The 288,358-nt window shown below is 36.1% G+C and overlaps 4 protein-coding genes across 8 annotated transcripts; 2 read left to right on the plus strand and 2 right to left on the minus strand.

The window, feature by feature from the left end:
- The first annotated feature begins 10,674 nt into the window (after window positions 1–10,674).
- Window positions 10,675–27,726, plus strand: PRG4 (proteoglycan 4). Of its 4 annotated transcripts, XM_044267300.1 has the most exons (13): window positions 10,675–10,753; window positions 11,333–11,431; window positions 14,181–14,303; window positions 15,573–15,692; window positions 18,366–18,512; window positions 19,101–19,220; window positions 20,675–23,098; window positions 23,731–23,808; window positions 24,667–24,803; window positions 25,286–25,442; window positions 25,912–26,109; window positions 26,571–26,696; window positions 27,532–27,726. In XM_044267300.1, exons 1-13 carry the CDS (start codon window positions 10,750–10,752, stop codon window positions 27,627–27,629), a joined length of 3,831 nt encoding a protein of 1,276 aa, XP_044123235.1. In that variant the 5' UTR covers window positions 10,675–10,749; the 3' UTR covers window positions 27,630–27,726. The 4 variants fall into 4 exon arrangements, with proteins under 4 accessions (XP_044123235.1, XP_044123236.1, XP_044123237.1 ...); XM_044267301.1 differs by lacking the exon at window positions 14,181–14,303 and having other exon boundaries at window positions 10,676–10,753; XM_044267302.1 differs by lacking the exons at window positions 18,366–18,512; window positions 19,101–19,220 and having other exon boundaries at window positions 10,677–10,753.
- TPR (translocated promoter region, nuclear basket protein) lies at window positions 27,677–93,104 on the minus strand. Of its 2 annotated transcripts, none has more exons than XM_044267299.1 (51): window positions 92,833–93,104; window positions 91,120–91,224; window positions 88,653–88,726; window positions 86,969–87,065; window positions 85,731–85,834; window positions 85,206–85,370; window positions 84,438–84,530; window positions 83,952–84,032; window positions 83,785–83,872; window positions 82,856–82,996; window positions 82,347–82,438; window positions 81,885–82,082; window positions 79,280–79,387; window positions 78,110–78,336; window positions 77,093–77,256; window positions 76,315–76,448; window positions 76,080–76,228; window positions 74,683–74,845; window positions 73,290–73,424; window positions 72,269–72,409; window positions 71,170–71,335; window positions 69,571–69,737; window positions 68,442–68,594; window positions 67,944–68,060; window positions 63,167–63,370; window positions 62,879–63,063; window positions 62,110–62,257; window positions 58,516–58,653; window positions 58,074–58,205; window positions 56,761–56,891; window positions 55,054–55,264; window positions 53,938–54,081; window positions 53,417–53,615; window positions 52,147–52,352; window positions 51,882–51,943; window positions 49,164–49,372; window positions 48,142–48,414; window positions 47,292–47,440; window positions 46,434–46,517; window positions 43,092–43,292; window positions 42,127–42,258; window positions 41,829–41,919; window positions 39,402–39,586; window positions 38,022–38,090; window positions 37,813–37,907; window positions 34,724–34,830; window positions 33,454–33,549; window positions 33,171–33,327; window positions 31,135–31,253; window positions 28,497–28,592; window positions 27,677–27,876 (listed from the first exon to the last, which is right to left on the minus strand). In XM_044267299.1, the coding sequence occupies exons 1-51, from the start codon at window positions 92,981–92,983 to the stop codon at window positions 27,821–27,823; spliced, it is 7,092 nt and encodes a 2,363-aa protein (XP_044123234.1). In that variant the 5' UTR covers window positions 92,984–93,104; the 3' UTR covers window positions 27,677–27,820. The 2 variants fall into 2 exon arrangements, with proteins under 2 accessions (XP_044123234.1, XP_044123233.1); XM_044267298.1 differs by having other exon boundaries at window positions 37,813–37,904; window positions 92,833–93,102.
- A 589-nt stretch (window positions 93,105–93,693) lies between these two features.
- ODR4 (odr-4 GPCR localization factor homolog) lies at window positions 93,694–133,523 on the plus strand. Its single transcript, XM_044267305.1, has 14 exons — window positions 93,694–93,902; window positions 96,360–96,480; window positions 99,403–99,540; window positions 103,076–103,171; window positions 105,448–105,554; window positions 107,443–107,479; window positions 108,254–108,394; window positions 109,391–109,486; window positions 110,319–110,384; window positions 115,949–116,077; window positions 116,770–116,860; window positions 121,442–121,627; window positions 129,873–129,983; window positions 131,533–133,523. Exons 2-14 carry the CDS (start codon window positions 96,382–96,384, stop codon window positions 131,598–131,600), a joined length of 1,365 nt encoding a protein of 454 aa, XP_044123240.1. The 5' UTR covers window positions 93,694–93,902; window positions 96,360–96,381; the 3' UTR covers window positions 131,601–133,523.
- Window positions 133,524–159,904: 26,381 nt separating this feature from the next.
- PDC (phosducin) lies at window positions 159,905–174,842 on the minus strand. Its single transcript, XM_044266294.1, has 3 exons — window positions 174,764–174,842; window positions 164,035–164,186; window positions 159,905–160,548 (listed from the first exon to the last, which is right to left on the minus strand). Exons 1-3 carry the CDS (start codon window positions 174,822–174,824, stop codon window positions 160,024–160,026), a joined length of 738 nt encoding a protein of 245 aa, XP_044122229.1. The 5' UTR covers window positions 174,825–174,842; the 3' UTR covers window positions 159,905–160,023.
- Window positions 174,843–288,358: the final 113,516 nt, after the last annotated feature.

Consider the following 288,358-nt stretch of genomic DNA (forward strand, 5'->3'; position numbering starts at 1 on the left):
TGGATGTTAACTTTTACTGGTGATCCCTTTGTAGAGCATACAGATGCTGAAGTACAGTGTTGTACACCAGAAACTTACATAAAGTCATATACCGATTTTATTTTAATAAAAAAAATGCAAGTTTTTCCTTAATGCAATGAAACAGAAAAGGGATGTTCAGGTGAAATTCCAAGAGCAAAGGGAGAGGCATAGCAACTGCAGCCAGATGATATAAAGTGACCTATTACCCAAAAGTTGCTGTAGTTTGTCGACTGATTTCTCATTACCCTTTCGGTGAGTCACTCTGGCTGTCCGACTTCATTCCGGTTTGTAAAAGTGCATCACTTATAAGAATCACCATCGAGAAAGAAGGAACTGGCCATAATCCATGAACAACAAATAGCCATTCTTACTTTTTCATTTTGTATTTCAAAATTTTCACTGTTTAGAATTGTTTTCTTTATATCATGATTAACTATTGTTTTCTTCAATGATAAAAGAAAGTATAAACAACAACAACAAAAACCCACAATGATATCTCTCCAGTCCTAAGATACCTCAACCCAGGACTCTGGGCTGTAATGTCATCTCATTATTCAGTTTCCTTAGAAGTAAAATATTAGAGGGGCACCTGGGTGGCTCAGTAGGTTAAGCGTCTGCCTTTGACTCAGGTCATGATCCCAGGGTCCTGGGACCCAGTCCCCAGTTGGTCTCCCTGCTCAGCACACACACACACACACAGAGTTGACCTTCAAACAATGCGAGGATTTATGGCACTGACCCCTATACCGTTGAAAATCAATGTGTAACTTTGAGTCCCCAAACCTTAACTACTGATAGCCTACCATTGACCGAAGCCATACTGATAACATAAAGTCGATTGGTACACATTTCATATGCAATATGTGTTATGTACTGGATTTTTACAATAAAGTAAGCTAGTGAGACGAAAACGCTATAAGGAAAATCATAAGGAAGAGAAAATACATTTACAGTTTTAAGAAAAGTCTTCAAATGAGGGAAACCGCACAGTTCAAATCCGTGTTGTTCAAGGGCCATATACATATATATATATATATATATATGTATATATATATTTTAAAGAATCTGCTTATCAAATTAATTGATATCAAAAGGCTTTGTGGACATAGCAGGATTTATTACCGTTTATGTAAGGAACAGGGAAAGGAGGAGTTGCCATGCACACACATAGCACCAGACTTCATAAATCTCGGTTAGCCGGTTGCTGTTTATCTAAATTCCCCCTTCCGCCCCACTCTCATCCCATCAGAGATCCCGTCTCTCTTCCTCTTCCCTCTGCTTCCTTCTACTTTTTTTTTTTTTTTAATGCAGACTACTTGAGAGCTGGCCAGCTTTTACTTTGCTAAGGGCCTGTTAAATTTTTTTTTTTTTTAAGATTTGACTTATTTATTTGTCAGAGAGAGCACAAAGCAGCGGGAGAGGCAGGCAGAGGGAGAAGCAGGCTCCCCACTAAGCAAGGAGCAGATACAGTACTGGATCCCAGGACCCTGGGATCCTGGCCAGACATTTAACCGACTGAGCCACCCAGCCATCCAGCGCCTGTTGAGTCTTATTTCAACAAGCCAGTCTCTCTCAGGAAGGCAAGATGGGGGCTGCAAAATGAGTCATTGGATAAAAAATAGTAACTTTTGGGCACCTGGGTGGCTCAGTGGGTTAAGCCGCTGCCTTCGGCTCGGGTCATGATCTCAGGGTCCTGGGATCGAGCCCCGCATCGGGCTCTCTGCTCAGCGGGGGGCCTGCTTCCCTTCCTCTCTATCTGCCTGCTTCTCTGCCTACTTGTGATCTCTGTCTGTCAAATAAATAAATAAAATCTAAAAAAAAAAAAAAATAGTAACTTTTCCAGATCGTTATGTTGCACACTCGCTTCTCTACTTTCCCATGTGAAACTAATTATTAAGATCCCAAAACAGAGCCATAAAATAATTCAAGTGGTTTTGCAAAAGTTTAAACAATTTCAAGTTGAGTTTTACTGGCATTCGTATAAATCTCTGGGCTCTTTTCCCTCCGGTATGCTTACCTGCCTTCCACCAGATGAAAGATAGAGGATTCTGTGCAAGACTATGTCATCTCTTTACACCGAGACTTATCTGTGTTTGCCCTTTCACTTCTTTTCACCGTAAGTCCCCCCACATTCCTCTTCTACAAGAAGTATGAAAGAGATAAAGGATGGCAGACAAGAAATCAGTTTTTGGCTACTTGCCTCAGCTTGACTGTCCATGCTCATCTGCTAACATGTATATCTAGTTTACACTTTGCAACTTAAAAAAAAAAAAAAAAAAAAAGAGCCCAAGCAGACAACAGTGTAGTTTGTTTTCTTTTTTTTTCTTCTTTTTCTTATTTATTTATTTATTCATTTATTCATTTATTTTTTTTGACAGACAGATCACAAGTAGGAAGAGAGGCCCAGCAGAAAGAAAGGGGGAAATAGACTTCCTGCTGAGCAGAGAGCCAGATGCAAGGCTTGATCCCAGCCCAGGACCCTGGGATCATGACCTGAGCCGAAGGCAGAGGCCTTAACCCACTGAGCCACCCAGGCGCCCCAGCAAAGTTGTTTCAATGTTAAGAAGACTGATTGTTAAGTTTTTGAGTTTCGGGATCATTTGATGGAAGTCACCTGTTTCCCAGCACTGTTCCTTACCTTATCAGGTTTTTATAACCTGTTTTCCAAGGCCAGAGATCATACTCATCCATTAAGTCTCCCTTCTACAAATTCATACTATTGAACGGAAGAATAAATGAGGAGTGTGTGTCTTAGTACTAACTCATTTCCAATGCTGGGGATAGGAAAAAAGTAATAATAATAAAGGAATTTTAAAAATGCCTGTCATACGAATGACAATTCTACATTTTTATTAAATTCAACTTGATATTTTATCAAACACTTCTTGTATGCAAGGTCTTTGCTAGGTCCTGGGGATACAAATGCACATGAGACAATTTCTTTGCCTCTGATGAATTTGGGATATAGACAGTAAGATAATTTGCCAATAATTATCAAGAGTCATAAAGATGTTCCCACAGCCATTTGTTTTCAAGGTAAAATTCAGTACAAACGACATGAAAATAAGAAACTCAATTATAGCATTAATCACGAGCAAAAGAACTGGAAGAACTTGTATAGAGATCAAGAGTAGGGTATAGCTAAATAAAGATTGAAATGAAATATCATCATTTAAAATAATAATTGTGAAGACAAAATCAAAAGATTAACCCTACAGATATTCTACTCATATTTACTAAATTCAATTTCATTGTGAAAGCATGCTCAATCTCATTTGTATAGTTAATCAGACAGATTTAAGAACAAATATACTCTAAGAAGTATAATATATGGGGCTAGATAGGGCCAGGGAGAGTATGGAAATTAGGAGAAGGAGAAGTTATTTCTTTTAAACAGACTGTAATTATACACTGGCCATTAAGAGAGGAGGCTCCATAACATAATTCACAAAGTTTTGGGGTAACAGCTCATTAAAGGCTGTGTGATATAAACATTTTCTTTGGAACCCAAAGTTTAAATTTATGCAGCTGAAGCTCAGACTGTTTCTATGACTTCTTCTTCTTCTAACCTCCAAAATACAAAAAAGTATAAGTGACCTATATTCTCTGCACAGAACCCTTAATTTTCTTTAACGGAGAAAAATGCTAAATGTACATTTTTATTTAAAAACAGCCAAAAAATAGTCTTATGAAGACCAAGAGCTGAATGAAATTAAATTATGGTATCTCAAGTACATAGAGTATTACACAAGAATTAGCAGGACAATTCTATAAGTATGTTTCCTAATTCAATAAGTAAAAGAAAAAAATTAAAACTACAAATTATTGATCTGGAACATACTATTTATAAAGTACTGGGAAAGGCAGAACAAGGGTTAACATTAGCAGTCACATGTCTTCATTAATTTATTCACTCATGAGTGAATTAATAGATTCATTCATTAATTCATTCATTCATGTCTAGAGCCCCCAGAGGTGTAAAGACCCTTTGGTGTCAAAGTTCATAAGGGATCAGCACAAAGGACCAAGAGGGGAGACATGTTGAGTTTTATTTTCAGTTTCTGATCGGGTGTTCCATAGCAGGCTTACCTAAGTTTCATTGGAGCAAATCACTTCAAATATCCTATTTCTTAATCCTTTTGACAGAAATTAGCCACCATGGCAGGAAAAGAGATTTTACAAGGATGATTATGCAATGTTATACAGATCGGCCAATACTGCATGATATTCAATCTCTTTGAAGAGCCTGGTGTTCCTGCTTTGGAATGACTCAATGAAATGTCCTCCCCATGGTCTCTGGGGAGACTTCCCTTTTGTCCCACCTATCTGTGGTTCTTCAACCACACCCAAACGTTGCTCCCACTCTCCGAATTTCCCAATTCTCGAGTATTTGTCACCCTGAGTTATGAGAACACCCCCATTCACTTTCACACACTTAAACAGTTATGGGAAAATTAGTCATGTTGTTAGCTACTGGAAAATAAATCTGTGATGATTTTTTCTGGACTATCACAGAATATGCTTCCTCGAATTCTGCAATCCAGGTGAGGTAGCCTGGAACAATCGAAATGCTATAGAGATAAGAGCTAGAAAACAGAAACAGGAGGGTGAAGTGGCCAAGAGAGGAAAAACGCTAAACCGAAGTTGAACCGCAGATATAGATACCAATCACGTACAAAGCTGTGCCAGCTGTGAAAAAGGCTACAAATTGAGTAAGATGTAAGCCTTCTGGAACCTAAAGAAGCTTATGACCTAGTGAGAAGGATGGATATTAAGTGTGAAATGCCCACTGAGAAATACAAACAGAGGTAGGATCACAAAGTGAAGAGTGATTGATTAACCCTGCATATGACAGCATGTGGGAGATGGAACTGGTTAAAATCGTGAACTTTGTAGTCAGAAAGGCCCGGGTTAAAATCCTTACTCTGCCATCTATTGGTTGTCTAGTTTTGTGATCTTAAGCAACTTACTATCTCAAACGTAGAATGGGTTTAATACTAATAATTATCTCATAAGATCACTGTGAGGCTCAATAAACTCACATACAGATACTGTGTAACACCGTAAATGTTCCACACATTCCCTACTGTTAGTAAGTTACGACAATGGCCAATTAGGAAAAGCCTATATCAGAATGATTATAAGGTCATTGTTTTATCTTCTATAGTTCAGTTCCATGCAAGAAGTCAGATTCTCAAGGTCCAAAAAGCAAAACAGGCCAAAAGTATGAAAAAAGACGAGCCACATCATTTTGCCTACTGTCATGGTCTTCGTCTACTGCCCCTGTTCCCAGACACAGGAGCCTTCTGAGTCCAGATTACATGTCATCGTTCTGTGAAGAATTCCTTGAGTGGAGTTAACACTGGCTCGTCCAGGTTTCCATAGCAGTTGGGGTCCAGCTCTTGAATCGTAACCATAACCACAATCATAATACCAACAATTTATTGAGCACATGTCACTACTGTTCAAACTCTTATCTCTGGTGCATCCCTACAATGCCAAATTATAATGGCAATGATTGCTCCCATTTTGCAGATAAGGAAACTGAGCACTACCTAAGTCAAGAGAGTTGTCTAAGCCCACCAGGCAGAAGATGAGACTGAGATTTGAACAATGGTCTGACTGATGCCAAAGCCCAATCTTAGCTGTTCGCCACATTGCCTCCTCCTTTCCACATATTACTTAAGCTATTGGTTTAAATGTCAGGCTTCCCGACCAAAAACTCTTAGGGACTAGAGGCTTTGCCTCGCACATCGATGTAATCTATATATCTCCAGCAATTTACATAAGAGCTGACATGTAGTGAGCCCTGTTTGCTCATCAAAAGAAATGAATGAATGAACAAATAAACCAATGAACTTTAACGCTCAAAACATTCAGTAGAGGTAACACATCTAAGTTTACGCACATTCATCTTGTATCCTGTGATCCTGCTAAATTAATTTTTTACAGCTTTTTGTGGATTCCTAGGATTTTCTGCATGTACATTTATGTCATCTGCAAGTAAAAAAAGTTTACTTCTCTCTTTCTAATATCAGTGGTTTATTACCAGTAGTTCATTCTTCACATTGTTGTACAGTGTCCACATCAACTTATAGAATACAATCCCTTAAATATTGGGGAATTTCATTAGATTTCTATGTTAGGGTAATATCCAAGTTGGTGTAGTGAAAAGACCCCAAATTAGAGTTTTCCAAATAAAATGAAGATTTATTTCCTCGTATGCAACTTTCTTGAGTAGTTCTGGGAAAGGGAGTGCCTGTGTGTTCCATAAATGGTACTATTCCCTAGGCTGCCATCCTGGTCTGCAGGATCCAGACTGGTCTCTGAACGGAGGAAAACAGGAAGTCCAGATGAAGCGATTTTCTGTTAGGAAAGTAGGGGGGAGTTGTGCCTATCTCTTCTAGTCACATTTCACAGGAGAAAATGCAGTCACCAGGCCTCAGTAACTGAAGAGGAAACTGGGCCATGTCATCTCTAGCTGGGCAGGTAGAAAAAGGTAGAAACACTTGGGAGCAATTATCAGCACTCTTCAAGAGTAAGTGCAGTAATACTTTTCTTACCTATTATAAACTTGGATCAACGGAAAGAAAACCACACCCCGTTCTGGTATGCGGAAATGCCCTGAGCAGAACAGACAGAGCAAGTCTCCAAATTCTGGTGACTCTTCCATAGGAGAGGCGAGCGAGTGGCTCCACTTCTAGAATGCTCTAACAGCAGTGTGAGCAAAATTAGGGAAATAAAAAGCAAGCTTGCGTTGTGGTTTTCCCCTGGCACGCTGGAGTTTTTCCTAGGCTGCTGCTGGAAGAAAATGAAGCACATCAAAGATGTGGAAAGATGGGAGGAAGCCATGAGGAACAGACGCACCGGCTATGGCTACGGGGCGAAGTGACAGCTAAGGGCAGGGATGGAGACGGAACACAGCAAGGAGAAGGCACAACAGTCTGGGATCATTTAATGCAGAGCAAATATCCCTAAGCACCCCTGAGTGTTTTCTGAAGGCCTCACTGTGTGGCTGCCAACTACCACCAAGTGATGTTTGTGAGGACAGACTGTGTGGCAGTCCTCTCTAGAAGATGAGGATAGGATCCTGTATTACTTATGTCGTTTCCATCTCTCTTTCCTCTCCTCTCCACAACTCCCCTTACCAGAAACCAACCTTAGGATAATTTTTGTACCAGTTAAATGAGATGTAAGCGAATGCTAAAAATATATATATATATATCTATATATATATATATCTTTAATGAGAAAAAAAATCTTAAAGGGGTTCCTATAACCTAATGGAATGATTGCTATGTGATCAGGAAGAAAGGTTAAATGGCCCAATATTCACAGAAGGATGTATTTAGTACAGTTAATAAAGATATAGTTAGTAAATAAAATTAAAATGCTTCCAAGTCCCAAGGGCAAACTTTACTTACCCAGATAGCCTCCTTACCCAATAGAATTATGAAAATCAGGTATTGATAGGTTAAGCCTCGGGAACTTGGCATTTAATAAAGGTTTTCATTCTTTTCCATGCTTTATTATGCAGAGAAAACATAGTTGATGAAAATGTGTTAATGGATATGTTTAGAGTAATGATTGGTCATCACTCTGTGTGTGTGTTTTGCTTTATTTGTTAGTTTCCAACTTCAGAATAAAACCTGGGTTGAAGAGCAAGTGTTTCTGGAGCAGATTTTTCAATCAAGTTAAAAACGTCATTTACCGTCATTTCAAGAATTTGTCCAAAGGAGAAAAGTGGTAGTGCAGATAGCTCTAAAAGGCAGTAACGAGAAAGCAATTTATATTCTAAGATTATGTGTCTGTGTGTATGTGTGTTTCTGATATTCTTAGTATCCTCAGCATTCTGAGCAAATAACAAGGGAACACTCTATGGAAAGTCTGACTTATAAAAGCTACAAAGCTTCTGGCTTCCCCCTTGGCCTCAGGAAAGCGAAAAATGAAGAGAATTGGGTTCAGTTCAGTTCCACCCAACAGGATCTTTTGTAGGTCTACTCTACTGATTAGTAATTTTAAGTAGCAGAAAGCATAGCCAGCTTCAGCCTCAGAGGGGGGTCTGGCATAATAACATAGAGCAAGGAGGCATCTGGGTCTCGGGAAAAAGGAGCCAGCAAGACTGGAAAGCTGGCAGAGCTCTGTCCGCCTCTCGCTGCATGACTTCCTTCCTGCATTTGCACCTCTCGGTTCTCAAGGATTTTCTCTGCTTCTTCAGACAGAAGACAAAAGTTGACCTGTTATAGGTCTACCTAGACAGACTTGTCATGTCTGAATCACAATTCCAAATTTCCAGGGTAGGAAAACATAGTGGCCCAGTTTATTTTAGGTTTCTATCAGCTCTGGTGGGTGTGGCGAAACCACACGTGTTGAAGTGGCTACAAGGGAAGATCCCCTAAAGATGGAGAGGTGGACTTATTTCATTAAGCATGATACCCTCTAGTTCCATCCACGTCGTCGCAAATAAGTCAATCGGAGAAAGACAACTATCATATGATCTCCCTGATATGAGAAAGTGGAGATGCAACATGGGAGGTTAAGGGGGTAGGAGAAGAATAAATGAAACAAGATGGGGTTGGGAGGGGGACAAACCATAAGTGACTCTTAATCTCACAAAACAAACTGCGGGTTGCCGGGAGTAGGGGGGTCGGGAGAGGGTGGTGGGGTTATGGACACTGGGGAGCGTATGTGCTATGGTGAGTGCTGTGAAGTGTGTAAACCTGGTGATTCACAGACCTGTACTCCTGGGGATAAAAATATATTATATGTTTATAAAAAATTAAAAATTTAAGAAAAAAAATGATGGAGAGTTGGATCCCAAAGGAAGGAGATGATTTAGGAGTGAGCAGATAGTCTCTAGACTGTCCTCTTACATTATATATTTAGCCCAGAATAAGCTTTGTGGGAACAAAAGAGATGCTTATAATCCATTTTAACAAAGGTCACAATCTCATAAACCCACATATATACATGAAGGAGTAGAAATTACTAGTATGATTAAGGACTGAGTAATGGTTTTGACCAAAAGGGACTGGTTATAGCAGAGACATGACGGAACTTTCTTTATTTTTTTAATTTAAATTCAATTTAATTAACATATATTTTTTGTTTCAGAGGTAGAATTTAGTGATTCATCAGTTGCGTACAACACCCAGTGCTCATTACTTCAAGTGTCCTCCTTAATGCCCACCGCCCAGTTACCCCATCCCCCCACCCGCCTCTCCTCCAGCAACCCTCAGTTTGTAGAATCATGGGGGAACTTGCAATGAAAGGACATGGGTTCAAATCTTAGCTCTGGCTCCTCCTACTCCTTATATATCCTCAACGGGTCAGGGATTTTTCATTTGTGGCCATCATTTTATTTGTAAACCATAGAGGATTCTATTTTATTTAAAGACATTTTGTGATACTTAGGCTCAGTACCTACCAAATATCTACCACACTAGGACTACAGCTGTTTGGTTGGACAAGTACGTGGTAAGACCCAGAACTTCGGTAAAGCACTAGACTACGTGTTGGCAATGGAAGGAAGGCACGGGCATTGGTTGTCCTTGGGGAAACCACAGTCTGTGGCCATCGGAGTGGGCAAGAGACAGATAATTTCCGTGAAAGGCCGTATCTTTGTTGACTATGATTCTGGATGGGACTGGGGTTGATCTGGGAAGGTTTCAGGGAGGTAGTATGACACAAGCTAGGCCTTTATCAGGTAGATGGGATTTTTTTTTCCTTAAAGATTTATTCATTTATTCGAGAGAGAGAGAGAGAGAGAGAGAGCGCGCACAAGCATACATGTGAGGGGCTGAGGGAGAAGAAAGAGAACTTCAAGCAGACGCCACGCTGAGTGCAAAGTCTGACGAGGGGCTCAATCCCACGACCCTGAAGTCATAACCTGAGCCAAAACCAAGGTCAGGCACCTAACCGACCGTGCCACCCAGGGGTCCTGGGAGATGGGATTCTAACAGGAACATTTCGTATCAAACTGAGGTAAAACCTTGAACAGAGCTGACTTAACTCTGCAAGATGAGAGTTGACATTTTCTGGGGTAAGGAAGCTAAATCACTAATTTCAAAGACCATTCCCAAACATGGCTGGGCTTAAATAAAGGGGGTAAAGGAGAAATCTACACTTTTGAAGCAGGGTTTTTCTTGGTAAAGGAAGCTAGGAAATCCACAGAGCAGACCATCCACCTCTGGGCAATTAGAGCGTATTTTCAGTGCTCAGTGAAAATGCAAACACTCAAGAAACACATTATTTGGTTTAATCATGTAATTTAAGAAAATTTACACCACAAACGAACAGTAGGTAAGTTTCAAAATCACTTTTTGTTAGATTTAGCTGTGGCGGGGGTGGTGAGGGGAGGATAAAAAAAGGAAGAAGGGACAGCAGCGTTTGACTGCTCTGACCCTGGTGCTTTGATATGCTGGTCAAGACTTGCCAGGACTATTTACCATCTCAGAACAATTTGTTCATTTCACTCAGAAATTAGAAGTGTGTTTTGGCCAATAATTCTAAATTTATTTTGTAGTAGTCATTTTTCTTAATGGAAGTGTTTTCCAGATGTTGCCTAAGTCTAGCTGTCTGGGCCCTCTTCCAACAAATGAGGAAAGTTTGATTTCATAGGTTGTCACTGTTGATTCTGTCTAACCTTTGGACTAATTGGTTCATCCCAATTTATTTGCACTGATATATAAGACTTCCAGGACACTGGAAAAACTCATTATTGCTTTTATGGGTAAGTGTCAAAGTTAACTTGCTTCATGGAATTAAATGTGTTTTCAATTCAATAGGGATACGCTTTAGTCAAGGAGTTTGAAAAAGGTTTATAAGGATAGGAGTAGGAAAGTTTGAAAAGGACCACAGCTCGGCAGTACACCTGTTGGAAGCTCACAGATTTGAATGGAGAGTTAAGGGAAAGTTGGAATGGTAACTTCTGTGTTTGTCAAATTACATTTTACTGAAGCTGGTTCTTTTTTTTCCCAAGCTGGGATTTAAACCTTGCACTGTAAGTATATGCTGTAATTTAAATAGTGTTGAAATCAGGCTGTTTTCCATTTGGGGGGATTCAAAAGTATTAAAGTGGTCGATAACATGATTGAGATGGTGACTTAATGATTTTTTTCTGCATAAGATTAAATCTAATGGCTAAATATTTGTGATAGAATAAAGGCTGATCATTTTTAAAAGTCTTGTTTCAAGAGTGGGATGGTTTTATCATTAAATCTCCTTTTAAAAATTATTGACAGTAAGTAACACAGACATAAACTAGTGGTGAGACTCAAGAGCAGTTTTGATACTTTTCTTTTCTTTTCAGTGAGGGCTCGGTACCTGGAAACAGCCATGGAGTGGAAAATACTTCCCATATACTTGCTGCTACTTTCTGTTTTCTTGATTCAGCAAGTTTCTTCTCAAGGTACCTTAACCATCAAAGAGATGTTTATTTAACAGCTGCTGCTAATCATTCTGTTTTGACCATTATGACAACAAAAGAAATAGATTTCTAAAGACATGTATTTGTTTGCGCTTAATGTACAATTTTAAAATTATGTGAAGTAGATGTTGTATATTTATAAGCATTTTGGAATTCTCACATTTTTCTGATGTCTTATGAAATCTTTCAAGTTTTGAGTTTTCCTGTAGAATAATTTTTGTGCTCCTTATTTTTATGGTTCTTCCAAAATTTCAACAAAACACAGACACAGGATACACCTATGCTAGTGTGATAAAGTATCATGAGATGAACTGAAAAGAACAGTGTTGAGATAACATGTAATTTTCACTTCCATGTATGATAAATTTAACTAGTCTTTTATATCACATAAATTATTGATGATTTATCATGGCATCACATATCACATATAGCACGTATAACTAGGTATCATGTAACAATAAATATTTACAAAGTTTCAAATGGCCTTGTATTAATCTTGAAAGTTCTGTCTTTCTTACAAGGACTAGTCATCCAGATATGAACTTACACTCGCATATATGTTATCTTATATATTATGACATTGAACTACTCAGTCTTTCAAAAACACTCAGTCCTGGATGAACAGTCCTTCCTACTCATTTTTGAGAAAGTGAAGATAAATTCAATGCAGTCACCTTAGCCCAAGTCTCTAAAATGCAATCAAAGTTGATGAGAGACAATAATACCAAGCATTGGATTTTTGTTTCCTTTTTATTTTTTTCCTTTGGTAAGCAAAACAGGAGAAAAGAAAAATCAAGGTGCAGGATTATTATGGTGAAATTATATTTATAAAATAGACACTTCCAGGAAAATAGTTAAAATTCCCACCAGCCTAAGCACGAGAGATAACTGCCTGCCATGGACATAGTTTCAGAATCACTTAGATAAGATGGAAAAACACATGAAAGCAGACGTGACTATTTAATAAGGAACGATGCCCACCATGTATCTCTAGATACCTCTGCTCTCTCGTGATGTATTATTAGGCTCACAACACTGAGAACATTTCCTAAGCTACCTTTCCTCTGTAGTAAGATCAGTTGTTCTCTAAAATGCTTTTACTTTCCTCTAAATGAGTGAATTTAAAATTAATTAAAATTAACAACAATAAAAGGAGGACAGTCATTTAATCTATGAAAATAATTGCACTTCTTATAAAGGTAACTGATGTCCTATTTCAGAAATCTGCTAACTACAAAAGGATAGCCTTTAATGTTGTGTTTGTTGTCTGCTTGTCTTGCCTTCTCAACCTCTTCTCATTCTTTTTCCTTTATATATATAATATATGTATTTATATACATACACTATATATGCATTGTATCGTGCACATATGTATGCAAAAAGTTGTGAAGGTTGTCCTAACATTTACTATTTTCTTTGTACACAAAGACTTAAACTTCCCCGGACTCATTATTTTGAGATTTCTCCAGTGTGGTTCAGCTTCCCCGTATGGCTTTAGGATCAGTGCACCTGACGGTTTCCATTCCAGAGATGGATTCCATTGTTACATTTTTGTGGTTATTGTCTCAGGAAGGTGTTTTCCAAGTGCTTCTTTTTTTTTCTTCTTTTTTTTTTTTAAGATTATATTTATTCATTTGACAGACAGAGATCGCAAGTAGGCAGAGAGACCGGCAGAGAGAGAGGAAGGGAAGCAGGTTCCCTGCTGAGCAGAGAGCCCCATGTGGGGCTCCATCCCAGGACCCTGAGATCATGACCTGAGCCGAAGACAGAGGCTTTAACCCACTGAGCCACCCAGGCGCCCCTTCCAAGTGATTCTTAAAAACACATTTGAGGATCATTACACTTTTGTTTGTATTTTCATTTTGTTTTACCCAGAATAACTTTGACCTTTATACTCAAGCCCAGGTGCTAATTGAAGTTAACCTCTTTTGTACTAGCTGTAGTTGTGGCCGGAAGCATGTGACTTCCTCAGCATTTAAAGAAAGCATAACTGCTTTCTTTGTTCTCAGGAACAAAAAGAAGAGGAAGCCTAGGGAAGTTGTTGCTGGCTTGCTCAGCTTGCTTTAAACTCAACAGGAGAGATGAGAGACAATGTGATTGGGTGGACAAAGTGTGGGCTTTAGAATCAGAGATTTTAGAGTTCAGATTCTAGGTGACCATATAGTGTACTCTCCAAATCAGGACACTTCTGAGAGTGAAAGAGTTCAGTATGAATAATTAATAGGTATTAATTGACCTGTAATACATATATCCTAGAAGTCTTAACTGAGTGTCCCGCTGGTTATTAAAGCCTCTGTGTTTCAGCTTCCTTATCTCTCAAAAGGGGCTACTAATACTCTCCTGGTAACATTTTCATAAACATGAGAGAGAACATATGACTTAGTGCCCAGCACAGAGAGGCTGAATAAAGGTCAACTAGTCCCCCTCTGTGGCTGCCTCAGGAGAGCCGTAGCTGCCCCCATTTCCCCCAGGAATGTCACCCACTTTTTGCAAAACTGTTAACTTTGCCTAATTTTCAAAAGTGTATTTACCTTCCTACTCAGTGAAGCATAAAGTACCACGATCATCAGTGATCAGGCTAAGGTCCTGTGGACCCATTGCTACCCATCATTCCCGACCTTTTCCAATGGATAAAACTCTCCCTCGCCAAGTGGCTTTATCCCCCTCATGAGGTCTCTTCCTTCCGGGGACGCGGTTTGGCCATGTTTACGCTAGTGTTGTGTAATTTTAGATTTACCGAGCTGTGCAGGGAGATGTGGGGAAGGGTATTCTAGAGACGCCACCTGCAACTGTGATTATAACTGCCAACACTACATGGAGTGCTGCCCTGACTTCAAGAAAGTCTGCACCCTGGGTAAGTCCCGACAGCTAGTGTCTCCCCCATCTCTCCACACCGTTCCGGGCGTCCCCTCGCACCCCCTTGCTGCGCTGTTTCCACACTCTTGTGCTTCTTTTTGCTCCAGTGCCTTTCCCTTCCTCGCATCCATGTTGCAGTGTGCTGTTCCTAAGGATGGTATCAAAGGTTGTGCCTCCCGGGGGGGCCGGGGGGGGGCCGGGGAGGGGAGCCTGAAAGTCCGTCAGGTGCATAAGGTTGTTGACTAGTCCCAAGCAAAATGTCTTCTTTTAAATAGAGAATTCTGTGACTCTGGAGTCATTAAGTAGATAGCGGTGAGTAATTACTCACTACCAATCAGAGATGTAATAGCTTGGGGTTGGGGTTCTTCAAGAGTTTCATCAAAAGAATCCATGCATATAAAATAAGCTTATCTACTGTTGGACTTTTTGATAGGAGAATGTTCTAGAGTACCTGAAAAAGGGCGCTTTAAATATGAAGCATGCGTGTTTCATGGGGAATTTCAGTTAGAACCCAAAGGCTCTGAATTGTAAAGTACGAGTGGTATCTCCCTTGAACACATTTTGGATCATTTTTTTTCAACACAGGGACGTTTCATCTCCAACTTTTGAAAATTGCAATAAAGTGGTTCAGAGTTACATTCATTTTAGAATTTGCACATGAAGTTGATAAATATATTGCTGTACAGTTATGTGTCCTATAAGGTACCCATTTCAAAGAGGTCTTGGTAAGAGTGTTTCTAGCCAAGATTTGTTTTGACATGAGCAGGTATAATTCATGCCATGGAATTAGGCTGAAATCTTCCCACTCTACGCCTTGCTCAGTTTGTCAGATAAAAGTCTCTGCATTTTATAAATGATTTTTGAGCCTAAACAGGGACTCATCTACGTTAACCCAGCTCTTTGGGATATTGTTGTGAGGTTCGAAAGTTCCTTTAATAAACATCTATTACAGAGCGGTGGTGCGAGGTGGAGGGTGGAAGGTTTCCATGTGAAGGGCTCCCACCTTCCCATTGTGCATATGTGAAATGACTGAGACAGCACTGGGGTGTCTCTTGGAGCCTTGGAGGGCAAGTAAAGCTTCTCTGAGTCATCATATTCCTTTCTTGACTTCTCTACTCGGAAAACCACCTGTTTTCCAAATTCCAAATGAAAGACTCAGAAATACACTTCTGGAACTCTAGTCGGCTCTCAGGTGCGAAATGGTGATCAGAACGTGGGGTTGGCCGCACAATCAGTAATCTGTAATGTTTTGTTTTGCTCTGGGTAGAGCTTTCCTGTAAAGGCCGCTGCTTCGAGTCCTTCGCAAGAGGGAGGGAGTGTGACTGTGACTCAGATTGTAAGACGTATGGCAAGTGCTGTCCTGATTATGAGAATTTTTGTGGAAAAGGTAAGCCTCATGGTGCCAACCCGCGTCTCTCTGCATCTCTCTATGCCGCAAACCTGCACACCTGCTTTAGTGTCGCTGATCATGTCTAATGTGCACTCCACCTAGGGACTTGCTTTTACTAACAGCCATTTCGTTTTAATTTTGCTTCACCAAGAATGAATTAAAGAAGGAAAATCTCTTCCAACAGCACTGCCTGGCTCCGCCAGGCTCCGGGAGAGCCAGAGATGACTGGCTAAGGAACAGAGAGGTTAGGGGCCGAGTGGACGTGCTTTTTCCTCCAGTGTGGTCCCATTTCACGTGAAGTCAATGGTAACAAGCTCACTCAGGGACTTCTTGTCTCATCCTAATGGTGCTGACCCCACAAAGTCAGTGGTGCTTTGAGCTAGTTGTATTTTGGCTTTTGAGAGTATATTGAATATATATTGAATAGTGTATATTGACAGAACGACACTTTCAGTTTCTCTCTAAACTAGTTAGTTTAGGAGTTAAAGACATTAAATTTATAGGCAAATTTATAGGCAAACCTATCAAGTTGTTAACCTTCTGTTGTACGTGTCTTCTCATCTCTGAAGTCCATTGTCATCTCTGTATAGATCCTCCTGTGTGATAGAGTCAATAAAAAGGGATATTGTTCCATTTTAAAATCCTCTTCTCTGGTTCTAGGTTCTAAAGGAATACTCTGAGAGTATAACAAAACTCTTCAGAGTTTCCCCCAAAATTAAATAAATAAATAAAAATACAAAAAACCCCACGGAAAACCAAATTCCTTTCTTTTACCAAATGTTTGCTCTTAAATTCTCCTTTAAAACAATATTTGTGGAGGTAAAGGTGAAAATAAGCATTGCTTGCATAATATCATTTTATTTAAACAAGGCTGTACATCCTGCTTCTTTTGTACAGTGGAGAAATAGGGTAAAAAACTGTTAATCAGCATAGTTGAGGGTTATTTCTTAACTGTTCACTGTTTTCATTGGACTGCATTCCAGAAATGATGGAGACTACACCCATATAATCAAAAACTCGGAGCACAGAGTTCCTGCAGCTCTCAGATGGATCTCACGATGAAGGATACATATTTGCTCAGTGCCCTGATAATTGTTTTGGCTGCAAGACAAAAAAACTAAGACTTTATTTTGGGCAGAGGATGGGTGGGGAGGGAGGATAGTTAGAGAGTGATGGAGCATTGCAAGGAAATGTTAATAAAGACAATGCTTTATGCCACCAGGTGGTGGGTCAGATTACCTGAGGCTTATGTGCGACAGAAAAATTGATGAAGGTCATGCTTCATTTACAGAATTCACAAAGACAGGGTTTCCACTGAAAAGGATGGAACCACCCAGAGCTTCACTACTTCATTTTTTTTTTTTAAAAGAGTTTATTTATTTATTTGACAGAGAGAGAGAGAGAGAGATCACAAGTAGGCAGAGAGGCAGGTAGAGAAAGAGGGGAAAGCAGGCTCCCAGCCGAGTAGAGATCCAGACGTGGGGCTCGATCCCAGGACCCTGAGATCATGACCTGAGCCGAAGGCACCCCACTACTTCATTTTTTTAAAAATAGCAACTAAACTATCTTACCAGTCACCCCTTAGTTGTTTCAGGTTTGCTATAGATACTGTTTATAGGCATCTATGCATCCCCAAATTTTAACTTTTCAAGAAGTGAAGAAATGTAGGTGAGTCCAAGAGGTTGTTTGGCTCAAGATCACTAGCTAGTCTGGCAGAACTGATTCTCAAATTGAGCTCTTCGGTGGGGGGAGGCAGAGGAAGGAGTGTGGTCGTCAGCTCCTGGAGATTGCATTGGTCAGATTTCCTAGGGGACGTTTGGCAAGAGCAGTGGGATTTATCAGGACTCTGTACTCAAAGCGTTCCCACTATTCTCTGCTTTCTTATCTTTCAGAAGTCCTTCTCCTTTTCTTCTGGTTCCTAAGAATCAAAACATGTCCCATGCCTTCTCTTCTACGGGAGAGAAAAGGTTTCAAAGATGCACTCCAAACCATTGACGGTTGTTTAACTTGGGGAAGGGCCACAGATTTTGAGAAAGGCATAATGTGAAGGTGTGAACTTTTTTCAAGAGTAACTATTCATGTAGATCTTTTGTAATTAAAAAAAAAAAAAGGTGAATTGGCATCCTTTGATTTAAATGAATATGAAAACAGGACAAATGTAATTATTATATTCCTCTTCCTGAGAGCACAAATACCTGCTGTTCGCAAGCAGTTATTACTTCCATCAACACAAAAACTGGCCTAAGAGATGGAACTGAGAGAGTCAAGTATGTTTTAGGCCAGGAAATCCCTTCAGAAATCGTAATCAGAATAAGCATCTCAATTTGCAGACAAGAAAATGAAGTTCAAGAGGGAGTTAGCTCATTTGTTCAAGGTCACAAGAGTTGCACCCTGCAGGTCTAAGACTGGAATTCAGGTTTTCTGACCCTTTCTGAGCCTTTGCACCTTGTCATAACTTATAACAATTTCAGAACCAATATTTTCTAGCAGTGCATCTTTAGAATTCATCGCTTTGGAGTAACTAGTGTTAGGCTAAGAGCCTGCCTACGCTGGTTTTCACCAGCATTGATTCTTGAAGCCAGGAAGCCAGGTGCATCCGCGCCTTCCACAGTTAAGAGTTGCTGACGAATGTCAACAGGATGTTAATCCACCTGTCTTGCTTGGCCTCAGTGCATAATGCCCCATCACCATCTTCAAAGACTGCACCTCCACCTGCGGGAGCATCTCAAACCATCAAATCAACAACCAAACGTTCACCCAAAGCACCAAACAAGAAGAAGACTAAGAAAGTGATAGAGTCAGAGGAAATAACAGAAGGTAGGAAGATGGCAGATGTCATGAAAGGTTTTGAGAGGGACTGAGCTGTAGGTGGACTACTTTTTTTATAAGACTCTTCATTCCCTTATTCTTAAGGGAATCATGCGAGTCATGAAGGGCTCATTACACTTCTTAAAATGTGTTTTTAAGTCAAAGTTTAAGCCAAATTATAAGCCCTCAGCTGTTTATTTTTCTTGAACCAAATTATAAACCATCAGCTATTTATTTTTCTTATAACTGAACCCAGCATGGGTGTAGGTTAAAAAAATCAGAAGAAACACAGCTCACTGGGGGGGAAAAAAAAAAAATCCCAGGTGATTTTCTGCAGAATAATTAGATTCTGTGAGAGCGGGGAAAGTTGAGAGAAAGTAAAATAGTTATATTACTAGTATCTACGATGAGTTTAGCTACCTTACTTTTTAACTGACAAAAGAAGAGTTGATCATATTACTGATAAAAGCAAAACAGGGAGGTTTGTAACTCAGTCAACATTATTTCTTGCTGTATTTGGACTGGCGGTTTTCTTTTCTTTTTTTTTTTTGCTTTAAATTACAGTTGGTGTGATCAACCTTTTTATTTGATTTATAGAACATTCTGTTTCTGAAAATCAAGAGTCTTCCTCCTCTTCCTCTTCCTCTTCAACTATTCGGAAAATCAAGTCTTCCAAAAATTCAGCTGCTAATAAAGAATTAAAGAAGAAACCCAAAGGTTTGAGCATTGATAAAGATCAAAGACTATATCAATGCCATATTAGTAATAGTTACCTAAAGGCAATGTGTGTTGGAACAATGATTTGAGGACATTTCAGTACTTGGGGCATGTATAAATTTGTAAAAAATTATTGTAGAAGATACTAATGAGAACTTCCTATAGGAAACTAGTGCAAAGCAGCTAAGAAACCGTTCTTTAAACAAAGGATAAGAAGATGCTAGAGCGGCAGCTCTGGAACCACAGATGACACCAGAGATGTTCGGTTTTGGGTTTTGAGTTTAATTCCTGTCCCCCTGATCCATTTTTCTTTCTTCTTCTCTCTCCTTGTTCCTAATGTTATTTTTCCTTATTTTGCAAACATTTATATGCTGCTTTAAGTGCTTTAGAATATTAATCCATTAAAGTCTCATATTAATCTCTGGGAAAGCCAATATTATTATCCACATTTTACAGTTCCTTTTTATTATTTTTCGAATTAAATTATGTGTCATTCTGGCTGATTTTTTTTTTATTTTTTTTTTTTAGAGAATGTACTACAGATTAGGCTATTACCTTCTGAAAAGAGATTCCCTTTGTTCTGCTTTTCATTATTTCCTGAAATTCTAAAATATATTCTCTTTCTCCAGGAAAATACTGAATTTTGGATACTGGAGTTTTGAAGAACTCTATTTCCTGGGTGGTTATTTCCTCTGAAGCCTTTTCTTTGGCTAAATACCCAAATACATAGTCTTTGAATCATCCAAAGAGTCTTGCACACCACAGAAGTGCAGTCCATGTTTGCTAAATGGAACTCATCTCAGTGATGAGCTCATGATACGCTCTTTGGACTCTGAAATTCACCTGTGGGGCAGCTGCTGTGAGAAATCCTGTTTAACAGGATTTGCTGCCATGGCATCCTAATCTCTTCTCTGTATCCCCTGGTGGGCTGCTGAATTTAGGTGTGCCCAGGAAAGAGAGCCACTAACAACCATGTGTGTGGACACAGAGCTCAGTAGGGACCATGGGAGTGATTGGAGCAGATCCCTGGGGTGTAGTTGGAGAGGCCTCTGAGGCAACTGGTGCGGTAATTTACAAGATGTTGGAACTAGGTTTCCAGGGGGTGGACGGGTCACTGAGCAATGTGAAGAGGAGTGGAGAAAGTGAGGGGCAAAGAGCATTCATATAGAGATGACTTAGTGTAGCTGATCATGTTGGTAATTTCCAAGTTGCCACTTGTTTCTCTCCATTAATTGTACAGACTTTAACTTGTGCTTTTCACCCCTTCTCATTAATTCCCCAAAATAGCCCAATCAGATTAAGTTCAGTAGTCACCATTGTAAAATAAATTAATAGACGTATTATAGGTTAGCAGTTTGCTTGGGATACACAGCTAGTTGATAAGGATGAGATCTTTAGGTCACTATTAAAAAGAAAACTACTCAAAAATAAAAGATGTGTATATTTTTTTCTAGTAACAGATGACAAGAAGGAAAAAACTCCTAAAAAGAAACCTACCCCAGAACCACCAGTTGTAAATGAAGCTGGAAGCGGACTGGATAGCGGGGACCTCAAGCTCACCCCAACTCCTGACACTCCTACTACCCAAAGCCATAAAGTTACCACATCTCCCAAGATTACAACAGGCAAACCAATAAGTCCTAAACCCAGTCGTCCACCTAGTTCTGATCCACCCAAAGAGACACCTTCAAAACCTAATAAAGAGACAATAGCTGAAACTAAAGAGATTTCTTTAACAAAAAAAGAGACTTCAAGTGGAACAAAAGAGAAGACTGTTTCAACTAAAGAGACACGAAGTGCAGAGAAAACACCTGCTGAAGATATTGTACCCACATCCAAAGCTCCTGTTAAATCTACACCCAAAGCTGAAACTACAACCAAATCCCCTGTTCCCACCACCACCACGGAGCCTACACCCACTACCACCAAGGAGCCTGAACCCACTACCATCAAGGAGCCCACACCCACCACCCCTAAGAAGCCTGCACCCACCACTCTTAAGGAGCCTGAACCCACCACCACCGAGGAGCCTGAACCCACCACCCCTAAGAAGCCTGCACCTACCCCTCCTAAGGAGCCTGCACCCACCACCACCAAAGAACCTGTACCTTCTACCCCCAAGGAGCCTGTACCCACAGCCCCCAAGGAGCCTGAACCCACCACCACCAAGGAACCTGAACCCACCACCACCAAGGAGCCAACACCCACCACCCCTAAGAAGCCTGCACCTATCACTCCTAAGGAGCCTGCACCCACTACCACCAAGGAGCCTGAACCTACCACCACCAAGGAGCCAACACCCACCACCTCTAAGAAGCCTGCACCTACCCCTCCTAAGGAGCCTGCACCCACCACCACCAAAGAACCTGTACCTTCTACCCCCAAGGAGCCTGTACCCACAGCCCCCAAGGAGCCTGTACCCACTACCACCAAGGAGCCTGAACCTACCACCACCAAGAAGCCAACACCCACTACCCCCAAGGAGCCTGTACCCACTACCACCAAGGAGCCTGCACCCACCACCCCCAAGGAGCCTACACCCACTACCACCAAAGAGCCTGCACCCACCACTCTCAAGGAGCCTGTACCCACTACCACCAAGGAGCCTGCACCCACCACCACCAAGGAGCCTGAACCTACCACCACCAAGAAGCCAACACCCACTACCCCTAAGGAGCCTGCAACCACAGCCCCCAAGGAGCCTGCACCAACAGTCCCCAAGGAGCCTGCACCCACTACCACCAAAGAGCCTGCACCCACCACGCCCAAGGAGCCTACAACTACCACTCCTAAGGAGCCTGCACCCACAGCTCCCAAGGAATCTGGACCCACCACCACCAAGGAGCCAACACCCACCACCTCTAAGAAGCCTGCACCTACCACTCCTAAGGAGCCTGCACCCACGGTCCCCAAAGAACTTGCACCCACCACCCCCAAGAAGCCTGCACCCACTGCCCCCAAAGAGCCTGCACCCACCACGCCCAAGGAGCCTGCACCCACCACCCCCAAGAAGCCTGCTCCAGCTCTTCTTGAGACACCTGCTCCAACCACCTCAGAGGCCTCTACTACAACCACCACCATGGAGCCTCCTACTACTCCCAAGAACCCTGCTGAATCAACGCCTGCAGAACCCACACCAAAGCCTCCTGAGAACAGTCCCAAGGAACCTGTTGTACCTGTAACCAAGGCTCCTGAAGTGACCAAACCTGAAATGACAACACCTAAAGACAAAACAGAAAAAGACACACGTACAAAACCTGAAATTACAAGTGCTGTACCTAAGATTACAACCCAAGAGACAGGAATTCCAACAGAAGAGACCACTGAGTCCCAAACAAGTACAACCACACAAGTAACTCCTATCACATTGTCCAAAAGTACTCCTAGAGCAACAACTCCTGCACCCAAAGAAATGACTACAACAAAAAAGACAACTACAATGGAAGAGACTGTGAATAAACCTGAAGAAACCACAGCTGTGCCCAAAGATACAACCACGAAAGCTGAAGTGTCAACTTCCAAACCCCGAAAGCCAACCAAAGCACCAAAAAGGCCTACTTCTACCAAAAAGCCAAAAACAGTACCGAAAGGGAGAAAACCAAAGACTACAGCAACTCCCCCAAAGATGACTACATTGACAATGCCGACATTACACCCTACCTCTTCAGAGGAAGCCATGCTCCAAACTACCACCAGCCCCAACCAGGGACTTAACTCAGAAATAGTTGAAGTAAATCCAAATAAAGATGCAGATATTGCTAGAGAAAAACCTCACATGATCCCCAGGCCCCCTGCGTTAACCCCTATATTGATCCCAGGTACTGGTACCTTGGTGAGAGGATCCAATCAAGACATCGCCATCAATCCCATGCTTTCAGGTAAAAAACATCAGTTATGTCCAGTTTTAAAACTGGTAATGTTAAATTTATCTGGGCCAGAATACCCTGAGTTAGTATCTCGCTATTGATATGTATTACCTTGCAGGGTTTTACAGCTTCTCCGTAGGTAAGCAGAGGAGTAATCACCGTAAGATTATTTGGTCTTTGAAAAATTGAATAATAAGGAATTTAGTGCATTTGTGTCTATATGCAGAGATGGTGTACAGAATGTCAAAAAAATTTAGTTGGGAGCGTATTCTTATAAGAGTACAATGCAAGGCAAAAGTCTGCAACATTTTTCTCTTTTCCACACCAATTCCAAAGGGCAATCAGAACTGAAAAATGAAGTTTTGTGTTGGGATCAAACATCTAGTAATTATCTAATTTACATAAAGACCAGGTAACCTTGCCCATTCCAATTTTTATATTTTACTTTTTGAATAATATCACCTTTAAGTAAAACAATTAAGCATGGCTCTTCTTTTTCGTTTCTGAAATATGCACACCTCCTTACTAGCCCTTTCAAAAGCTTAGGAAAATGTGAACAGAGGAAACAGCCCTGTGGGAGGATTTTAAAAGAACATAAACTCTTTTCTCATTTTCTTTTGTATCGGCTTAATCTTTTGTTTTAGATGAGACGAATTTATGCAATGGTAAGCCAGTAGATGGACTGACTACTTTGCGCAATGGAACATTGGTTGCATTTCGAGGTGAGCTATGCACATATTTTTTCTTCTGCCCATCATTTTATTCTTGGCATTTATGAGAACCAAAGGAGGGCAGAAGCTTGGGTTGAGTGTTCTGGAGGGAAACCTGATTGATGAACTTAACTCACACAGTATTTTGGAACGTGAAAGTAATTACCAAAATACAGGATTAACAGAATTAAACACATTAGAGTAACAAATATAACAGCTTGAACTGATACTATTAAATTTTTGCTTTCTATTAGTAATTAAAAGGTAGTTCAAATTTTAATTTCATATCAAATGACATGATATCCAGGTTTGTATTTGTATTCCCTGCTTTACGTTATATGAAAATAACAACTTGATTGCAACGTGTTCAAAAGTGCTACATCTTGTGGGAACCTAACAGGAGAACAGCATTTACTTCATGTTGCTTCTCTGCTGGTCCAGTCCTCTTATATTTAGATTAAATCTGAAAGGAAACAAATCATACACTAGCATGATAGAGGCCAAAGAGATTTTAGTAGTCACTGAATTATAACTTAATTCTAAAAGATAAAGAAATGGAGATAAGTGCCTTTCTGTAACTCACAAAGACAGAAGGATCTTTCTAGAGAAACTGGAAAACTAAAATATTTCAAAGGCTATAATGAACTTCATTATACCTGAGACCTGAGAAATATCTACTCTCAGAAATGTTCAAATACTAACTTCTGTACTAATCCTCACAGTGTTGACTAAACTTGTCATATAATGTGTTTTAACACACTCTTTTTTTTAAAATGATGAACTAATTAACAATTTTTCATTCTGGTTTCTTTTGGGATAAGTTATAGTATTCATTCAGTTTGGAGGCTGATCTACCACTTTCAATTTTAGGTCATTATTTCTGGATGCTGAGTCCATTTAATCCACCATCTCCACCTCGTAAAATTACTGAAGTTTGGGGTATTCCTTCTCCCATTGATACTGTTTTTACTCGATGCAACTGTGAAGGAAAAACTTTCTTCTTTAAGGTAAGAAATCAGCTGAGAGAGATCGGCAACTAGCTATTCCTTATCTTAAGAGCATAAATTAGCTTAACCTCCACTTCAGAAGGGTCTTCGTTTTTTTGTTTTTTTTTTTTAAAGATTTTATTTATTTGACAGAGAGAGAGAGATCACAAGTAGGCAGAGAGGCAGGAAGAGAGGGAGGGGGAAGCAGGCTCCCCGCTGAACAGAGAGCCTGATGTGGGGTTCGATCCCAGGACACTAAGATCATGACCTGAGCCGAAGGCAGAGGCCCCAACCCACTGAGCCACCCAGGCTCCCCAGGTATTCATATCTTATTAAACTATTCGATCATCAAAATTAATAAAAAACTAACAATTGGGTAACATCAAAGACCAATTTATTCACTTAACAAAGTTAAAACTTTCTCCCTATATTTACATTTAAGAATGAATCCCTAACTTTTCTATTCAAAGATGTTAACACTATTTCCTCTGTTAAATCAACAGGATTCCCAATACTGGCGTTTCACCAATGATAGAAAAGATCCCGGGTACCCCAAACAAATTGTAAAAGGATTTGGAGGACTAAATGGAAAAATAGTGGCAGCTCTCTCAATAGCTAAACACAAGGACAGACCTGAATCTGTGTATTTTTTCAAGAGAGGTATGTTTACAATAACTGACAAAATTACAAAACTTCTAAGTACTGATTTGCCTGAGAAATTTTATTCAGTATTTTCATTTATTAAGGAGTTTACTGTCAAAAGATCTTTAATGGCTATAATCAAATTGTTTTCAATGAAAAAACTGAGGACAGTAAAATATATTCAGAGCTCTCAGCATGCAAATTCCAGTTTCACCTGAATTTTCAGGTCATTATATAAAGGTCATCATTTACTTTCAAACAAAGTTAAATAAAAAATTATGCAATTTGTTGGTTTTATTCATTCAACAAGTTCTTTAGCATTTAGCAATTATTTTATGATACCCTTGACTATTAGCCATTATTAATGTCTGGACATACTTTATGACAAACACTGACCATTTCCTCTACCTTGTAAAAGCTCTTTTCCACTTTTCTGGGGGATTAAGCTTAATTTTCTCATCACATGTGATTTTCTACTACATAATAGGTGGCGGTGTTCAGCAGTATATTTATAAACAGGAGCCCATCAGAAAGTGCCCTGGAAGAAGGCCTGCTATCAATTATCCAGTGTATGGAGAAACAACACAGGTTAGGAGACGTCGCTTTGAACGTGCCATAGGACCTTCTCAAACACACACCATCAGAATTCACTATTCACCCATCAGAGTCTCTTATCAAGAAAAAGGTAATGTTTCTTCCTGCGTTAAAAATTATTACACATGAAATAGACGTCATCTCACAGAATGAAGCTTATTGAATATAAATAGTGATTAAATAGCCCCAATAATTTAAAACTTAGTGATTCAAAACATCAGTTTGCCTCAGTGAATGACCAGATCAATATGTACATATTGTTTTTTTGTGAGTAAAGAATGCAATTTATTCAGGTTTGTTATTTGTAATAAATGCATTTATCAAATACCTCTTACGTAGAACATCATATACAAATCTACAAACCTCAGCAGAGTTCTAACAGGTAGGTATTTGTACCATGTCAGAGGGGGCAGAAACTGAGGCACCTAAGTTAAATAAGTCACCCAATGTAGCAGAGCTATTCAGTGGGATTCAAACCCAGATCTGTCCGATTCTTATGGCTGCTCTTCTCTACAGCACAATCCATTTAGTCTGGTATCTTTAAATCTACAGGTTTCCTCCATAATGAAGTTAAAATGAGTTTACAGTGGAGAGGATTTCCAAATGTGGTTACTTCAGCTATAGCACTGCCTAACATCAGAAGACCTGATGGCTATGATTACTACGCCTTTTCTAGGAGTAAGTTATTAAGCAACTTCTTAGCTTCTTAAAGATGTGCTCTAATCTCTAAAACATGAATATAACTAAATCAAAAACAACTGTTCAATGGTGACTAAAGGTGAGAAATTAAACTATAATACGTATTCCAATTGCTCTGAAGAAGACAGAATTTAGATTTTCACTTCACTTTTAGTTAAATTGAATGGGCTGTGATTCAATTCTGCATTATCCTTCATGAGATTAAAGCCTATTATGATAATTCATCCAATTATTTGAGTAAAACTGCTACTAAAACAATATTTTACATTACCTGTGGCATTTAATGAAGGTCTTGGGTGCCACAAAATACTATTTGAATCATTTCACAAGTCCTGAAGATCACAAAGAAGTTTTTAACAAACCAACTGTTTTAATTAATAAAAATTAAATTATGTTACTTGGGGCACTTTTCTTTGAACAAAAACTCAGAAATCTAAGTTATTCTACTTAAAGGATAAAACTCAAGTAAATTATTGTTTTTTAGACTTAGTTTTTCTGAAACTCTTAGGCTGAAAAAGGAGAGTTGAACCTAATTTTATAGAAAGCTGGTGACAGGTCAATCTGTCAAAGCAATTGTTTTTGTTTTTGTCAGAAAGTTTATATTAATTAATACAAATATTTCTGATATTAAAATGACTGTACTCAAAGACAGTGTCTTTGAGTACAATAATCAACACAAACTATCTTTGAATACAATAATCTTTGTAGATTATCTACAAACTATCTTTGAGTACAATAATCAACACAAACTTTTTTTTAAAGTTCAGGTGTTTTGTTTTCCTTTTAATTAAAAAATGATTTCTCTTCTACTTAGATCAATACTATAACGTCGATGAACCCAGTAGAACAGCAAGAGTCATTACCACTCGTTCTGGGCGGAGCTTATCCAATGTTTGGTACAACTGTCCTTAGACCCATGGGCAAAGGAAGAGTCAACTAATTAAATGAAGAATGAAAAATTTTGACATTGAAATACATTTTATTAATAAAGAATGTTGAGAGAAGCATACCAATTTAAATACAAAATGTTTTTAATCTCGACAATCATTACACTAAAACAGGCTTGAGAATCTTATTCACAATTATTACAGTTTACAGGACATTTAATTAATATTTCCTCTATTTATTCCTCCTCTCCCTCCCATTGCATGGCTCACACCTATAAGAGAAAAAAATAACCAAACTGAATGCATCTTTGAAGAAGTTACCTTAAAACTGGAGTATTCACTTACCCTAGGTCACTATAAAAATTGCTTTCAATATCAAATATCTAGATATATAGATATAAAACTGTGTTAGACATTTCACACATCTTCAGTTGAAAATTATTACAATTAGATTAATAGTTTCATGGCATGAATACAATCTCTAAGGGTTACATCAGAAAACATGGGGATATTAAAATTTTTAATTTTTTTGAACTAGTTAAAGTCACAAAGCTTTACTCTGTTGTGTAAAAAGTATAACAACAGGCAGGGATTTAACAAATAACTGTCTAGCACTGCAACACTTCAGCTTCTCCAAATCTTATTTTGAATTCAAGGAAGAAATGAATAAATATGAAATATAAGCACATATTCATTATATAACTGTAGTTTACAAGTCTTTCTGCGAGAAGCTTACAGATGAGTAAATATCACATGCTCAATGTGTAATTAATCAATCCTTGGAACATAAAAAAAAAAACTAGATACAAGTTAGAAGCTTAAGGATTAGAAAACTTGTTCCATGTATTGCTATCCTACATCCTATCACATAATCAATACGTCAGGAATTTACCTCTCTGTCTGTTAAACTGACGACCACGGACACCTTGTCTCAATGTTGTCTGAAGTCTTACTCGTCTGAAAGGCTTTGGTTGACTACTGCTAGTATCTAAGAGAAAAAAACCCAAACATTAAAATATAAGCAAGCAAATAAAAAATAAGAAAAATAAGAAAAGCATTTATAATGGCAAAATCTAGTTACTAAATGAATACATGATTAAAATGCAGAGGTGTCCATTTATTTTCAATATTTAAAAGTTGTTTGACTTTTAACAAGGGACATTTAACAAACAAAAAATGGTAAAAAAGTGAAAAAAATTTTCTTATTAAAAAAAAGTTCTGGATTTTTTTCATTCATTCACTGCACTCACTTAATACATATTCACTTGGTGCCTATCCAGGTATCACCGTGCTAGCAGGCAGGGACTACAATAAAAAAACCATGTATCACCTCCCTCAGGAAACAAGAGACCCCCACATATAATGTGAGTCAAATCTGAATCCTCTTTCCCAGACACCCCAAATCCAATCATTAGCAAATCTTGAATTTAAATACATACTCCCAAATGCAGCTCGAATTTAAATACATACTCCCAAATCTGACTTCTCACAAACTTCACTCTACCATCCTGTCTCAAACATCCTTGTCCTTACCTCGAATTTACAATATCCTCCGAACTTTCTCCTTGTTTCTCCTCATTGCACATTTTCAGTCTCTTGTTTACACAGCAGGCAAACTGATACTATTAAATCTTTAAGTCAGAACTTCTCACCACTCTGAAGCCCTCTAAAAGCTTCTGAAATCCACCAAAGCCAAAGCAATTATAATGATCTACTGGGGCTCTCTCCCTACCCCCTTCCTATCTCCTGCTAGCCTGCCTCTCTGGCCTTACTGTGCTCTAACCACACCGGCCGTCTTGCTGATCCTGAATGTACCACCTGCTGCCTTATAGATACCTGCTATAGATCTCATCTGGAATACTCCTTCCTCAAAAAACTGCACAGCTTGCTCCTTTGCCCTTTCCAGTCTTTACTTAAAAGTCATTTCCTTGGTAATACTTTCTATCAAATCACCTGGGACACGGTAGGCATTCAAATATTTACTGACCAAATGAACAACTGTTCAGATGAGGAGGCTTACTGTTTTATAGAGATTTTTATATTTTATTTATTTGACAGACAGAGATCACAAGTAGGCAGGGAGGCAGGCGAGACAGAGAGAGGGGGGAAGCAGGCTCCCCGCTGAGCAGGGGGCCGGATGTGGGTCCCAGGACCCCGAAATCATGACCTGAGTCGAAGGCAGAGGCTTTAACCCACTGAGCCACCCAGGTGCCACTGAGGAGGCTTAGTGTTTTATATTATCAAATAAATTTAAAGACATTCTAATTTTACAGAAACTGTAAAAGGGGACAAAAACCATGTTTTCTTGTGCAAGCCTTGGTAAGATGTAACATTCTACTGTCCAAGATAATTTTCAAGGGATATCAGAATATAATTGGGAGAAGAGGATTTCAGCAATTGTATTTTTAGTAACTGACAATTTCTGAGTCTTGCTGAGTGTAATGCATTGAGTTATATAATTTATATACATTATTTCTAATCCTGACTGCAAGACTAGTTATGATTATCCATATTTTATTTATAACTGTGCAGACATTTAAAGTTACTAGCTGTTAGTTAAGGTAGATGTGGGATCCGAATCAATGGCTATCGGCTTACAGGCTGCTGTGTCCGGGAAAAGCAGCTGATAGGCAAGAGAGATCTTGAGAGAGCAAAGTCCCATGACTAAAGAAAGTAGGAACTAAGGAGGTCTTCCACAGAATGTGAAGGTTCCATGGCAGAATTTGAGAAGTACTGCTATAAACAATTCAAAATAATTAGTGTGGGTGATTGGTACTGTATTTCTTCAACTAATAAAAGTAATTCCCTACCTAAAAATTTTGAGACAGATAAGCTAGTATAGTGAATTGTTTAAGAGTGGAGTCTCTGAAGCCAAACTTCTTGAGTTCATATTCTTGCCCATCATTTTTTAGCTATGTATCTTGGAAAAGTTATTCACGTTTCTATGCCTCAATTTCCATATGGGTCATTACCATATTGGGTTGATGTGAGAAGTGAGTGAATATATGTAAAAGGCTTAGAATGCTGTCCAACACATAGTTAAGTGCTCAATAAATGTTAATTATTTTTTGAAAGTACCACAGAAATAATTTTTATTGTAGAAAAATACATAAAATAATCTTTAAGTTAACTTCAAAAACTTGAAAGCCAAACTTAGAAACTGTTTAATCAGTAAATTTCAAATATTTTTTGAGTCACAGACCTCCTACCCTTCAACTCTCCAAATCAAATCTCATGTAAGAATCCTAATATGTAGAAGAAGTAACAAGAAACTCCTTTAAAGAGGCAGGAAACCTGAAGTACTGCTCCTCAGCTGCCCTCCCATTGACCCATCTCTCACAGCCCTGTGGCACCTCTAGTACAACCGAGTCTTAAAACTACATTTCCTTTAATAAAATACAATTTCCCTTTGAAATAAACCATTTTTAATTCAGGGGAAAAAAAGAATGATTTCTTTGTTACTAACAAAATCGTCTTTTGCAAACAAGTTTGGTGTTATCAGTTGTGTTGTACTCAGAGCAGGAACTTACCTACGGAAGAGCTGGATGGAGGATCCTGGCTGGTAGAAGGAAGATCTGACTCATCAGATGCCTGAACAGGCTCTTCTTCCTGCTGGCTATCAATTTCTAGGCCTGCTTCAGAACTAATACTAAGGAAAGAAAACAAAAATTGATTGGAAAATACAAAACTGATCCTGGAGGTATCCTAAATTGTTCCTAAACTTTTTCTGATACAGTTTATCACTTAAATAAAACACTGTAGACTCTTAATATTGGTAACTGTGTATTTTTTTTTTTTTAAAGGAGCAGGGGAAAGGACAGCTCAAACTGTTTTTTCCTTATTCCTCTTCTCACTAGGACATGTTCCAATTTTAGTTTTTATTTCCCTTCTTTGCTATTTTTTCTTTTTGACAAAGGATATACACATTCTTGGCAATATTTGTATGAGATATATTATACAGATTTTTGAAATCTCAAAACGCTTTTCTAGGAAGGCAAAGTACTAAAATAACTCACAAGTCTCTTAAACAACCTACCACTAACTCACCATGGGCTCTAGCCCAGATCAGAGACATGCTGCAGGTACGTGAATTCCTGGCTCAACAGCTGTTAACTCTCTCCCCGTTCAATCAGTCTCTCCCCCATTCAATAAAGCACATCAAAACACAAGTAAGGGAAAGAATAGTCCAAAAATAAGTTCAATCTGCTCCAGTTTTGTTATCTGCAAGCTTCAGGGCAGTCACTAGTAACACCATCTCTGAAAGATCTCTCTCATGACTACCTGCTGAAGTTGAGAAGTGCTACTGAAGGACCAAATGCATGGGGCTGAAGTCACAGGTCAAATCCAGTCTAAACCAGTTACCAGTGGCCTAAGCAAGTTATTTTAACATGTTCTGAGTCTGAGCTTTCTCACTGTAAAATGGAATACTTTGCAAAGATTTTGTGTAGGTTAGAAATGACATATCTTTTTATTTACTTATTTATTTGACAGAGAGAGAGAGAGAGAGAAAGGGAATACAAGCAGGAGGAATGGGAGAAAAAGAAGCAGGCTTCCCGCTGAGCAGAGAGCCTGATTCCGGGCTTGAACCCAGGACCCTGGGATCATGACCTGAGCTGAAGGGAGATGCTTAATGACTGAGCCACTCAGGTGCCCCAGAAATAACATATCTAAAGTGTCTTGCATGCATGATATAAAATTAATGGCAACTGGTATTCTTAGCAGGGTCTGTAGTCCCCCCCCCAAATTAAGCAGCACTATGTTAGAGCATAATAATGGGCTTGCTTTTTTCCCTCATATACTAGAATTGGTCTATAATTATGCACGTAAATACTGCTAAATAAAACAAAATCTTTGAGCTCTACCTAGCAAATCTGTTTTCTACTTCTAGCTGTGTCTCTACACAGTCCAACTTTTTTATTTTGTAAAAGAATTAGGTTCTGCTTTGAAAGTTAAATACTTCTCTGAGACCAGTGTCTAGTGGTTCTTTGCATGAAATAACTCTACACCCTTTGACTTAAAAAAAAAAAAATCCAGAAGCTGTGTCATAAAACACTTCTTTTGTTAAACTTTGTTTATAACTGATGTGTTAAAATGCAATCAGGTCTTAAAAACTACTAGAAAATTTCTAATTTTTAAGAAGTTAATACTTCAGACATCAAGTTCTAAATGCACACAAAGAAAGAGTAAGTGAGGTTCACTTGAGAGCCCACTACAAAATGGAAAGTTAGTCATTTCCAAATTTTCACAGAAAGACTTTTTTCTTAGGGAAAGTTCAAGCAGCTACATGAATTGAAAGGTATCAGTGATTTTAAAGACATCATTTTTCTAGACTACATCATGTAATTTTCAGGGCGATAAACATTTCAAAAATTACTTGTCTGCTATAATAACATCCAAGCCCTAAGATATATTACTATATGCAAAAATTAGTCTTCCAAAATGTATGGCTTGGTTTATTTTTGTAATGGGATACTACTAAAAATACAGCTCAACAAACTGTTTCCTGGCTAAAGGAAAACAAGTGTCAAAGTCTAAAGCAAGCAGAAATTCTAAAGTAAATACTTACCCTTCAGATTCTGCCTCCACAAATACTTCATCTCCATCATCACCTGCTGCTGTTTCATTTGTGGTGGATAAAGTGCCAGTGGATGTTGTCACCATTGGAACAGACTGAGAGGCATGCTCTGAAGTATCAGATGTGGTGCTCTCCGTAAACACTGTCACTTCAAAATGAAAAGAAAAGAATACTTTAACTTGGTAGTTTACCTAATTTTTAGCCAGAAGGTGTCACACAGTTTTCCATTTTACCACTAAAGCGCATGATCTGTGAGTCCGCCTGTGGTGCATACCTGGGGCTGCTACTTGCAGAGGAGTAGTGGGAACACTTCGGCCACCTGACTCTTCTTCATGCGCTAGGAAGAGGGGTGTTTCATACATTCCTAAACCTAAAGACAATTCTAGATATTAATGAATGATTGAAAGAACACAGAACTATCAATATGCCAGGTATCTGAAAGAAAAACATGAAACCAGTAGACCCCCAACTTTGCTGAAGCCCACTAATTCGCCCATCAGGCAAAAATCAATCTCTCAAAAATATAAACGTAATTGAAACGCATCCTTTAAGTTTATAAACATTCAGTATCCTTTGAAAAAACACCTAAAATGCTGCTCTTTACGGGCTGATACAAGCTAACTTTATTGAGTACTCAACTATGAGTCTGGTACCATGGTTGAGTCTACTCACCAAAACTACGAGATATCACTCTTCCCCTTTTTCCTAAAGAAATTGGAATTTCTAGGAGGTTGATTAACTTCCCCAAAATTACAAAGGTAATAAATAGTAGAATTCCAATTTAAGCCTAGCTCTGTCTTCCAAGCCTTAACTGTCCTATAAAATAAAGAGCCATATAAAAATTTAAATTTATATAAAACATATGACTTATATGAGGGCTACAGATTAATCTTTATTTGGAGGTAACAGCAGTATGCGTTCCTTACTCACTTAATAAAATGCCATATAGCTTCCCACAAATCTACCTGGTTATATGGATGCTGACTGAGGATTAAAAGGTAATTAATTCCACAAAGAGCACAATTCATGTTTAACAACCAACTACCATTACTTAATTTAGGGGTCATTTTATTCCACATATTTTAAGTATCTTTTTTTCTTATTTTTAATGTTTGTGGAAAATATCTAACTAGTTTTATACATTTAACTAGGAATGTTAAGTATCAAACTAAATATAAAATATGCTGCATTCCTTCCAACAACTTTAAAATGACTCAGAGTACCTATGTATTTATATTGGTTCAAAAAATATTCCTGAATACTTAGTAGACATATGACACTGTACTAGGAGCCAAAAGAGATAATAAATGTAAAACCTACTCTTTATTCTCAAAGAACTGAGAATTTTGTTGAAAAGGTAAGATTTATATGTAAAGCAACGTTGATTATGTAGTAAATATAGCTTCTCCTATAAGTTTGCATAGGAATTAGACACCAACTTAAAAAAATTTGTATTTGCTCACTTAAAAAAAATCCCATCAGAATAGCTTATTACTGGAATATTCATGAACCCAGGTGATCTAAGCATTTATTAATCTACTTACCTCCTTGAGAAGCAAGCTGGCCAAGATCAGAGTGACTTGAACTTGTCTGTGGCATATCTTCAGGCGGCCCAAACCGGAATCTAGGGACACCAGCAACCTGTGGGGAACTAATGAGAAAAAAATGAACTTAAGATAAAATTTAAAGTTAATCTTGTTTAAACCACAATGAGGGAAAACAATACAAGAGAAGGAAGAATAATCATAAAGCAGGAAAAAAACCAGACTGAAGTAAAGTTGATACAGAAATCCTAATAATAATATTCTTAAAATCTGAGTTGTGAATGAATTTAATAATACTACACATGATTTATATATGTGCAATTTACATGAAACTTTCAGGTCTCTTGAACTATGCCTCACATTTCCTGAATCTGCTGGACATTTAATTTCATGTAGGTACACTAAAAACAATACAAATCTAAAATGAGATGCACCAGAAAAAGAGAATGAAGTCACAAGACAAAGTTTTATCTTAGTTTTCACTGTTGAGCCATAGATCAATCAAGTCACCTCTACCCCATTTCTTACCTGAAAGAGCTCACAAGATGGTTCCCAAAGTCTAGAAAAATTCTATTATTAGCTGGCTAGACACCTGTTTTCCCCTTGTTCTAATAACACTATCATCCATCTTCCCGCCCACAACCCAGGATATAAAACAGCATTATCTCTCTTTCCCACTCCCCACCCTACCTTTCTTCACTAGCCAGTCACTAATGTTTATGGATTTTATGTCTGTAATTAACTCTTTCTTTTCTTTTCCACATCAACATTATTGCTTTAGTTAAGAACATTCTCTTTCAGGTAGATTTTAAAATTTCTTTTTTTTTTTAAATTTATTTTCATAAAATTATCCTACCATAAAAGAATCTTGCATTCTGAGCTATGCAAGAATCTGCTGACTGGCTGTCACTCAGAACCTGTTTATTGGTGTCTGCTTCTGACAGGCTGACTTCCAGAAGGGAGGAACAGACAGTGATTATAAAACTGTGTTAATCAAGATGAGTTATGGTAAACTGCACAAGTTTAAAATAGGTTTGATAGGGGCACTTGAGTGGCTCAGTCAGTTGAGCGTCAGCCTCTCAGTTTCGGCTCAGGTCATGATCTCAGGGTCATGGGATCGAGCTTTGTCTAAGGCTCTGCTTTTGGCGTGGAGCTTGTTCTTCTCCTTCCCCTCTCTCCCTGATTCTGCGTGCACATGCACACTCTCTCAAATCAATAAATCAATAAATAATCTTAAAAAAAAGGTTTTGGGGTGCCTGGGTGGCTCAGTTGGTTGGGCATCTGCCTTTGGCTTGGGTCATGATCCCAGTCCCACATTGGGCTCCCTGCTCAGTGGGGAGACTGCTTTTCCCTCTCCCACTCCCCCTGCTTGTGCTTTCTCTGTCAAATAAATAAATAAAATCTTAAGAAAAATAAAAAAGGTTTTGAATGTCTGGCTATGTGTTACCATATACTACAGAACAATCAATCTTTTCCCAAGTTTGTGGAAACTTTTTCACTTACTCAATTACATCTTGGTATGCAGGTAATACTTCAGCCACAATTAAACGTGTACTTCACACAGAAAGTTTTTTTATCCTTTAAAAGTAGTCGTATAGGGCGCCTGGGTGGCTCAGTGGGTTAAGCTGCTGCCTTCGGCTCAGGTCATGATCTCAGGGTCCTGGGATCGAGTCCCACATCGGGCTCTCTGCTCAGCAGGGGGCCTGCTTCCCTTCCTCTCTCTCTGCCTGCTTCTCTGCCTACTTGTGATCTCTGTCTGTCAAATAAATAAAATCTTAAAAAAAAAAAAAAAGTAGTCGTATAGTGTAGTTAACTTAGGTTCTAGACCCAGACCAACTGGTTTAAACCAAAAACTGCCACTTTCTGGCTGTCTGAACTTTCACAAATTTGTTTACAACTCTGTGCTTCCTAATCTGTAAAACTGAACATTAATGGTGTCCACTCTCATAGCTATAAAGATTAAATAAACTGATTCATGGAAATGTTCAGTAAGTGTCAGGTGTTCTTTTCTAAGACTCAACTCAATGTTGTCCTCATTAAATCATCTCAGATTCCTTCCTCCTGATTGCTGAATAAATCACTTCTTTCGTCTTAAGCCTATTGCTTATGCTTTTATTCTTCTAGATTGTTTGGGTAACAGTTCCTCATATGCTTGGCTTTTGAAATAATATCATCTCATCACAATCACTGTCATTACCAACACCTTCATCAACATCTATCTGCACAGTGTTTACTATGTGCCAGGAAATATTTTAAACATGTTAGCATAAATTCAGTTCATTTAATTCTCACAACTTACATGGTAGGAATTATTGTATTATTATTCCCCTTAGTAAATGAGGATACTCAGGAATAGAGAACCTAAATAACCTGATACACTAGTAAGCAGTACAGTATTCTGACTCTGAAGTCTGTGTATTTTTTTGTTTTGTTTTGTTCTTTTAAAAATTATCTGAGAAAGAGATTGTAAGCATTGGGGGGAAGGGCAGAAAGAGAAGCAGACTAGTAGACTCCCTGCTGAGCATGGAGCCCAATGTGGAGCTCAATCCCAGGACCCCTGGGATCATGACCTGAGCTAAAGGCAGACACTCAACTGACTAAGCCATCCAGGTATCCCTGAAGTCTGTGTCTTAGCCACTCTTATTCTGCCTTTATGTTTCAAATTCCTGATGGCAGCAACTATATTTCATTCATTTTTTTTTTTTTTTTAATAAAGAGAGAGAATGAGTGCACAGTGCATGAGCTGGCGTGGGGGGTAGGTGTAGGGGCAGAAGGAGAGGGAGACAGAATCATAAGCAGGCTCTATGCTAAGCTTGAAGCCTGACATGGGCCTCGATCTCATGACCCTAAGATCATGACCTGAGCCAATAAGAGTCAGACACTTAACCCACTAAGCCACCCAGGTGCCCCCACTTCACTCACCTTTATATAATTTTCCCCAACACTATATCCTCAACCCTCCTACCACAAGTGCTTAGTACACAATAGAGTACTCAACACGTAATGAATCTACCAAATGTAAAGAAACTGACAGGGAAACAGGAAGAAAATTATTAGTCACAAAATGTGTTTCTCTTTCCTTAACTTACTGAATTGCTTCAGCAAATCCATCAGTACGATGTGGCACCACAAGAGTTGGGGTACTTGGAACTGTTCTGTCTTCATCATCAAAAAAATGCTGCTGCTAAAACAAAGTCGGAAATGGGGGAATAAACAGGTATGACAGAAACATACATATAAACTATACACTTATTTGCTAAACAAATGAGTCACTTTTACATAATGGGTAGATAGTTACCATGCCACCAATTCCAGGGGTCAACTGAAGTCCCCGTCCAACAGACTGCCTCCGAGTCATCTGAATTCTCTGTGTCAAGAAAGTAATTATATTTGTTTCAAGGAATCAGGCAATAAAACAAGAATCAAGTAACAACAGATACAGCTTATTACAACGGTAACAAGAGAACTGAAATGTTAGCAGTTAATACAACCATCAGAATATCTTCTCAGGAAAAATTACTGATGTTTGCACTAAAGAATTCTGTTTAAATAGTGATAAATTTTTGGACGTGTGGATGGCGACTGCCTTCAGCTGAGGTCACGATCCTAGAGTCCCAGGATCAAGTCCCACTTCGGGCTCCCTTCTCAGTGGGCAGTCTGCTTCTCCCTCTGACCCTCCCTGCTCTCGTGCTCTCTCTCATTCTCTCTCTCAAATAAATAAAATCTTTAAATAAATAAGCAAATAGTGATAACTTTTTAATCGTAGAGACTACATAAACCACCAAATATTTTTATTAACCCACACAAAATATTAACCAATATTTAAAACCAATCTCTGATCCTATTTTATTTGTATGTAACTAATCTAGTTTCTATTTCCTTAACCTAAAACATTAGTTAAGTATGTCTTTGGATCTTAAAGTTTAATTATCCTTTGGAGTTCAAACAGTAATACTGTCTTCATATAAACCGTTCCCCAATTTGGACAATTCTAAATTGGTAGATTTGGTATATTTTGCAGGATCCACACACAATCCATTAAGACTTTATATTTTTAAAGAATGAGGTTATTTTCATCTGTGGTAGTTTAGTAGAATCCCACTTGGCAGTTTTTAGTACACTATGTTAAGGATAAGACTCAAACTAGATTACTAAAAGCCTTTGTAGTTTTCCTGCTGTTTCTACAAGTTTCTGATTAAGAGATGTCCAAGCCTATTATAAAGGGTGCTACATATTGAGGGTCATGCATCTTTTCCTTAATTATAAGAGTGGAAGCTAACATGTACTACTGGAAAAAAATGAAAGAAAAAATGTCTCTTAAGCAGAACAGAAATTTCTTTTTGAAAACAACAATAACAAACACACACAAGCACCTTAGAGAAAGAAACCTTCAAAATACATGGTAGTTAGCTGCTAAAATAAAATTTACTTTAATTAAAATCCAAGAGACCCTTTTTCTTTTTTAATCTGTACAAAGAGTGACCGGATCTTTATTTGCTGGAATTGTAACTATATCAATTTATACACAACTTTTAGTAAGCCTTGCCCTTTCCAACGTTCACACTACTTATGAAGTAAACTGAACTACTGCTGTATTTCAAGAAAAATAAGAGATTCATTTCAGTTCAAAAAAGTTTATAAAAATATGCTAAAACATTAAAACATTCACTTTTACTACCTGAACTGGTGGCCCCAATTCTTGAGGTGGAGCATGAATGGTGAGTCGTGGCGGAAGAGGGTGTGGGGGGCGTCTTGGAGACTGAGGCGCTCGAGGAGTCTGTCTTTCAGATGCTGATGATGGCTGCTGTTCTCTAGAAATGTCCTGGGAAAAAGAGGACTCTGCAGTACCTGTATTACCTTCACCTACAGGAAAAGAGAAGCTTATTTTGAACTACTAAATTTACCACAGAATAACTGGGACAATTCCCTAGAGGTATAAATCCCACCACTAGGAATGTTCACCTCACCAATACTTTCAGAAGGAAAGAAGTGAGGTGTGGAGAATGGGAGTGCAATTATCAGCTGTATGGCTTAAGGCAAGTCCCCTAACCTCTTTGGGCCTATTTCTTAGGTTGGTTAATTGAACCAATTAAAAGATAACGCTTACATTCCGGATTTCTTAAACTTTGAATGTCGATGGTTCTTCACATGTCTAGGTCTTCTACATACATGCTAGAAACAACAGAAGCTGTCTCTCACTGCAAAAGTAGGCTATCAGAATTTAGTGGTTTTACAAGTCAAGGTCTGGAATCGGATTCTGGCTAACCTCTACACCCACCACGGGGCTCAAATTTATAACCCCAAGCTCAAGAGTCACATGCACTACTGACTGAGCCAGCCAGGCACTCACTCTCGGATTCTTAACTGGTACCTAAACTGATAAGCTTATTGTAAGAATTGAACACAGGTGACCCTTGAACAACATGGCTTTGAATTACACAAGTTCACTTTCAGGGGATTTTTTACAGTACATACTGTAAATGTATTTTCTCCTCCTTATGACTGTCTTAGTAATGTTTTCTTTTCTCTAGCTTACTTTATTGTAAGATTACAGTACGATAAACTACAAATATGTGGTAATCAACTATTTTAATGATATCAGTAAGGCTTCTGGGTCCATAGTTGGCTATCAGTAGTCAAGTTTTTGGGAAATCAAAAGTTTTATGTGAATATTTGACTATGCAGGGGGTTTGGAGTCCCTAACCCCAGCAGTGCTCAAGGGTCAACTGTAATTTAATACAAGTACAGTTGCTCAAGAAAAGCACTCTTTTTGTAACTTTCTGGCAATATACCAAATCCATCCACTAATTTATTTTTATCCAGAGCACTGGGCCTATCTTTGCATGATTGTAAATAACAAAGTCTTCAAAGGGATTCAATGAGCATCTACTGTATGCTTTGTATATGGGAAAAATGGCTATGAACACTAGCCCCCCCAAAACTTAACTTTTAGTGATAATATCAGAGTCAAAAAATACTTCCTCCTGTATCCTGACTATCTGACACACACAAGATGTTTCTTAAATCCACAGTGTTTTATAAAATATAATTTATAGGCCAAAGTATCATTAATCTCTCTCTTTATGTCCCCTAGAAAGCAGTACTATTTTTTAGTATATGGATTAATATTTTTTTCTAAAGTTGATTATACCCTTGCTTTATCTTAATTCAAAAAAGCATGTACCTTGCATTCTTTTTTTTTTTTTTTTAATTTTATTTATTTATTTGACAGAGAGTGAGAGAAAGCACAAGCAGGCAGAGCAGCAGGCAGAGGGAGAGGGAGAAGCAGGCACCTTGCCAAGCAAGGAGCCCGACATAGGGTTTGATCCCAGGACCCTGGGATCATGACCTGAGCCGAAGGCAGTTGCCTAACCAACTGAGCCACCCAGGCACCCCTGTACCTTGCATTCTTATATACATAGGCTTATATGGAAACTCAGACATACTGTTTTCTCAACAGTCTAAATATATAAGGTTTTACTATGTTACCATTTATAATTTTAGCTCAGTATTATCTGTAAAACCAGAGTAATATATCAGATGATTACTGATTCCTTAAAATACATTTTAAAAAGATTCTAAAATAAAATTACTTTCTATGATTTCCATAATCCTTTAATACCTAACATTTCAGTGAGGTCAGGACTCATCCTTTCAAATATTTAACAAAAGTATGTCACAGTAACCAAAATATCTTTTATTCAATGGAAAAACCAGTCAACCAGTAAAGCTCCAATACCCATAAACCTTCAAATGTGGGCTTGATTCAGACAACCTCTTCTGACTGTGAACTGCTAATACTGCTGTTAGAGGTCCCTAATTTAACTTTTCCACTTAGTAAAAAGACCAGCAACACACTGTACTTTTAACACTTTACAGATTTCAGAACGCTGGAATCTTAAAGAAGCTTGATGTATTAGAAAAGACAGTACGACTTCAGAGTGATAAATACACTAGACTTTGTAAGATAATAGCAGCAAAACTAGAAATAAGCTAATCTCTTGCCAATTTACTGAGTGTTATTTCCTACATAATTAAATGCAATCCTAATTTAGAAGACACTACCAGAAGCATTCAATGAAAAAGAGATGAAAAAAGGTCTCACCACTGTTCTGCGAATCAGCAGCTCTCTGATTACTTTCACCTCCGCCCATACTTTCTTCTGTTTCTGTACCTGGGTCAGTCCCATCACCGCCCTATAAACAAAATATGATGACTAAGAGCAAATACATCAAACAATTATCTTAAAACAGAATAACTAAACCACAGTAACAACAAAAAACCCCAAAGGTATAAAAAGTTTTAGTGTTCTGAGAATATAGGTCTGTGAATATCCTTGGAAATCATTATGTTTTCTGCGAAGTTCTTGAAGAAAGTGGATGGTCAAAGTCCCAGCCAGTTACCTCCGCATCGTCAGCTTCATATCCATCATTGCCGTCCGCACTGCCGGTGCCTTCGTTACTGTCCTCACCCTCGTCTCCCATCCCTGTGTCGTCTTCATCATCGTCATCATCATCTTCATCCTCCTCGTAATCCTGGTAGACACATGCCCAAGTAAAAACAAGATCTTAGATGTAGCACACATATTCTGCACTTCTTGATAGCATATCTAAAAAGTTCAAGGACACACCACTGATCAGGACACAGGAGCTGTCTCAAGAACTGTATGGAATACATTCAGGGGCAGCAAATATCAAAATTGTGAGGCTTACTGGAATGAGTACAATAATCATCAGTTCTATATTCTAACTGTTCACATGAGATCAGTTCAAAGACCAAAGCTCCTAAATGTCCACAAAGTGTCAGATGCCACTTTATTTCTAAATTTAAAGGGTGGCATCAAAGAAAACAAATCATGAAATTATACTACACTATCAGCTTTTAAAAAACATTGTTTGATTAATGAAATGTTCTAAAATGAGTGGTTGTCAATATAGGTTTAATTCCCAAAATAAAATATAGTTTCACTTAAAATATGCTTCAATTAGCAAAGAAACAACAACAAAAAACCCTCCATTATTTTTTGAAAAAAATTACGGGACTATATAAGAAAAAAAATCTTACTCTCTTCTTATCTCTAGAAATGATAGAGATTATAATTAAATCCAGTCTCTTATCAATAAGATTTAAAATTAAGTTTAATTAACAAATTTAGCAAATCCTAAAGGGCTTAGCAATGAAAAAAGATGGATTTTTTCATCACTTGTTCTATGCTCAATTTCATTATAAAATGTTAATTTCAGAACTATTTGGATAAAAAAGGCAAAATAATTGATTTAAACTGACAGGGAAGCAGATGTTACTGGTTGATGAAGTTGTAAGGATTTGAGCATTTCATCCGGCAGTTTAAAAACAATGGATGATTTACCTCATGTTCCCCATCATTTTCATCATCATCCTCTTCTTCATCATCACTGTCAATCACAATGACATCATCTCCTTTGCCCTGACCATCTTGGGATGAAGTTGTTGTTTGCTGATCTGACTGAAGGGGTCCAAGGTCTATTTGTAGAGACTGAGAGGTTTCTTCACTGTCTTCCATTGGAGTATAATCTCCCTGGGTAACTCCCTTTAAGAGTAACAAAATGAAAACTTAAAAATTTAGAATGTTAAATATACCTAAAACTACCAGTGAGATACTGTATATGTAAGACAGAAAAATACTTGTGGACTGGTAGCATTTTATTTTTAAAATATGGTTTTAAAAGCAGAATTAGAGTGGGTGGCTCAGTTAGTTGTCTTCGGCTCAGGTCATGGTCCCAGGGTCCTGGGACTGAGCCCAAGAGCACCCTGCTCAGCAGGGGTCTGCTTCTCTCTTTCCCTCTGCCCCTCCTCACCTCGCGCTCTCGCTCTCTCTCTGAAGTAAATAAATATAATCTGTTTAAAAAATTAAGAAAAAAAAAAAAAGGAATAAATTTGAGGCACCTGTGTGGCTCAGTTTAAGTGTCCAACTCTTGATTTCAGCTCAGGTCATGATCTCAGGGTCATGAGACTGAGCCTGGCATCAAGCCCCAAGTCAGGCTCCACACTCAGCACAGAGTCAGCTTGAGATTCCTTCCCCCTCTCCCTCTGCCCCTCCTCTCACTAACATGCTCTTTCTAAAAACAAATGAAAAAATCTTAAAAAACAAAAAAAGCAGAATTAATTTGAAACACATGCTAAAGAAAATAAATCATTGGATTTCTTTACTGTCTTCCTATAGAAGAATTATTAAAAACCTCACTGGCTAATCACTAAAAAAGAAAAAAAAAGGATATATATATATGTGAATATATATATTTACATATATATATTATAAATATATGTGTATTCATAACTACCAGGGGAATATTGTAGATCAGTGTTATTCAAAAGAAACATATTGTCATCTACAATGTGAGTCATATACATGATTTTAAATTTTCTAGTAGTCATTTCAAACTTAAAAAAGGAAACAAGTGAAATTAGTGTAATGATATTAATATATACAAAATATCTCAGTATGTTATCAAACTAAAAATTACTGATCAGATATTCTACCTTTTAAAATTTGTAATTAGTCTTTAAAACCCAATGTATATTTTATACTCACATCTTTTCTCAATTCAGACTAGCTATATTTGAAGTGTTCAACAGCCAATGTGATTAGATAACAATGCAGTTGCAAACCAATGTCAGAAAAAAGAATATCCATGGGCCTGCAACTTATTATTATTTAAAAAAAAGTTTACTCCCCAAACCAGAAATAGTCTAGGAAACACACTAAACAAAATAAGCTATTATTGCTGTAAATTTACAAAGGCACTTCTCCTAAAAACTCACTATTCTAAGCCTTCAAACCACATTAAAGACATCAGGAACAAAAATAATTCTTTGCTTAATTCATCCTCATATTTCCATCTTGTTAGCTACTGAAATAAACTGTAATTTAAAACTTTATTTTTGTTATTTACTATAAAAAAATTAAATGTCTACTTTTTAGTTAAGCACATGGCAATCTACTTTTTGTACAAGCCTGAAACAAAACTTGTATGAACTCATTCATAAAGATTACATTTGCTGTAATGGAAAAAAATGAGCAATTCATGATATAATTAAAATGGGCTTCAAAGGGACGTGCTTATTTCAAGAAAAGCAACACTTACAAAGAACATCTGCTTCACTGTCAGAAAATCAGAAAAACGAACTGTTACACATTCAGTAGATAGTGCTAAAAGTAGAATGGAAGCCAAACGGCACTTCTGAGTCATAGACAATTTTGCCAATCTCAAGAAAAAGCTTTGTAAAGATTTTAGCGTAACTTAACCAAGTCTGGCAATAAATTAGAAATTCACATATTATTTTAAAACTGTTAGTACACTTTTCAGATACGACCCTCTGAAGGATACATGAAATAGAGGTCATTTAGAGTACTATGCATTCATCTCTAAGGTCTGGTTTTCTGTTCTTAGGGAAAATTAACTTAATTAATGCATCTAAGAAACTAAAATTCACTTGCAATCTATGGTTGCTTGTAATTAGCTTGAGATAACTCCTTAATTTCATACAGACAATTTTAGAATAAATGACCCTGAAAATTAATCCAGCAAAAACTCTTTGAGGGAAAAGAGCATAACTAGAACCTAGACAGCCTGAGTTCAAGTTCCAGTTTCGGTGCTATCAGAACTTTGGTATGTTACTTATTCAACTATTAGTTTCTTTACCCATACAATAGGGCTGTTAAGGATTAAGTTTGTTAATAAATGCTAACTTCTTAGAACACTTGGCATACACAGTAATGAGTTTATTAGTAGTAGTTAAATTATGAATTGAATTCTCAATTAGTGTGGCAGAGTGGATGAAAGAAAAGTAAATAGTGTTTTGAGCACCTAATGTGTGGCAGGTACTATTTTAGGTACTTTATAATGCTAAAAATCATGTTATATTATTCCAACAGATAAGGAGACTAAGGCTTAGACAAAATCAATGACTTTCCATAGTCACATAGCTTCTAAGTGGTACAGTCAGGAACGGAACCTAATGGTTTGTAGCTTCAGAGTCTACCCATTTCCCCTAGTGAGGGCGCCTCTGGAAAGGCCTCACTTAGAGTTCAGAAAATTAAAAAAATACACAAGTGCATTTCCTTTCATAGGTTATTTTAATTCAGTAAGAGAAGCAAGAGAGGGGAAAACAACAGAGGACCATCGAGGGGCACTATAGATTAACTCAAGACTCAGCCAGCACTTATACCTCCAAATCATCAACGGGATTAATCTTTACTCATGACGACTCTTGGCTTGCCAAAATCTGTACCAAGTATAAACAAAAAAAATTTTTTTTAAAAAGATTTTATTTATTTACTTATTAGAGTGCATGTGCACATGCATGAACAGGGGCTAGGGGAGCAGTCACAGGGAGAGGGTCAAGCAGACTCCATGCTGAGCACATTGCTGGGTCAGGGTTCAATTCTCATGACCCTGAGGATCATGCTCTGAGCCGAAATCAAGAGTCAGATGCCCAATGGACAGATGCCTAATGGACGGAGTTAAAAAAAAAAAATTCTTTAATGATGTTTCTAAGGCAGTATACTAATTAGGAGTAAAGCAAAGCAGAAACTGCGATGGTAATTCCAATATTCCATTAAGTTTAAAAGCATCAAGTTTAAAAGAAGTCCAAATAATGTTTCAATTTGTCAAAGCAAATTTCATTCATTAAAAGCAACAATTTGCTATTTAAAATATGTTTTACTTACTTCTCCAATGGAATCTTGAGAATCTTGGTTATATACTTGAGTTTCTACCTCTCCATCAGTACTTTCTTCCGCCATAACTTCTTCCTGAATGGTAACACACAAGTGTGTTAACCAGATCAATTCACTAGATGAGAGATCACCTGCTCAGCTAGTTCTCTCAATAAAATAAAGCTTCAATCTCTAATTTTATGAAGCAGTACAATATAAATGTTCTTATATTATATGATATAATCAATCACATTCCTCTTCAGTATAAACAAGACTTACACTAATTAAATACATGCTAATTATATTAACTGAGTAGTATTATTAATGTTTTGGAGTAAAACTTAATTCACTACAATTTCAGCTTCAAAAAAGCAAATAAAGGGGATATAGCTTTGGTTAATCTGAGAAAAAGGCGGCAGACAATGGTTTAAAATGTTCATGAAACTTAAACTCTTTATCCTTTGAATTAAAAAAACACCCAACTTGGAAATGGAATACAAATTAGATTTTTATAACTGTGTTTTGTTTATTTTAAGAGAGAGAGAGAGAAAGGTCGGGGAGAAGGGACAGGAGAGGGAGAGACAGAATCTTCAGCAGGCTTCACGCCCAGCACAGAGCCCAAAGTAGGGCTTGATCTCATAACCCTGAGAGAGCTGAATCAAGAGTTGGATGCTTAACTGACTGAGCCACCTAGGTGTTCTGTAACTGTTTTTTAACTGAACTGACAATTAAATTAAAGATATACTAAGAATTAGAAAAAAATGTTGGCAACAGCAACAACACCTGAGCTGTCAGTTGAAACTTCAACAGGAGTTTTTCAGGTAATGGAGTCATTCACCTAATAATGTTGTAACTGAAAGAGTATTTTACCTCAGTTCCTACAGGGGTAACACTTTTCAACTTCTTTGGAAGAGGCATTTCCACTGTGTCATCAGAGACTTGATCTGATGCCTCTATGGTGCTATCTTCTTCTTCTTCACGTGTCCGTTTAGGCAAAGAAGAACTTGGGGTAGCTGACACTTTGAAATTACATAATTTAAATCTTGAATTAGAGGGTGATAGTGAACTCAATGAGACAAAGTTAATTTTTGAAATATTTTGGTCATTTAACTAAAGGAAGACATAGTAAACACTTAACTGAACAATTCAATGTAATTTACTTCTGCTAATATCTGTAAACAAAGGGCAACCTAGCCTCTAAATCAATAGTCTTATAGTATCAGTTTCACCTGTGATTAGTAAACGCCATCAACTTTTACAGCAATGCATTCGATTCATTGTGTAGTGATATAATTGCAAAGTTTACATAAGCCCTTCTATAGTTATAAAACCCAGGACTCCTATGATAACAAAACTTATATTGTATGTTTAGATTTGAAAATCCTTATATGGTCTTCTCTTACATGTCTTTTTTCTCAGAACCTGTATTAAGTTACATATAATGTTATGGGCTTGTATCACTTTAAAAATCAGTCAAATTAACTGGAGGAGAAGAAAGATATGAATGATGAAAATGATCTGGTAATAAACATGAAATCAAGTGTTAGGAATCCATTTTGTCCTTTCTAACACCTATTAGAAAACAAGTATGTCCAAAGAATACTCAAGATGTGTATTTTACATTCAAGAAACTATAAATGCGCAGGTCTACTCTAACTTCATTTTAAAATTAAGCTTCCCCCCCAAATAAAAATCAATCAATCAATCAAACCAAGCTTACCAGTGCCAAATACTGCTGTGGAAGTAGAAGGCCGCTCAACTGGTGAACTTTGAACAACCTCTACTATGTTGGGGGACAGCTCTTGATTTGCAGGCTCAATCTGAGGATGACTCTGCTGGGTGGGCTGCACAAAAGCTGTAGCCTGTGTTTGCTGCTGAACAGTTAAAATTGGCTGAGGCATAGAAGGCTGGACATTAGGACTAGTAGAACGGACAGAACCACTTGTGCTTCCAAAAACTGGAACATGTTCCACAGGCCCTTCTGACTGCATAGCTGAAAAATAATTACAATACTTAATGTATTAAGTTTTCTATTCCTAGTAAAGCTGGATTTTACCTCCCTACTGTGTAACTGGTAATGTTTTGCAGTTATTTGTGTATATAGTTATTTGTGTATTTTATATCTCTTACCATTCACTCATAATATATTATGCATTTTTTGTGATGCCTATGTGCCTGCCATGGTAGTGTGTTTATGGTGGCATAATTAAATAAATATCTAAAACTCTTCCTAAGATTTTATTTAAATTACAATTAAATAAGATAAATAAATAAAAGAAGCTCAAAGACAAATTATAAACTTTTATTAAGCATCAGTAATGAGTAAAAAGCTACCCAGGGGAACAAAGTAAAAAACAAAGTAAAAAAGTCAGACAGTTTCAGTGAAAAACCAGTGTTTTTTGTACGGTTTTCCAAGGTAGATTTCATATCATTGTCTTTACCATTAGGAGTAGAACTGCTGGCCTTAGAAAAACATGCTATATACTTATAAATGTGTTATTTTCCTCCTTCTTCAGCTTCAAAAGGAAGGAGAAAGGAAGGGAATGGAAAGAGGGAGGAAATTCATTGCACTAATGAGTATCCTAGGAGTCACACCCTTGAAAATATTAACTACCCACTTTTACTATATGTTTGACTTTAGCTTTAGTGGAAATCTCATTTATCCTTGAAGTTGCTATCATCTTCTCATAATAAATCTAAATAAGCAGTCAATCCAATCAGACCTGTTCCCATTTTACTTACCTTCCTGTGATTCTACTTGCGTAGTGGGCATCACTGTAGCTGTTGGGGTAGTAGTAGGATTTGTAACAGTTGCAGGTGTGACCATTGGGCGGATACTAGCCCTGGGTGTTGATTTATTCCCAGCCATTGCTGCAGCTGTCACTTTACTTGGAGTAGACACAACAGGAGTAGGCTTGATATTGGCTGTTGGTGGGTCTGATGTGCTGGCACTTATGGAGGACAAAATGTAAGAATAATGATTCATAAAAAATGACTATAAATATCCCTTATAAAGTACATGTACTTTATAAAAAAAAAAAACACACCACATAATCTTAAGAAAGAATAAAATTGGAGATCATGATTCCAGATTTCAAGATATATTATAGTAATCAAAACAGTATGATACTAGCACATAAACAGAAACAATACCAATGGAACAGAATAGAGAGCCCAGAAATAAACCGATGATTATATGGTCAATTAATCTATTAACAAAGGAAGGAAGAATTTACAATGGGAAGTCTTTAAGGAATTGGTGCTGGGAAAACTGGGCAGGTACATGCAAAAGAATAAAACTGGACCACATTCTTAGACCATACACAAAAATAAACTCAAAATGAATTAAAGACCTAAATATGAGACCTAGGACCAGAAAAAGCCTAGAAGAGAGCACAGGCAGTAATTCTCTGAAACTGGCCACAGCAACATTTTTCTAGATTATGTCTCCTGAGGCAAAGAAAACAAAAGCAAAAATAAACATTGGGATTACAGCGAAATAAAAGGCTTCTACACAGTAAGGGAAACAATTAACAAAACAAAAGACACCATACAGTGGGAGAAGAAAACAATAAATGATGTATCTGATAAGGAGTGAACATCTAAATTAAAGAATTCATTCAAAAAAAAAAAAAAGAATTAAAAAAACCCAAATAGGGACGCCTGGGTGGCGCAGTTGGTTGGACGACTGCCTTCGGCTCAGGGCGTGATCCTGGAGTCCCAGGATCGAGTCCCACATCAGGCTCCCAGCTCCATGTGGAGTCTGCTTCGCTCTCTGACCTTCTCCTCGCTCGTGCTCTCTCTCACTGTCTCTCTCTCTCAAATAAATAAATAAAATCTTTAAAAAAAAAAAAAAAAGAAAAAAAAAACCAAACCCAAATAATCTAATTAAAAAATGGGCAGAAGACATGAATAGATGTTTCTCCAAAAAAGACACACAGATGGTTAATAGATACATGAAAAAATGCTCAACATCACTAACCATCAGGGAAATGGAAATCAAAACCACCATGAGATATCATCTCACACAAGTCAGAGGGCTAGTATCAAAAAGACAAAACTTAACGAGTGTTGGCAAGAATGTAGAGAAAAGGGAGCCTTGTGCATTGTTGGTGGGAATGTAAATTGGTGCAACCACTCTGGAAAATAGTATGGAGGGTCCTTAAAAAATTAAAAATAGAATTAGCATATGATCCAGTAATTACACTACTGGGTATTTACACAAAGAATATGAAATAGGTGAAGGGGATAAAAGTACACTTGTGATGATCAACCAAGTAACATACAGAATCACTGAATCACTATAAAACATCTGAAACTAATATAACACTGTATTTTAACTATCCTGGAAATTGGCTTAAGCCTCTGCCTTCGGCTCGGATCATGATCTCAGGGTCCTGGGATTGAGCCGCGTCGGGCTCTCTGCTCAGCGGGGAGCCTGCTTCCTCCTCTCTCTCTGACTCTCTGCCTACTTGTGATCTTTACCTGTCAAATAAATAAATAAAATCTTTAAAAATATATATACATAAACTATACTGGAATTAAAAAGATATATAAACAACAAATAAATAAATAAACCAAAAAACAGTGAGTTGTACTCTTTTTTTAAAAATTTATTTGACAGAGATCACAAGTAGGCAGAGAGGCAGTCAGAAAAAGAGAGGAGGAAGCAGGCTCCCCACTGAGCAAAGAGCCCGATGAGGGGATCAATCCCAGGACCCTAAGATCATGACCTGAGCCGAAGGCAGAGGCTTAACGCACTGAGCCTCCCAGGCGCCCCAGCTGTACTCTTTAAATAGGTGAATTGTGGGGGTTGTTAATTATATCTCAATAAAGCCTTAAAAAGGAAAAAATGGCACCATGGGTTTCTTCAATAAATGTTCAGCAAGTATGATAGAGATATAAACTCAGACCCTATTAATTCTCTTTTTCCAAACGTGCTTTGGGTACTTTTGACAGATTAAAAAAAAGATTATTATAGAATATAATTTTGTATTTTTTATTCACTAAATATTTTAAAACTCTTACTGAAGAAGTTTTGAATTTAAGCATTAAAAACTATATAAGAAATGTTCTATAATGGTGCATCCTGACCAAGTAGAATATATTCAGTTGTTGATCACTGAATCCAAGTCTTAGCCTAGCTTCCTATGTGATGTTTGTTATCACATAACATCAAGAGAAAATCAGTAACCTCTTAGAAGTCTAAAAGATGAAAAATATCTTGTTTTTTTGGTCACAAAGCTCCACCTGACAGGAAAGTATGGTGAAAACATGAGTTCTGGAAAAAAGTGTTGATAACTACATGGTGCAGTTTTGCACAGATAAATAGCTCGTTAGTACATATTTTTATAATATAGATTTGTTTTCTCCTCGAAGATCACTAACTCTTGCTTTAAGTTTAAAAGAAACTTTAAGAGAAAAAACAGATTAACAAACTGTGAGAGAACTAAAACTCACATTCCTCTTTCACCAGAAGCTGGAGTTGTTTTCAAAGTGATCTGTCTCTGCTGTTCTGGGACCTATAAAAAGAAAACTATGGATTATTTTGCCTGCCCTACAAGAGTTCACTCAACAATGCCATCAAAATATTTTACTTTTATTAATTCTCTTGGTATATTTTGTCTAGCCAAAATTCACTGACAAAAGCTTCTAAGTCACCAGATACCTTCAAGTAAAGTGTACAAGGAAAGAATGATTTATTTACACAGAATTAGTGAACCACCTTATTAGTAGGTTCTTGAGGCTCATCTCTCTGCTCAAGGTGTCTCTCTTGATGCTCTCGGAGTTCTCTTTCTAAGCGACTAATTCGACCTTCATACTGGGATTTAAGAGCAGTCATTCGAACATCCAATTCATCTTTCTGCTGATCTAAGGCTCCATTCCTTTGTTTAAGCTCCTCATTTTCTTTAGTTAACTGATCTTTCACACCTAAAGAAGTAACCATGTGATTCTATTAATATTATAATCAAACACTGGAAGTAAAGAACATTTGTGTACTTCAACAGGTACACTAAGGTTGTTATCAGATTCTATTCCTGAGCTTTAACAGCTACAATTAATTGATATACAATATATCTGAATAAGCAAAATTTTAAACATATCTATATTTATGACTCCAATATGAAATGTACCTACTGCAACATATAAATTCGTAACTTTCTCTAAGATCTCATAAAGATAAAGGATGTTCATAAACTGCAGTCAGAAGTCCTTCCACACAGCCTTTACTATTTCAACACATTATTAAAATACAAAGATATTATAAATTGTCAAATACTCATTTCATATAATCTAAAGCACATACTAAAAATAATTAGGTAACATTTTTTAATGAAATAATTTCTGAAACACTATATTACAGATCATTTAAAAAATTGCTTACAATAAAACCTAGCTGACTGGTCATTTTATTTACCCACTCACTAAGCAGAACAGCAAGCAAGGTGCAGTAAGGTCCAGGATACTGTAGCACTGGGCCCTTCACAAACTGGATATGATATCCTCCCCAAAGGGCTGGAGGGGCCCTCAGAGAAGTAAGGCAAGTAAAATCACTGGGCTGGAAAGATCCAATGCCATCTAGGAGTTTACAGAAGGCCTCTGAACAGCACACTGTGGACCCAAAGGATCACCAACAGAAGGTACTAACAGCTACACAATAAAGCAGAAGGCCAACAGTACTTCCTATTAGTAGCCAACAATTAGGAAAGGTTCATAAATAGATGAGGAATATGCTCATCATTTGAAAAATCAGACTGTTCTAATTCTGCGTCTAATTAAATAAGCCTTATATACATTTTAAGTAGCCTCCATGCCCAGTGTGGAGCCCATGCGGGGCTTGAACTCAACAATAGTGAGATCAAGAGCTGAGCTGAGATCAAGAGTCCCTCAACCATCTGAGCCCCCCCTTGGCATCCCACTCTAGTATTTAAAGCACACACACAGAAACCAACTTTCACTCTCAAGTTCAAACTTCAGCATATACCGAAATTTACCAGCTAAATGTGCAATCTTTGACTTTGCTGCTACTATGGCCTTTCTTGTTTTTTCTTCCTTTTCAGTTATCTGCTGTCGGAGCTGCTCCTCTTGTGTGGTTCTATCTTGAAGATCCTGACGGAGTCGTGAAAGCTCAGACTGAAGCTGCACAGTCTGTTCCTGCAGATTTCTTGCTTCTGCCTCTTTTTCAGATAATGTCTTTAAAAGAAAAGCAAAGTATTCACCATGTAATTCAATCAATACAAACTGTAAGTCAGAATTAAAATGTAACTTACTAATCTGCTTATTTAGATTAAATGGAAGTATAAATGTAAAATGGTGGTCAAACCACCATTAAAGTAGATACCTGATGACTGGATACTATTTATATACACAAATCATTCAGGTAAAAAGGATAAATATGCATAACAAAAATTACATATTTCCATTTGAAAAGAGAGTATTTAACATATTTCTTCTAGTATTTAACAGGCAAATCATTAGGGACATGTACTCTTTTTAAGTACTCTCATACTCATACCTTCTGCAGATTTTCTACTTGACTCTCTAGTGATTTGGCCTTTGTTTCAGCTTGATTGAGGGTATCTTTGAGCTCCTGCATTTCTTGGACGGAGACATGCTGTTCCTGGTGGTCTCCAGAAGACTGAGCCGAGGTCTCCATGACCTAAAAGGACAAGCAGTAATAATACATTTTCACATTTATACCCAGTAATTCCACTTCTAAAAGTTCATCTAAGGAAATAATCACAGCTGCACAAAAAATTTATCTTAAAGAGTATTCATAAATGAACCTTCTATGGAATAACTCTACTGCCTGAAAGTAAGGTTATTAGTTAAAGAAGTTAGGGTTTTCCATACAACTGGATATTAGCCATCTAATCAAAATGATACTGCATCGTAGATGGATGTTTGACACAGAAATGAGTAAGGTGAAAAAGCAGGCTACAAAAATATAAAAATGATCTTATTTCTTTGGAAAAACACATTACATACATGTTAAGGAAGGCATACTGAAGTACTAATAGCAGTCAACACCAAGGGGTATGAATTTCGGGTTTTTAAAATGTATTTTCTTATCTAACAGGTGCTAAATATGTAATTAAGTCAACATACAAGTTTTTTTACTTTGGGGAATTAGTTTAGATCCAAAATGTAGTAAGAACTAAAAAATTCTTTTTGATAGGTGGTTAATGCACACTATTGATATAATGCTATGAATAAAGCCTGATTAATTATAAAGAACAATCATTTTTTGGATATATATAATTTTATATAACTCAGCAGTGAGTTACACAAGAAAAGGTTTGAAAAGGGGTAATATTAAAGACTGGAAACTGAACTAAAAATACCTAGAATTTACTAAAATTTCTTTATGAACTTACAGTGTAATATGCCTATAACAGGCATATTAAAGGGCAAATCTTAAAACCAAATAAAGATATCAATATAAACTTAAACTGATGTTCACAATCTAAAGACCAATAATAAATATAATAAAGAAATAAGACTTTCAGGAATCATTATATATGTGTATAAAGTATATAAGCCAAAACTGTGTATGCCAAAAATTACATATATATATATTCATATATATACATATATATAGAGAGGGAGAGAGAAAATTACTTCAAAATACCTTGTCCTGTTGTGCTTTAAGTTCTTCATATTGAGTCTTGTATCTACGCCCAATCTTCTTGACCTGAGTAATAGTTTTGACTTTTTCTTGGATATCAATTATTTTGGCATCTAAGTCCTTTTGTATGGTTTCCTTTTCACTTCTTACTTTATTTAAGTCTTCCTTTAGACTCTGGATTAAGTTCTGGTTGTTGGTCAAAGATGCATTTGATCTTAACAAAGAAAAGAAATGGGGTAAAGGAGAAAGATAAATATAGGAGACTTTTTTCAAATTTTAAAATCCTTTCATTTATATTACTATATGCTTTAGAATGTTTGGTATTTTAAAATACTAAAACACACACACACTCCAAAAGATAATTCATTAAATGATTAATTTGTGGTCCTTTAGAAAGGTTTTATTCCCTTACTGTAAAGGCATACATGCCCACTTTAAATAAGAGAAAACCTGAGCTACCAGTGGCTAATTAACATGCACAACTTTACACAGTAGTCAAATGTTAGTACACAGATTTTAATCTACTTCTCCCTGTTATCAAATCTATACTCTTTCTACCATATTGGGTGTTGAGAAAGTAAGTCAGGCTTTGTAGTCTTTATCACATGTTCTTCCTTTCTTACAACTTAAAAATGTGAAAATCTTTCTTAGCTTACAAGCTATGCAAAAACAGGCATTTAGGTTATAGTCTGCCAACCCCGTATTCATCATAAACTGAATTTGAGGGCAGATGACCTGAATTAAGAGTGTGGATTTAACAACTACTAATTGTGACCTTGGGTATGTTTTTGAATCTTAGTTTCCTCATCTCTGAAATTAAGTATTATCTTTCCTACTCAAAATGCCAGACTGTTATAAAAAAAGAAAAGAGAATATAGATAAGAAAAATTTGTAAGTTGTCAAGCTTTATAGAAGTAGGGAATGACATAAACAAATGACATAAAAACTTTAAAAAGGTAAACCAGAAACATCAATTTTAAGATTAACTTCCTTAACTTGATTTTTTACAGCAAGCAGACTCCTGGCTGAGCATGGAGCCCAATGTAGGGCTCAATCTCAGGACCTTGGAACCATGACCTGAGCTGAAATCAGGAGTCAGATGCTTAACCGACTTAGCCACCCAGGTCCTCCTAAATTTCATAACTTTTAAAGGACAATAGTTCACTCTAAGTTCATTTAAAGAAACTTTTTTTTTAAGATTATATTTATTTTTTAAAGATTATATTTATTTGAGAGAGCGAGCAAGCAGGGACAAAGGGCAGAGGGGAAGCAGACTCCTGGCTGAGTAGGAAGCCTGATGAGGACCTTGATACCATGACCTGAGTCAAAGGCAGACACTTAACTAACTGAGCCACCCAGATGCCACCATTAAAAAAAAGTTTCTAAAAACTTATGTTATTACACACTTCCAAATACTCATAAATATACAGTAACCAAAAGAAGAAAAATCTACTTGCAGAAGTTATTTAGAAACACTTTAGAATCAAAGGTACAGATTTTTAAAAAATAATCATATATAAAGACATAAAATTAAATTATGGTTTGCTTGGCTTCATTAGTAAAAAAGGGCAAGCTACATGTAAGGGCTCTAGCAAGTTTCATTTTTTCTAAACTCAGGATGCACTTGGAGAGTCAACACATAAAGAGTAGAAATAAACTTGCTTAAGAATTCATATAATAATACACAATTTAAGGCTTCTTTCCATTTACCTTGCTATTTCAGCTTTAAGTCTCCCAATTTCTTCAGTCAACTGTTGAATACGCTTAGTATGAACTTCCTTTTCAGAAAGGAGCTTCCGATATTCTTCTGTATCTGGATCTTTCTGTTGACTTACTAGATGCTAGAGTAGCAAAAATGCATAATATGGTTTTATAGGTTTTATGAAACTAATGTGCTATAAAATTAATGTGCTAATAAAACAACACCATTATCTAATTATGTTTACATAAGATGCCTTCTATATATGGTGATCAAGCACCAAACTACAAAATAAGATTGAAACTTTGGTCTGTTTAGCTAAAAAGCCTAGCCAAAATGGAAAAGGGAAATAAAGTAAATGTCATTATGCATTGTTTTTTCACAACTGCAAACAAATATTTCAAGACAGTTACAAAGGAGCCAAATAAAGGCATCCAGAGAAATTATAAGCTTTTAATATTAAATATCTACTTTCACTAAAGTGACCTTTATAAGAAAAAAATGTCTATAAATCATTATAATTGAAACAAAAAATACGAAGATAATCCTAAATACAATTGATTCCATTAGCTAGGAAAGAGAGCAGCAAAATTTAAGAAATGTATCTAGATTTGGGACGATAACTCTCCTTTCTTGATTCTTCAGATTGCTTGTGTGACAAAAATAGGAATAAATGGGCTCTAAAATTTGATAATTCTGTACAGATAATATAGTTACTATTCTAGACCATTTTCTTTCCCTTTTTAAATTTTTTTTAAAAACAATTTTATTTATTTGACAAAGACACAGTGAGAGAGGGAACACAAGCAGGGCGAGTGGGAGAGGGAGAAGCAAGCTTCCCACTGAGCAGGGAGCCTGATGTGGGGCTCAGTCCCAGGACGCTGGGATCATGATCTGAGACGAAGGCAGCTGCTTGAAGAATGAGCTACCCAGGTGCCCCTCTAGCCCATTTTTGAGGTGCCAGGTGACTACTTTACATTTACTAAATTTTTTGTAAAATGAAAAGTAGCATTATATTTTCATATTTACAGATGAGAAAAACAGTTTCAGAAAGATTAAGGAGCTCTCACAAATCACGTAACTAGTATCTGGCAAGGAAGATTTCCAACCTTTTGTTTTCATCTAGAGCTGAAGTTTCTAACATTTCCTGTGAACAAATCTTTTTAAAGCGCTCCAATAAACTAGACAAATCCATTTTATTATGCACAAAAATATTTTAAGAAATAAAGGAAAAACACAAATTTGGAATTTAAGGAAATTAGCCATTTCCTAAAAAAAAACTTCCCTTTCACTAATCAACATTTCCATGTTTAACTGCATTTACCTGGTTCCGTGCTTTCCAACGTTTGACATCTTCTTCTAGTAACTTCTTCTCTGCTTGCAACATACCGCTTTTCTCACTCAGCTCGGCATTTGCTTCTTGTAAGGGTAAAATATCTAACTCCAGTTTCCTTACCTGAAAACAGGGCCAGTATTTTTTTTTTTTAACAACTCATGTAAAAATTCTAATATTATTTTTTATTTTTTTTTTAAGATTTTAATTTATTTATTTGACAGACAGAGACCACAAAATAGAGAGGCAGGCAGAGAGAGCGGGGGAAGCAGGCTCCGCACCAAGCAGAGAGCCCAACGTGGGACTCAATCCTAGGACCCTGAGAACATGACCTGAGCTGAAGGCAGAGGCTTTAACCCACTGAGCCACCCAGGCGCCCCAAAACTCTAATATTATTAAAAATGACTTTGTTCTTGATTAGTAAGCTCCGAACCTTTGCTTGCATCTGCTGTAAATCCTGTTCCAGCCTCTCCTTCTCTTCTCTTAACATCTTATTGGTCTCCATCACTACATTCATTGTTTCAGTTTTCTTCATCAGTTCCTCATGCTGGGCCATTGTTTTTGCAGTCACCTAAAGATTTCAAACACATGTGTACAGCAACATCCAACATTTGGTGAAGACCTATCTTTTCCTACCACTTCTAATCTTCCCTACAAAAAGTAAAAAGGATTTAAATGTCAGCTTTTAAAATGGAAATTTCTGAAAGTTTCCCATGTTTCTTTTTCTATGATGCAAGCTAATGACAGAGTTTAAACAAATGCAAGAAATTACAGCGATTTAAGTGAAAAGATATAAATCCCACCAACAAATAATCAGTACTAACACTGGGCAAAAACATCAGTCCAGATCTCTATTGATCTTGCCTTATCTATTCTTTTTCTTGGTATACTGAATTATTAATAATTTTAAAATGATGTTATTTGTCCTCAGTCCCTTCCCTGCCTTGTTCAGAAATTCTTCATTTCATTTGGTTGTTTCATCACTTTGGTTGTGAGCAACTTTCCTGGATATCTGTTCAATTGTGAGGAACTTCTTGTCTGTTCTCACTGGGTATAATTATCTATTGTTTACACATTACTTTATTCCCTCAGCATTTTTAAAGCTATGACTCAGGCCAAAGGGCGAAGTTACAGCAACCAATCAAAAAGAGAAACCATGGGCCCTCTTCCCCATTCAACTGGAGCAGTTTTCCACAGGAGTACATTTTCTAGAAACACCTTGTAGACCTCAAAGTACTAGAAAGGAAGCTCCCATTCAAGGGCAAATTTATCTTGAGATACTGTAAATAATACGAATTTTTTGTCCATTTGAAATATATGCTATGCTGTAAGAAATCATCCTGTCAAATGTAACAACTATCCATAAAGCCCAACTTCTGGGATCAGGAAAGTATATTTAAATTGATTCCCATCATAACCAGTGGGACACATCTAACTCAACTGTGAACAGACACATCTCACAACCACCATGCTGCTGATTATGTGGCCTAGGGTCTCTTGCCTTGTCCCCCCTTCCTTCTACTACTTCCCTGCCTCTCTCTCTTCCCTACAACAGCTTGGGGTGGCTTGCTAGAGTAGGTGTAAGGGGTTTCAGGTCACAGGCTGTGGGGCTACTGCTGGATTGTGGGGGTGCTCCAGATACACCCAATTTTTTTTAGGTCTGAAATAATGCCTACCCCCTAATGCCACTGTCCTTTCTTCACTTCCCACTACCACCCTTGGCCAAAGCACAGATTGTAATCCCTTCTTTCTCCTCTGAAATTGGCCTTTGGTGAGGAATTCAGGGCTTTGCCTGTATCTTTTCCCCCACCTTAATTGAGGGGTGCTGCTTTTTCCTTCCTCCTCAAGTGCCTTTGAGTACCATCACCACTCCACTTTCCATGACACTTCCTTGCTTTGGACAGAAGCCATCAGATAAGGCTGGAAAGTCTCTGACTTCCTGTGTTTAGTTTTAGAACAACATTTACTCCCTGTCCGCCAGCCTTGGAATAAATCCTGGGTCCTTAGCCCTGCCACCCTCTGCGGTCATCGTTGGCTGATTTGGTTCTTTAGCTCAGGTTTTGATAAAGTGAAAAGAACAGTCACCGCGGGTTCTCAGACCGGTCAGCTCTCAAAGTTCTTGGTGGTTAAACTTGGAGAAAAGCCACAGAAGAAACCTATAAGCGCACGTGTCCTCTGAATGAACTATATTTGCTTTTGCTTTTAAAAACTGAAGAAGTTTTTTTTTAACAGAGTTCTCATTTGGTCATCCCCGTAATCCATTTGAGTCTAGTTTGGAATCTGACAACTAAAACAAAAAGAACCTTGAATTCGGTGCATACTTTGGTTTTGGTGCTGCTGCTTCTCATGGTCCTCAAGCAGGGATCAAGAAAGAACTCAGTGTGCATGGCAGATGCCTAAAATTGGTGGGCCTGATGTCTTGGCAAATTGCTGCTTTTTCCCTTTTTCTGTTCAAGACCAGTAAATGTTTAGATGAGGATGCATACTGAAATAAAAGCCATTGCGTTCTAAGGTTTTTTTTTTTTTTCTTTGTAATTTAATGTTTAAGACCAGCTTTTAAAGCAGCAACTATCAAGTCCGAAAAGCAACTGATGTTTCCATTAATCTTTTTCTCGGGGGAAACCTTAGTTCTAATGGCTTAACATCCTGTAAATAAAGTTTAATGTAACAGAATTGCATAAGCAGCCTTTTCATCGACAGACTACTGCCTGCTTTTAATATAATAAAAAAAAAAAGTATATGTTAACAAAAAAGTTATGGCTCAGCATTGCCATCCTACTTTTTAAAAATTTTAAAAATTTATTTGAGAGAGAGAGAGAGAGAAGGAGCATGAATGTGCAAGTGGGGGGGGGCAGAAAAAGGATGGGGTGGAGAGAGAGAGACTGACTCTCTGATGAGTCTGACATGGGGCTTGATCCCAGGACCCTGAGATCGTGACCTGAGCTGAAATCGAGAGTTGGTCACTTAACTGACTGAACCGCCAGACGCCCCTTGCTTCAGTATTATTTCTGATATAACGTGTTACTTTTCACCTCTTCTGATTTTTGTGTAGGTGTTGGTTTTCCCCTAACTTTGTCAGTTGGGTGTTTCCTAATATTTGCCTGAAGGAAAATTAAGTGAATATGCAATCTTTTTAAAAACCCTGATTCTGCTCTTTTTCCTCCAAATGTTAATGTCACAGAATTGGAGGGTCTGTTTACTTCCATGATGAGATGTTTGAATTGGATTGTTTCCTCAAGATGTAATTCTGAAGCTTTTCATTTCTGTATGAAAACATAAATCCCATAAATCTACTCACTTTCCCTTGGGTTTCAACACTTTTTCTCTAGCAGCCATTCCAAGAGCCATTACAACTCTCAATCAGTTAAAAGAAGATAAATGATTCTAGGTCTTAATTTCCTTCCTTCCAGATGTTAAGTTGTATTACTGCATATCCGCAGAATGAGGGCACTGCAATTATAAGCTTTTGGGCAGTAGTGTAGGTTAAGGAGCTGAGCTTGTGCTATGACCATCCATTCACTACTATATCTCCTTTTCCTTTCCTGGTTGATAGTTTTGACTACTTTTTACTCCCTTGCTGAGGAAGAAGTATTCTGTAGCAATTTCTATCTACAACCCTATCCAAGAATAACTACTCAGACATATATGTGACAACATAATAATAAAGATAACTGAAATTTATTAAGTACTCACTATGCACCAGACACATTTCTAAATGCTTCGTGTACTTTAACTCACTTAATCCTTAATATTATTATCATTCCAATATTACAGATGAGGAAATTTAAGAGCAGGGAAATTAATATACCTAAGACACACATCTAATAGTATGAAGCTAGAATTTAAACCCATGTAGTCTGATTGCCACTAGTCTTTTATCATTATGCAGTATCACTCTTATAATGTTTTAAATAGTTTATGAGTTTAGGAAAAGCACTTATTTCAAATTAAATTTTATATCCTAAGAAACAAAAAATGAGCTCTATTTCAACTTAACAACTGCTCTCTTAAAGCTTAAGATACATACCTGGACTTTCTCTCTTTCAGCATTTAGACTATCCTGCAGTTCCTGCAGCTCTCTTTCTAAAAGTTCAACTCTTTGTCGATAACGCAGACTCTCAACCTGAGCCACCTCAAACCTGGTTTCAGCAATTTCTTTTTCTCGTCGTATAAATCTGTAAGAACATGTAAGATTTTATTTGAATTTAAAAAAATGCCAACAACACAGCATTTCAAAACTTAATTTTTAACATGACAAAAACCACTGACTTTAATAACTATTTTTACATCTTTTAATTATGAGGCATTTTAAAATTATAAACAGTGGCTTTACAAATGTGCATCTTTAAATTACTCAAAAGGCATTTAGTTTTTCAAAGAATCCAATCAACTTCTTACTATCAGATTTAACTTAATCATTTCTTTAATTTGGCATATGTCTAAACGTCAAAAATGATCACTAAGGGGGACGCCTGGGTGGCTCAGTTGGTTAAGCAGCTGCCTTCGGCTCAGGTCATGATCTCAGCATCCTGGGATCGAGTCCCACATCGGGCTCCTTGCTCGGCGGGGAGCCTGCTTCTCCCTCTGCCTCTGTCTGCCTGTGCTCGCTCTCTCTCCCTCTCTCTCTGACAAATAAATAAAAATAAAATCTTTAAAAAAAAAAAAAAAAAAGATCACTAAGGGATGGAATGGGCTTTATAAGTAAATAGCTCATAACCCCCACTTCCCTAATATACACATTTATAGTTGCATTACACAGTTGTTGATATACCACAGAGATGAAGCATCGGATTTACCTCAGAATTTCTAAAATTTGTTCTTGAGATTTTCCTTCCTCACTGAGCGATACATTCAAGGGACCTTGTACACCTTCTTTCACAGAGGCAACAACCTTGTCACTTAATTTTTCAATCTGATCATGAAGTAATCTGTTTTGTTTCTCTAGATCTTCACAGCGAGACATACACTTGGCAACTTCATCCTGTAAACAACAGTCTATTATAATAGCAGACTTTCCAGTGTACATTTAAAAACCCCAAACCTTTAAATTCTCCAGAATATTCTATCATGACCTACAGTAATACCTTTAACATTCTCTCTCTTTCCTCCCAAGACGCTTTACACTCCAATAACTGTGATTCTGCTTTCTGGGTTGTTTCTTCCAAATGCTGACGGACTGATGCCATTTTGGAAACCTGCTCCTTGGCAGCTTGCAGAGCTTCAACATCAGCAGCATGTAGCATCAATTCTCTCTCATACTTATTCTGAGCTTCCACAGCTATTTTAGCCTGTAAGAAATTATTCCTCCATTGATACAAGATTAAAAACTCATAAGCCTAGTCAATATTTTCTGAAACAATGTACACTATATTATTTATGATAACAAAAGACAACCTAAATGTACCAAATAGGAGAATAAGTAGAAGTTACACTGCATCTATTTAATGAAATATATACTGTTTACAAGAGACCCATTTTAGACCTAAAGACACCTACAGATTAAGGGAAGGGATAGAGAAACATTTATCATGTAAATGAAGTCAAAAGAAAACTAAACTTGTATCAGAGAAAATAGATTTTTAACCAAAAACTATAACAAGAGACGAAGATGGGCACTATATCATAATATCCAACAAGAAAATCTAGTAATTGTAAATATTTATGCCCCCAACATGGGAGCACCCAAATAAATAAAACAGTAACAATCATAAAGGAACTCATTGATAATAATACAATAATTGTAGGGAACTTTAACACCCCACTTACATCAATGGACAGATCATCAAGGCAGAAAATCAATAAAGAAACAATAGCTTTGAAATGAAACACTGGACCAGATGGATTTAACAGATATATTTAGAACATTTCATCCTAAAGCAGCAGAATACACATTCTTTTTGAGTGCACATGGGACATTCTACAGAATAGAATCTTATCACATGCTAAGTCACAAGTCAGGCCTAGACAAATACAAATAGACTAAGATCATACATACCATGCATATTTTCCCACCACAACACTAGGAAACTTGAAGTTAACCGCTAGAAAAAATGTGGAAAGGCCACAAATACATGGAGGTTAAAGAGTATACTACTAAAGAATGAGTGGATTAACCAGGAAGTTAAAGAAATTTAAAAATACATGGGAACAAGTGAAAATGAAAATACGATGGTCTAAAACCTTTGGGAGGCAGCAAAAGTGGTCCTAAGAAAGAAGTATATAATAACAATACTGGCTTACCTCAAGAAGCAAGAAAAATCTCATATATGCAACCTAACCCTAAGCCTAAAGGATCTAGAAAAAGAACAACAAATGAAACCTAAAGCCAGCAGAAACAAGGAAGGAATTAAGATTGTAGCAGAAATAAATCACATAGAAACAAACAAAAAAACCCAGTAGGACAGATCAATGAAATCAAGAAGTAATTCTTTAAAAAATTAATAAAATTAATAAACCCTTAGCCAGACCTGTGAAAAAGAGAAAGGACCTAAATAAATAAAATCATGAATGAGAGAGATCACAACCAACACCACAGAAATACAAACTGTAAGAGAATGTTATGAAAAATTACATGCCAAGAAATTAGGCAATATGGAAGGAATGGATGCATTCCTAGACACATATAAACTACCCAAAGTGAAACAGGAAGAAATAGAAAAGTTGAACAGACCCATTAACCACCAAAGAAATTGAATCAGTAACCAAAAATCTCCAAACAAAAAAGACTAGCCAGATGGCTTCCAGGGAAATTCTATCACACATTTGAAGAAGACTTAATACCTATGTACCCAAAAATAGAATACCAAATACCAAAAATATAGAAATGGAAGGAAAACACCCAAATTCTATGAGGCCAGCATTATCCTGAATCCAAAACCAGACAAAGACCCCACTAAAAAGGAGAATAAGCCAACACCACTGATGAACACTGATGCAAAAATTCTCAACAAAGTAATAGCAAATTGAATCCAACAGTACATTAAAAGAACCATTCACCACAATCAAGTGGGATTTATTCCTGGGTGGCAGTGGTGGGTTCAGTATTTGCAAATCAATCGAAATGATATACCACATTAACAAAAAAGGGTTAAGAACCATATGAACCTCTCAAAAGATGTGGAAAAAGCATCTAACAAAGCACGACATCTATTCATAAAAGTAGGGATAGAAGGAACAACAAATCCCTCAACAAAGTAGGGATAGAAGGAACATACCTCAATATAATAAAGGCCATATATGAAAAACCCACAGCTAATATCACCCTCAATAGGAAAACCTGACAGCTTTTCCTCTATGGTCAGGAACAACACAAGGATGTCCACTCTCACCACTGTTATTTAACACAGTACTGAAGTCCTAGTCTCAGCAATCACACAACAAAAAGAAAGAGAAAGCATCCAAAGAATCAAGGAAGAAGTCAAAATTTCACTATCTGCAGATGACATGATAAACTCTATCAAAACATTGCTAGAACTGATACATGAATTCAGTAAAGTCACAGGACACAAAATCAACATACAGAAATCCACTGCATTTTTATACAATAATAAAGCCTCAGAAAGAGAAATCAAGGAGATCAATCCCACTTACAACTGCACCAAAGACCATAAGACATCTAGGAATAAACCTAACCAAAGAGATAAACGATCTGTACTCTGAAAACTATGTAACACTGATAAAAGAAATTAAAGATAACACAAAGAAAAAGGAAGACATTTCATGCTCATGGATTGGAAGAATAAGTATTGTTAAAATGTCTATCCTACCCAAAGGAGTGTACGCATTTAATGAAATCTCTATCAAAATACCATCATTTTTCAGAGACCTAGACCAACGAATCCTAAAATGTGTATGGAGCCACAAAGACTCTGAATAACCAAAGCAACCTTGAAAAAAGAAAAGCAAAGCTGGAGGTATTACAATTCCAGATTTCAAGCTGTACTGCAAAGTTGTAGTCACCAAGACAGGATGATAATGGAACAAAAAACAGACACATAAATCAATAGAACAGAACAGAGAACAGAGGAATGAACCCACAACTAGGAAAGAACATCCTATGGAAAAAGACCCTTCATAAAATGATGTTGGGAAAACTGGATAGCCACAAGCAGAAGCAGCAGAAGAATGCAACTAGACCACTTTCTTACACCATACACAAAAATACTCAAAATGGATTAAAGACCTAAATGTGAGACAGGAACCATCAAAATCCTCAAGGAGAACATAGGCAGTAACCTTTCTGGCACTGGCTGTCCCAACTTCTTACTAGATAGGTCTCCTAGGGCAATAGAAACAAAAGCAAAAATAAACTTTTGGGACTTTATCAAAATAAGCTTCGGCACAGCAAAAGAAACTAAACTAAAAGTCAACCTACGGAACAGGAGAAGGTATTTGCAAATGACATATCTGATAAAGATTAGTATCTAAAATACGTAAAGAACATGTCAAATCCAATACCCCAAAAACAAACGATCCAGTTAAAAATGGGCTTATGACGTAATGAACAGACATTTTTCCAAGACATACAGATGGTTAACAGACATATGAAAAGATTCCCAATATTACTCTCATCATTAGGGAAATAAAATCAAAATCACAACGAAGATATCACCTCACACTTGTCAGAATGGCTAAAACGAACAATACACGAAACAACAGATGTTGGCAAAGATGTGGAGAAAGAGGAACACTCTTACATTATTGGCAGGAATACAAACTGGTGTAGCCACTCTGGAAAACAGTACGGAAGTTCCTCAAAAAGTTAAAAATAGAACTGCCCTACAATCCAGCAAATTGTACTACTAGTTATTTATCCAAAAGATAAAAAAATACTGATTTGAAGGGACACTTGTACCCCAATGTTTATAGCAACATTATCAATAATACCAGTATTATGGAAAGAGCCCAAATGTTCACTGACTGATGAAAGGATAAAGAAGATATGATATATATTACTCAGTCATAAAAAAGAATGAAATCTTGCTATTTGCAACATTGTGGACAGTATTGTGCTAAAAGAAACAGGTCAGAGAAGGACATATACCATATGATCTCACTCATGCGTGGAATTTAAGGAAAAAGACAACAGAACATGGGGCAAAAAAAAAAAAAAAAGGCAAACCAAGAAACAGACTCTTAACTATAGAGAACTGAGGGTTACTGAAGGGAAGGTGGGTGGGGGGAATAGGTTAAATAGACTATGTAGCAATCTGGAGGAGGTTTTATGAAATAAAGGCTAAGTATAACTCAGATATGTAAAAATACACGTGCACACATGCATACTAACTAAAAGTCAACAAAGAGAAATAAGAATAATTATGGATACATTCATTTTAATTTCCAGCATTATTACATTTGGCAATAAATCAAGAGTAATTCATTTTCGTCTAATTACTTTGAAGTACATTCCTCTATATTCAATTTTTAAAATTAATCTTCGTACGTACACACACACACACACACACGCACACAATATACAAGTAAGCAATAAATATGACAACCACCATTTTGCACCCCCCCAAAAAATCTGTCATGAAATGAATGGTTATTCATATACTACCCAACTTAAAAAGGAGAACATTATTAATCTCCTTACTTGTCTTCCTTTCCCATTCTAAATCAGTTTTATTCTCACTCGTATTTTTATATTTTTCCCCATTTGTGAAGACTGATTTGCGATTCTTGCACTATTTACTTTTAGCCTTCACTTTTCAGCTGATCTTCACCCAAATTCCACAACAGTGTAAATAACTTCGCATTTCTCTGAGGTTCGCCCACCCCAAGATGTATTAATACACTCCAAGAACCGTTCCCTCGGATCAAATCTCATTTATCAATAACTGGCTCCAAATCAGCACTTACCTGTTCCTGACAGTCACGTCTGGCTTGCTGCTCATTATTCAAAGCTGTGCCAGCTCTCTGAAGAGCTTCTTGTACTTCACTCTGAACGCTATTGAGTGTTTTCTTTAACTCTGATAACTAAACCCGGAGAACATTAAAACCAGAGTTAACTGCAAACTTATTTTATAGTAAAGACAGATTTTAAATATCAAACTAGTCCAAAGGAACTTCTTATTAAATTTAAAAGGTAACTTGATATTATCTGCACAAACTTTACAGGTCTATATTCACTAAAATACCAATGCTTGGGCAGAGGCTTCTAAAAAGTAGCACTGATACCTACTACCATAAAGCAGTCTAAAATTCTTAAAAAAAAACCACACATACAGACCTAAAGAGCAGAGTAACGCATGAAACTATTATTAAATGTGTTTAATCAGTATCTGCTGAGATGATACTAATGAGCTATTCAAATCCTTACACACACAAAGGACTGATATGGTTAATAAATCAATTTACCTGTTGTTCCATGCTCTCTATGGCTTTTCTCTTGTCATCCTGAAGTTCCTGCTTTTCCTTCTCTACTTCCATCAACTTCTTTTCCAACTGTGTCTGAAACTCAGCTGACTCTTTTAAACGAACTTCAATATTCTTACGTACTTCTTCTGTCACCTTTAGCAACACCCAAATAATAGGATACAAAAATTATATATATTTAAAATTAGAGTTTCTCTAAGTCTAAACTAAGTTTGAGAAGTACTAAAAATTAACATTTGCCTTGTATTAAAAAAAAAAATCATCAATGCTGAACAAAGAGTTTAAAAACAGCATTTAAAATCTTAAGTTACCACTTAACTTGGCTACTGGCCATTTTTCTTTTGAAGTGAAATTTCCATTTCCCCATTTCTCTCTCAATCCTCACATCCACTTGCCGCCAAATCTGTCCATTCTACCACTGAAAGGTTTTCTTCCCCGCATATCTTGATTTTCATGATGCTAAGCACCTAAGAATCTTTTAAAACTGTGACCCTAGACCACTACAATAGCCACTGAAACAAACTCTATCCTCCAATCTACTACACATTAAGCTAACTAAAACAAATTCTCATTATAACATGTTGAAAAAAATCAAGAGCTCTTAATAATCTAACAGAATACAATTTAATATGATGTTCAAAACCTTTCCAACTTGGTACCTGGTATATTTATAATTCTATTTCTCTTTGTTTCACTTCACAGAGTCAATATGTTAGCCAACCTGTTCTCATCTGAAGTCTTTTTACTTGGCTGAGGGTTCCTACTATATGGAATAGTCTTCTACCTTTGAATATCCAAATGATAGTGTCTTTCAAGGCTGTGAACAAATGCCGTCTCTCTTGTGAAGTCATGCAGGAGACCACTTCCTTCCCATTCACACTAATATCTGATCTGAACCTTTCTTACAGCAATTATATTCTCCTTTGTTTTATGAATTTTGTGGGTTTTGTTTTGTTTTATCTGGCTTATTAGACATAAGTACTTTTAAGGTGTAAGAGGTAAACACAATGATGTCACTTGAACTCACATTTACTACAGTGCTTACCCACAACAAGCTCCTAATTAAAAAAATGTTAAATGCATTCAAAATGAATTTAAAAATTGTACATACCTGTTTTTCCTTGTTAAGAGATTCTTCTAAACTAGTAACCATTGCACGATACTGTTCCACATTACTAGTACTTGTTTTGAGTCTCTCCTTCAAATCATTCACCTGCTCTTCCGCCTGCCTTAGCTGACTCAGAAGATCATCCACATCTTCTTTGCTGGTAGGCTGACCTAAAAGATTTAAGAATTTTCTTACAATTAACATTTTAAATGACATTAGAGATAACTTTTGTCTAAGAATTAGTGAAATCAGGATTAAGGCTCAAATGAGGAAGGATTTATCTTAAAAGTATATTTCAACCTATGCTAAATACCAAAATAAAAGCAAGTATTTTGCCAGGATATTGTTATTTCTTCTTCAAAATATCAAATATTTGAAATCTGCTATTACAAATATTAAAAAGATATTTAAATGAGAAGAATACTAAATATTTGCACTAAACTGAGGGAGCTACTTGAAGATACTACCAGGTTTTTGCTTTATTATTCAAACACTGCTTACTTTAGGACACTAAACACTTAAATCATTCAGTCCAATTTTCATTCTAAAATCCATGGGAAAGGAAGAAATTGCAGACTGAAAAGGATGTTTTCTTATCATATATCTATAAGAAAGCACTACTGACTATTGAAAAACTATATATCCACTATATCTTTATATACACATATATACATAGACAAACACATATATATCATATCTTCTTTTAAGATTACCTGGACTAAAGGCTTTGCATTTGAAATTGTGTATTCATAAAGATAAGCGTAAGCTAATGAAACAAATCTTTAAACTAAGACTATCAATGAACAATGATTATGAATACTACTCTAAAAGAGACCAAACAAATCAATTATTTCTGTAAATGAGCCTTATTATGGTTTTAACAAGGGAGAATGAAGAATTTAAGTATTAACTCTCCTCAAGAGGAAACATTTTTACAGTATCAATAAATGGGGGCGCCTGGGTGGCTCAGTGGGTTAAGCTGCTGCCTTCGGCTCAGGTCATGATCTCAGGGTCCTGGGATCCAGTCCCACATCGGGAATCTCTGCTCAGCAGGGAGTCTGCTTCCCTCTATCTCTCTCTCTCTCTGCCTGCCTCTCCATCTACTTGTGATCTCTCTCTCTCTCTGTGTCAAATAAATAAATAAATAAATAAAATCTTAAAAAAAAAAAATCAATAAATGGTTTCAACAACAGGAAAACTAGAGCATACCTTGGTCAGGTGCCATATAGAACTATTCTGAATCTTGTAAGTCTGCAAATTTACTAATTTAAGCCTAAAACTAAGCTTTACTATATGAGAATAAAAGGGTTTTTTTCTCTTTTACTACTATCCACAAAAAATAGGCTATTTACAAGGTATGTTATCAGCCTAAAAAAGTACTTTACTGGGATGCCTCTGGTTCAGGTCCTAATCCCAGAGTCCTGGGATCAAGCCCCGAGTGACGCTCCCTGCTCACCAGTCTGCTTCTCCCTCTCCATCTGCCCCTCTCTCCTGCTGGTACTCCCGCCCTCTCTCTCTAGCTTGCTCTCTCTCAAATAAATAAAATCCTTAAAAAAAAGGAAAAAAGTAGTTTACTATCAGCCTACTTAATTATTGATTTACCTTTACCAGTTCTCTGTGAGGACTGAGAAGCAAGCTGTACTTCCATATTACTGAGATGTTGTTTCAATGTAGCAATTTCCTTTTGAGCATTTTTTAATAGTTCTTTTGTGTTAAGATGAAGATTTGTCTCGGTATCTAGCTGTCTCTTTGTATCTAAAAGTTGAACCTAAAAAGAAAAATACATTAATCCCGCAAATATTATCTTTAGGTTCTTAAGTAATCAGAGGTTCACATTATCTTTTTATAATACTTTAAACTCTGGCCCAGATAGAATAATATAAACCAAATCTGAAATAACTGGGAAAAAAAAATTGTGTGATACCTGAGCCAGGAAACAAAAGCAGTAAGCCCCACAAATTCCCTAGCTTCCCGACTTAGGAAGGTCCAAGCTTAAACACAGGGAAATCAGGGAAATAAGGCAGAGGCCAGCAGACTCCTTGAATTGAGGACATGTAACTGAGAGTACAGGAAGAATAAATTAGATCAAATTCCTCAGACAGACTTCTACAGAGAGCTGCACTGGTAGAGTACCCTGGACATTTGCAGAGGATCCCTCTTGAATAGTCAGCAAAATAGTCATCAGTGTATACATGTGAAATTATCCTACACAGGGTTAAGAATCACCCAAAGGGACTAGAGTGAAGAGTGTCTGTCTGGTGCTCACAGCGAGTTAGGAATAATGCCCGTTACCAGCAGCCAGACTGAAAACACGCAATTCACTGGACACTGGGACGAGTATTCAGGAAGGTCTCAGCTTAACAGTAGAGAATAATTAGTTATAGACTGAGCGCTGCTTTGGGCCTACCTAATAAATCATAAAAAGTAACACTCAAGAGAATCAAACTATTTTCAATTATTGCATCCCAGAACAAAACCCAAGATTTACAGGGTTATAAAAATATCTAGCACTTAAGAGGATAAAACTTACAATGTATGGAACCCCAAAATTACTAGGCACACAAAGGCAAGAAAAACTTAACAGCTTGAAAGAAGTCTCTCTAAAACCATGATTCAACAGGAGATGGCAGTGTACCTACATACCATCTTCACTTCTGGAAATAAACAACTTATGGATATTCGTAATACTCAATTGACTCACATCTAGATTTCTAGTAAGTGTATGCCTTTGCTCCACCTCATTTTCCAGCTTCTTCTTTAGATGAGATATCTCATGTTCCAGTTTTTCTATCTGGCTACTAAGCCTTTGTTTGGTTTCTGTTTCAGATCGCTCTAATATTCCCTAAGGTTAAAAAAAGATTTTGGTTATGCTTAAGAAAAAAGTTAAAAAGCAATGCAAAGAAAATTAAAGGCTACAGAGCATTACAGAATTACAACCCACTTCTACATGAAGAACTTAAGATCTAGAATATTTACCAAGAGTCTTTTGACATTTTTCATACTACAATATCTGTTTAGGGGTCCTGGGTGGTTCAGTCAGTTAAGTGTCTGCCTTTGGCTCAGGTCATGATCCCTGAGTCCTAGGACTGGGCCCTGCATTGGATACTCCCCGTTCAGCAGGAATCTGTTTCTCCCTTTGCCCCTCACCCTGCTCTTGTGCTCTCTCACTCCCAAATAAATAAATAAAATCTTTAAAAATATATACTTATTTAATAAAGAAAAAAAATATAACAGTCACTCAGATTTCCTGAAGTTTTAAAAGAATTAACCTTTTTTAAAAAATTTTATTTATTTGTCAGAGAGACAGAGAGCACAAGCAGGGGGGGAGCGGCAGGCAGAGAGAGAAGCAGGCTCCCTGCTGAGCAAGGAGCCTGACATGGGACTTGATTCCAGGACCCCAGGATCATGACCTGAGGTGAAGGCACACACTTAACCGACTGAGCCACCCAGGCATCTCTAAAAGAATTAATCTTATAAATAATTAAACTACGTAGAACTCTGTAAATACAGATCTGAAGATGAAAACTGCCAAACGTAGTTTCAATCATCTGTTTAAAGGTTTTATTTAGAATACTGACATGCCCTAATAAATCTCAAAACTCAATTATCATCATAATGCATGACAAAAGTAACAGAAAATTTTTCTAATTAAGAACCCAAGAGGATTCAATGTTAAATTTAACATCAAGAATTTTTTTCTTGAGATATATTTATTTGGTTACCTGAATTGTTTGCAGATTAGTCAGCAGCAAGTTTTGCCCTCTTTGTTCAGCTAATAAAGACTCTCTCTGCTGAGAAAGACGGACTTCTGACAATTTAAGCATTTCCTTTTCCTTTTTCAAGTTTTCTGCTCTTACCTTGAGGTAAATACAAGTAAAAGAAAAAAAATGCTGGAAATAACGTGTCAAATGCAATAATACTATTATAAAATTAAAAAGAATCTTCACTACTGTTTATTTCTTAATGTTAATTAGAGACAAGGTCATCTCTTCATTATACAAGGATTTATAACTCTTTGAAGTTTCATGTATTGAAATATGAAGCAAAAGTTATTGGGACTATTAATAGATCAAAGGAAAAAAATCTTGTAATTACCACAGATATTTATGATCTCTCTGCTCTTAACAAATCAGATATTAAAACAAACCAAAAACCCTAAAACATCAAAGTGAAAGAAACATAATTGCAAAATTTTGCTACAGTCATACCTACATACTACTAAATTATGCATTTTGAATCCAGGCTTGGTTTCTAAGTACCTGTTTGAGAGTGCTGACTAATTCATTCCAACTTTTTTTTCCCTCACAAAGAGTACAATCGGATTCTCAGATTTGGCAGGCTGCTCTGAAAATTAGTATCCTCAAAGTATTCACATTTATATAATAAATCATAAATAAGCAATCATAAAACTTCCTCCACTGGTTTGAAAAAGTGATGCCTCCATTCCCCACAAATGAGTGTGAGTACATTAACAATGAAAGAATGTAGACAAGAGAATTAGAAAATCTAGATTTAAGTCCCAACCAATCCATCTTTCACTACCCTAAACAGGAAATCACTTAACTTTTGGGAGTTTCTCCACAGGTAAAATGGGAGACAACTGCACCTTGCTCACAAGTAATGGTCAAAAAGTTGTGAGATAATTTTATGAGAAAGTAAAACGTTATATAAAAATTCATCAAGAATCCAGTACTTAATTGAAAGTACTGTCAATTTCTAACAGGCATTTGTATTCATGTGGAAATTCAGAAATAGAATTTAATGCTAATAAAATTTTTATACTGTCCTTTATCAGAAACGAGCGAGGATAAATGAAATATTCATTTGTTTTTGCTGTTAACTGGAGAAACGGCAACTTACAAATTTAATATGAAATGGAAGACTTGTAAGGAAGTCTTAATCCAAAAAATAAAACTTTTCCCAGTTTAGTTTTAATAGAAACAGTTACTGGATTAATGCACAACTGGATATCTGGAAACTATGTAATAAGGACTCGAAATCCACAAACCTCTCCAACATCTGTATCATGTCAACCAGTAAAATCAAAACAATAACTAAAAAACAAATGTCAAATGAAATTTATAATGCAAGTCAGATGAGGGAAATTGGTCTCACTTCCGCAACAGCTAGTTTTTCATTTGCTCCTCTCAAATCCTGTGTCATTGTATTGATGATCTGTTCCTGCTTTTGAGTTGTTGCAGTGAGTTTCTGATTTCTCTCATGTAGGGATGTGATTTCTCGACGATATCCTTCAACGTTATCTTGTAGCATTTCATAACTTACGAGAGAAAAAAATTTCTATAAGCAACTAAAATAGTATATGCTAGGTTAGTTCCTTAAAGGACTTCACAACAGCTTAATTTCACATGAGTAACAATACGAGGGGTGCCTGGCTGGCTCAGTCTGTTAAGTGTCTGCCTTTGGCTCAGGTCATGATCCCAGGGTCCTGGGACCGAGCTCCTTGCTTAGCAGGGAGTCTGTTTCTTCCTCTCCCTCCATCCCTCCCCCTCGGCTCATGCTCTATCTCTCACTTTCTCTAATAAATAAATAAAATCTTCAAAAAAAATTTTTTAAGCCAATATGGAAAAGAGTAGTTTGTATAATAATGTAAAATCTTCACCTCCAAATTTAATAGTTAAATTTGAACTCTGAATAAGCTTTAAAACTTTAAATTCTACTTTCATGCTGAATTAACTTTTTAAGCTAATTCATTTATAAGAACTTTAATCACATTCAAAATAATGCCAATATAATGTTGATATATCAAATATCCACCATGATACAGTATGCAATTTAAGGTATTTATGGATGGTTAGAGAGGGAGCGCTGGAGATCCTTTTAGCCTCTCTAATTCTTCTTAATTTCTTATGTTTCTTGAACGCTTACAAAATGGCTGGCTACAGCTATCAGCATAGAAAAAAGAAGGTGCTTTTACTTGGAGTATCAAATTGTTGGAGTGTATGGAGGAAAACTACCTGCCACACCCTTATAAAAACATTGTTTTTTATCCTGTAGTATATCTAGGATAAATTCTGTCCTAACCTGCTAAACTAATAAGTATTTAATGGATCTATTAATAACTATAAAATGAGATTTACTATATTCCTTTATAAATGACCAAAAAAGTAAATTCTCCCAAAATTAACTATCTACTACTTGCTTCTCTTCTAGAGAAGACTGAATGAAATTTGTTCACATACCTCTCATTCTCTGATGTATTTATAAATAATTAAGTCCTATAAAAACAGTACATCCTTCAATCTCAGGAAGGAAAACTAACAACAATCCGCACATCAACTTCAACTTTCTAAATAAATAACTATCTAGACTCCTTAGGAATGCCCAAGAGAATCATAAGCCAATATTAAAAAAATGAACCCCCACAGCTTCTCACCCTAGAGTATGGTCCACAAATACGTAACACTCTTGCAAATTAATCCTTTGATGCATCTGAATACAGAAGTTTGGATTATTTATTTAGACTATTAGTTTTTGAACAACAGAAAATTTACCGTTTAGAAGCAAAGTCTAGTTGTGTAGAAATTTTGGTGTTTTGTGATCGCAAATCTGTAATTTGATCCTGAAGTTTTTCAAGCTGCTCATTTTGTATTTTTTCATTATCTGCCTTTTCTTTTTTGTAATTCTCAAAAATTTCCTGCAACTAAATATTGGATAAATTATTAAAGATGACAACCTGTGTTTTCAAAGAACCTAATCCAAGATAAAGTTATAATGATGTGGCCTCACCTGTTTAAGGGCAGCCTTGGCTTCTATGGCCTCTGCTGACTCAATTACAGATACTGAAGCAGGAGTGGAAGCAGTCTGGGATGTACTTGAACGTTTTGGAGTTGACGCAAGAGAAATATCATCTAAGCTTGAAGCTTCAGAAATGTAAACAGAATGATATAACATTTCTCATCACAAATATCACTACCAATATAAACAAGTTAGACTTATTTAAATGAAATGGTAAGATTGCAGAGATCATGAGAGAAGGCATCTACTAAATAACCTATTAAAATTATATTTGGTTTTTGGTTAGAGACAACATTCGCCGATGAAATGTTCAAACTTAACTAAAAGGGAGATGTAATGCAATGTACAGCATGGGAGTATCATCAGTGATAATGTGACAACTCTGTATGGTGACACAGGGTAACCAGACATCGTGGGAATCATTTCATGTTATATGGAAATATCAAATCCCTATGAGGTACACCTGAAACTAACAGCATATTGTGTGTCAATTACACTTAAAAATACACAGATACAGCAATTCATAGACTCTAAGATACACATTTTTTAACAATGGTCAGCATTTCTTCTTTTTTAGTCATTCCTAAAATAACTATACGTTTTAGAACTGGTGAGGTTAGGATCAACCACATATGGTAATTCAATTTGAAGTTACCATTCAGTAGAGTGAACAGTGCTTATGATGTTGCAAATCTATTCTATAATATACATTTAAAAAATATTTCCCAAAACTATTTAAAATTTTTTAAGATAATATATGAAAACCTACCTTGCAAAGGAATGGCAACTCCTGTTGTTTGTGACAACAAAATACGGTACATGTCACGCTGACGAACTATGGAATCAACAAGCTGCATTTGATGCTGTCGTGACTCACGGAGTTGTTCTAATTCAGTGAGGGCATTCTCAAGTTTTAGCTGCAGCTCAGCAATTCTGCAGAAAAAGAAATCAGAGTATTTCCCATGACAGACTGAAAGGCAGTTGTAATTTCAAATTACCAACTGACTAATCAGCACTTTAGCATCTATCATATTAAGAATAATATTTTTGCCTCTCTTATCCTTTCTTTCTTCTGTCAGTTATTTTAAGAACCACTTTTAAAATCTTCACCACACAGGACTCAGGTACTCCCCGAAGTCATCTGAAAAAACTACTTGCAAAAATCAAACCAATTCCACTCAGTCCAAACCCCAGTCTTCTTATATTTATAGCCACTTTCTCTAGCACCACTTTTTTGGAAAAAATTGTTACTATGCTTGAATAATTCCTACATTATCTTCTCCACGAAGCCTGATCTGTTCCCTTAAATCCAGGCTAGGTCCTCTACCTCTACACTCCTAATGATAGGCTTCTATCCATTATAGCACTAATCACACTGAACTATTATCTACTTATCTATTTTATTCTTTTTTTTTTTTAAGATTTTATTTATTTATTTGACAGAGACACAGCTGAGAGAGGGAACACAAACAGGGTGAGTGGGAGAGGAAGAAGCAGGCTTCCTGCCTAGCAGGGAGCCCAGTGTGGGGCTTGATCCCAGGACCCTGGGATCATGATCTGGGCTGAAGACAGATGCTTAATGACTGAGCCACCCCGGCACCCCTACCCATTTTATTCTTACTATCAATCTCATCCACAAATTGATATTCTAGAGAGTAAATTTTTTTTTTTTTGTATCGTTGTTCAATTTTTTTTTCCTCCTAAGTCACTATATTCCCAGTATACAGCACAATTAGGGACACAAAAGAAATATTGGCTAAACAAATCAAGGTAGTCAACTGCTTACTTGCATGAAGTTGTTTCTTGTTCCTCTCTTTCTCTGGTTTCCCCAAGTTCTCTAAGGGCCACTAAGAGACGTTGATTTTGCTGTTGAAGTTCTTCAATATTTCTATAAGATACTAGATGCTGTGATATTACTTCAGATGAACTACTTATATCAGCAGAGCTTACTTCCTCATCACGAATTACATGATTACCCCTTGCTTCTTCAAGTTCCATCAAAAGCACTCTAATCTAAAAACAAAGTTTTAATATGTTACCAAATAGTATTGACTTTGATTCTGGAAATGTTTCAAACAGAAATTTACAAGTGAAAATATTACTTTATGCATACCATCAGTTAGTATTAAATGATTTTAAAAATATTAAGGTTGTTTCAGATATTAAAACCCAGAAAAAATTTAGTGGGAAAAATTATTTTTCATTTCTATTGAAGTGTATAAAAAAGGCTAGTACTTTTCAAAAAACTACCAATTCATGATTCTACAAGTATGGCTCCATTTTTGTAAAACAATGACCAAATAAAACACCAAGAAATATATACCTATGTGTGCATATGCTTGCACTTGCATGCTTATTTATATATGTAGCATACGGTGGGGCAGAAGGCAGCATGAAAAAGATTTAAGTCAACTCATATGAAGTTTTTATGTATGTGTTATGTATGTGTAAATCCACACACCAGAACAAGGATAAAATATACGAACAAAATAGTTCTTTATTTTCTGACTTGTTCAGTTGAGGTAAAAAAAGTGGCAGAGTAATCTATAGGTATGGTTTTATTTTAGTAAAAACAAAGGATGCTTACATATGTTCATGAATGCACCATATATATATATATATATAAGAAAGACATGAGAGAATATACACCAGTCTGTTAACACTGGTTATATTCTGGGATTTGGGCAGGGGACAGAAGACTTATTTATCCTTGAATTACTTCATTTATTACAACCAGTAGTTACAATTTGAAAATTTATCAAATACTTAAAAAAAAAAAGGAAGGCCTATGAGAAAACAAAAGCAATGACTAGGTTACAGTGCTGCTATAGTCATAGTCCTAAGTGATGAGAATTTCATACGCAGTAGTTCTACCTTAGATACCTGCAAATAGATTTAAACATTATTGGGCAGTCTGTTTAGGAAAAAAATAGGAAAAGAAACAGAAAATTCTAACCTGTTGTGAAAGATCTTTTATTTGTATTTCCATCCTTTGATTGTCTCTTTCAAGCACAGATGAATGTTTGTTAGCTTTATCAGTGTCCTCCTGCAACCGCTGAATCTCCTTTAAAATGTAAATTAAAGTGAAAATTCTGCATACCCTTCTAAAATCTATACAAATGAAGCAGTTATATGAATAACAAAAATATATAGTGCCCAAATATTATATTCAACTGATAAACTAAAAACGTTCTATTTATGATACAGTAGTTATTAAGGAGTAATTCCCCACAAATATGAATGCATATTTCTTAATATCTCAAGTACTGCTCATCATTGTTTATCACTATATACAAATAATGGAGGATCTGCCACTTGCCTCCAGATTAACTGTAAATTACAATCTTACAGCCACACAAAATTAACAGTTTACGTAAAATGATGTCACAGAAATACTCTCAAAAGCTGCGTTACTGAGATGAAAATAAAGGACTATATTACAATGCCAATCATTACTACACTACTTACATAGAAATAAACATCAAAGTAAACAATGTTCGGTAAGGTGTGTAAGACTTGATTTTATGAAAAAGGAAACAGGAATTTATTCTAAAACAGCAGCAATGTTACAAGACTGTTAAAAAGATACATTATAGGGCGCCTGGGTGGCTCAGTGGGTTAAGCCGCTGCCTTCGGCTCAGGTCATGATCTCAGGGTCCTGGGATCGAGTCCCGCATTGGGCTCTCTGCTCAGCAGGGGCCTGCTTCCCTTCCCCTCTCTCTGCCTACTGTGATCTCTCTCTGTCAAATAAATAAATAAAATCTTAAAAAAAAAAAAAAAGATACATTATATGCAAACCTCTGTTAGTAAGTTCTGCATCCCAGTATCACTAAGGATTTAGGGGCACAGTTTAAAGGAAACTGATAAAAAACACAAAATATGTTTGAAATCTTGTGTTTTATCTCAAATTCATACAAATTTCGCTTCTTAACGAGCTGTTTTTACATAATAATGTCTTAAATGCTATTCAAGTGAAAGATGGCTCATATTTATGCTGGTGTTTCAAGTTATCACTTGAAAGTACACTGCCCTAAAGGTATTCGTACGCCAATTTCAGTAGAAACAAGTATGTGACAAAATGAAGGAGGCATATATTTGTGAGAGATGGCACTGTTCAAAATGGGATTAACTAAGATGGTAAGGAAGAAGTAACTTGGTTATAAAACTCTGAACATCAAAGAATCTAGACTGGAGGACACATGATGTACGTTACAAACAGAAGATTCTGCTATAAAGAAGATACAGAAATTATCTAAATTCTTTGCTAGTTTGGACAAAAGTATGTAGGGGATTTTTATTATTATACCCATACATTAGTGAAAAAGGACCAAATAGGTTTTTTCCATAATGAGAACCTACTATCATTTGAGCCTGAAAGTCCTTTTACTTCACTGTTTGCTTTAGACAATAAGCTCTAGGAAAAAACTCTCAACATTGAGAAACTTGAGATCTAATTATACCTAAGGGACCTCTTCTCAAACCACAGGGTTGGGGGGTGAGGGGAGATATTAAAACCAATAGTCTGCCAAGGCAAGCCAGTTAGGTGTTATATGACTCAGGAGAAAAAGACCATTAGATATAATATACCCAGATTTAAACTGACATCTGAATTGGGATAGCAACCACAACAAAATTTTAAGTTTCAATTAAGGATACAACTAATTTATACTATTTTTTCCCGGGGGGGAAAAATTAATCAGTTTAGAACAGCAAATACAAAAGGTTACTGAATTTTCTCAATAAAACTTGTTCAATAAATCTTGAGTTCTTCACAGAAAAAAAGTATTAAGCTGTACCCTAAAAGCAAAATTATGTCGATCTAGTCTTTTTAAATTATTATCTAGTAAAAAGGAATCTTAAGAGGTAAGATATTTATGAATATCCTTGGTACTTTAAATTTGCAAAGGAAGAGTAAAAAATAATGTACACAAAAGTTTGCCAAACTGTGAAATGTTACAAAAGAGGAATTCTTCCCTATGGTCAAACAATGTTAGCATTTCTAGATAGAATATCAGAACTGTCAGACAAAGAATGACTATGACAAATTTACAAGAGTTCTATTACAAAGAGAGTTGTTATTTTAATTTGAAGAATAGTCCAAGGAGATTTGGCTCTTCAACATCCACTACAAAAAATATCTCTAATGTCTTAAAAAATTGAAAAGGCTCCCATAAAGAACACTTCATGATTACAGGTGTTTAATAATGTAGAATTACCCTATCACTGAAACGCATAATTAGCCTTTTCTGACTCAAATACTTTATTTTTTTAAGATAAAGAGAGAGGGGGAAAGAGAGGGAGAGGAAGTGCAGGTAAGAGGAAGGAGGCGGGGAGAGAAAGAGAGAGAATCTTAAGCAGGCTCCACACTAGCTGGGACCTGATGCAGGGCTTGATCTCACAACTCTGGGATCATGACCTGAGGCAAAATTTGAGTTTGGACACTTAACCAACTGAGCCACCCAGGTGTCCCATTAAATAGCTTAATTCTAAGAAAAAATTACCTCTTAAATAATTTCTCATATATATTTTTCCCACAGTTCAAATTTAAGAATGGAACCAACCTTCATAGCTTGTTCAAGCTTAACAGATAAACTTGCCACAGCTTTCTGTGCACGTTCATACTCCTCACGTTGGCGTTTCAAAATTGGTGCTTTGGCTTCAACTTCCTTCACTATTTCATCCAGATACTTATTAATTCTTTTGTTCTCTAGTTTCTCCAAAAGCAACTGATCCTGAGTCTCCACATAAGCATTATATAGCTGAAAGGAGAAAAAGGGGCTGTGTCACATCTAAGCATAGCAACAGAAGCATATAATCAATCTAGCTTCATAATAAACAGACAATAGAACTTACATAAAATGGAAATGTTTCCTATCTGTGGAAAGAATCAGGAACCAAGAAAGCTTTTCTTAGAATGATCCATTAAGCATTAGATGATTTTAAGAATAATTTTTCTGAGCATTAAAAGTTCAGCAAACTTCCTTTTGCTTAAGGAAAATAATAAGATTTAATATCATTCTTACCTCAGTTAATTTCATGCCTGGTTTCACTATCTTAGCTACAGCTGCCGCAGTAGGAGACATGGCTGCAAGCTCTTCTTCAGATAGTATGGCTCCTGTGCCAACACAGAGAAATCTAGTATATTTCTGTGGTATTTCTCATTAAAGCTAGTAATATTTTTCCCAAGACAAGTAAACAGGATACCTACTAAGCATTACATATGAATTCCTATGCAGATTTTAAAATAGGACTTCAAATTTCATGTAACATAATCTGATTCTAAAAATCATGCAGTAAGAATAGTTAAAAATATTCTGGAAATTGACACACAATTATGTGTGATCAAATGGTACTTATATTTGACAATATAGTAGAGATATGAATAGGTATTAATTTTAATACCAAAAAAACTGGATGGAGTTTCCTATATCACATTCAGATAGATAAATACTATTAGTGGAAATGAATGAGAACTATGTAGGAAGTAGTAGTATTTCATTCAAGTCATTATTAAGCATCTGTTAATCCATACCTTTACGTTTTGTGGCAGAAAGCAGATCATTTGCATTCTCTAATTCCTTCTCCAATTTCCCTATTTTGTCAAGCATTTCTTTTTCCATTTGATCTTTAGATTCCTCCACTTCTAAAAGATGATCTTGTATTGCTTTATTGGCTAAAAACATTTTTAAAGACAGAATATCCAAACATAAAATTAAAATCTTGGCATTTGTAAGATTTAACAGCATAGTCATTACTCTTCCCTTCAGCAGACTTTAAATTCTAGACAGGCTATGGTTGCCAGTTATCCTCCAAAAGCTCTTGCTTTACTTGTAATTCTTTAAATGTCCTGGCCGGCTGACTCTATTTCTCTTTTTTGATGTCTCTTATACATGGGGGAAAAAAAGGGAACTCAAAGTAAAAAAGTGGCTCCAAGTATCTCTTTGGTTTTAATCCAATCTTTAGCCTAGAATACAAAAAATCACTAGAAAAGATCACATCAACAACTTGTATTACCCCAGAAACAAAACAAAACAAACCCCTCAAGAAACCCAAAACCAAATACATTTAAAAAGAACACATGAAAATCAAAGACTTTAAAGTACAGTTTTTAACCTTAAAAAGTGAGGCTTATTTATGGATTAAGAGCATATCCAAACTATAAACCCATATGTACTTATCAATGTTTCATAAATAGAATTAAAGTTTCCTTTTAGAAACCAGATCATATATAAGATTTTAAGACAAAAAAAAAACTTAGAAAAACAGTAACTACCTGTATTTTCAAATATCCTACCTGTTGGAAATAAAATACAAAGTTTCTTATTCCAAGATTCTTTCTTCTCCACCAAATTTTGTCTCTAATAAGATTAATCTAACTTCTAACAATCTACACAGAAGTAAAAAAAAAAATACCTTTTATCTAAAAACAAAATAATCCTCTCATTATTAAAAATATCTTACCTTCTCCAGCTTCTTTCAAAAGTTTGTGTAGTTCATCTACCGCTCGGGTCAGTTCATTGCTCTTTGCCTCTGAGTCATCAGCAGCACTCTAAAATTTAATCTTAAAAAGTTACTGGACATCCAAAAATGCAATATTAGGACACTAAAATGTGTGGTTGGGCATTTACCTTGTATAGATTAGAGAGCTTTATGTGAGCATTTAATTCATTGTGGAATTTCTCTTCCATACTGGCCTGCTGTTCCTTGGCCTACAAAAAAGACCCAATTATAGCAGACTCATCTGAACTGAATTTAGAATGCTTATCAAAATTTAAGATTAAAAAAATCCAATTTTTAAAGAGAAAAAATTAACATCAGCTTTCAGGATAAAAATGACTTAATGATAAAATATTACTGATATTTTTATCTTAAAATGTAATACTTCAATGATATTAAAGTTAACCATACTTATTTTCAGACAGTACTTTGGATATAGCATGTGCTTGCCATTTCTGAATCTAGATATTTCAGCTTAGCTACAGCACATGAAAGTGTCCTGGCCATCTTATAGGTGCCAGAAAACAGTTCAAAACATGAAATCATTCAAAAAATTATAGCCTCATAAGTGCTTTAACATTTTTATAAAAGAGAAATCGTAAAGTGTTCATCTGCACCTCTTTCAGTTTGGTCAAGAGCTCTTCTACATGTTTTTGAAGATTCTCATTTGATGTTTTCAAGCCATTCATCTGTTCTTCCATTCTTGAAACCTAGAAATGGAAGAGTTGGGTAGAGAGAGAATGTTTAACTAAAATCAGATACAAAGTTTAGCTGCCAAGTGAAAGCAAAATAATGCCCTACACACAAAAATGGGCTTCACATAAAACAGGTATATTTAAGAAAATGAAAAATAATGGCTTATGGAACAGCACATTTGGATTTAGCTAACAAAATTTACCACCACTTCTAAATGTATCTCAATGATACATCAAAAGACCATAGATAGTATCAAAATTCATCAAAGAATATCTTAAAGTATTTATTTAAATGCAACTGGTTCATTTCCTAGGCCAAATGTTTATGAATTATGTCTTCCAAGTTTCTAATATAATACATTTACTTCGGTACACCATGGAGTACTTTTTTTTAAAAAAGATTTTTATTTACTTATTTGAGAGAGAGAGCGTGCATGCGACAGAGAGCGAGTGAGCATGAGCTGGGGAGGGGCAGAGGGAGACAAAGAGGGACAAGCAGACTCCCCTCTAAGCAGTGCAGAGCCTGTCTTGAGGTTGGAACCCCAGGACCCCAAGACCATGACCTGAGCTGAACTAAGATGCTAACTGACTAAGCCACCTAGGCACCCCTCATCATGGAATACATCTGTAATAAGCTGGTACACAAATTTAAGTTTTAACCAAAATGAAAATGCAATTTTACTAACTTACCTCCTCTTTTTTGTTTTCAAGATTACATTTAAGCTCTAATATCTCATTTCCTTTTTCTCTGCCAAGAGCCAGAAGTTCATCAGTTTTAGTTTTTAACTCTGTATTCAGCCATGTATTCTGATTATGTAACAACTCCTTTTCTTGCTCCAAGCGTTTTTCTCGATACTAAAGATAACCAACATTTACAGTTAAAGACAATATACAGCTAGTTAAAAGATTTTGCCAGTAGCTAATGAACACAAGCAGAATCTTAACAGAAATAAATATTTGCATGCATTCTTAAGAGAAAATGGATGGTTAGATAAGAATTATAAGAAACTCAAATATCACGTAAACAAATAGTTCAATTAAAATTGTCTTAACTCTTTCCCTGGCATTAAACAAAAACAAAAACACAGCTTTTAATCACTTTACAGATCACTTGCTTATACTTAAAATTTAATTTAAGTGCATTTTAAGCAAAAATTTACTTTAGGTGAGTTTTAAGCAAAAATTGTATTTTGTGCATTTGGAATTGTTACTTGCTTTAACAGAAACATCAGAAGCTTGAAGTTCATCCAGTTTTAACTGCAGATCACCCTTTGTGGTATTGCTTTCCTTAAGTTTTTCATTTAGACGTTTAAAATCCTCTAGAAAAGTCAGAAAAGAATTTGAAAATAATGACTAATGCTCAGAGGAACCAAACATCGAAGATGCATCTCTACAAATACAAGCATTTAATACAAGGTAAGCAGTTCTCCTTAATTTGCTTTTGTCATACTTAGTTACAAATTTAATTTTAGCAAATGATAAGCCAAATATGTGCACCAAACCCAACATCTAAATTATACTGGTTATTTTATTTTTAAGTGCAGTATCTTAAGCTGAACATACAAATTAACATTAATTTCCCTGATATATACCTATAGATCTATTAAAATTTCATAAATAGCCATTGTTAAGTTAAAAAGCAATAATATATATAAACATCTACTCAAAACAGCCAGAATATTACATGCTTAATTTTTACTATATTCTTACACTGAAGTTTTTATTAAAAAAAAAATTCTTTTAATTTTATCTAACCACTAACTGATCAACATCACCAATGAATATTCTGAAGTAACAACTGAGGTTGAAAAAGTGTAGTTACCTAATTGAATATTACTATATAACAACATAAATAGCTGAAAATTCTATTAATAAAAATATTCAAAAATTTTATAAAAGGAACCAAAGGGAACTTGATTCCATTACACTGCCTAATGGTCAAGTTAACCTTAATATATCAACTACATCATATACTATATACTTTGTATCTATCCTACTTGTATGTATTAGTTAGCTTATATTCCTGCCTAACTCCTTCAGTCCATATTTTTAAATACAAGTATTCCTTTCAGGTTCTTATACATATTGAATGTTTATGGACAAGTTATACCAAAAAGTGTGTCTGAGTTAGCCTCTACAACTGAACACTTAAACTGCTTCCAATTTGATATTATAAATAACAGTGTAGCAAGTATCTTAACATGTAAATCTTGGTCCAAATTACAAGTTCTTAGGTATTTTTCATTTGTGTATATTCATCTAGACACTTCTTTAAAACCTTGATAATGATCTAAAGATAAATGAGTGTGAGACACAGTAGGATATTACATTGAACTATATTCTGCGCTATGACAAACAAATACCAGCAACAGAAATGGACTGGGGATTAATTCCTAGCACTACTAGAAGAGAGAGGAGAGAGTGGAGTCAGAGGCTAAATTACTTCTTCATACCTGTTAAATATTCAAGTTCTTGAGATAGTCTCTCATTGGTTCTAACTAAGTCTCTTTTCTCAGCTTCTAATTCTTCTTTTGTCCTTGTAAACTGGCTCTAGTATATAAAAGAGAATATGTTTAAATTAAAAAACTGTGTTCCAGCACAGAAATGTCACTTTATTTAACATTAGCTGTAGTTTAAGAATGGTTAGTTTTCTTTCTCTTAAAACTTAATACATCAAGAAATTTAAAAATTACCTGTAATCTCAACATTATTTATATTTTACATTTTTAAAAATTATTTTTCATAGGCTTATGGAAAAATTCCACATTTCTATTTGTCACTTGGAAGTGTTCTCATTACTTAAACATGGCTTTGTAGAAAAGACATTAAATTTAATTTTTTGCTGCCATAAAATGCAATTTTAATGGCTAGCACTGTATTTACAGGCTGAATCAAATTATTTTTCAAGAAAGAGACTTAGAAATGGAATTATTTAATTCCATTTAAGTTATTTAATATATTTGTATATAAAATATATAATTATATTATTATTTAATATATTTTCTCAAACTGCTTTGCAGCAAGACAATGGCAATCAATATGCTTTGATTCATAAGTGCCAATCTCAAGCCACTCATGCCAGAACTGAAGATCATTCTTAAAAAAGGACAAGAAAGAAATCAGTGTTAACATGGGGAGATGAAAAATAATTACCTTATTGTTTTATCTGCTTTTTCTGATCACAACTGAAGCAGAGCAACATTTCATATTGCCACTGACCATTTGTGCAGCTTCCTATTTTTTTTTAATTCCTTTGCCCATTTCCCCCTTGAATGATTTCTCTTAAGAGTATGAAAGCAGCCATATAGTAAGGATCCAAATAGTCATATTTAAATTGAAAAAATACTTTCAGTGGTTTACTTGTGTTTTATTTTTATGCAGAGAATTTTAAATTTCTATTGGATTAAGTTTACTACTTTCCCCTTATAAGTATGATTAATACATCAAGTACCTTTAATCTCAAATCAAATACAAGTTTTTGTTTTGTTTTTCCAAACACAAATTTCTAAAAAGCAATGGCAAGAGTCTGAAGTTCTATTTACAGAATCACTGGTATGATCACTTCATTAAACCAATGGGTGAACAATCCTTGTGATCACATCCAGTATGTTACCACTACTCTGAGGAAATGATTTTCAATATGGATTTATCCATATACCCAAATGAATCACAATAACTGAAATAATGCCTGAGCAACATTAAGTATTAAATACAACACAAGTATTAAATTAAATAAACAACATTAAGTATTAAATTAAATATCTAAAAGAAAGGAAGGATAACAGGTAGGTTAAGTGGGTGAGTTGGAGGACAAATAAATCTATGAATATCTCTCCTACTTACAGTTCTGTGGCACTTCACTTACAATGTCAATTTTTTAAAAAATCACCACCTTAACAGCTATAGCGCTTAAACAAAATTTTTTTTTATATTAAGTACCAACATATTCTGATGAGTAAAAGAAATACCTAATCAATAAACATATAAAGGTCCAATTAAGGAATTTATATATATGCATTTCGGGTAGTAGTTTCTCCTAATAGAACATGTTTCACCATCCCATTGAGTAACACAAAACAGAATACTTCCTCAAGTATCATGTTTATAGTTAGCTTTATTCATAGGAATAACTTTTACCTGAATGGCAATATTGCGATCCTGAGCAACTTCAAGTTCTTTATTTTTCTCAGTTAGTGCCTTCAGTTGATTGTCTGTATAAAAGGAATTTTATGAATATATACACAGAAACTTACAAACTACAATGACAGTTTTCATCCAATTGCCACCCATATACATGTTTTAAAATGAAGAAGCTGAGTCTCAGAAAGGCTGAGTTATAGAACACAGTATCACAGTATTTCAAATTCATGACTATGCCAAATTTAATCCTAAACCAAAATTTGTATATTTTTAAAAAAGATTTTATTTATTTGAGAGAGAGAGAGAGAGCACGCGTGCAGAAGCAGTGGGAGCAGCAGAAGGGGAGGGAGAAGCCGGCTCTCTGATGAGCAGGGAGTTCATGCAGGGCTCAATTCAGGACCCTGGGATCATGGCCTGACCTGAAGGCAGACACTAACCAACTGAGCCACCCAGGTGCCCCTCTTATTTATTTATTTTTTTTTTAGCATCATGTCCAGTGTGGACCCCAACACAGGGATCAAACTCAAGACCCTGAGATCTAGACCAGAGCTGAAACCAACAGCCAGATGCCCAACCGACTGAGCCACCCAGGTGCCCCAAGACCAGATTTTTAAATAAGCTATTCCTGTGTCCAAAATCGTATTTGTGATCATTCGAACCAACATTTATAGGAAAAAACATATACAATTATCATTTCAATAATTTTTCAATGATTCCTCTAAGTCAATCATAAAAATGAATAATATTTGCAAATCAGAAGAGTAAAAACAAAACCAAGATCAACAGACTAAATTTAAACTATATAAAATGTATACAAAGTAAATAACAACAACGGATAATTTGATTCAGCTTGTTTATCGCTCTAAAAAGAGCCTTCAACGTGGAGGAAAAAAATGATGCTTGAAACTGAACTATCAATCCCAACAATCTCCACTTATAATGGTCTACCTCCCCTTGACGGTTTTTCTTCTAAATGCATGCAGATAACTAGGAAAAATAGACTTTCTGAAACACATCTATGTTATGTTCTGGCAATTTAATAAGTAAATACGTTATTACTACTTCCAATCTTTAGTTCTATTTAAATGACTGGCTTATCATAGGGGAAAACCCTGCTAAATTAGTCTGAATTTTCTATTCTGCATTAATATTATTTACTGTTTTCCAAACTTATAGATCTGGGATGATAAACTGAAAAAACATGAACATAACTGTATACCCTAGAAAGGCATACTTTAGATATGTGTCTAGGTTTATCCTTATCTTCTCCTCCTCCTCCCTCTTCCATACTGCATAAAAGAAGCTTTAATCATGGTAATTTTCCTGAAATTCTTTTAGCACCTCAGCTCTACAGACCTAGTTATTATGCCAAGGCAGAACTAGATACAGATAATGAACCAGATCTAGCTACTTGATAAATTACTTATGCCCTCATTACCTATGTATATATATCATTATACATATATTTTAAAAATTAAGCGCTTCAAAATTAGCTGGAAAAAAATTATGACCTAAATAGTTGATGGGCACAGACCTGGTTAAGAAAAAAGGCTGAAATATTAACCATTCTTTTATTAGTTTCCTATGTTCCCGATCAAATGAAAAATCCAGCTACATCTAATAACAAATATTATGCCCCCACTCTATAAAGATCTTTTCTGACATTTGCTTTCTCCCATCATAAGCAAAGCAGTAATACACATCATTTTCCCGAGAAATGCCAGGACCTTTAAATGAGATCTTGTGTATCTTCTAGAGCTTAATGATATAAGAAACTTATTACAAAGGAAATTACATAGGGCACCTGAGCAGAACAGTCTGTTAAGCATGTGACTTTTGTTTTCAGCTCAGGTCATGATCTCAGGGGGGTGATACTGAGCCTCATGTGGGGGTCCACGCTCAGCTCGGCTAACAATTCTCTCCCCGGCCCCTTGTACTTTCTCTAAAAATAAATAAATCTTAAAAAAAAAAAGGAAATTACTCATCTTTCCCAAGAAACAGGTTTTAAAGAGGAAATACCCTGGAATTCATAGATACTTATTTCTAACATAAATTAATAGGCTTTAATCTTCAACAAATTAAAAATAATTCTCTCCTTAATTACATTTTCAGTTGCATAATGCATTATGACTTTTAAAAATGCTTTCAAACAACTCTCATTTTATCTGTACAGTTATGTAAGCAGATGGACAGGTGGTTCTAGCCATTTTGTATGTCATGATTTACATATGACAAGAGCTTTTATAGCAGTCAGAATTAGAACCCAGGTCTCCTGACCATTAATTAAACCATATGTTCTTCATAAAGTCTTTACCATCAAGTGAAAACTCCAAATACCACTATAAATGAAAACAACAACAATCAGTATTTTCATAAACAGTAAATCAATGTTTCCAAAGCATAGAAAAAAGTGCCTAAAGAGCTCCATACTACAAAAATAAAATAAGGATGTAAAAATACTTACTGAGCTTCTCTAGGTCAAGCCTCAAGCTTTGACACTCTCGGGTTTCATTCACAAGTCTCTCCTGACTGTGGGACAGCCTCTTCTCTATCTCAAAGTACTGTTGTTCTTCAGAAGCAGAGAAAAAAATAAAATCAAACACACATATGCACACAGTCAATATGCTACTTATTTTTTAACGATGCTGATTTTAGTATTTAAGACACAGTATTTGAATTGCACTCCAAATAATAAGAGAATTTGAGTAAAGATAAATAAGAGCACTGAAAGAACTTTAAGCTGACTTGCATGAACATAACAAAAGAAAATAAGACCTACAGGGGGTTTTCCAACTTCTGCGTCTGTTCCACAAGACTGAAATTCTTCAAGGTAGGCAATATGTCTTAGTACTTATCTCTGTATTTTCCCCAAATATCAGTAGACATTTTAGCATAAAGCACACACACATACAAAACAAAAACAAAAACAAAAACCTTATTAAATGGAGAAAAAAAAAGAAACACTGCTTTGTTTTAAAAGGTTCTGTTGAGGGTGGTTGGGTTATGGACATTGGGGAAGGCATGTGCTATGGTGGGTGGTGCAAAGTGTGTAAGCCTGGCAATTCACAGGCATGTGCCCCTGGGGCTAATAATACATTATATGTTACTAAAAAATTAAAAATTTGAAAAAAAAATGGGGGAAAAAAAAGGTTCTGTTGAAAGACTCAAATACCCAAAAACATAAAATAATTAACCTTATGTAAAAAATGAGTTAACTCTACAGGGGAAGGACTGAGTGTGTCCTGTTCAGCACAGTATCAAGCACAAAGACGACAATCAATATTTACGTGTAAGTTAATGAACAGACGCGTTGTATCATCAGTGTTGGGATTCAGAGAATTACTTTTTGACACCCATTCCGCTTGATCATTACATTTTGGAAGTGATAATGTATTCAGAATTTTCAATCAGTTTAGCAAAAACAGCAACATACCCCCCCACACCCCCAGGTGAACCAGGACAAATAACAGTTTGTATTTCACTAACGGCGGTTCGCATGATCTTAATCTTTCTTACCGGATATTCAAGTTACTATTGTCGGTAACTTTCTTATTTGAGGGTCTACTATAAGTACCTATCCACGGGTCTTTAAACCCCAACTTTTAGAGAAAAATCCGATGGATCAACCTCATTTACGTTCGCTGTGTTTCCAATGCCTAAGACAGGCGCCTACTCTTTTATCCGACCATCTAGTTCGTCACCTCAGCAGCGCGCAGGACTGGAAAACAGAACTAAGTGCGCGAAGCAGTCAATTAGACAAACACCTCTGAAGGCAAGTGTGCAGAAAAGCGAGCGGGAATCACCCGCAAGGCAACATCAAGACAGGGTACTCCAGGTGTAGAGACAGGCGCCGCAGCCTCTCGCTAGCCCGGAGTAAACCCACCCAGATCTTCACAGTTTCTACGTGCCGAACCCTAAGGGTCCCTCAGTAAGACCACAGTAATGACGGAGAAAACGGAACGAAGTGTAAATTCCGTTTAAAACAAACAAAAAGGCGCCTTCTTCTCAAACTGTGAGAGGAGGTACAAGAAGGCCTCGGGGCGGTCTAAGGCGCCGGGGAAGCGATGCCACCGGGGAAGCCGTAGGCAGAGAGCCAGCTCGCAAGGGGAGAAGACCAGCCACAGCCAAGGAGTCGGGCCCAGCCAGCATCAAGAGCGGGAAGAGCGTCGCCACTTACCACTCTCCACCTTAAATTTCTCGTGCCGCCCCTTCAGGCCATCGATCTCGGATTGCTGGTCAGCGAGGAACTTCTCCAGTTTGTTCTGGACGGACTTAGGCAGCTTGTTCAGCTCTGTGCGCTCCAGGACTTGCTGCAACACAGCCGCCATGTCGATCGGGCCGGAGGCCGCGGGGCCAGCCGCCGGCGCAGCAGAAACAGACAAGAAAGGCGAAGACCAAGAAGACCCAGAAGCCTGGGCGGCCGCCTCCGCCACCTCGCTCCGTGGCTCGCGTGCGCCTGCCCGCCGGAGGCTCCCGCGGCGGGACCCTGGGAAATCGAGTCCAGCCTTAGCGCCGGCACCAAACGCGCCCGCGCCCGAAATGCGCGCGCAGCAGCCGGAAGCGGGGCACCCTGGGAAACCGAGTTCAGCCGCGGCCTCTGACCCAGTCTGATTTCCGGTTCCCCAGTCCACCCGCCTCAAGCCGCGCGGGCCTGCGGGAAACGTAGTGTTTTTCTCAACCCCTTCCGTGAGCCTGATTGCGCACCGCCCATTCAGCTCCCTTTTTTTTTCTCCCCGCCCCCCACGGTCTCCTCCCCCGGCAGCATGACCACTATCCGCGAGGTGGCGCCACAGAGTTCTCGTCAACTCAAGTCCCTGCCGGAAAAGCAAGGCGGCCTTACCGTCAAAGCTCCGGGATGCCATGGGTCGTCCTCTTTGGCGGCTTCTAGACACTGAACCACTAGAGGGCATCGGTCTGGGAGGGACTGGACGGCAGTCGCCGGGCTACCGCCACGCTCTCAATGGCGCCCGGAAGGGGGCGGGGTGGCGACCGCAGTCGCTTTGGCTGAGGTACTGCGGTGAAGGAAGGGGGGCTGCGTGCGTCATCAGACGGCGCCACCCGACTCCAGAGACCCTGGGTTTCAAGTGGGAAGTGAGGTGTGGGAAGTTTGTCGCTTTCTGATGAATTCATTGGCCGTGGAATTTGGACCCGAGAGGAATCTGGCTTGTACTTGCCCCTTAAGTCCCCTTCTGAGAAGGACTGACAGTTCGACAGATTTGTCTGTCACGCGGCACATTCTGAGCGCAGGTGAGTCAGCCTTCGGGTTAAGACGCGTCTGTGAGGGTTGAGTGTGTGCGCTCGGGCTCAGGAGGAAGAAAAGGAACCGAGTGTAGGAAACATAGGGGCAGAGCCTCGGGTACCACATTCAAGCCCAGTTATGACAGAACTTACTTTAAGACGGCGGAGTTAGATGATGCCTTTGGTGTGTGGCGGGGCGGGTGACAGCGAACCCACAGGAATTGACGGATCCTGGTTAATTTTTCAGGGGGAGGATTTAAAGTAATGCAGGAGGGCCTTGTAGCCTTTGTTTTTATGTTTTAAGGTAATACTGTAGAAAGGGCTACCATATGCTTCTATTTTCAAGATGGAGTAACCGTTATAACAAAAGTTTTAAAACACATTCTTAAAAACCGCTTATCACCTTGCCTCCGTCGTGGAACTGCTTGTGTCCATTTGGGGATTCTGTGACTTCTGTGCTGAATCTGTAGATTATTTCATGTTTAATTACTCTTCCGAAAGAATTCTTAACTTCTTCAGTGAAAATAAAACAGTTCCCAATTCATTCCCCGTCCCCCCACTCAGTTCCCACAGTAGCAGCCCTTTTGTGAGTATTATTAAGGACAAGTTGATTTCCCCCCCAAATATTTTATATACGCACTTTAATTAAGGTTGCTGGTATGCGTAGTACTGCACTATGCCCTTGGCTCACGATTAGTGATCTGCTATTTGGAAAATGCAGATATCCTCTACTGGGAATCAACAGTCCTAAACCTAGATAGATTTTCAGACTTGCCTGATTCAAAATCTTTATTTTGTAGACGAGAAAACCAGAGTACAAAGAGATTGAATTGTCTCAAGTCGCAATGCTTGGACAACTTGCACACCTTATGTTGTCACACAATGCTTTAGGATAAATTGAACTATTTTAGGCAAGATCTGTGTTTTTAGTAGTGCCCTTTGTAAAGTATCGTTGACTATATTTTAAAGTTTTGAAGAAGCATTAAAGTAGTATGATTACTGGGTGACACCTTGGAAAAATAAGATTGGGAAGTTACATATAACTTTGGAGTCACTGTCACTGCTTTTTCTCTCAAAAATTATTAAGGCAGAAGGAAAAGGAGTGGAATAGTGTGACGGAGAAGAGGGAAGTTTAATATGTTAAGGCACTATTAAAAGTGGAAAACTTTTAAATTTATAGCAGCATTAATGATTTAGATAGGCAGTTCTAGACTAGTCTAAAAATAACTCTTGTGAAACCAAATTTACTTGCAGTTGTTGGAAAAGAGCTGGGAAGAAATTGAATGCACTTTGAGACAAAACTGAACATGCTCTTTGAAAAAACAACATCCAGTAGGCAATTTCAGACTGGAACCAGTTCTCTGGGCTTTACTTTTAGAGTAATGCAAAATCATTGTGATTGGAGGTTTACTTAACTGGTGGCGGATACACCACCCTACCTCATCTGCAATTGCCTTGACTTTGTTGTACTAAATAAGACTGAAACTTTTTGCACAATTGAAATGACTATTTTTTCTATTCAAAATGCTGCAACTGCTGTTTACAAACTGGAGAGAGAGAACAAGCACAGGAGTGCAGAACAGGACCACCCTTTGTAAAGGTTTAACTGAGAGACTGGGTATGATTCCTCAGCATGAACATAGTATTTAAAGGCATGGATTCTAGGGCGAGACTGCCTGAGTTTATAAATCCCACCTGAGTTTAAGTCCCACCTTTGCCAGTTACCAGCTTTGTTGCTTAGCAAGTTACATTGCTTTTCTTCCTTTTGGTTTTTTCATCTATAAAACAGGATTTATAATAATAGTACCTACCTCCTGGAGTTTTTGTGAACATTACAGATGTTACCATATATAAAGTACTTAGAAAAAACTCTGTAAATGTTCATTATTATTGCACTGCTGCTTATTGAATTCCATAATTCTAATTATGCTGTGAGTTACTCAAGGCCATAGGTCAAGTATTATTCATCTTTGTGCCGTCCCACTTGCCACAATTTCTAGCACACAGTAATTCTTCATAGTATGCTTATTGAGTCTCCAGGAATTTGGTCTCTCCCTGCTCAGAGCAGTTCAGAAATTGTCCTCTTTCTTGTTTTAGAAATGATTACAATAAGGCTCAGGAATAGACTATCAAAAATGATACAACTAAGGAGTAGTAAATAAATTAGGTGTGTTGACTAGTAGGTTAGCATTCTCTCCCTTTATCTTAGATAATGGTAGTGAGTTTTATCTTTTATGGCAACTCTAGTTGATTGGTAGTCATTCCCAGCAGCACTGTGTTGAGAATTCTGAAGCTACATTTGAACTTTGCAGGAAGAATACCTTACCTAACAAGCAATCTCTGCAAGGCATGGGATAGTAATCAGGATGGTACTACTACTTCTGTTGCTATATAACCCCCATGACAAAAACATTGCAAATTATATTTTTACCTAAAAATGGCATGTATCTTTTTCTTGTAATTTAGGAGATTGAATTAGTTCCCGATAATGGGAAGAACCTACATTGTAGAAGAGACTGTTGGCCAGTATCTTTCAAACATAAATCTTCAAGGAAAGGCTTTTGTCTCAGGTCTTTTAATTGGACAGGTATGTATCTTTTAGTGCATTTATTGATAAAAATGTGCTATTTAACCATAAGCTCAAGGTTAGGGAATGGAGGAACGGAATGTAGAAGAACTTAAAATGGTCTTTGAGGAAAAATGTGGAGACAAACCAAGCCCAGGTTTGCTTAAGTCAGAACACATTGCCTTTTGACAATGTAAACATAACTTATAGTGTAGAAACTCCAAAATTAGAATTTCACTGGTCAAATTATGCATATTTTATTGTCTTTCCAAGGGTTTTGTACTTTCTTCTAATCTTTATTAATTCCTGGTTGTCTAATTTTTTCAAAAGTAGTTTTTGACAACTTTATTCCCATTGTTTTATCTCAGTCTTTTTTTTTTTTTAAGATTTTGTTTATTTATTTGACAGAGAGAGATCACAGTAGGCAGAGAGGAAGGCAGAGAGAGGGGAAGGGAAGCAGGCCCCCTGCTGAGCAGAGAGCCCAATGCGGGACTCGATCCCAGGACCCTGAGATCATGACCTGAGCCGCAGGCAGCGGCTTAACCCACTGAGCCACCCAGGCGCCCCTGTTTTATCTCAGTCTTGTGGCAATTAGTGGTCATGTCTTTTGTTACATGCTATGGTAATCACTGATCTTACTGAATTTTTTTTTTTTTTTTTAAAGATTTTATTTATTTATTTGACATAGAGAGACAGTGAGAGAGAGCATGAGCGAGGAGAAGGTCAGAGGGAGAAGCAGACTCCCCGTGGAGCTGGGAGCCTGATGCGGGACTCGATCCCAGGACTCCGGGATCATGACCTGAGCCGAAGGCAGTCGTCCAACCAACTGAGCCACCCAGGCGTCCCCTTACTGAATTTTTTTTAATGTTGATTCAGTGGAGAGAGGACAAGGGAATAGAAATTTGCAAATAAAACAAATGTTATTTCCCTTTCTTTTGGAATTAATCCTTAAAAATCAATACAAAATGGAGCAAAGATTTGGGCAGTTACTTTAAAAAGCATAAGCACCTGCTGATTTATTACAATTGAAGACAAATGTAATCAGCAGGGACGATAGGTTAGCAGTAGAAAGCAGTAAAAAAAGGAGAGTCATGGACAAACTGGCTACGCCACCTAAACACTATTTAGGGAAGAGTACACTGTGGCCCAAGGATTTGATTTTGATACCTAGTAGCAAAAATAGTTCTATTGTGACAGTGTTCTTTCTGGATATTTTATCATAATGCCTTACAACCTTCAAATTGCGTAATTAGCTTCTCTTGTTCCGATTCTACCCAGATTTTGAAGCTACTTCCTCCTATAATTTGAAGCCACACGTTATCTGCTTATAAAGAATGTACTATCAAGAAGAGTCCTGTGTATACCCTTCATGGTATTCTTATTTTCAGCATCATTCTGAATGAGCTTAGTTAATGTCATTCTAGCCCTGAGAGACCAGGTCATTCTCAGGGTTTTCACAAATGTGATTTCTTAACTTGTAAGACTAACTATATACCCTGTCCTGTTCACCCAGGTAACACTACACTATGAGGCCTCTCCTTAGCCAAACTACCCCTCTTGGTAATAATCTGAACTACTTTTTTTAAAAAGATTTAATTTATTTATTAGAGAGAGAGAGACAGAGCATAAGCAGGGGGAGGGGCAGAGGGAAAGGGAGAAGCAGACACCCCACTGAGGAAGTAGCCCAACACTGGCCTTGATCCCAGGATCCCTGAGATCATGACCTGAGCCAAAGGCAGCCGCCCAACTGACTGAGCCATGTAGGCTCCCTGAACTACTTTTTGATTGAGGTTACTTGCATCCAATATGGGGTTCTTTTTGTTAGCAACTTTATTTAAGGTTTTATATTTACCTTTATTTGAAAAAGTTTAAGGGAATAAGAGTCTCAGAGAAAGGCATCTTCAGTAAAGATAAAAGATCAGAGAGAAATACCCTCTTCCAAACTTGTCTTACTTACATGGGCTGTTTCTGGAAATTGGCAAAACTACCATCTTATAAACAAGTCTCCCACAATTTAGGGTTTTCCTTCCATGATTTCCTTATTCTGCCTTTTCATCCCTTCCAGTACGTTTCTTCTTCTTTATTCCAGGGTTCATTGCTTTTTTCTTCTTTTCCTCAAGCTTGCCTGTTTCCTGCTCTCTGGGTCTTTTTCTTTTTCTTTTTAAAGTCATGCTTGCTTAATCAGCACCTGCCTTTTCTTGTGTGCATTTGAATGTAACTTTCTGGAAATAACTTTTGTAGAAATAATTTCTCTTCCTTTATTTTCTATTCCAGGGTGACACACAGGTGCCAATTTCAGGTCATGTATGAGAATGACCCCACAATAACTGGTTTTATCTGCCTTATTTTTACTTTTTCTTTACAGCAAACTCTCACTGTAGTGAGACTGAGCCATTAAAAGTTCCCTGTTTATCTTCAGATGTCCCACCTTTGGTTACCATTTAAGTGCTATTAAAACTGAGGAACATTAATCTGATATCACTTCAATTATATATCCCACATCCCCATTGCTTTTCTGTGGACACACATATACAAGTTCCCTACTACCATTGTTTCAAAGGAAGTAAGAAACACAAGGTCTATTGTTGCTTTATTTTACTGAGTTTTTATATGTGCTGAACGATTCAATCTGTTCAGATTATCTAGAAAATAAATATAACTAAAAATTGATCAAATATATTTTAGTTACAGTACATTGACTCATCCAGTAAGCTATTTATAAGGACCATTATATGATTCATATTGAAGATACCCAAACAAATATGGAGGTGATATTAAGTATATAAATAAATGATGTGTGAGGAAAACGATTTGGTTTCCTTATAGATTCCATTATAATATAAGTATTAATAATATAAGCATGCTATGTTTTTGCATGTCACAAGAACTTTATATTCTTCAATCAGATGTCACTCTAATAAGCTTTTCTGATTTGTTTTTAAGTGTTCTTCACAAAAGGATTATATCATTCTTGCCACTAGAACGCCACCCAAAGAGGAACAAAATGAGAACCTCAGACATCAACAAAAAGCTAAGTTGGATAACTTGGATGAAGAATGGGCCACAGAACATGCCAACCAGGTTACCATATTTGTCTTTTCATATAGTTAAGTTGTGCTTATTGACCAACAAAACAAAAGCACTTCATCCTCAGGTTACTAGAATAGGACCTCAGAGTACTCATTTTAAATTTCAAAACTTACATAGTATATCAGTGATAGAAGAATTTTTCTGTTCTGTTCTGTTTTGTCCATGATTATATTTTTCATTTGCTGACTACTTGTGTCTAATTTTAAAAAGCATTTTTTTACTTGAGGTTAAATAACCCACTCAAGATTACATAATAAGTGATGGAAATGGGATTTGAACCCAGGCAGTCTGATTTGAAAGCCTTTGATTTTATATGCTATGCTTTTCGATTGTTAATCTTTATGCTTTTTAATGTTTAAAAACCTTTATGTTTTTTAATCTCTTTTTGTTATTGGTCCTTTAGCTTATTTCCAAGTGTTCTTTAAAATAATACTTGTTATTGATGATAAAGTTACTGGTCAGATTATTTCAAATACTTAACATAGGTACTGAGAGAATAAAATGATGGTTTGGTTAGGTTCTTTTTAATGTCCTTAGAATGTATGTTGTAACCAAAGTGAAAGACATTACCACAAGAGAAATGGGGAAACAGTAGGAAAGTGCTATAAGAATATAGGATGCTGAATAATTAAATACCTGCCAATGGCTGGAATCAAAAGGCTTCACAGAAGTTTCTGAACATGTAAGGTGAATAGGACTGTCAGTAGAAATCAGAGAACACATTGAAAACGCAAAGGACAGTATGAATAAATGACCCAAAGTTATGAAAGTTCAGGGAAGGAGTTGGGGCAGAGCAAGCAATTGGGTATAATTGAAATACAGGTATGTAAAAGAATGTATTTAGACAGAAGGCTGGAAGGGGCCAGTTTATAGATGGTTTTAGAGTGCCATCCTAAGAAGTGAGGAATTTCTTTGATAGATAGTAGCTCTGTGGTAGGCTCTCAGAGCTCCCTATCTTGAGAAGCAATTAATATGATTGATCAGTAATTGAGAAAATAATTTCAATATCTTGATATAATGTAAATGTAAGGTAGAGTGACTGAACATCATTTACTGTAATAGTTCAAAAAAAGATGATGTGAGCCCATACTAGACTTAGTTTCACAAGGATAGGTCATATCTGTTTTGTTTATGACTATATCCTTAGTGCCACACATACTATTTCCATGGGTTACATGAACTCCAAAATTGAATAAATGAATGCATGAATTAACTAATGCAGTGAGCTAGAATTTCATTGCCAAAACACTGTAGTCACAGAGCTAGTAGTAAGATGATTTAGGGACCAAGTAGACTGGGAATGAGGAGTATTTGAGAAAGTAGCTAAAGATGACAGTTTTCTAACCTGGATGTCTAGGAAGATGGTATTGGCCTTCTCATAGGAGGAAACAGATTTGGGAGTGGGTTAGAGGGAATGCTGAGTAAATACACTTAAAAGTAGTCATTGAATGGATTATGTCAATTAATAGGATATGTGAGAGTATGGTAAAAGTAATCATTTCCATCTCCCATCAACTTTAAATTTTTCAGAGAGACACATGTTTATCTGTAGGTGTGTATGTGTTTGTGATGGGGGTTGGTGTGTAGTAAAAGAATCTAAGAAATTTTTAATATCACCTTCTAATGAAAATATTAAATATTTTAAAATTAAATTCCCAATGGTTTCTAAATAATTTTGACTCTGGTTTTTTCTTTCTCATAAAATTACATACTTATACAAATGTATATAGCATATATACACACATATGTATAGAGAGATGTATGTCATATCTGTACGCATACAAAGAAAATTTTTATAACAAAATAGGTTGACTTTTTTGCCTCTAGAAAGAAATGGCTACTTTTATGTGTTGGTGATTTTGAAAATATGCATATTTCCATGCTAAATATGGAAACTTTGTTCTTTATTTGTATGTCAAGCTTTGCTTTATACATGCTACTATTATGAATAGAATTAATGAAATCAAAGGGAAACACAAGGAGACACAATGTCAATATATTCAGGTATAGACTATGGTATCTAAGAAGATTTAACTTTCTGATCAGTTTTGTGTGTGTTTGTGCTATGTGTGCACACAAAAAGCACTTTATCTCTGAGTTTAGATGGTAGAAAGAGGTTAATGTGTTATTAGGAACTAGCCACAGTCACTTGAAGAGAAATAACATATTATGGAGGACAAATTGGTAATATGGGTCAAAAACCTTAAGAATAGGCATAACTTCATGCCTCCATCAGAAAGGATGAATACCCAACTTTTGTAGCTACATGGACGGGACTGGAAGAGATTATGCTGAGTGAAATAAGTCAAGCAGAGAGAGTCAATTATCATATGGTTTCACTTATTTGTGGAGCATAACAAATAGCATGGAGGACAAGGGGAGATGGAGAGGAGAAAGGAGTTGGGGGAAATTGGAAGGGGAGGTGAATCATGAGAGACTATGGACTCTGAAAAACAATCTGAGGGATTTGAAGTGGCAGGAGTGGTGGGAGGTTGGGGTACCAGGTGGTGGGTATTACAGAGCACGGATTGCATGGAGCACTGGATGTGGTGAAAAAAATAATGAATACTGTTGTGCTGAAAATAAATTTAAAAAAAAAAGAGGAAAAAAAAAGAATAGACATAACTTCATAAACTAGTAATCCACTTCAAGAAATTGATTCTAACCAAATAATCCCATGAACACAGAAAGCCTTGCTAGCATTTTTACAATATTATTTTAAAGAAAAATTGGAAATAACATTTATATCCAATATAATAAATAGATGTAAAAAATTGAAGTAAATGTAAAAAATAGGAAACAATGGATATTCAGGTCAGAGTCCCTCTCTTTAAATCCCAGGCTTCCCTTAAAGAACTTCCAGACCATCGCACACAAGTAATGATAAGTTCCATGGGAAAACTACACCAAAGTCTTGTGGGAGTTGGAAGATCAAAGTATTAGGGAAGGCAGCTTCCTCAAGCTGACTTTCATTGAAGTATTCAGTAGAGTTCAGACACATAGAAGGTAAGGGAAAGTTAGTGTAGGCTGAGGGAGTAGTCTGAAAGAAGGTATAGAGTTAGCCAGATATGTGTATGGTATTTCAGGGAAAAGAATGCCAAGTGAGGCCCTGCATATCAGATTAGCTAGATTTTAGAGAGTCTGAAATACCAGTAGCCGATAAAATTATATATTATTTAGGTGACAGTAGAAGCCATTAAAAAAGTTTTAGAAGATATTTCAATCTGTGATCTCATGAGAAAGGAGTAAAAGGTGTCATTATTAATGGTATTAAATGGCTTTAGTTATAAAGGCAAAAAATTAAGGATACTCTAGGAAGATTGTTTATAATAATGATGCCTCATTCCTCAGGTTATCAACCATTTCTCAAGACTTTAACCCATTTTTCAAAGCTCCCACCTCAATGCTGTGCATATAGTTGGGACCCAGTGAGTGTTTGCTGATTTAATATTTAGCTTATCAAACATAAAAGATCGCATATAATGACAAATGTTTATTTTAACTGATACTATACTTCTATTTTTAGGTGTCCAGAATGCTACCAGGGGGACTTTTAGTTCTTGGAGTATTTATCATTACAACTTTAGAAATGGGAAATGATTTTCAGAATGCCCTGCGTAGAGTAAGTCTGAAATATTCTATTTTTAATCAAAACTATATATTTTTAAACAGCTTAAGTTTAAAGATAATTTTTTACTATTACAGGACAAATTATAGTGGTTTAACAGTTTTTCTTGTACCATAGCAGTATTCTGCTAGAGCTTCCTTCTAGTTCCATGTGATTGCTGTAATGTGAAATTGACAGATTTTGTGATGCTATACCTGTTCCATTTTCTCACGATTCTGAGAGTAAAACATAATCAGATACTTATTCTGTATTCCTGGGCAGAGTATTTATCATTAGTCACCTCTTTTTTTTTATTCCCATATCAGAAAATTGTGTAACATAGTTCTATAAATAAATGTGGAGGTCTACAAGCTGTTTCCCCTTAAGTCCAAATCTCAAGCAAACTTTGTGCAGGCAGCTTTCATCTCTTTTAGTACTTAGGATCCAAAGGAGCCTTCTAAAAGTTGTTTCCCACCCTGAGAGAGGGGGGACCCTATAATCTTGAGAAGCGTAAAACCCCTTAGAATCTCCAAAAAACATTTTCTGGTGTGCAGCCAATAAGAATCACAGTTTCTACAGATTCTTCCAGTTTTATAACCTTTCCTGTCAAATGTCCCATATTAAATCTTTGTAATTTGTACCTGAGGGAGAAAGGGAAGAAAATGGAAATATTCCTGTCCCTGGCAAGTTACTCAAATTTCTGATGTTTTTTCCATTTTAAATAAACATATTTTTGACAGTTGTTCATCTTCTTTGACATTTTGAAATATCATCTAAATGTATGTGTTTTTAATCGCAGTGGTTGTGCATCCTGTTGTGTTTGGCACTGGATTGAATTGGGTGAACGTAGCCTCAGTGTCCTCTTTTCCTTTTCCTTTTGTATCATTTTTGTTCCTAACAAGCAAGCAAGATTTTAGAAATGCTGTATTTCTAGACCTGTGATGGTATTTATTTTTAAAAATTGTATTTATTTATTTTTTAAAAAGATTTTATTTATTTATTTGACAGATCACAAGTGGGCATAGAAGCAGGCAGAGAGAGAGGGGGAAGCAGTCTCCCTGCTAAGCAGAGAGCCCAATGTGGGGCTTTATCCCAGGACCCTGGGATCATGACCTGAGCCGAAGGCAGAGGCTTTAACCCACTTAGACACCCAGGCACCCCTATTTATTTTTTAAATTTCTTTTCAGTGTTGCAGAATTCATTGTTTATGCACCACACCCAGTGCTCCATGCAATACGTGCCCTCCATAATACCCACCACTAGGCTCACCCAACCTCCCACCCTCCACCCCTCCAAAGCCCTCAGATTGTTTTTCAGAGTCCACAGTCTCTCATGGTTTGTCTCCCCCTCCAATTTCCCCCAACTCCCTTCCCCTCTCCATCTCCCCGTGTCCTCTGTGTTATTCCTTATGCTCCACAAATAAGCGAAAGCACATGATAATTGACTTTCTCTGCTTGGCTTATATGCTAAGAAATGCTAAAGACATTATTGAGTGTCTGTTTTCTGACTTTACTTCTGCTGCCTATAGTGAGGAACTTTGTAAGAAGTAACCTTATAAAACTAGTGTCTCCCATAAGGTCATTGTTGAGAACTTTGTTATATTACCTACTATCATCTTTGAAGAAATTTCTTTTGATATCATTACCAAGAAAGTTGTCCCTCTTTTCATCAGTTGTGTTCAGTTTATGGACCATGTGAATTAGATAACAGATTAGGCTTGTCCCTGTGTACATTATGATTAAGAAGTGTAGAGTCAAATTTATGACCCCTCTACTCATATGAAATATGCATTTCTATAATTCTTACTTGTGGCATAAATGTATGTCGCTATTTCTGATTTACTTTGAGTTTGCTGATACTGTATTTTATATGTACTTACATAATGCCTTACATCTTTTGTGGTAGTTCATAAGAAATCCCAAATGGGTGACATGCTTCATTTTTGTAGATTAAAAATCACTTGTCATTTCTCATTCTAATTAAAACAGTCTTTATTCTATACTTCTAAACTTAAATGCTAATTATCCCAAATTAATTCCTCATGTCAGTTGAAAAATGACAGTGATTTATATTTTTATATTTGGAACCAAATTTTATAGATTCTTAAAAGTGGAGTCCAAAAGGTTAATAATCAGTTTCACTCTTTGTTTTGAAGAAAACAAAATTTAATGATAGAATCATGGAATCTTAAAGCTCATTGGGAGCTTAGAGTCATTATAATGGTCTTTTTCTGCACTTACTTCTGTTCTCTTATTTTGCATTAAGTTGATGTGTGTTTTGTTCCCTTTCAGCTAGTATTTGCTATGGAAAAATCTATGAATAAAAGGAGATTATGGAATTTCACAGAAGAGGAAATCTCGGAACGAGTGACACTTCACATTTGTTCTTCCACAAAAAAGTATCTTTTATTTAGGAGTTTATATTTTAAAGTATATGATATCAAAATAACATTCTTCAAGTTTTTTTCCCAAAACATTAATTTATATCTTTTTTTTAACTTTTAAAAAAAATATTTTATTAATTTATTTGACAGACAGAGATCATAAGTAGGCAGAGAGGGAGGCAGAGAGAGAGGAAGGGAAGCAGACTCCCTGCTGAGCAGAGAGCCTGATGCGGGGCTTGATCCCAGGACCCTGAGATCATGACCTGAGTGGAAGGCAGAGGCTTTAACCCATTGAGCCACACAGGTGCTCCAATTTATATCGTATTTTTAAAACAGGTGTATTTTGGAAGTTTTTTCTGTAAATAATACATAATCAGGACTGCCAACAATAGTAAGAATAACAATGGCTTTATTTATTTATCTTTTTTAAAAGATTTATTTATTTATTTATTTATTTGACAGCGATAAGTAGGCAGAGAGGCAGGCGGGTGGGGGTGGAGGAGGCTGGCTCCCTGCTGAGCAGAGAGCCCGATGCAGGGCCTGATCCCAGGACCCTGAGATCATGACCTGAGCCAAAGGCAGAGGCTTATCCCACTGAGCCACCCAGGCACCCTGTAACAATAGCTTTAATCATGTTTTAGGATTGTTATAGAGTTTGAGAAAGGTGGCAAGGAATGGGCTTCTGAGCTCTTACCAGCCAACTACCCCATTTTTTAATGTTCAGTTAGGTCCTCTACAGAGAGGTCAATGCCCAACTGACAGGTTAGGCAAAATAATGACTAAAAGTAATGGGTAGTTCACCTCCAAACTAAGCTGGACAGTGTAGGACATCCAAGACATTTTTATGTCTTTAGCCGAGATCAAGTGATACTAAAAGCCTTTTTAGGGTTCTTTTCTCTACATCTTTCAGGGACAAGAGTACCTCCTAAGCTGGAGCAGCCACACCAGGGGAGCGAAGTGGTGCGAGGAACCAGTAAATTAGGGCTTGAAAAGACAAAATTCAAAAACTGATCATTTCTGCAGAAGCTGAGCTTGTAACTCCTTTGGTATTTAAAAGTTTTATGGGGCGCCTGGATGGCTCAGTGGGTTAAGCCGCTGCCTTCGGCTCAGGTCATGGTCTCAGGGTCCTGGGATCGAGTCCCGCATCGGGCTCTCTGCTCAGCAGGGAGCCTGCTTCCCCCTCTCTCTCTGCCTACCTCTCCATCTACTTGTGATTTCTCTCTGTGTCAAATAAATAAATAAAATATTTTTTAAAATAAATAAATAAATAAAAGTTTTATGTACACTGGGCCTTTGACCCAATGAACATTTTCAGACTTGACTGCATTCAAAACAGCACTCCTATGTGTTTGTTTTATTTATTTATTTGACAGAGAGATAGAGAGCACAAGTAGGCAGAGCGGCTGGCAGAGGGAGAGGAGAAGCAGGCTGTCCGCTGAGCAGGGAGCCCGATGCAGGGCTCAATCCCAGGACTCTGGGATCCTGACCTGAGCCAAAGGCAGCTGCTTAACCGACTGAGCCACCCAGGGACCCCAGCATTCCTGTCTGATACAGAGGATGTGTATTTGAGGAAAATTTTGCAAGTGTTTCCGTTCTATTCATTGTGATTAGCAGGATTTTAAGCAATAGGGAACAGCACCACAAATTTTATAGTCAAAGTGGTTTTTGTGTACATATATACTAGTTTATACAAAATGTGAATATATATATGCTTATTTACAAGTTATGTCTATATTTGTGCAAACGTACATATAGATGTATATGTGTAAATATTTTAGTATATGAAGTATGATTTTATAAAAACTCTTGGATGCGTGTACTTTATTTCTAATTTTTGATGGCTTATTTTCTTTTGATTATGAAGAATTCTCTTTTTGGTTATTTCTGTCCTTAATCCATAAAGAATATTTTGTCGAACTTATGATATCCATGACCCAAAGGTAAGAAAAATTGCTTTTTAAAGATTTTTGTATTACAAAGTATTTTTAAAATAAAATTCAGTTATTTAGTTTTAATAATTTTTGGTGCTTTCACTTCCTATCAATGTCCACAACCAGCTGTACTTTTTATTTTGAAGTATGATTAATTTCATTACAAGCAAGGAAAATTTTTTTTTCATTGTTCAAATATTTTTCTTAAGCCCTCTCTACCTATTTATGCATTTAGTGTTATATCTGAGAGGCTGGTAGTAAAAGCATCTGGGCTTTTGGTAGTTACATTGCCTAGTAAGCAGGCTACCTACTAGAAGAATCCAGACTAAAATTTTGCTACAGTGTCTAAAAACAATATGAAAAACTAACTTCACAGTATTGTGTTAGCAAGGATAGGACAGAAAGGAGAACATCTGGCACCTGATAGTCACTCAGTTGATTATTTGCTCCACACAGAAGCTTCCAAATTGACACTGTTGAAGTTGCATCTGAGAACCAGAGGACTTGTCAGAATTCTACATGAATTATCTGATTCTTTTCCCCCTAGCACTGGGGGTTGGAATTGCCAAGGTTGCCTGGAATGTATTAAAGAATAGGGAATTTAATGCATGATTTATTTCTATTTAGTTTTAACCTGCGCCCTGTGATGAAAGAAGTTGGCCAAATATGTTAGATATCAGTTTGTATGAGTTATTAGGTTGTACATTTTATGATATTTTATTGATCCATGTATTTTACCTAAATCACATATCTTGTGTTTTTCCACCTTCCCCACTGCTAAAGAGTTCAGCAAAACCAGCAGATTGGAAGTATCAAAATGGACTATCAACTTCATGGCTTTCATTAGAGTGTATAGTTCATATTAATATTCACATCCCGCTGTCTACCACTTCTGTCAGCTATACTCTGGAGAAAAATACAAAGGTATCAGGGCAAAACGAATTTTCTGTAGTGATCACTGAACAGATAATCCGCTTTTATTCTGGTTGTCTATGCCATTCATTTTGTAATTCTCAAAAATTGCATGCTAATTATAATGATATTATTATGGGTGACTAATGTATTACCCCAGCCAAATTAGAAATTTAGAGATAGCACAGCATTATATTACTAATGTATTTAGCATAATAGGTGCTCCATAAATATTTGTTGATTAACATGCAGTTAAGTATATTGTAAAATATAGTTACATAAAATTTAATTATATAAAAAGTATACTGTTTGGTCTTCTTTTTTTCTCTTGGTCTTTAGTTTTATTCTTCTTTCCAGCCCTTTTGTATTTCTATACCGTTCTTTTATTCATATCTCATTTCTCTTCTTTTTTCCTGTGGAAGCAAATGGAGCTTGCTTATTTTTTCCTCTTTAGTACTGCTTACATATTCTTGAGATTCTTTCTCTCTTCTCACTTTTCATATAATGGGAATTATTGACTTTTATTTGACTGTGATCATGTACTTATTAAACCTCCTAAGTGTGTGATATGAATGTTATTTGGGATAAAGATTAGAAAAACTATTACTTAATATGGCTAAGTTGCCAAAATTTGGGGATATACTTTTTTGTTATTGTTTATGAGACTGAACAAAGTCAAGCAAAGGGAATATAGTCAGTGATATTATAATACTGTTGTGTGGTGATAGATGGTAGCTACACTTGTGAGTATAGCATAATGTATAAATAAGTTGGATCACTATGTTGTATACCTGAAACTAATGTAACATTGTGTGTCAACTATAAGCAGACATTTTAAAAAAATATATGAAGGAAAAAAATGGCAAAATGTTAACTCATGAAATAAATACCACATTACTGATTACCACATTAACATTTTAGTTTATTAGGTGGAAAAAAGTGGGCCCTAGGGAGATTAATTGAAATGACATTATATCTGAAAGATATCCATGTTGTGTTCCTTTTAAGAATGGACTTGCACGCTGGGCTAAGCAAATAGAAAATGGTGTTTATTTGATTAATGGACAAGTTAAAGATGAAGATGGTGATCTGTTAGAAGGACAGGTGAGTTGAGAGAAAATCAGCTTACTAATGAAATTATTTGTGCTTGAGGAAAAATAGAAGATGACTTTTTTTTTAGTTCTTGCCTTCCTGAAAACAGTTTCCATCTACTTCTTATTTCTAAGGTCTTTTCCCCACCTGCCCCTTAAGGTCTTTTAAAGTAAAGGGCAAATAAATGTTTTTTCAGAAAATGATTGGAGATTATTTCTGAATTAATTGGAATCCTGAAATCTGAAGAAAGGAGTGTCATCTAAATTCTAATTTCCCAATTGTAAACTGCTTGCTTAAAACTAAAGGTACATGTTCAACTTTGATAGCAGTTTAAAGACTGAATTTGGCCATTTTATAGAAAGAATCTATACAGGTTTCTAAAATAGCTTTGATATGTCTGAAGAGGAGCTTTGGTAATCTCTCCCTTTAGTGCAAGGGTCAGTGAACTTGATGTAAAAAAGCAAATAGTATATATTTTAGACTTTGGACTACAAGGTCTCCAGCAATTGAATAAGCAGCCACAAAGAACATGTAAATGAATGATTTTGATTGTATTCTGTAAAACTTTATTTACAAAGACTAGAGGTAGTCTGGCTTTGACCTATAGGCCACAGTTTGCCAATCCTTGTTTTGGAGGAATAAAAGTAGGGAATTAATGGTTTTTAAGAGTACACATTGATTGATAGTACACAAAGTGACATATCTATAGAAAAAGCCAATATAAAACAAGTGATAAGATTTTTTTCCTCTAAGTTACTTAATATATGTAGGATAGTTCCTAAATTGTCTTTTGTATTCTACTCCAGTCTCAGTAATCTAGTTTTTAACTTTTGTATTTTTTCAGAAAAAATCTAGAGGAAATGTTCAAGCAACTAGTCATTCTTTTGATGTCAAAGTGCTCACACAGTTGGTAAATATTTTAAAATACTACTTATCTAAAATAATTTATTTTTTAGAATAATCACAATGAAATTGTTTTGGTTTTTATGTTTATAATTAGAGAGTCAAAGAATTTTACAGATGTGACATGTAAAAAATGTCTGGTTCTAGGAAATTTATTTACAAGAAACATTATTTTAATAAAACCTATTTTTGGTCTTTTGCCTCAAGGCTATTAAAATTTTAGCATCCAGTAGAGAGCAATGTAAAAATATATGTGTAATATATATATATACATATAACATGCATATACATAATATATACATAAAAACATGTATATGTGTGTGATACCTTGGGTTGTAAGTTTTATAAGCCAACTTTAGTTCCAACTACTTAAAAAAATCTGTGCAGAGGTGTGCCAGGAGTTGTCATATACTCAGTTTTGAAGTATGTTTATACCACCTCGGATTTGGTAAAAATCACACATTATTAGCAATTTTTATATTTGTATATGGTTGTTTTAAATTATACATCTTTTCAGAATTGAAAGTTGGATATCTTGAAGAATAAAAAGTTAAAGCCACTAATTATTCCCAAAAGTATGCATGCAGAACAGGATATTTTTTATTGTATATTTTGTACAAATAATACAAATATTGTATATGTTTTTAACTGAGTAAAATAGATTTAACAATAATTTGCATAAGAGGATATTTTAATTTCTTCCTTCTCTGTGTTTAACAATAGAGTATTTACTAAATTGTCATTGGACTTAATGCCATTCAACTTTGTGTTCTCAATTTCTCTTCTCAGTACCTTTGAGTTTAGATATGCCCCTTGTTTTATTTTTTTTTCCAATTTATTTATTTTTAGAAAAACAGTATTCATTATTTTTCACCACACCCAGTGCTCCATGCAAGCCGTGCCCTCTATAATACCCACCACCTGGTACCCCAACCTCCCACCCCCCCCGCCACTTCAAACCCCTCAGATTGTTTTTCAGAGTCCATACTCTCTCGTGGTCCACCTCCCTATCCAATTTACCCCAACTCCCTTCTCCTCTCTAACACCCCTTGTCCTCCGTGCTATTTGTTATGCTCCACAAATAAGTGAAACCATATAATAATTGGCTCTCTCTGCTTGACTTATTTCACTCAACATAATCTCTTCAAGTCCTGTCCATGTTGCTACAAAAGTTGGGTATTCATCCTTTCTGATGGAGGCATAATACTTCATAGTGTATATGGACCACATCTTCCTTATCCATTCATCCGTTGAAGGGCATCTTGGTTCTTTCCATAGTTTGGTGACCGTGGCCATTGCTGCTATAAACATTGGGGTACAGATGGCCCTTCTTTTCACGACATCTGTATCTTTGGGGTAAATACCCAGGAATGCAATTGCAGGGTCATAGGGAAGCTCTATTTTTAATTTCTTGAGGAATCTCCACGCAGGTCTCCAAAGAGGCTGCACCAACTTGCATTCCCACCAACAGTGGAAGAGGGTTCCCCTTTCTCCACATCCTTTCCAACACATGCTGTTTCCTGTTTTGTTAATTTTGGCCATTCTAACTGGTGTAAGGTGATATCTCAATGTGGTTTTAATTTGAATCTCCCTGAGGGCTAATGATGATGAACATTTTTTCATGTGTCTGATAGCCATTTGTATGTCTTGATTGGAGAAGTGTCTGTTTATATCTTCTGCCCATTTTTTGATATGTTTGCCTGTTTCGTGTGTGTTGAGTTTGAGGAGTTCATTATAGATCCTGGATATCAACCTTTTATCTGTACTGTCATTTGCAAATATCTTCTCCCATTCTGTGGGTTGCCTCTTTGTTTTTTTGACTGTTTCCTTTGCTGTGCAGAAGCTTTTGATTTTGATGATGTCCCAAAAGTTTATTTTCACTTTTGTTTCCTTTGCCTTTGGAGACGTATCTTGAAAGAAGTTTCTGTGGCTGATATCGAAGAGATTACTGCCAATGCTCTCCTCTAGGATTCTGATGGATTCCTGTCTCATGTTGAGGTCTTTTATCCATTTTGAGTTTATCTTTGTGGACGGTGTAAGAGAATGGTCGAGTTTCATTCTTCTACATATAGCTATCCAGTTTTCCCAGCACCATTTATTGAAGAGACTGTCTTTTTTCCACTGTATATTTTTTCCTGTTTTGTCAAAGATTAATTGACCATAGAGTTGAGGATCCATTAGATATGCCCCTTGTTTTAAAACTGTTCCTGTACCTACATGCTTTTTACTAGATATGCTTACATGACCTCTTGGTTTTTTTAATTTACTTAAAATTATTTTAGTGGTAAAATTGGAGTTGGTAGATGTGTAGACTGTGGGAAAATAGGAGAGATACTATGAGAGATAATAAGTATTATGAGAGATAATATTATGAGAGATAATATTTATTATTATACAGTATAAATCTTTATCAGTCAATCTACTGGTCAGCGAGCTGGAAACTTCAAAATGACTAATATGTAATAAGTAGTCAATAAATATTTGATGTCACTTTCCTCCTCAACTTTCATCAAGTCTTGTTGATTCTTACTTTGCAGTGTTAAGTACATCTTTTGTTTTCCTTATGGACTTAAAGCCACTAGCCTTACAATGTTATTATTTTACCTCTATTATTACAAGTAACTCTTAACTGGTCTCTATCTATTCAGTCTTGTCCAAAGTGATTCTTTTTCTGAAATTCCTGAAACCTTTGTTTGAATATCTCTTGGAATATCTTCTATATTTCTAATGTATCCTGCATATAACCTCAGATTATCCTATCCGAATCACAGTTTGCATTCATTCACTTGTTATTTACTTATTAGAGTTTTTTTTTAAGTATTTATTGACTATATATAAGGGTTAGGCACTGATTATGTTAGTCTCCTTGTTTAAAATTCCTTAGGTGCTCTATACTGTCTAGTTAGAAGAGTCTAATTCAAGACTCTTCATAGCCTCAGCATGCTTACTCATTAATTTCTTAATTACTGTTTCAGAGGTTTACTTTCTGTGCCTTTAAAATCGTGTTGATTTTCTGAGCCATGTGTCCTTTTTCTTTAACTTTATTTTTTCAGTGTTCCAAGATTCATTGTTTATGCATCACACTCAGTGCTCCATGTAATATGTGCCCTCCTTAATACCCACCATCAGGCTCACCCAAACCCCTACCCCCCTCCCCTCCAAAACCCTAAGTTTGTTTCTCAGAGTCCACAGTCTCTCATGGTTCAGCTCTCCCTCTGATTTCCCCCAATTCCCTTCTCCTCTTCTTCTCCCAATGTCTTCCGTCTAATTCCTTATGCTCCACAAATAAGTGAGACCATATGATAATTGACTCTCTCTGCTTGACTTATTTCACTTAGCCTAATCTCCTCCAGTCCTGTCAATGTTGATAAAAAGTTGGATTTCATCCCCTCCGATGGAGGCATAATATTACATTGTATGTATGGACCATATCCTCTTTATCCACTCATCTGTTGAAGGGCATCTGGACTCTTTCCACAGTTTGGCGACTGTAGCCTTTGCTACTATGAATGTTGAGCCATGTGTCTTGCCAGTGCCATCTTTTCTCTGTCATTCAGACAGTCAGAATCCTGTCTGTACTTTAAGATCTATCCCAAGTGCTACCACTTACGTAAAGTTTCTTTTGGTCATCCTAACCTTTTCTTTTCCAAAATACCATATCATCATCACAGAAATTCCTCAACTTATGACCAAGTTAGGTTCCCAGAGTCTCTCTGTAAACTAGTTTGTACCTAAGTCCAAAGAAACCAAGAGGATTTGATCTTTGTAGAACACAGGTACATTTCTACCAGAAAGGAGTAAGTTAATCCTTACATCTTTTGAAAACTCTCTGAGTGTTCATTTGTGTGTGTGTAGGTGTGTGTGTGTGTAGTCTGTAATATATACTCTTGTCATTTTTGGAAAATAGTGCCCTAATTTATAAGGGCACTACTGTATGTTATGTTATATTACATTATATTATATATTATTATAAATGTGTTATATACTATAAAACATATGTTAGATATTAAATAGATGAAATAGGGCATTATGTTCCAAAATGGAATAGTTTCATCAATAGAATAAAATTCTGCATAGTGAATAAGGGAAGTCAAGTACTCTTCCTCCACCCTGAGCTTATTGATATATCCATGATCTCTACAAGTATCATAGGAAGTTTATTGTAGATACAATATGAACATTATCACTCTGCTGTTTGGTTTGATGAAAGACATTTTTAAACAGATTTAGAACGTTTTGAACTATTCAGTCTGTGACAAATTTTCTACCAATAAGAACTTAACTATGTTTAAGTTTAAATTCCTAAAAAAAACCACACACACACAAAACAAACTAGCTGTGCTTGAATTACATTAGGCATTGACTGTTCATGCGCTTTCAGTAGTTACAGATTAAGTCCCTCAGTTTCTTCACCATTTTTCCTCTTCAGTTCCTGATTATTCTTTATTGCAAAGGCACATATAACACTATTCACAAGTTGCAGGACTTGTTTTGTTCACAATTGACCCTATTTATTCTAGGTATACTTAGAATTTTTATTTTTGCCATGTCTCATTTGCGGGGTATCTTGTTTTAAAAATCACAATTTTTGATTCCATAATGATTTTATAGGCTTCCAGTAGTACTTTCACTGTTTTAATGCTCTCCTGGTTTTGGCATTTATTAAAATAATAAGGTTAAAAATAGGGGCGCCTGGGTAGCTCAGTGGGTTAAAGCCTCTGCCTTCAGCTCAGGTCATGATCCCAGGGTCCTTGGATTGAGCACTGCATCCCGCTCTCTGCTCAGCGGGGAGCCTGCTTCCCTTCCTCTCTCTGCCTGCCTCTCTTGTGATCTCTGTCAAATAAATAAATAAAATCTTTTAAAAAAATAAGGTTAAAAATATCTGTGAAACATCTTGAAACCAAGCATGAATTAACCCCTCTTAGATTACAGAAGAATGAGATTGTAAGGTGGAAGTGTGACTACTTAGAACCACTAATGTCATTTTCTGGTGACAACCACAGTTGACTTGCCTTTTTGCTGCTGGGGAACATATAGCATTACTTTTAGCCTATGGAAGTTAAGTGTTGATGGTGTTTAAATAAATGAGTGTCTTTACACTGCTTATCATTTTACCAAATTTATCACAACCTCTGTGTTCCAGTTATTTTTGTGTAAATCTTATATTGTATATCTTGTATCTCCTACTAGATAGATGATATACCAAATATATATATATATATATATGTCTTCTTTATATATCTTTTCCTCTTAGCAGTATATGAGTAATCTGCAAATAATATATTTTTAATGAATATGTTAAATAAGTAATGGTATTTCAGATGGTAATGTTAGTAAGAAAAGATTCAGATGTAGTTGTGTTTAACTTCAGAGTACATTTAAAATACTCAGAAAATAATATATAACCCAGTAAGGAGGAGTATGAAGGCCTTTTAATAATTTATGGGAAATATTTTCAAACACTTGGTTCAGTAAAAAATTTCTTCTCACTTCATGAAATGGCTTATATGTTTAAATGTTTCATATAATTAATTGTTTGCTATTAGAACTTAAATAGATTTTGTTTTTCAGCTTCTGAATTCAGACCACAGATCCACAGCCACAGTCCAGATCTGCAGCGGCTCTGTAAACCTTAAGGGTGCTGTGAAATGCAGAGCCTATATCCATAGCAATAAACCCAAGGTTAAAGATGCTGTGCAGGTACAAAAGGAATAACTGGTATATGAAAAACAGAAGCATGTTAATGTAACATTCAAAAATCCTAAAATTTTTCTCAATCTCAGATATCATAATTATGGATTTGATTTTAACTGATAATCAAGTCCCAATCTATTGGCTAGTCCAAATATACCATGTAATGGTCCCAAGATTTTCATATGTAGGATATCTGTTTTAAAAATGCCTTTGTTAAACTGATGATTATACAAATTTATTCAGTGCTCCACAATTGTGATATATTAGTGCATTTGAAATCATTTCTTTGGCAGGAAATTAAACTTTTTAAATAACAGGAAAAGTATTCATCCTAAATACTGTTAGGTAGTATTCTATAATCTGGATATTCAGAACTTTTAAAAATGTTGACTGGCACTTTTATCATGGTTATACATTTCCTAATTTGAAACACTAGCAGTATTTCTTTAGATGGAAAATTTCATTAATTTATTTGGTTTCAATTATTTAAATGAAGGTGAGACAAATTTGCTATTAAACTGTTAATGGGTTAGTAAGCATATTAAATAAATGGATATTAAAAAAATGGAATGATGTATTGTTGTTTTGGTGGATGTGATTATATAGGAAAGTCCATTATGTTGGGTGAGGGTGGTAATAAAATAAATCTAAAGTAATGGGTCTTATTTCTTACTGTAATTTGTTTTGTTTTTTCATAGGCAATGAAGAGAGATATATTGAATACAGTTGCAGATCGTTGTGAAATGCTATTTGAAGATCTTCTTTTGAATGAAATACCAGAAAAAAAAGTTATGAGTATAAAATTAAGAACATTTTTTACGTGTATTCAATTGATAGAGGAATAGGATGTCAAAATATAATAGATACGTCATCTTTTGTAACTACCCTGATCTATCTTTTATGACAATATGGCATCTTTACTTTTCTTAGTGAATGAGAATGAATTTTCTTAGTTTTTCAACTTCCATCCAAAAAAAATGTTTGGAACCCATATAATAACAGATTTGTCAACATTTAACAGCCTCAGGGAGGATTTTTTAAAAAAATTCTGCATAAATTTCTGCCGGAATGGGTAAACTATGTTAATATTTTATTTTTATTTTATTTTATTTTATTTTTAAGATTTTATTTATTTGAGGGAGAGAGGAGAGCACAAGCGGGGGGAGCAGCAGAAGGAGAAGCAGGCTTCCCACTGAGCAGGGAGGGAGCCTGATGTGGGGCTTAATCTCAGGACTTTGAGATCATGATGTGAGCCGAAGGCAGCCACTTAAACTGAGCCATCCAGGCACCCTTTTATTAACATTTTAAAGTGAATATTTTTAATTAAATCTGAGATTTTAAAAAAATTATTCAAAATTTATTTATTAGTTTAAGTATTTATAATAAATTTTAAGAGTTATAAATTGTGGCATATATGGAACTGATCTCTCTATTCCTACTAAATTTTTTGAGTACTAATTTATATACTCACTATTACCCTAATACTTTCTTAGGTTTTAAAAAGCCTGGGCTATGGTGTTTTAACCTTTTATATTATTCCATTTTGAGATGTGTAAACTATACCATTTCTATAATTTGTATTAATAATAATTTTTTTACTCAAAAACACAATTATAATACTGAGTATGCTTCTGGAAGTTACACATTTTTCTCTGCCTTCTACCAGTCAGGTTTGAGTGCACTTGCAATTCACAATTGAATATGTACATAATTGAAACATACACATTAGCTTGTTAAGGGAATATTTTTATGTTAATAGGAAAAACTCTGTGTAACTGTAGAATTAACTTCTTGTTACCTATATCGATAGATAGTATATTAGGCTTGGTGGACTAATCATAATCTTTTTTATATTCCTAGATTAGTATAATTGCCAGATTTAACATTTGTCCTTCCTGTACTCACAAATTTACTCTGAAGCTCCATTTACTAATAATATATAGTTTTTCTGAGACATGAATTGAATCTTACATGCAGCAATTAGATTGTGATTTTTGTTTTGGGAAGTATGTAAAACCTGGTCAGTCACCCATTCAGCTTATCCTCATGTCAGGGTGGCCTTGTTTTTAGTACTTAACTTTGCATATGTGGTAACTCTTTGTGGTGTTCAACATTACTTCACTTACTGAGCAACAGTATGTGCTACAACTGAACTGTGAATTTTAGGATTTTCAGAGACATGGAACTGTACTCCCTATTACACACATTAGTTCAATACTCTGTTCCATTTAACGGTGCTTAGTAAACTGGTATTGTATGACTATCTTGGTATTATTTTATATTGAGTGAGCTAGTATTTTTAAATTTTTGCTGATGTTCAAGCAATACAATTACTTCTCACAGCTCTGTGATATAAGTATCACAGTTGTGACACTTATACATTAAATTTGATGTATTAGAAATTAAGGTTATCATCTAATCTTACCCGAAATTTTTTTTTAAATAAAAATTTTCACTGGTAGTTGAGTGGCCTTTGAGGCCAGTGTGAAGAGAATGGTCAGTGTAGTTTGTTGGAATGGGGCACCTGGGTGGCTCAGTGGGTTAAAGCCTCTGCCTTCGGCTCAGGTCGTGATCCCAGGGTCCTGGGATCGAGCTCCACATCGGCCTTTCTGCTCAGCAGGGAACCTGCTTCCCCCTGTCTCTCTGCCTGCCTCTCTGCCTACTTGTGATCTCTGTCTGTCAAATAAATAAAATCTTTAATGACTAACATACTTGGTTGGGTTCTACGTCTACCCTGCAACTAGCAGGGTCGCTTTAGAACAATGATTTAGTCTATCCAAGTATCCATTGCCTTACCTAGAAAACAGGGATTATAGTAGATACTCTGAGGTTGTGAAATTTAAAAAGATGATGTTTGTAAAGCCCCTAGTACAAATTGGTAAGCTATATGTTCAGTAAGTGGTAGTTACTATTATATTGGAGATGATAAAGAATGAGACTTACTTGATAGTTGTCTTTAAAATTTCCTAATTTTAATTTTGGGAAAATATATCATTATATTTCAAAAAGAAAGCAAATATAAATACATATATTTTTAAACTTTAGTAATAGAATTATTTCAGCAACATGCTAGTTGATCTTAAGATATCAAGATAAAAGAATAAATTGCAAGTGTAATAATAGAAACAAACATATAATTTGAAGTTGAACATATGTATACCAAGTTGTTAGATTTTAGATTTGGTCTTTATTTTACTTGGGTCACCTTTCTTCTATACTGGTAAGATTTTATAGATTTGTTATATGGTAAAATGTAGAACATATGCCATGAAATTAATCTGAACTAGAGTATTTTTGCATGCCTAAGGAATTCTGCAAAGGGCATATTAACTTAACATTCCTAATCTTTGAAATAAACATAGTCTGAATTCTGGCTATCCAGTGACAATAAAAATGTAAGCAGTCCAGTCATCCCTTAGCTTATTATGGTCTTCTTCTCAGATTCCCCTTAAGTATTCCAGAGCTTCTAGCCTGCATTTAATCTTATTCAACTTACTCTCAGCAGATGACCTCCTCATTGTGAAAATTGAGGACTCTTACCTTCCTCCATTCCTGTATTCATATCCATCCATACCATTTGTCCTTTGAGAACATAATTGTATTCCTCTTTGCCTTTGGTCATGCTTTTGCTCTCTGGATGGCACTTCTCTTTGTTTCATACAAATGTCTATTTATCCTTCAAGAATCAACTCCAGTATCAACTGTTCTACACAATTTTCTAGAATACTCCAGTATGAGTTAGGATTCTGTTCCTAAGCAGTAAAAAAACAATTCTTACATTACCTTGAATTTTTTTCTCTGTTTTGAACTTACTCAGATAGTGTTTAACTAGATGCTCTGCTGTGGGAATATTCCTAAAGGTTTCTTAGAATGCTTTAGGAGGAGTTTCTTTTTGTTTTGTTTTTTTTTGTTTTTGTTTTTTTTAATAAGATCTTCTCATTTTTAGCCTCAGATCAACCAGAAAACTTGATTTTATTTAGCTACTAAATGGCTAATTTAACTTTTTAACTTAAAAATTATAAGTTCTTTTTTTCAGTGAGTAAAGTTATTGCAACACTGCTTTAACATTTGCTTTCATATCAAGCATATCTGTTTCTTTTTCAGGAAAACTAGAAGAGAATAATGCACTTTGAAATAGTTTTAAATTTTTGCATGCCAATTACATATACATATTATAGCCATCTTTGAAAGTTTTGAACTTAACCTTTTTTAAGAAACTATAGATCAAAGTAAAATAATGCATTCCTAATTTCAATGGGTGGACAATGTACATGCTACAGTAAAAATTGCAGTAATATAATTTTATAGCTAGGAGGCAGTCTGGTCAAAGAGTAAAATTCTTCTCCCAGTTCTCCTATGACAAGCAGAATCTGGCAGGAACACATAATTTAAGTCATAGCATTTTCTGTGACACTTAAGGCATTCTTCATCATCTTCTGTTTGTAATTGTGTAGAACTACCACTAGTTTGATAAGGAAATGTAGATTGCTTTTAAAGTGAGCCCCAGTTTTCTACTTGATGTTTTCATTGGCAACTTAATCATATCCATTGCTGAAAGAGGTGATTCTTTACACAAAATCTCTTTGTTAATAGTTCAATAGGAGGAAGGTGTTGAACCAAACAATAATTACGTGTTTATGTAGAGCAGTGACAATGTTAGAAGTTGGGTGAAATACTGTATTTTATTTTGTGAGTATTCAAAGAATGAAACACTTATTGTTTATTTAGCTTCAGATTATTTTTTCTAAGGATACTTTAAGGCTGTTTACAGAAAGGCATTACAATTTAGCAAGATAAAAAATATTAGCAATAACAACAAGGCAAGAGGAAAATGAAAAAGAAAGCAGGATAGAGTTAGTAGTAAGAGGACTATAGAAAACATGGATCTTGATGTCTTACACATGCTTGATATAGGGGCTCGATCTGTAAGATGAAGTCAGCAGCAAGATTAGAGCAAAAGGAATGCTATTAAATTGTCCTATACATTTGACATAGGTGGGCCACTAATTTGACTCCAAATTGCATGAAGAAGAGAAGTATTTATAAAATGCAGTGCTTATACTGTTAAACAAGAAAAACAACAATTTCTGAGACCAGGGACAAAATTCTCCCGGGTATTCCTTCTTAACAATATCCTCACATTGAAGGCAGTGGTTAAGTTTATATTTTATAGGAGTATCATTTAGTCCCTTACAGAGGCCAGGAGTATTGAGAGCAGAATTCAGCAAGAGCAATTCTATGTCTGATCAATTAAGACATGAAAAGGCCTTTTAGGTTTTATTTTTATTAATATTTATTTTATATACAAATATATCATGGATGCTAGTTACAGACCTATCTAAATATTGATAATGTTCCTTCTCCTTTCAGATTCTGAAAAAGAGTTTCATATCCTCCCTCACCGAGTTTTCGTCCCCATTCCGGGATCCACTGTAATGTTATGTGATTATAAATTTGGTGATGAGTCAGCTGAAGAAATGAGAGACCATTTTATAGAGATGTTAGATCATATGATTCAAATAGAAGATTTGGAAATTGCAGAGGAAATAAACACAGGTAATTATATGATGTTACTTAAGAACCTGATTAGACTTTTGCTAGATGACCTTTAAGACATCTAGTTTGTCTTTAGATTTCTTTAACATTAGTTCTGTTTAATATTTTTGAGGCATTTAAAAATGTGTCTGTTTAATTTCTACAGATAGAAACATACAGTCAGTGTTTTCCTGGAAAATTCTACCAATATTTAAGTTGCTTAAGGTTTTTCTAAGCCTAGCAAGTAGATCTTCATAAAACAAGTTCAGCTTTAAATGAAATACATAGCTTTTAGGTATTTCTTTTATTGTAAGAAAAGTTTTCTTAAAATTCACTATCTTAATTAATCACTTCGTTAAGCATTTTTAAACAGTTTATTAGACATCTCTTCGATACTAGTGGGCTTTATTTTCTTACCCCTTCATATAATTGGAATACCAAGCTGAAATTGGCAGTTCCAAACATTAGATCAAGATTATTATTATAGAGCATAGATTTGCCATACTATCTAATTATGTAACAGTTTCTCCTCCTAACCATCACTTTCACATTTGACCTTACATTCTATTTAGAAGGCTGCTTTTGTTTTGTGTTGCTTTCCTTTTGTTTTGTATCTAGTGAAAGCAGGTTATGAAAACATACCCATAAATAAGTGTGTAAGTTTATGACAGACTTCCTGCAACATTTATAAATATGTGTTAAAAGTAATTATTTGCAAGTATCAGTAAATACTGAGTATGTAGCTGTTCATCAAATTTAAAATTTCTGCTATCATAGTAGAAAGTCTTTAGGTTTTTGAATATGGAAGTTTATAAAATTTGAATATAGCAATATTTAAGTCTTTTCTGATTTCTTAATTATTCTTCTGTGATTTAACTAATTCCTGCTTCCCACCATAAGAGTATTTGAGTCAGAATACTGTTGTTACAATAATAAGTAAGTATTTCGTTGGCGAATATCAAGTCTGTCAGTAAAATCTTAGGTTAGTTTGAGACTAGTGAGTTTGTTTTTTTGTTTTTTTTTTCCCCAGCAACTCCAGGTTAGTGTTAATTATGCTGTGGAAGAGTAAGCTTGTTTTAAAGAAAAAAAAATACTTTATTTAAAATTGCTCAGTATCTGCTGTTAAAACAGCAACTGTGTTAAAAAACTATTATTATTATTATTTAAACATTTTATTTATTTGACAGACAGAGATCACAAGTAGACAGAGAGGCAAGCAGAGAGAGAGAGGGAAGCAGGCTCCCTGCTGAGCAGAGAGCCTGATGCGGGACTTGATTCCAGGACCCTGAGATCATGACCTGAGCCGAAGGCAGCGGCTTAACCCACTGAGCCACCCAGGTGCCCCTAAAAACTATTTCTTTAAATATACTTTGGTTTGTCTCTCTTGAAAGGCATTACCCCGAATTCAATCTAATACTCTAATAATATTATTAGCTATTGTTTATATAGAATCTACTATATATAGGCACTGTTTTAAGAACCTTACAATACTAAATCATTCAATTCTTAAAATAATCTTCTTATTCTTATAATAATCTATGATATAGATACTATTCTTAGCCCCATTTTCCAGATGAGAGAATTGAGTCTCAGAAAGGTCAAGTAATTTTTCTTGGGTTACACAGCTAGTAAATGGTGGAGTTAGAATTTAAACTCAAGCAATTTTGTTCTAGAGTCTGTGCTTTTTTCTAACAGTTCCTTTCAATGGGACCTAACCAACACAGACTATAGAACTACTACCTTCCATGCTCTAGATATTTATTTTAGCATGGCCATCTTAATTGCATCATTCAAAAAATTTTTTGACTTAAATGAATGATGTTACATTATCCTGGTTTAATTTCATCTTGCTTCTGTCAGTATAATTTCTCACTTCTTGGTAAGAATCTTGGATCTGTTATCATAATAGATGGTTTTCATATTCTTTTTGAATTACTTGTCACTTCTAGTGTGTATTACATTCATGAAAGATTAAAGGGTAGCACTGTATACAAAACTTGACCCATTCGCAACTTACAACTTTAAAATTTTTTGACTATCTTTGTAGCTTACTTTAAAAATTAGATATAAAAGTGTAAGGAGAGAGAGATTTCATTTAGATTTTATTTATTTTTTTAAGATATTATTTACTTATTTGAGAGATAATTACAGAGATGGTGAGAGAGCGTAGGAGTGGGGAGGAGAGGGAGAAGCAGGCTCCCCACTGAGCATGGAGCCCAATCTGCAGGGCTCCATCTTAGGACACTGTGACGATGCCCTGAGCTAAAGGCAGATGCTTAAGTGCCTGAGCCACCCAAGCACCCCTGTCAAATTTTTGATAATATGTACATAGAATGTTTATCTCTCTATCTGAGCTCCATACCTCAAACATGACAGGTATTCTTAAATATTTGTGAATAATTGACTGATACATACTAAATAGATCATTTTTTGGAAATTATAGTACATCTTTTTGTCACTTATTTTATGCTTGAAAAATTGTAAAGTTTACATCTAGCCAGACAAGGTTTTTAAGGTTTGTAACTGAACATGAACATTTAAAAAGGGTGTGATAGTCACAGCTCTATGGTGATATAATTCAGAACATTATAAGGAGCATAGAACATTTAAAACATATTACAGTATGCAGCACTAGACTTATTAATTTTAGTTTATAGGATTTAGTATGTCTATTACATATTTATTAAGCATTTGCTCTGTTCAAGGCAATGTAATAGGTAAAAATCAAAGACCAGATTCCCTTCCTTAAAAGGAAATTTCCTTTCCTGATTTGGAAGATAAAATATGTATGCACTGTTAATTATGCAGAGCATGTTGTTAAGGTCATAAAAGTAAGAACTTAACATTAATGATTAAAACCTTAAAGTTTCCAGTGATTATGTTAATTATTCAATGAGAAGAAAATATTTTGACTGTAGGTTAGCAATAACAATCTACAGTAACCAGATTTTAACATTGCTATTTTCAGTTTTAGCAAACTGTTTCCATTTTCTCATTATTTATTATTACTGCATTATGTTTCACTTTAATTGAAAAGTAGATGTCTGTTGTATAAATTGATGCTCTGTATTCAGTGGATAATCCCAGATATATTAAAAGCTCCATAGTTTTGAATGGTTCTTGGAATTCTTTGAAATATCCTTGCAAATAATTAAAAGATTCATTTATAACTCAAGGTAATATACTTCTTGGTTATTATTATCAAATTTTAATGCTATTCTCTAATAAATTGTTTTTATCATTTATATATATACTAAATATATTTTAATCCTGTTTTGCACCTTTCCTTCAGTAAGCTTTATCATTAACACCGTACCATGTTAAGTATTAGTATGAGCTAGTAACTGAGGTATTTAAACCCACTTTTTAATCTTAGATACATAAATATTCATTAGTCTTTTTTTGGATTTTGATTTTTCTAAGTCTTTAATATTGGGAGTTATTTATATATTTCACACTATATTTTAAAATTATTTTCTGTCTTTTTTTTATGCTGGTAATCTAGTATAGACTTAGATAAACTGAATAGGAAGAGTTTAATATTACAAACACAAAGGAAACAACACAGCAATTTGTGGAAAGTTTAGGTGTATATACTTGAATGTATGCTGTATCAAACTTGTGATCTCTAGATTATGTATTTTTCTAGTATTATATGACGTATTGAAGGTACTACTTCATTATGTTAAGTATGCTTCTTTAAGGACTCTTCCCTGTTTTTGAAACTTAAATCCCATCTGAGTGAGTGATTGATTACTATTTTTGATTGCCTATTATGTATTAAGCATTAGGGTTCTAAAGATGAAATATACAGTCCTGACTCTCAAGAAGTTCACAGTATAGAGAGAAGTACAGAAAAATGGGTTACTCTAAATTAGGTGATTAGTTCTGTAGTAGAGGGATGAACAGAATTATCAGAATGTTTGGCACAGGGATTATCCTTATATGGGATTAAAGAAAGTTTCTGAGAGCAGGTGACATTTGAGTTCATTTTGAAGGATTAATACAGTAAAAGTAACTAGGCTTTTCAGGAATTGAACACTGGCATCAGTTGTATTGCGACCAAGCATATGACTTGTGTAGAATTGTATTAGTTTTGCTTTTTCAAGTATTTGTTGAATTAGAAGGAATGATTTGGTAATTAGCATATTTTTTAGGGTAAAAACACATTTTAAGAGAAAAATTAAGTGATTTTTCATAACATCCTATTTGTTTAGAATTATATTCATTTACTCATTCACTTCTTTACTCATTAATTAATTACTCAAAAATATATTATTTTGTTAGTAATAAAACAATGGATTGTTAATTAGTATTTATTTATTTACTTAAAAATATTAGATGCATTATTTTATGGATTTTAGGAAGGTAGTATTTTAACTGAGTCCAGGTATGCTACCTACATCTGGGTAACTTTAATTCCCCTCTGAACCCCAACTTCTCTTGAGGTTAGGAGAATTTAGTACAAATATTAGGGAAAATACTTTCTAAACAAAAAGAGATACATAACTGTAAGGTGATATTAACCAGTATTATCAAACTTCTAAATAGTGAACTTTCTGAATTATAATAAAAATATTAACATTAAAGTATAAAAATAATATTTTATAGTATGTGTAGATTTTCCTACATATTTGAAATTAGGATTTTCATATATAATACCCTATAAAAGGTGAAGTTCAGATGTTCAAGTTCAAAAATTGAAATCAATTCGTATCTATACATTTAGGGTTATTAACTTGTTATAAGAATCTGGCTTATTTTCTAAGTATTTGATGCCGTTATCTGCTGATTGTTGCTTAATTATTTCTGTTCTGTAATATATTTGCCAAGTAGTTGCTATGTTTGAAATACATATTTTGTCAGGTAAGTACCTTAAAATAACATACTTTTAAATGACTTAAGGGATGAAGAACAATTTGTTTGTCAAAATGACTCACTTAAGGTGAGAGGTAACTATGGTTTTAAAATTTTTTAGATACATTAGTCATCTCCTACTAGATATTAAGTTAATAATTCAGATGCACTTTATCTACAGTATCAGCTAAAAATTTGAAGACACGACTTTAAAATCTGGTGAAACTCTTTATCAATTCTGTCTTGATAACAGAACTAATTTATTTTTGTTGTTTTTTTATTTATTTATAACTATTTATTTATTTATAACAAATTTATATTGTTGTTTGGTTAAACATTGATAATTTAATTATAAAGAAAATAATGAACATGTATTTTTATGACTAAATCACTTAGTATAGTGAAATCTCACTACTTCAGTATTCAGGGATGGGAAAGAAGACAACTAAGGAGTTCAAGTCCTCACATTGTATTTTAAGCATCTAAATAGTCTTGCCTAACTATCAACTATCATGAAATTGAACCCATTTACAATTTAGCATTCATTCGTTATTGCTCTTGTTTTCTCTTTTGTTGACAGTTGCTCAAAAAGATTACTTTCTTACATGATTAATTTGGGGCTTGTCTGAAGTGAAAATTACCTGGTTTTAAGGAATGCTTAAGATCTAATTTCCTATTGAATCATATGTTATTTGCATTTAAATTTCAGACACTAGTAAAATGACATCACGTCTGAGATTTGAATTAAAATCCCAGGAGCTCCCACCAAAAACAGACATAAATAAATATTTATGACAACATCTTAGTCATCCTTGAAAAAAATGCTCTGCTTCAGTAAAATTATCTGATTTGTATCAAATCAGTATGATTTTGTATGACAGATTAAAAATGAAAATAGAGCAATGAAATGTCTTTTTTATAGAAGTAAATTACTTGTGCAGAACATTTGGCATACTAGAGCATGACTTTCATATATAACAATTCAATATTAAATGTATAAGTAATATATCATGACAAAACCATTTTTGTGCTCTTTAAATACAAGTACTCAATTTAAAAAAAAGAGATCCTGTAACAAATAGGTGTAATTCATGCTTCATCCGTTATTTTTATCTGCATTTGTTGTCTGATAATAAAGATTTTAGTGTCCCCCCAAAAAGTTTTTTGGTACTGATATTTACTAATGGAAAAACCAAAATTATGTGTTGTAACATGAATAAAACTGTATTATTCATTCAACTCTTTGTTCTATAGATAAAGTTAGGGGAAATATGAAACTGGTAAGGTTAATGTAATCTAGAACTAAGGTGTTATAGTCCTTAAGAAAATTAGAATCTATGGAAATAAGACTGATTGGTTCTAGAGATAGTTCATAATAAAAATATTTGGCCTTTGCAACCATTATGATATGGGAGAAAAAAAAGAGCAAGGGGTTTTATTTGTTTTTAAAGTACTTTCATCATATGCTTGAAGAGGGGAAAAAGAAATGGTCATACCCCAGATTCTAATGAGGTAGTTACTAAAGATGATTTCTGAAAATCACAGTAAACTTTTATTCATGGGAAATTGATAAAAATTAGGCACTTTTTTTCTTTTTCTTTCATCCATTTTGGTACCACAGATATGTGTTTCAATAAGTTTATGTATCATACTTGCAAGTTATATTGAAATACAGAGATGTCTATAAGAACATTTTAAATCCAACCAATAAGCTCTTTTACTTTGAATTTAAATAGTAGCATTTACTGTCGCTCACTCTGTGGTTCTCTTCTCTTCTCTGTAAATAGAAGGATCAACATGGAGTAAATGCTTTCAGACAGCTCCCTAGAGTTCTGTAAAACAGCATTTGATTGCCACTTCTGAGGGAATGAAGGGAGTCTGGCTTGAGGAGCCCTCTGTTCTTGCTTTAGCCAGCATAATTCTGTTTTAATGCTGGGATTTTCTGTCAGATTCTTTAGCACTAGGGGAAAAAAAAAAAAGAAAAGAAAACCACTGGTCTATCTAAGGATGTTTTTAGTTCAAACACTTTTAATCAGTGTTAAATAAATTCAGCTAAGCTAATCTACATAAATTATTACCAGCATAATGAAACAGAAAGAGAACTTGTATTTGAATTCTCAGTCTGCTGCCCATGACCCTCAAATATGAACTTAACTTTCTAGGTTTTATTTTCCATCTGTAAAATGAGATAAGGTTGTTGTCTTGTTTAATGTTGAGTTGTTTTAAGGTCAAATTTATGATCATATTTTGCTTGTGTACAGTTGACCCCCTTATATTCAGAGGATAAATTCTAAGAACCCCAATGGATGCCTGAAACTGCAGATAGTACCTTTCTATATACTGCGAACTCAGTATATGCTTTTTCCTAGATATGCAAACCTGTAATAAAGTTTAATTTATAAATTAGACATGGTAAGAGATTAAAAACAATAACTTAAAAATAAAATAGAAGTTATAACAATAAACAGTAGATAAAAATTATGTGAATGTGCTTTTTCCCTCAAAATATCTGATTGTATTTATACTCACCCCTCTTCTGATGAGGTGACATGATAAAATGTCTCATAATGAGATGAAATGAGGTGAATGATACAGGCATTGTGACGTAGCATTAGGGCATTGTTGACCTTCTGACGTTGTGTCAGAAGTGGGATCATCTGCTGCTGGACTACAATTGACTGCAGGTATCTGAAACTGCAGTTTAGTGGGGGGACTACTATATTTCAAATTTCAGGTTAGAGCCAGTCAGCAAACTTTTTCTGTAGGGCCAAATGGTAAATATTTTAGGCTTTATGGGGCATATAAAGTCTGGCCCACAGGGCAGTTGCTAATCCCCACTTTTAATATTAATATATAATTATTTTGAAATTACTGTCAAGCCATCAAAAAGGATGATAGAAATTAATTCCGATTAAGAATGAAGGTTACCCTGCTCATATCTGGTTTGATTTTTGGTATCAGTTTATTTTTACTACCATATGGTAAACAAATTACTTGTTTACTGTGTTTGCTATTATCCATAACTGTCTTTAATTATATTATCTATATTATCCATGATTATCTATCTACTATATTTGTTATTATTTGTTTACTATATTTGTTATTATCTCCCATAATTTGTGGGAGTCACTCAGAACTAGCTCTTTGGCTCTTTGGTTTCAGTCAGTTATAAAACTATATATAATATTTAAAAATTGTTCCATGAAATTTAATTCACCTACATTTATTCCATTTATTTATCTACACATATTCCATGAAGTTTAATTTACCTACATTTGATAATGAGCAAATTAATTGTGTTGTAAAAAAGTCAAATTGAAGGAAAATGGAGCTCACTGTATATGTTCCTTATGATGTTCTTTTTTAAAACTCATTTTATTTAGGATTGATTGTTGTTATCCTCTTGTAGCTTGTATGAGTTACTCTGTGAATACCGAAGCTTCATTGGACAACACAGATGATGAACAACCAAAACAACCAATTAAAGCTACAGTAATATTGAAAATTCAGCAAAACATAGGTATTTAATATCTCTTATAAAATTGAAAAGATGGTACTTTGGATTTGAGTTTCCTCATTATTTTAAAATATTTCCATTACATTTTGCTTTCTTAGATGTGCTAGATTAAGCCCATATTTATTGAGTATTATGGAAAGTGCAAGACCCTGGAGATAGAAGAGATGGAAAGATTCATAAATAATGCATTATTGCAGTTGCCCTCAAACATGACACTTCCTATTATTTGTTGGTGTGTTTGTTTGTTTTTAGAGAGGGTAGAAGGAGCAGAGGGATAGAGAGAATCTTAAGCAGGCTCCACACCCAGTGCAGAGGGCTTGATCTCACAAACCTGAAATCACGACCTCAGCCAAAATCAAGATTTGGATGCTTAACAACTTAGCCACCAAGGCACCCCACTTTTTGTGTTTTGGCAAGAAAAACTGAGTTTCAGGAATCATTTATTATAATTGGACCAATGCCTTCCAGATTGATGTTCTTTGAAGAACTGCTGTTGTAGAAGATTTTGATACATGTTCTATGAAAAAAGTCAAATTCAAGTCTGGAAATTCGTAATGAGCTTTGAATTTTAAAGGCTCCAAGAAGCATGGCAATCACTTTAACGTTGTGCAGACTTACTGGTTAAAGAAAATGTAGACTGTTAAGTGGAATGCCGGTTTGAGAAATGCTTTTATAGGCATTAAGACTTTTGACTGAGAGAAGTCAGAAGATCTTTCTTGGCACTTACTTATTAGATTATTACCTAAATTCTGGTACTGAAGTGCATATGTATGTGTATGTTTGTGTCTGGACTGCTCTGTTGGTTTTGGTTTGGTTAACTTAAAATTATCAGGAAAAAATAAGTAAAACTAGAAGTTACCAACACAAACTTACTAATTCTTAGATTTTATAATGGTGGAATCTGAGTTTTTTATTTTGAATAGTTACACAAATGACTTTGCCTTGTCATGTTTGAGACCCACCCCCCATTGGGACTGTCTTTTGGTTTAAGCTAGCTGGAATGTCAGTGTGGATATTTATAGAAACCTTTTAAAGTATGTGTGAGGGGCACCTGGGTGGCTTAGTGGGTTAAAGCCTCTGCCTTTGGCTCGGTTGTGATCTCAGGGCATCTGGCTCTCTGCTCAGCAGGGAGCCTGCTTCCCTTCCTCTCTCTCTGCCTGCCTCTCTGCCTACTTGTGGTCTCTGTCAAATAAATAAATAAAATCTTTTTTTTTAAAAAAAAGTATGTGTGAGTTTTCCTCTCAGATCTGTGTGAGTGCACATGTGTGTAAGAGAGATACTTTTTTTTCCTTGAAGGTTTTGGTAAGTGGCAAAGTACAGGATTACTGGTCCAGCCTTTGCCATCTATTCAGTTTATTGTTGTATTTTCCTCATAAGACTTAGCTGGCTTTTAATATATATATATGTGTGTGTGTGTGTAAGTATATGTGTTTATGCCGGTGTATCTTGTTATTTAGGCTCATTGGTTGCCTACATTTCAGAGCCTAGGATCAGTTAAGCCTTTCTTTTGCTCATCCCATTTCCATTTGTTTTGTGTTTGTTTTACTTGTAGGTGTGATTGCAGCAGTTGCAGTTGCAGTCCTTGCTGCGGGTATCTCCTTTCATTACTTCAGTGATTAGGGTGAGACACAGCTTCCTGATCTACCAGAGGACACTGAGCAACCATTATGAATAATAAAGATTGCAAACAATTCATCTGCATTTAAGACCAGAGCAGCTACCTCTGCTGCCATAATGCCTATTAGGTTTCTGACTAAAATGAAATCATCAGCTGCCTTGTTTAGCCCTGCTTATATTATAGATGGCTCAGGTTCCAAAAATAAAGTCATGCATATAGATGGAAGTTGCATGTAACAAATCCTTATTATCTATTTTTAAAAAGTTCAAAATGATGGTTTATTTTCATAGATTTTAGTCCTGTTGATCTGGATCACATATTGATCAGGATATTAAAAATATGAATAGTCAGGGTTGACTGAATATCTTAGTCATAGAATAAATGGAATTTCTACAAAGTGGGGCAACAACCTGTTGGGTAAGTTCATACTCTAGGACTTCTCTAATGTATACCAAAAGACTGATCAAGTTCTGGTCAAAGGGTAGGAAACCTTTCAGAAAGGTTTGAATTATAAAGAATTACCATAAATCATGTGTTTTCTCAGATTAAGAATATTATACCTGTTTTAATATATTTAATGAGACTTTACTTCTAACAGTGCATTATACTAGGTACTGCAGAACAACAAAATCCTAAATAAAATCTATTTTTGAATGCATTAATTAGGTCAAAGAAAGTAGGGAAAGTGTCTGAGAATCATACCTCTATTTTTACTCACCCACAAAGATGAGCACATTTTGAGTTGGGAATTCTGAATACTGTTTTAAGCATGCAAGTGGACAGTGGTTGCTCAGATGGCAAATACTAATTGCAGTACATTCATATGCTGGTTGCCTTGGACTAGAAACAAGGAGATGAATCTGAATCTGAGATGCTGTCCTAGCCAAGACAGTTGAAGTGGCTACTTAGTTTATAGTATCCTATAACTCCTGGCAGAAGCAAGATATAGGCTCAAGATTTCCATGGCTTAAGATAAAGCAATATTATGACTAGACTAGAGATAACCGGTGCAAAGTGAAACTAGCATGAGAAAGAACCTATAGAAATAATAAACTTTGAATTCAGTTCTCTAAAGTCTCATCACTGACATCGATGAAAGATGGAATGAGAGGCAAATCTAAAAAACAACTGCTAAAAAAGAAAAATAAGTTACTTGAAATTAAAAAAAAAAAGAATCCTCAGACATGTTGAATATTATATTAGACTTAACTGAAGAGACAATAAATAAACTGGAAGTGAGATCTAAAGGAATTACCCCGTGCGCAGCAGGGAGAAACAAGGAGCTAGTAAATACAGATATTTAAGAGAAATTTAGAGATATGGAGAGAATACTAGAAGTATTCGGAGGGAAGAATAGAGGATGGAGCAGTGGCAATATTTGAAGATAACTATTTTCCATATTTGTTGGAAAAACATAAAGTCATAATTTCAGGAAGCACCGTATATTTCAAGCATACATGGATCAAATCGATGCCTAAACCCAAAGAAATGGGACTGCAAGATACCAGACACAAGATTTTAAAAGCATTCAAAGGAAGAAAAAGATAATGAAGGCAAGACAGTCACATACTTAGTAGGCTTCTCAATAGCAATAATGTACCCAAAAGATGAAGGAATAATGCCTTCGAATTTCTGAGGGAAAGCTAATTATCAACTTGGAATTTGTGCCAAGCAAAACTGAAATGTTCAGATGAAAAACAGATTTTTGCCATCTACGGAACTTCAATAAAGGAAGTGCAAAAAGGATGATCTTCGAAAAGGAAAAATGTTTCTGCAAGCATGATCTGAAATTGAACTGGTGAACAAATACAACGATAAACATGTAAATCAAAAGTGTTATTAATATAAAAGTCATATTTAAATGTTTATAAGAAGTAAAATTGTATATAACTGTAAAATGAAATAAACATTTTATGCAACACGAATGTGGACTTTTCAAATAGGATGTAATTGAGAAACTGGATAGTAGTTTTTAAGATGGGAGGAGAATGATTAGAATTAAAGTGTTTTGAGGTGCTTTCATTATTCAGAAAGTGGGTTAAGATACTATTTAACCTTAAAATGTGTTATTAAAATCTCAAGAGTAACTGCTAAAATAATAGATATAGAATGAATCGTTGCAAAGGGAAGTTTAAAATAGTGAGACAGGACGACAGTAACTTGGCACAAAAGAAATTAGCAGTGGGGGAGGAACAAAACTAGTAAGAAAATAGTAACAGGTCAAGAAATGCTAATTAAAATAAAGATGAATAAACTAAACCCGGTTCAATGAAAGATTGATTAAGTTTTTTAAATCAGCTATGTATAGGCTGGATTTTTTAAAAGATGAAAACACACAGGCAAATAACAAAATTTGTGTAGCTTTAGTGACACTAAATCAAAATTAGATTTTATGGTAGTAGGACCCTAAATAATGATAAAAGGATAAATTCACTAGAAATGTATAACTATTTTTAATTTGTATATACTTTATAAAATGACCTCAAAATGTATAAATTACTAGACTAAACCAACAAACTGAATAAGATAGATTTCAGCAGTTCTCAATTATTGATAAATAAACTAAGCCAAAGGGTGAATGAAAACACAGATTTGAATAATGCAATCAACAATATTGATTCAATGGACAAATTTAAAATAATCAGCAATTAGAGAATATTCTTAAACATTTTATATTAGCAAAAACTGACCATGTACTAAGTGTGAAATAAGTCACAATAAAGTTTTAAAAATTAGTATTAAATGGATAATCAGAAATAAGAGGTCAGTAATAATAAAGGTTAAATTTTTTAACATCATATATTTACAAGTTTTATAAACTGGATAAAAGGAGAAAAATAAATACTTAGAATCTAATTATAAGTGCTACAGTTCGAAAAATTGGGCTGTGCAACAGAAATAGTACTACAGGAAATTAAATTAGAGAAAAAAGTATGTAACCTGATGTTAAAGCAAGGAGATACAGGCAAGGGAAAAAAATCAATGCATTAGAAAACAAAAAGTCACAATGTCAAAGTTGTTTTCCTGACAACAATAAAATTGACAATTGAACAAGAAGAACACAAGGCATAAGTAGACGAAAAAAAGATTGAAAAGGAGTCCTAACCCATAGATAAAGCAGAGCTGAAAATGATGAACTTCTTAATATATTTGAAAACTTAGACAAAACAGATCAAGGTTTAGAAAAATGCAATTTTCTTCAATTGTCCAAAGAAGAAATAGACAAGCTACATAGACTTATTCAATAGTGTTGAATAGTAAATAATTTTTTTGACAGAACATCTAGCCCCATCTACAGATGTTTCTTTTTCAAGGATCATACTATTTCAACATTTCATACAGATTCTTCCAAAGACTAGGTAACGAGGGAATATTCTTCAGCTCTAATAAAGACAATATATTGTCTATTGATACTAGAATTATACACATTCAGTAAGTTACAGACTCATCATGCAGATGTGAAACCAAACAGATGTGAAAACCAAAGCACTATTGATAAACTAAATGCAACATTATATAAAAAATGATAGTGCAGCAAGACTAAGTTGCATATATACATTAAAAACCAGGAACTCAATAAGGATGCCTATTTTATCACCACTTATATTCATCATTGTACTGTACAGTAACAAGCCAAAGACCAATCAGAGGGGCGCCTGGGTGGCTCAGTGGGTTAAAGCCTCCACCTTCTGCTCAGATCATGATCCCAGGGTCCTGGGATTGAGTCCTGTGTCAGGCTCTCTGCTTGGCAGGGAGCCTGCTTGCCTGCCTCTCTTGCCTACTTGTGATCTTTGTCTGTCAAATAAATAAAATCTTTAAAAAAAAAAAAAGACCAATCATATTTTAAGAGGATGTGACTGAGCACATGAAAAAGTGTTTAATCTCATAAAAGGTCAACTAAGACCATGGTGAATAACATTTTACGTCTAACAGATTGAAAAATAAATAACGACAGTATCAATGAAGATGTCCATCAAAAAGACATTTATAGGTGGGGTTGTAAACCGGTAACACAGTTTGCCATAGAAAGCAATTTGGCATTATCTTGTGAAGTTAACCATTTACATAGTCTAATACCTGACCATTTTGCTTCTACATACATACCTTAGAGAAACTTTTCCATAGGTGACCAAGAGTACATCTATGAGAATGTTCAAAGCAGCCCTGTTTGTAACCACTCAAATATTCATTGACAAGAGAATGACAGATTGTGTGCTTTGTACTTTTATTTAATAGAAAGAATGACCTGAGAAAGCAAGTCTCAGGAGCCCACATGCAGCTTTTATAAAGTTTGAAAACAAGCAAATCTAAACTACACAGGAAAACCTAACACTTTCTTAGAAGGGTGTGATACCAAGGAGTGGTACCAAAGGAGTGATAGAAAATTAGAAGGAGTGATACCAAAATTCAGGATGGTATTAACATTTCTGATGGGACTGATGGCAGAGCAGGAAGGCAAGAAGGAACAAATGAATAGATGAAACGTTAGTGATGTTTTAGTTCTTGAGTTGAAATGGGTTACTTGATCATTTTATTCACTTAGTGGTATCAACATATGTATTATTTTGGTTGTCTACTGCTAACAAACCACCCCACACTTAATTGACCTTAAACAACAACCATTTAGGGCCCCTGGGTGCCTCAGTCAGTTAAGCGTCTGCCTTCAGCTCAGGTCATGGATCCCAGGGTGCTGGGATCTAGTCCCACATTGGGTTCCCTGCTCAGCTGGGAGTCTGCTCCTCCCCTTCCCTCTGCTTATGCTTTCTCTGTCTTTCATGTGTTCTCTGTATCAAAACAAATAAATAAAATCTTAAAAAAAAAAAAAAGACAACCATTTAATTTTCCCCCCCAGATTTCTGAATTGACAGGAATCATTTCGCTTGTTCTCCACGTGGTGTTGGCTAGAGTTACAATTTTCTAGGAGCTTGATTGGGTTTGAAACATCCAAAATAGCTCACGTGTTTGGCAGTTGATGCTGACTGTCGGCTGGGAACCCAGCTATCATACCTCAGTTTTCCTTTGTGTGGCCTCTTCATGTGACTTGGGGTTTTTCCATCAGGGTGGCTGGGTTTCTTCCTGTCATGATAATTGGGATTCAAGAAGTAACATCCCAAGTGTGAGGATTCCAATAAGAAAGAAATAGGAGCTTTGAGTCCTCTTAAGGCCCTGGCTTACAAATCTCAGATCATCACTACATTGTATTGGTCAAAGTAATCTATAGGAACAACCTAGATTAAAGATGAAGTGGGGGAAAAACCTTTACCTCTCAATGGGTATGCATATATGAGAAGAAAAGGGCTTGATGGCAGCCATTGTTGGAGATTATTATTATACCATTTGCAAGTAGCAGTTCACGTTCTTGACATGTGGAAAATGCATTCACCCCCTCACAAGACACCTTTAAAGTTGCATCTATGTCATCGGTTTTAGATCCAAGGCTCATAATCTCATCATTTAAATCTGTTTCAGGTATATATGAGCCACCTTTACTATAGTGCTTCTCAATATGAAGATGTGTGAGCTAAAGAAACGAGTTTTCTTTCTCATACTCATCTAGCAAACAATAGCAAGACCGGCAATAGATTTCTTGTTCGAAAAGGGAAAATGGGGGGCACCTGAGTGGCTCAGTTGGTTAAGCCTCTGCCTTTGGCTCAGGTCATGATCTCAGGGTACTGGGGTCGAGCCCCACATCGGGCTCTCTGCTCGGTGGGGAGCCTGCTTCCCCCTCTCTCTCTGCCTGCCTCTCTGCCAACCTGTGATCTCTGTCTGTCAAATAAATAAATAAAATCTTAAAAAAAAAAGGGAAAATGGGAGGTGCAAAGCAGGAAATGGTCCATAGCAATTCTGAACTCTAATGAGACACAAACCTCTCATTCATCATGATTCTAGGAGCAGGGAGTGTATGATATGTAGGGTCTAATTCTCAGCCCTTGGCCCAGAAGTCAAATCTAAGATTTCACTCTACTCTGAGTTGTCCTTTTCCATGAGAATGGCTTGCTTGAAGTTGAATAGCTTTCTTTCTTTTTTTTTTTTTTTAAAGATTTTATTTTATTTATTTGAGAGAGAGAGACAGTGAGAGAGAGAATGAGCGAGGAGAAGGTCAGAGAGCGAAGCAGACTCCCCATGGAGCTGGGAGCCTGATGTGGGACTCGATCCCGGGACTCCAGGATCACGCCCTGAGCCTGAGGCAGTCGTTTAACCAACTGCGCCACCCAGGCGTCCCTTGAATAGCTTTCTTAACTTGCTTCCTGAATTTCAAAGGTTGAAGGCCCAGAGCCCTTTCTTTTATTTTGAACTGTCTCTTCCTTTTATACCAAACTTATGTAATTTTTTAAGAAATATTGCATATTTTCTATGAATCAAATTATGATCCACTACATTCAACAAAAGGCAAACCTACAAATCTGAGACTGGCCTCTTCCTCTACTTTGAGCTAAATGCCAGGATGCTAAAGGACAATATCCTTAAGAATCTTAGGTACCAATTGGCTCTTTGAGTGGATGGACTATAATACATGCTTATACGATTCTTAGAAGTCTTTTTTGTCACCTGAGAGATCTTTGAGGCACTGGCTTAAATATTTCTGATGTCTTAAAAGTTATTACAGTTGCACCCCTGATTGTAACTTAACCTGATGCTATATATTTTACTAGTAGTTCTCTGGAGTTGACCATTGCCCAGAGGTCATTTCCTCCTTGAGAATTTCTTGCTGGCTGGAAAAGGTGCTCAAGGCCTTTATATTTCCTACAACATTTGCTTCAAAATGGAACAGTTTCTTACTTGTTCATCTTTTTCTGTATTTGATCCTTGCCAGCTAAAAGTCACTTGTCATTTTTAGTATTCTGCCTGGAAAAGTCCTTGGAAATCTCCTTGGCCAGATATACAAGTTCATTCAGTTACCCCCTTAGTGATTTCCAGGAGTTCATTAGTTCTACCTTTCACATTACTACAAGTGAAAGTACCTTTCATAACAAGGGTTGCCTTTCAATAAGTTTCCTCATTGTTTTAGCCACCTCTGTTTCCTGAAGTCCCTAAAGCCTTCATCTCCTGCTCAGTTCCAAATTTAAGGCTGCGTATTTTGGTTTTGGGCCAGTACTACTCTTATTTCTAGGTACCAGTTTCTATTTTGGTTATCTCTTCATAGAAATCTCAAAACATAATAAAATAACCATTTTATTAATGGTTTCATTAATCATTTATTATTTATTTATGATTCTGTGGATAGTCTGGGCTCAGCTGAAAGGTTCTTCTGTTCCACATGATGTTGCCTGGGGTTTTAATTACCTAAGGGCTGTGACATCCAAGATAGTTCATACACATGGTTGGCAATTTATCTGCTGATTCTCCATATAACCTCTCCAAAGGGCTTAGGCCTCTCCAAGCAAGGTGGTTGAATTTAAAAAGGAAGAACCCCTACAATCAGTGTTCAAAAAGGAAGTGGAAAATTGTTACGCCTTAAAGGACTGGGCTCAGAAATCCCAGAAGGTCTTTCCTCTGTATTCTTTTGGTCAAAACAAACAGGCCTAGATTATACCCTATAGGAGAGGGGAAAGAGGCTCACTCTTAATGGAGGAGTAGCACATGCATACAGGGAGGGAAAGAGTTAATGGCATTCATCACAGGAAATTTATTACACATACATTCTTTAATATATGTCAAATACATGAAAAAGAGAATTTTAAAAATTCTCTAGGGAAACAGTTAACCATTATTACTCTAAAAACATAATTCATTTATTTTACCACCATCTGCCTTTTCCAATAGCACCCCTGTTTCCTTTCTGTTTTGACATATTTGTGGGTAAATAAATGTTTTTCCCTTTTACCTGTACCTATTATGCTCAAAGGACAGTAGGTTCATAACCATATTACCAAAATAGTTGGGAATAATCAAGTTCTATTACAGCGTGTTTTTGTATTTTGACTTTACCTAAAATGTTTTTCTAAGTATAAACCAGTCAATGTATAATAAATATCTAGTAAATCATTCTTGATTTCTGACTAAGCTAATAATTATATTAGAAATATGAAGTATGTTAATGAATAGTCACTAAAGGTAGTCAGTGAGTTCTAATATACTTAACTATTAAAAGATAAATTAATTACTTTAATAGGTTTTGATTTATTGGCTAATGACAAGTGAAAAAAGTGGAGTTAGAAATGACAATTGTTTGTCTCTGCTTTTGCCTTTTCTAAAGTGTTTTCACATACATTGTCTCAGCGGATTTTTACAACACTCTTATGTGTGAGCAGGGCAGAGATTTGTTTAATAGATCTAAATTTGGTGGATATAAATGAAGTGCACATTATTATGTATTATATCCAATGACATAGAGGAAGAATAGACATTTGAGTAATCAGATAATCAGAAATAGATTATTCCTTCTTTTTTCATCTTTGTAAAAATATTCTTTAAGTATTTTATATACTTAGCACCATCAAATGAACCTAGACTTTATGCTGTTTTGTGGAACTTATGAAATTCTGATTCCAAAGAGACCTGTAGAAAAAGTCTCGATTTTTTAAGAAAAGATCTTTCACTCAATTGATTCAGTTTGTTAAGGAGACCTTTTGTTTATTATAGAATTGTGAAGAGGAACTTAATGAAATGGATGAAGGTAGTTTAATCAGCTCTTACATTCTATTTTAGTCAAATCCAATTTGGTTATAGATACACCAGATGCCTGGCCCATGATTTAAATTCTGAATGTCAGAAAGCTAAGATAATGGACTGCAATATTTATATCTAAACAAAAATAACAATGTTTAAAAAATAATAATCCTATGCTTTCAAATTAGCACTATGGAAAACATATTCTAAATTTTAATTCTAAATTATAACTGAAATAATAGCTAATGATTATGGAGAGTTGACCTGTATGTCTAGATCTTCTAATTAAGAAACAACACCTTGTAAAGTCACTTAATATTTTTGCTCTTTAGGTTAGAACAAATTATAACATAAAACTAACTCTCATATAGAGCTTTACAACTTATACAATATTTTCATTTTAACAATTCAGAGACTGAGGTGAGCTTCAAAAAGTGACATGCTAAACCTAATGGTGGGCATATACATATTAAGGGGGAATATATTAATGAAATGGAGTGACTGAGTATGTAGAAGCAAGAGGAATGATTGCACAGAAGCAAGAAAATGAATTTGAGATTCCTGAGGATACTCTCTAAAGTATAGGTAGCTATTGGCCTTAAAAGAAGGAACATCTAATATAATAACTCAGAAAGTGAAGAAAATTGGTGTAAGGTTTGGTAGTGCAAAGTTGAAGATTATCTTATCTGATGCCCTCAGAGTTCTATGAAGTTGGAAAGGTCATCTGCTGAGAGGAAAGAAAGAGAATAAAGAAGATTTCAAGGAATTGTTGCCAAGAATGGGAGATCAAATTGACCAAAGAAATTGGGATTACCAGGCAGTGTACCAGTACAGTCTCATTTGAGGTTAGTAATAATAAATGAATGAAATTGTGTGACTTCCCCCCAGTAGTCTGTCTTCTCAGATTTTTTTTTGTTTACCTTTTTAAAAAATTTTTAAAAAGATTTTATCTATTCATTTGTCAGAGAGACACAACGAGAGAGCACACACAAGCAAGGGGAGTGGGAGGCAGAGGGAGAAACAGGCTGCCCACTGAGCAGGGCGCCCAATGTGAGGCTCAATCCTAGGACCCTGGGATCATGACCTGAGCTGAAGCAAGCCACTTACCCAACTGAGCCTCCCAGACATCCCAATTCTTTTACTTCTTTTTTTTTTAAAAAAATATTTTTAATTTTTTATAAACATATAATATATTTTTATCCCCAGGGGTACAGGTCTATGAATTGCCAGGTTTACACACTTCACAGCACTCACCATAGCACATACCCTCCCCAATGTCCATAACTGCACCCCCCACTTCCAATACCCCTCCCCCCAGCAACCCTCAGTTTGTTTTGTGAGATTAAGAGTCACTTATAGTTTGTCTCCCTCCCAATCCCATCTTGTTTCATTTATTCTTCTCCTACCCCATTAACCCCCCATGTTGCATCTCCACTTCTTCATATCAGGGAGATCATATGATAGTTGTCTTTCTCCGCTTGACTTATTTCGCTAAGCATGATATGCTCTAGTTCCATCCACGTCATCGCAAATGGCAAGATTTCATTTCTTTTGATGGCTGCATAGTATTCCATTGTGTATATATACCACATCTTCTTGATCCATTCATCTGTTGATGGACATCTAGGTTCTTTCCATAGTTTGGCTATTGTAGACATTGCTGCTATAAACATTTGGGTGCACGTGCCCCTTCGGATCACTACATTTGTGTCTTTAGGGTAAATACCCAATAGTGCAATTGCTGGGTCATAGGGTAGTTCTATTTTCAACATTTTGAGGAACCTCCATGCTGTTTTCCAGAGTGGTTGCACCAGCTTGCATTCCCACCAGCAGTGTAGGAGGGTTCCCCTTTCTCCACATCCTTGCCAGCATCTGTCATTTCTTGACTTGTTAATTTTAGCCATTCTGACTGGTGTGAGGTGATATCTCATTGTGGTTTTGATTTGTATTTCCCTGATGCCGAGTGATATGGAGCACTTTTTCATGTGTCTGTTGGCCATCTGGATGTCTTCTTTGCAGAAATGTCTGTTCATGTCCCCTGCCCATTTCTTGATTGGATTATTTGTTCTTTGGGTGTTGAGTTTGCTAAGTTCTTTATAGATTTTGGACACTAGTCCTTTATCTGATATGTTGTTTGCAAATATCTTCTCCCATTCTGTCAGTTGTCTTTTGGTTTTGTTAACTGTTTCCTTTGCTGTGCAAAAGCTTTTGATCTTGATGAAATCCCAATAGCTCATTTTTGCCCTTACTTCCCTTGCCCTTGGCGATGTTCCTAGGAAGATGTTGCTGTGGCTGAGGTCAAAGAGGTTGCTGCCTGTGTTCTCCTCAAAGATTTTGATGGATTCCTTTCTCACATTGAGGTCCTTCATCCATTTTGAGTCTATTTTCATGTGTGGTGTAAGGAAATGGTCCAATTTCATTTTTCTGCGTGTGGCTGTCCAATTTTCCCAACACCATTTATTGAAGAGGCTGTCTTTTTTCCTTTGGACATTTTTTCCTGCTTTGTCGAAGATTAGTTGACCATAGAGTTGAGGGTCTATTTCTGGGCTCTCTATTCTGTTCCATTGATCTATGTGTCTGTTTTTGTGCCAGTGCCATGCTGTCTTGATGATGACAGCTTTATAATAGAGCTTGAAGTCCGGAATTGTGATGCCTCCAACTTTGGCTTTCTTTTTCAATATTCCTTTGGCTATTCAAGGTCTTTTCTGGTTCCATATAAATTTTAGGATTATTTGTTCCATTTCTTTGAAAAAAATGGATGGTATTTTGATAGGAATTGCATTAAATGTGTATATTGCTTTAGGTAGCATAGACATTTTCACAATATTTGTTTTTCCAATCCAGAGCATGAAACATTTTTCCATTTCTTTGTGTCTTCCTCAATTTCCTTCATGAGTACTTTATAGTTTTCTGAGTATAGATTCTTTGCCTCTTTGGTTAGGTTTATTCCTAGATATCTTATAATTTTGGGTGCAGTTGTAAATGGGATTGACTCCTTAATTTCTCTTTCTTCTGTCTTGTTGTTGGTGTAGAGAAATGCAACTGATTTCTGTGCATTTATTTTATATCCTGACACTTTACTGAATTCCTGTACAAGTTCTAGCAGTTTTGGAGTGGAGTCTTTTGTGTTTTCCACATATAGTATCATATCAGATTTATTTTTTAAAGTGATCTGTAGATCTTGTCTAAAAGATAAGTTGAAACCAAGGAAGAACTAGAAAATTAGGATATTGGCAAGAATATTATTCAAGAATATTATTTAAATGTTGAACCATGAAATATAAGCTGAATATGAAAGGAAATGAAGAGATGGAAATGGGAAGAGAGGGAGAGAGAGAGAGAATGAGAATGCCTTAATGAGTTAGAAATGTAATGGAAAGAGAGAGAGAGCAAGAGAATGCTTTAATGATTTGGAAATGTAAAAAGACCAATATGGTGGAAATCTAGAAGAAATCAAAGACCCACATTTTTATGGTAGTTAACAAGTAAATAAGGAGACATGATTGTGATCATAAGTAAAAATTCCTGGAATGGTGATTTGGGAATAATACAGAGATGATGGCAAATGACATGAGTGGATAAGGTGAAGTAGGTTATTAAAGGTCAAGAGAAGAGGAAGTTAACAAAAAGAAAGTTCAGATTATGGGAGGATGGTCTGCTAAAATAATGATAACACCCAGCATGATAAAATTTGAAGCATAAAGGAAGGTTGTTTGAGTAGAGTATCTAGTTTTTGATAAATGAGGGAAGATGATTAGAGGGTCAGTTGACAGTTACAAGAACAGAGGAAAAGTGATACAGGCAAATAGAATGAGCCTTTTAAAAAATACATATGATTTTTTTTACAGAAGCAAGTATCCAGAGTAAAGGAGAGTGCTAAGAATGATATTTGGGTTTTTGAAAGAAGAATCACTTGAAAACGATGAAGGGAAGGTATGCCTTCTTTGAAGAATGAGGTTTCAGTTATGGAAGATATGGAAGGCATGTTTGGGGAACGGTTGAAAGTAGGGTGCCTGGGTGGTTCAGTGGGTTAAAGCCTCTGCCTTCAGCTCAGGTCATGATCTCAGGGTCCTGGGATCGAGCCCCGCATTGGGCTGTCTTCTCAGCAGGGAACCTGCTTCCTGCCTGCCTCTCTGCCTACTTGTGATCTCTCTCTCTCTCTGTCAAATAAATAAATAAAATATTAAAAAAAAAAGAAAGTAAAGGGAAGTGAGCTGCTTTTAGAGAGGAAGGGGAAGGGAAGTAGGTATGGTAGAGTATTATGGCAATGGCAAGTTGGAAGTGGGCAGGCAGTAGTGAGAGGGGCAGAGATGGGGGGACCTCTCCCTCTTGGATGTTTCATATAATGAATGCAAGGTTAATTATCCTTTAAGATTTAATGTCAGTGATTTTGAGGAGGTTAGATTCTGGGTCCATTGATCAGAGGACTCAGTCAGACTTTTTTTTTATTTATTCTGAGAAATAAAATAACCTAGACTTGTGAGTAGTTACTGCTACTGCAACAAATTTTGATAGCTGCACCAATATGCCTTGAAGGTGGGAAGCAGCCCAGGCAGTGATGCCAGAAACTAAAGATAGCAAGGCCAGGGTAGGAGCATAGTCTACAGTTAATGAACTTCAAACATTCAGTCTTACATCCCAGAGATAAACACAACTCGGTCATATTTTACCTTTTACATACACTATTGGATTCAGTTTGCTAATACCTTATTTAGAATTTTTGCATCCAAATGAATAAGTGACATTAGCCTGTGATTTCCTTTTCTCATTTACTGTTTTTATAAATTTGGAAAATTACAATATCAAGATTACCTTAGTTTAATTAAATCAGTTGGTGATTATTCTCTCTCTGCTCTCTGGAAAAGACTACATAAAATGATCAGTTTCTCATCAGTTTGATAGGGCTAACTTATAAATACATCTGGATCTGGGTAATATTTTGTAACTAGTTCTCTGGTTTCTTTGCCTCTACAGGATTATTCAGACTTCTGTTTTTCTTAAGTCAATTCTGGTAAGTTATATTTTCTAGAAAATTTCCCATTTTGTGTGTTTTCAAATTGGTCGGCATTAAGTTGTTCATAATTTTTATATCTTTTTAACCTCAGTTATCTGTATATGTCCATCATTTTGCTTCCTACTTTTCTGTGTCCTTACACTTCAAATGTTATTTATTCTGAACAGCAAGTATCTGGGTTTTTTGAAGATCTAGGTTGATAATATGTGCCTTTTAATTAGTGGACTTAAATCATTTATGTTTCTTGTTACTACTGTTATATTTAGAACAATTTCAACTTTAAATTTTCCCCATGGAACTGAGGGGAGTAGTAAAATAACTCTAGTTTCAAATGAATAGCAATTCAGTGCTATTTCTCCTCAGGAAAAGTCAAATGGTGGTTTAAAAGTTTTCTCTATTCCCTCACCAAAGTGAAAACCACAAAATAAAATTTGTAAATCCTTTTTTTCTTTAAATGCTCAAAGTATGAAAAATGATGGGCAAAATGGCATCAATAAAATGTATTTATTTTTAATAAATATAAATGTACAGCTATGGTTTTCTGCTTCTAAACTTCTGTGGGTTTATAACAATTTATTAGTATTGCATCTTTGTAATTCAGGTTACCTAGCAAGTTCAATTTCATGTGTTTTTATTATTGCCTGTTGAAAGTGCAATAATTTGTTAGGACAGGAACCCTGTGGAGGAGATAATTATGTCTTGTCAGCAATGAATAAATGTCAGCCTTAAAAGTGAATTCTTGTTTTTGAGATAGCATGATTAAATCAAGATAGTATGTGCTTAGGGATTGGAGTGGGGAGTGGACATTCTGAGAAATAAAATAACCTAGGGTAAAGCACCTGGTTTTATGAAAATGATTTTTTAGAAGCATTGTCTTATATACTATGAAGAAAAAAAAAAAGCCCTGAAAGATTTAAAAAAAAAAAAAGACTTTGATACTTGTTATAGATAAAAGCCTGAAGATAAAATTCAATGTTTTCTTTAAATGCTATTGCCCAAATAAGGAAAATCCACAATTGAAAACTGAGTTTATGTACTTAGATCTGTTCTCTCTATCAGGGCCATGGCCACCATATTGATTTCGGAGTTGTGAGACTTAACTGAAGCTTTATCTGGATTTCAGGTAATTTTTTTTTCCCCCTGAAGAATTGACATATGGACATGAAATATGTTAAGACAGATATTCTAATTTTAAGGCAATCCCAAAATTTGGCTTTGTATTGATGACTGGTAAGTAAGAAGTATAATGTGATGAGAATGCATTAGAATCTGGAGGCCCAAGGTTAGGTTCTGACTACATTTTACTAGCTGTGTAAACTGAGACAAGTCAACTAACCATAAACACCTTAATTTCTCCATCATCTAGGTTAATTAACTCATTTAGTGTATGTGTGTGGGGGGGACAGACCCTTTCACAGTATATATGTATATCCAATCCTCATGTTCTATACTTTAGACATCTTACAATTTTGTCAGTTACACCTCAATAATTCTGAAAAAAATTGTCTCCATCCTTGAACAGGACATATTAAAACCATTGCTCTGCCTGCCTCATAGAACAACTGTGAGAATCAAATGAGATAATGTATATTATATAACATTATACTATATATAGTATCAGCCAGGAAAATGAAGAAAGTGTTAAAGAGGTTTGGTTGAGAAACTGGAAGTGTTGTAGAACATGTGCATTGAAAGCAGAGGATGGAGAGATTTGGAAGGATAGACAGCTACCCTTCATCAGACAGTGGTATATTGAGATTGAAGACTTCAAAAAGGGAGTTGATAGTGAAATAACAGGAACAACTGAACAGAGATGACAGTGTGTATTAGCTCACTAGAAGGGCATGAATGGAGAATAATTTCTTCACTGAAATCCAACCTGTGCTGTGTCCAGAATGTAAGACCTCAAACAGTAATACATAAACAAAATAAAAACAAAATCCCGTGTCTTTCAACTTCAGGAATGTGTGTTCTCCTAGACTATAAATCTTTGGGGAAGGAAAAATGACTATATCTTACTCATTTTTATCACCCTCTTTCTATTTTTTAACATATAATTCCTTATATGTATTAGACACTTGAAACTTGTGGAAAATGTAGTAAAACAAGGAGAAATCAAACTTTCATCATGAGATTAAAGTTTACTAGATATATTTGAACAACTAAGTAAATGATCATGATTATCTTGTATAAAAAATTCAAAATTCTGTAAGTATCTTTCTCATTTGTGTATAATATTTATTTCACATGTCTGTTTTTAGAACTGATTAAATTTATATTTATTGTTGTTTCTACAGTCCATTTGAAATAGCAGTTTTTTGGGATATCTTTCATTCAATTCAAATATATAGAATTTTTAATAAGATCCTTATACCCGGGAAGGTGAGTCATGTGTTTGGGATAGATGGGTTGCATCCCACCTTCTTCATAAATTAGCTTCTATTTATAGGAGCATATCTTTATGATCTTGTATCTAGGTACTGTATATACCATTTTACTTCATAGGTACCTACTAGTACTAATAATGATAATAACAAACATTTGAGTACTGTTCTAAGTAGTTTACATGATTCACTCATTTTTTCTTCACAGCCCTATGAGGATGTGATATTATTATCCTTATTTCACGGATGAGGAAATGGGTACAGAGATGTTAACTAACTTACCCGAGATCACAAAATTAACCCCAGAAGTCTGGTACCAGTGCTCAGGATACTAACAACCACTAAAAATATAGACATGGATATAGATATAAACTTAGATGCAGGTATTAGCTATTTCTTGTTTAAATGTCTGTTTTCTTTACCTGAAGCTCCTTCAGGTCAAGAACGCCTCATGGCACATTGCAGCTTATCCATAAATATTTCAGGAACAAATGAATGAATGAGTTTCACACTTACCAAGATAATTTTATTGTTCCTTAAAATTTTCCTATTATTTTAATATTACTTTACAACTGAAACTGTTGGCCTCTTTCAAGTCTATTCCAGTTATTATTTGGGTGGTTTCTTATGAGACATGTTATGACATTTTAGACCTTTACATTTAAAACTTCATTCTTTTGCCAAGACAAAAATGATCTCTTCCTCTCCTTCTGCCAAATATAAAAGCAGAATGAGTGTTTACAGGAGGGGGGTTTGTAATCCAGGTTTTCTGCAGCAGCTGGTTTCAAATATTCTAGTCAAATCCTGCCTTTTGTTTGACTCTTCCTGCTGAGTGTTACCATCAAAGCTCCATTCTGGCATCCATTAGTCACCAAGTGCTTATTTTGAGAATGGTTGCTATCATCACATATTCTCTACACAGGTGCCACCTAGTTACTTTTGTTTTGGCAATTATGGGTTAAATACATTCCTGGGTTTAGTCCTGCTTAAGCTTGCTAGCTCTCTATTTTAAATTAATGCATGGTTAATACAAGAATAAAGCTTTCATTGAAGGAATCTTTCAAAGCACTCTTCTTTTCCATAAATGAAATATTCTTCTTTTCCATAAATGAATCTCCTTTCACTGTTTAGTTATGCTCTTCTACCCCTGCCCTACAAAGTTGTACTACATTGTAGTTTATAAAGACTAGTGATTGAAAAAACTTATATTTTATTCTTAAAATATTATTCTCTTTAGAGATACCCATTTCACTATCATTCCTCACTGCCTTGCCCAAGTATTTACTTTCAGCTTATTAATTAATTAATGTCAATCTAAAGAGTCATTTCACTCAGTAGTGTTTCCATTAAAAATATCTCATATAAGGATCCTGTTTTCTTGCTAAGACTTTTTGAAACCAGTAATTCCCTAACAGAGAACTCTGTAAAGGATTAATAAGTTTGTTTGGTAGGAGAAAAGATGTTGGACTTTAAAAAAAAAAATTCTTATTTTATATGTAGTTATCCTGTGTGTCTCTCTCCTAGTACTTTTTCCTCTTTGTGATATGTCTAGAATTTATCAACTTAGAAATAGGGTTTATAATATATGTTTTAAAACTTAGAAATAGGCCATGAGGTATTTAAAATAGACACTTCATTCATCTTACTGTCAGTGGGAACAGTGTTTATGTGCAGGTGCACATTTTATTTCATTTTTAAATTTTTTATTTAAAATAAATTAATTAACATATATTATTAGTTTCAGAGGTAGAGGTCAGTGATTTACCAATATTATATAAAACTCAGTGCTTATTACATCACGTGCCCTCCTTAATGTCCATTACCCATTTACCCTATCCTAACCCCTTCTCCCCTCTAGAAACCCTCAGTTTATTTTCAAGGATAAAGAATCTCATGGTTTGTCTCCTTCTCAGATTTCATCTTGTTTTGTTTTTTTCCTCTCGTCCCCTATGATCCTCTGTTTTGTTTCTTAAATTCCACAAATGAATGAGAACATACGATAAATGTCTTTCTCTGATTAACTTATTTTGCCTAGCATGATACCAGGCAGTTCCATCAATGTCATTGTAAATGGCAAGATTTCACTTTTGTGATGGCTGACTAATACTCCATTGTGTGTGTTTGTGTGTGTATCCATAATATCTTTTTAATCCATTTATCTGTCAATGGACATCTGGGCTCTTTCCATAGTTTGGCTAATTTGGAGATTGCTGCTGTAAACATTGGGGTGCAAGTGCCCCTTTGGATCACTATATTTGTATTTTTGGGGTAAATACCCAGTAGCACAATTGCTGGGTCATAAGGAAGCTTCATTTTCAACTTTTTAAGTAACATTCATACTGTTGTCTAGAGTGACTGTACCTGCTTGCATTCCCACCAACAGTGTAAGAGAGGTCCCCTTTCTCCACATCCTTGCCAACTTCTGTCCTATATTGACTTGTTAATTATAGCTTTTCTGACAGGTGTGAGGTGGTATCTCCTTGTGGTTTTGATTTATATTTCTCTGATGCCAAATTATGTGGAGCATTTTTTCAACAGACGCTGGCCATTTGGATGTCTTCTTTGCAGAAATGTCCGCTCATGTCTTCTGCCCTTTCTTGATTGGATTATTTGTTCTTGGATGTTGTGTTTGATAAGTTCTTTATAGATCTTGGTTACTACTCCTTTATTTGATAAGACATTTACAAATATCTTCTCCCATTCTGTCTGTTGCCTTTTGGCTTTGTCGATTGTTTCCTTTGCTGTGCAAAAGCTTTTTATCTTGATGAAGTCCCATTAATTCATTTTTGCCTTTTTTTCCTTGCCTTTGGAAACGTGTCTAACCAGAAGAGGTTGATAGTCAAAGAGATTGATGCCTGTGTTCTCCCTTAGAATTTTGATGGATTCCTGTCTCATATTAGGTCTTTCATCCATTTTGAGTTTATCTTTGTGTATGGTATAAGAAAATGGTCCAGTTTTGTTCTTCTACACGTGACTGTCCAATTTTCCCAGCACCATTTGTTGAAGAAATTGTCCTTTTTCCATTAGATATTCTTCCTGCTTTGTCAAAGATTAGCTGACCATAGTGTTGAGGGTCTATTTCTGAGTTCTCTTTTCTGTTCCATTGCTCTATGTGTCTGTTTTTGTGCCAGGACCATACTGTCTTGATGATTACAGCTTTGTAATAGAGCTTGAAGTCCAGGATCGTGATGCCACCAGTTTCGGTTTTTTTCTTTTACAACATTCCTCTGGCTACTTGGGGTCTTTTCTGGTTCCATACAAATTTTAAGATTATTTGTTACAGCTCTGTGAAAAAAGTTGGTGATATTTTGATAAGAATTGCATTGAATGTGTAGATTGCTCTGGGTACCATAGACATTTTCTTCCAATCCGTGAGCCTGGAATGTTTTTTTCCATTTCTTTGTGTCTTCCTCAACTTCTTTCATAAGTGTTCTATAGTTTTCTGAGTACAGATCTTTTGCCTCTTTGGTTAAGTATTTCCTAGGTATCTTACGGTTTTTGGTGCTACTGTGAATAGGACTGATTCCTTGATTTCTTTTTCCTCTGTCTCATTGTTAGTCTATAGAAATGCAACTGAATGCTGTGCATTGATTTTATATCCTGTCACTTTGACAAACTCCTGTATGGAGTCTTTTGGGTTTCTCACATAAAGTATCATGTCATCTGTGAAGAGTGAAGAGTTTGACTTTTTCTTGGACAATTCAGATGCCTTTTATTTTGTTTTTGTTGTTTGATGCTGAGGCTAGGACTTCTAGTACTATATTGAACAACAGTGGTGAGAGTGGCCATTCCTGACTTGTTCCTGACCATAGGGGAAAAGTTCACAGTTATTCTCCATTGAGAATTATATTCACTGTGGCTTTACACAGATGGCTTTTATGATATTGAAGTATGTTCCTTCTATCCTTACACTATGAAGAATTTTAATCAAGAAAGTATATTATACTTTGTTAAATGCTTTTTCTGCATCTATTGAGAGGATCATATGGTTCTTGTACTTTCTTTATTAATGTAGTGTATCACATTGATTGATTTGCAGATGTTGAACCACATTTGCAGCCCAGGAACAAATCTCACTTGGTCCTGGTGAATAATCCTTTTAATGTACTGTTGGACCCTATTAGCTAGCATCTTGGTGAGAATTTTGGCACTCATGTTTTTCAGGGATATTGGTCTGTAATTCTCCTTTTTGGTGGGGTCTTTGTCTGGTTTTGGGATCAAGGTAATGCTGGCCTCATAAAGTGAGTTTGGAAGTTTGCCTTCCATTTCTAATGTTTGAAAGAGCTTCAGAAGAATAGGTATTAGTTCTTCTTTAAATGTTTGGTAGAATTCCCTTGGGAAGCCACTCAGTGCTGGACTCTTTTTTGTTGGGAGATTTTTTATTACTGCTTCAGATTCCTTGGTGGTTATGGGTCTGTTCAGGTTTTCTATTTCTTCCTGTTTTCATACTGGTAGTTTAATACATCTCTAGAAATGCATTTATTTCTTCTATATTGCCTAATTTCTTGGCATATAGATGCTCACAATATGTTCTTATAATTGTTTGTATTTCTTTGGGGTTGGTTGTGAACTCTCCTCTTTCATTCATGATTTTACTTATTCGGGTCCTTTCTCTTTTCTTTTTGATAGGTCTGGCTAGAGTTTTTATCAATCTTGTTATTCATTTAAAGAGCCAGCTCCTAGTTTCATTGTTCTGTTCTACTGTTCTTTTGGTGTCTATTTCATTGATTTCTGCTTAAAGCTTAAACTTAAGCCGTGTTAATTCTCTTCTCCTGCTGGGTTTAGGCTTTATTTGCCATTCTTTCTTGAGTTACTTTAGGTGTAAGTTTAGGTTGTGTATTTAAGAACTTTCTTGGTTTTTTTTTTTGTTTGTTTGTTTGTTTTGTAGTTTGTTTGTTTTAGAAGGACTTGTGCTATATACTTCCCTCTTAGGACTGCTTTTGCTGCTTCCCAAATGTTTTGAATGGTTGTGTTCTCATTTTTACTTGTTTCCATGAATTTTTAAAATTCTTCTTTAATTTCCTGGTTGAGCCATTCATTCTTTAGTAGGATGCCTTTAGCCTCCATGCATTTGAGTTCTTTCCAAATTGCCTCTTGTGATTGAGTTCCAGTTTCAAAGCATCGTGGCCTGAAAATGTGCAGGGAATAATTCCAATTTTTTGGTAATGGTTGAAACATGATTTGTGACCCAGTATGTGATCTGTCCTGGAGAATGTTCCATGTGCACTCAAGAATAATGTGTATTCTGTTGCTTTAGGATGAAATGCCCTGAATATATCTGTGAAGTCCATCTGGTCCATTGTGTCAGTCAGAGCCCTTGTTTCTTTTTTTCTTTTTTTTTTTAAAGATTTTATTTATTTATTTGACAGACAGAGATCACAAGGAGGCAGAGAGACAGACAGAGAGAGAGGAGGAAGCAGGCTCCCTGCTGAGCAGAGAGCCCGATGCGGGGCTCGATCCCAGCACCCTGGGATCATGACCCGAGCCAGAGGCAGAGGCTTTAATCCACTGAGCCACCCAGGTGCCCCCAGAGCCCTTGTTTCTTTGTTGATCCTCTGCTTAGATGATCTGTCCACCTCCTGTGAGTGGGATGTTGAAGTCCCCTATATTGTGTTATTATCAATATGTTTTTAAAATTTTGGTATTAATGCTTTTTCTGCATCAATTGAGAGGACCATGTACTTCTTCTCTCTTCTCATATTAATTTGTTCTATCACATTGATTGATTTGCAAATGTTGAACCATCCTTGTAGCCCAGGGATTAATCCCTCCTGGTCATGGTGGATAATCTTTTTAATGTGCTGTTGGATCCTGTTTGCTAGGATCTTGTTGAGAATCTTAGCATCCATATTCATCAGAGATATTGGTCTGAAATTCTCCTTTTTGGTAGGGTCTTTGCCTGGTTTGGGGATCAGGGTAATGCTGGCTTCATAGAAAGAGTCTGGAAGTTTTCCTTCTGCTTCAATATTTTGAAACAGCTTCAGGAGAATAGGTGTTATTTCTTCTTTGAAAGTTTGGTAGAATTCCCCAGGGAATCCGTCAGGTCCTGGGCTCTTGTTTTTTGGGAGGTTTTTGATCACTGCTTCAATCTCGTTACTAGATATCGGTCTATTCAGGTTGTTGATTTCTTCCTGGTTCAATTTTGGGAGTTTATAGTTTTCCAGGAATGCATCCATTTCATCTAGGTTGCTAAGCTTACTGGCATATAACTGTTGATAATAACTTCTGATGATTGTTTCTACTTCCTTGGTGTTCGTTTTGATCTCTCCCTTTTCATTCATAATTTTATTTTTTTTTAAGATTTTATTTATTTATCAGAGAGAGAGAGAGGGAGAGAGAGTGAGCATAGGCAGATAGAATGGCAGGCAGAGGCAGAGGGAGAAGCAGGCTCCCTGCTGAGCAAGGAGCCCGATGTGGGACTCGATCCCAGGATGCTGGGATCATGACCTGAGCCGAAGGCAGCTGCTTAACCAACTGAGCCTTCAGGCGCCCCTCATTCATAATTTTATTAATTTGGGCTTTCTCTCTTTTTTTTTGGATTAGTGTGGCCAATGGTTTATCGATCTTATTGATTCTTTCAAAAAACCAGCTTCTAGTTTCATTGATATGTTCTACTGTATCTCTGGTTTCTACCTTGTTGATCTCAGCTCTAATCTTGATGATTTCCCTTCTTATGTGTGGAGCTGGTTTGATTTGTTGTTGATTCTCCAGTTCTTTAAGGTGTAGAGACAGCTGCTGTGTTCTGGATTTTTCAATTTTTTTGAGGGAGGCTTGGATGGCTATGTAATTATTTTCTATAATTGGCTGCTCCCTTGTTAGGAGCACACATAATTATAATTGTTATATCTTCTTGTTGGATAGACCCTTTAAATATGATATAGTATCCTTCCTCATCTCTTATTACAGTCTTTGGTTTAAAATCTAATTTGTCTAATATAAGTATTGGCGCCTCCACTTTCTTTTGGTGTCCATTAGCATGATAAATCATTTTCTACCCCCTCACTTTAAATCTGGAGGTGTCTTTGAGTCTAATATGGATCTCTTGCAGAAAGCATATTGATGGGTCTTGCTTTTTTATCCATTTGAATACCCTGTGTCTTCTGATTAGAGCATTTAGCCCATTTACATTGAGTAACTATTGGAATATATGAATTTAGTGCCATTGTATTACCTGTAAAGTCACTGTTTCTGTTCATTGTTTCTGTTCCTTTCTTGTCCATGTTATTTTTGCTCTGTGTATTCACTTAAAGGATCCCCTTTAATATTTATTGCAGGGCTGGTTTAGTGATCACAAATTCTTTTAGTTTCTGTTTGTCCTGGAAGCTTTTTATCTCTCCAATTTTATATAACATCCTAGCTGGGTAAACTATTGTTGACTGCATATTTTTCTCATTTAGCACCCTGAATATATCATGCCAGTCCTTTCTGGCCTGCCAAGTCTCTGTGGATAGGTCTGCTGCCAGTCTAATGTTGCTACCCTTGTAGGTTATGGACCTCTTGTCCCTAACTGCTTTCAGGATTTTCTCTTTGTCTCTGAGATTTTTAAGTTTCACTATTATATGTTGGGCTGTTGACCTATTTTTATGGATTTTGAGTGGGGACTCTCTGTGCCTCCTGGACTTGAAAGTCTGTTTCCTTCCCCAAATTAGGGAAGTTCTCTGCTATAATTTGTGCCAATATACCTTCTGCCCCACTCTCTCTTTTCTCTTCTTCTGGGATCCCAAATATTTCAATATGTTTCACTTTATAGTAATACTTTTCTCTCAAATTCTCCCCTCATAATCCAGTAGTTGTTTATGTCTCTTTTTCTCAACTTCTTTATTCTCCATCATTTGGTCTTCTATATCACTAATTCTTTCTTCTGCCTTGTTTATCCTAACAGTTAGAGCCTCCGTTTTTTTTATTGCACCTCATTAATAGCTTTTTAAATTTTGACTTGATTAGGTTTTAGTTATTTTATTTTTCCAGAAGGGGATTCTCTTGTGTCTTCTATGTTTTTCTCAGTTCCAGCTAGTATCTTTATAATCATTATTCTGAACTCCAGTTCCAACATCTTACTCCTATCCATACTAATTAGATCCCTGGAAATCAGTACTGCTTCTTGTTCTCTTTTTTGAGGTGAGTTTTTCTGTCTTGTCATTCTGTCCAGAGAAGAATAGATGAACAAGAGAACAAAATACCAGAAGGGTAACAAGAAACCCAGAGAAATAGATACTAGAAATATTAGAAGAGATCCAAAATTGAAAAAAAAAATTTTTAAAGAGAGTATATAATCAGAGAAGTGAAAAGAGCAGAGCTATGCACTGGATTCTGTGTATATTTTGGTCTGTTTGTTAGAAAACTAGATCCCAGAATAGTAAAGAAAGAAAAACATATATGTATAAAAATAAAATTAAATACAATAAGAGGACAGAATGTAAGTGTAAAAATGAAAATTAAAAGAGAAAAAGCAAGGAAGAAACAAAGAGAAGGAATATAAAGAGATAGGTGAACAGAACAGAGCAATACACTATATCCTGAGTGTATTGTGGCCTTTGTTAGAAGAAACTACATCTCAAAATTGTAAAGAAAGAAAAACTTACATATATACAAAAATAAAGTTAAATACATTGAAAAGATTGTAACTGTAAGGATGAAAATTTAAAAAGACTTTAATAAACAAAAACAAACAAAAGAAGAAAAGAGAAAATATGATCAGAAAGGTAAAGTGAAGAGAGCCATACACTAGATTCTGGGTGTATTTTGATCTGTTTATTAGAAGAAACTGCATCCCAAAATTCTGAAGAAAGAAAAGCTCACATATATACAAAAATAAAATTAAATAGGAAGGATAGAATGTAACTATAAAAATGAAAATTTAAAAAAAATTTGAAAACAAGAGCTGATGAAATAAGAAAATGGTTGAAAAATGAAAGAAAAAAATAAAATTGAAAGACTGAAGAATCATTGGGGGAAAGAACCTCATGAATTCTATATTCTATTTTTCCCTATCAATGGAGTTTTGCAATTCTTTATGATCAGTAAACTTGGTCTTAACAGGATGTTCTTGCTGATCATCTCGCTGGATAGAATTCCACCACCTTTGCTAGGGGGCCAGGCTAAGTAAAGGTTCCAGATTGCTCTATGTGGCTTTAGTTCCCTGAAGTCTTTCCATGCCACTTTAGAGGATGAGAAAGAAAATGGTGGCCTATCAATCTCCAGCCCCAGAACCCAGAGTTTGGGGCCCCACATTTCAATGCACCCACAGGGAAAAAGCAGCCAGTCACTCCTGTCTCCTTGGTCTCCACCCACACTGTGTACTCATCCAACCTGCAACCAAGCATTTCTATTTCAAGCACACAACTTCATTTCAAGTCTCCAAACCCTGAAGACTCCTGAGGTGTGCACCTGTGCTGCTCCTCCTGGGGAGAAATGGGGAATATTACCACAGTTCTGCCACTACCTGGGCCCCTGATTGGAGAGCAGTCACCCAACTGTGTCCCAATTTTCATTATATGGCAACCCTGAGCTGAGAGCTCCCTCCTGGGCTTGCTATTGCAGCTGGCTTCCCTGCTTCAATGCCTGGGAGCTCTGCCATAATTAAGCACTCCCAGTCTTCCTGTGATCTCAGGTATCCTGAGACCACACTGTCTCACCCAGGATTCTGTCTCACTTTGCCACCTAAGCATCTTTCAGGCAGGGACATCCCTCAGCAGAGCAGACTTCTAAAAGTTCTGATTTTGTGCTCTGCTACATCACTTTCTGGTGACAGCTTTTGGAGGCCCCCTGTCCCCATGGTTTACCTTCCGATGATATATCACCTTGGAGTCCTTTCTTCACACCTCTTACTGTGTAAAAAGCGGTTGCTTATCTATTTGTAGGATTGCAGGAATTCTTTTTTTTTCTTTTATTTCTTTTCAGCTTAACAGAATTCATCATTTATGCACCACACACAGTGCTCCATGCAATATGTGCCCTCCATAATACCCACCACCAGGCTCCCCCACCCTCCGAACCCCCGCCCCTTCAAAACCCTCGGATTGTTTTTCAGAGTACATAGTCTCTCATGGTTCATCTCCCCTTCCAATTTCCCTCAACTCCCTTCTCCTCTCCATCTCCCCATGTCCTCCATGTTATTTGTTATGCTCCACAAATTAGTGAAACCATATGATAATTGACTCTCTCTGCTTGACTTATTTCACTCAGCATAATCTCTTCTAGTCCCATCCATGTTGATACAAAAGTTGGGTATTCATCCTTTCTGATGGAGGCATAATACTCCACAGTGTATATGGACCACATCTTTCTTATCCATATGTCCGTTGAAGGGCATCTTGGTTCTTTCCACAGTTTGGTGATTGTGGCCATTGCTGCTATAAACATTGGGGTACAGATGGCGTTTCTTTTCACTACATCTGTATCATTGGGGTAAATACCCAGTAGGAATTGCAGGAAAATTTCTTTTATCTTGCTCTACAGTTTATTAATGATGCATTTAAAAACATTTTTCAAATTATATTTTGTTTTGCATTTCCATTTGTTCATGTAGGAGGAAAATTTTCCCAGTGTTTTCAAGGGAAACATTCGAATATCATTCTTATCTTAGATCTCCAGTTGAGTTCACAGATACCAGAATGATTTGATAGCTATCTAGCTGAATTCCTGGGACCAGACAAGACGAAGGTCTCCCCTCCTCTGTTGTCTTGTAATATGGAGTTGCACATTTTAGACTGGTGATGGAAAGGTGAGGCAGGGCCTCTCTTATAACTTCTATTTTCTCGGGGCACCTGGTGTCTCAGTTGGTTGAACATCTGCCTTCAACTTGGGTCATGATCCCAGGGTCCTGGGATAGAACCCCTCATTGGGCTTCCTGCTCCATGGGGGGGCCTGCTTCTCCCTCCTGCCTGCTGCTCTACCTGCTTGTATTTCTCTCTTTCAAATAAATAAATAAAATCTTTTAAAAAATGATTTATATTTTCTCAATGAAGTATGAGGAAGGTGAAGTGCTTGGACTGGGGGAAAAGGGCATGAAAAATTTAAGGAAAGAGACGATACAAAATCTTCATTTAGTATAGTGGAGACTACAATTTGTGTAACAAATGTCTGATTTGTCAGACATTTTCTGCCATTCATTCATCTGCCAGAGGGAAAATAAGCAAATCTGGTTTGTTTGTTTGTTTAAAGATTTTATTTATTTACTTGAAAGAATGAGAGTAAGGGGGAGAGAGAGCATGAGCTGAGGGAGAGAGAGAAGCAAAATTCCCTCCTGAGCAGGAATCCTGTTGCAGGGCTCAATCCCAGGACTCTGGGATCATGACGGGAGCTGAAGGCAGTTGCTTAACTGACTGAGCCACCCAGGTACCTCAGGGAAATCTGTTTTAAGCAGACTTCCCACAGGGAGACAGTTTTGGGGGATTTATCAAGCACCATGTCTTCAAATATAGACCATAGTGCTTCAGCTCTCACTCACCATTATTTTACACTATGATTCAGACCCCTAGGTGTTTCTTTTATCTTGCTCTACAGTTCATTAATGATGCATTTAAAAACATTTTTCAAATTATATTTTGTTTTGCATTTCCATTTGTTCATGTAGGAGGAAAATTTTCCCAGTGTTTTCAAGGGAAACATTCGAATATCAAGGGAAACGTCTCGAATTTCAGTTTCATCATTTATAAAGTGCTATCCACTTGTGGATATCTACTCATGGAATTGTGGTCAAAAATTATACATTGTATGTATAAAATCCTGGCCCATAATAGACAATAAAAATGATAGTTGTAGTTATGTCACTACTAAATATTCTTTTGTCCATAGATGAAAACTTTTTTTCCTTAATATGGTTAGCTTCTGAAGTTGCATTTTTTAAAAAACTACCTTTTTTTATAACTTTAATGTGACACAAAGTTTCTAAGTTTCTTATAAGATATAAATATGAATATATATATATTAAAATACCTTACTGAATGATTTTTAAAAATATTTTGGGTTGTATAATGTTTTTAGGGCCCTGATAATAGAGTATTGTGAAAGAACAGAATTCAAATAGAAAAGTTATTTCCTCATGAAACTTTATTCTTATCACATGAGCAAAATTATAATTGATAATATGATTTTAAAAGTCCAAATAATACTACTGAGGAAAAAAAAGGAGCAAAAAACCCAACACATAACTTGAAAGGGATTTTTGAAAACCAATACAATATTATCCATATCCTCTTTGACTAACATGTTGCTGAAGACTACAATATTTTGTAGTAAAGACTTCTATGCATTTAAGTAAATAAGAAATGCCAATCAAATAATTTTAGTGTTAGTCTTTTTTTTCTTACAGATTAAAATAGCCACAGGCATACTTTGTGTTCTCTAAAGGAATATGGATACTATGAAAATCAATATTTAACTCGGAGAATTATGAGATGTTGACATAGTGACTCTTTATTCAGTATCTTCTTCCATGTTGGTCTGATCTAGGGCATGTATCTCTCTTTCAGGTAGTAATCCATATTCATTTAGGAAAGACTCCACATCCCCAGAAAAAAATTCTTCAGCAAATTGTTCTGTAACACTGATAAAATTGCTTATAAGTTCCCCACCTTTGTAGACAAGCAGTGTGGGGAGTACCTCTGAGGAAAAGCGATCCCCAGCACCTGTATTAGAAGCTTTTATTTTACAAAACTTGACCATAGGGTATTCAGCTGCAAGGCATGTAAAGCTACTGTTTAGAGCATCACAACCCTTAATACCATCTTCATAAATATGAACAACAATTGTGGTGATTTTCTGCTCCTTTCCAATGGTTTCCAGGAACTGCTCCCCAGTTTCCAGCTCATACACAAACCCATATCTAGGCCCAAAACTCAGCTTCTGGTGCATATCCTGCATACACTGTCTACGGTATTTACGCAGACAATTTTCATCTTCTTTGTCTCGGTGAATTAATTCATATTCTTGAATGCTCATCTAGAAATAGACAAAAGAAACGATTGATATAATTTGGTGAGAAATTTATATTTTTTTTTACATTTTTAAAAAGATGTTATTTATTTGAGAGAGAGCATGCGTGTGCATGAGTAGTGGGGAGGGGCAGAGGGAGAGGGTGAAACAGGCTTCCTGCTGAGCAGGAGCCTTCTGCAGAGCTCCATCCCAGGACCCTGGAATCATGAACTGAGCCAAAGGCAGATGCTTAACCTGAGCCACCTAGGTGCCCCCAGAAATTTATAATTTTTAGACATACCAAACCCATTCTCAACTCAAAGAGTTTGCATTTACTGTTTTCTCCCCACTACCGTATTTCACTCCTGGTGTGAAAGCCTTTTCCTCCTTCACTACTTTCAAGCCTTTGTTCAAATGTTACCTTCTTTGATTATACTACCTCAAAGAGTTCCCACACAATGCTTTCTATTCCTAATATTGATTTATTTTTCTTCATAGCAACAAATACTACCTGACATTGTATCATGTACTTATTTATTTCATCATAGTTTTTATAACTGATATGTCCATGGGGCAGGAATTTTGTATCATTCATCTCTCCTCATTATCTGCTGTAGCATCTGGCACATAATAGGAACTCAGTAACTATTGCTTGATTAAATGCATGGCTAAATATTGCTGAATGTGGTTGAGCCATGAGATGGTTACAGTGTCTGTGAGAAAAATGTGCCACTTAGCTACCCATTACTTAGGGTGAAAAAATTCCACCAGGGTCTACTCTGGAGTTGCTTTCATAAAAAATAAAAAGGCATACACACACAATTTAAATGTATCCCTAACAAACGGATTTAGATATTAATGTCTCCTCCACAAAAGTTCTCTAAAAGATTATATCCTTAAAAAAATGTCTTATCACTTACTGACCATTTGGAATATATGGGATGGAGTTCAAGCAGGAAATATTTTACTATTATTTGGAGTTCATCAGATCATTCAAGAGGTTGATGCTGTGTCAGCAGCACCTGAGAAATTCTGGTAAAAGCAAATTTTGGAGCACCACCCCAGATCTACTTAATTAAAACTTGTATGCATGAAGTTGAGTGAGCCATCTTTAAATGAGCTTTAAATTACCTGAAGGTAATTCTTATCTACTGGTTTAGGCTAAAGTGAGAAAAGACTCAACTTCTGTCTTCCAACACAGTTACTTTCCACTGCAGCTGGAGTATAAAATACCTGCAGAGCCTTTTTAAATAGCTACACCATTATTAACTTATTCCACAGAATGTTAAACAGTCTCCTCCTCCACCAAAGTACATATATACATATATACGTATGTGGGAGATTGTGTTTTTGAGAGACATGGTGCTGCCAGGACCACAGAAGTCGGATTACTTTCAAGGGGATTTTCTGAGGCTGCTTTGCCATCAAGTAGCATCTCAAATAGCAGCTGCTGATAATTTTTAAAGTGGAGGAGAATTGAGAATACAAGAAACTAGTATTTATGGAAAATCTAATATGTCTTTAGGCACTTTGCATAGGTTATTTTACTCCAATCTCACAATGAAACTATGAGGTAGGTATTATTACTCTCATTTTATAGATGATACTACGATTCAGGTTAAGTAGAAATATCTTGTTCTTTCATTAATTCCTTCTCATTTCTGCCTCTTATATTTGCTTCTCTAATGTCTTCATTCTTTTCCCTGTCATATTACTCTTTCACTTTAAGATAATTCTCAATTTTATTTTTTTAACTCTAAAAAAATTAGATGCTTTATATAACTTTTAAGTTGCACCATAGTACTGTTAATTTAACAGACAGAACCATAAAAATATGTATCAGTATTGTAATACTGATTTACATATGCATTTGTGAGATCTTGTTCCAATCACATATTCAGGTGTTTAGGCATTCAGATATATTTCTCAAGCTTAACCTGTGCATCACTTTCAATAATCATAATATCTCTCACTTGTAGGGCATTTTACATGTTTCGAATACTTTCATATTTATTTTCTCTTCACATCTTTTCAAAACAAAGGGAGGATGTGTTGTTCCAATTCTTCACATGGGAAAAGTTAATTGGCTCAACTGTATCATGTAGTGTGTCTGTGAAGGAACCCAAATCTGGAAACAAATTCTTTTTTTTTTTTTAACTCTTTATTTTTTTTGTTTTGTTTTTTTAAGATTTTATTTATTTATTTGACAGAGAGAGATCACAAGTAGGCAGAGAGGCAGGCAGAGAGAGAGAGGGAGGAGGAAGCAGGCTCCCTGCCAAGCAGAGAGCCCGATGTGGGACTCCATCCTACGACCCTGAGATCATGACCTGAGCCGAAGGCAGAGGCTTAATCCACGGAGCCACCCAGGCTCCCTGGAAACAAATTCTTAGACTTGAAGATTTTTACAATGGCCAGAAGTCTAGAACCAAGTATGTTTCCGATGTAGTCTGTCTGTTGAGAATCAATATACAACCCATATACATTGGTTTGGAGATATATAACCCACTAACGTGATTTATTCCCCAATGGAAGTCACTTAATGGGTTTTAAATTAATACAATTGATGTTGGGGTGCCTGGGTGACTCATCGGGTTAAGCCTCTGCTTTCAGCTCAGGTCATTGTCTCAGGGTCCTAGGACTGAGCTCCGCTTCAGTCTTTCTGCTTAGCGGGAAGTCTGCTACCCCTCTCTTTCTGCCTGCCTCTCTGTCTACTTGTGATCTCTCTCCCTGTCAAATAAATAAATAAAATCTTTTTTTAAAAATACGATTGTTGTTATTATTGTTATATAAATAATACATGCTAATTATAAGGATTCAAAAACACTAAAAGCTAAAAGCAGGAAGTAATAAATAGTGAAATTCACCACTCTAATACTCTGAGATAATCTCCATTAACATATTTTGACATAGCACATGGACATACACATTATGTAACAATAAATGAGATTTTTAAAAAAATTCTACTTTAAAAATATCTTGATACCTTAAAAAAAAATGTGGCTTTTTCTGCTTACCTTCTTTCTCCTATTTGGAAAAGGAAGTTGAGATTTCTCAACAAATTCCACCCTTCTAAATAACCAATATTGTCAGATTGGTGAATGTCTTTCCATACTTTTATTTCCCCCATACTTTTCTATATACTGCTCATGTAATTCTATAAGTGTAAAAATATATACAGTGATGTGTTTTTCCCCTTTGCTCTAGAGAATGAGATAATCATATAACTTAAAATACTCTGTATCTTGCTTTCTCATATTATAGAACTGCCTGTAAGTCAGCTCGTGTATTTGTAACTCATTCCTTTAAGAGCTCCTATATATATTTTTTTTAACATGGAATACCTTAACAGGCATTTACTTCATTTCCTGGGGTTTTTTTGGGGGGAGTGGCCAATATAAACAATATCATAATAAATACTTTTGAAATATATCTATTTTATATCTCTAAAGTGATTCTTTACAGTCATTTAGACTGAAAACACATTGTAAGTTATAACTACTGATTTTTCCTTACCTTTCTGCTGAATCTTTCTTTTAAGTCTTTGTTATTTCTATCGTGAGGAGAAGACATTTGTCTGAGAATCTCCTTCTTGCTAGGTGGAATTGAATCTCTGTCTTCACTCTCTAATTTAAACTTTCTCCAGTCATTTATTACTCCTTTGGGTCCTGGAATAAAAGAAAAAACAAATTGTTTCCCTCTTCATTTTCAAAACAACTATTTATACAATTGAATTTTGTATAAGTATCACCATTGGAATAGACTTGTCATCCTCTGTATCATTTGAAAAACCTTGCTTGGGCTAGAAATGCCTGACTTCCCTGCTCATAAAAATGTTTTCCCATGTTAATCTTATTAGATAGGTTTTGGCTAAGAATTTCTCTGAAACATCTACATTAATGAAAATACAAATTATGTACTTTCATCTATTGGCAAAATTTGGGGGTAAAGATATTAAAAATTTAGAATAGGTAGGGGAATTAGAATTTTAGAAAAATATCACTTTTATTAAATAAGAGGGAAGCTTCAGCAATAATCTAGAATTGGCACCACACTATCAGTAGGGACACTAGGATTATCAGGGAAACAAATTGAAGTGGTATCAAGATCCAGAAAACAACAATAGTACATATGAAACAACCAGTGAGTGAAGACCTGACTTCAATTATCAGAACTAAAAAGGCTATGAGAAAATTATTACATAATCACCCAATTCCTTTTAAGATTCTAAGAACCTTTTACAAAGGAGAGGAAGGGATTTGCAGATTTAGGAAAAACTAATTAATTCAAGGATGATCCAACTAGAATTCAGATGTTCAGTTGTCCTGGTAAATAATAAAATTGCTTGGAAGGTCAAAATTCTTGGAAATATGGAGTTTTAAATATCCTTCACTAAAGATTAGCCATATCTATACCTTTAGTATTATATGTGTGGATGTATTCTCTTTCTTCCACATATTTCTTAATAATTTCTTAATTTATATTATATATATATTTTTCTTTTTTTTAACTTAATTTCTTTTCAGTGTAACAGAATTCATTGTTTATGCACCACACCCAGTGCTTCATGCGATACGTGCCCTCCAGGCTCCCCCACCCTCCAAAACCCTGCCCCTTCAAAACCCTCAGATTGTTTTTCAGAGTCTCTAATGGTTTATCTCCCCCTCCAATTTCCCTCAACTCCCTTCTCCTCTCCATCTCCCCATGTCCTCCATGTTATTTGTTATGCTCCACAAATAAGCAAAACCATATGATTATTGATTCTCTCTGCTTGACTTATTTCACTCAGCATAATCTCTTCCAGTCCTATCCATGTTGATACAAAAGTTGGGTATTCATTTTATCTGATGGAGGCATAATACTCCGTAGTGTATATGGACCACATCTTTCTTATCCATTTGTCCGTTGAAGAGCATCTTGATTCTTTCCACAGTTTGGTGACCGTGGCCATTGCTGCTATAAACATTGAGGTACAGATGGCCCTTCTTTTCACTACATCTGTATCTGTATGCTCTTGGATAGGAAGAATAAACATTGTTAAAATGTCTATACTGCCTAGAGCAATCTATATTTTTAATGTCATTCTGATCAAAATCCCACCGGTATTTTCCAAAGAACTGGAGCAAATAATCCTAAAATATGTATGGAATCAGAAGAGACCCTGAATTGCTAAGGAAATGTTGAAAAAGAAAAACCAAATTGGCAGCATCATGTTACCAGATTTCAAGCTTTACCACAAAGCTATGATCACCAAGACAGCATGGTACTGGCATAAAAAGAGACACATAGACCAGCAGAACAGAGTAGAAAGCCCGGATATGGACCCTCAACTCTATGGTCAAATAATCTTCAACAAAACAGGAAAAAATATACAGTGGAAAAAAGATAGTCTCTTCAATAAATGGTGCTGGGAAAATTGGACAGTTATATGTAGAAGAATGAAATTTGACCATTCTCTTACACTGTACACAGAGATAAACTCAAAACAGATAAAAGACCTCAATGTGAGACAGGAATCTATCAGAATCCTAGAGGAGATCATAGGCAGTAACCTCTTCGATATCAGCCACAGCAACTTCTTTCAAGATATGTCTCCAAAGGCAAAGGAAACAAAAGTGGGACTTCATCAAGATCAAAAGCTTCTGCACAGCAAAGGAAACAGTCAACAAAACAAAGAGGCAACCCACGGAATGGGAGAAGATATTCACAAATGATAGTACAGACAAAAGGCTGATATCCAGGATCTATTAAGAACTTCTCAAACTCAACACACACAAAACAGATAATCGTGTCAAAAAATGGGCAGAAGACATGAACAGACACTTCTCCAATGAAGACATACAAATGGCTAACAGGCACATGAAAAAATGTTCATCATCACTAGCCATCAGAGAGATTCGAGTTAAAACCACATTGAGATACCACCTTACACCAGTTAGAATGACCAAAATTTCCAAGACAGGAAACAATGTGTGATGGAGAGGATGTGGAGAAAGGGGAACCTCCTATACTGTTGGTGGGAATGCAAGTTGGTGCAGCCAATTTGGAGAACAGTGTGGAGATTCCTTAAGAAATTAAAAATAGACTTTCTCTATGACCTACTACTGGGTATTTACCCCAAAGATAATATATATTTTTAATATAAAGTTACTTATATTAAAATTATAGTCAATCATTGTTTGCTGTTCACTTGTATTCATCTTTCAGATATATTTTCTGTATATGCAAAATATGCATGTGTATAGCATGTTTATATGTGTAGAAAATCTGTTTTCTCCTCTTTTTTTTTTTACAAGTAGTAGTATATTACAGATGCTTTTTCTTGCCTTGCTTTTCTTAATTCATAATACAGCTCATTTTTTCATATGCATACATAAAGAGATTTTTTTTAAAAAAAATGGAAACATAATATTCTATTGTTAGATATTTATTTGCTTTAAAAAGTTTCTTGTTGATGCATATTGTTTCCTCCCCATTTTTTCTGTAATATATAATCCTGAGTGAAGAACCTTGCACATCCATTTTTTTTTCAATCCATGTAGGTCTATATATAGGTTGTTGTAGTAAAATTGCTTGGTCAAAAAGCATGTATATTTCTAATTTTGATATTTATAAACTACTCTTAAGGAGGTTGTACTAGTTTACACCCCTACCAGTAATGTATGGGTATGCCTCTTTTCAAAGTGTCTTATAAACTTTTTACTTTTACAAACAGTGTGGGAAAAAAACTATCTCACAAGAGTACTAACTTCATAAGGGCTATTTTTTCAATTGTCTGTCTTTTGCTTTTTTCTCCACTTGATTGTTGTTATTTTTCTTATTGATTTGTAGGTGCTTTCAGTATTTATGAGGAAATTAACCCTTTGTCCATTGAATTGCAGCTAGTTTCCCCCATTTTGTAAAATGTTTTTTGAAATTTGCTATGATGACCTATTAAATAGCAGACATTTCTTTCCTTCCTTCCCTCCCTCCCTCATTTTTTAAAAATTTTTTATTTTTTATAAACATATATTTTTATCCCCAGGGGTACAGTCTGTGAATCGCCAGGTTTACACACTTCACAGCACTCACCATAGCACATACCCTCCCAAATGTCCATAACCCCACCCCCCTTCTCCCAACCCCCCTCCCCCCAGCAACCTTCAGTTTGTTTTGTGAGATTAAGAGTCACTTATTGTTTGTCTCCCTCCCAATCCCATCTTGTTTCATTTATTCTTCTCCTACCACTTAAGCCCCCATGTTGCATTACCACTTCCTCATATCAGGGAGATCATATGATAGTTGTCTTTCTCTGCTTGACTTATTTCGCTAAGCATGATACCCTCTAATTCCATCCACGTTGTCGCAAATGGCAAGATTTCATTTCTTTTGATGGCTGCATAGTATTCCATTGTGTATATATACCACATCTTCTTGATCCATTCATCTGTTGATGGACATCTAGGTTCTTTCCATAGTTTGGCTATTGTAGACATTGCTGCTATAAACATTTGGGTGCACGTGCCCCTTCGGATCACTACGTTTGTATCTTTAGGGTAAATACCCAGTAGTGCAATTGCTGGGTCATAGGGTAGTTCTATTTTCAACATTTTGAGGAACCTCCATGCTGTTTTCCAGAGTGGTTGCACCAGCTTGCATTCCCACCAGCAGTGTAGGAGGGTTCCCCTTTCTCCACATCCTTGCCAGCATCTGTCATTTCTTGACTTGTTAATTTTAGCCATTCTGACTGGTGTGAGGTGATATCTCATTGTGGTTTTGATTTGTATTTCCCTGATGCCGAGTGATATGGAGCACTTTTTCATGTGTCTGTTGGCCATCTGGATGTCTTCTTTGCAGAAATGTCTGTTCATGTCCCCTGCCCATTTCTTGATTGGATTATTTGTTCTTTGGGTGTTGAGTTTGCTAAGTTCTTTATAGATTTTGGACACTAGTCCTTTATCTGATATGTTGTTTGCAAATATCTTCTCCCATTCTGTCAGTTGTCTTTTGGTTTTGTTAACTGTTTCCTTTGCTGTGCAAAAGCTTTTGATCTTGATGAAATCCCAATAGCTCATTTTTGCCCTTACTTCCCTTGCCTTTGGTGATATTCCTAGGAAGATGTTACTGTGGCTGAAGTCAAAGAGGTTGCTGCCTGTGTTCTCCTCAAAGATTTTGATGGATTCCTTTCTCACATTGAGGTCCTTCATCCATTTTGAGTCTATTTCCGTGTGTGGTGTAAGGAAATGGTCCAATTTCATTTTTCTGCATGTGGCTGTCCAATTTTCCCAACACCATTTATTGAAGAGGCTGTCTTTTTTCCATTGGACATTTTTTCCTGCTTTGTCAAAGATTAGTTGACCATAGAGTTGAGGGTCTATTTCTGGGCTCTCTATTCTGTTCCATTGATCTATGTGTCTGTTTTTGTGCCAGTACCATGCTGTTTTGATGATGACAGCTTTATAATAGAGCTTGAAGTCCGGAATTGTGATGCCTCCAACTTTGGCTTTCTTTTTCAATATTCCTTTGGCTATTCAAGGTCTTTTCTGGTTCCATATAAATTTTAGGATTATTTTTTCCATTCTTAGAAAAAGATGGATGGTATTTTGATAGGAATTGCATTAAATGTGTAGATTGCTTTAGGTAGCATAGACATTTTCACAATATTTGTTTTTCCAATCCAGAGCATGGAACATTTTTCCATTTCTTTGTGTCTTCCTCAATTTCTTTCATGAGTACTTTATAGTTTTCTGAGTATAGATTCTTAGCCTCTTTGGTTAGGTTTATTCCTAGGTATTTTATGGTTTGGGGTGCAATTGTAAATGAGATTGACTCCTTAATTTCTCTTTCTTCTGTCTTGTTGTTGGTGTAGAGAAATGCAACTGATTTCTGTGCATTTATTTTATATCCTGACACTTTACTGAATTCCTGTACAAGTTCTAGCAGTTTTGGAGTGGAGTCTTTTGGGTTTTCCACATATAGTATCATATCATCTGCTAAGAGTGATAGTTTGACTTCTTCTTTGCTGATTTGGATGCCTTTAATTTCCTTTTGTTGTCTGATTGCTGAGGCTAGGACTTCTAGTACTATGTTGAATAGCAGTAGTGATAATGGACATCCCTGCTGTGTTCCTGATCTTAGCGGAAAAGATTTCAGTTTGTCTCCATTGAGAATGATATTTGCATTGGGTTTTTCATAAATGGCTTTGATAATATTGAGGTATGTGCCCTCTATCCCTACACTTTGAAGAGTTTTGATCAGGAAGGGATGCTGTACTTTGTCAAAAGCTTTTTCAGCATCTATTGAGTATCATATGGTTCTTGTTCTTTCTTTTATTGATGTGTTGTATCACATTGACTGATTTGCAGATGTTGAACCAACTTTGCAGCCCTGGAATAAATCCCACTTGGTCGTGGTGAATAATCCTTTTAGTGTACTGTTGAATCCTATTGGCTAGTATTTTGGTGAGAATTTTCGCATCTGTGTTCATCAAGGATATTGGTCTATAGCTCTCTTTTTTGATGGGATCCTTGTCTGGTTTTGGGATCAAGGTGATGCTGGCCTCATAAAATGAGTTTGAAAGTTTTTTTTCCATTTATATTTTTTGGAACAGTTTCCGGAGAATAGGAATTAGTTCTTCTTTAAATGTTTGGTAGAATTCCCCCGGGAAGCCGTCTGGGCCTGGGCTTTTGTTTATTTGGAGATTTTTAATGACTTTCAATCTCCTTACTGGTTATGGGTCTGTTCAGGCTTTCTATTTCTTCCTGGTTCAGTTGTGGTAGTTTATATGTTTCTAGGAATGCATCCATTTCTTCCAGATTGTCAAATTTGTTGGCGTAGAGTTGTTCATAGTATGTTCTTATAATAGTTTGTATTTCTTTGGTGTTAGTTGTGATCTCTCCTCTTTCATTCATGATTTTATTTATTTGGGTCCTTCCTCTTTTCTTTTTGAAAAGTCTGGCCAGGGGTTTATCAATTTTATTAATTCTTTCAAAGAACCAGCTCCTAGTTTCGTTGATTTGTTCTATTGTTTTTTTTTTTTGGTTTCTATTTCACTGATTTCTGCTCTGATCTTTATGATTTCTCTTCTCCTGCTGGGCTTAGGGTTTCTTTCTTGTTCTTTCTCTAGCTCCTTTAGGCGTAGGGTTAGGTTGTGTACCTGAGACCTTTCTTGTTTCTTGAGAAAGTCTTGTACCGCTATATATTTTCCTCTCAGGACTGCCTTTGTTGTGTCCCACAGATTTTGAACCATTGTATTTTCATTATCATTTGTTTCCATGATATTTTTCAATTCTTCTTTAATTTCCCAGTTGACCCATTCATTCTTTAGAAGGATGCTGTTTAGTCTCCATGTATTTGGGTTCTTTCCAAACTTCCTCTTGTGGCTGAGTTCTAGCTTCAGAGCATTGTGGTCTGAAAATATGCAGGAAATGATCCCAATCTTTTGATACCGGTTGAGTCCTGATTTAGGACCAAGGATGTGATCTCTTCTGGAGAATGTTCCATGTGCACTAGAGAAGAATGTGTATTCTGTTGCTTTGGGATGAAATGTTCTGAATATATCTGTGATGTCCATCTGGTCCAGTGTGTCATTTAAGGCCTTTATTTCCTTGTTTATCTTTTGCTTGGATGATCTGTCCATTTCAGTGAAGGGAGTGTTAAAGTTCCCTACTATTATTGTATTATTGTTGATGTGTTTTTTTGATTTTGTTATTAATTAGTTTATATAGTTGGCTGCTCCCACTTTGGGGGCATAGATATTTAAAACTGTTAGATATTCTTGTTGGACAGACCCTTTGAGTATGATATAGTGTCCTTCCTCATCTCTTATTATAGTCTTTGGCTTAAAATCTAATTGATCTGATATAAGGATTGCCACTCCTGCTTTCTTCTGATGTCCATTAGCATGGTAAATTCTTTTCCACCTCCTCACTTTAAATCTAGAGGTGTCTTCGGGCTTAAAATGAGTTTCTTGTAGGCAACATATAGATGGGTTTTGTTTTTTTATCCATTCTGATACCCTGTGTCTTTTGATTGGGGCATTTAGCCCATTAACATTCAGGGTAACTATTGAGAGATATGAATTTAGTGCCATTGTATTGCCTATAAGGTGACTATTACTGTATATGGTCTCTGTTTCTTTCTGATCTACCACTTGTAGGCTCTCTCTTTGCTTAGAGGACCCCTTTCAATATTTCCTTTAGAGCTGGTTTGGTGTTTGCAAATTCTTTCAGTTTTTATTTGTCCTGGAAGCTTTTAATCTCTCCTTCTATTTTCAATGATAACCTAGCTTGATATAATATTCTTGGCTGCATGTTTTCCTCGTTTAGTGCTCTGAAAATATCATGTCAGCTCTTTCTGGTCTGCCAGGTCTCTGTGGATAAGTCAGCTGCCAATCTAATATTTTTACCATTGTATGTTACAGACTTCTTTTCCTGGGCTGCTTTTAGGATTTTCTCTTTGTCACTAAGACTTGTAAATTTTACTATTAGGTGACGGGGTGTGGGCCTATTCTTATTGATTTTGAGGGGCATTCTCTGAACCTCCTGAATTTTGATGCTCGTTCCCTTTGCCATATTAGGGAAATTCTCCCTAATAATTCTCTCCAGTATACCTTCTGCTCCCCTCTCTCTTTCTTCTTCTTCTGGAATCCCAATTATTCTAATGTTGTTTCGTCTTATGGTGTCACTTATCTCTCGAATTCTCCCCTCGTGGTCCAGTAGCTGTTTGTCCCTCTTTTGCTCAGCTTCTTTATTCTCTGTCATTTGGTCTTCTATATCACTAATTCTTTCTTCTGCCTCATTTATCCTAGCAGTGAGAGCCTCCATTTTTGATTGCACCTCATTAATAGCTTTTTTGATTTCAACTTGGTTAGATTTTAGTTCTTTTATTTCTCCAGAAAGGGCTTTTATATCTCCTGAGAGGGTTTCTCCAATATCTTCCATGCCTTTTTCGAGCCCGGCTAGAACCTTGAGAATTGTCATTCTGAACTCAGATCTGACATATTACCAATGTCTGTATTGATTAGGTCCCTAGCCTTCGGTACTGCCTCTTGTTCTTTTTTTTTTGTGGTGAATTTTTCCACCTTGTCATTTTGTCCAGATAAGAGTATATGAAGGAGCAAGTAAAATACTAAAAGTGTGACAACAACCCCAGCAAAATATGCTTTAACCAAATCAGAATAGATCCCAAATCATGAGGGGGGAGAAAGGGGATAAAAAGAGGTTCAGAAAGAAAGAAAGAAAAAGAAAAAGAAAAAGAAAAAAGAAAAGAATTTAATAAAGAAAATGAATAAAGAACAGCATAAAAAAGAAAAAATATATATATTAGATAAACTAGTTAAAAAACGTTAAAAAAGAAAAGGGTAAAAGTTAAAAAAAATTTTAGCAGAAGAAGAGAAAAAAACGAAAAAGAAAAAAAAATTAAATTAACTGCAAGAATAAAAAATCACAGGGAGAAAGCCATAAGTTCCGTGCTTTGCTTTATCCTCCTCTGGAATTCCGCTGCTCTCCTTGGTATTGAAACTGCACTCCTTGGTAGGTGAACTTGGTCTTGGCTGGATTTCTTGTTGATCTTCTTGGGGAGGGGCCTGGTGTAGTGATTCTCAAGTGTCTTTGCCCCAGGCGGAATTGCATCGCCCTTACCAGGGGCTGGGCTGAGTAATCCGCTCGGGTTTGCTTTCAGGAGCTTTTGTTCCCTGAGCGCTTTCCGCTTTCCGTAGAGTTCCGGAGGACGGGAATACACATGGCGGCCTCCTGGTCTCTGGCCTGGAGGAGCCAAGAGCCCGGGGCCCCGCTCCTCAGTGCGCCCTCAGAGAACAGCGCCCAGTAACTCCCGTCTGCCTGATCTCCGGCCACGCTCCGAGCTCACCGAGCCTGCAACCGGTTCAAGGTAACCCCAAGCTGTGAGCTTACTGTTGGCTCTGTCTCCATAGCCGGCTTCCCCATTCCAATACCCCCAAGCTCTGCGACACTTAGACACCCCCGATCCTTTTGTGACCCTGCGGGACATGAGGCCACGCTAACCCCGCGTGGGCTTCGCCCCGGTTTAGACTCTGGAGCGATGTCCCTCAGTGGAACAGACTTTTTTTTTTTTTAAAGATTTTATTTATTTGCCAGAGAGAAGAGGGAGAGAGAGTGAGCACAGGCAGACAGAATGGCAGGGAGAAGCAGAGGGAGAAGCAGGCTCCCTGCAGAGCAAGGAGCCCGATGTGGGACTCGATCCCAGGACACTGGGATCATGACCTGAGCTGAAGGCAGCTGCTTAACCAACTGAGCCACCCACTTTTAAAAGTCCCGATTTTGTGCTCTGTTGCTCCGCCGCTTGCCGGGAGCAGCCCCTCCCCACGGGGTCTATCTTCCCGTCGCTTTGGATACACTTCTCCGCCAGTCCTACCTTTCAGAAAGTGGTTGTTTTTCTGTTTCTAGAATTGTTGTTCTTCTTTTCGATCTGCTGATGGATTTGCAGGTGTTTGCAATATTTAGATAAGCTTTCTAGCTGATCTCCTGCTAGCTGAAGTAGTCTCAGCCAGCTACTTCTCCACCATCTTGACTCCTCCCCTCCCTCCCTCATTTTTATATCTAAATTTATCGGTGTTCCTCTATGGTTTCTTGGTTCCATCATACTTAGAAAGGTACTCTTCATAATATTGTTATAAAATGAATTCCTAGGATACCTGGGGGCTCAGTCAGTTCAGCATCTGCCTTCAGCTCAGGTCATGATCTTCAGATCCTGGGATCAAGTCCAGGTGGGGCTTCCCATCCAGCTGGAAGTCCCTCTCCCTCTGCCTCTACCCCCACTTGTGTTCACTCTCTCTCTCTTAAATAAATGATAAAATAAAATAAAATAAAATAATAACATGAATTCTCATTTATTTTGTCTCATACTCATGTGAACTCATTCAACTCTCTGACTAAATTTAAAGGCTCCATTTTGTATTATTAAAAGAGAGAGGAAAATATTAGTTTAATAAGATGCAATAGAGTTAAAACCCCAACCTGTTATTTTTATTTATTTTTAAGTGTTATTTATTTATTTATTTATTTATGTTATTTATTTTTTATTTATTTCATACTGAAAATCAAAGTAATAACTTTGAATGCTTCGATGGAATCATTTAAAAATATTTGAGTGGGAAAACTAATGTGAAATCAAATACTCTTAAAGTAGTTTTATTTAGATGTCAAACTGAATAATGGCAGTAAGAACATTAGAGATATCCACATTTAATTTTAACTTAGTAATTTTTTTTCTTCTGGATTTGCTTTACCTGTATGTGTGGCCTGTCCTTCAAAGTCTTCTTCCAAACTTTGACTTTTGGCTTCCTCCATTTTAGGGTTTGGATTTGATATAATCTATAGCATAAACAAAGAGATAATCTATAAATAAACAAAGAACAAAGAACAAATCTAAACATGAACAAAGATTTGATATAATTTATAGCGTGAACAACAGATGAATGCTAGGATATATATATTTATATCCTATTATTCTCTTGCTGCCAGTGTCCATGCTGAACTTGGAGTTCTCACTAATAAAGTATTTAGTATGTTTCTGTCTCCTTGTAAAAGGACATTAATTTAATGTTTGTAAGTTAAAGATATTTTGACCTAAAGATTTTACATAATTTGTAGTTTGTTTTTATTTAAAAAGCCTTCAGTTTGTCTATGTACTTAATGAACATTATTTATTATTTGTTTTTTAATTTTGTTACCAAATATCATACAATTATATCCCAATATTTTGTATAACACAATTTTTTAAATTAACAATTATTATATATTTACTATGAATACTTACTTTGTGCCAGACATTGTTCCAATTAATTTATTTGTCAAAAATCATTTAATTCTCATGTAGCTATATGTGACAGGGACAATTATTAACAACATTTTACAGCTGAGGAAACACAGAGAGTTTAAGTTATCTGTCCATGATCACATAGTAAGTGGTAGAGTAAGGATTTGAAACTAGATTTAATTTTAGAGCTAAATCTGAAGTCGTTAAACTCTTACGAAAGTTTACATATTGTAAGAGTCATTTTTGTCAATAAGGTTTAAGAAGTCGTACTTCCGAAATGGTTTTAAAGAATAACAATCTAAGGAACAATGCTATTCAAAAACTAACACCACAACATCTCTTCATACCATAAAGCAAGTTTTGGTGATGTTACCCACCAAGAAAATGATATGTTACAATATCTACCAAAAGCACATGGAATTTTATTCATAGAAAACTCCTTGATGCCATGATTTAGAACCTATTTATTCTTCATTTACATAAGTATACCTTGTTTACTTAATTATATTTCCATTATTTGGAAAACTCTATTATTATACAACCAACACATTCCCTAAGTGGTCCATATAGTTGTGATTTTTTCTTGAAATTTCCACATCATGGAGGTTATACTAACAGTGAATGTATCATCTCTTTACTGAAGAAAGCTTCCTCTACCTTCTCCCCTTTGCCTCTTTCTTTCAAAGTCAGTTTTAAGCAATGATGTGATCCAACTTATGCTTTTATTCCCATCTTAGTTTTTTATTGATTTATGCCTGGACTTGGTTCATTTAGTGCTTTCCCAAGGTATGGAATGGTAAACCAGAGTTCTTTGTCTTCATTCCTTTTTTGTTTTGACATCTGTTCCCAGTATAGTTTTATGATCTCATAAGTTTATTGTTTCCATCATTATAGTCCCTACTCAGAATCATTGGTTGTCAAAAATCCTTGCCAATTTGATTTTACCCAATTGAACAAGAAGAAGCTTTTAAGAAAAGACTGTCAAGAGCTCATGGAGACTGTAGATATAGATTTTAAGTCATGTATCTTTCTCATGTTCATGTAAAAGAGGGAATATAAACAAAATAAATGTTTTGAGCCATTTAAAAAATCTGTCAAGGAAATGCCAATTTATTATACAACATTTATGTAACTATAAATGTAATAAAGATATTTTTTAAAGATTTTATTTATTTATTTGACACACAGAGATCACAAGTATGCAGAGAGGCAGGCAGAGAGAGAGGGGGAAGCAGGCTACCCGCTGAGCAGAGAGCTCGATGTGGGGCTTGATCCCAGGACCCCGAGATCATGACCCAAGCTGAAGGCAGAGGCCCAACCCACTGAGCCACTCAGGTGCCCCTGTAATAAAGAATATTAAAGTTGAATGGATTTACTAATGAAAAAGGATAAATGAAAGTGAAAATAAAGGAAAATAGAAATAAATAAATGTTGGTTAAAAGAAGCTACATAAGGGGTACCTGGGTGGCTCAGTTGGTTGGGCATCTGCCTTTGGCTCAGGTCATGGTCCCAGGGCTCTGGGATCCAGCCCTTCTTCGGTACCACTGCTCAGCAGGGAGTCTGCTTCTCCCTCTCCCTCTGCCCCCCTGGCAGCTCATGCTCTCTCTCTCTTTCTCTCTGTGTCTCTCATTCACTCTCTCTCTCTCAAATAAATAAAATCTTAAAATCTAAAAATAAATAAAATCTTAAAAAATAAAAAATCTTAAAAAAAAAAAAAAAAACCCAAAAACTACGTAAGGGGTGCCTGGCTGGTTCAGTAAGCAGGGCATGCAACTCTCTTTTTTTGGTGGGGGTGGGAAGGAGAAGAGGGAGAGAGAGTCTTAAGCAGACTCTGCACTGAACATGGAGCTCAGCATGGGCATCATCCTGAAATCACCTCCTGAGTTGAAACCCAAAGTCGGGCCCTTAACCAGCTCTACCACCCAGGTGCTCCAAGTATGTGACTTGATCTCAGGGTCATGAGTTCAAGCCCCACATTGAGTATAGAGTTTACCTTAAAATAAATAAACAAGCATTATATTTTTTTATAAAGATAATTAATTAATTATTGTAATTACTTAAAAAAATTTTATATCTCAGAAACCTGAACATTATTAGTTTGCTTCAAAAGAACACTACAGAACAAAGTAATGGAAACTTTTAGTAACTTTGGTAGCTGTTTAGTCCCCAGAAAAGTAGAGACACAAGCCACCTTTTTTTTTTGCAAGAGTAGAGAGTTAATTTGAAGTAGCTACTATTCACAATAAATATAATAAATACACAGCAAGTACATTAAGAATATCTAAAAATAATTTTATTTCAAATGTTGAAGAAAAAAAAGGAGAGCTTCCTTCTTGGCTTGCTTCTTGCCACCCTAGCTAGCAATCTAGTAGAAAAAACTTCCATTTTTCAAAAAGACTTTTGCCAATTTCAAAGAATCCCCTTACTGAAAAGGCATTCCCATTATTTAGGGAAAACCTGATTCATTGATTCTCCTGGGCTATGAATTACATGAATGAATTCATGAGTTACATGAAGAACAAAACTCTAGTATGGCACTCACTAAGACTTAAGTCAGCTGGGTTGTCTATTTAGTGAAAGGCAGAATCCATATTTACCTATGGTTTCATTTGAGTTAGAGTAAAAAGACTGGTGAAATTTACTGCTGTTTACTGCTAGGGAATCAATCAACAGAAAAACAAATCAGAAGACACATACTGAAATATGAGGCATATTTGCTGAAAATTCTGTGGAAGAAAACACAAGTTGAGTATGATTAGTCATTGGATTTTTGATCTGTTAATATTCCCTTTCATCAACTCACTCTGGTGTTTTCAGATTTTCTCAAATAATTATCTTTGTAAAAATTAGCATCAGTATCCTAAAATTAATTGAATTAGTATTTGGAAGGTGCTTCGATCCAGACACAAGACTCTGTGAGTCTGTAAAATAAAATAAAGAATATATCTTTAATGTTTGTATATATAGTGTTAATGGTCATTTTAAAACTATGATTAACATTTGGTTTGCAATGATATTAGTAGTAGTTTAAAAATTCCATGCCTGCTTTAAGTTAAAGGATTTAAAATAACAATAGGATTATTAAATACTTTAGGTGATAATAAACACATCTGTGTGTGCTTGGAAACTGGTGAAGGACAAGAAGATAGAAAACTCCACCAAGAATTACTCTGGTTCAGTAGTTATTTTATTTTCCAACTTAGGTATTATAAAAATATTTGTTGTTGTTCCTTCTTGATTTTAGACAGTTATAATACTCTTTCAGTTAATAAGATCTCTGTTAAGTAAAAATTAGATTTTGACAGAATATCATTCATTTAAAGGGTTACTAAAAAACTCCTTAAAAGCAAAAGTAGGGGCACCTGGGTGCTCAGTGGGTTAAGCCTCTGCCTTGGGCTCAGGTCATGATCTCAGGGTCCTGGGGTGGAGCACTGCCTCGGGCTCTCTGCTCAGCGGGGAGCCTGCTTCCCCCTCTCTCTGCCTGCCTCTCTGCCTACTTGTGATCACTCTTTCAAATAAATGAATAAAATCTTAAAAAAAATAAAAATAAAAGCAAAAATAAAAAGTTAATGTTTATGATACATACTGTTTAAAAAATTAAAATGTAATTCTACCAGGTTAGGGTTTTATTTTTCCTCTTAGTGTTGGGTTTTAGTAGTAATTTAAAATAATAGCTGAGGGGCGCCTGGTGGCTCAGTGGGTTAAAGCCTCTGCCTTTGGCTCGGGTCATGATCTCAGGGTCCTGGGATCGAGCCCCACATTGGGCTCTCTGCTCAGCAGGGAGCCTGCTTCCTCCTTTCTCTCTCTCTGCCTACTTGTGATCTCTATCTGTCAAATAAATAAATAAAATCTTTAAAAAAATAAATAAAATAATAGCTGATATGGGATAACATTTCTCAAACTTCATCCTTAAAACTCTAACACCTCCCAACCATGGTTTTTAATTACTAAGAAATAAAATGAGACAATTTTTAAATGATTCTACTTGTAATTTTTGTTTCACACATAATGGCGATGTTCTATAATAGGAAGGAAGTGATAAAATTCTTAAACATTAGTTTAACATTATTTATAATGAAACATTAGTTAACTACATTAACATTAGACTAATTCTTAAACACTAGTTTTAAAAATACTCTTTAAAAACCCCAAATCCACCCCTAAAATATTTCATTATCGTTATTACCCTTGTTCACATGATACTGTGATGATGACATCTGTTACCATCTTAAATCTGTTTATTTGATCTAATCAGAATATATAGTTTAAAATTGACTTGTACATTCTCAGTGCACAAGAGAAGAGCTTTGCTTTCAATACAACTATTGTAGTTTACTGGTAGATTTGCAAAGACTGGGGTCATCTCATCACTGTGCCCTAGACTGACTTCTCTCCTAGCATCCACAACAATTTTATAGGACTTATTTCTACATTCCCTTTTCCCCACAACTCTAAGTTTTTCTAAGGACAGAAACAAGTTTTTACTTATCATTGTCTTCTTACAATTATTTCACACGTTATAACTACTCCATAAATGATAGCAGCCATTTTTGAAGAATGTACTGTGTGCCAGGTACTTTAAACATTCTATTTGTAATCCTCACAAAATTAGTATCTTCAGTTTTCAGACATGGATTCTCAGGCTTCAGGAGATTCAGTGACTTGCCAAAGCTCACAGAGCTACTATAGAGTAGATTGGGCCAGAGTTCAAATCTGGATTTCTCTGACACTCAAATCTCAAAAATCCTTGTTTTTTCTACTCTGTCATTACCTCAATAAAATGCTTGCTGAATGAATAAACTAACCAAATAAACAAACCCAATTTTTTGTATAGGCATTAAAACCAAGATGAGAATATGAAAAGTAATAGAGCAGCAAGGTACCATGTCCCCCAAATCCTTGAGATAGTAATTATTTGAATAAGTTTCTCTGTTTTGGATTAAACCTCATTAGTTTATACTGAATGTAATAGACAAATCTGTTATTTCTAGTTATTCAAATAGATTTTAAGTGACTGATAATGACTGAAAAGTTGATACAAAAGACAAAATGTCTGCTGTAAGTTCTCGACAGTCATACATGTGGATTGAGAAATTATTGTCAGTCTTATGTCTCTGCATCATTTATGTGCAATAGTGTGTCAATTATGTATCAAACTGAAACTAAAAATGCAAAACTATGGAACCATTTTATTTAGCTTTGTATGGAGATTTGTGCAGCAAATTAAGATATGTCACTCATGGACTCATAGCAACCATTTAAAAATTAATTATATAGGGGCATCTGGGTGGCTCAGTGGGTTGAAGTTTCTGCCTTCAGCTCAGGTCATGATTCAGGGTCCTGGGATTGAGCTCCACATCAGGCTATCTGCTCAGCAGGGAGCCTGCTTCCCCTCTCTCTCTCTGCCTGTCTCTCTGCCTACTTGTGATCTTTCTCTGTCAAATAATTAAATAAAATTTTAAAAAATTAATTATATAGTCCAAAAAATGCCATTTGAATTTTTAAATGGAATTAAAGCAACAGTTCTATTGCTTCAGCAATCTTTAAGATCAATTTCTAAAATTAAGTCTGTTTGCTTCTTAGTGCTCTTATTAGGTAGCCCACTTTGTATAAAAATCTTCTCAATGTGTGGAATGTATTTGGAAATTACTCCTTCAGTCTTTTAAACTGTCTACCACTTTTCTATTTGTCAAAAATCACATGTAAACAGAGCTTCCTGGTATGTTAGTCTTCTCAGGCTGTTATAACAAAATACTACAGACTTTTGAGGCAGAAATTTATTTTCTGGAGTGCCTGGGTGGCTCAGTTGGTTAAGTGTCTGACTCTTGATTGTAGCTTAGGTCAGGATTTCAGGGTTGTAAGACCAAGCCCCTCATTGGGCTTCGCACTGGTCATAGAACCTGCTGGAGATTCCCTCTCTCCCTCTCTTTTGCCTGCCTCCACCTCCCACATGCATCACACACTTTCTTTTTCTCTCTCTAAAAACAAAACAAAACAAAAAGAAAATAGAGTCTACCTCTTGGTTTGCCACTCTCCCCCCACTGGCATGATTGTTTTGTTTCTTAAATTCCACATATGAATGAAATCATATGGTATTTGTCTCTCTGTAACTGACTGATTTTGATAGAAATCAAGATTCTGTATCTTGATCTATGCTTTATTAAGGGTATCACACTGTATTCTGCTCAGCCTTTCAGGATTTCATGTCCTACCCTTTTCTACCTCTAATCACATATCTCCTTAGATCGGTGTTCTCCAGTGCTTTCCAAGGTGACTGTGAACTAATCTGATCAACTAAGCCCAGGCTAATGTTCTCACCAGTGCTAATATATTGATGTCAGATGTTTTAACCCGTGCCATGACTATTTTCCCCAATGTCATATTGGACTCCTGGGGAAAACAGTTTTGCTTTTCCCTTATTATTAAAAAAAGTGGCAAGAATTTCACACCAAATGGGTCTGACAGCACCATGTCAGATCATAGGAATTATTACTAGGTTTGTGGAGACCTCCCTTACCTCTCAAATCATATAGACAGCTCCAATGATTTCACCCAAACCATAATTTCTTCTTTATCCCACTCCTTTATTTGAGAACTGGAGATTTTAGTAAGACTGATGGTCTTAGGTTCAACATTGGTGTAGAGGGAATTTTATCCTCATGCTAGATCAGTTAGTCCTTGAATTACTCTCCAGTTAATTTATTTACATATGTCTTCTCCTCCAAGGAGTAGATAAGCTTCTTGTAGGCAGGAATCATTCATTACAACACTTCCAAGTGAAATTATAACATAATGATTAACAAACACATAAACACTTGGGTTCAAATCTAGCTCTGTCAGTTATTGGCTATGTGACCTTGAGGAAATCATAAAACTCTGTGCTTTAGTTTTCTTATTTGTAAAATTGGGGTAATAATAGTGTCTACTTCAAAAGACTGAAGATTAAATGATATGAAATGTATTATGTAAAATGTATAGTATTTAGTTGTAGGAACTTAATAAATGTTGAGCAAAATTGATAACTATTAAAAATTTAAAATACTCAAATAAAACATTTAAAATTAATATAAATTTTATTTATGAATCCATGCATATATGCACTGCTTATGCCTAATTATCTCTTCCATGGAAAGAATATCTCTGTGTGTATGTATGGGTGTGTGTACACAGTCATGCATATATTGTACTTTATCTCAAAATTGTTTTATATTCTCCTATCTTATTACTGACTGAGGCCCTTTATCATAATATTTTTATTTGCTTCTGATAAGGTCTGTTTGCCACAAGGCATTTAAGAATGGGGAGATTTATTATTTAGAGTAATGAAATACAGGCTAATAAAATGTACATGAAATATAGTAAGAATATTTTCTGAAAATATGTGCATAAGTGGGAAATGGCAGGTGGTGATTTAAATTTGTTTTCCCATTTGGTATTTATGTCATGGTTTATATGTATTTTCTGAATTTTATATTGTTTAATGGAGGAGGGATTTGTAGAGACAGAACATTCAGGATTTTTGTTGCCACCTTTAATAGTTAATTTTGGGGTAAGTCAATTTTTACATTTTTTTCATCATCATGAGAGTTTTCTTTAAAAATAACCCCCCAGAATTATGAATGGATTATGGGAAACACCATCCTCAGAATGGCTGTAACAAATTAATGCAGAGCAAATGGTTGACATTAAGCAAATGTTAGTTTTCTTTCCTTTGCATATAAAACACACCCCTTAATACTGTTGAAAACACCTTTTTATTATATTTACCTTCCCTAGTATCTAAAGTCCATAACAACTGGAATAGAACTGTGATAGAAACTTTGATATAAGTTACTACAGAGCATATATAATGTTTTCTTGGCTCCTACACTTCTTGAGTAGTTTTGGTTTTTTTCCACAAATGAGACTGTACAGGTAGAAGTTGTTAGGAGCCTTTTAAATGATTTGTATGTCAGGAATGCACAACAAATGGCAGTCTTCTATTTGTCTACCATTATTATCAGTTACAAATATTCTGGGAAAATGTAAGCTTCCAAAGTATGACTGAATTCTTGCTCCTAGTAACAGAAAAAGAGATTAACCTATTCAGGTTTACTCTTATTACATACAGACATTTTCTTAATAGTTTTGAAGCAAATAGAAATGTTAGAATTTTGCTGGAAATTCAGAGCAGATATCTTGTTTTGAATATCTCTGTATCTTATAAATACATTTATTTTAGTAACTATTGTTATAATTTCACTATAGATACTTTTATAATTGTTCATATATATTTTGGCAACTTGTGTAATGTCAAATGCAGTTTCTACATAGAATATTTAGGCAAAATATTTGACATGAGGAGTTAGGAGATCTCTCAAATTTTTTTCTAGATTTAATGTTTGGTAATTCTAAGTAGCATGTATAATGGCCAAAAATACATATAATTTAAAATGGATGCTGTAGTTAAAGCTATTTTTGCAGTTAATAAAAATATTTCATGCCAAAATAGTGGGAGCATTTTACTTCATTCATTTTCACGATACAAACTGTAAAGCTTATTAGTAATCATAATCACCTGTACAGTGAGGCAAAATAGAAGAAATATAAAATCAATCAAAAGAAAATTTTCATTTAATTTTTAATTTTTAAAATATCAACAAACTCCCTGTACTTTTCTTTTAAAAACATTATTTCTGTGCCATTAAATTTTTGAAGTAACCTGAAACACATTATTATCCCTACTTTCAAGCTTAGAAAAACACCCTCCCCAAAACCCCAAAATGTATTATTATTATTTTTTTAAAGATTTTATTTATTTATCAGAAAGAGAGAGGGAGAGCGAGCGAGCACAGGCAGACAGAATGGCAGGCAGAGGCAGAGGGAGAAGCAGGCTCCCCGCTGAACAAGGAGCCCGATGTGGGACTCGATCCCAGGATGCCGGGATCATGACCCGAGCCGAAGGCAGCCGCTTAACCAACTGAACCACCCAGGTGTCCCCCCAAAATGTATTATTAAATTAAAAAAACAATGACAAACCAAGAACACACAATTGGTTAAGTGCCTGGTTCCAAATCTGAGACTGCTTTAGCACTGAATGTAATACTCCTTTCACAGCTTTGGCATCAAATCTTCAAATACAAAGTGCAAGGAATCATCCTTTCTTTCCTTCAATTCTCTCTTCACTCAAAGGGAAGAAGGAAAAATTTTAAATTTCACAATTAATTCCCTTTCCCCTGTTTTATTTTAATTGTTTAGAATATCAGACTCAAAATTATGGTTATACCCTGAATTTACATTAGTGAAGATGACTAGTGCAAATCTCTAAGAGGGAAATATACCCAGAATTTGTCTTTATAGTTAGGTAAGTCATTACTTAACGTTACTTTGAAATACTTCAAAAGAACACACCATATACATGCTCAGTGAAATCATTATTCTCTCACTTAAGGTGAAAGTTTAAAAATTATATCAAGAAGACTACCTGCAGACTCACAGCTTGGTTCTCTGTGCCTGGTATCCTTGATTATGTTCGGTGGATGAGAATCCTGTTTACTGAACTCCACTTGAACTTGGATAGATGCAAGCTCAGATTTAAGATCCTTGAATATTGACCCTTGCAGAAATAGCTCTGAACAAGTAATAGGATTGACATAAGAGAATTACAAAGCCTGTTCATTAATAGTAAGGCAAAGACAAACTACAACAATGAAAAACTTCAAGTCCTGAAGTAAATACATCTTTGTCCACCTATTTTATGTTACTTGAGGAAAAAAAAAAAACAACACAACATTATCTCTTTGCAGCATGGACTGAATATCTGTTCTCAGAAATTCACTTGCTATTTTCTGAAAGAAGAAAAATTAGTTTTTCTGATCAAGAAATTTTCTTCCTGTATTAGTAGGAACTATCCTTCTCAACCATTGCATTTGTCATGGTCCATTTTCCTCTTAAATTCACTAAACTATTTTCTTCTAAATTTTGGTGCCCTGAAATGCTTTGTGGATTAAAATCTCTGTTATTCTTTCTTTATTTTGTTTCTTTTGGCAACAAAACAAAACAAACAGGAAAAAAACTTTTGCTACAGGTTTTTTTTCCAATTTATTTATTTTCAGAAAAACAGTATTCATTATTTTTTCACCACACCCAGTGCTCCATGCAATCCGTGCCCTCTATAATACCCACCACCTGGTACCCCAACCTCCCACCCCCCGCCACTTCAAACTCCTCAGATTATTTTTCAGAGTCCATAGTCTCTCGTGGTTCACCTCCCCTTCCAATTTACCCCAACTCCCTTCTCCTCTCTAACACCCCTTGTCCTCCATGCTATTTGTTATGCTCCACAAATAAGTGAAACCATATGATAATTGACTCTCTTTGCTTGACTTATTTCACTCAGCATAATCTCTTCCAGTCCTGTCCATGTTGCTACAAAAGTTGGATATTCATCCTTTCTGATGGAGGCATAATACTCCATAGTGTATATGGACCACATCTTCCTTATCCATTCATCCGTTGAAGGGCTTCTTGGTTCTTTCCATAGTTTGGCGGCCGTGGGCATTGCTGCTATAAACATTGGGGTACAGATGGCCCTTCTTTTCACTACATCTGTATCTTTGGGGTAAATACCCAGGAGTGCAATTGCAGGGTCATAGGGAAGCTCTATTTTTAATTTCTTGAGGAATCTCCACACTGTTCTCCAAAGAGGCTGCACCAACTTGCATTCCCACCAACAGTGGAAGAGGGTTCCCCTTTCTCCACATCCTTTCCAACACATGCTGTTTCCTGTTTTGTTAATTTTGGCCATTCTAATTGGTGTAAGGTGATATCTCAATGTGGTTTTAATTTGAATCTCCCTGAGGGCTAATGATGATGAACATTTTTTCATGTGTCTGATAGCCATTTGTATGTCTTGATTGGAGAAGTGTCTGTTCATACCTTCTGCCCATTTTTTGATATGTTTGCCTGTTTCGTGTGTATTGAGTTTGAGGAGTTCATTATAGATCCTGGATATCAACCTTTTATCTGTACTGTCATTTGCAAATATCTTCTCCCATTCCGTGGGTTGCCTCTTTGTTTTTTTGACTGTTTCCTTTGCTGTGCAGAAACTTTTGATTTTGATGAAGTCCCAAAAGTTTATTTTTGCTTTTGTTTCCTTTGCCTTTGGAGACATATCTTGAAAGAAGTTGCTGTGGCTGATATCGAAGAGATTACTGCCTATGTTCTCCTCTAGGATTCTGATGGATTCCTGTCTCATGTTGAGGTCTTTTATCCATTTTGAGTTTATCTTTGTGTATGGTGTAAGAGAATGGTTGAGTTTCATTCTTCTATATATAGCTGTCCAGTTTTCCCAGCACCATTTATTGAAGAGACTATCTTTTTTCCACTGTATATTTTTTCCTGTTTTGTCAAAGATTAATTGACCATAGAGTTGACGATCCATATCTGGGCTCTCTACTCTGTTCCACTGGTCTATGTGTCTGTTTTTATGCCAGTACCATGCTGTCTTGGTGACCATAGCTTTGCTACAGGTTTTTAATAAAATACCAGGTTGGCTAAGTCATTTCTGGGTCCATTTGCTTCCTGCATTTTGAAGTTTGATTTGTGTTTTTTTCATTTTCATTTTCCCTGTTACTGGTTACTTGTTACTGGTTTTTACCATTACAAATCCTTTCCTGCTGTTTTTAATGGAATATAAGGATATAGAGAAAATAGATAGTTACATTCAATTTGCCTTTTCCTAACACCTTCATCGTAATGGCCAAATTTCTCATCCAACATTGACAAAGTAGGGAATTTAACTTATTTCAAGCTTAATGTTGGAAATTTGTAATTAGCAAGAGGACAAATATAGAAGAGGCAATTAAAATGAAAACAACTAAACTCATTAATTACAAGGTTTAATCATATATAGGTTTACCTAAAAATTTTAAATAGATCTTTGTGCAATTTTAACAGTGATAGTGTCTAAACAGACTTTAATATTTATATATTGGGGCGCCTGGGTGGCTCAGTGGATTGAGCCGCTGCCTTCGGCTCGGGTCGTGATCTCGGGGTCCTGGGATCGAGCTCCGCATCGGGCTCTCTGCTCGGCGGGGAGCCTGCTTCCCCCTCTGTCTCTGCCTGCCTCTCTGCCTACTTGTGATCTCTCTCTCTGTCAAATAAAATAAATAAAATCTTTAAAAAAATAATATTTATATATTATTATTCTAAATTAATTCAGCATTTATGTAGTTTTTGTTAGCAGGAGGAAAATAACACACTTTGGAACTTTGTTAATTTGTGTATTTCATGTATGCTATATATTGGCTTCCATATATAGATTTTCAATAGAGTTTTTCAGGGCAGTTCACATTCAGTTGTGTGAACTGAGTGTTTTCTCTCTAGCTAAAGAATCTAGTATAATCATATGCTACACCAATGTATATTTAAAAGATGCCTTCCAGTGGAAAGTGTACAGAAATTTTGTTTCAGTTTGATAAAAATGTCATAATTAATGGGTCTTACATTCAGGGTAGATGTTTAAGTTTCTGTCTGTTATAACTAGGAACACTTATAGTCAAATATGTAATATTTGCACAGTTATAGAGGCATATGGTAAAAAAAAATCACTATAGTAATATGTATTTTCACCTACCAAACACATATATTTCCTTACTTAGGTTTCTACTTTGTGCTAATTCTGGCACTAGCTTACTGGAGGGATTTGGAAGCATAATGGACATCACACATTTGCCTCCAATTTTGACAGAAATTCAGTTCACTTGTACCAATTATAGATCATGAAAACTTGTCAAGAGAGTCAATGATTGGGGCGCCTGGGTGGCTCAGATGGTTAAATGTCCAACTCTTGGTTACAGCTCATGTCATAATCTCAGGGTCATGAGATTGATCCCCACATTCAGCTCCCCATCAGGCTTCCCACAGGTGTCATTATTGCTCTCCACATCAAGCCCCACATCAGGCTCCATGCTCAGCTTAAGACTTTCTCTTCCTCTCCCTTTGCCTCTCCCACGTTCTCTCTCTTAAATAAATAAGATAAATCTTTAAAAAAAAAAGATCCAAACTCATAAGTTTCATTATTTCACATATATGATTCCTGATTTATGTAGAAATATTTAAAAGTAGTAGAATTATATGAGATTTTATCCAATTTTAAGGATACTGAAATAATGTCACTTTACAAAGGAAAACAATTATACATTAGCTGAAAATGTCTTCCAAAACAGGGAAAATATTAATAATTAGCATATTCTCTTAGTATTCATCTTGCCATGTGAGGTATTAAACATTTATTTCATTTAATTGTCACAACAGTCCTTTGAGGTAGGCCAAATATAATTTTACCAATGAGGAAATAGGCCTAAGTAACTACTAAGTTTTGTAACTTATTCAATTTCATGAATTTATAACAAGTATTTGTGAAGTGCCCAATATTTGATAAACACTCTTCTGTGGACAAGGTATGCAGTAATAAAGAAAATAAAGTTTTTGTATTCAAAACATCAACAGTATGTCTGTGAAAATCCAGGTTTGGAATTCAGGTATGATTTAATTCCAGGGCTCACAGTATTAATCAATAAACTCTCTAGCTTAGGGCCGATTAAACATCCTTTAAAAAGAGTAAAATATAGAGTCCTCTTTAAATCCTAAACAGTCTCCACTGAAGGTTTTCTGGTGCCAGAACTGTCATACATATCTACCTTTCTGGTTTTTTTGAGGATGAGTTTTACTGAAAAAATTTAAAAAGCTAACATCATACTCAATGGGGAAAAACTGAGAGCTTTTTCCCTAAGGTCAGGAATAAGGCAAGGATTTCCATTCTCGCCACTTCTATTCAATGTAATACTGGAGATCCTAGCCACAGCAATCAAATGACAAAAAGAAATAAAAGACATCCAAATTGGTTAGGAAAAAGTAAAACTTTCTCTATTTGCAGATGACATGACACTATATATTGAAAACCCTAGAGTCTCTACCGAAAAGCTGGTAGAACTGATAAATGAATTGAGTAAGATTGCAGAAGACAAAAATCAATGTACAGAAATCTGTTTCATTTCTATAAACTAATAATGAGGCAACAGAAAGAGAAATTAAGAAAACAATCCCATTTACAATTACAATGAAAACCATAAGATACCTAGGAATAAACCTAACCAAAGAGGTAAAGATCTGTACTCTGAAAACTATAAAATATTGATGAAAGAAACTGAAGACGACATCAAAAAAAAAAAAAAAGGAAAAAAAATTCTATGATCATGGATTGGAAAAATAAATAGTAAAAATGTCTATACTACCCAAAGTAATCTACACATTTAATGCAATTCCTATCAAAATAACAACAGCATTTTTCACAGAACTAGAACAACTATAAAATTTATATGGAACCAGAAAAGACCCTGAATAGCCAAAGAAACCTTGAAAAAGAATAACAAAGCTGGAAATATCACAATTCTAGACTTCAAGATACTCAAAGCTGTAATCAAAACAGTGCACAACTGGCACAAAAATAGACACATAAATCAATGAACAGAATAGAAAGGCCAGAAATAAACTCCCAATTATATGGTCAATTAATCTTTGACAAAGGAGGAAAGAATATGCAATGGAAGAAAGATTCTTCAACAAATGGTGTTGGGAAAACTAGACAGCTACCTGCAAAAGAATGAAACTGGACCACATTCTTACACCATATATGAAAATAAGTCAAAGTGGATTAAGGATCTAAATGTGAGACTTGAAACAATAAAAACCCTAGAAGGGAGCACAGGCAATAATTTCTTTGACATTGGCCATAGCAACACCTTTCTAGATATGTCTCCAGAGGCAAAGGAAGTAAAAGGAAAAATAAACTATTAGGGCTATATCAAAATAAAAAGCTTTTGCACAGCAAAAGAAACAACCAACAAAACTAAAAGACAACCTACTGAATGGAAGGAGATATTTGCAAATGACATACCTGATAAAGGTTTGGTATCCAAAGTATATAAAGAACTTATACAACTAATCACAAAAACAAAAACAAAAACAAAAAAAACAACCCACAAATAATCCCATTAAAGAATGGCAAAAGACATGAACAGAAATTTCTCCAATGAGAACATATACGTGGCCAACAAACACTACAAAAGATCCTCAACATCACTCATCATCAGGGAAATTCAAATCAAAACTACAGTGAGATATCACCTCACACCTGTCAGGATGAATAAAATCAAAAACTTAAAAAACAGCAAGTGTTGGTGAGATGTGGAAAAAAAAAGAAACCCTCTTGCACTGTTGGTAGGAGTACAAATTGGTGTAACCAATGTAAAAAACAGTATGGAGTTTCCTCAAAAAATTAAAAATAGAACTACTCTACAATCCAGTAATTGCACCACTGGGTATTTGCCCAAAAGATAAGAAAACACTAATTTGAAGGGGTACATGCACCACTATGTTTATTGCAACATTATTTAAAATAGCCAAACTGGGGGGCCTGGGTGGCTCAGTGAGTTAAAGCCTCTGCTTTCGGCTCAGGTCATGATCCCAGGGTCCTGGGATTGAGCCCCGCATTGGGCTCTCTGCTCAGCATGGAGCCTGCTTCCTCCTCTCTCTGCCTGCCTCTCTGCGTACCTGTGATCTCTGTCAAATGAATAAATAAATAATCTGAAAATAAATAAATAAATAAATAAAATAGCCAAACTTTGGAACTATGGAAACAGCCCAAGTATACATCAATAGAGGAAAGCATAAAGAAGATTATAAAAAAGAATGAAATGTTGCCATTTGCAACATTTAATATGGATGGATCTAGATGTATAATGCTAAACAAAATAAACCAGAGAGAGACAAATACCATATGATTTCACTAATATGTGCCATTTAAGAAACAAAACAAATGAACAAAGGAAAAAAAATAGAGAAACAAAAAAACAAAACAAAGCAAAAAAGACTTTTAACTATAGAGAACAAACTGATAGGTTACCAGAGGGGTGGGAGAATGGGTGAAATATGTAAAGGGGATTAAAAGTGTACTTATCACAACGAGCACTGAGTAATGTAGAGAATTGTTGAATCACTATATTGTATACCTGAAACTAATTTAATACTGTATGTTAACTATACTGGAATTTGTTAAAAAAGAGTTAAAAATCGGGATTCCTTAAAAAATAAAGGACAGCTATATATCCCAGCCCTGGGAGAATGGAATGGTAGTTCAGAAGCTTGGAGGTTACAGTGCTTCTCTAAACACCTTAGCAGTCAATGTCTACTGATATTCTGCTGATAATGTTCAGTTTTCCATGACTCCTTCAAGGCCTTGATTCTCCTTCCAAACTTCTGTCTATAGGAATTCTTTAAGTTTTAACACCTATTGATATAAACAATAACTTCCCTGTTGTTTTGGTGTTCCTAAAATAATATTATGAGGTATTCTGATTGGTTTAGCATGAACCATTTTGCTTCAAGTCACTTTATTGTTCAAAAGACATATCTTCAAAAAATGATGCTTGGAAAATCAGATATTCACATGCAAAAGAAGGAAACTAGACCCCTGCCTTTTTTTTTTTTTAAGATTTTATTTATTTATTTGACAGACAGAGATCACAAGTAGGCAGAGTAGCAGGCCGAGAGAGGAGGAAGCAGGCTCCCTGCTGAGCAGAGAGCCCGATGTGGGGCTCGATCCCAGGACCCTGGGATCAGGACCTGAGCCAAAGGCAGAGGCTTTAACCCACTGAGCCACCCAGGCACCCCACTAAACCCCCTGTCTTATGCCACCCTCAAAATTAATTCAAAATGGATTAAAGACATATGTAAGACCCAAACTATAAAACTCCTAGAAGAAAACATAGGAAAAAAGCTTCTTGTGATGGGTCTTGGCAGTGATTTTTTGGGCATGACATCTGAAGCACAAGTAACAAAATAAAAAAATTAACAAAAAATTTAAAAAATAAACAAATGGGACTACATCAAACTATAAATCTTTTGCAGAGCAAAGAAAATAATCAACAAAATGAAAGGCAACCTGTAAAGTTGGAGAAAATATTTACGAATCACACATCTGATAAGAGGTTAATATTCAAAATATTTAAGGAATTATAGAACTTAATAACAAAAGAACAAAATAATCTGATTTTAAAAATGGACAGAGGACCTGAATACTCATTTTTCCAATTTACAGTCCCACCAACAGTGCACGATATCCTTCCCAACACTTGTTATTTCTTGTTTTTTTTAGTACCAGTCCTCTGACTTGTATGAGATGATAGCTCATTGTAGTTTTCATTTGCATTTATTGAAAGAAAACAAGATCAAAAGGGGCACCTGCATCCCAGTGTTAACAGCAGCAATTCCCACAATAGCCAAACTGTGGAAGGAGCCGAGTTGTCCTTCAACAGATGAATGCATAAAGAAGATGTGGGTTCATTATAGAATGGAGTATTACTCAGCCATCTGAAAGGATGAATACCTCTCATTTGCGTCAACATGGATGGAACTGGAAGGTATTATGCTAAGCAAAACAAGTCAATCAGAGACTGATAATTATTCTATGGTTTCACTCATCTGTGGAATATAAGGAACAGTGCAGAGGATCATGGCGAAATGAAGGGAAAACTGATTGGGAAGAAATCAGAGAGGAAGACAAACCATGAGAGTCTCTTGACTCTGTGAAACAAACTGAGGGTTTTGGAAAGGTATGTAGGTGGGGGGATGAGGTAACAGGGTGATGGGCATTAAGGAGGGCATGTGACGTGATGAGCACTGGATGTTACATGCAAGTAGTGAATCACTGAACATTATGCCAAAAGCTATTGATGTATTGCATGTTGGCTAATAGAATAAAAATAAAAATAAATAACAACAACATTGTGGTGGTTGCCAGAGGGGACGAAGCTGTGGAGGAGATAGATGAAATAGAAGGGGATTAAGTAACTATTTGTACTCTCCTGTTCACTGCAGCATTATTTACAATAGCATAGATGTGAAAACAATCTAAAAGTCCCTCAGTGGATGAATGGATAAAGAAAATGTATATACATACAATGGAGTATCAGCTTTATTAAAGGAAATTCTGTAAAATGTGACAACATCGGGACCCTAAGACTATGACCTAAGCTGAGAGCAGAAGCCTAACCTACTGAGCCACCCAGGTGCCCCTGGAATATATATTTTCTGCATTAGTTTAGCCAAAATGTATTGAAATGAAATTATTTGAAAAAACAAAAAAACAACCTTTTGCCAAAAGGGACTCTAATTGTTTCAGAGAGTTTTTTCTTTACTTGATTAGTTGGATCTGACACTGTCAATCTAGTCATCTAAATCTGCATCTCAGTTCTAATGATGCCATCTGCTTAACCCCTTGGACCATATCTCAATTTGTACTGAGATACTTGAGCTTTATGGTATCTATAAATCAATCTTTTTCATGTTAAAACATAGGGGATTTCTAAAAAGTTATCTCTGTGTTGCTTTGCATCAGAGGATGTAGTCTTTTGATAAAATTTAAAATTTGTTGAGACTTGGCTCATGATCTGGTGAGTGTTTTTCCCTATGCTTGAAAACATTATTTTCTGCAACTGTTGATGGCTACATTTCATATATGAGTTAAAGTATTTTTGTTTTTTGATAGTTCATATTTCCTATATACTTTTTGTCAGTTTAATCTTTTTTAAAAATTTCTTCTCAGCGTAACAGTATTCATTGTTTTTGCACCACACCCAGTGCTCCATGCAATACGTGCCCTCTATAATACCCACCACAAGTTCCCCCAACCTCCCACCCCCTGCCCCTTCAAGACCCTCAGGTTGTTTTTCAGAATCTATAGTCAGTTTAATCTTTTATCACAACTGTAATTACAAGTGTAATATTTTATCTTTATACTTCAATATTATGTCAAATCTTCATTTTTTAGCTGTACATAAATATAAAATTGTTAAATCTTCCCATTCGATTGTCACTTATCATATATAGTAACAATCTTTAGATTTAACAATTCTTTTCTGTCTTAACATCTATTGGTTGTTTTTGCTTGAGATGTCTTTTCTATATTTTTTACTATTAATATCCTCATGCTTTATGCATGTCTTCTATAAAGAGCATAGACGTACATACTATCTTTTTATCCAACTTACTTATGCTTCTTTTTTGGTTAAAAAATTTAATTCATACAAATTTCTTGTGATTACTGATATATTTAATATTTATCATCTTCATGCTTTTCATGTGTTTTGCTTTTTAATGACATTTTTGTAATACTATTTTTGCCTTTCTCACCCATTTCCAAATTTCCCTTCAGTTGACTATGTTTTCTCTAAACCACTCTAATTCTTTCTCCTATATATATTTGACATTTATTATTAAAAATATCTTTTATTGGGACACACTGGGGTGGCTTAGATGGTTAAGCGTCTGCCTTCTGCTCAGGGCATGATCTCCAGGTTCTGGGATCAAGGCCCACATTGAGCCCCACATCAGACTCTCAGCTCAGTGGGGAGTCTGCTTCTCCTTCTGCCTCTGCCTCTCCCCCTGCTCATGCTCCCTTTCTCTCTCTGATCTCTCCATCTCAAATGAATAAATAAAATCTTTTAAAAAAATTTTTACTGAAATATAATTAAAAGGCACACATATTGTAAGCTCAGTACATTTTCACATTTTGCCAACAGTCACTACTTGCCCTTCTCAGAGAGTAACCATTATCCTGACTTCATCATAGATTTTATATTTATATATAAATATAACATCATAGATTTTATATTTATAATATATATGTATATTGTGTATATAAGAAATATAGATACATAAATGAATGTAAAAGAATGTTTAACTTACTCATAATATGAGAAATTAAAATTATAGTAAAGTACCATTTCTCACTTATCAGATAAGCAGAAATTTTAAAAGCTTGGCAACAGAGTCTACGTGGGTAACAGGAACTTTTATACACTGATGATAGGAATGCAAATTGGTATAAAACTTACAGAGGCAGGGACGCCTGGGTGGCTCAGTTGGTTAAGTGGCTGCCTTCAGCTCAGGTCATGATCCAACATCCTGGGATTGAGTCCCACATCAGACTCCTTGCTCAGCGAGGAGCCTGCTTCTCCCTCTGCCCCTGCCTGCCACTCTGTCTGCCTGTGCTCTCTCGCTCTCTCTCCCTCTCTCTCTCTGACAAATAAATAAATAAAATCTTTTAAAAATAACTTACAGAGGCATATTTTGCAATACAAATATTGAACAAAGCTACATAAACTCTGATCTTTTGACTTAGGAGTTCCACGTCTAGACATTTACCTTGAAAATACATCTCTAATTATGTGAAAATTAATATGATGCAGAAATTTATTCATTGAAGAAATTTTTTGTTAGCTGCACAATCTTGTTAGCAATATGTGTCCATCTATGGGAGATTGGTTAAATAAACTACAGCATATTTATACAATGAAGTTCTTTGGAAGTTTATAGGAGAAAGATCTTTGAGGCTGATATGGAGTGATTTGAAGGATATATTGTTTAGTGAGAAAATCATATTAAAAATTGCATGTTGCATATACTATTCTGTCTTTTGTTTAAGAAAGGAGACACAAGAAAGTATATAAGAATCTGTTTATTTTTTTAAACATATTATTTATTTATTTATTTGACAGAGATCAAAAGTAGGCAGAAAGAGAGGAGGAAGCAGGTTCCCCACTGAGCAGAGAGCCCGATGTGGGGCTCGATCCCAGCACTCTGGGATCATGACCTGAGCCAAAGGCAGAGGCTTTAACCCACTGAGCCACCCAGGTGTCCTGAGTCTGTTTATTTTTGCAAAAACAAACAAACAAACAAACAAAAACAAAACACAGAAAGGAAAAGCTCAGAAACCAGTAAGATTGACTAATGGGAACCAGTAGAAATGAAGGATTAGGTATGAGGGAGTGAATCCTCTCTAAGTATAATTTTTCATACAGTTTTGAGTTTCCTATTCATGCTAATATTTTACATACTCCAATTACACCCACAAAGTAAATTAGATGTAAGAATGAAGGGAATCTAAAATGGAATACAAATATAAATAAGTGAAACTTAAGTATTTCAAATGAGAAAATACAGCCATGTTGAAGGTGGGAAATGATGAGACCAAGTAACTTTCAGATACAATATTTTGAAAATATTAACCTTAGAATAAAGACTGAAAGAACTGTACCCAAATACTGAAATCTAGGCAGTAGGATTGTTTACTGTAGTGTTGCAAGTTAGCAATCTATTAATACTGTATGTGTTTTTATGGATTGCACAAATAAGTACAGATCTTTTTTGACTTGCATAACCCCAGATCAGGGTTATGTCTTGATAAACACATTGTATTGAAAATAGTGTAAGTCAAATATGTTTTTAAAAAAAATTTTTTTTTTTAGATTTTATTTATTTATTTGACAGACAGAGATCACAAGTAGGTAGAGAGGCAGGCAGAGAGAGAGGGTGAAGCAGGCTTCCTGCAGAGCAGAGAGCCCAATGCGGGGCTCGATCCCACAACCCTGGGATCATGACCTGAGCTGAAGGCAGAGGCTTTAGCCCACTGAGCCACCGAGGCGCCCCAAGTCAAATATGTTTTTAATACAGCTAACCTACCCAGCATTGTAGGTTAACTTAACTCAGACATGCTCAGAACACTTATATTAGCCTGCCATTGGGCAAAATCATCTAACACAAAGTCTACTTTGCAATAAAGTGTTGAACATCTTATCTAACTTATTGAATAGTGTACTGAAAGTGAAAAAGCAGAATGTCGTATAGGTACAGAATGGTTGTGAATGTTAGTGTGATTCTGTTGCTGTGTTAATGGGACAAGTCATCTTGTGATTCTGTTGCTGACTGGGAACTGGAGCCGGCTGCCACTGCCCAGCATCATGAGAGAGTATCACACAGCATATCTATAGCCCAGGAAAAGATCAAAATTCAAATTTAAAGCACAGTTTCTACCGAATGCATATTACTTTTGGGCTATTAACCATAAAAAATATGTCTATTGTTAAGTTGAGCTGCCGACATACATTGAGGGCAATAGAAGTCCAGTTTCTTAATATTGTTGATATGAGTACAGCTACGCACTGGGGGAGATCAGCATGAAGCCAGTGATACTGGATTGGCATTGCGGTATTCCTGAGTTCATGGGTTTTTCTATATCTATGTATCTGTGTGTGTATGTGTGCATGGATCTATGTATGTATGTGTGTATCTACCTATTATCTAAGTGTATGTGTGTATATAAAAATGCACATACATACATGTTGGAAGCCACGGCACGGTTGGAGTCGAGGACCAAACCAGGCCCTGACTTGTGTCTCCTTTAAGTCCAAATACCTTAATAAAGGGTTACAGACAGGAAAGGTTGAGTAGCACCGAGAAAGGGTCTGTGCTATGTGTCGTGCGCTCGCCTACGTGACTTCCCACACGCTCTCCCTACAGAAGGGAACAATGTGGTCAGGGTCATAAATTCTTAGTTGGCTCTTGTTGTTCCTGTACCTCCCATAACCCACTCCCTGGTTGATTGTCTTGCTAATGGCATTAGCTGAGACTACCTGGCATCACGAGGTTTGCTTGCAGTTAATGTAAACTTGTTATAGGAACTTGCGGTCATCTGACTAGATACTGATGCATTACTCCTCCTATTGTGGTCTGCCTTATAAATGATTATAAGATGTGGAATAAAATCGGTACTGTTGGACATCATCCTCAGTGCTCCTCCTGCCCCCATCTCTTTGTCTCTTAATTTCTTTTCACCATCCTCTTACCCTCATGTTTCCTGGTTGATTTGTGGTGCCGGCCGCAACACATACATTTTCTAGCTCTGTGTATTGAAGGTATAGAAATGACACTAGTAGCAGTGAGTACACTTAGTACCCAAACCTTGGTTCTTATTTTTTCTTTTTTTGTTTTCTTTTGTTTTTATTTTATTTGAATTCAGTTAACCAACATGCAATACATCATTAGCTTTTGGCATAATGTTCAATGATTCACTACTTGCATGTAACATCCAGTGCTCATCACGTCACATGCCCTCCTTAATGCCCATCACCCTGTTACCTCATCCCCCCACCTACATACCTTTCCAAAACCCTCAGTTTGTTTCACAGAGTCAAGAGACTCTCATGGTTTGTCTTCCTCTCTGATTTCTTCCCAATCAGTTTTCCCTTCATTTCGCCATGATCCTCTGCACTGTTCCTTATATTCCACAGATGAGTGAAACCATAGAATAATCATCAGTCTCTGACTGACTTGTTTTGCTTAGCATAATACCCTCCAGTTCCATCCATGTTGATGCAAATGAGAGGTATTCATCCTTTCAGATGGCTGAGTAATACTCCATCCCATAATGAACCCACATCTTCTTTATGCATTTATCTGTTGAAGGACATCTTGGCTCTTTCCACAGTTTGGCTGTTGTGGGCACTGCTGCTGTTAGCTTTGAGATGCAGCAGCCCCTTTGGATCACTACATCTGTATCTTTGGGTAAATACCCAGTAGTGCAATTACTGGGTCATAGGGTAGCTCTAGTTTTAACTTCTTGAGGAACATCCATACTGTTTTTCAGAGTGTCTGTACCAGTTTGCATTCCCAGCAACAGTGTAAGAGAGTTCCCCTTTCTCCACAACCTCACCAACATGTATTGTTCCCTGTCTTGTTAATTTGAGTCATTGTAACTAGTGTAAGGTGGTATCTCATTGCAGTCTTGATTTTTATTTCCCTGATGCCAAGAGATGTGGAGCATTTTTCCATGGTTTGCTGTGCAAAAGCTTTTTATCTTGACGAAGTCCCAATAGTTCATTTTTTACTTTATTTCCCTTGCTTTTGGAGATGTCTCCAAAAGGGAGTGTCTATCCAGAAGTTGCTGCATTCCAGGTCCAAGAGATTACCGCCTGTGTTCTCCTCTAGGATTTTGGTGGAGTCCTGTCTCACATTAGGCCTTTCATCCATTTTGAGTTTATCTTTGTGTATGGTGTAAGAAAATGGTGTGGTTTCATTCTTCTGCATGTGGCTGTCCAATTTTTCCAGCACCATTTGTTGAAGAGACTGTCTTTTTTCCATTGGATATTCATTCCTGCTTTGTTGAAGATAGGTTGACCATAGAGTTGAAGGTCCATTTCTGGGTTCCCTATTCTGTTCCATTGCTCTATTTGTCTGTTTTTGTGCCGGTACCATACTGTCTTGATGGTTACAGCTTTGTAATAGAGCTTGAAGTTCAGGATTGTGATGCTACCAGCTTCAGTTTTCTTTGGCTATTTGGGGTCTTTTCTGGTTCCGTACAAATTTCAAGATTATTTGTTCCAGCCCTGTGAAAAAAAGTTGGTGGTATTTTGATAGGGATTACATTGAATGTATAGCTTGCTCTGGGTAGCATAGACATTTTAACAATACTTGTTCTTCCAACCCATGAGAATGGAATGTTTTTTCCATTTCTTTGTGTCTTCCTCAACTTCTTTCCTGAGTGTTCTGTAGTTTTCTAAGTACAGATCCTTTGCTTCTTTGGTTAGGTTTGTTCCTAGGTATCTTACTGTTTTTGGTGTAATTTTAAATAGAATTGATTCCTTAATTTCTCTTTCTTCAGTCACATTGCACCTGATTTCTGTGCATTGATTTTGTATCTTGCCACATTGCTGAATTGGTGTGTGAGTTCTAGATAACATCTTCAGTAAAAGGAACCAGTGCTCCTGGGGAAAGAAAGAAAGGCTGCACCAGAGAAACTATAAAATGAGCCTAGGATATCATTTTATGCCAAAAACTATGAATGCTCAAAAATCATGGAGACATGCCAAAAGGACAGGGGAACAAGCTTGAAAGGGGTCCATTGATCATATTTGGGACATAAGCATAAAAATAAATAATGACAATAACATTATAATCTATAGAATAAAATGAAGTTCTGGAATATATATAAATAAGTGAATAATGGAGAACAAAAATCTCCTCTTTACAGTAAAATGCCAATCAATATGTAAGGAAGAAGGAGTTAAAAATCACCAGTAACCATCACTGTAATTTTTTTAACTGCTATAAAATGATCAACATTTATTATCCCCATGATTCTGTATGTCAGAAGTTGAGGCAAGGTACAACAGGGATGGTTCATTTCTACTCCACCATGGCTGGAGCCTCAGCTAAGGTGGCTCAGAAAGATGAGGATGACTGAGGTGGGTTGACTGGGGATATATATCTGGGATGTTGGTTCTTATGCCCATGGCATCGGCTGGGATTATAATTCCCCCAAATGGCAGCTTCACTCACATGTCATATGTTGCCTGGTTTAGAATAGCCAGAGTTGGGTGATATCATCCTCCTTCTGCATGTGACATTCTCAGGACAATCAGGTTTCATACATAGTAGATGATTTTCATACATACATTTCATACATAGCAGATGATTTTCTCCCAGAGCAAGAGTTGTAATAACAAGTTCCAAGAAACCCAGGAGAGCTTTTTCTTTTTTAAATATAAATTCAATTTAATTAACATATAGTGTACTATTAATTTCAGAGATAGAATTTAGTGATTCAGCAGTTGCACGTAACACCCAGTGCTCATTCCATCAAGTGCCCTCCTTAATGCCCATCACCTAGTTACCATGGGGTAACTATCCACCTCCCCTCCAACAATTTTCAGTTTGTTTCCTATTATTAAGAGTCTCTTATGGTTTGTCTTCCTCTGTTTTTGTATTATTTTTCTTTTCCTTCCCCTAAGGTCATCTGTTTTGTTTTTTAAATTTCACACGTGAGTAAAATCATATAGCATTTGTCTTTCTCTAGTTGACTTATTTCGCTTAGCATAGTACCCTCTAGTTCGATCCATGTTGTTGTGAATAGCAAGATTTCATTATCTTTGATGGCTGAATCATATCTCATTGTATATATATATCACATCTTCTTTATCCATTCATCTGCTAATGGACCTCTGGGTTATTTCCATATTTTGGCTATTGCAGACATTGCTGCTATAAACATTGGGGTGCATGTACACCTACCAATCACTATGTTTGTATCCTTTGGATAAAAGCTGTAGAGCTTTTTACAACCTAACCTCAGAATTTCCAGAATCTCTTCTGCCACATTTTATTGGTCAAGAAAGTCATTAAGACTAGGTCAGATCGAAGACAGGGCAGGAATTGGCTCAGCCTCTTGATGGGTAATGGCATGTGCATACAGAGGGAAGGAATTAATGGTGCCAAGTTGGAGACAGGTTACCACAATGAATAGTATTCTTTAGATATTTTTTCACTCAGCGAGACTTCTCAGAGAGATCTCTAAATCTGTTCATACAGATCTACATCACTTCTCCTTATTGTTGCATAATATCTACTGAGATTATACCACAATTTATTTAAACATTTGTGCCTTTAGGGACATATAGGTTATTTCTATATATTCTATTTTAAAGTCCTTCTTAAATATGCTTATTTTTGTTTATATTCCAGTATTTCTAAGGTTAATGCTAAGAAGTGAAATTTTTACCATCAGAGCATATGAACATATTTTAACAGACACTATCAGCTTGCTTTCTAAACTGACTCATGTTGTTTATATCTCCATGAATGCATTAGAGTGCAGGTTTTCCTGCAAATTACTTGATACTATCAAACTTTTCAAGTGCATGCCATTTTGGTGAAAAAATGGTATCTTACTCTTTTATTAATTTCTATCTCATTGATGATATGAATGCTTACTCCCCCTTGGATTTGTTCTTTTGTGAATTGCCTGATCCTGTCATTTGCCCATTTTCCCATTGTGATTATGTTTCTATTTATTTGTGGAAATTGTTGGTCTGGATTCTAATCCTTTTCCTCTTAACTGTTCAGAATTGGTTTCGATGAAAACCAGGATCTTGGCTACATGCATGACTGGAGCTCAAATGCAGAGGGAGGTTCAGAGCTGTGAGGCTCAGGCTCTGTAGTCACTGCACCTACCTCGTTGTATTTCAGCATGAACCAGAGTCCCAAAGATTCCTCAAGTAAAACCCCATCCTTGAAGTTTCCAGTTACACCATCCACAGTGTTTCAAAAGGTGTGACTCCTGATCAGTGGCCTCGGAATCACCTGAGTGCCTATAAAAACACAGGTTCCTGAATGGTGTCCCACATGTACTGTATCAGAATTTTATGGGGTATGTCTAGGAACCTATGTTCTTAACTAGCTATTTATGACTTATCACTGAAGTATGAAAATCACCATCCTTAGTACAGGCCAGAAATTTATATTAAGAGTGGAGGAGAGGCGGCCTGGGTGGCTTCAGTGGGTTAAGCCTCTGCCTTCAGTTCAGGTCATAGTCTCAGGGTCCTGGGATCGAGCCCCACATTGGGCTCTCTACTGAGCAAGGAGCCTGTTTCCCCCTCTCTCTCTGCCTGCCTCTCTGCCTATTTGTGATCTCTCTTTCTCTCTCTGTGTCAAATAAATAAACAAACAAACAGATAAATAAATAAATAAATGCAGGAGAGGTGACCCGGGTGGCTCAGTTGGTTAAGTGTCTCCTTTGGCCCAGGTCATGATCTCAAGGTCCTGAAATAGAGCCCTGAGTCGGGGACTTTGCTCAGTAGGTACTCTGCTTCTCCCTCCCCCGCACCTACCATGTTCTCTCTCTCTTTCTCAAATAAATAAATAAAATCTTGGGGGGAAAAAAAGCATGAAAGAGAATGAAATTTGGAATAATATACCCTCTCTCTGGTCTGCTATGGGAAGGAGAAATAGAACCATATAATCATGGGCACCTGATCAGGGGTGTCTCAGTCCATTGAGAATCTGTCTTCAGCTCAGGTTATAATTCCAGGGCCCTAGAATTGAGTCCCTGTATTGGACTCCCTGCTTTCCCTCTTTCTCTGCTGCTCTCCCCTACTTGTGCTCTTTCTCTTGCTCTCTCTTCTCTCTCTCTCTCTCAAGTAGATAAATAAAATCTTAAAGAAAAAAAAAAGAACTACATAATCATAGAACCAGATATCTCCAAGATCACCTAATTAATCTATTGGCTCTTAAATCTACTTGGCAATATTCACCCAAACCATTAAATCAGAGTTCCTGAAGGTTGGGTCAGATATAAGATTTGTAAAATAGATGTTGTATGTATGTTATACACCCAGATCAAGAATCACTAGCCTGAACCTAACTCTTTACAGTAAAGGAAACTCAGGCCAAGTGAGTTTACATCATTTGTCTGGGGTCTTACAAATTCTGCTGGTCAAGAACTTATCTGTCCTGACCAGATGTCCAGTGCCCTGTATTGTTTAACAATTCCTCTGGAAGGTTTGATTTGGATTGGAAAGCTGGAAATACTTTGAGAGTGAATTGTTTTCATAATGTTAGTAAATTTTCTTTCCTAAAAAAAAAAAAATTCTGTGTCGAGTGTCTATATTTCTGTAAGAACTAAAAGGGAGGAGCTGCCAGACCTCTGACTATAGCAGAATTGCTAGCAGGAAGCACAGCTCTAATTACACATACAGCTCTCCCCATTAACTGTTTTTTCCTCAAGTGGGTTTAAAAACCAACCATTACACATTTCTTCATGAGTAACCAATCAGGACCTGAATATTTGTATTTTTTTTTACAGCATCAAACTAGTATGTTCTTAGAACCATCAATAGTAATATTTCATTCAAGTAGAATTATCAATGGATGCCAAAACTATTGTGTGACAGTTTGGTGAGGATCAGGTTGTCTACACAAGTGTCAGGATATCTCCCCACAAATTACTTATTCATTACAAAGAGAAAAATAAATTACAGTGGAGAAACCTGATAGAAACCATCTAAAGAAGTGATCAGTCACCATCATCAGTGATGAGACAAACTGACATCATGTACTTTCTGAGGCTGATAAGACAGAACATTAACTCCTGTGGAATTCTAACCAAAACTGCATAGTCTGTATCTAGTCATGAGGAAATGGCAGATAAAAGCAAAATTGAGGGACATTTTATAAAGTAGCTGGTTCGTCATTAGAGGTTTGTGAAAGACAAAGAATGAACTATTTCAGATTAAAGAAGATTAGAGATGTGGCACCTAAATCAAATATGTGATCCTGGATTCCAGAAAAAAAATTTACAATACTTCTTGGCTCTACTCTTAGACATTTGTAGGACAGCTGATGAAGTTTGAATAAGGTCTGAAGACTTGATAATAGTATTGTATCAATATTAGTCCTCTGATTTTGACAACTATATTGTGATTATGAAAGAGAATGTTCTTGTTCTTAGAAAAAGCACATCATAATCGGCAAAGAAGAAGTCAAATTATCACTCTTCGCAGATGATATGATACTCTATGTGGAAAACCCAAAAGACTCCACTCCAAAACTGCTAGAACTTATACAGGAATTCAGTAAAGTGTCAGGATATAAAATAAATGCACAGAAATCAGTTGCATTTCTCTACACCAACAACAAGACAGAAGAAAGAGAAATTAAGGAGTCAATCCCATTTACAATTGCACCCCAAACCATAAGATACCTAGGAATAAACCTAACCAAAGAGGCTAAGAATCTATACTCAGAAAACTATAAAGTACTCATGAAAGAAATTGAGGAAGACACAAAGAAATGGAAAAATGTTCCATGCTCCTGGATTGGAAGAATAAATATTGTTAAAATGTCTATGCTACCTAAAGCAATCTACACATTTAATGCAATTCCTATCAAAGTACCATCGATCCTTTTCAAAGAAATGGAACGAATAATTTTTAAAATTTATATGGAACCAGAAAAGACCTGGAATAGCCAAAGGGATATTGAAAAACAAAGCCAAAGTTGGTGGCATCACAATTCCGGACTTTCAAGCTTTATTACAAAGCTGTCATCATCAAGACAGCATGGTACTGGCACAAAAACAGACACATAGACCAATGGAACAGAATAGAAAGCCCAGAAATAGACCCTCAACTCTATGGTCAACTAATCTTCGACAAAGCAGGAAAGAATGTCCAATGGAAAAAAGACAGCCTCTTCAATAAATGGTGTTGGGAAAATTGGACAGCCACGTGCAGAAAAATGAAATTGGACCATTTCCTTACACCACACACAAAAATAGATTCAAAATGGATTAAGGACCTCAATGTGAGAAAGGAATCCATCAAAATCCTTGAGGAGAACACAGGCAGCAACCTCTTCGACCTCAGCCACAGCAACATCTTCCTAGGAACATCGCCAAAGGCAAGGGAAGCAAGGGCAAAAATGAACTTTTGGGATTTCATCAAAATCAAAAGCTTTTGCACAGCAAAGGAAACAGTTAACAAAACCAAAAGACAACTGACAGAATGGGAGAAGATATTTGCAAACGACATATCAGATAAAGGACTAGTGTCCAAAATCTATAAAGAACTTAACAAACTCAACACCCAAAGAACAAATAATCCAGTCAAGAAATGGGCAGAGGACATGAACAGACGTTTCTGCAAAGAAGACATCCAGATGGCCAACAGACACATGAAAAAGTGCTCCATATCACTCGGCATCAGGGAAATACAAATCAAAACCACAATGAGATATCACCTCACACCAGTCAGAATGGCTAAAATCAACAAGTCAGGAAATGACAGATGCTGGCGAGGATGCGGAGAAAAGGGAACCCTCCTACACTGTGGGTGGGAATGCAAGCTGGTGCAACCACTCTGGAAAACAGCATGGAGGTTCCTCAAAATGTTGAAAATAGAACTGCCCTATGACCCAGCAATTGCACTACTGGGAATTTACCCTAAAGATACAAACGTAGTGATCCAAAGGGGCACGTGCACCCGAATGTTTATAGCAGCAATGTCCACAATAGCCAAACTATGGAAAGAACCTAGATGTCCATCAACAGATGAATGGATCAAGAAGATGTGGTATATATACACAATGGAATACTATGCAGCCATCAAAAGAAACGAAATCTTGCCATTTGCGACAACATGGATGGAACTAGAGTGTATCATGCTTAGCGAAATAAGTCAAGCAGAGAAAGACAACTATCATATGATCTCCCTGATATGAGGAAGTGGTGATGCAACATGGGGGCTTAAGTGGGTAGGAGAAGAATCCATGAAACAAGATGGGATAGGGAGGGAGACAAACCATAAGTGACTCTTAATCTCACGAAACAAACTGTGGGTTGCTGGGGGGAGGGGGGTGGGGAGAAGGGGGGTAGGGTTATGGACATTGGGGAGGGTATGTGCTTTTGGGTAAATTGGAAGGGGAGATGAACCATGAGAGACTATGGACTCTGAAAAACAATCTGAGGGGTTTGAAGTGGCGGGGGGTGGGTGGGAGGTTGGGGTGCCAGGTGGTGGGTATTATAGAGGGCACAGCTTGCATGGAGCACTGGGTGTGGTGAAAAAATAATGAATACTGTTTTTCTGAAAATAAATAAATTGGAAAAAAAAAGAAAAAGCACATCAAAGTATTTTAATGTAACAGGACATCATGTCTGTAAACTTACTCCCTAATGATTCTAAAAGAAAAAAAATATGTGTAAAAATACATACTCTTTTAACTTTTTGTGACTTTTAAATTCGAAAACATTCCACACATCCCTTAAAATTGCAAATATAGTTCAAGGAACTCTAGTATATTCTTCTCCCAGACTCTGAAGTTTAAAATTTTTTTCCAAGTTTTTGTTTAAATTCCAGTTTGTTAACATACAGTGTGATATTAATTTCAGGTGTAGAATTTAGTGATTAGCCATTTACATACAACACCCAGTGCTCATTCCTACAAGTGCTCTCTTTAATCCCCGTCACCTGTTTCAACTATCCCTCCTCCCACCTCCCCTCTGGTAACCACCAGTTTGTTCTCTGTAGTTAAGGAGTCTGTTTCTTATTTTGCCTCTCCTTCCCCCCGCCCCCGCCCCCCCACCACTTAAGTTCATTTGTTTCTTACATTCCACATGAGTGAAATCATGTGGTGTTTCTCTTTCTCTGACTATTTTGCTGAGGACAACACTGTCTAGCTCCATTGTTACAAATGGCAAGACTTCATTTTTAATGGCTGAGTAATATTCCATTGTTTATTCATTCATCCATTGATGGATATTTGGGCTTAATCTTCTTTATCCATTCATCTATTGATGGACTTTTGGGCTCTTTCCATAATTTGGCTTACTGTTGTGGGGGTTTTGGTTTGTTTTTTGCTTTCATTTTTTTTAAGATTGTATTTACTTGTCTGAGAGAAAGAGCAAGAGCACGCAAGCACAAGCAGGGGGAGTGGCAGACAGAGGGAGAAGCTCCTGAGCAAGGAGCCTGATGTGGGACTTGATCCCAGGATCTTGAGATCATGGCTTGAGCCATAGGCAGACATTTAACCAACTGAGCCACCCAGGTGTCCCTAATTTAGTTATTGTTCATAATGTTATAAACATTGGGGTGCTTATAACCCTTTGAATTACTATTTTTTTTTGCATTTTGCATTTTGCATTTTAGTAGTGCATTGCTGGATCATAGGTAGTTCAATTATTAACTTTCTGAGGCCCTTCCGTACTGTTTTCCAGCATGGTTCACCAGTTTGCCTTCCCACCAACAGTGCAAAAGGGTTCCCCTTTCTCCACAACCTCACCAACACCTGTTGTTTCTTGTGTTTTTTATTTCAGCCATTCTAACAGGTGTGAGGTGATCTCATTATAGTTTTGATTTGTATTTCCCTAGTGATGAATGATGTTGAGCCAGTTGTTAGTGTTTTATCACACTTGTGTAATTATTCTCTCTCATCCTATTCTTACAAATTTAGGTATGCTAAAAATGATTTCAAAATAAAAGGCCACAAAAATTAAGAGTAAATACTTTCTACTTTTTTTTTTTTTTGCTTGCTAAGTAGGTAGCATAAAGTACTGGTTAAGAACATTGTTTTTAGTAAGAGATGTCTAAATCAAGTCCTAGTTCTTTTGTGTGTTATTATGACATTTTTCTCTGGGCTTCAGTTTTCTAATGCATAAAATGATGACCTTAGAGCATTAGTGTGGGACGCTAATGTATGTGAACTGGTGGCACTATTAATCAGCACATAATAAGGAGATGATGTTATTATTTTTGCCTCTTCTATTTCACTCTTTTCTATGTATTCTTCTTGATATGATTATAACAATTTCAGTGCTTAGTTTTAAAAACCTTATCCTTTCCTTTTATCCAAGGTACTCAAGACCCATTTCTTTTGTGGGAAACTAGTTTAATGTCCTCAGATATCTATATTCTGAACTTTGAGGACTAGAAATACATACCTTTCTAGTGAAGTACTCATATTATTTTTCTGTTGGGGGGGTGGTTATCTGATATTTCACTTTGCATTTTGAGTCTATAGTTTGGAACCTGCTAGTAAAATTTATAATTTATAGGACCTATACATATTTAAAAGTCAAATGTGGAAAAATAAGTAGAAAATGTTTGTTTTATTGGGTTGGATTGTATTTCTTTTAGCTATTTGCTTCTTCTTATTTGGGCTTACACATGTGACCAATATAAAAATAACATCTAAGAGTTATTTTATTGAATTAGGTAAATATTTACTTGTTATTTCCATTATAATACATTGTTAGCTTACCACGACTTGGAATTTATTAAACCTCAAATTGCTGCTGGGAAAACTTGTGGGAAAAGGGCAATTACACATATTGTATTACATGAAACACTTCATCTGGAAAAGAGGAATCCTCTGTATTAGTAAAAATATTACTCATGCAATAGGAAGCACTTTGTGGTTCAACTCTAGAAATGAGCAGACATTAAATGGAGTCATAAATCTATAATTCAGCTACTTTACCACAGAAATTTATTCATTGAGCTAATAATAGTAAAACTATTAACAGCCCTTAGATCCCATTGCTCAGTGGTGTTTCTTCTTTATATCTTTCTCCTTCTTCTCTTCTTTGTTTTTAACTTATTTATTTGACAGAGAGAGATCACAAGTAGGCAGGGAGGCAGGCAGAGAGAGAGAGAGGAGGAGGAAGCAGGCTCCCTGATGAGCAGAGAGCCTGAATCGGGACTCAATTCCAGGACCCTGAGATCATGGCCTGAGCCAAAGGCAGAGGCTTTAACCCAATGAGCCACCCAGGCGCCCCTCTTTCTTCTTTTAAACTAAATTATATAACAACTGTTTAATAGAAACATCTATTGTAATGGGCGACTGATAAAGAAAATGTTAATAGAAATGTTAATAGAAATAGAAGTTTATTTTTGACCCCCACCAAGAATGATAAAACTTAGGAAGACATACACTTGATGTTGTTTTATGGTATCTAAGCTCAGTGAATAAAGAAAACATTTACTTGGAAATAATTTATCTGATATTCTCTATGTTATACTTATTATTTCTAGATTATACTAGATTATTAGCTCTTCAATGGCCAATGCTATGCTGCAATAATGCCTTGTATATAGCAGGATCTTCATATGTATTTGGTATGGTAAATCAATACATGTTAGCAAAAATAATCTCAATTATATTTTACTATAATGAAGAACTTGGAACTGATGATTATTTCTTAAGTCATTGGCCAATGACTTGCTTATAATCCTCACAACCAGTAAATTATTGAGTAACATCAGGAATGGTTTCAGAAATGAAACAAAGCATATTATTTTGCTGTTATCTAATACCATTAGTATAGCCATATTGGAAGAATTGGATTAAGTTAAAAATACTAATAAAGCTGGAAAACCTCCAGAGAAATGAAAATTAATATCAAGGTGATTATAAATACTCATACAAAAATATTTTTCATACAAAATATTTTGAATAGACTCTTAAAATTGGAAAATTATTACCTTAGAATAGATATATTTGTCTTTTACAAAATCTTGAAGGCTGTAGCCCTGATGAATATGGACTTATTCAACATAATACCCTAAGCTTGAAAGAAATAAATTTAAACAAATTAATCCAAGGAATTTTCTTTACATTGAAGTTAAAAATTTTATGGGATTTGACCTTGGGAGATAATTAAAGGGGATAATTATCTGGTTTAAATAAAATCAAATAAAATCATTTTTATTTGAAAAAATCATAACAAATTTGGATTAGAGGTGTTTAAAAGATGTAATTTTACTTTTGTAAACCTAAATAATGATAGCCATTTAAACTGGTACTTCAAACTGGAAGCTCAGAAGATAGTCAATGTCTGAGGGGGGAAAACAATGCAGTTCCTTTTCAGATTTCACTGAGGATAGCCTAGTGCTTGGCAGACTCTGGAGCCAGCTTCTCTGGGTTCACCACTTGTGTAACCTTGACTGAATTGCTTAACATTTCTGTTTCTAAAATGGGAATAGGTGCATTAATCCCTTTAAGTGAGTTAACCCAAATACAGAAATTTGCGTATGGCAAGCGGACAATAAGTTGATACTCTTATTTTTTCTCTCATATTTATGCATTGTGTTACTGAGAGGAACCATGTTTTTCTGTGTGGGCATTGACTTCATTTCCATCAGGAATATCTCTTCTAATTACCCTCTGAGTTGTAGCTCTAGTTGTCAGTTAAGCATCAGCAATATTTTGTGGCTTCTAATCCAAGAAACAGTCTTAAAGATTTAAATAGGAATGGTTTATGATTCTTGGGTACTGTTTTCTCATATTTTGTTTGTATGAGATTTTATTTATAAAGCTTTGTTTTAAAAACACACTTTATGCCTTATGTAAAATAAATATTGTTTGCGGGCACCTGGGTGGTTCAGTAGGTTGGGCGTCTGCTTTTAGCTTGGGTCATGATCCCTGTGTCCTGAGATCAAGCTCCATATCCGTTCCCTGCTCATCAGGGAATCTGGTTCTCTCTCTCTGCCCTTCTCTCTGCTTGTGTGCTGTCTTTCTCACTCTCACTCAAATAGATAGTTTTTTTTAAAGTATTGCTTTAATTTTTCTGAATGTCTTACTTCATTCCTTCTCTCCACACTAAATATTTCACTCCACTGACTTCTTGCTTGCATTGTTTCTGAGAAGTTAGGTGCAAATCTGATCTTTTCTCCTCTGTAGGTAAGGTGTTTTTGTCTTCTTTCAGGATTTTTTCTTTATCTTTGATTTTCTACATTTTGACTAGGTGTAATTTTCTGGGCATTTATCTTGCATTTGTCCCACTGTTCTTGGAGATTCTGTTCTGGTTTGCCCCTCACACCTCAGTGTTCTTTTCTCTTTGCTTTTCAGTTTTGGAAGTTTCTGTTGACACATCCTTAGATTCTTTCCTCAGCTAACAAGCCGACCAAAGGTTTTCTTCATTTATGTTACAGTATTTTTTATCTCTAGCATTTCTTTTGAGTACTTTTTAGAATTTCCATCTCTCTACTTAGATTACCCATCTATTTTTCATGTAGTCTGTTTTTTTCATTAGACCCATTAGTATATTAATCATAGTTGTTTTAAATTCTTTTCCAAAAATTCCAATATCCCTGCCATATCTAGGCTAGTTCTGATGTTTGTGTTGTCTCTTCAAACTGTGTTTTTTGTCTTTAAGAATGTCTTGTAATTTTTTCTTTTTTGCAAGTTAGATATGATGTACTGGGTGAAAGGAATTCTCATAAACAGGCCTATAGTGATGTGCTGATAAGGTGTGGGGGAGGGGAAGTATGCTATAGCCCTGTGATAGGGCTATGTTTTTTTAGTGAGCCTATGTCTCTGAGCTGTGAACTTCACAAGTGCTTCTTAGTCATCCATTCCCACATTTTAGGTGGGTCAGATCTGGGTAGGGAGTGGAATTGAATTTTTCCCTTTCCCCACATGGAAGACCAGAGGGGGTCAGTTAGGTTCTGATAAAACCCTAATGGTTTAGGCTCTGGCAAAATAGTTTCACTTGAGCCCAAGTCTTGTTAAGAACAGAATGCTCTGGCATATTTCAAAATGGTTACTTTCCCTCTCTCCCTGCCAGAAACAGAGGAGTTTTCTTTGATATTCACTGAGAGAACCTGATAGAGAGCTCCAGAAGGTAAAACTCACAAAAATGGGGGCCACCCCGAACTCTTAGATTTGTTTAAATTGAGTCTTCGGCAATTTGTTGATTGAGGTTCATATTTTCCTATTGTGGCACTGGTTCCTAGATAATTCTGCTGGTGGGTTTCTCCTCTAGTTAATTGTGATTCTCTCTGTTCACTGGTGTGTTTCTCCAATTCTGGTGGCAGTGGTTTGCCCTGTGACCTCACTTCTGTTTATAAAATGTAGCCATGTATGTGCAATGCTGTCTCACATTCCTATTGCGGCTATAACAAATCATCACAAACTTTCTGGCTTAAAACAACAGAAATTTATTCTCTTACAGGTGTAGAGACCAGAAGTCTGAAATGAGTCTTATGGGGCTAAAATGTCAGTAGGAATGTTAGTAGGAATGGTTCCAGCAAGTATTGCATTTCTTGCTTCTTCTGGTTTCTAGAGGCTTCTGACATGTCTTGGTTTCTGGCCACATCTCTCCAATCTCTTCTTGAGTTATTACATGGCCTTCTTTCCTCTGTAGTCAAGTCTCTGCCTTTCTTTTAAAAGGATAATTGTAATTGCATTTAGGGCCTACCTTCCTGGACTACCCAGGGAAATCTTCCCACTTCAAAATTCTCAACTATATCTGCAAAATTTCTTTTGCCACAGATGGTAATATTCCCAGATGCCAGGGATTAGGACCTGGATATCTTTGGTGGCCCTTATTTAGTCTACTACCAAAATGTTTAGAAATGTGTTATATCTTCTGATTATATCTTCTGATATAACTTGAGCAACTTTTATGAATTGGCAGCATTGGATTTCATTGCAGGACAGAATAAATAGTATTGAAGGACTGTACAAGAATAATTTTGTAGGTGCTACAATATGTTATTTTTTTGACTGACCAAAATGATAGTTTAAATTAAACACTCAATTCTAAAAGAAACAACAAAATAAATTGATATGTGGAGATTTTTAAAAGGGATTATTTGTTTAATTTAGAGAGAGAGAGGAAGTGCAAGCAGGGGGAGAGGCAAAAGGAAAGGGAGAGAGAGATAATCTCAAGCAGAAAGCAGACTCCATACTGAGCACAGAGCTTACACAGGGCTCAATCTCACAACCCTGAAATCATGACCTGAGCCAAAACGAAGAGTTGGATGCTTAACTGACTGAGCCATGAAGGCACCCTGTGCAGATTTTGATGGACATTTGGTTAGGAGAAATTTGTATTTCTCCACCATATAAAGAAAGATTGGTGAGGAGCTCCTTTGTATACATAACCAAAACAGAGAACATCTTATTTTCATGGGAAGATTGCTCTTTGTCTCTTCCATATACACCCTTCTGGACTGTGTTGCCATTCTGGAATTTTCCAATTCAAATTTTAATTTAAATATCTTATCTAAATAAAGCATTTTAGTACAGAAGATGTGAAAGGAGCATGTAGACTGATTTGTTCAGGATCTTACCTCCATTTGGAATAGCCTTAGGTTCTTAAAGACTCTGGGTCTTAGTCAAAGAATCAGAAATACAAAGCTGGAAATGAAAGTGTAGTGCACAAAAACACAACACTTCAAAGTATTTAAGGAGAAAAGTATTTTTTACTGGGTATCTCTGGAGTTTCAGGATAATCACTGAAAAACAGCCTTTGAAATGTCTGAAAAAACAATGAAAATAACTTCAAACTTTATGAATAGTTGAAATTTAGGTTTAAATGAAAGCTCTGTTTCAACTTCAAAATACTGAATTTGGCAACAGGAGTCTATAATTACTACCATCAGATGCTGGGGCCCCCAAACCACCGTCATGTTAAATTAAACCCTCTGAATTCTGTGTTCTTTCTGTTGCTTTATGTGGTGGAAAAAAGAGAGTTCAGATAGTTATGGCAAAGACTGGATGATTGTCTTCATTGTTCACATTTTTATTTCAGTGAGCAGGTCCAACATAAATATTTAAAACTTATATTTTCCTATAGGAGACAGAATTTCCATGCAAGGCATTTTTTAATGTGAGAGCCCGGACTGTAACAGACAGTGGGGATATCAAATAAGAAAAGAGAATCACCATAAAAAAAGCAATGAAACTATAGAGATGTGAATACTGGATAGTGTTGCTGACTTGGAAAGAGCTGAATTTTTAAAAATACCTTATTTGATGTATTACCCATATGACCTTTTTAAAAAGCAAGATAAAAGCAGACTCAGAACACATCACCATAGAGTCATATGGTATGAAGTCAGTCTACCCTCCAATGATGTCATTGCTGGTTTCAGACATTCTAGGAAAAGACTATGTGGATAGATAAATGTACATTGTGCCCTCTGGTTTTATGGTATCAGAATTCAGACTACATAAATGATAATTTGTTTATGTCTGCTCTTTGTGTTAAATTAAAAGAAGTTGGATTGCTTAGACAACCAGTGTTTGGCTTGAATGAGTTTTTTAAAGCAGCTAGTATTTATAATGTAATGAATCACACTAAAAAATTTCCCTTTATGAAAGAAAATAAATCTAAGGCAACAGTAGATTACAGATTGACTAAAAACAGACTGAGTGATTAATAGGTTGGGCTCCAGAGCCAGACACACATACACTTAAAACCTGGCTATGTCACTTACAGTAGTGTAACTTGGGTAAGGTACCTAAACTCTTCACACACCAATTTCCTTGTTTGTATAGTAACAGCAGCAACACCAGTCATGATAATAGCAGCACGGATTCCATAGGTGTTTTGTGAAAAATGTTGATACACATGAACTGCATAATTGTTCAGTGAATGCCAGTAGGTCATATGATTATTGTTGCTGGATAAACTTCATGCTTCAGGTTCCATAGGCTCTAGGGCTCTATTCCCAGCAAAAGGATGAGAAGAATGTATTCTGAGATGCCATCAGCTGAAAAGCTAAGTAAATCTCTTTTTGATATTATCCAGGGGCCATCATTCATAGCTTTTGCCAAACTATTGTTAATGTATTTTTATTTTCTATCTATAGCAAGTGTGTGTGTGTGTGTGTGTGTGTGTGTGTATTCAAGAGAGGGAGAGTGAGTTAGACAGCAGGACAGGGCAGAGGGAGAGGGAGAGAGAAACTTTGGCAGACTCCAAGCTCACGGAGCAGCCCTCTGTGTGGCTCAGTCTCACGACCCTGAGATCATGACCTGAGCTGAAACCAAGAGTCTGATGTTTAACTGACTACACCACTCAGGGGTCCCATAGAGCAGATGTATTTAAACAACATTTTCTTTTATCTGACTTTCAGCCAGTCCGAATGTAAAGCATCTCTCCTCCCTTAGGACTTTATGAGTGGGGAATAAGTCTGAGTATATTTTCTAAACTATTTACAATTGGAAAAAAAAAGAAAAAAAACTTGTTTGAAACTTACTGTGTTCTAGGTACTGTGTTGGACCTTTTACGTACTTCATTTCAGTTAGTCTTCAAAATGGCCTTATGAGATAGGAAATGTTATTTTTTAAAGAGAGAATTGGAATTTCTGGATTCTAATCATATTACCCCTTAGGCAACAATGTTCTCAATGTTTCAGTCAGTAGTCATATAAAATCCTTTTTATCTACTATAGTTTTTTGTGTTTATCTATCCAGTAATGGCTGTGTAGCAAACTGTTTGAGGGCAAGCTGTGAATTATGAGAGATCTTGGTTCTAATCCTGACCCCAGACTAGTATAGACCTTGGGTAAGCTGCTTAACTTTTTTGGGCATTTTGTTACTTCACTTATAAAATGGGACTAATATTACCTACTTCACAGATTTATTTTGAGGATTAAACCTAATTCATATAGTGAAAAATGTTGGAGTAGAGCTGTCTCATAATAAGCTCTCATTTAATGATAGTCATTATTGTTATTTTTTTAAATTGATATATAACTGACACACAATGTTACCTTAGTTTCAGGTGTACAACATAGTGATTAGACAACTCTGTATGCTCATCACATCTGTAGCTGCCAGGACATCGTGCATAGTATTACAATAATAGTCATTAGTTTTTATAAACATACAATGAGCTACAGATGGATAAACTTCACACACACACACTGCTAGAGACCATAGGAAATACTAAGCTAAAAATGACATGCTTATGGTATTTGGATTTAATATCTGGTGAAAAAACAACATGCATATGTGAAAGAACTGCTTTTTTTTTTTTTTTTAGAAATGCAACAGGACTTTATAAGAGTATAGGAAATAGTGATAAATTTTTAGTGTTGGAGTATAGCTCAAATGGGAGGAGGTGGAGAAAATAGTTTCGAAAAGGACAAATGTTACTATTTGGAGAAGGGAGGAAAGAACTTTCTAGATTGAAGGAATAGCATGACTAAAACCCCTGGGCAATGGAATACAGTACACAAGAAATAGTAACCATTAGGTATGTGGTGTGACCAAAGAAGAGTTTATGGAGACATCAACTTAGAGATAAGTCTAAAAGACAGGTATGAACTACATTGTGAAATATTTTGCTAAGAACTTTTAATCTCACTGCCCGGTGTTCAGAAGATTCCTCCATTAGGAATGTGGAAAGTACATTTGGAAAGGTGAGGCAGTCAGTGAGAACAGTTAAAACGTTGTACAGATGATTTAATTGAAATTTGATAAATCCCTGGATGAGGGCAGTGACAGTAGGAATTGAAGAGAGGAGTGAATGAATATAAAAGACATTTCAGAGCTAAAAGCCAAAGGTATTCATTAATTAATGGCTGTGGTGGGAGTGGGGATGATGAAGGAATCAAAGATGATGTAAAGTTTTAAACAGGTGGCTAGAATGATAATGATAATATTCACAGAGCCCAAATGCTCGTGAAGGGAGGTTTGGGGACAGACTGTGTATAAAGTCTTTTGGGTTGGGAGTCCAGGTAGATTGGTCTTAAACGTACATGGACTTTGGACCTGGATGTTAAGTAAAGATTCCAGTTTTGGATGTAGAATAATATTGTTATAATTGGCAAAAAATACATATAATTTACTTGAAGATACCCTTGAAAACACAAGGCAGTCTTTTGATTTCTTAGTATAATGTCCCAAATCTAGGTGTATAAAACACACATACTCTCTGTATAATCTGCAGTATATTTTAGGTGGAACACATCTGTTTAATACTAGACTGTTGTATTTTGTTCTGAGCTGGAAGATATAATTTTTTAGATTCAGAAGAGGGTGTAGAAGGGTCAGTGATTCTGGAATTCACTTCTGCAAATGCTTTGACAGAACCTGCTTTATCAGCTGATATTAACCCCACCTGCTGGGGCTTTTGCTTGATTGGCAGTCTTGTAATCCTCTTGTGGGAATTAACAGCTTTAACTATAAATAACATTCATTTTTAAGTCTGAGATACAAAGTATAGTCATGGTGAGGAGAGACCTTCTAGCCTAATGTTTTTTTTTTTTTAATCCAGGGTTAGTCCCTAAAGCATTTATCAAGCTTTTACATTCTTGTCACATTTCTAACATCTTAAGGCTTTGTACATGAAGAAAGAAACTTTTCTTGAAGGAAAATCTTAGGATTTAGCTTAATATTATTATTAATATAATTATTCTAATGCTTAATGCGGTAACCTTGAATCACTTTGAATAATTTACAAAACCCTTTCACTGATGTGGTTTCATTTTGAACATCTCAATAATCCAAGTAGAGGGAGAGTCGTTACCATTTAATAGATGAAAAAACAGACCTCAGAGAGGTTGTGTATCTTGCTCAAGATCACAGAGTCAGTAAGAGTTGGACCCAGGACTTGACTCCAGATGGGTTTTTAATTTCTAGAGACATGTCTCTACTTTTACTAGTAATATTTATAATCTAATATTTAGTATTCCTCCTGTTAGGTAGTCATCTTAAATGAATAGCCTATAATAATATCTTGCTTTTTCTCTTAAAAAGTCTTCCAATATGGTAAATGTGCTACTAAAATGTGATCAGCACCTTAGGAAAAAAATGTGTGCTTTCATTCACCATGTTGATAGTGTCAGGGTTGTAAGTTCTTGCTTGACTCTTTCTTTCTTTCTTTTCTTTCCTTTTCCTTCCTTCCTTCCTTCCTTCCTGTTTTATGAAGCTGTGTGACTATGTTAAACTTAACTAAGTTACAAGCAATTTTTCAGCTATAATTGTAAACAACACATATTTTGGTTTTATTTTCAAAACTCATATTATTTTAAGTGATGGCATTTAAATTACATTGAAATTAAAAGCTTTAAATGAAATGTAGAGCTGAGATTGAACAGGAGGTGTAGGAAACAATAAAGTAGCCAAATACCTGTTGTTTACATCCAGAATCTGTCCTGATTGGCCAGAGTACCACCTTCTGTTTTTTAAAGAAAATCTTTTGAATATCATCTTTAGGAATTAGAAATAGAAAAATTTAACCTTTAGCTAAAGTATGTTGTCTTTTAAATAGGGAGAAGGACAGAGACTAAAAGAGAACCCAGTGTAGGAGGCTGTGCTGCCCTTTACTGGAAAGAGCAGCAGAGCCAGATGGGACTGTTTTCTTTGCGGTGTTTCAGATGCTAGAGCCATGCTTCATCAGTACAGATACTGTATCAATATTTCCTGTGGAAAGAACTATTATGATACATGTAAGTGTGTAACCCAGACAAGGAGGTTACCAGAAAAGGACCAACTAACAATTCTCAGATATGCAAACAAACAGAACTTATTTACATTATCACTTATTTGGCATCTAGTACTCATTTTTACAGTTTGGGAGAATTAAAATTAGATTTTAGGAGTCATGACAATTCCTTTTCTTTTGTTGGTATACATTATTTCAATTATGTTTCTTCTCTTCCTTTTTTTTTTTAAACATTTATTTAGTCTATTCTAAACATTTGAAGACATAAAGTAACTAGAACCTTTAGAAATATATTTTGTCCTTTCCTTATCCCGGCTGAGAAGGGATGGAACAGTCTGTTCAATATTTAGCTGAGGCCTCAGCTTTTCAATATCATTTGGTATTTCTAAATGCAGAATGTTTTATCTGGAGAAAGCGAGCATTTATTTGTGGCAAAGTCGTCAACTTTAAAGTCCTATAAAGAAATGTGATCATTCTACACTTTGTTTGCGTTGTTTAATCTTGAAACTGGTAAAAAAAAAAATTCCCCTTCTTACTGGACGATCTCTATATTTTAGTTTTGGTCAACAAGGCCAGTCCCACATAAAATTCTCAAGTGGTCCAGGTTTTGTGTTCAGTCTTTCTCCCCTTTCCCTTTCAATGCTTGGCTTCCTTTGCCTATGTGATCTTTCTTTGCTCCCACTTCCTTGGCATTTCCATATGCTTTGGAACATTCTTCTATCCTCCTGTCCATTCTATACTACCTGCATCTTCCCCTCTTCCTTTCAAGGTATTATTTACTACTTTTCTTTTGACAGTAAGTATTCTGATAAACTAACCCGTGCTGAAGAATTTGTGATTTATAGTGTTTTATCTTTCTAGATAATGTTGTATTTTGATATTTCAAAACTGGACTATCAGAGAAACTACCAGAGACATAATATTGTAAGTAGGAAAAAAAATATCGATGGCAGGAATCCTAGGCTCTGGGGCAGACCAGTTTGAGAAATAATGTTGAGCCCTTTTACTGGCCTCAGATTTACATTTCCCAGGGAATTGTCTATATCAACAAGCATGGAATTTTGTTGCTCTGTTTCTACTTTTTAACTCTGTTCAATGAGATTATCATGTAAAATTATGATCAACAAGGAACTTCAGCCACTGCCTTTGCAAGCCAATAGATTGTTTATCAAGGAGAGAAAGAGAACCCTTTTGGAGACCCACCTTGGGTTTTGTTGTGGGGCATGATCTCTACTGTTATAGCTAATCAATGCAGGCTGTTCCCATATTTATAATTATGAATAGAGGATTAAGTTTAGTGTCCTAAATTCCATGTTCCAAGATTTATGTTAAAGAGATTTTAAAATGGCAGGCCTTGTTATGTTGTAAAATTAAATAGGTAAATTACATATGTCCCCGGAGAAATTTCAAGGTTTTTCCAGTTTTTAAAAATATAATTTTCAGTGTAACATACCAGCTTTCTCTATTAGTACGTTGAGTTCACAGGGAGAACATTTTTGACATTCCTATTATCACATTGTAAATGCATGTAGTACCTATAAATACATAGTTTTATAAATAATTACACTAACTGAATAGTCTCCCACTTGGTACATTTCTTCTATGAAATAAGTTAAGGACATATGAAAGCTTAACTGGCTTTTCAAGGTCACAGATAAAGTAGCTTTGAAAATGTTCAGTGAAATCTTGGGTAGGTTCTCTCAGCACCTCTAAATTGGGCTTCATAGTCTCTGCTAGTCTATTCTACTTGCAGTTCCCAATATCTGTCAGGTGAGGGCAGCATAATCACACACAGGCCAGCTGTCTGGTTTGACTTTAGATCAGAGACCTGATTACAAAGGAAACCAAACAGCTTGAGAACTTGTAGAGTCCATTTTTCCCACACATACTGCTCAACTGATTGAAACACAAGGTAAAAACATTAGAACAAATATACTTAAGAATATTTTTCTGTAATTGAAAATCCTTATCAAAAGTGTATGTGGGGACGCCTGAGTGGCTCAGGTGGTTAAGTGTCTGCCTTTGGCTCAGGTCATGATCTTGGGGTATTGGGTTGAGTCCTGCATTGTCCTGCATCTGGCTCTTTGTTCAGCGGGGAGCCTGCTTCTCCCTCTTCCGCCACTCCCCCTGATTGTGCATGTTCCCTCTGACAAATAAATAAATAAAATCTTAAAAAAAAAAAAAGGAATATGTGATTTACATTAGAAAAATAATTTGTGGGTACCTGGGCGGCTCAGTGGGTTAAGCCTCTGCCTTCTGCTTATGATCTCAGGGTCCTGGAATCGAGTCCTGCATCGGGCTCTCAGCTCAGGGGAGAGGCTGCTTCCCTCTCTCTCTGTGCCTGTCTTTCTGCCTACTTGTGATTTCTCTGTGTGTGTGTCAAATAAATAAATAAGATCTTTAAAAAAAGAAAGAAAGAAAGAAAAATAATTTGTAATTATGAATTTAAAACTTAAAAGTTTAAAAAATACTGGAGACAGAGACACAGAACATTCTCTTTCTGTTGGAAACATACAGAGCAGTAAAGTGTTGGGCACCAGTGTCAGACTACTTTGTCTTAACCCACCTTAATATTTTGGGCAAGCTATTTAACACTTCTATGCCTTAGGTTCCTCAAATACAAAAGGTTAGGAATCATGGTATGAATTCACAGAGTTGTTCAGGATTAAATGAGATAATACAGGGAGACCATTTGAATGTACTCTACACATAAATGCACTGTACATGTTAGATTCCATTATATTCATAAAGTAAATGCTAAAGTTTTCAATTTAAAAGAACTTAAAGTATCAGTCCAATGTGCAAGAAAGAATTTGAGTGAGATACCTAGTCTGTATTTTATGTTATTTTGTAAGAGGGATCCTGGGGAAAAATACGTTTAAAGGAGCTATTTAAGAAGAGGGGGAAATGTTAAAGGCAGAAAGTTTTAAGATTCATTGAAAATTAGGGAAGAGATGTCATATGTGCTTAAACAAAGGGGAAATTTTTCTTCTCAAATATTTGAACACTTACTTTTTGATTGGTAACAGAGTACTGACTCTTTGCTACTTAGGAACTTATCCCTTATCTATGAAGGCAATTATCATAGTAAGAGTCCGAAAAGTTCTTTTGAAAAAAATGACAAGACTGAAGAAAGTCAATCTAACTGAGTTTTAAATCCATATTCAGTAAGCACGTACCAACAACTTAGAGAGCTTAAAAGAGCTTGAACTTTCTGAAGACAGACCTATATCCAGGAAAGCGAAACTGTACAAGTGCCAGGGAGCCCAGGCAACTCAGTAGGTTAAGCGTTCAAATCTCGATTTCAGCTCAAGTCATGATTCCAGGTTCCTCAGATCCAGCTTAGGGTGGAGCCCGCTGAAGATTCTCTCGCTCCTTCTCCCTCTGCCCCTCCCAACTTGCGTGCATGCACACTCTATCTTTAAAAAAAGAGAGAGAGAGAGAGAAAGAGAAAGAAAATATCCAAGCGCCCGAGTGCATAAGGTCAGGGCTTAGAGAAAGAAGAGAGAGATAGTTAACTGTAATGATTAGATAGTAGGACTGGAAGTAGAATTTGAATGTGGCCTTAAATATTGGTTGGGATTTGGAGAGGAAGAGGAAAGAGAAGACTTAGGTGGGTGTTATGGACTGAATTGTGTCCCCCACCCCTCCCATTCATATGTTAAAGTCCTAACCCCTGTACCTCAGAATGGGAATATACTTGGAGATAGGGACTTTCAAGAGAGACATTTAACATGAGGTCATTAGGTGGGCCCTAATTCAGTATGACTGATGTCCTTTTAAGAACAGGAGATGCTAGCCTCTAGAAATGCAAGAAAATACATTTCTGTTGTCTAAGTTACTCATTTTGTGTAATTTCATTGTGGTAGTCTTTTTTTTTTTTAATTAATTTATTTATTTGACAGATCATAAGTAGGCAGAGAGAGAGAGAGAGAGGAGGAAACAGGCTCCCCGCTGAGCAGAGAGCCCAATGCGGGGCTTGATCCCAGGACTCTGAGACCATGACCTGAGCCGAAGGCAGAGGCTTTAACCCACTGAGCCACCCAGGCGCCCCTTCATTGTGGTAGTCTTAGTAAATAAACACAGTGAAGGAAATTATAACCAAACCTGTAGAAGCAGAAATGTGTATTTCCCTGGAGGAAAGCTAATAAGAAAATAGTGGTTTGATATTGAATTTAGTTGGTTTCTTAGAGAAGCAGTGTGATATGATACTGTCCTGAAAAAGGTGAGACTTAACTCAGCAGGTCCGGTTAGACGTTTGGAGCAGAGGTGGAATTATGAATGCCCTGTCTTCAGAAGTTGAATCTGGCAGTTATGTGAGAGCTTTCATCAAACAAACACTGAAAGTAAAGCCATACACGTGATGAAAGGGATCTGCCCTTTGCAAAGGAAGGGTGCGTTTTCCTATAACTTACAAGCTCATGCATGAGTGGACAGTACTTGATAGCAAAGAAAGGAACACCTGAATGCATTAAAGTGGTTCTAAGCCAGGTTGACCAGTGTAATAGTGGTACCACTGATAATGCAAAGGTTCTAAAACCAGACCCTGTCCCACAGAAGGTAACGAGACAAGCTGGAGTTTGAGCTAAGACTGTAATGGGTAGATGCTAGAGCAAAAAGAATGGGTGAAATCTATGTAAATGTGTTTAAAAGGGCAGAAAAACAAACAGGATGGTTAAGGGACTTTTAAAAACAAGGATGTGTACTATATAATTTTACAAAGATGCCTACTATGTAATTTTAAGTCATTTACATTCCTACACTGTAAGCATCTGCTGTTGCCCCCCAAACTATAGTAAAGTTCGATACAACCACAAATGCCTTATGTGATTGGTTTTGGGAAAATGTAGGACAAAGGTCTGTGTTTCATGTTTGAGTTAGTGCTAAAGGCAGAAGAGAAAGGATAATCAAGTAAAATAGAATGTTTACTGAAAACACAAGCTCTGAGTCAGAGGTAACCAGGAGAAAGAATCTTTAACTCTCCTCCCTATTTAAAAATCCCTTAAGACATGAAGGAGGCACACTCCAACACACAGGGATTGGAGTTCAAGAGAGTCAAATTATATTTAGATCTTGGAAGACAGACTGCTTACAGTTGGGTTATACTTTGGTGTCAGCATTATACAGTGTTGACTATCTGAATTTTCCCCGTCTTTGGTTAGGATAGATATTTGATGTATCAAAATGTGCCCAAAGAGAAGACTTGGGAAGAATAAAAGAGGCTGTCTTCAAGTATCTGAAGGGATTTTCTGTGGAAGGCAGATTGGATTGGGTTTGTGTTGTTTCAGAAGGAAAGCTGTATGGAAATAACAGAATTTCAGTTGAGTATGAAAACTAAAATATTCTAGTTGGCTTCTGCTAATGACTTTACCACGTCATCATTGCCCTCAGTCTCAGGCCAAATTCAAAATTCAGATTTTCTATCACGACCATTCTTTTCTTAAAATGTACAACCAATTAACCTATCTTGTTAGCTTTTTTAAAAAAATGGGTAGATCAAATGAAAATAATTATCACAATGAAATTTGTATAATATAACATAACATAAATTATATAACAGTTTATGTCCTTGGCAAACTCTATCCTATGTGCTTACAGTTGCAATGTTTGTATGTGACAGACATACTACAGGACCTTCAAGAATAGAAAAAAAATAAAAAAAGACCAATGTGGCAGTGATTTATTGAAAGGCCTTTCTTTTCCAAGGAAATCACTTGTTTCATAAAAGTACTGCTAATGAATTCTATTCAATTGTTGACTTTAATTCAGAGTAGTTTCTTTTTCCCCCTACATCTCCCATTCCTACCACTCCTGGCACTCATGGGAGTTGTGAATTCCTGGCATTAGAAATAACAAGCCAAATCTTCAAACTTTAAATAGAAGGCGAATTACATGATTGATCAGAGGCCAAAAATCATAGCCTTTTTGTTTGTTTTTATTCTTAGTGGAATGGCCAGACAATGGACATTGACAATATGGGTTACTAGAAATATTACCCAAACATTTTAGCTGGAAAAACAATGGAATAATTAGTTTCTTTTTCAATACTTCAGAAATTATTATCTATGAAAGCAGTATTAAAATAAAGATCCTGGAAAAGTTTTTTTAAAAAGTTTAGAAAGAGGAAATAATGTAAGTCATGAATCTTTTTAACTTAGAAAGCTATCAAATAGTTTCGTTAGTGAATACAGACAAATTACAAAAAAAAAAAAAGAAGGAGAAGAAGAAAGTGTCAGTAGTGAGTATGAGCATGATTCCCTAGAAACTCTTCGAAGGAGGTCACCATCAAATGAAACCTGAATTATACAGGGTCCAACTTGTGAAGATATCATTGTGGGTTGATCCAAGAAAACCTCATGAAAGGAGTGGTAGCTTAGTTGGGTCTCAAAAGATAAACAGGGTTCTCTGAAAGTTGTACACATTCTATCATTTAGGACAGGGTGTTTCAACTGTAGCACTATTGACATTTTGGACTAGATAATCCTTTGTTTGAGGGGCCTATCCTATGCATTAAGGAATATTTAGCAGCCTCCTTGACCCCTGCCAACTAGATCTAGTGGTAACCCTCCTCTCTACCCTAAATTGTGACAACCAGACATGTCTTCAGACTTACCAATGTACCATGAGGTGGGGGAGCAAAATTGTCCCTGGTTGAATATCAGTGATTTAACCCATAAAGGATAGTCATGTATAATTAGAGAAATTGTCTTCATTTTGGTATTTTCACAAAGAAGCAAGGGAATAAGGGTACAATGTTAGCATACTTAAAGAAAATTGGCCAGTTCTTTGGAAGACCTGGCTTGGTTCTTTCTCCAGGTGATGCTGATCAGTCTTAAAAGAGTTACACCAGAAAATGCTGACGGTCAGGGTACTTTGGCTCTCACAGAAGAGGTGTCATAAAATCTTATACCTGTTTTCCTGCGGGCCCAGTGATGACTGTACTTTTCCTGAGATTCCCTGAATAGTACATACAGACACAATAATTTCTGATGATTCATTAAAATTACAGTTTAGGAAATACGAAGCACATTAAAAATACACTTTAACGCCGACTCGTGTTTTACTTTCCTACTTCAAATACCAAGTGAATTTATACTTTTTCCATTTTCATCGATTTCAATAAAATTGTTAGACAGCGTTAGTCATATGCCCAGACGAACAGTAGAGGTTATGACTGGCTTAGATTGACGAGGCAGCTCTGGATAGTTTTTACAGTTTATACTCAAGGAATGATGGGGGGATAAATGGAGACTTAACTAAAGGCAAAGAGTTACCTTGAGAGAATTAAAATAAAATGGAAGGAAGTTCAGGACAGCATAAATATTTGTAGATATGCATGAGATGCTTGGTATACATTCCCACTTTTATATCTGATTTCACAGACCCTACCAGAATTTCATAAAGGAAATCACTTATGGCTTATTTCTTTCAATCATACCACTCAGACTTTGGGTGGATTTTGCCAGTTTTAGCTAAAATCACATATTAAAACAGGAACTCTGGTCCTTATAAATTTGTTTACCAAACATCTCTTAAGTACTTACCATGAGTCAGGCACTGTGATGGAAATTAGATACTAAATGACAATAAGGATCAGTCACACCAGGAGGCAATCCTCAAAACTTTACAAGCTAGCGAAAAGGAGAGTTACACAAGAGCACATGGACAATGAAATGTCACAGGTAGTATACAATGGGGCCGTAAAGGAAGGGGAGATCAGTTATACAGGTATATAACAGGAAAAATGGGGAATGATGTCATATTCCTGCCAGTCCTATCACGCTGTGCCCTTGCCAGCATGGAGGGTTATTTTTTAGAATATTTTGTTGATTTGGCAAGCAAACCTGGTATCTGATTTCAACTTGGATTTATATGTTGTAGAGGTCAATTTTTATATATAGCATGTTTTCCATTTGTATTTTCTTTCAGTGAACTGTTATGTCCTTTATTGTCATTCATTTTTTTTCTATTTATTTTTTATTTTTTTTAAACATATAATGTATTATTAGCCCCAAGTTTACAGGTCTGTGAATCGCCAGGTTTACATACTTCACAGCACTCACCATGTAACATACCCTCCCCAGTGTCCATAACCCCACCACCTTATGGTCATTCATTTTTAAATTTAGCACCCTCAACCTCCACTTTCCCACTCCCACAAGTTCACATACACACATACTCACACAGAGACACGCTGAAACTGCTCAGGCAAATGTCGCCCCAAAGAACCTCACTTCTATATCCAATCAATTGCTTTTATGTCTCACTTTTATGGACATCTAGTTGACCCCTTTTCTTCTTTAAAAATCCCTTGTCAGTTATTTTATTCCTCAATTTACATCTCCAGTCATCTTTGCTCAGCCTTTATGTGTGGGACCCTCTTGTTTGGTATATCCCTTATGCTGCTTTTGAGGACATTGTCTTTTTTCTATGCCTGCATCATACTCCTGCTTCTTTCTTCATGATCACTTTTACCAACTTCATGCATTCTCATGGCTTTTACCATCAGCTGTGTATTGGTGGCACTCAAATCCTCATCTCCACCCCAGAACTCTTTCTTACTTCTACTCTCATGTATCCCACTGATTACTGGACAGTTCTATAAGAATATCTCACCTGCATCTCACTTAACAGGCATGAAATCAAAGCCATTCTTACTCAGGTGTCACAATTCAGCTGATGTACCAAAAATCTAAGAAGAATTGACTGCTCTCATCTATGCTTCTATAGTATCTTATATACTCTTTAAGAATATTCATCATATTTTTTTTTCTGTCCTCTACTAGACTATAGATCCCTTAAGGAAAAATTTGTATCTTATCTTTGTGTCCCCAGTGCCTGGCACAGAGTAAGTGCTCTCTCTCTCTCTCTCTATATATATATATATATATGCATCTTTGGTTGTCTAAAGAGTATTCAGATCACAGGAAGTGATCATCCTATTGTATTAAAATACACATGGAATATTATGTTCAATCAGGAGCTCAAAACTTGATGCTTTTAAAAGGACATGAATGAACAGGAGTCTATCAGAAGGAGAGTGATCATGGATGCTAGAAACAAGGGCAAGGGTAATAGTGTCTGTATAGCACCCAGGGAACACCATTGTACCCTTTGAGAAATTTACTACTAGTGTTCTTTTCTATGCATACCATTTTTCATAGAATCTATTGTTTTATATCCTGCTTTTTTACTTAACATTGTACCGTTGCCATTTTCCCATGTTATTTATTATTCTTTGAAAATATGATTTTTAGTGGTACATAATGGTCATAATGTTCTATTACATGGATTTGTTTAGAATCCATTTTTGTAATCCCTCAGAAGTTAGTACCAATTTGGGACACCTGGGTGGCTCAGCCAGTTAAGCATCTGCCTTCAGCTCAGGTCATGTTCCCAGGGTCCTGGGACTGAGCCCCATGTTGGGTTCCCCACTCAGCAGGGAGTCTGCTTTTCCCTCTCCCTCTACCCCTCCTCCTGCTTGGGTGTTCTCTCAAATAAATAAATAAAATCTTAGAAAAAAATAAGTTAGTGCCATTTTGATCTTGTAAACCTTTATACTTTTTTGAAGTTTTCATGCACAGGAACATGTATATATATCTCTAATGGTTAATAGATACTGGAGGCTTCGTATATAGTAGTTATGATGCTAACCATATTACCACTATTATTTCATTTGGTTTCCATAAAAACCCTAGAAACTAGATGTGATTCATCCCCATTTGCAAAGGGAAAAACTGAGGCTTGGAGAGAGTATGTATGTTGTCCAAAGTGATACAACTGTCGGAATAGGGTTATAGACAAGGGCCTTACTATGCCTCTAGGGTATGTATTTTGTCTGCCATGTCATGCTCCACCCTCTACTAGGCTCCTGTATCAGCTCTGTAGTATCTAAGTAGGTGAATCAAGTTCTGTAACTGAAGAAGAGCTAGTCATTTAGTTAAGGCGTATTTTTTTTTAACATTGATTTATTTATTTGAGAAAGAGAGAATGAGTGAGCTCAGGGTGGGGAGGGAGAGAATCCCAAGCAGACTCCCCTCTGAGTGCGGAGCTCTAGAGCCCTATGTGGAGCTCGATCTCACCACCCTGATATTACAACCTGAGCTGAATCCAAGAGTCTGACGGTTCATCGACTAGACCACCCACGTACCTCCTTAATGTTGTACCTGAGTTTTCGCGTTCGAGGGACCACCAAGGAGCCAACACCAATGCAATCACACAACGGTTTATTCGATATGCTTAAGCTTGGGCCCAAGTATACCCAACACAGCGGAGTAGGGACTTGGACCCCGAGCTTAGTTAAGGCAGGGGTATTTATGGGTTCCTGTTGCTAAAGCAGGGTGGGAATTCCTGTTACTAAAGCAGGGTGGGGGTTTCTGGAACCAAAGCAGGGTGGGGCTTCTTGTTACTAAAGCAGGGTGGGGGTCCTTAGAACTAAAGCAAAGTAGGGGAAAGTTAAGCCCTGGGCACAAGGGTCTGAGATGGTTGCTGGAGCTAAGATGGCTGTACTTATGCTAAGGCTAAACCTGAGGTGGGATGGCCTTAATTTTTCTCAGCCTCCACACTTAAGATGCATTTGAACACGCTACTCACAAAACATATACTCTTTTAATTCTCTGTTCTCTCTGAAATGGTGTTCTAATGCAGTATTTTCTATAAACTATTATTTTCTCTTCTAATCTTCTTTGGCCCCTGAAGCCAAAAACTATTCTTTTTATAGAAATGAGGATTGGTTTTTAGTGGCCAATTGAAACTTAGAATCTGTACATCTTAAGATGTTCCTAACTTTAGCAAAATGTGCTCTCATAAATTGAAATGACCTTTCCAAATGTTCTCATGGATAAACTTACTTAAGTGTTCATTATGCTTAATTTGTACCCAAGGCTTATTATAGACATTAGTTTAAAAATTAAATTGCATTTTCTGTTTAAAATGTATTTTTAAAAAAGTCCTTAGAAGATAAATTAAGGCAAGCATGAAAGGTAACTAATCTATATGATAATTTGATTATCAAAGTCTAAAAGACAGATAAATAGGGGTGCCTGGGTGGCTCAGTGGGTTAAAGCCTCTGCCTTCGGCTCAGGTCATGATCTCAGGGTCCTGGGATCGAGCCCCACATCAGGCTCTCTGCTCAGCAGGAAGCCTGCTTCCTTCTCTCTCTCTGCTTGCCTCTCTGCCTACTTGTGATCTCTCTTTCTGTCAAATAAATAAAATCTTAAAGTATAAATAAATAAAAATAAGAAAATAAAATATAAATAGACTGATAAATCAAATCCTTTTAATTTGGAATTTGTGATAATTCAGACAGGATTTGGAGCTGGTCTATTTGTAGAAAGAATTTACAAAAAACTTAATAAGTAGTGTTAACTATTATGCTCTTACTTACCTAAACAGTTTATATATGCTCACTATTAGCATTTCAGTATTAAAATTAGATATCATGTATATTATTGAAAATAATATTTTATAAAAGACTTAATGATTAATCTTTATCAATTAGCCCAATTTAGCCAGGTTTTTACTATTAATTCCATATTTTCAATATGCTGTAATTGAATTTTTGGCATGTACTTAAAAGGAATTGTAGTGGGAAAAGTGGTAGGTGAGACTCTAGAATCCTCAATTTTGCTGTTGTAATTATTGATCATAGGACAGGGGTAAAGAAGTAATTATTTATTAATACAACCAAATAGTTGATACTTTTACAGTAAAATGAAATAAGTAAGATAATTCCCTTGCATTTCTTAAGTTGCATTCTGTGGTTTAGGTTATAAATGTGATCTGAATGCTATGCCCTTTTCTTATATCATTTCTAATAGAAATGAAAAAGACTAAAATATTTATACATTGAAGTCTTAACCAGACAACGGGTTGTCTTAACCTGATAACTGAGGCCTTATTTACTCAATGTTCTTCGTTGAGACAAATAACTTTGAGAGAGATTACTCTTAGTAATTGTAATGGCCGTGAAAAAAAAATGGTCTCTTGTAAAGAAAAGGTCAAGGAACATTTTACATGCTATAAGTTTACTTTCCAAAGGTGGCTGGATGCTTAAACAGTGTTTGAGATGCCTGAAAGCTTAACTCACTCCTTAAGGAACAGATGACTTTATTACTGAAGTCATAACTGTAAATAGGCCTTACTAGTCTGCCTTTTCAGTAGGAATGTTAAGGATTAGAGCAGTGGTTTACAAATTATGGTATTATATCAGTCACTTGGAAAGTTTGTGAAATATGTAGTTTCTGGGATTCACATGTCAGGATTCCTCTTCAGTCAGCCTAAAGAGGGACCTAGAAATCTAAAAGTTTAGCATGTATCCTAGAGACTCTGATATGTATGTGTCCAAGATCAAATTTTGTGAAATGTTAGGCAGTGCTGTGAATCCCTAGGATGGGCCGTTATATAGCTCATTGCTGGTATAAAGTGAAATTTTTGCCTTTATTGAAGACTGCATAATAAAAGATTATTCAGGGCACCTGGGTGGCTTAGTTGGTTGAGCATCTGCCTTCAGCTCAGGTCATAATCCCAGGGTCCTGGGATTGAGTCCCTCATCAGGCTCCCTGCTTGGCAGGAAGCCTGCTTCTCCCTCTACCACTCCCCATGCTTGTGTTCCCTCTCTCACTGTCTCTCTGTCAAATAAATAAATAAAATCTTTAAAAATAAATAAATAAGATTGTTCATATGGAAAGCTCTTAGCTAGAGCCATGGAATCTTGAAATCAAAGTTCTAGGGGAGCTTAAAAGTTCATTTGGCTCTTCTAAATATTTGCCTCGTTCATTTTTGGACATTTCTAAGAATGGAGACTTATCTAATCCCCATGGCTATACAAACTCACTTTGTTTTCAGCATGATAGCATTCATTCATAGAGTAAGAGGAAATTTGTGCTGTTTGTAGAGCCATTTATTTTTTCTGAAGCAGGTAATGTAAATATTTTTTAGATTTTTAAGTTACTATTAAAAAGTGAAAAGAGAAAAAAACTAAATAAAAAAAAAAATGAAGAGGGGGGCGCCTGGGTGGTTTAGTTGGTTGAGCATCTGCCTTGGGCTCAGATCATGATCCCAACGTTCTGGGATAGAACCTCACATAGGGCTCTGTCCTCAGCAGGAGCCTGCTTCTCCTTCTCCCTTTGCTCCTCCCCCTGCTCATGCTTGCTCTCTCTCTCTCTGCCAGATAAATAAATAAAATCTTAAAAAGAAAAGAGAGAATGAATCCCACCTAGTCATGGTGGATAATATTTTTAATGTGCTGTTGGATCCTGTTTGCTAGGATCTTGTTGAGAATCTTAGCATCCATATTCATTAGTGATATTGGTCTGAAATTCTCCTTTTTGGTAGGGTTTTTGCCTGGTTTGGGGATCAGGGTAATGCTGGCTTCATAGAAAGAGTCTGGAAGTTTTCCTTCTGCTTCAATTTTTTGAAACAGCTTCAGGAGAGTAGGTGTTATTTCTTCTTTGAAAGTTTGGTAGAATTCCCCAGGGAATACGTCAGGTCCTGGGCTCTTGTTTTTTGGGAGGTTTTTGATTACTGCTTCAATCTCATTACTAGATATTGGTCTATTTAGGTTGTCAATTTCTTCCTGGTTCAATTTTGGGAGTTTATAGTTTTCCAGGAATGCATCCATTTCATCTAGGTTGCTTAGCTTATTGGCATATAACTGTTGATAATAACTTCTGATGATTGTTTCTACTTCCTTGGTGTTCGTTGTGATCTTTCCCTTTTCATTCATGATTTTATGAATTTGGGCTTTCTCTCTTTTCTTTTGGATTAGTGTGGCCAATGGTTTATTGATCTTACTGATTCTTACAAAAAACCAGCTTCTAGTTTCATTGATATGTTCTACTGTATCTCTGGTTTCTACCTCATTGATCTCAACACTTCCCTATGACCCTGCAATTGCACTACTGGGTATTTACCCCAAAGATACAGATGTAGTGAAAAGAAGGGCCATCTGTACCCCAATGTTTATAGCAGCAATGGCCACAGTTTCCAAACTGTGGAAAGAACCAAGATGCCCTTCAATGGATGAATGGATAAAGAAGATGTGGTCCATATACACTATGGAGTACGTTGCCTCCATCAGAAATGATGAATACCCAACTTTTGTAGCAACATGGACGGGACTGGAAGAGATTATGCTGAGTGAAATAAGTCAAGCAGAGAGAGTCAATTATCATATGGTTTCACTTATTTGTGGAGCATAACAAATAGCATGGAGGACATGGGGACTTAGGAGAAGAGAGTTGGGGGAAATTGGAAGGGGAGGTGAACCATGAGAGACTATGGACTCTGAAAAACATTCTGAGGGGTTTGAAGTGGTGGGAGGTTGGGGGAACCAGGTGGTGGGTATTAGAGAGGGCATGGATTGCATGGAGCACTGGGTGTGGTACAAAAATAATGAATACTGTTATGCTGAAAATAAATTTAAAAAATGATTTAAAATAAAAAATATGCAAATTAAAACAGGAAAATAAAGAGAGAGAGAGAAGTAAAATATCACTTTTAGTTTATTTATTTACTTATTTATTTAAGATTTTATTTATTTGACACACACACAGAGAAAGCACAAGCTGGCAAGCAGAGACAGGGGGAGAAGCAGATCAACTGAGCCGCCCAGGTGCCCCAACTTTTAAATCAAAAGGCATACTCCAGATTAAGGTTGTGTCAATGGTGTAAATTTCCCAAATTAAGGTTGTGTCAATGCTATAAGGTTAGTGACATTTATGAACTTAGACTTACATGTTGCCAAGACTGATTCATTTAAAATCTAGAATTCATAACCCAAAGTTCTACTCAGAATCAAAATTCTATTCTATATTTTCCTTCTCCATCAAATCAGAGGATTATAAATAAACAAACATCCTCTTCCAGAATTTGTTTTATTCTAGAACTGCTATATTCTTGTCAAAAATATAAAATTAAGATTGCCTAAAGCTTAATGAATTCTGTTTTCATGTCTTCTTGTCTATTCCATTTCCTTTACCTGGAATGCACTTCTTTTCCTTTAGGAAGCTTTCTCATCTTCATTTCATATCATTTTGATTATTCTTTTCTCTTTCCCAAGCACATTTTATTCAATACAATGTTATTTCTTATTTTTCTAATTATCCTTGAATTCTTTCAAATTTATATATATGGAGATATATATATATATATCTCTCTATATATAATATATATATTATATATATATATAATTTTTCTCCTCCATATGTAGGGTCCTCAAGGATGAGAGTCAAATCTTTAGTTTCTCTTGTTCTGTTTATTCAGGGAGAACAATATAGTTTTATTGATTGGACAACAGAGCATTTACAGCAAGAATTGTGTGCTGTGATGGGAAGCTGTGGAAGCAGAAGGGAAAGGAACTACTGAATTGCATCTCATGTTCTGTAACTTATAAAAGTAAAATCAAGCACTGCTAGCCTTGTTGCCAAAAAAGCAACTGATTTTCAAGGAGGCAGTGTTGGTTGAGTGATCCAGGATCTAGGATCATGATGACCACAGGAAGGAGAGCTGTGAGAGCAGGTTGGGGGTTGGAACGCCTGCATGTGGAGACAGACTGGTTTAGAGAATACTCATTTCTGTCCTCCCTGAACCCAAGGTGGTTGTTTTTCCAAAATATGCAGAACCCAAGCAGGGGTCCACAAGGTTTCTTTGATGGCTACTTCCCTTGTTAATTTCGTAGGTGTGTTCATGTTCCTGGCATAGGTATTTTTTTAAAGCAGTCTCCAAAGCCATGAGTTAAGGATGTTGGAATGTCTAGCTTTAGTGAAACTTTGTGAACCAAGGCTTCATGGGGCTGCTACCAAAATTGGAATTTCCACTTCCCAGAAAATGTTTTGAACTCCCTGAAGCTTTACTCTCTTATACTATTTTTCTTTCTCTCACAGCAGTTGGCATATAGTAGATGCTAAGTACTTGTTGAGTTAGATGTTTGCCTCTTTTGAATTTGCTATACTTCAAATTAATCCAAAATCTTCTTTTGTAAAATATTCTTTTAATAGTCTGATGAGATGATTAAGATGGTAATCAGATTTATAATCTGAGCATTGTAGTCCAATAGTAGTATTATGCATTTTTCTTTGTACTACATCCAAAACATTGTAGAGTTATCCAGATCAAGGGTATTTTCTTGGACTTTGGCCATTCTCTACTTTCCTGAATCTAATCTTTTGGTCTGTGGGTGATATTTGCAAAGCTTAAAAGATCTTTGTGAAGTAATAAGCTTAGATAATACGTGCTTTAGAGAAACATATGACGCTGTTCTTAAGAATTCCTTAGATTCAAGCCTTTCGGTTTTGTCTTGATTAATTCAACAATTTACAGATTAAGCTTCCTTATTTAAAAGGAATATATACAACTGAGAAAAAGTGAAAATTGTATGGCAAAGCACACACACGAAAAACTGGTAAAACAGTTAAACTGATAAATCTCTTTAGGTTTCAAGTACTGTGAGGAACCAGTGCATCAGTTTCCAGAAGAAGCCATAGGCCAAGGGAGAGGATGCAAAACTCATTAGTTACTTAGAGCAGGAGCAACTTTTCCCCTTCGGGCAGCCAACATCCCCCTTATGAAAGGTTTTCCCTACTCCCATACATTTGGAAAAGGCGGGAGGAAAAGAGGAAGTAAAGAAATGGCAAGGAAAATTTGAAAGGAAGCAGATGGAGTTGGTTCAGACTCAGTCTGTTTTCCATCTGTAAGGGAGAAGCTCAATTATGCAACTGCCTTATATGTCCCTGGGAGAACTTAGCATAGCACCTAGACCTATAGTGATGAAGCAATGAGGTCTGTGTTTTCTGTAATACTGTAAATATCATGACTAGAAATGTTTACCTCATGCACGTATACCTAAACATACACTTGTACACATACACACCTACATACACAGCTACCCACATACAAATGTACACACACATAATACACCTATGAACATAAACACACATGCCCCTATGTCTATACACAGACACAGACACACCTGTTCATGTACACGTATATACACATGTGTATGTATTATCATCCATCCCCCAACCCTTGCCCATAAAGAGTCTAGCCCTTGCTTAGCTAAAACACCTTTCATTTGCAAGAGGAAGGGTTCTTTCTATTGTATGAATGTGTGTGATATATATTATATTTTATATCCAAACCATTTTTACTAGCTGTTCTATTGATCTCAAGGCTCTGATTTTATAATGTTGAATTGTAGTATTAACATTTCCAAGTCTGCTTCCCTCTTAAAATAAATAGCTATATTTCCTTGGACTTAGAATGATGATGTAATAACTTATAGGATGGGGTCTGTCTGTTTGCTGATGGTAACTTGGCTTCACCTTGACTCTTTTTGTAGGTTAAAAGTGATCAAATAATAACAATTTTATATAATTAAATCTAAACATTAATTCTTACTTAGTGATATTATTTTGATTGCTTCTTAAATTCTTCAGATATTTTCTTTTCTTTAACCATTTTCCCCCAGATAAAGGCTTGGGTTTTGGGAGATCATCTATTTTTGATGAGACCACTATGTATCGATGAAACAGGAAATTTATTTCTTAATTTCTTATTTCTTGGACAGACTCTGGATGATCTTTCCCTTCTTGGCCTGTAGCTGTTCTTCACAACACAGATAGCTTCAACATAGTCATTCAAAGGACTCTTGTGGACCCTGTCTATCTTCATCCTAGGAATGTATTTCATCAGAATCTTGATTTTGAACATTTATGCATCTCCAGGTATGTGCCATGTTACATATAGCCATTAGTTTTCTTGCATTCATTCTATCACCTGAGAAGTCCTTGCAGAAATCTCATTTTTCTCATTTATGTCATCCTCATGCATTTGAATTTTGGAAGTAAACATTTTGCCTGTCTGTGTCCACATTCCTGCTCTATAGTGGGGCAAAGTACTATTCTGGCATTGTTCTAGGAGTGGACAGTTACAGACAATTGGCTCATTTTTGATCAAGTTCAAGGTTTGCTGATAGGAGCTGGTATTGGTGAAGGTCATCATCTTAGAGAAGGAGAGGATAGAGTCTGATTATACCTTTTTCTTGCTGCAGCAGCCTCTTCTAAAACCTGAGTACTTAGTCTCTGGGTTGTACTGTTTTGTGGCTCACATCTGCCATTTCCATCTTTCCCATATACCCAATCTCAGACATCCCTTGCTCAACTGGTTTTAACAGCCTTAGAAAGTGCTTTACTGGATGCAGAGAAAGAAGACTATTTTCCTGAATAATAGAAACTCTTGGGGTATGATGCTTAATTTTATATGTTAACTTGGCTGGACTACAGTACCCATATAAATGTGGTCATACATTATTCTGGATATTTATGTGAGGATATTTTTGGATGAGATTAACGTTTAAATTGATGGACTTTGAGTAAAGCAGACTGCTCTCCATAAAGTGCGTATGCCTCCCCCAGTCAGCTGAAGGGCTGAATAGAACAAAAGACTGACCTCCTCTGAGCAAAAGGGGATTCTGCATTAGATGGACTTCATGTTTGAAGTATAACACATCTGCTTCTTCCTGAGTCTTCAGCTTGATGGCTTTCAGATTTGAATCACAGTATTGGATCTTCTCTGGATTTCTCGCATACTGGCCCACACTGAAGATTGTGGACTTGCTAGCCTCCATAACTGCATGTTCCTTAAGATAATTACCAATTTCTTAAAATAAGTCTCTTTCTCTTTGTATATACATATCCTATTGATTCTTTACTCTAAAGAACCCTGACCAATATACAGGGGATGGAAACCAATATTTATTTAGTGTGGGTGTGTGTCTATACATATTAGCTCAGAATCCTCAGGTAACTCTAAGAAGTAATAGAGATTCAAAGATATTATGGAACTTGCCCCCAAATATACAGAAAATGACAGGCTCTGGTTTGAATTGAGGTTTATATCATTCCCAAGTGCCTCCAGCTACATGCTCCTACAGGGAAAAAAATGTGTTTGATAAGTAAAGACTTCCTGAATTCCTAGAGTAACCTAACATGATAAAGTCATAAACCTTTTTTTCATTAAAGACCATATCATCCTCTCCTTTTTCTCATTTCTCTAGAGCACAACTATCTTTTTAGGTATTGTCATTGCCTGGCATCCATTCTTTTCCCTAGTAGAACTTGATGACTTTGAGGATTTACGTCCTTCCACTGTGTATAATCATGGTAGAGGTAATGTCAGGCCTATGCCTCTAATAATGAAACTCGAAAGGCCAGACCATACCTCTCCCACTCCTGGGAACTGCTGGTGGGTGAGCTTGTGATCTAACTTCTGCTAATTGGAAGCTTTCTTCCAAGACTTTGAAGTTTGAGCAAGTGGTGTAAGGGCAGAGAGAATAAATAGCCAGACATCTTTCAGGGCAGAAACAACTACTCCAGCTTTAGGATAATTGCTTCCTTGTGATTTTTCATTCCTTGTTTTCTAGATCACCCTTGGTTCCTTTCTCATGCAGGTTTGGTCCCCTAACTTCCTGTTTTATCTGCATGACCCCAGCAGCCTTCCAATAAATTTCCTTTATTATTTTTTTTTTAAAGATTTTATTTATTTATTTGACAGACAGAGATCACAAGTAGGCAGAGAGGCAGGCGGGGTGGGGGGAAGCAGGCTCCCCGCTGAGCAGAGAGCCCGATGTGGGGCTCGATCCCAGGACCCTGAGATCATGACCTGAGCCGAAGGCAGAGGCCCCACCCTCTGAGCCACCCACGTGCCCTTAAATTTCCTTTTTTAAAGTTAGCCAGAGTCAGTGTCTGCTGCTTTCAACCAAGACATATGAATGATGAATAATCTCAGAACATACATCCTCAGGGAAGGATGATATATATCAAGTACAGTGTCCTTTGATAAAACAGCTATGTAAATTATGACCTGTGGTCATTGGGAAAAACAAATCTCAATAAAAGATAAAGTTTAGGGGCGCCTGGGTGGCTCAGTGGGTTAAGCCGCTGCCTTCAGCTCAGGTCATGATCTCAGGGCCCTGGGATCGAGTCCCGCGTCGGGCTCTCTGCTCACCAGGGGGCCTGCTTCCGTGTGTCTCTCTCTCTCTCTCTGCCTTCCTCTCCGTCTACTTGTGATTTCTCTCTGTCAAATAAATAAATAAAATCTTTAAAAAAAAAAAAAGATAAAGTTTGGGGGCTTGGAATAGTTTCATGGAACAATATAAAGAGTGTGAGGAATTCAAGGATAGCATGGTAGGGAGGCTCTTAATGGCATTGGATGAATAATGACAAAGGAATTATAGACTCAAAATATTAAAGTACCTGCTTGAAAAAGTTGATGTAAACTGAGGGCCTTTATATGAATACAGTGAAAGAATTTCCTATATCTTGTACCTAATGGTTTGAGATAGCCAAGAATCAGACTCTGTGTTTAACTGTCAGTTGAGTTCAGCGTTGAATTCAGAGTCAGGATAGACTAGGTTGTGATAACAAAACAACTCCACACCTTTAATCGCTTAAAACAATAAGGGTCACTTATACTAAGAATCCATTGCAGGCTTGGTTCGTAGCTGTGCTCTGCATCCCCTCACTCCAGGACCCAGTTAATGCAAGATGCATTATCTGGACCATTGCTGGTGATTGTGGCAAAGGGAAGGAAAGAAAGGATGACAAATTGCGAAGTAGCTCTTAACGCTTTGGAAGGGAGTGGGAGACATCACTTCCACTCATGTATATTTGGCCAAAGGAAGTCATAAAGACTTTGATAACTTTGAAGGGGGAATGAAGTACAGATTTTCTTAGTATGAGAACTAGAAATAATTGGTGGAGAGCACTAATGACAGCTGTTAGAACTTCGCTAAATTCCTTGCATGAAAGTTAGGACATCCATTTGGAAAAAAAAAAAAAAAAAAGATCTAGAGCCAGAGCCAGAGTAATTTGAACCTTCAAAGTTTTTCTTGATAGAGAAGTGATTCTTCTCTATGTATTTTCTGAAAAGCTGTTTTCTTTCAAGCTTGTAGATACCTACATACCTTCATCTGATAGAGGTCACATTGAGAAAGAAGTCAACAGTCTTTCTTGTGTCCCACATCTTTTCATACATAGACTATTAATTAGAACAATACCCTAGCATGAGTCCAGAGTCCAAAATTAATATTGGAAAGTAAAATGTTATACAACAAAATAATGGCAGGCAGGAACATGCTGATATATATTAACCCTAAAGTGGGAAATATATGTGAGATAGATTTTGTAGATAGATTCTTGACTAAGGAGAAAACAGCATAATTTTATTTTTACCGAATCTGTCAGTATGGTTCATACACCAAAGATTCTATATGTAAAAGACTAGCTGAGTAGATTGTAACTTTTTTTTTTCTGGTCTTATTTAACACACATACACAAACATACTTAAAAATGGGTTCAATAGAGAAAGTTGGATGTTAAGTGTTAGAAATATTTTATTTTAGAAATTATAGGAATGGCCAGATCCAGAGGGTCTATATAATAGTCTCTTCAACAAACACCTGAAATATATATTGAAGAAAGTATGAATATATTTTTAAAAATCTGTTTTTAAACATCTGTTTAAAATACTTGTTCTCTGTAGGCCAGAAAGGCTGCTATGAAATATTTCATTGAAAATGAGCAGCACCATGGGGATGGCTAAGACAAGGCAAGACCATAATAGGCAGTAGGACTGGCACAATCATCAGACTGGCCTGTCTGGAAGAGCTATCTGGCTATGACTACTTGATTATGAATGAGTTCCTTAGGAAAAAATTGGTAGTGGAACAATCACATAACATAAAACGAAACAAAAACCCCTGGTCCAGTAAACAGAGGTCTTACTTAAGCCAGGAAAAGAGAAAGTCATGATCACATCCCTTAGCCAATTCCCTAACCTAATTGTTTACACTATCGGATCCCCTTGAAAAAGGAAAGACCAGACAACTTTGGTGTCAGATCCTGCTGTAATACTAAAAGGGCCATTTGGGAGATGCCAAGATAGTCCCACCAAAGGGAAAAACAACTTGCTGTGCTTTTACCCCTGAACTGCAAAGAAATAGTCCTAATAATTGGCATGCCTTGGAAGAAGCAGAAACCCATTCTCTGTACCCTGCTTTGGCCATTCACCAGGAGATGGGAAAAGCTGCCAGCTGTGATGGAGGCCCACAGCAAAAGGTGCCCTAAGCAAAAAGTGTAAACAGCCATTGAACTATTACTAACCTATTTCATGGCTGAACAGAGCTGAGAGTGAAGGAAGGGAATGAATGGTGGTAAAGTGTAAGACAGTATGAGCAATCACACATGCATGTAATTTTTCTGGAAACATTGGCAGAAGGCTCCCTATTTTGGAGTACATGTTATCTAATTTGAGAATTCATAGGGATCTTAATTCCTGAAATTTTTCTGATGAATAGAGAATTAGAGCCATTTGCTTACTATGCAAAATAGAAATAGCCCATAAAAGCAGAGGCTGAATATCCTGGTTTGAACCCTTGATAGTCTCACAGCTGCATGAAACTTGCACATAGAAATTAAGGACCCAGAATTGTCTTAGCTTGGCCTGCAGTCTCTTTGTAGCCACAACAATTTTCTTACTAAAATAAAATAAAAGAAAATCTGATTGAAACAATATGAGAAAGGAAAGAATAATTCCATTCATATAAATAGAAACAAGATTTTTAGATTAATGTATTTGAGAGAGAGAGAGAAAGCGAGGGGGAGAGGCAGATGGAGAGGGAGAGAGAGTCCCAAGAAGACTCTGCGTGAAGCACAGAGCCTCAATTTCATGACCCTGATATCATGATCTGAGCTGAAACCAAGAGTCAGTCGCTTAACTGACTGAGCTACCCAGGCACCCGTAGAAACAAGATTTCAAAACAAAATTTTACCAAACCAAATTCAATAACATATACAAAGGATCAAACATTATTGCCAACTGGGTTATAGCCCAAGAATGCAAGTATTGAAAAATAAGTTGCTGTAACTTACCACATTAACAGATTATAGGAGTACTATCATATGACCTTTATAATCTATGCAAATAAAAACATTTGTTAAAATTCAACATCCAGTCATGAATAATTAAAGTAATTAAAAGTATGAGTATAGGGAAACTTCTTTAACTTAATAAAGAGTAATTTCAAAAACATCTCACAGTTGATAGTAACATTTTTTTTTTTTTTTAGATTTTTATTTATTTATTTATTTGACAGAGAGAGATCACAAGTAGGCAGAGAGGCAGGCAGAGAGAGAGAGGAGGAAGCAGGCTCCCTGCTGAGCAGAGAGCCCGATGCAGGACTTGATCCCAGGACCCTGAGATCATGACCTGAGCCAAAGGCAGCGGCTTAACCCACTGAGCCACCCAGGCGCCCCTGATAGTAACATTTTAAAAGACTTCCTGTTTTTGACCCACAACCAGGTAAGGACGTTTGCTATCATCATTTCCATAAAGCTCTTCACTAGATACTTTAGTTAGAGCACATAGAGATGAAAACAAGCAAAAGGCATTAAGGACAAATAAAGGACAATAAAAGTGATATTATTTGTAGATGATACATTTTGAGACCATATTTTTTGTGCACACAATATTAAAATTGCTGTAGGTTTCTTTTCTCATTTTGGCTTTCTTTTTCCAATGTTTTGACTTGAAGTTAACTTTTAAAAATATTTATGTAGCTAGACTAGCTTTCTTTTAGTTAGAATTTGCATGGTGTATCTATTTTGATCCTGTAACTTTCAATTTTTTTCTGAATTTTATAGTTTAGTTATTTTTTAACATCATAGAGTTGTGGGTTTTTTGTTTGTTTGTTTGTTTGTTTGTTTTTGGTTAGCCGTTTGTCCAACTTTAAACTTAAGGCATTAGGTTATGTCCACTGAATGTAATTACTGATAAAATTTTTGCCTTGTATGTTTTGCTTTTTATTTATCCCAAGTGCTTATATTTCTTTTCTTTATTTTTCAATTTGTCAAATTGGTTTCTGTACTTTTATTATTTTTCTCACCACTAGTTTGGAAATAGTTGACGTAGACATCAAGCTCTTCAATTAATACCTTAACACCCTAAACTGCACTTAATATTTACAGTCTGGCATTTTAATATTTTTTTTAAAGTAAGCAGATATTATTATTACTTTTTAATACAATTTATGTTTACTTAAATTTGCTCATGTATTTGTAAATTTCTTTGTTCTTTACTATTTTCTGTATCTCACACATCCATCTGGGATTACTTTCCTTGTGCCTGAATTTGATTCTCAAGAATTTCATTTAGTGAAAGCCTGCTCGTGGTAACTCTCTCACCTTCATTTTTGCTGTAGAAGTCTTGATTGATGGTATTTTCCCTTGGAAATAAATGATATCTTCTTACTTTCATCGTTGCTGATGAGAAGTAGGCTTCAAAGTAACAGTGGCTCCATTAAAGGTAATTTTTTTCCTGACTGATTTTTGAAAACTTTTTATTGTTTTTGAGTTTTGATATTTCATCATGATGCATTTAAGCATGTATTTCAACAAATCATCTTTTGGGATTTGTTGGGCTCAAATCCCAAAAAATAATTTGAATTTGTGGTTATCTCTCCTCAGATTGGTAAAATTCTTAGCTTTTATCCTTTCCAATCTTAAACCACTTCCACTTTTGTTTTCCCCTTCTGATGGTTTTCCAACCAAAGAGAAGGATATTTTCATTGTCTTTTTCACACTTATTATCTTCACTTTTGCTTTATTCCATTTTTTATTTCATTTCTCTGTCCTGTCTTCTGGATAATTGACTCTAATTCCTCTTGTAGTTCACCAGTTGGTTATTTCTTACATTTTATCCAATCATGGCCAGCTCCATCCTTGGTTTATTTCTTTTTTTTTTTTTTTTTTACAAATAAAGATAAATTTCATTCTCTCTTCTACCTTCTCTTTCCTCTATTATCACATTGAAGTAATCAATGTTTGAGTTTGGTGTGTAATCTTCCATATCTCTTTCTGTACCAGACAAATATATATAGATATATAGGGTCTCTTTTTAAAAAAAGACTTTTTTTAAGAGCAGCTTTAGGTTTACAATAAAACCGAGAGGCAGGTACAGCGATTTTCCATATACTCCCTGCTCACATACATGCATAACCTCCCCCAGTATGAACATCACTCATCAAAATGGTACACTTTTTTACCAAGGATGAACCTATATTGACACATTATAATCACTATAAGTCTATAGTTATAATTATATAGATGTATTATAATCAAATATAAACCAGATATAATCAAATATAAATCGGATATATAAATATATAGATATATTATAATCACTATAAACACTGTAAGTCTACAGTTTACCTTAAGGTTCACTCTTGGTGTACATTCTATGGGTTTACACAAATATGTAATGACATATATCTATCATTACAATACAGAGTATTTTCACTGCCCCAGAAATCCTCTACTTTGCCCATCCGTCTCTCCCTCCTCTTCCCCCTTCCCCAGCCACCACACCTAGCAACCCACTGATCCTGTTATTGTGTCCATAGTTTTGCCTTTTCCAGGATGTCAAATACTTGGAATCATATAGTACATAGCCTTTCCAGATTGACTTACTAATATGTATTAATATGTATATGTAATATGTATTTAAGATTTCTCCATGTCTTTTTGTAGCTTGTTAGCTCATTCTTTTAAACATTCAATAATGTTCTATTATCTGAATGTACCATAGTTTATTTATCTATTCACCTACTGAAGGGAATTATTAATATGCTGGAAAAGACTGCTTTCAACTCCTTTGGGTAAATAACTATCCACTATTGCCAGATCATATGGTAAAAGTTTAATTTTGTAAGAAACTGCCAATCTGTCTGTCTTCAAAAGTAGCTGTTCTGTGTTGCATTCCCACCAGCAGGGTATGGAAGTCCCTGTTATTCATATCTTTTTCAGCATTTGGTGTTGTTGTTCCATATTTTGGCCATTCTTATAGATGTGTAGTAGTATCTCGTTTTCATTTACATTTCCCTGATGGTCTTGATGTGGAGAAACTTTTTGTATGCTTGTTTGCCATCTTCATTGCTTTTCAAAATTTCTCTTATTTTATTTTTCACTCTTAGATGTTCTGTTTGGGTTTTTTTTTTCTCTTATCTGCTATGTCATTTTTTATGGTTTACTGTTTCTCATACATATTTGTAAGTTTGTGAGTTATTTCCTTAAACATGTTTAGGGTAATTGCTTTAAAATCTGTGATTGATTCTTCCAGAGTCTAAAGGCTTTCATATCTGTTCTCTTCTGTCTTGTTTCTGCAACTCCAAGAATAGTGCCTAACACCTATAGTGCCTTCTCATAGTAGTGTCATAATAAAATTTGTTGAATGAGAAAATTAATTTCCATTTCTTGCCTTTGTTTCGTGTTTTTTTGGTCTATCCCTCCAGTTTTGTTTTTTGCTATATTTACTGCATGTGAGTTTATAGCTTTTGCTAATTTGGGGATCTAATGCTTTCTTTACATCTCCAAATGGAGGCTTTCTTCCAAAAGCTAGCCAGTGAACTTCCCAATGTCTTTTAATATATTCAACGCTTAAAAAGTGTTGGCTTATTTTCAAAATTTGTTGAATAATTTTCATTATTTTTAGCAGGAATGTTACATGAGCCTAGCAAATAGTTATCAGAAATCAGAATTAAGGGGTGCCTGGGTGGCTCAGTTGGTTAAGCATATGACTCTTGATCTCGGCTCAAATCTCAATCTCACAGTTGTGAATTCAAGCCCTATGTTGGACTGCATTCTAGGCATGGAGACTACTGAAAAGAAAAGAAAAGAAGTCAGAATTAATTAATATCTTATCCCCTTCCCAAATATAAAAACCTCAAAACACCTTAATTCTATTCCTCCATACTATGCTAATTAGCCTACTATGTCCAGGATTTTATTCTTGTTCTTTCTTTAGTCCCATCTATTCAACATTGCTCTTTCTAAATTATATAGTCAATATGGGCTTTGATTTAACACATATTAATTGCTTTATTTGTTTTAGTGTAGATTTCTCAATAATAAAGATTATCAGTTTTGGTTAATCTAGGCATGTTTTTATTTTATACATTCTTGAAAGATAGTTTTGTGTCTCAACAATTTGAAGAAATTATCCCATCTCTCTGACTTCCTTTATTGCTGTTGCTATCATTCCGAACATTATTCCTTTGTATGTAATCTCGTGTTTTCAGGATTTCTTTTTAATTTATTCTACTTGGAATATATTGTGATTCTACAGAGATTCATGCTTTTATCATATGGCAAGAATTATGACTACTATGTGTTTAAATTTTGCCTCTCCTTTCTATTCTCTTATTCTGGAATTCTTTCTAGGTCTGTGTTAACCTCTTTCTGTCCTCCACCTGTCTTTCATATCTCCTTGTCTCTTTGTGATGCATTCTGTGTAATTTCTCAATAATATCATCATTAACTCTCTCTGCTGATGTGTTTACTGCTTAACTATTGATGGAGTTTTTTTTTTAATTTCAACAGCTTTATTTTCATTTTTAGATGTTTCACTTCCCCTCAAATATATGAGTTCATAGCTTTTAATTGGTTATCTTTGTGATGGAATCCTTTATTTCTTTAAATATTTCATATATGTTTACTCAAAACTTCTAAGTCCATCCTCTTCTAAGTCTGTACAGGGGTCTAAATCTGTTCTTTATTGTTTTTACTGACTGTAATAATCTTAACTGCTGTTTTCTTTGTAACCCTTAAATTTTATCAAATTGCCTTATCTCACTATGTGGCATTTCACTGGGGCTAAATTAGGTAGCAGTTCCAACAGAGGGGATTTGCATTGTGCTTTTGCTGGTACCCATGGGGTTCCCACAGCTAAGGATCATTTTAGTTCTCTCTAAGGATTCCTGGATCACCTGGGAGTTAAGGTTCAATTCAATGCTTAGTTGCTGGCTTAAGGCTCAGTATCCCAATAGTAGTAGTATTGCTGCCAGCATTTGCACTCAGATTCTCAGGGAAATCCAGCCCCTTTTGGCTGTCTACTATTCCTAGCTCCCAGCTCTGGCCACAGCTAATTCTATCCACAACCACGCCTCCTGACAAAAAGACACTAAAAGAACTTCCAAAACTTCTGTAAGATTCAAAATACCTCAAACACCTGTCCTGTCCACAGCTTGTAATTCTGTAGGAGGGAGACCCGACAAAACACTTATTCCACATGAGAAGTAGAAACAAAAATTATAAAGTCAATACTTAGTCTTGATTTGTAAGCAGAGAGGTATCTGCACTGTTACCAACATCCTTCTCTACTGGGGACATTGGCATAAAACTACTCTCAAAATTTGTTTCATTCATTAAGAAAGTCAACCTGTATTTTTGGACTGCCACCTAAGTGCCAGGCTCTGTGTTTGTTAGGCACTCAATAAATACCAGGTAATTTGACTTTATAAAGAACATTTTATTTTTCTATTTTCCAGTCTTTCCAGTTCTTATTGCCATTTCTAACTTCTCTACCTTGGATCATGGTTTTACTGTATATTCCTAGTCAAACAAAAAAAAATATATAGGAAATTTAGAAGCAGTCATTAATGATGAAAGAAAGAGATGATTATGTAAAAATATATTCACTCCTAAAAGAACAAATGGATAAAATGGATCAAAATCCCAAATTATTAACAAACTACTTCAGAAGTAAATTTGAAAATTTAGTTTTCAAACAGATCCGTGGAAAGCTATTTAACTTGTAATGTAGCAGATTACTCATGTGCTCATTCATTCAATAAATGATTATCAGTGCCTATTATTTGCCAGGCACTGTAATAGGTGCTAGGGACACAATAGTAATAAAAATAAAATAGTTCCTGTTCCTGCATAGCTTACAATTTAGCCAGAGATACAAACTATACAAACAATAGCAATTAAAATGAAACCCGCCATGAACAAAACGAGGAAGTACAGGGAAATACGTATATAAAAACACATAAAACATGGATAGGCTGGTCTGACAAAACAGAAGGGACATGGGGCACCTGGATGACTCAGTGGGTTAAAGCCTCTGCCTTTGGCTCAGGTCATGATCTCAGGGTCCTGGGATTGAGCCCTGCATCAGGCTCTCTGCTCAGCAAGGAGCCTGCCTCCCCCTCTATCTCTGCCTGCCTCTCTGACTGCTTGTGATCTCTCTCTCTCTCTCTGTGTCAAATAAATAAATAAATAAATGAGAAGGGACAGTGAGAAGTGTGGGAGAAAATATGTGCAAACACCAGTAGGCAAGAAAAAAATATCTTAGCAAAACAAAGAGAAGTTACAAGTGATGGAATGGAAGAGAATGTAGGGCCGTGTTTGGGACAGATGATGAAAGATGAGTCTGGAAAGATAAATGAATTGAAAGCAATGTTGGAAATTTTTTATTTATTTTAAGAGCAATGGAGAGTCATTGAAGGACTTTGAGCATGGAAATAAATGGGTTAAGTTTGCATTCTTTAGCTAGAGTGTGAAAAATGGAATGGTAGAGGCAGGGGAAGTCTGGAAAACCAGGTAATGCATTTTCAGTGTTTCAGGTGAGAGAATATTTTGCCTTTATAAAATTAATGAGGATGGGGCGCCTGGGTGGCTCAGTGGGTTAAGCCGCTGCCTTCGGCTCGGGTCATGATTTCAGGGTCCTGGGATCGAGCCCCGCATAGGGCTCTCTGCTCAGCAGGGAGCCTGCTTCCCTCTCTCTCTCTCTCTGCCTGCCTCTCTGCCTACTTGTGATCTCTCTCTGTCAAATAAATAAATAAAATCTTTTAAAAAAATTAATGAGGATGAATATGAAGGGAAACAGATGGACTCAGCAATAATTTAAATGTGCTGCTTAAATGGAAGTGAGATGGTTAAGGAGAAGGACAGTTCAAGAGATGAGTCTCTAGATTTGGCTTAATCAGCTCTCTCTAGGGGACAATAGTTGCAGCTAGGAAATTTGGATCTTAGGAACACATGGTCTTTGCTGCCAACCAAGCTTCCATAAGTATACTTGTGTGGAGAAGGTCTCCTTTGTTTCTTGTTTCTGACTCAGTGAAGAGAGAGGATTCTTTATTTGCTCATCCCCAACTGAAGAAGGAATGCTATCTCCAAAAGGGCAGTAAGTAGAAGCAAAAAATCAAGTTGTCAATTGGACTTGATGGAGATGAAGGAAGGACAAAGGAAGATTTGTGGGTGGTTGTTACCCAAGAATTGGGGAAAGTAGGGATCCCAGCTTCAACCCAAGTTGAGATCACTGCTACGTAACTGTATCTGGTGGGACTTGTACTGATAAGATATGTCCATGAGAAGCCTAGAAGCCTCCCAAAAAGAGCACATCCAATGCAATGCTAAACATTACAGGAAAAAAAGGTGAATCAGAGTACAGGAGAATGTTTGTAAAAAAAGATGTTGAAAGTCTTTTTTACAAACTCTAGAGCTAGAGTGTGGTGGTTAATAGCAAAGGTTCAATAATGATTTTACCACTATATAACCCAGTTTCCTTATTTGTAAAAAGGATAACTTCCCCACTTATCTGATAGGATGGTTGTGAGGATTAAATGAATTGATATGGGGGTACCTGGGTAGCTCAGATGGTTAAGTGTCTGCCTTTGGCTAGGGTCATGATCTCCAGGTCCTGGGATCGAGCCCAAGGTTGGGCTCCCAGCTCAGCAGGCAGTCTGCTTCTCCCTCTCCTTCTTCCTATTCTCCTGCTTGTGCTCTCTCTCTCTTTCAAATGAATAAATAAAATCTATTAAAAATTTTAAAAAGCAAATGAATTGATATATACAAAGCAGTTAACGTCCTCAGACACATAATGATTCAATAAATATTAGCTATTATTATCATTATTATTGCTTTACTTCAGCAATTCGTAGACTTCTAACTTGAGCCTTGAGATAGATGAAAATATAATAAAATAATGGTCTTGACTAAAATCTCGCTAATATATTAGGGCACAAGAATTGTCAAAAAGCGAGCGTGTGTCATTCTGTCAGACATGGCAGGGTATATCCTCTGGTGCAGGCTGGATCTGGGAGGTGGTGGCTTACACTGAACACCACACACAGATTCCACATAGATTCCAGGCAGTGGGCCTCCCTGAAGGAGACCTGGTTCCCAAAATGTAGGTCAAGGTCATCCCTAGATCATGTTCCCTTGCGGTTTTAACTTCCACTGTTTGTCATATGATATTTAGTCTCAGAGAGGCATATTACCAATAAAAAAAATAGTATGACTTATGTTTAAATTAGCAAATAAGGTATTTGGAAGCATTCTGAGTAAACTCTCAATTGTGTTCCTGCTGAAGTACGTGAAGTACATGCCACTTGCTCAGTAGGAAAGACTTCTGGCAGACTGACAAAATGAATCATCGCTGAAATGTATTCAAATAAAATTTGAGAGCAGAACAAGGGATGGCGTCTAACAGGAAATAAGCCCCATGGGTCATTCTGAGCTATAACTTTTTCAGTGTGTCTGTATGAGTTTAAGTTTATTTGAATAATACTAGGATGTACTGTATTGAGTAAGGGGAAGACTTTCCTGTAACATACGGGAAAGTTTTCTTTTATCACTCACTCAGGTTTTATCATCTGGTTTTTCACTTTTTATGCAAGTTTTATTTCCCCCTTCATGTTAAAATAATTTTGGTCAATATTTTTTTCAAGATATGACTAACTTTTACTTTATTGTCTTTAGAAAAAGCCAGGGAGTCACGATTACTTTTTTTTTTTTTTTAATCAGACTAGACCCAGTCTGCACAAAATTTAAAATTCATCTGTTATTTTCTTCTGAAACTTGACAAAATCGTCCAAATTGATACTTTGTAGTCTTCAGCTTTCAAGGCACTTTTTATAATCCCTTTTTTTACTCTTTATCCAGAGAACTTCTTTAAAAATTCCAGTATGGGCATATAATTACCCTGCCCAAGACCCTTCAGAGTTTGTTTGTTTTTTAAATTTTTTATTTCTTTTCAGCGAAACAGTATTCATTGTTTTTGCACCACACCCAGTGCTCCATGCAATGCGTGCCCTTTCTAATACCCACCACATGGTGCCCCCAACATCCCACCCCCGCCCCTTCAAAACCCTCAGATTGTTTTTAAAGATTTTATTTATTTACTTGTGAAAGAAATAGAGAGCACACCAGTGGGGAGAGGGACAGAAGAGAGGGAGAAGCTCCTTGCTTAGCAGGGAGCCTGATGCAGGGCTTGATCCAGGACCCCAGGATCATGACCTGAGCTGAAGTCTGTTGCTTAATCCTCTAAGCCACCCAGGTGCCCCAGGACTCCAGTTTTATCCTTTGACCATACCAAGCCTGCTCCAGTCTGGCACAAACTTAGCCACTGCCACTCAGGCTCCCAGTCTGATTCCTCTTTGTCTCTGTACTCCAGGTACACAGGACTGACTTCTGCTCTTTAGTGTATAGGCTTATTTCCAGATCAGATACTGAAAACCCAAATATAGGCAGAGGCAGATTAATGTAAAATAGGTAAGCTGTAAGAGAGTAATTAGGGGGGGGTCTCTGTGACAAACTGGAGAGCACATACTTAAATGAAAGTAGATGCTCCTTGCTTTAGCTGGTTGCTGTCTTGGTTTAGATCCTCTCATTTTTCAAGAAATCCGGAAATTTCTTTTTTTTCTCTGTATTCTTGAGTTCTTACTGTTGGCAACTAATTTGTTTAAACACTCTGAAAGTCAACAAATCATGAACTGCTTTCTGTTTTTATTCCTGTAAGCAGCCTGTTAACTCATAAAGACAGTATTTCTTTTTATTATTCCCTCTCCCTGGCCTTAGGCTCTCATCCCCTCAGAAGATTCCCTCCATCAGTTAAATTTCCTTGCTCTACAGCTTGCCCCGCAGCCCTGACAGTTCCTTTTGTAACTTTCATCATTCTTTTTTGAGTCGCCATAGTTATTAGACTCCTATGAATTCCATGAAGTTTGGACCATTCAATCTTTTTTATTGTATCTAGAATAATGCTTTCATATCTAGTTATGAAAGGCTGCTCAGTAAATACTTGTGAATCTATTTGAAACAAATTACAATGTTATCTTCATTATATTTATGTTAGGTGTATTATCCTATAATATCCCCATTTTATAAATTGAGAAATTATAACATTGTGGACTTAACATTCAGCCCTTAGTAATAAATTCAACTTCTGACTCAGAGATCATAACTCGTCACTAGCCCATGCTACATTTCTTAGTAATCCTTAGATTTTTGTAATACTGCAATACTGAAATCTTTGGCCACTATGAATTCCTTAGAATTAATTCTGAAAATATATTTGAGTATTTGTTATACAAACAGAGTGAGGTCAAAAGGAAATCTAGGAAAGCAAAAATAAGTAGAATTGCTAAAAGACATAAATAATGTGTCTAATTTTATAAAATATTACTTTTTTTTTCTGGATTTAGTACATTTACCTACAGTTAACATTTGAACAGATTATAATAACGATTAGTTGTCTGATCCACCCATTCATTATTCTAAACCTCTTTTCTCCATTACAGGAGGTAAGAGTAAGTCTTGATCATCTAAAAAGCCTATGTTTTGTTTATCCCCATACTGGTTGGTGTTTATGAATATGCTCAAGAAATGAAAGAAGGGAAAGAGAAAAACAAAATGTGAGAAGTAGAAAAAAAAAGTTAGAGAGCTGCTAATATAACTGAATTGTAAGAAAATAATAGGCAATAACTGGTTATTTTCTGGGTCTGTTTTAAAATCACAATCAGAAAAGGCCAAAGATTTCAAGAGGGCAATTTCTTGCTATACTTCAAGACCATAAAAATATATTTATGTTTCTTGAGTCAATAATACTATTTCTAGTAATCACTCTAAAGATAATAAATACATTCGGGGTGCCTGGGTGGCTCAGTGGGTTGGGCCTCTGCCTTCGGCTGGGGTCATGATCTCAGGATCTTGGGATCGAGCCCCGCATTGGGTTCTCTGCTCAGTGGGGAGCCTGCTTCCCCCTCTCTCTCTGCCTTCTTGTCTGCGTACTTGTGATCTCTCTCTGTCAAATAAATAAATAGAATTTAAAAAAAAAAGAAGATAATAAGTACATTCAAAATAGGTTGATGGTTTTATAAAACAATAGAATAACACAAAGATAGTAATGACATTTTAAAAAATATTCCATGATAGAAGTAAATGGCTATTACATAGGATTATGTAAGTACAAAAAGATCCAAATATTTTTATAATATATAATCTCACTGTTTATTTATTTTTATTTTTTTAAAGATTTTATTTATTTATTTGAGAGAGTGAGCACAAGCAGCGTGGAGGGAGAGGCAGGGGAGAAGCAGACTCCTCATTGAGCAGGGAGCCCAACATGAGACGTGATCCCAGGACGCTGAAATCATGACCTGAGCCAAAGGCAGATGTTTAACCATCGGAACCACCCAGGTGCCCCTATAATCTCACTGTCTTAAAAAAGTGAAAATAGGTGCCCCTGGCCGGCCTGCCTTCAGCTCAGGTCATGATCCCAGGGTCCTGGGATTGAGCCTCGAGAAGGCCTCCCTGCTCAGCAGGAAGCCTGCTTCTCCCTTTCCCACTTCCCCTGCTTGTGTTCCCTCTCTCACTGTATCTCTCTGTGTCAAATAAATAATTAAAATCTTTAAAAAAAGTGAAAATAAAAGGCTAAAAATAAATTCTCTCAAACTTGTTATGTTTAGGTAGTAAAATTATGGATTATTTTTATTTTCTTTGAAAAATTTTCTATGCATATTTCTGTTTTTAGCTATGACCCTTTATAGATGTTAAATCAAGGAAATCAAGGGACACCTGGGTGGCTCAGTGGGTTAAAGCCTCTGCCTTCGGCTCAGGTCATGATCCTAGGGTCCTGGGATGGAGCCCTGCATCGGGCTCTCTACTCAGCGGGGAGCCTGCTTCCTCCTCTGTCTCTGCCTGCCTCTCTGCCTCCTTGTGATCTCTGTCTGTCAAATAAATAAATAAATCTTTAAAAAAAAAAGAAGGAAATCAAATTGTGAAATACAGCCTTAAAGACAAATTATAAATACCTAAATATAATATGTGATGAAGAAAAGCAATTTTCCCCCTAACTCTGAACTTCTTTCACTTTGGTTGTGTATATTCTTCTCTCTATCTTTTTTGGGTCTCGAAAAATATGTAGAATTAAAATAAATCAACTGTAGTGTACAAGTCCTTACAGTAAGCCCAATAATGGTAAACTTGTGAATATGATATGTTATATGGCAAAATGGACTTCACAGATGTGATTAAGTTAAGGATCTTGAGATAGGAAGCTTATCTTGGATTATTTGGATGGGTCCAATATAATCACAAAAGTTAGAAGAGGGAAATAGGAAGGTCTTAGGCATGAAAGGAGATGAGGGAGGAGAGAGAAAAAAAGTAGAGAAGAAGACAGAGAGACAGAAAGAGAAAGAGATAGATGGAGATTGGGTAGATATTTGAAAATGCTATCCTACTGGCCTTGAAGATAGAAAGAGACCATAAACAAAGGAATTCAGGTGGCCTCCAGAAACTATAAAAAGTAAGGAAATGGGTTCTTTTCTAGAGCTTCCAGAAGGGATACATCCTTGCTGACTTGCAGACTTCTTGATTTTAGGACTTCAGATCTCAAAACTGTAAGATGAATAGATTTGTGTTGTCTTAAGCTGCTAAATTTGTGGTCATCTTTTACAGCACTAATAAGGAAAGGGGCGTTAGAGAGGAGAAAGGAATTTGGGTAAATTGGAAGGGGAGGTGAACCATGAGAGACTATGGACTCTGAAAAACAATCTGAGGGTTTTGAAGTGGCGGGGGCGGGGTGGGAGGTTGGGGTACCAGGTGGTGGGTATTATAGAGGGCACGGCTTGCATGGAGCACTGGGTGTGGTGAAAAAATAATGAATACTGTTTTTCTGAAAATAAATAAATTGAAAAAAAAAAAAAGAAAGAAACTAATAGAATCCCAGAAGTTATTTTCTGGTAGAAGAATAAAATTATTGTTAAGGGCTAGATTTTTAAAATATTTTATTACAGATTTTTAATATCATGCACAAAATTTTCAATCATATAGAAATAATATTTTGGTGAATTCCTTCCTTCATCTGTCCCACACTTTTATTTTTTTTTTTGTTGGAGTAGTAGTAGTAGTAGTAGTAATATTATACAGCTAATCATAGACATTATGTCATTTTACTTATAAATCTTTCAAGATGTATCTTTAATGATAAAGACCTTTTTGTGTGTTTCTATGTCCAACATGGGACTCAAATTCACAACTCTGAGATTAAGAGTTGCATGTTTCCCTGACCAAGCCAGCCAGGCGCCCTCATAAAGACTTTTTTTTTTTTTTTTTTTGGAACGGGGAGGAGGGGAGAAGGGGGGAGGGTAGAGGGAGAGGGAGAGGGAGAAATAGAATCTCAAGGGGACTCCCTGCTGGGCATGATATCACAGTCCTGAGATCACAACCTGAGCTAAAATTAAGAGTCAGACACCCAATCGACTGAGAAACTTAAGTACCTTTTTTAAAAATTCAATCCCTTGTGACTATCTTATCTAACAAAATTAATAATAATTCTGTAATAACATCTAATACCCAGTTCATGTTCATGTTTTCTATATTATCTTCCAAATGAACTTTTACAGTTGGTTTATTAGAGTCAGGATCCAAACAAAGCCCACACATTACATTTGGATTTGCCTCTTATTTTATAACAGTGTCATTCACCCACCCACCCCCACCAAACTCCTACTTTATCCTTCCATTCAGTTGTTAAAGAATATGAGTATTTGTCATATCAAATAGCCTATATTCTAGATTAGGGTGGTTACTACTTAAATTTTTCTTTTTTCCCTGAATTTCCTCTAAGCTAGTAATTAGACCTAGATGTTTGATTAGTTTGACTAGATCTATTCTTAGTCTGCTTGAGTTGCCATAACAAAATACCATTGACAGGGTAGCTTAAACAATAGACATTTATTTTTCTCACAGTTCTGGAGGCTTGGAAGTCTAAGAAATTGCTGTAAAGAGGTTTCATCCTGATACCTCTTCTCTTGGTTTATGGGTGGCCACCATCTCTCTGTGTGTTCACATGACCTCCTCTCTGCGGTCACAAAGGGAGAGAGGTAGAACAAGTTCTCTGGTGTCTCATAAAACTGCACTAATCCCATTATAAGCCCCCCCTCATTTAAATGAAGTTACCTCCCAAAGGCTACACCTCCAAATATCACAATGGGGATTAGGGCTTCACCATGTGAACTTGGAGGGACACAGTTCAGTCCATAGGAATACAGTTCCATGGCTTGGTTTATCAGTAATAGTGTTAACACAGATGAGATCGTGTGCCTTACATTTCATCACACCACAAGAATATGTCTGGTTGATTTGCATTTAGTGAGGCTAAGATCAGATGGTGTCCACTTGATCTGTAAAGTTTCCCATGAGCATTTTTTTAAAGATTTTATTTATTTATTTGACAGAGATCACAAGTAAGCAGAGAGGCAGGCAGAGAGAGAGGAAGGGAAGCAGGCTCCCCACTGAGCGGAGAACCTAATGCAGGACTTGATCCCAGGACCCTGGGATCATGACCTGAGCTGAAGGCAGAGGCTTTAACCCACTGAGCCACCCAGGTGCTCCCCCCACCATGAGCATTTTTAACCATGGATAAATCTATTATTTTATTAGGAGACATCTGAACTGAATAAGTTATGGAAGCAACAATAAAATAATAAAAACAAAAGTGTGTAATTTTCAAAAAGAAAGAAGAAAAAGTAGAAGAAAAAAGTGGAATGATAAAAAACACTCAGTAATTTGTGCCTCCCCCCAAAAAAGGCAAGAAAGAGAGATAGGGAGGGAAAAAAGATAACAAATAGAAATCACAAAACAAGATGGTAGATTTAAATTTAAATCTGTCATTTATTACATTAAGTATAAATGGCCTTAATGCCAGTTAAAAGCAATGATTATCAGGTTGCTTTAAAAGTCTATCTATGTGCTATTTAAAAGAGACATATGTAAAAAACAAACAAACAAACAAACAAAAAACATAAGGATACAGAAAATTTGAAAAGGATGGAAAATTAAATAGCACAGAAGCACTATAAAAAAAAGCTAGTATAACTATATCAGATAAAATAGGCTTTAATAAAAATATATATTACAATGACTAGACGTATACACAGCAACGTGCATGAATCATATAGAAATAATGTTGAACTAAAGGAGCAAGACACAATGCACGCATCCTTATTATACTTCTTATACTAAAAATGTCAAGCAAAAATAAAGTATTTTTTTGTGTGCGTTCACCAGATATGAAAATATAAAGAAAAACAAGGAATAGTATGACATAAATATCAAGACAGTAGTTACATTTAGTACAAAGAGGATATATTGGAGAAAGGACATATGGCAGGGAAAGTGTTTTATTTTTTGATGATGGTTGCATGAGTATTAACTTTTAATTATTTTTATATTATGCTGTGCTTGTTTACTAATGCTACTTTAACAATTACCAGAAGCATAATGACTTAAAACAACACAAATTTATGGGGCACCTGGGTGGCTCAGTCAGTTAAGCATCTGACTCTTGATTTTGTCCCAGGTCATGACCTTAAGATCCTAATCTCAGGGCTGTGAGATCTATCCCTGCAACAAGTCTCACATCAGACTCCATACTCAGTGCAGTCTGCTTCAGATTCTCCAGCTCCCTTTCCCTCTAACCCTCCCCCTGTTAGCACATGCTCTCCAAATAAATAAATAAAATCTTAAAAACAAGAAAACCCCCACATATTTGTTTTTTTTATAATTCTGGGGATTAGATGTCCAACATAGGTCTCATTAAGCAAAAATTAAGGAGTCAACAGTGCTACATTACTTTTTGAAGGCTCTAGGGGAAGATTTGTTTCTAGCTTCTAGAGGCCACTGGCATTCCTTGGTTCCTAGTTCCCTTACTCTATCTTCAAAGCAGCAACAGCTTCTCACATATCATTCTGACTTTCTCTCCTTTATTCCTCTTTCACTTTACCCACCTTTTTGGTTTGCAACCTCATGGGGAGCTTCCAGAATATAATCTGAAATTGGTCCCCATAATCAAAGAGCAGGGAAAGACCAAGGAGAGAAGGAGGCCACTTCAGATTGGTAAATGGCAGTTTTAATAAGCATGGGAACTTACATACAATTCTTGACTTTGGTGGCCACAAGACAAGTAGAACTCCATGCCTGACCATTGAATCTTAAAAGTTTATATACAGGCTTTAACTGGGTTCACTCATATATGCTATCCAGATGATCTCAATACCGTATTACTATCCCAGAGCTGTTCCTGAGGTAGCTTCTGGGAGCAGGGAAGACAAGCAAGATGCACATTCCAAGGACAAGTGAGGCAGTGAGGAGCCTCTGATTGCTGGAATCCTTTTCACAGGTCAACATGCAGTCACATCCTATGACCACCTTTAATAACCCTTGTGGATATATTGAGTCAATTAAGTAATCCAGGATTAAGTCTCCATATTGATCTTCTTTTCAGAGAGAAAGAGAGAGATAGAGTGAGAGAGAGAGTACAGGAGTGGAGGGGTAGAGAAGCAGAAGGAGAGAGAAAGAGAGTCTTAGCCAGGCTCCATACTCTGTATGGAGAGATAACCCTGAGATAACATGACCTGAGCTGAAATCAAGAATCGGACACTTAACCAACTGAGCCACCCGGGGCACCAGATTTTTCTTTTTTCTTTCTTTCTTTTCTTTTATTTCCTTTTTTTTTTTTTTTTTTTTTTTTTTTTGAGAGAGAGAGTGCATGCATGAAGGGGCAGGAGGGACAGACAGAGAAGAGAGAATCTCAAGTAGGCTTCATGCTCATCAAGGAGCTGGTCTCAGGGCTCTGTCTCATGACTGTAACATTATGACCTAAACCAAAACCAAGAACTGGACACTTAACTGACTGAGCCACCCAGGCAGCCCTCAAAATTATTAATCACATCTATATTTTTCCCATGTAAGATAATATTTTTAAAGGTCTTGGTGATTAGGACATGATGTCTTTGGGAGCCATTGTATTGCCTACCATAGCTGTATATGTATGTTTTATTCACTTATAGGTGTGTATGTTATATTTCAAAATAAAATATTGAGAGAGGGAAAAAAAGAAGAAGAGGAAGGAACAGCAGCAAGAGCTCAGTATTTTAAAAACTGAAATACTGAAGTATGTGGTAACTTAGTAGACCCAAGAAATCTGAATCTGAAACAAACAATGAGAGATTCAGGAAGAAATTTTTTTTTCCACTGTGGATCCCTGAATGCTCGGAGGTTATTGGCACCAGATACCTGTGAGAGTGGGGTGAGAATGAGGTAGAAAACAGGATGACTGGTTGACATTCTGTTTAGGTAGCCATATTACTTTCCTCACTTCCTGCAGCTAAACCTTGGCAGAAAACTAGGGTTCTTATAGAGAGAGAATTATATAAGGATCTGTGAACCAGAAGACAACAGCTACAGCTGAAGACACGAGCACCTTACCAAAGTCAGAAGCTTTATCTGAGTGTTACTTACTGAATATTGTGATACTTGGTTTTCTCATATTTAAAATGGGGTCATTAAAAGTCATTTGATAGGGCTGCTTGGAGGATACTGAATTTAAATGTTCAGCACAGTGTCTGAAACATGTATAAGTGCCCCTGAAAGATGATTTTTTAAAAAATAATCAGTATAGTCATGCATTGAGAGAGAGTCTGGAAGTAAGCTGGATCTTTCCATTTGATAGGTCTTGACCCATCCACCTAATCATATCTGTGATGAATTGAAGATGAGCCTAAGAAAATATATTGAAATTGAAGAACAAGTAGAATAGAAAGTGTGAGAACAAGCAGAATAGGCATGGTGGTGGTCTACTTTTTTTTTTTTTTTGCAAATAAAATAAGAACATGTGTGAGTTGGCAATATCTATATCTTTATAAATATTGTATATATAACACAATTTTAGGTTACCTTAAGTACCTGAAAGTTATAAACTAATTGGTAAATTCAAATTACAAATAGATTTCTTGCTGAGTTTACTATGTATTATTGCAAATATTCTTTTAAATTATAAGTTTAAAATAATCATGAAACAACCTCATAGACCTTGAGAAATAAAGAAAGGGAGAAAAATATCTCCCCAAATTGATAAATTAAACACAACCATCACTGATATTTTGGAATCTCTTCCTTAAGGTTTCCCAGCAATCCACCTCTAGATAGTCTTCTTTTACATATTTGTAATCATAATAAGCGTACTTTATATTCTGCTTTTAAAAAATTTAACTCACACAAGCATTTTTTACTTTGCTATAGAATCATTCAAATTCTGCAATGTTAGATTCAGTCTATTATTTATAATATTTACTTCCAGAAATTGAAGTTCTATGAAACTTTGTGGTATATATCACGATATGATGAACAACTACACACATTCTTTTTTGTTTTTGTTTGGAATAATTTTCTTACAATGGATCACAAACTTTATTTTTAGATATTGGACAATGTAATTATATAATTAGATATTTCAAATTACAAATGACTCTAATTAGAAATGTTAGATGGCAGTTGGGATCAGGAGGTAGACAAACCATAAGAGACTCCTAATCTTACAAAACAAACTGGGCTGCTGGGGGTTGAGGGGTAGGGATAAGGTGGTTGGTTATGGACACAGGGGAGGGTATGGGCTAGAGTGAGTGCTGTGAATTGTGTAAGCCTGATGATTCACAGGCTTGTGCCCCTGGGGCAAATAATACATTATATGTTAATAAAAATAATTAAAGAAAAAAGAAATGTTAGATGACAAAGAAACTAGTAAGTTAATTTTCAGCCAAAGTTAAACAATAAAAATTTCTAAGTTATTAAAAACAATATTCTCATAAACTTATACTAAGGAAACTGAAAAGCCCCCAAACCCATTCAGGAGTCATTTTAAAGTATTTTCAATGATTTTTTTAAAAAGATCAAAATCTGTCAACTTTAGATAAAGTTCATGAAATAATAATCTTACCAAGCTTCACATTATTAAAAAAAATGAATAGGAAGCATATACAGTATGCTAGGATTTTATTCAGATTGTTAAAAAATTGTTATAAACTATGATAATGTTGGAAACTCTAAAATGATGAAGGTTACCAGCTGCTTTTTCTGCTTTATTCTTGATTATTGTAAAACTAATGGAAGCCACATAACTTACGATTTCCACTGTAACTTTAAATAAGATCTATTTCAGTTTCTTGTGTCAACTCTGTGATATTCATCCACCTTATGTATCATCTTGGAAAAAATTCCCCAAATTATTAACATATTCAAATCACATTCCAAGTAGACTGAGCAATGACCACATAACAGATTACATCAAGTTTTGGTATTTTTACACAGAAATGATAAAAACTTTAATTCAGGAAACTAATTTTGAGGTAAAGATAGTTTATTTAGTGTAAGATTATTATTTAACGCAGGCTATGAATCTTTCGATGCCTCACCTCTAGGAATTTACTGTCTTCCTATTGGACAGACGAGGCTTGAACACATTAGACAACTGGAGGAAAATATAAGTACATGAAATCCAATGTTAAAACAGTGATAAATTTAGTAATTAACTTTTTTTAGACTAATTAAGAAAAATATACTGAACATTGAGTGCTAAGGGGAGTAAATGGTTCATTCTGAGTAAGAAAATAATATCATATAGGAAGTGATATTTGCAGTGGGCCTGAAGAATCAGAAGACATGTGTAGAGAAGAGAAGAATGAATTTCCAGGCCCAGTGAAATGAATAATCAAAAGTACCCTGTTGTGAAATGGCATATTCAGGTGAGGATGTATTCATGGTTTATCCAGAGGTAGAAGGGCATAGAGGTAGGTCATATGAGGCTCAGGATATCAATGGGGACTAATTGTAGATTCCAATGCCAATGAGCACCAATTCTGTTTTGAAGGCAACAGGGATCCAGTGAAAGATGAAAATCAGAATGTTATCAGATATGGCAATATGGGTATTACACAAGAACAGGGAAAATTTGCTTAGCGGGAGACCAGTTCAAGTCTATTCTTATCATCTTGGTGACAGATCATGAGAGGGCTAAAATAAGGTAGTACAGCACAGGAAATCTTTCCAGGTTGGAAACAACAGCATTCTCTTCCTTATTTCTTGCTGATTAGGAGAGTGGAGTGAGGAGGAGATTGTTTTAGAGGGCCTAAATCTTGGGCAAAAAAATAAAAAGACTGGAAATGCAATTCAAAGTCACTTATTAAAGTGAGAGTTGATATGTGATGATTGAGAATGGGAGGTCTGGCTGGGGACAAGGAAGAACCGAAGAAATTAGAGCGGGTATGTAGAAAAGGAGAAATACCAGTATTTTTTTTTTTCCCAAACAGTACCTTTACATTGCATTTCGGATTTTAAATAAACATGGACTGTATTTTCTTTCTTTTCTTTTTTTTTTTATTTGTAAGCATTCTTTACACACATCATGGGACTTCAGTCCTCAGTGATCAAGACTTGCATGCTCTACTGGCTGAGCCAGTCAGGTGCTCCATGACTGTATTTTTTTTTTTTTAAGATTTTATTTATTTATTTGACAGAGAGAGACACAGCAAGAGAGGGAACACATTTAGGGGGAGTGGGAAAGGGAGAAGCAGGCTTCCTGCTGAGCAGGGAGCCCGATGCAGGGCTCTATCCCAGGACCCTGGGATCATGATCAGAGCCAAAGGTAGATACAGCCCCCCCTACCATGCCCCATGACTGTATTTTTAAATGACCAACTATTCTGGTACGTTCACATGCCAATTAGGAGACATTCTCAGATGATGTATTAAAATCAATGTTGCCTTTAAACAGATGCTCTAAAATAATCTTGTGACAAGATGGGAAAATAGTTCATTACAAGTGCAAACAAAACCAGATATATTTTAAGGGAAAGTTTGCACTAACTAATCACAAATGTTTTCCCTGTGAATGACTTTTCTAACTTTCCTATTACCATCAGAACTTCTTAGTTTCTTGGCTTTGCGCCTGTGTTCTTAGAAGTAAAAACATGTTTTGAGTAAGTTGGCTATTTTTAAGATGATTTTGAAACAGATTCTCTGTATTAAGGCACTGCTACATAGTATTGTATAAACAAGATATGGTGTTTATAGGTGATTTCCACTAAGCAGATATCTTTTTTCCTTATGATTAGAATAAAAGCAGTTTATGAAAATTCTTGACTTGTTCTTTTGAAAATTTAATGTTTTAAATAAAAGTGGTAAGAGAAACTCTGGGCTTAATTAAGTCAAGGACGAACTGGTTGAGAAATCTATGAATAATGTGAAGCTTGGGAGACTTTGTCTATTGTGTCTTGAAGTTAATAATCAATAGAGAATTGAAAAATGAAGTTAAACAAAAAGTTTTTCTTTTTTTATTCCTTGCCTCCATTCTCTCCTTCTCCTTCCTTCTTTTTCCCTTCCCTTCTCTTCTCTTCTCTTCTCTTTTCTCTTCTTTTATCTTCCTTCTTCCCCTCCCTCCCTTCTCTCCCCTCCCCTTCCTTCCTTCCTTCCTTTCTTCCTTCCTTCCTTCCTTCCTTCCTTCCTTCTTTCCTTCCCTCCTCCCTTCCTAGATTTTCAGAATAAAAAGAATTAGGCAGAGAGGCCCACTATTTAGGAATGGGGAACTAAAATTAATAAGTTACAGAAAGAAAACTTTTTCCCTTTCCTAACCTATAACTAATAACTTTAAACTGTGTTCAAACTACAGGTCCATGTTGTAACCTGGTTTCTGAAAGTGCCTGGATACATGAACACAAAGTTCTTCATTGGTTGTGTTTGAAAAATTGGGTAGAGATGGCAGAAGTCCAAAGAAGAGTTGTTCTGATATATATATATATATTTTTTTTTAAAGAAATGATAGGGCGCCTGGGTGGCTCAGTGGGTTAAGTCACTGCCTTCGGCTCAGGTCATGATCTCAGGGTCCTGGGATCGAGTCCCGCATCAGGTTCTCTGCTCAGCAGGGAGCCTGCTTCCTCCTCTCTCTCTCTCTCTGCCTGCCTCTCTGCCTGCTTGTGATCTCTCTCTGTCAAATAAATAAATAAAATCTTTTTTTTTAAAAAAAGGAAATGATAGAGATCAAGGATTTCTGTCTAGTAAACTTTACATCAATCCTTGGGAAAATTTTCTAGAATATTTTATTAAATGGATAGCTTAGGAAAACTTGAGTCAAGCAGTTACCAGTGAAAATCCAGCATGAGTTCCAAAAAACAAATCAGGCTAAACAAATCAGTTTTATTTCTGCTGGGGTCACAAGTTTGATAGATAGGGGGAATGCTATGAACACCAAGTGGCTCTAATGGCTTAAGATATTTGATAAAGTGACAGTTGTAAGCTGCTTATGACCAATGATTATCAAGAGAGAGTCACCCCAAATAAACCACCCATTCTTTATGGATTTTTGTTTTAATGGATTTTTTTGAAAGTAAGTCTAATCCATTACATTTTTCGTTATAATAATTCCATCTTGCTGATATAGGATATCTGTTCTTTTAGTTGCTAAGTTCATTTGAAGTTTTATTAGCTTTCACTTCCAGCTTTGTGCCTGCCACCTACATATTCAATAATAAGACTACTCTTTGGGGCGCCAGGGGGGCTCAGTCAGTTAAGCATATGCCTTTGGCTCGGGTCATGATCCCAGGCTTCTGGGATCAAGTCCTGCACTGAGCTCCTTGCTCTGCAGGAAGCGTGCTTCTCTCTCTGCCTGCTGCTCCCCTGCCCATATACAAGTGCAGCCTCTTTCTCTTTAAAAAAAACAAAAAACAAAAAACAAAAACTCCTCTTTTTGGATGATGGTCCCTTCTGTCTAATGCCTATTTGATGGATGAGGTACTAATTGCTTTCCTTCACAGAAACAACACAATTTATTTCTTGCAAGCTATATGACATTGGGTAAGTTCCCAACTTCTCCAAACTCAGTTTCCTCATCGGTAAGATAGGAATAATGGTATTATTTCAGAGTTCTTTTGGGAGGAGGGTAACTTATTGGCATACTATATGCATGCTTAGTATATTATAGGGATTTGGTAGCTAGAATAACTATTATTAGGCAGCATATAAAGATAGAGACAAGTGGCTCCACATGCAATAGGATATAGAATCAAAATAGTGAGAAATTATTATATCAGTTAATATTTTGGCTGTTTAACTATTCAAAATATTCATAGGAACCTAGGGAAATTAAAAAAACAGTCTTAGACTTGGCATCTATCTCCAAGCTAATCCCCAGGTATATTACCATCTACAAAGTAAAAATAAGAACACCCATGTATACTCAGGAAGGTGGCTGCCTTCAGCTCAGGTCGTGATCCCAGGGTCCTGGGATCAAATTCCATATAGGGCTCTCTGCTCAGCGGGGAGTCTGCTTCTCCCTCTGCTTGTATTCTCTCTCCCTGAAAAATAAATAAATAAGAAATCTTAGGGGTGCCTGGGTGGCTCAGCAGGTTAAGCCTCTGCCTTCAGCTCAGGTCATGATCTCAGGGTGCTGGGATTGAGCCCCATGTTGGGCTCTCTGCTCAGTGGGGAGCCTGCTTCCCCTCCTCTCTCTCTGCCTGCTTCTCTGCCTACTTGTGATCTGTCTGTCAAATAAATAAATAAAATCTTAAAAAAAAAAAGAAATCTTAAAATAAATACCCATTATAATCTTTCATTCCAAGCTCTGGGAGACCAGTTAAAGTCCAGTTAAAGACCAGTTAAAGAATAGGGAATTCTATTATAATCATGACTTAATTTTTTAATGTAAAAATCTCTCTTTTTAAAAATATTTTATTTATTTATTTATTTGACACAAAGGGAGAGATCACAAGTAGGCACAGCAGCAGGCAGGGGTGGGGTGAGCAGGCTCCCTGCTGAGCAGAGAGTCCAATGTGGGGCTCAATCCCAGGACCCTGAGATCACAACTTGAGCTGAAGGCAGAGGCCCAACCGAATGAGCCACCCAGGCACCAAAAATCTCTTTTCTATAAAGAAAATATAGACATTCTACTCATGGCTAGATCAGTTCTTAAAATTATGTTGTTTCCTGGAGTATCTGAGGAAATGAACCATACCATACATCATTATCATTCTTAATCATATCAATGACCTTAATTATTAACATTACATATAATTGTTACGGCTTTCATTAATGTCCTTGTTTGTGGAATCAAGACCTCTAACTGATGTCTTGTAAACTTTTTTTTTTTAAAGATTTTATTTATTTATTTGACAGACAGAGATCACAAGTAGGCAGAGAGGCAGGCAGAGAGAGAGGAGGAAGCAGGCTCCCTGTTGAGCAGAGAGCCCGATGTAGGGCTCGATCCCAGGACCCTGAGATCATGACCTGAGCCGAAGGCAGCAGCTTAACCCACTGAGCCACCCAGGCGCCCTAAACTTTTTTTTTTTTAAGATTTTATTTATTTACTTGACAGAGATCACAGGTAGGCAGAGAGGCAGGCAGAGATAGAGGGGGAAGCAGACTCCTCGCTGAGCAGAGAGCCTGATGCAAGGCTCGATCCCAGGACCCTGAGATCATGACCTGAGCCGAAGGCAAAGGCTTAACCCACTGAGCCAACCAGGCGCCCCTGTCTTGTAAACTTTTAAGTAAATACATATGAAAATTAATATTAAAACTACATTTAGATTCAAAGGCAAATATTGTGTTTGCTTTAGCCTAAGAGATGGGGGAAAAAAAAAGTCAAAAGGCATGATTATAAGTTACAGATTTTGCCTTCAGTAATTAATTTTCACATTTACCAAAATGATATATTCAAATAGTGATTGGTATACATAAAAGTATGTTTGGACATAAAGATAGGGACTATATTCTATCAGATCATGGTGAGGTACATTCACTTTGCACCATTTCTCTGAATTCTTTATGTATTACAGAACACTTAATCATCCAAACAAGGTTTTTGGCTTGGCTCACCCAGTTCTACAGCTTCCGTTTTCATCATCCTGTCTATGAGAGAAGGCGGGTCAGGCAGAAGTGCGTGCCCTGAGGCTAAGGAGGTTGTGTGGGCTCAAGTACCTGCACGTTCACTCTCAGTGAAAACACCTTGCTTCTGAAGAAGTTTATAATTAGTAACAGTTTGAAAGATCTCACTCTACATGGAGAGAAACCATTTAGGGATTAGGCTGGGTATGTGTAAGAAACAAGGAAGTGATGAAAGAGGTTTGGTGCAAAGCTGTTACAGGAACCTAGTATGATATGCTTTACCTACAAGAAATGTTCTCCTCTTTTTGGTCCTTCCTTTTTCAATGATAAAAATGACCCATTCCTTTGGAATGAGAAGTTTCTGAGGGGGATTGACTTATGTGAAAAGCAGGTTTGGTGTGTGAGATCATATCCTGTACCTAGTAAAGTTGAGAATGCCCTCATACTCCTTTATTACATACCAAACCAAAGGATTTTTTGCCTTTTCTGTCTATGTTCAAAGATGGATATAATACGGTCCTGTAAGCATTAACTTCTATGAATTGCCATTATCTTAAAAGTCCAAGAGAATGTTTGTGATAAAATTCCTGCTCTTGGGTACCTGGGTGGCTCAGTCGGTTCAATGTCAACTCTTGGTTTCAGCTTAGGTCATGATCTTAGGGTTGTGAGATCAAGACTACCCTGGAGCCTTCTCAAGATTCTTTCTCTCCTTCTTCCTCTTCCCCCAATGCATGCTCTCTTTCTCTTAAAAAAAATTCATACTCTTGTTCACTATATTAGGTCAGTAGTTCTCATGTGGACCATTTTACTTCCAAGGGAATATTTTTTCAATTCCTAGATACATTTTATTGTGATAATTGTGGGGAGGGGTTATGTTACTGGCATCTAATGAGTAGTGTCCAAGGATGCTACTAAATATTATACATTGCACAGAATTGCCCACTACAATGATATATCTGGCCCAAAATTCCGAGAGTGCTGAGGATGAGACATTCCACTAAATAAAAGTGTTTGGAGGATGGATGATGGGCTGATTATGAGCACACTCAGTCTGATAATAAACTCATAGAGCAGCAAATAATAGGAACACCTTTCCTTTTGGGTGTTTGGTCTCCTGGGGGAGCAAACTGATCATTAAAGCAAAGTACTGCAGGCTTTGACAAAAGAATCTTTCACCGGGGTGAGGGGGAATTCAACTGAGAGATTAGGAAGGCCAATTGTTAGTGACATTATTTATATGACAAAATGTGGTGTAATATTTAGCTGCTCTCAGTTTCAAGTAGCAAAAGAAATCTGTCAATAAAAAAGATTCACATAATTGGTAAGTCTAGAGGTAAGTTAGCTTCAGTGTTGGTTTGTTTCAGCAGTTTAGTGATTTCATTAAGGAAAGACCTGTTATAATCCTTTCTTTCCTCTACCTTCCTGAATGTCAAGCTTCAGTTTAAGACCCATTTTCCTTCATGGTCATAAGATGGCTTACTACCTACACATCAATTGCTAATGCAGGACTGAGTAAGATTATGTTTATAAAAAGTACAGTGTAACTGAAGGAGACCATAATACCACTATAATTAATTATTTGTAATAAGGAAAAGAAGAGGGTTCCTGGTTGGCTCATGTGATAGGGCACAGAACTCTTGGTCTTGGGGTTGAAAATTCAAGCCCCATGTTAGGTGTAGAGGTTACTTAAAAATAAATGAAATGAAGAGAGGTACTTAGAGATTACTTAAAAGAAGTAACCTAGAGGTTACTTCAAATAAAGGAGATGAAGAAGACATATCTTAGAGAAAGAATTGACAGGGTTTGCCGATTGATTTGATATAGCAAGAAACCAGATATAACTCCTAGAATCTTTAGTGAGAGCAACTGGGTAGATTGTGAGAACCAAGTTTTATTTCATGGTCTGAATTTTTCAAATTTGAAATGCTAAGATATGTAAGTTTTTGAGGTGTCAGGGAAGAAGTTGAATGCACAGCTCTAGAGGTTAGAGCTTAGTGGTGATGTCTGCACCAGAAATATAGATATGGGAGCTAACAACACATCTGTAGTAGTTACACCAAGGGAACTACAAGATAAGCTAAAGAGAGTACAGTAAGGGAAGTCATCAGGAAGAGTGAAAAATCTGAAGAAATCTCTTAGGAGATTGGTAAGAATGGAGCAATCAGCAAAAAGAGACTGAGAAGTAAAAGCCAATGAGTTAAGGAAAAATTATAAAGAGCATGTAAGTTTCTAAGAAGAAAGGAGTGATTAGCTGTGTCAAGCTCTGATAAGAGGCTGAGTAAGGTGAATACCAAATCCGTTGAGTTTCTCAGTATCTGGCCTCTGGTACCTTTAACAAAAGCAGTGCCACTGGAATTCTGGAGGTCGAATCCAGACAGAAGTGAGCTGAGATGTGAATGAGAAGAAAGGAACTGGATGCAATCTAAGTAAACAATTCTTTAAAGAAAATACTGGAAAAATTGAGAAATAGTGAGAAAGGTGAGAAAGATCTCTAATTTTTAAAAAATGACAACAAAAGAAAATTCTCAAGTAGAGCTGAGAAATGAGGATCTAAGACAGAATGTACATAACAGGAGGATTTTATTGTTGCTTTAGGATAAGAATTCTAGAACATAGTTGTCTGTTGATAGAAATTATATAGCTGGAGGGAAATGGGCGAACTGAAGGAGCAAAGACTTTAAGCAGGTATAAGTTCTCAGACAGGGTACAGCTCAGAGATGAGTTTTTGAGATAGGAATTGTTGCATTCTCCTTTGTAACAGGATTGGAAGATGGAAAAGATGGCACAGAAACAGAAAGGCTTACAGGTTTAGAGGAGAAAATCAAGAAGTGCTTGTCATCACTTAGGTATGGGTTTTTCTTCCTTCACCTTCTTTGGCACTTTGAGCCTTTCAAACTGAAAACTTGTTTTTCTCTTTAGGTTTAAAACGAAATTCAGAGGAAAGTAGAGATTTCCCAGGCACATGCATAGCCACCATTATCAACATCATTCACCAAAGTACTACTTTTTTTTTCCTACCAAGGATGAACCTATATTGGCACATCATAATCATGCAGTGTCTATAGTGTATCTTAGGATTCATTGTGTTATACATTCTATGGGTTTGGACAAATGTGTATAATAACATATATCCATCATAATATACCGGTGTTTTCAGCATCCTAAAAATCCCCTGTGCTCTGCCTATTCATCTCTCCCCACTATTCATTTCCCACTGCTACCCCGGGAACCACTGATCTTTTTACTGTGTTCATAGTTTCGTCTTTTTTCACGATACCATATAGTAGGGATCGTATAGTGTGTTACGTTTTGGACTGGCTTCTTTCCCTTACTAATATGCACTTAAGTTTCCTTCATGAATTTCCATGGCTTGATAGCTCATTTCTTTTTAGTACTGAATAATCTTACATTGTCTGCATGTGCTACTGAAGGACATCTAAATTGCTTCCAAGTTTTAGCAATTATGAATAAAGTTTCTATATATGCAGGTACATATGCAGGGTTTTTTTCATATGCAGGTTTTTCTATGGACATACTTTTCAGTTCGTTTGAGTAAATTCCAAGGAACAAGATTTCTGAATAATACAGTAAAAGTATGGTTTGGTTTTGTAAGAAATTGCCAAATTGTCTTCAAAAGTGGTTGTACCATTTTGCATTCCCACCAGCAATATATGAGAATTCCTCTTGGTTCACATCCTCACCAGCATATGCTATTGTTACAGTGTTACCGGTTTTGGCCATTCTAAAAAGTGTATACTGGTATCTTTTTGTTTTAATTTGTGTTGTTCTGATGACATAAGATATAGACCATCTTTCCATATGACTATGTGTTTGTGTATATATAATATTGTACATATTTTTATGTATATATACACACAATTTGCATATTATACATATTATATGTCTTCTTTGATGGTATTTCAGTTCACGTCTTTGGTCCATTTTTTAAATTGGGTTGTTTTCTTATTGTTGAATTTAGAAAGTTCTTTGCATATTTTGGACAAAGGTTCTTTATCAGATATGTATTTTGTAAGTAATTTCTCCCAGTCTGTGACTTATCTTCTATTGCAGAGTAGAAGTTTTAATTTTAATGACGTTCAGGTTATTAAATATTTCCTTCATGAATTATGTCTTTCGTGTTGCATCTGAAAAGTTATCACCATAGTCAAGGTCATCTAGGCTTTTTCCCTATTATCTTCTAGTTTTATGGTTTTGTGTTTTACTTTACCCCATTGTTTTCTATGTGATCTTGAATGGCTCACTTAACCTCTCTGAACTTAAACTGTATTTTCTGTAAAGAGGAGATCATAGTGCCTGTCTTCATCCATAATTGTAAGTATTAGCAATCAAGCACTAGCCTGGTAAATTTGTGGTAAGCTCAGAATAAATATTACAATTAACTGTTACAATTAATGCTACTATTATTACTATTACTGTTAATACTACTACTACTTCTATTAATTAGTAGTTTTGGTTAAAATGCATATCAGAGGACTTTACACGTTGACACTGATGATGTGTGTATTTCTAGATGTTACTTATCCACGACAAAGACTTGTCATTTGTTTTCTTTCTAACTAATTTGATGAACTATAAGCAAAAAGCTAAATAATCTTTGTAGCTAAAAAGCATCTTAAAAACATTGATTCTATTTGTACTTCCCAATTCTCCACAATTATTGTTATACACTCTAATGATATGTAATATGGTACAAAGCACAAATCTTTATTCTTTTTTTTAAAAGATCATGTGATTTAAAAAAAAGATTTATTCATTTATTTTACAGAGAGAAGAGCACACAGTGGAGTAGGAGGGGGAGGCAGAGGGACATGCAGATACCATGCTGAGTGTAAAGCCTGACGTGGGGCTTGATCATGACCCTGAAATCATGACTCTGAGATCATGACCCTAAGCAGAAATCAAGAATCAAGATACTTAACTGAATGAGCCACCCAAGCTCCCTGGGTCTTTATTCTTTTAAATGAGGCTCTGTTCAAATGTTTCAAGTGGGAGAACACTGAAAAGCCAATTCTATTTCTTGTTCTCTTTTAATATTTATATCTCACTATTTGGAGTCAGTGATGGCTCTAGTCAGTAGATTATATTGCCATTTAATGTAAATGCATAAAATATGACTAATAAACTGACTAGAGTCTAGTGAAAGCTTAAGTAGTAGTTTGAGCTAGTTAAAACACTTCCCTCCCAGGATTCATAACAATTATTATTAAAGCAATGAGTCTTTATTTTTCCTCCTATCTGGAAGATTTTCCTCTGTACCTGGTTAACCTCTGTTTCTCTTTAAGATCTCAGGCCAATGGGTGCCTGGGTGCCTCAGTGGGTTAAGCCTCTGCCTTTGGCCCAGGTAATGATCCCCAGGTGCTGGGATCGAGTCCCACATCGGGCTCTCTGCTCAGCGGGGAGCCTGCTTCCTCCTCTCTCTCTGCCTGCCTCTCTGCCTACTTGTGATCTCTCTCTCTGTCCAATAAATAAATAAAATCTTAAAAAAAAAATCTCAGCTCAAATGCCACTCCTTAAGGAAGACTTTGATGACCCTCCCCAGTCCAAGATAGGTCACTTGTTAGGCTTTCTCATAATACTGTATCTCTTTTCTAAGACACTTTGCACTATTTGATTACTTGGTTGATATTTGTCTCTTCACTTACTGGTTCCTTCCAGGCAGAAATCACCTTTCTTGGCAAACAAAAGATGATAAATAATTTTTTAAAATTATCTCTAATTTAGGTATCTCTAATAAAAACTGTAGCATCAGTCTTGGCCTCCAGAAAGATCTTCTTACTCATGACAGTTTTTTTTTTAAGGATTTATTTATTTGAGAGAGAGAGAGAGAGAGAGAGAGAGAGGTGAGCACAGAGGGAGGGGCAGAGGGAGAGGAAGAAAGAATCTCAAGCAGACTCCACACAGAATGTGAAGACCAAAGCAGGCTTCATCTCATGACCCTGAGATCAGGAACTGAGCTAAACCCCAGAGTCAGACACTTAACCTAACTGAGACTCCCAGGTGCCCCTCATGACAGTTATTTATATTGAAATGTGTCCCATTACCAGGCACCTGGGTGGCTCTGTCAATTAAGCATCTGACTCTTGGTTTCAACTCAGGTCATGATCTCAGGCCTTGAGATCAAGTTCTGCATTGTGGAAACTGCTTGAAATTCTCTCTCTCCCTCTCCCCTTGCTCCTCTTTTCTCTGTACCTCCTCTCTCCCACTCATGTTCTCTCTCCAAGAAAAAAAAAATGTATCCCTTTACATTAGAACACATAGAATCAATCCTTGGCAGGCAGAAATATGGGAATCCTCTTGGTGGTTGGGAATTGTAGTTTGAATTCAGAATTAATGAATGTACATTGCCCACTTCATTTCACACTAGGTACAACTTCTAAAGCCACACTAGATATGAAGTAAGGGGGGGAACACCTCAGAAAAAATAATTTTCTGACATACCCGTATAAGTAACATTCCAATATTTGGGCCCTTAGTAATTTTTGTTGTCATTGTTGAGGTTGTCTTATTAGTCATTGTGATGCTTAGTAACAGAACTAAAAGAAAATTGTTCCATCACCAAGAATTCCTATATTTCTGCTTTGCCAAGGATTTGGTCCTGTGTCTTCTAAAATAGTTGGACAAATTTTAAAATAAAAAAGTGCTATGAGTAACAATTTCTCATAAACCCCTTCTAGGTTAAAAAGGAAAAATGAATCCAAAGAGATAAATGAGTAAGTGAATCATTGTAGATTCACAAGAATAATTATTATACAAATATTAAAATGATGTTGTCAAAGAATATTAACTGACATGAAAAAATTACCAAAAATATAATGTTACTTGAAAATAATTAGGTTGTAAAATTTCATATCCTATAAAATTTTTATTTTGTCAAATATATATTACAGTGATTAAGAAAGACTGGAAAGTAAAGTTATTATGGGTTATTATTTTCTTCTTCGTACATTTCTATAATTATCAATTTATTAAAATTAACATCTGCATTTTGAAGCAGATATAAAATAATGAATATTATTAATCCCTGTTTCAGAAAGCCTTCTTCAGTTCAACACAATAAAAATGAAATAACTTCTTAAACCTTTTTGCCTTCTTAACCCACAACTACTTCCTCCAAATAGATTACTCCGTATTCATGATTTATAAAATTAATCATTTCAAAATGTAAACTATTAACTTCCCAAATGATATCCTGTAAAATAATAGCTATATTTAACTTCATAACTAAGATCTCATCTCTTTAGCAATGACAGTATGGAAGATAAATGTAAGATTTTATGATGAAAAAAATCTTCCACAAAATATTTCTTAATCTTTGTAAGTGTTATCTGACATCTCAAAATACTTACGATTTAGTTTTAGGATGTTAACCACTGAATCTAATCAGGAAGTTCAATAGTTTACCATTGCATTTCCAATAAAATGCAGACTCCATACAAAAACCCGTCTTTGCCTTCCTCAAAGGCTCATTTCATACTTCTTTCCTTTTTGCTCTTGGTACTAGTTACTCTGTACTTCTATACAGGTACTTCTGTTCCCAAAATAGACTCAAATTCTTTTGCTTCTTGAGGTCTTAGCATTTGCTGTTCCTCATAAATAGTACCATTTTATACAGGATTTTCCACATGGCTGCAGCAGTGCCTCAACTCAAACATCACCTCTTAACAGAGATTGCATGTAGTACATCTCCTATTTGTTTCTTCTTTGTTCTTACCATCTTGCTTAAATTTGGTACTGATTTACATGTTTAACTGCTTGATCTCCTCAATGGAAAGTGAGCTCTGTGAGAAAAGGAAACTTCTCCCTCTTGTTCATCTCTATTTCCATGGTGCCAAGAATATTGACTGGTAGAGAGTAAGCTTGAGATCCCCCAAAATATGTTTATATATATTTGAATATAAAAATAAAGGTAAATTGGGTGCCTGGGTGGCTCAGTGGGTTAAGCCACTGCCTTCGGCTCAGGTCATGATCTCAGGGTCCTGGGATCAAGTCCCGCATCAGGCTCTCTGCTTAGCAGGAAGCCTGCTTCCTCCTCTCTCTCTTTGCCTGCTTCTCTGCCTACTTGTGATCTCTCTCTGTCAAATAAATAAATAAAATCTTTAAAAAAAAAAGTAAAGGTAAATTGTCTTCCCATTCATTCCCTTACCCTCTAACACCTGGATTATAAAGAATTTGAATATAAAAGTTGCTAGATTAAGAGGTAGATGAAGTTTAATTTAATTCCTAAAATTTAGCCAAAGAATTTTCAGTTTCAAAAGAATAAACCTGGATCAAAATTATCATAAAATAAATACAGGAGATAGGTAAAACCTAACTATTATATCATATTTCTGACTGTATTAGAATATCACAGGACTCCATAGGAACCCTGATATCTATTGTAAAACACATTTTTGCAATTAATTTTATACATTTTTATTATAGAGACACATATATAGATTATAGAAAAAGCCTTTTTTCTTTATGGATTGCAAATATATTCATATTTAGAAATACTTCCCTGGGGGCATCAGGGTGGCTCAGTTAGTTAGGCACCTGCCTTCAGCTCACATCGGGCTCCCTGCTCAGCAGGGAGTCTGTTTCTCCCTCTCAGCTCATGCTCTCTCTCTGCCTCCCTCAAATTAATAACTGAAATCTTTAAAAGGAAGAAAAGAAAAACTTCCCTGCATTCTTACCTGGGTTTCTTTGTCTTACAATATCTACATGGGCATGATGTACACTTATGCTGATGACTTATTTGTGACCCCTGTTTGGAGATATCCTTTATTTATTCTTCAGCTACATGGAATTTTTCCATCACAAGAGAAGCAGTGGTATTTTCCAATCTTTAATCCTCAAATATTTCCCTTTAACTTTCTCATGATGACATAATTACATTGTGGGATGGCTCCATGATTCCATTTTATTAATGACATGTTAGAAAACACCTGACAAGGAGTATTCTCAGGGTCATGAAGATCCTTCTTTATACTTGTTGACTCACAAGTAACATTTTAGACCTAAACAGCAGTGAAGGAGAAGCTACCCAACCTAACTATAAAATTGTCTCGCAACTATAGCTGTCTTGGCTAAATTCCACTTTCCTTTTTATGCAAAATACATTAATTCTTAGTTTCCTATGACACTATAGGCTTTGTGTCAGCATGCTTTATAACATTATGACTTAATATATGTTGAAATACACTTTATGCCTAATTCTTTAACAGAGATCACCTTCCATGTTAACTATTCAAAAACTTTTTAAAAAAAAATAAAGCTTTTTAGGGAGAGTATAGACTTGGAAATTCCCATTAGAATTGGGAGTTTAATGAGAAATCAAAATGTAGTGGATGATTCTGTTGCCTCTGACTTGCCCTATAGAAAATAATTTATGCCATAGATTTCTTTCTGTTCATTAGAAGAAATCAACATAATTAAGATTTAATAAAGTTTCAAAGTTTAGACAATACAATCTTTGTCCAAAACAGAAGTAAACTTAGCATTCTTACAAACAAATCTACCAAGATACATTTTTAACCCTTAAACTTGAAAACTAGCCTAATATTTTGTTAAATTGCATCACATTTCTCCAAAATTGTAGTTACTTCAGAAATAACAAAGATCGGAAAGTACCCAGAACTTTAATTAAGGTAAGATTTATTAAAGAGTCTGACAACAAGTTGATTAAACACGATAACACTGACCTTGCCCTTGAATGAACACATTAAACTTTCCAGGCCTGTCGGAAATTGCCTAGTGAACCCAAACCTCCTACCCATCCTAAGTTCGGGGAATATCCAGAGACTGAAAAACATAAAAGGACTTGTGGCTCAGCAGAAGTAGTTATAAAGATAACATAAAATGGTAGCTAGAAAAACAGTAAGTTCAAAAATCATTAGAAAGGAGTAGCTTAGAATGAGAATACTATCAACTTTTGCTTATTCTGCTACTGACTGGCCAAATTTAAGATAGCCTGTCTCTTTGGTCATCATCTATTTTATATTGCTAATCGTGCCAACAAGTCATTTCAACTAAGTCAAAGTGAAGGAAAGGAAGAGATAAAATATAAAGCAGCTTATTTTGTTAATTATTTGTAGCTCTAACTTTGTTTCTTTTTGGTTTTAACTTGGCAAATAGGGTACTTATTTGCATGGCTGATTAGAAACTGCCCTGCTTTTTCTAGCAATTTTTCATTCTCTCTCCCTCTCCCTCTCTCTGTCTCTCTCTCTCTCTTTTTTTTTTTTTAACAATTACCTCTCCCTTCTCCACTACACCATGGGAGCTATGCTATTTCTACAATAAGCTCCTGTTTCCTGGCTGTAGTTGTTAGATTGTAGGTAGCCACCGGACCCAAGTTGGATCAAAAAAAATATGAGACTTATAGGAAAAAAAGAAAATGTTACTAAATGACTGAATTCCTTAACTTCAACCTTGGGCTCTGTTGGATATGGTGGATTTTCTGTCAGGAGGGAGGGAAAGAGGAAGTGGAGTAAGCAAAAGAAGAGGGAGAACAATGAAGCAGTTTCACAAAGCTGAGCCAAGGTGCAAGTTGGAGGGAGACTCCTGACTGAGTTAATTCCCGTTTCCATTGCACTTCTGGTAGCCATAGCCTGTCCTCGTGTTCAGTAAGAAAACCGATTACTCGTAATGCAGTTCCCCTTTGCTTATTAATCAGAGTCTGTTTCAGTTTCAGTTACTTATAACCAAAAAAATTATAACTACTTCATCTAGGCATAGTTCAATTATTGAGTAAAATCTGAGGCTTTATATCTAACTTATGGCAATTCTACTATCCATAGAAAATTCATATTTTACTTTTAAAACTAGAATTTAATATTTAAATCCAGGTCTTTTTAATGGGCAAGATTTATATAAAATCTTAGCTAAGCTTTTATTTTGAAGAAACTAATATTTGTAATCAATTGACAAATATATTGAGTATATACTTTTATTTCAAAACCCTCATCTTCAGTTTACTCTGTTTTTGCTCTCTTGCTTTTTTCCCCTTCTCCTCTTTTGGATGTGGTAGGCAATAATAATAAGATTCTGTTATATTCTAGATAAAGATAATAAAATAACAATATGTAAGCCCAAACTGCTGCAATGAATAGCGAGTAGTGTAGTTCTCTGAAAGCATGGGATTTGTGAAGCACAATAGCAGAAGATTTTGTAAAGAAGGTAGAATTTGAATAGAAACTTGAAGGATGTGTAGGTAGAAAAGGGGAAGGAGACATCCCAGGAGAATTGCCAACACAAAGAAAGGTAGAAAGTTATACAAATGAGTAGTATGTTCAGGAAATGATGAATGGACTCTTTCACTAGAATGTAAGAATTTGGAATGATACAATTGTGGAAAGATTGGTTGAAAACAGATTGCAAATGGCCATTGGCAATGGAAATTTGTAATGGTTTTTAACTGATAGAGGGACATAAGTGATGCATTTTTAGAAAGCTATCTTTGGGGTTACTGTGAAGGATATCTGTAAATGGGAAGATACTGAACTAAAAGTCTTCTTGTTGATTAAAACATGATGAGTGACCAAACTAAGGCTACAGCAGGTTATTCACAAGAAGTAATGTATTTCAGAGGCACTTTGGAAATATAATCAGCATAGTATAATAACTGATGTTGAGAATTTGATGTTGGGAGTGAGAGGGAGAGAAGGTCAAGTTGTCTGAGGTCCTTAAACAGAGAAATACATGGATGATGATATTAACAAAAACATAATACAGAACTGAATGAAGTAAATAGAAGTTGTCTTTGAACATCAGATTGTGATCCTTGGAGGTCCCAGGTTTACACCTACACTAGGCAGCCAGATGTATAGTAATAAATAATCTCCTTGCTATAAACATGATCAGGATAAAAAGTAGAAACATGGAAATCATCACCCTCAACTGAGGAATGAACCAGAAAGAAAACAAGAGAGAATGACTTTGACAAAGACAAGGGAAAACAAAATGCCAATGAGATGGTGTCAGGTATGCAACAGTGGAGTCGAGCAAGATGAAAACGGAAACTGAGCAATGGTTGGGAAAGACACAGTAGACATCCTATGCTAGCATTAGGGCAGTCTATAGATAATTTTCCCATTTCTGTGAAGCAAAAAACCTAACTCGGATTCCCAATAGGATCCCCAAGAATCCCATACTTGGGGTGTCGGTAAGACTGGGTTGGAAATACCAAAGGAGTCTATTTGTATAAGTGATTGAAGAACCATAAGAAACAGAACTCATTCTCAGAGAAGGGTGGGTCAGTCCCAAGTCAGAGGGTCAGTGTCATAAGAGAAAGGTAATTTTGCAGAAAGCTAGGTGTGCTGCTGAGCTTTTACCCTTGTCTCCAGAGACTTGTGCCAGAGTCCTAAAAGAAAAGATGATAAAAATAAGAGATATATTTAAAAAGTCAAGAAGATAGGAAATATTTCTTTGCATACTATGGGAAAGCGTGTAGCAAAGCTGTGGAATAAGGGAAATTTCTCCACTCAGGGTTGCTTTTGGAGCAGGTTGATTTAAGGACCAGGCACAATACCTGGAAAAGAGAAGATGCAGCAGAGAATGTAAACACTCAGAGACAACAAAAACCAAGGATTAGAGGAAGAAAAAGCTTTGTTGTGTTTGTGCTAATTGCAAAGTGCAAATGTGACAAACTCAGATGCTTCCAAGCTCAAATTGAGAGAATTGGGAGACCCTGAAATTGTGGCCGAGAGACAGAGGCAGAGAAATACTATTTCATTACTATTTTTATGGCCTTTCCTCTTTGTTTAATCTGGGGAAATTCTCCACTTGCTCTATTTTTTAAACTTGCTTGTATAATTATCTTCATAGAATCAACTTAAGCAAGAACAAAAAAGACATCTTTACCACTTCCCCTTCTCCCAAATCAGGAGAGACCCAGACAGTTGATATATTCTCTGAAAATTCCAAGGAAATTAAACTCTGATTTAAAAGAAATTACCATGTTGATGTACTTTATTTCAGTGTTGCACTACTGAAAGTTTCATCTGCTCATTTATCAGGTCTTCAGAGCCTTTCATGTTCAATCACATTGTTCCTTAGGTATCCTTCTGGATGTATTGTGGTATCACAATAACTGATAGTATCAGTTCATACTGGTAATTCCTGATTTCTCAGTAACTTTTAAGTATAACTGATAGTATCAGTTCATACTGATAATTCCTGATTTCTCAATAACTTTTAAGGATTTTATTTATTTATTTATTTATCTGACAGACAGAGATCACAAGTAGACAGAGAGGCAGGCAGGGAGAGAGAGAGAGAGAGGAAGGGAAGCAGGCTCCCCACTGAGCAGAGAGCCTGATGTGGGGCTTGATCCCAGGACCCTGAGACCATGACCTGAACCAAAGGCAGAGGCTTTAACCCACTGAGCCACCCAGGTGTCCTCTCAGTAACTTTTAAAGAGATTGTCTGATTAATTTCTTCAGAACTCTAAAAAGAAAATATTGTTACATCCATGCTAGAGATTGAGGATTAGAAGGTGAACGTTTACCTGGGGTCATGCAGATAGTAAATACCCGCACAGGAATTCAAGCCAAGTTCATCTAGCCCTTCATGGTTTTGCTATACTGCAGTCAGACTAGTCATGTGTCTTAAGTACGTGAAAATGTCAATGTTGCTACACGTTTTACTTCTCTGAGGCTCTGAGATATGACTCTTGATCATTTCTGTTTACTGGAAGTAATGGATTCTCCACATCATTCAAGGATGCTGTTTGGGAGACACTTCCACCATTAAACTAGAAATGTGTCCCTTTTACTCTGCCCTGTTTCTTTATAGCCAGAAGTTTAATTGCATCTAAGCATTATTCACTGGGAACTTTTTCTGAAAAAATTCTGAACTATGAATATTATTATGAGTTTTCTTATTTCCTCTGATGTTGCTTTCCAACGAGTTAGAGATAATATAATAATCAGTCATTGCAGGGCTCTGGATAAATCTTATGACTATTATACCAACACCACACAAATAATATATTTATATAATGTAATACATTTTTATTTTTGTGAAAAGTTAATTTTACTCTTCACAGTATTCTATTTCTTTCCATTTTATTGGGACCTAGCAAAGGGCAAAAGTTTCAAAAGAGCCAATTGTTAAACTTTACTAGTAGGAGCTACCCTTACTTACATGACTCAGTTGAGGAAGTGTTTAGTATTACACCATACCCTGAAGGTTAATAAACCCAGGGTGGGTTAGAGCGGGGGAGAGGAGATGAATTCCAGAGTGAAGCAAGGAAATAAAGAATGACATGAGGAAGATTATCATCAGATTAGAAAATAATCTCCTCTTGCTTTCCAAAGAGGAATAAGGAATAAAAGGAGTATATGAACAGCTGCAATCAGGAATAAAAAGCAGGGCATATAAGTAGTATCTCCGAAACCACATTAACTTTGTACAAAATAGGGGAAAATCAACAAATAAAGAAATATAGAAATTGGGTGGAGAAATCATGGATGAACATACCAATTTTATTGTTAAATGGTAATTTGATCTCAGCAGTTCATTTTATTTAATTTTTAAAATTTTATTTATTTATTTAATGTTACTGGATTTCCTGGCATTTGTTATAGAATTTTCCGAGTACTTGAATATAATGGAAACTACTGAATTCTTAGCATTTTAAAAAGATTTTATTTATTTTAGAGAGGGAGAGAGAGCCAGAGCACATGTGATCATGGGATAGGGAAGAAGCAGAGGGAGAGGGTGAGGGAGAGAATTTCAAGCAGACTCTGCACTGAGCACAAAGCCTAAGGTGGGGCTAGATCTCACAATCCTGAGATTGTGACTTGAGCTGAAACCAAGAGTCTGCTGTTTAACCTACTGAGCTGCCCAGGCATCCCAGCATTTTTTAAAAAAGATTTTATTTATTTATTCATTTGAGACAGAGAAGGTGTGTGAACATGGGGCAGCATGGGGGAGGTGCAGAGGGGGTGGGAAAGGGATAAGCAGACTCCACCTGAGTGCAGAGCCCAACACAGGGCTCAATTACACAACCCTGAGATCACGACCTAGCCAAAATCAAAGGTCAGATACTTAACCAACTCAGCCACCCAGGTATCCTAGCATTTTTAGATATGATGAATATTTATTGGGGTTTTTTTTTTTTTGGCTGCCAGATATCTTGTTCTATTTCTAGCAAGAGATTTGCTTTTGGAGAATTAACCTTTTCCCCCTTGGATATATATAATAAGACTGGACAATGATCAGCTTTACTGAGCCTAACCAAAGGTTGAGCATCTTTTGAACATTGAACAAGTACTTGGAGAGGATTTTATTCTGTCTAGACTGTGTTCTGGGTGCTGGGATAATAGGTATTTCATGCAAATTGTGTCAACTGAGATGCTTACCTTGTAATTTGATCTTGAACAAAGTGACAGAGTTAGACTTTTTTATTCTGTTGCTGAGGCCTTAATGTTCTAAACCAGAATTTTCTGTATTTCCTTGCTTTTAGCCCTCAAAGAGTTACTTTGGTTTCCAAGTTTTCCTTAGCTTTCCTATAGATTTTATGATCTCCTACTGGCCTTACAATACATTTCAATTGCTTAGTTTAAAACCCTGCTAATTAGGGGCACCTAGGTGGCTCAGTCAGTTAAGTGGCTGCCTTTAGCTCAGGTCATGATCCCAGGATCCTGGAATCGAGCCCCACATTAGGCTCCTTGTTTGACCCCTTGCTCCTGTCTGGGCTGGGAGTCTGCTTCTCCCTCTGCCTCTGCCTCCCTGCCACTCCCCTGCCTGTGCTCTATCTCTCTCAATATCTCTCTGTGTCAAATAAATAAAATCTTAAAAAAAAAAAACCCTACTAATTAATCATAGGACTTTGACCCTCTTTCCTTATTTTAAACCCAGAGTCTTGATTTCTCACTGTCTCCTCAGAGATGGTTTCTATACTTAGCAAGAAAGAATTCCATACCTTATGGTACATACAGTACAGTTTTCCTGACATGGTGGTGGTTAAAGTGGTGTGTAACTTTCTGGGAAGAATTAGAAACCAGGAATATGAGAAAAGAACGCATGGAGAATGAGAGAGAGGAGTGAAAAATCTGGGAATATAATAAAGAAAGAATATAAAGGTTGCATGGCACATTAGCAAATTTCTTTAAAAATAAAAGGAACAATATATAGAGGTTCTGATAAAAACAATTATATGTTTGTATATCTAACTTTTTCCCAGATATGTTCCAACTTTTTGCTTCTGATATGATTGCCTTAATTCATGTTCTTTTTTTTAAGATTTTATTTATTTATTTTTATTTTTTTTCCAATTTATTTATTTTCAGAAAAACAGTATTCATTATTTTTTCACCACACCCAGTGCTCCATGCAAGCTGTGCCCTCTATAATACCCACCACCTGGTACCCCAACCTCCCACCCCCCCGCCACTTCAAACCCCTTAGATTGTTTTTCAGAGTCCATAGTCTCTCATGGTTCATCTCCCCTTCCAATTTACCCAAAAGCACATACCCTCCCCAATGTCCATAACCCTACCCCCCTTCTCCCAACCCCCCTCCCCCCAGCAACCCACAGTTTGTTTCGTGAGATTAAGAGTCACTTATGGTTTGTCTCCCTCCCTATCCCATCTTGTTTCATGGATTCTTCTCCTACCCACTTAAGCCCCCATGTTGCATCACAAGATTTTATTTATTTGACAGAGATCTCAAGTAGGCAGAGAGGCAGGCAGAGAGAGAGGAGGAAGCAGGATCCCCGTTGAGCAGAGAGCCCAATGCGGAGCTTGATCCCAGGACTCTGAGATCATGACCTGAGCCGAAGGCAGAGGCCTAACCCACTAAGCCCCTGCTTTAATTCATGTTCTTATTAGTAATGCCTTATTTATTAGCTTCATCTAGTCCAATGACATCATTAATCTATAACCAGTCCTCTCTCCTCTACTCCTAGGCAACACTCACAACACACTGTTTCTAGGATTCTTTTTATGATATTATCCATATTAAGTTCCCTGATCAAGATTTTTCAGTAGCTCTTTATTGTCTTTATATGTCTGGCATACAAAAAAAACTTTAATAATATGATATCTACCTGCTTATTCCAGTTTCATACCTTGACACTTCTCCCAACATGCTTGCATTCTATCCCTTCAAAATTAATAGAAGTTACTCAATTTTATCTCATTTTCTCTGGCTTCCTAGCTCCCCTCAACTCTCTATTCTTGGGTTGAAAGTGAGATTTAGTTAATCTTATCACTACCATATTGTAGTATCCATACCATAGGCTGTATGAATAGAAAAGAGAGAGAGAGAAAAAGAGGAAGAGAACAGGGGATCTAGATTCTACTACCTCTAGGGGATAGAACTTCAAAGTAACAAATGTAGATATTCAATTTACCCCTCCAGATTCAACATTCAATTCTAGAATTAGCCATTGCTATATTTATTAGATAGAGTTACCAAGTTTTGTGTGAAAAAGGCCTCACATAGTGCAATCATCTATATCATGCTTCCTAATTCCATAATAAATTTCATCACCATCTATTAAATATCATTGGCCAGTATAAAATTATATTGACCATCACTTCATTTTCTGATTACCAAGCTTCAAATCAAACTTAGTAAGTATGTTCTTCTTCAATAGAGTATCAAAATTGGTCAAATTTATTTGATTACTTTCCAATATACAACTAAAACTAATCAGAAAACTAAAAAGTCAATTAGCAAAATGTTCAGTAGATACTACACTATGGGCAATTAAAATTCTTCACAGTTATAATTAATTGGTCACAATAAATTTTCTAGAACTTCTTTAAAAAACATAGCAGGGTGGTTATATGGATTTTAGAGTACTTGGATTTAAATCACATCCTGATCCTACTAAGAAATTGCTTAAAACTTTGTGACCTGGTTTCCTCTTTTTTAAAATGGAATAGTAGTAGGGTCTACATTACATAGTTATTGTGAAGTTTAAATGAATGAAGGTACATGGATGGTGCTTGGAAAAGTCCTCCTGCTTGTGCTCTCTCTGTTTCTTTCTCAAATAAATAAATAAAATCTTTTAAATAAATAAACAAACTTAATAAATATCATTTAGAGTTTAGAGTTTCTGGATTTTTCATTAACAGGATACTACTTTAAAAACAACAAATAAAATATCCAGTTAAAACCAAAGAAATGGGAAATATCAATAGTTATCACAGAATAAATGGATAAAAATGAATTTAAAGAGCTACTGTCTTTTAGTCTCAAGCCTGAATGTAAGAAGGCAAAGAATCTCATTAGGTATGTAAATATAAAGCTTATCTTTTTTTTTAAGATTTTATTTATTTATTTGACAGAGAGAGATCACAAGTAGGCAGAGAGAGAGGAGGAAGCAGGCTCCCTGCTGAGCAGAGAGCCCGATGCGGGACTTGATCCCAGGACCCTGAGATCATGACCTGAGCCGAAGGCAGCGGCTTAACCCACTGAGCCACCCAGGTGCCCTATAAAGCTTATCTTGAAACTTTATTTGAATAGTAGATGAAATATTTCTGAATCAATACAATTGGATAAAACTCAGATAGTGTTGGAATGACCATAGGTCATTTTGTGAGTAAAAATAAGTTCCATATCCTTGATCTGTGGTACCTTTGCCTCAACCCAGCTCCTTGAATTAGATGACTCCTAAGATCCTATAGAGTTCTCTGACTTCTGTTTCATTATATCTTGTCATACTTTTCAAAAATTCCTTTTGTTTCTGGATTGTGGGATAATTTCTTGAGAATAATTTCTCTATCATTTTAATTTTTGACACACCAGTCTGTTATTCACTGTCTCTGGTATTACCTTAACACATTAAAAATACCTTGAGTATAGTTGACAAACAATATTACATTAGTTTCAGGTGTTCAATACAGTGATTCAACTTCTCTACATTAAATAACTCATTTAAAAACTACTTAATCTTTTAATCCTCATTTTCAGCTCATTCCCATCTCTGCACTGCATGCAGAAACACTGTTGTGTGGAATCTTGCTGAGGATATAAATCAGAAATGTTTTGAAGTGTTTTTCTTTTTCTTCCAATAGGTCCATTTTAAAGGTTAGCTGTTCTGGTGTTTTTTGTTTTTTGTTTTGTTTTGTTTTTTAATTTTTTATTTTTTCAGCGTAACAGTATTCATTATTTTTTGCACCACACCCAGTGTTTTGTTTTTTGTTTTACCCCTGAGTTATCTCTTTCTAATTGGTTTTCTCTGGTTCTGTAATATCAGTGAAGGCTTGGAAAGTTCTTCCGAGACATGCCACAGCTTTCCCTCTCCAGCCTGTTTCTAACAAACACACTTTAACCTCTGTAAGTTCAGGATTTAACAAAAGTTATGCTGAGATGAAATTTAAGATTCTTCATTGTGTTTTGAGAGTATTTCTGCCACAAGCACCATTTATTTTAACTTAGAACTTAATTGACCTACAAAGGAAAACAGATTGTTTTGCCAAACTGCAAACGAATTTGACCAGAATTTACACCTTTTAAAGTTAGTTATAATAAGATCAGAGAAGATGGGATCAGGAGGGAGACAAACCATAAGAGACTCTTAATCTCACAAAACAAACTGAGGGCTGCTCGTGGGAGGGAGGGTATAGAGAGGGTGGTTGGGTTACGGCATTGGGGAGGGTATGTGATATGGTGAGTGTTGCAAAATGTGTGAGCCTGATGATTCACAGACCTGTACCCCTGGGGCTAATAATACATTATATGTCAATAAAAATAATTAACAAAAAATAATAAGATCAGAGAAATTGTAGTTGGGAAGGTAAATATTATAAAGCTCAGTACCATGAGTAAATATGATTTTCTTTAAGAAATTAAATGTATGTACTTATGATCTTATAATTAAAGTTATATAACAACTAACATTCTCAAAAGAATTTCATGTGAACCAACTACTCAATTTTATGATAATCAGGATAAGTATAGTATTGTAAGAAAGGACTTTCACCTCTAAACTGGCTAATGTTTATATTTTTGGGTTTTCAAAGTATCAACCATATAAATACATTCTAGCTTTTACTCTTATTTATATGAGACAAGATATCACAGCTAGTTTAATGTAGTATAATTTTAATTTTAAAGTTTTATTTTCCAGTTTTTCTAGTATATGTGCTGCTGAAGCGAGCACTTCCAGTTTTTCAATACGATAAATTTCATAGTACTAAAATTTGTGTTCTCTGATTAACTTAATTAACACCACATGGAAAATTGTGGACTTATGATTTCAAAAGGGTTTCTATGAGAAGTCAGTAATATAATCTTGGCACAAATGCTGACACATAACAAGTGTTCAATAAATGTTAGCGAATATTATTCTTATTGTTATTTTCTTAACCTTGCAGAAGATTTACTAAGTATATGTCGAGTATTTTCTCCCTCCAGGTAAATATTTTTCCAGTCTAGACCAAATGAAGAAGGGAAAATGTTACTTTCACAGTAAATAGACATAATACTAGACACAAAGCTTTTTTTTTTTCTTCCAAATTTTCATTTAAATTCTAATTAGTTAACATACAGGGTAATACTGGTTTCAGGAGTAGAATTCAGTGATTTCTCACTTACATTTAACACCAGTGCTCCTCCTAGCAAGTGCCCTCTGTCATATCCACCACCCAACTAACCTATCCCCCAGCTCCCTCCTTCCATCACCCCTCAATTTGTTCTCTATCATGAAGAGTCTCTTATGCTTTGCCTCCCTCTCTCTCTCCTCACTCTTTTCTTTCCCTTCCCACATATTCATCTGTTTTGTTTCATAAATTCTACATCAGTAAAATCATATGGTATTTTTTTCTCTGACTGACTTGTTTCACTTAGCACTATACTCTCTAGTTCTATCGATGTTGCAAATGGCAAGATTTCATTCTTTTTATAGCTGAGTACTGTTCCATTATACACTCACACTCACACACACACACACACACACACACACCACACCCCACATCTTCTTTATCCATTTTTCAGTCAATGGACATTTGGGCTCTCTCTATAGTTTAGCTATTGTTGATAATGCTGCTATAAACATCAGGTACATGTACCCCTTTGAGTTCACAGTTTTGTACACTTTGGGTAAATACTTAGAAGTGCAATTGCTGGATCAAAGTTCTATTTTTAACTTTTTGAGGAAACCCCATGCTGTTTTCTAGAGTGCTTGCTCCAAATTTGCATTCCCACCAATAGTGTAAGAGGGTTCCCCTTTCTTGGTATCCTCACCAATACCTGTTGTTTCCTGTGTTGTTAATTTCAGCCATTCTAACAGGTGTGAGGTGGTATCTCATTGTGACTTTGATTTGTATTCCTTGATGATGAGAGATGTTGAGCACCTTTTCACATGTCTGTTATCCATCTGGATGTCTTCTTTGAAAAAATATCTATTTATGTCCTCTACTAACTTTTTAATTGGATGGTTTGGTTTTGAGGTGTTGAGTTTGATAAGTTCTTTATATTTTTTATACTAACCCTTTATCAGAGATGTCATTTGAAAATATCTTCTCCCATTCTATAGGCTGCCTTTTAGTTTTACTGATTGTTACCTTCACTGTGCAAAAGATTTTTATCTTCATGAAGTCCCACTAATTCATTTTTGCTTTTACTTCCCTTACCTCCAGTGACTTCTTTAGTAAGAAGTTGCTATGGTAAAGGTCAAAAAGGGTGTTGCCTGTTAGACACAAAACTTTTTAAAAAAGATTTATTTATTTATTTATTTATTTATTTGAGAGAAGGAGAGAGAGAGCACACACAACCAAGAGAATGCAAGGCAGGAAGAGAGTCAGAGGGGGTGGGAGAGGGGCAAGCAGACTCCTCACTGAGTGCAGAGCCCAATGGGAGCTGGATTTCATCACTCTGAGATTATGAACTGAGCTGAA

This window comes from Neovison vison, chromosome 10 (assembly GCF_020171115.1).
Source record: "Neovison vison isolate M4711 chromosome 10, ASM_NN_V1, whole genome shotgun sequence".
NCBI classification, from domain to species: Eukaryota; Metazoa; Chordata; class Mammalia; order Carnivora; family Mustelidae; genus Neogale; species Neogale vison.

Coding starts and splice junctions, on each gene's coding strand:
- ODR4 (XM_044267305.1), top strand. CDS start 96,382: ATGGGAAGAACCTACATTGTAGAAGAGACTGTTGGCCAGTATCTTTCA. Junction 110,385..115,948: donor TCAAAGTGCTCACACAGTTG/GTAAATATTTTA, acceptor TTTGTTTTTCAG/CTTCTGAATTCAGACCACAG. Junction 121,628..129,872: donor TGCAGAGGAAATAAACACAG/GTAATTATATGA, acceptor ATCCTCTTGTAG/CTTGTATGAGTTACTCTGTG.
- PRG4 (XM_044267300.1), top strand. Junction 14,304..15,572: donor CAAGAAAGTCTGCACCCTGG/GTAAGTCCCGAC, acceptor TGCTCTGGGTAG/AGCTTTCCTGTAAAGGCCGC. Junction 18,513..19,100: donor GTCAGAGGAAATAACAGAAG/GTAGGAAGATGG, acceptor TTTGATTTATAG/AACATTCTGTTTCTGAAAAT.
- TPR (XM_044267299.1), bottom strand. CDS start 92,983: ATGGCGGCTGTGTTGCAGCAAGTCCTGGAGCGCACAGAGCTGAACAAG. Junction 62,258..62,878: donor CAAATTTTAGAAATTCTGAG/GTAAATCCGATG, acceptor ATGTTCTTACAG/ATTTATACGACGAGAAAAAG. Junction 43,293..46,433: donor CTCAAGATTCCATTGGAGAA/GTAAGTAAAACA, acceptor TTACTCTTAAAG/GGAGTTACCCAGGGAGATTA.
- PDC (XM_044266294.1), bottom strand. CDS start 174,824: ATGGAGGAAGCCAAAAGTCAAAGTTTGGAAGAAGACTTTGAAGGACAG. Junction 164,187..174,763: donor AGGACAGGCCACACATACAG/GTAAAGCAAATC, acceptor CTTTTATTCCAG/GACCCAAAGGAGTAATAAAT. Junction 160,549..164,034: donor AAGAAAGATTCAGCAGAAAG/GTAAGGAAAAAT, acceptor GTCTATTTCTAG/ATGAGCATTCAAGAATATGA.